General features: G+C 38.2%; 2 protein-coding genes, 3 long non-coding RNA genes and 1 pseudogene across 6 annotated transcripts; 3 read left to right on the top strand and 3 right to left on the bottom strand.

Annotated features, from left to right (window-relative positions):
* Window positions 1-33446: 33446 nt before the first annotated feature.
* Window positions 33447-51036, top strand: ANKRD7 (ankyrin repeat domain 7). Its single transcript, XM_003982977.6, is given in 8 exon segments — window positions 33447-33857; window positions 36415-36529; window positions 36683-36856; window positions 38542-38648; window positions 39319-39409; window positions 39411-39456; window positions 48296-48405; window positions 49839-51036. Coding segments are annotated over 7 exon segments (777 nt in total). The 5' UTR covers window positions 33447-33627; the 3' UTR covers window positions 48310-48405; window positions 49839-51036.
* Window positions 51037-71721: 20685 nt separating this feature from the next.
* Window positions 71722-79380, bottom strand: LSM8 (LSM8 homolog, U6 small nuclear RNA associated; the record flags this gene model as incomplete). Its single annotated transcript, XM_003982973.4, has 4 exons — window positions 71722-71980; window positions 74694-74821; window positions 78016-78056; window positions 79203-79380. Coding segments are annotated over 4 exons (438 nt in total), but the record flags the coding sequence as incomplete, so codon positions are not given.
* Window positions 79381-90946: 11566 nt separating this feature from the next.
* LOC102899776 lies at window positions 90947-201586 on the top strand. The gene is made up of 12 exons (XR_006594466.1): window positions 90947-92120; window positions 113455-113512; window positions 113846-114126; window positions 151159-151183; window positions 151272-151344; window positions 161835-161933; window positions 165359-165597; window positions 171818-171862; window positions 172960-173092; window positions 177562-182198; window positions 188732-188811; window positions 194634-201586. It is a non-coding gene; the product is annotated as an uncharacterized LOC102899776 (long non-coding RNA).
* LOC123383994 lies at window positions 101959-107346 on the bottom strand. Its single transcript, XR_006594467.1, has 3 exons — window positions 107284-107346; window positions 104296-104387; window positions 101959-102667 (listed from the first exon to the last, which is right to left on the bottom strand). It is a non-coding gene; the product is annotated as an uncharacterized LOC123383994 (long non-coding RNA).
* LOC101085614 lies at window positions 163851-164249 on the bottom strand (annotated as a pseudogene).
* A 17190-nt stretch (window positions 201587-218776) lies between the features above and the next one.
* LOC123383993 lies at window positions 218777-280841 on the top strand. 2 transcript variants are annotated; one of them, XR_006594465.1, is made up of 4 exons: window positions 218777-224426; window positions 273384-273541; window positions 278816-278881; window positions 279766-280841. It is a non-coding gene; the product is annotated as an uncharacterized LOC123383993 (long non-coding RNA). The 2 variants fall into 2 exon arrangements; XR_006594464.1 differs by having other exon boundaries at window positions 278816-280841.
* The last annotated feature ends 7517 nt before the right edge of the window (window positions 280842-288358 follow it).

Genomic DNA, 288358 nt, shown 5'->3' with positions numbered 1-288358 from the left:
CTAATATAATTCAAGATTTAACTTTCTATATTCTGGATGCAGTGTGATTTTCAAATATTTTCTCCTAGTCTGTGGCTTGTCCTTTCCTTCTCTTAACTGGGTTTTTTTTTTCAGAGAAAATGCTTTAAATTTCAACATATACATGAATGTTTATATCAGCACTATTTACAATTGCCTAAACTTGGAAATAACCCAAATATACTCCAATGAGTGAATGAATAAATAAATGGAGGTACATCCATACAAAGCAATTCTATTCATCAATAAAAATGAATTAATTACTGTGTGTTCAAGTTACACAAGAACTTGAACCTCAAAGGCATTTTGCTGATTGAAAAAAATGTCAAATCCCATAAGGCTACATACCATATGATTCTATTAATATGACATCCTGGAAAAAAAAAATTTGGAACAAAGTACAAATCAGTGGTTTCTACGGGTTAAGGGTAGGGTAGAGGTTCTGACTTATATTTTGTTTTAAAGTTTATTTATTTTCAGAGAGAGAAAGAGCTAGCGGGGGGGGGGGGGCGGGAAGAGAGAGAGGCAATCCCAAATAGGTACTGCGCTGTCAGTGCAGAGCCTGACATGGGGTTCAATGTGGGGCTTGATCTCACAAACCGTGAGATCCTGACCTGAGCTGAAATCAAAAGGAGCCCATCTCTTAACCTACTGAGCAACTGAGGTTCCCCAAGAGGTTCTGATTTAAAAAGTCAACAATGGGGAAGTATCTAGCATATTGCAATCGTGCTATAATCAGGTGACATGGTAGCTACAAGAATCTATACATGTGTTAAAATTCATAGAACTCTATGCCAAAAACAGTGAATACTACTGTGGTGATTTTTTTTTAAGAGTAAGATACTAAACGCTGAAAGGAAATCAACTTTGACTCTGCATAGGCATCTATCAGCCCCATCTAGTAGTTTCCTCCACATGGTTATAAAACCCAAGAAAGGAAGCACTGGCGTCTACACTGGCTAAACAGTTTACACTGACAATTGCAATTATGTTTAAATCAATTACCGGAAGTCATTCCAATTGAAAAATAAATACTTATGGGGCGTGTGGGTGGCTCAGTCGTTGAGCGTCAGACTTCAGCTCAGGTCATGGTCTCCTGGTCTGTGAGTTCAAGTCCCATGTAGAGCTCTGTGCTGACAGCTCAAGTGACTGGAGCCTGCTTCAGATTCTGTGTCTCCCTCTCTCTCTGCTTCTCCCCCACTCATGCTCTCTCTCTCTGTCAAAAATAAATGAACATTAAAAAAAATTTTTTTAAGAAAAATAAATACAACCACCATAATCATATAATTATTATACTATTCATATTAGAAACAATATGACAGTTTGACTAACTTAGGATGGTATCCACATGAATCTTTTTTTTTCTGAAGTCTTTGGCCTTCCACCTGCAGACTTAACAGCTGTGTATCTTTTACTAATTTCCCTTAGCCTGTTTCCTCTGGGTTTACTGTCATTTCCCATGTGCCTATTCCAAAATTCAATAATTTTTATTTCCTTCTTTCCATCAAATTGAAAACTCACTAAGAGGATAAACAATATCTTAACATTCCTTTTGTATCTGCCACTTCACCTAATTCAATGCTGGGCACAACAAAGAGCTCAGTAAATACTAGTATTTGATTATTTACTGTATATTTCCTCTGTCACTAGATGACTCAGGGCACTTCTGGACCCTGTTCCCCGACTGGAACCTGGTTCTCTTCAAAATTTAGATTGGATTGTTCTACAACATATGTAGATATTTACATATCGATGTATGTTGGAGTCCCTTTAATTTTTAGTATTGTGTATCCGCCAAACTTGAACCAGGGTCCTTACCAAAGCTGGTATTTTAATATTCTTATTATCATTAGCTAGCATTTATTGAACAATGATTCTGTGTCTGACATTGTGGTAAGCATTTTATAGTCATGATCGCTTTCATCTTGTTGGCTGCCTTCTGAAGTCTTTTCTTAGGAGGATGACAGTCATCCTGGTGGACATTTGAGTTATTAATGGGAAAACCTGAACAGTATAATCTGTCATTGGTCCCATTTGCAACTTTCCAAGCATTGTAATTAGTTGGCATAGAATTTTGAGTAAGGCACTGGTCATGAAAAGATAGATACAGATTTAGAATACAGGGCTCAGCTTTTTTTTTTTTTTTTTAAGCTTTGCTTTTGTTTTTGCATTTCCCCATTATGTGAACTCAAATGCACATCTCAGACATCTTTTAATACTTTTATTTATTCATTTTTTTCTTATATGACATGAAAAACAGCACATGAAATTAATGGAGTGGTCGTCAGTCCCCATTTATAAACAATGATTTTTGTGAAATGTTTATTGGAACATTTAAGTGCCTAGCAGGTGATAAACACTTAACAATAGTAATTGTATATTAGTAAGTTTGATATTGATCATCCAGTTTTTAACCTATTTATTCATGTAACCCATGGTAGTATCATAATGAAGGGATATTGAAACATAAAAATAATTGCTGCTGAACTTGAAAATATCTTGGAAGAGTCATAAATTAGACAAGGGCTCTATTTCAGCTGAACTTCTTGGTATAGAAAAAGAATTACTACCTAGTAACATGAAAATCTGGAATTGGTGCTATCAAATATAGTAACCACTAACAATATGTGACTGTTTAAATTGAAATTAACTAAAATTAAACATAAAAAATTCAGTTCCCATTCACACCACCCACATCTCAAACACTCAATAGCCACAAGTGGTAGTGGTTGCCTATCAGAGAACACAGATACAGAACGTTTCCCTTAGTGCAGAAAGTTCTATTAGTGCACCACTAGACAGTGTGCTTGAAAACACATAAATGAAGAGCTGTTGCTCTTTGGAGTAAATCTGTAACTTAATTTATGAAGTAAGTTTAAAATTGCTTAAATCTGGAATTCTGTTAAGTAAATTTTGGCTGACTAATAATTATACTAAAAATTGTGCAAAGCACTAAAACCAAAATTAACTTCAGTAGTCACTAAATATATAGAGAGTACCTCATAACTAAAATATTTTCAAGGAAAATATTAAAACCTCAAAAGTTTCTAAGACTTCTAAGACTTTATACTGGTGTAAAAACTGTAAATCCAGTCATTATGTAAAAATGCCTTTTGTCCTGTAAATAAGAATGCTTAAATGTCACAAGAGTAACTATACATTTTTATTGTATTTTTAAAAATTTTTTAAATGTTTATTCATTTTTGAAAGACAGAGAGAGACAGAGCACAAGCAGGGGTGGGGCAGAGAGGGTGGGGTACACAGAATTGGAAGCAGGCTCCAGGCTCTGAGCTGTCAGCACAGCTGATGCAGGGCTTGAACCCACAAACCGTGAGATCATGACCTGAGCCAATGTCAGACGCTTAACGGACTGAGCCACCCAGGTGCCCCATTTTTTTTTTAATTTTTTTCAACGTTTATTTATTTTTGGGACAGAGAGAGACAGAGCATGAACGGGGGAGGGGCAGAGAGAGAGGGAGACACAGAATTGGAAACAGGCTCCAGGCTCTGAGCCATCAGCCCAGAGCCCGACGCGGGGCTCGAACTCACGGACCGCGAGATCGTGCCCTGGCTGAAGTCGGACGCTTAACCGACTGTGCCACCCAGGCGCCCCAGGTGCCCCCATTTTTATTTTGATCAAAAATAATACTTTGCTATTTTAAAATTATCTTTTAAACTGTAAGTTAAATTCTTCTTCACTGATATAGTGAATTTTCCATGTCAAGAATTAAAATATGAATGTATATACATAAGCCCTTGCCAAAATCAGACATTTGCTATATTTGAATCTTGAGTAATGCAATATAATCTTGGATGTTTGATCATTCATTCAAATGGAGCTGAAATGTACCAATGCACTCTCTATAAAGAATGGCTTTGCTAAACAAACTGATTTCCCAAAATGATCTCCAAAGTCATTTTTAGCACTAAAATTCTTTTTTTTTTATTTTTTTCAATATATGAAGTTTATTGTCAAATTGGTTTCCATACAACACCCAGTGCTCATCCCAAAAGGTGCCCTCCTCAATACCCATCACCCACCCTCCCCTCCCTCCCACCCCCCATCAACCCTCAGTTTGTTCTCAGTTTTTAACAGTCTCTTATGCTTTGGCTCTCTCCCACTCTAACCTGTTTTTTTTTTTTTTCCTTCCCCTGCCCATGGGTTTCTGTTAAGTTTCTCAGGATCCACATAAGAGTGAAACCATATGGTATCTGTCTTTCTCTGTATGGCTTATTTCACTTAGCATAACACTCTCCAATTCCATCCATGTTGCTACAAAGGGCCACATTTCATTCTTTCTCATTGCCACGTAGTACTTCATTGTGTATATAAACCACAATTTCTTTACCCATTCATCAGTTGATGGACATTTAGGCTCTTTCCATAATTTGGCTATTGTTGAGAGTGCTGCTATAATAAACATTGGGGTAAAAGTGCCCCTATGCATCAGCACTCCTGTATCCCTTGGGGAAATTCCTAGCAGTGCTATTGCTGGGTCATAGGGTAAGTCTATTTTTAATTTTTTGAGGAACCTCCACACTGTTTTCCAGAGCAGCTGCACCAGTTTGCATTCTCACCAACAGTGCAAGAGGGTTCCCGTTTCTCCACATCCTCTCCAGCATCTATAGTCTCCTGATTTGTTCATTTTGGCCACTCTGACTGGCGTGAGGTGATACCTGAGTGTGGTTTTGATTTGTATTTCCCTGATGAGGAGTGACGTTGAGCATCTTTTCATGTGCCTGTTGGCCATCTGGATGGCTTCTTTAGAGAAGTGTCTATTCATGTTTTCTTCCTATTTCTTCACTGGGTTATTTTTTTCTCAGGTGTGGAGTTTGGTGAGCTCTTTATAGATTTTGGATACTAGCCCTTTGTCCGATATGTCATTTGCAAATATCTTTTCCCATTCCGTTGGTTGCCTTTTAGTTTTGTTGGTTGTTTCCTTTGCTGTTTTAGCACTAAAATTCTAAATCCAATTCCACATTTTTAAGAAAAATAAATTGTATGGACTTTTAGAAGGCTTAATGCTTAAACCAAAGTAGATGCAACTATTTACAAATGTAGTTCATCAGTCTATTTATTAAAGCAAGAACATTGTGGGGCGCCTGGGTGGCGCAGTCGGTTGAGCGTCCGACTTTGGCCAGGTCACGATCTCACGGTCTGTGAGCTCGAGCCCCGAGTCAGGCTCTGGGCTGATGGCTCGGAGCCTGGAGCCCGTTTCCGATTCTATGTCTCCCTCTCTCTCTGCCCCTCCCCCGTTCATGCTCTGTCTCTCTCTGTCCCAAAAATAAAATAAAAAACGTTGAAAAAAAATAAATAAAATAAAGCAAGAACATTGAGATTTCTATCTAGAATCATGTTAGCAATTAAATTACTGCATGTGCTTGAAATCAAAAAAGTTCTTTTCTGTATGATTCCTTAATGTACACGTTTAACATCATTTTATACAATTAATCCTTTCAGCCACACCCCAAAATAATGAGTTTTTACTGTAGTAGTGTATAAAAACAGGATAAATATTAAGGCAGATGACCATAATTGGGAGTATTTAGAATATTATCTTTTTTTTTTAACATTTATTTAATTTTTGAGAGACAGAGAGAGACAGAGCATGAACAGGGGAGGTGCAGAGAGAGGGGAGACACAGAATCAGAGGCAGGCTCCAGGCTCTGAGCTGTCAGCACAGAGCCTGACTCGGGGCTCAAACTCATGAACTGTGAGATCATGACCTGAGCCAAAGTCGGTCGCTTAACTGACTGAGCCACCCAGGCGCCCCATTTAGAATATTGTCTTAATGAAATATATAAAGTAATTTTGTCCGGATAAGGCAATCTGCAGAGTTCTCAGAAAACAGATGGTTACTTTTAAACTTTTCAAATGATTAAAACAAACAAAAAAGCTATTTTGAAGGAATCAATTAATAAAGCTAAGTTTGTTACATAAATTAAATATACATATATTTATAGTGATTTTTCCCCCAAATTTGGTTGTTGGAATAGCTATATTTTTTCCAGTTGAGAATGTTGATTTTAGTCAAAGAGAACAAAGTTTTAGGACATGATTTTAAGATTGAGTAGAAAAACTAATGAATGTGATTTCAAAGTCAGAAAATGGGTGCCAATAACTTTATATAACTGCTTATCTTTGCTATATTAAATGATTTCTTAAGTAGCATAATTTCAAAAAGGCCTATTGCCTATGTTATTATTTTAATGTCTATTACTTTTGTCAACTATGAGGAATTATCTTTGTAACAAAAAAAAAGTCTATCATTTGTTTTTGGCTCTTTCTTAGGATTGCCATCTGTCTGCTTACATTGCCTACCACTATTTTATCCATTAGAATCCTTAGCGTATGCATCATGGTTATTTTAAATTTCCAGTGTGATGACTTTTTTTTTAACTTTTTTACATTTTATTTTATTTTAGACAGAGAGCAAGTGTACAAGGAAAAGGGGCAGAGGAAGAAAGAGAGAGAATCTTAAGCAGGCTCCAAGCATCATGGGAGGCTTGATCCCACCACTCAGGGATTATGACCTGAGCTGAAATCAAGAGTTGGATGCTCAACCAAGGCCACCTCCCAGCCCATCTGATAATTCTAACATGCCTGCCACATTGTTCTGATGCTTGTTTCTGTCTCTTCAAATCGTGTTGTTTGCCTTTTAGTATGCCTGGTAATTTTTCTTCTTAAAAAAATTTTTTTTCAATGTTTATTTATTTTTGAGAGAGGAAGAGAGCACAGGAGCGTGAGTGGAGGAAGGGTGAGAGAGAGGGAGACACAGAATCTGAAGCAGGCCCCAGGCTTTAAGCTGTCAACACAGAGCCCAATGAGGAGCTGGAACTCACAAACTGTGCGACCATAAGACTTGAGCCAAAGGCGGACACTCACCTGACTGAGATACCCAGGGGCCCCAATGTTTTCTTGATAGCTGAACAGAATGTGCCAGGTAAAAGGAACTGCTTAAAGAGGACATTAGTAAGGTAAGGTGGTGGTAACTTGTGGGGGAAGGGGAAACAGTCTATAAATCCTGTGAGTAAATCTCAGCCTTTTAGTGAGCCTATCTATGCTCACTAAATTAGTCGAGCACACAAATTAGGTTTATTTGTTTTTTACTTTCCCCCTTGGTAGGACAGGAGGTTGGTGGGGGCTGCAGTTGGATATTTCCCCTCCCTGTGGTCAGTTAGGCTCTAATAATACCCCAGCTGGTAAGACCTAGGTTAATTAGCTTACCCTGAGGGCAGGCTTTGTTAAGAAGAACAGAGCTCAGACTTACTTCAAAATGGTTCTTTTTCCCTTACCTATGCCACCAGTACAAGAGGATTTTACTCCATTATTTACTGTGGGAACCTGGTCAACTTTTTGGAGGTAAGTCTCACCATATTGTGGGGGTCCTATCACCGGGTCCCCCTGGAGTTTTTAACTCTCTGACATGTCCACACTGAGCCTCCACAGTTTGTCAATTACATTCAAGTTTTCCTACCCAGTGCTTGTTCAAGTGGCGGTTTCTGCTTGTGAATCCCTAGTAAATCCTGACTCCTGAATTCTACTGTCTCTCTAATCTTGAAGAAAGAGGTTTGTGCTGTGTCCTCCCCTCTCTTCAGGATCCAAGAAGAGTTGTTAATTTTTCAGTCTGTTCAGCATTCTGCTTGTTAGGACACAGTGGTGACTTCCAAGTTCCTTACATGCCAGAAACTGGAAGTCAGCAGTTTATTCTGGATACCTAAAAAACTAGAAAGCGCTCATGTTACAGCAAATACTCAGTGCCCAGGAAGAGACAAGCCACACGCAGTCGGGGAATCAGGAAAACACTGTTTATCGCACACCGGTGCTGGCCCAGCAGAGTCACCTCCAAAGCCTGAGCCCAGAACCTTGGCATAGGCCTCCTTTTATGGTTGGGATGGTAGGGAGTTGTGTGACAAAAGAAAAAAGGGAGGGGGCACTTATCAGTGGTGCTCCGCGGACAGTTGGTGGGCAGTTGGTGGACACAGGAGGCAAGCCAGAGTATAGAAGCCAAAAGCATGCAAGGGGAGTATCCAGCCTCGGACATCTGGCTGGCCCTTTTTATCTTGTTTTTACTGGTTTTTCTTCTCATTCAGATGTCAATTAATAGGAAAATGGATAAACAAGATGTGTCATATTCTAAAATGGAATACTCTTCAAAAAGAAAAGATAAAATAATAACGCATAGCATTGGTGAATCTGTGAACAGTATGCTGAATGAAAGAAGCTTTACTGAAAAAAAGTTTTACTGAAAAATGTACATACTGTATATATAAGGTTCTAGAATAAACAAAGCTAACCAAGGGTAGAAAAAAATCGAAATCATTCTGATGGAAGAAGAGGATTTACTGGTAACAGATGATGAGGTTCTGGGGGTGACAGTGGGGTTTGTGGGGTGCGGAGCCAATGACCAAGAAAGAATTCTTGAAGGTGTCTTTGGTGCAAAAAGGTGATTTTATTGAAACACGGGGACAGGACCACAGGCAGGAAGAGCTGCCCTGGGACCATGAGGAGAGACTGGTTTGATACTATGGGGCTGGGGGAGGAAAGTCCAGGGGAAGTTTCCAATGAGATTTTCAATGCTAAAGAAGATCACAGCATATTGGAGGCCTAGCTATTGTCAAGCTAAGGTTGTTTCCCCTCTAGCAAAGCATTAAGACAGTAGGGAGTTCCTGGAGAAATATTTTATTCTGCCAGCCTCAAATATTTGCCAATGGGCTGCAAGTGATAAGGAAATTTGGCTCTGTCTGCAATTTCCTTCTGCCTTTGTTTCCCACATCAAGAGACATGAGGAATCTTCCTGAGTAATGTTCTGTATCTTGATAGGGATTTGGCTTGCACAGATAAATGCATTTGTAGGTGCTCATCCCTTGGTATACTTGCAATTTGAGCATTTCATTGTATATAAATGTTATCTTAAGATATAAATAAATATTAATCTCTAGTTGATATGCATGCTGAAGCATTTGAGGGGAAGTGTACAGATGTCTGTGACTCACCTTAAAATGCATAAATGAAAAAATAGATTGATGGATGAATAGAGATCTAGAAAGATAGTATGTGATAATGCAAGTATGAAACACAGGAATCCAGGTAGAGAGCATAAATAAATTCATTCAAGTTTTCTGATGTTTGAAATTTTCTTTCTGGAGTAAAAAAAAAGGAATTATAGGAATATGATTACACAGAGCTTTGGCCTTAAATTTGGAAAAACTGAAGTTTAAATGCCACCTCACATCTATGAATTCATGAACAAGTTACTCTGACACTCGGACAACAGGGTTGTAAAGATGTTTAGCCAAGGGAAGACATTGGCCCTTAGCTTCAAATGCCTCACCACTCCTTGAAGTTATAATTCCAGGGATCATCATACTTTTAGAAAAGATTTTTTTGCAGTGACTTACAGTATTTGAACTTAGGGACCTCTACAGGTCTCTTTCGACCAGGATTTCATGTTTGGACAAGTCAATGATTCCCAACTGAATTTTTAATATTTTTTATGAATGGCTTCTCTACATTTATTTTTCTTTATATATGTGTACAACTTATTAATCAGGACATTACTCAACTTACTGCTGTGTACCCCCTCCACTCATTAACAAGATAACATGTCACACAACACTTTGAAAATGCATAGCAAAATTGTAGCAGCCCCCACAAAAAAGACCTAGTAAGTACATTTCTTAATCTAATACTTGATTTAAAATTTTTTTCTCAAGATTATTTAAGCTAACATAGCACTTTGAACAAAGAAGAAATCGTTGATAGAATATAGGAAACTCAAGTTCTGAAAAATAAACCACTTTTAAACCTCCAAAACAAGAAAAGAACTTTGAGATTTATGGACCAGCAAAAGACAATAAACAAAAAACAAAAAACATCATGTCTAGAATAGAGAGTTTTAGTTTTTTTATGATTTTCTTCATTCATTCTAAACACTTAAAAGACTCTGACACAGGAGTGATGGCACAAAACTCCTTGAATGAGCTTACATGAGAAGGGCTCTCTTTATCCTTTGTCACAGTCATTGCCACCATCAATTATAGCTCCTTACACAGTCTCCAAAGAGAAAGACCCTACCCGGGAACACCAACACAGCTGGGAAACACTGAAGATTTGGCATGAGAAAACATTTAATTTTTGCTGCTTTCTATCAGAAGGGATTTTACAGCAAAAAGTAGTGTAATAGATGTACTTAACATAGTCATAAAAAAGGTTTAAATTTGAGATTGCTTATCTTTTGGAATGAAGCCTTAGGGGAAATAATGGAGTAGTTTTTTATACTATGACTTTTAGGAATGTTTTAATAATGAAGAGATTTGATTAGCAAACTAAATATGGAGAATATAAAGTTCATTGTCTTAAAACACAGGAAAATTCTGTTTGGATACATCTTTTAAAATATTACCTTTTGAGCAAACCCGATTTCTCTGTATCTTAAACAAACTACCTCAAAATGCTGACATTTTGAATTTTATTACAATTTTTATCTCTCCTTTCTCTTTGGTGCTGAAACAGTAAAACATTTCTCTAGTTTTGTTCTTTAAGCTAAGCTCCACTTTTCATTTGAATTTCTGTTCTCAGATGTAATAGAATAATAAATGTATATATAAACATGTTCATGTAAAAATATACAAGAAAAGCTACATTCGTATATATTTCTGGTTAATCTAAAGGTTGTCTTCTTAAAAGATCCTCCTCTAAGGTTTTTACCCATACAGCTAAGAGAGACTGCTGTAATACAGAATGCCATCAATGCATTTTTCCAATGCTAAATGATTCTTTATACAAACAAAAGAAGGAAAAAGGGGAATATAAAACTTTCAGTACGTGTTGTGCACATTAACAACATATCCTAAAAGAAATTCAATTATGAGTTACATTAGCTTCTTCTAGAACAGTAGTTCTCAACCGGAGGTAATGTTTGCCCCCATTTGGCGAATGTCTAGAAACATTTTTGGTTGTCATGACGGGGGCAAAGGGATGCTTACTGGCATACAGTGGGTAGAAACCAAGGATGCTGCTAAACATCCTACAGTGTACAGGACAGTCTCCTAAAACAGAGAAGTATCCATCCCAAAGTGCTGTTAGTTGCCACAGCTGAGAAACCCTGCTCTTGAAAAAGAAAATAGGGCACCTAAGTGGCTCAGTTTGTTAAGCATCGACTTTGGCTCAGGTCATGATCTCACATTTCATGAGTTTGAGGCCCACATCAGGCTCTCTGCTGTCGACACAGAGCCTGCTTCAGATCCTGACCCCCTCTCTCTCTACCTGTCTCTCTCTCTCTCTCTGTCTCTCTCTCTCTCCCTCTCTCAAAAATATATAAACATTTAAAAAAAGGAAAAAAGTCAAAGTCCAAAGCGCATGTAGTCCATTAAATGTAGACAATAAAACAATTGATGAAGGTGGTAGCATACATAACAATCTACAGTTTCAAATTCTACCAGTTCCATTTTACATTCCCACCAACAGTATACAAGGGTCCCCTTTTCTCTGCATCTTCACCAGCATTCCTCTTTTGTCTTTTTGATAATAGACATTCTAACAGGTATAAGGTAATATCTCATTGTGGTTTTGATTTGCCTTTCCTTGATGATTAATGATGTCAAGCATCTTTGCATAACTATTGGTCATTTGTGTGTCCTCTTTGGAAATATATCCATTCAGTTCCTTTGCTCAGTTTTTAATTGAGTTATTTGGTTTGTTTTTGTGTTTGTGTTTGTATGTGTGGTGTTTTTCTGTTTGTTTGTTTGTTTGTTTTGCTATTGAGTTCTATGAGTTCTTCATATATTTGGATATTAGCCCCTTGTCAGATATGTGGTTTGCAAACATTTTCTCCCATTTCGTAGCTTGCTTTTTCATTTTATTGATGGTTTCCTTTAAGAGTTTTACAGTTTCAGCTCTTACAGTCAAGATTTTAATCCATTTGAATTAGACTTTAAGATAGGGGTCCAATTTCATTCTTTTGCACGTGAATATTCAGTTCTCTAAGCACCATTTTATGGAAGAGAGTATCCTTTCCTTGTTGTGTATTTTTAGAGCTGTTGTCAAAAATTAATGGACTGTATATGCATGGGTTTATTTCCAAGTTCTCTATTCTGTTCCATTGATCTGTGTCTCTTTTTATGCCAACATCATACTGTTTGGAATACTATTGCTTTGTAATATAGTTTGAAATCACTGCAAGGTTTTTCAGAGGTCCTGGTAAGCCCTTGGCCATTAGTAATGAAACAGTAGTGATAGTCATTCTCCCAGTCAGCCTGCTCCACTGGCTTCTGCAGAATCCACAGCACACATGGGGCATGAGAACCTTCGGGGATGATGGGAATCCCGGTTGTAAGGACCTACTGCCTCTCTGAGATGTCAATATGGGAAAATGAATCATTCCCAAACCCACAAACCTCTACCCCTTCCCAGTCCGTAGGCAGTTTTCCTGTCTCTCTGTGTTCAGTAGCCTTCCCTCTAGCATCTCTTCTTCAAAAGGCTTAGGCTGTGGGGGTCCAATTTCATTCTTTTGCATTTGATATCCAGTTTGTCATACACCATTCATTGAAGAGACTATCCTTCTTTGCTTTTGTCAAAGAAGAGAAGAGCCTTTGAGTTCAGGCCCTTCTGCTTTACATCCTTGCCAACTCCTGAGGCAAGATATCACCAAGACTAGCAAGCATACTTAAACTGGAGAGGAAAGAAAACTACATACTCAAATTAATATTTTAGTAGATTGTCCTTTTACAAATAGTTTATTTATGACTTCAGTATGTGAGCTATAACTTTAGTATGTGAGCTTCACCAGGTGTTAAATGCAGATTTAGTCACATCGATATTCAAATCGCAGTGTTCCAATTACCCACCTGCTAGGCTATGGGAAATTCAGGCTTTGTCATTAGAAACCCAATCTTGTGTGTACCTGTGCTAACAAATCAGAACTGTCTTCGCTGTCCCACAGTCATGATAACTGAGCTCTACAGCAGATCTGGAATTCCACTGTCCTCTTCCTTGTTGCCACACTACAGAAATGGTTGCCAAGAGAAGCTTGAAATCTACTACATCCAAGTTGACTAATGTAGTGCTACCTTTGAGATCACTGTGACTGTGGTTACTAAGTAGAAAATCTATTTTATTGCTCTTGAGAAGAAGAATGAATCTTCTGTGTTATATTTAATAGAGGTAGGGAAGTTATCCTGTTGTTTGAAATACAGAATATTCTGGTGACTAATGAGAACAGCTTTTCCATTAGTCACCAGAGCAAACCAAACTGAGATTTCAAAGCTCAGGATAGGAAAATTTCATGGAGTGGCTCTGCCCCATATTGTAGACTACTTCCTCTGGCTCCAGCACCACCAACAATGCCACAACAGCATTTCAACAAAAATTTCTCAAGTAAGGAGATAAAGAGTAGTAAAATTGTCAAAAATCAGCTCTGTAGTTTTAAGTAGACCTAAACTCTGCTAACCAAGCCTCTATTGCTGGATTACCAGACTCCATTTTCCCTTTTTCTCTGCAAACTAGCATTTATTGGAGCCCCTTTAACCATCAAATTGTCTGAGTCCCATTGATGAACAGAGGTTAAAACTTTTTCCTTTTCTTTGAGTTCTGTGACCTCTGTGTATGGTAGGAGATGCAAATGGGTATTTGGAATTGGAGCACCACCAGAAGTTACTGAGCCATAGCACATTACGTTCTGATTTAAAGAATCTCTTTCTGAGTAGTGTTAAATCAAGATGCCTTATAATTAAGGCTCTAACTGGTTTCCAAAGAGAAAAATTCATACAAGAAGCAGCCATTACAGAAGATTATTTTAATAAAGTTTATTTTTGTCAAAATTTGCTGGTTATTCAACTTTTTTTCTACATACCTTGCCCCAGATTCATTCTTAGCCCTTCTTTATGGTCTGCTCTATGATCCAAGATGCTGAACACTATGGAAGGCATCTGTGGATTACATGTGGCCAGCTGGCTCCCATTTGTATTTGGCCAAGTGGAGACCTCAGTAAATTAGAGGGTGCTAGAAAGAGGTGTGTGTATTACACATTCTTCATTTTGTCTAAAATGTGTTTCTTGGCAGTGTTTTGCATCCCCTCCCCTACTATGGTTTCTGTCCTGCACTCCTTGTCTATGAACTGTCGCTATTATTGGACTAGTAATGATGTCTCTGCATTTCTAGTCTCTAAATTCCTCAGCTTCTTTGTTGGTTGACTTAATCTTGCCATAATTCCTTAATTTCTATATTCATTAAAGTCTCATATCATCCAAGTTTGATTCTATTTCTTTCTAGGACTCTGATTGTTACAATGGCTATTCTATTTGTTACACGTATTATATGTTTTTTTATCACTATATTCATGTTATAATTTAGTTCTTCTCATGCTACCGTAATAAATGAAACTTGCCATAAATAGCATTTATCAGAAAAGGGGGGAACTCACTGCCACCTGCTACCAACAACATTACAATAGCTATGGCTTAGCAGTTAAAGGATTAGCTTCCATTTTACCGAGATTAATAGGGAACATGAATAACAAGATCTCCTTAAGACTTCCTACGATATAGAATGTTCACTAATGCCAATAAAATTAAACTAATCTTAGCACTAGATCATTTTGCATGGACAGCCATTTCCACTGCTGATGTGCCTGTCATATCACTGTGTTATTTTCAATATATAGCAGGGCTGGAGATTTACTAGACAGTTTACAGCACCAACAGGTTATGCTGAGCTCAGCAGTGTTGCCAAGCAAAAAGAAATATTATATGAGGGCAGCATTTGTTCTAAACAAAAAATCCAAGCATATTTCTTCCTTATTTAAATTTGCTCATGGAAACCATTTTCCACAGGTAAGTGAACAGTGAATGTGTTTGCAATGTGCTATTGCATTCCTACCCGGTGCAGAAAAGATGGGAACCATGTTTTCATAAATAAAAAGTGACAGGCCATGTCATTGCCCTCCTTTTTAACTCTTCCCCCCATGAGTGTATGTGCAATAGGGAAGGTTCTGCTTCACACCAAGCCAGGGAATTGAATATTGATGGAATTTGCTGACAGTTAGTGGATGAACATTTCAGCATAGAACACAAAGGTCATGTTTGCTCTAAATTCAGTATGTTTAATTTGATTTGGCTAGTTAATTATGAATATAGTGCTTGCAAAGGTAAATCAGGTAAAAAAGAACCACAGTACAAGGAATCCATAAACTATTTAATTTTCAGCCACGTTCTCTCCAGTTACACAACTCCTTTGGTATGGGGTCCAAATTTAAAAGTTAATGTAGTTTACTTTAAAAGAAAATTTGGGTGTACTATTAAATCATTTGTAAATGTCTTTGATAATTTATAGACAGCATAAAGTAAGGAGTAAAAGGAAAACCATTGTTGAGACATGATTCCTTAAGTCACCGAAAATTTATTCTGTGTGTCCTGCATGAGTCAAAATCACAGTAAATTCTGAATGCTCAAATAAGTCATTGCATTACCTCCACTGCTCTCAGGACTTTTTTTTTCACTTATGCTAATTGTATGCAAGGTCTTAGGCAAAACATTTGCCTCATTACCTAGACCTAGCATCTACAAATTTATTTTAAGGATACCAGCCATCTCAGGGAAGAAATATAGTTAGGGGTCTCCCTATCTTTCTACTACAATGAAATAAATTTATAGAAAATAAATAACTTGATTAAGAAAGTGGCTACAGTAAATCCTTGAAGAACATAAAAGTAAAACCTGAAAGAAAATATAACTTCAGAGTTACATAAAAATCATTTTGTAGTTGGGATGCATAGTTTAAGAATTTATTTTTATAGATGTAGAGGCTAATTTAAGTCATCTATTATATAATCAGATTATACATAATAGTGCTGGACACTCTAAGGGACACAAAGATTATAAACCACCACCACTCAGAAGGCTGTGCTTACAGAGATAAGATATATTCATATATTCCCACAAAGATTAAATGCCTGACAGTATACGACAATGTGTGATAGTATACTGCTGTGAGATGATGTCTTCCTTTAGGTTTTTAAACCATGTGTTCACACCGTTGATTCAGTATTGGTATCAGCCTCTCCCACAACTCTTCCTAGAATGCCACAGCCCTTCAAATGCTGCTCAGCTCTCCTTAAGGCTGTCCTTACCTTCTCCAGTGAAAGTAAGCCCTCTGCATGACAGCTTCTGCTGTTCTCAGCTCAAAGATCTTATAGCAATGTTTTGATCAAGCAAGGTGAGACTGTGACAATAGTAGAGTATTTCTACCCTGAGCACTAAATTCCAAAATGGAAAGAGAAAAAAAGAAGTTTTTTTCCAACTTTTTTCCCTCTTTTTTATATTTTTTATTCTTTTTTAAAGTTTATTCATTTATTTTGGGAGAGACAGCAACAGTGGGGGGTGGGGGGGAGGGGCAGAGAGAGGGAGAGAAAATCCCAAGCAGAGTGCACACTGCCAGTGCAGAGTCCGACACAGGGCTCCAACTCACAAAACTGCAAGATCATGACCTGAGCTGAAAGCAAGAGTTGGACACTTGACTAAACCACCCAAGCACTTCTCTCTCTCTCTTGTTTTTAAATTTAAATTTTCTATAGCTGACAACTGCTGGCTAGGTATTATTGACAATTTATTTTTAATACTCTGCTAATATATAGTGTGAATCTATACACTGAATTCATTTTTAAAAATTTTATATTTTAGTGATCAAAAATGAATAAGGCCCCTGTTATAGAATAGGTTACACATATATTATTTAACTTAAATTCTCCCAACAGATCATGTTGTGGATGAAACTGAGGTTTGGTTTGGAGACCTACTCATGGTTTCAGAGGTCAAATATGACTGGGCATAGATTCAAATCCAATCTCTCAGTGGAAAACATGGAATTTTTTTTTTACCACTCATTGAGTCAGGGTTTATGATTTTATCCTGTTATGCTGGGGGGATAGAGACTGAAGACCCAGATATAATCATAGCAAGGCTGGAAGGTGATTTTCTTCATGGCCTCTTATGAAGGGTTATATACTGGTAGTTACCATGACAAAATGACAACGTAAAATATAAATATGTTCAGAATAATATAGCCTACTGGTTCTTAGGGAAGAATAAAATCAACAGCTCTGAATATGTTTGTGAGTTTATAAACAGAAATAACACACAGAAAACTCTAGGCTTTGTTTGTGTGTGTGTGTGTTTTGTGTGTGTGTTTGTTTGTTTTTTTAATGGAGTAGAGGTAGCCAACAAATACCAAACACCTGGAAGCAACAGGAAGTGATAAGTCTCACCTAAGGTTGTTCCTCAGGTTTGAAAGAGCCCCACAATAAGTTTTAAATCCTAAAGAAGAGGAACAAGGAAACATCTGGTGCCTAAGAATATAAAAGAATTGTCAAAGTTCATAGAGTTGGAAGGGTAATATTCCCAAATAATGTAAACTTTATTAGAAAATAAAGTTATGTGTTAGTCATATACTGAATACTTATGTTAGCTTTTTCTACACATCTGAATAATATTATCTAAAATAAGAAAAGTTAATATTTAATATGCCCTAGAATTTACTAGATTTTAGTTACGTATAACTTAGAATGCATTGAAAGAACACATAATTGCATTATGAAATCTATGGGTTATTTTTATATTTTTCCCAAAAAGTAGCAGCATTCCCAGTGTTAATTTTAGAAAAAAGTGTGTATTTTCTCAGTCAGTTAACAAATACTTACAAATACTTATAAACTATGAGGAGTACTATGTATGTAAGTTAAATTTAAATTCATTTGAAAAATACAATTACACTTCCTGATATAAGAGCATGAATCATCAATTTTATTTGTGAAACTCAGATGCCACCTATTGTTTAGAAAAATAAATACATCATTTTTGTTAAAATTCTATTTTTACTACCAATTTTCATGTCTCTGGAGAAATATGAACACTGTACACCTAGAACAGAAGCTGGCTCTCCAACTGTACAGAATAATTAGCGATTTCGAGGACATAAAAATATTAAGTGAAGCTGTGATATTTAATATTATGTGGGAAGAAGTAAACTATTCTTAAATACCCATATCTTCAGAGGAGTACATTTTGCCCTAGTAATTATTTTTATATGTATATAGTTGTTACTTTTAGATCAATGTCATTTCATATGCAATTGTAAGAAATAATAGAGAAATATTATTTATGCTTTAGTCTGTTTTCCCCCATACAAAAACTAAACTACAAATAACCAGGATATTGACATTGGTAGGGTCAGGACATATACTTTCATCATCACAAGGAAACCTTCTGTGACCGTTTTATAGCCACACCTGCTCCCTTATTACCTCCCACCACCTCCTTAATCCCTTGCAATCACCTATCTGTTCTTCAATTCTATAATTTTGCATTTAAAGAATGTTATATAAATGGTATGTACCATACAATATGTAAACTTTAGGGACTGGCTTTTTCACTCAGCATAATTATCTGGAAATTCACCCAGATTGTGGTATGTATCAATAGTCCATTTTTGTTTTATTGTAGTAGTACTTTATTGTATTTATTTGTTTTATTGTAATAGTATTCCATGCTATGGATATACCATGGTTTGTTTAACCATTCACTCCTTGAAGGCCATCTAGGGTATTCCCAGTTTGTGGCTATTACAAATAAGGATACTATTAACATTTGTGTACTGAGTTTTATGTGAACGTAAGTTTTCATTTCTCCGGGATAAACTCCCGGGAGTGCATCTGTTGGTTTGTACAGTAGTTACATATTTATTACTTAAAGAAACTGCCAAATAATTTTCCAGAGTGGCTGTACCATTTTACATTCCATCATGATGTGTGAGGGGTCCAGTTTCTCTGTATCCTAACCAGAATTTAACACTGACTCTGTTTCTTATTTTAGCCATTCTGATAGATATGTAGTGGTATCTCATTATAGTTTTAATCTGCATTTTCCTAATGATGTTGAAAATCTTTGCATATGCTTATTTGCCATCTGTAGATCCTCTCTAAAAGGTGTTTTCGTGTATTTTGTCCCTTTTTCTAGCTGGATTGCTTTATTTTTATAATTTTTTTATTCTCCAGTTTTGATAGTTCTATATATATTGTAGAAGCTTCTAGTGTTTTGTCAGATATGTAATTTGCAAATGTTTTCTTCCAGAATTTGGCTTGTATTTTTATCCTCCTAACAGAGCATAAAGCAGGGCCTTTCATGGAGCAAAAGTTTTAAATTTTTATCAAGTCTGCTTTATCAGTTTTTCCTTTTATAGACCATCCTTTTGGTGTCAGGTCTAAGAACTCTCTCTAGCTATTGAACCTGAAGATTTTCTCTTATTTTTGTTTTCTTTAGAAGTTTCATAGTTTTATATCTTATATTTAAGCCCATGATCTGTTCTGAGTTTATTTACATATCAGATGTGAAACTCAGGTCAAGTTTCATTTTTTGTCTATGGATGTCCAATTGCTCCAGCATCATTTTTTGAAAAGGTTATTTTTTCTCCATTGAATTTCTTTTACAAAATTGCTTTGTCAAAAGCCAGGCATATTTGTGAGTCTATTTCTGTGTTCTGTCTTCTATTCCATTGATCTGTATGTAGATCTCTCCACCGATACCACACAATCTTGACTATTGTAGAAATAATAAGTCTTTAAATCAGGTAGAATGATTCTTCCCACTTTATTCTTTTTCAAGAATTTTCTAGTGCCATTGCCTTTGCAAATAAATTTTAGAATCTTGACTATATCTACAAAAGGTCTTGCTTAGATGTTGAGAAAATTGCATTAAACCCACATCTACTTTAAGAGAACTGTCATCTTTACTATAAGACTTCTAATCTACAAACATATTGTGTCTTTCCATTTCTTGAGAAATTTTTTAATGTTTCATCAACATTTTGTAATGTTCACTGTACAAGTTCTATACATGTTTTCTTAAGTATTTCATTTTTTCATTGTTAGTATGTGGAAATACTGATTTTTGTATGTTTATCTTATTCTTGCAACCTTGACAAACTCACTTATTTTAGCAGTTCTTTTGCAGATTTCTTCAGATTTAATACGCATATAATCATCTCATCTGAAAATAGAGACAATTGTATTTTTTCCTTTCTAATCTTTATGCTTTTTGTTTTCTTTTCTTGCCTTTATTGCACTGGCTAGAACTTCTAGTACTGTGTTGAGTAATTAAGTCATCTGAATCAGAATTTTCTTTGTGGGAATGTGTTTAGCTATATTAGGCATCTAATAGATGTCTACTCATATATTTCTCCTTTAGTGAGCTTTAAAAATTTTCTTTTTCTTTTCAGGAATTTGTATATTTCATCTGTGCAATTAAATTTATTGAAAGCTGCAACATTATTCCATTATAATCCTTTTAATGTCTGTAGAATCAATATTGATGTCTTATTCATTTCTTTTTGTGTGTGTCTGTGTTTATTTATTTATTTTGAGAGAGAGTGAGAAAGGGGGAGGGGCAGAGAGAGAGGGAGACAGAGGATCCAAAGTGGGCGCTGAGCTGACAGCAGAGAGCCTGATGCCAGGCTCAAACCCATGAGCCGTGAGATCATGACCTGAGCCAGTGTCAAAAGCTTAACCGACTGAACCACCCAAGCACCCTAGCCTTATTCATTTTTTATTTTTATTTGCAACTTCTATTTTCCTGATCATTTTGGCTTTAGGTTTAGTAATTTTAGGTTTGCTGAATTGTATTGCTATTTCATCAATTTCTGCTCATGCATTTTTTTCTTCATGCTTTATGTTTTTTCCTAGTTTAAGGTGAAATTTTAAAGCATTCACTTGAGACAGTTCTTTTAATATAAGCATTGATAGCTATAACTTTCTAAGGACTGTTTTAGTCATTTTGCTAAAGGTACTTCAGAGGCATTCTACACTTTTTTACAGGTTCTCATTTCATTTTCTTTTAATTCAATATATTTTCTAATATACATTGTGATTTCTTTGAGATAGGATTAATTAGAAATATGTTGTTTAATTTCAAAATATTGAGGGATTTTCCAGATACATTTTTATTAATTTCAAATTTCATGTTTGTCATAGAACATAATTTTAATATTTCAGTCTTTGTAAGTGTTAAGATCAGTATTGTGCTCCCAGAATATGTTCAATGTGGGTAAATGTTCTATGTGCACTTGCAAAAAAAGACAAAACAAATGTGTTCTTCTGTTGCAAAGTGGAGTGTTCTATAAATGTTAATTATGTCAAATTGGGTAATAGTCTTTCCATATGCTTGCTGATGTTTTTGTCTATTTGTTCTATAAATTAATGAAAGAAGAGTGTTTAAGTTTGAAACTAGAGTTGTAGATTTGTCTCTCCTTTTAGTTGTATCATATCAATTTTACTTAATGTATTTTGAAGCTCTGTTACTATATACATACATGTTTAGGGTTGGATATTTTCTTCATTATATGAACCCATGTCATTATGCAATGTCCTTCTTTATTCCTGGTAATATTTCTTGTTCTAAATCTACTTCATCTAATATTGATATAGCTAATCTAATTTTCTTTCAACTAGTGTTTATATGGCATATCATTTTGTTTCATTTTTAATCCCTCTTTGTCCTTGTTTTAAAGTAGGTGTTTTATTTTTTTATTTTTATTTTTTTCAATATATGAAATTTATTGTCAAATTGGTTTCCATACAACACCCAGTGCTCATCCCAACAGGTGCCCTCCTCAGTACCCATCACCCACCCTCCCCTCCCTCCCACCCCCCATCAACCCTCAGTTTAAAGTAGGTGTTTCATAGATAGTATAGAATTGGATTTTGCTTTTTTGTCTGATAGTGATTTTCTCTGCCTTTTGATTGGGTGTTTAGAACCTTTATATTTAATGAATTATTGATATGTTTAAATTTAAATCTGCCATATGTTACTTGTTCTCTACTTATCCTCACTTTTTTGGGCCTTTTCCCTCTTTTCCTACCTTCTTTTGGAATGACTGCATATGTATTTTTATGACATCTTATCTCCACTATTGACTTTTTGGTTAGATTATCTATTTTTTTAATTTTGTGTTTGTTCCTAGATATAATACACACACACACACACACACACACACACACACACACACCCCTCATCACAGTCTTTCAATAATGTTATACCGCTTCACATATAGCATAAGAAATCTTACAATAGTATATTCTATATCCCCTCTTTTTTTATTTGTATTTATTTTTAATTTTTTAAACAAAAATTTTTATGCTTATTTATTTTTGAGAGAGAGCGTGAGTGGGGAGGGGCAGAGAGAGAGAGAGAGAAACACAGAATCCAAAGCAGACTCCAGGCTCTGAGCTGTCAGCACAGAGACCAGGGTGGGGCTCAAACCCATGAACTGCGAAATCATGACCCAAGCCAAAGTGGGATGCTTAACTGACTGAGCCACCCAGGTGCCCCATATTTCTCTATCCTTTTCTACTTTGCGTCTCAAATCAAGATATTCACAAGCTGTATTCTTACCTGGTGCTCAGGGGTTTCTTCCAAGCTCATATAGATGCTGAAAGAACTCAGTGGTTAGTGTCTTTAAGACTAAGGTCCCTATTTCTTGCTGGCTCTTGGTTAGGGGATGCCCTCAGATCCTAGAGGCTACTCTCACGTTCTTGCCACATGGCCCCCTTCATCTTTAAAGCCAACAAGAGGATTTCCCTCTCATCAAATATTTCTCATACTTACATCTCTGACTTCTGTGTCTGACCTCTAGATCTAGATTTAAATGACTCATGTGATTAGATCAAGCTCAAAAAGAATGAGCTCCCTTTTGCATTTAAGGTAACATAATCACAAAAATGCTATCTTACCATATTTACACATGCCATCCACATTCAGGGCAGGGGTCACTTGGAGTCATCTTATTAATTCTGCCTATCACGCAAAGCATGGAGACTCATATAAGGTAAAACATAATTCTTAAAGAAGAAAGATAAGAGACTTTCAATCCATAACCTCTCCATTTAACTAAAAATCTCACTGGACAGTAAGATGTTTTTCATCTTACAGTGCCATGTCTACCACATGCCTGACATATAATAGGAATTCAGTAAGTATTTGTTGAATGGAACCCCTGACTTCTCTTTGTAAATAACAGAAGTCTAAAGTATCTGTTGATTAACATTATTCTCCAACAATCTCAATTGCCTTAATTGTTCAAGTCAATCAGGTGTCCTAGATTACACTTGTAGGGGCTTACTGGTTGAATACTTCAACAAAATCCCAAGTGAAATCAGTTTCTAGTAAAAGAAACACAACCCTAATCACTATTTCCCTGCATTGTGAGAACTGTAAGTATGAAAGATGCAAAAGGAAAGCATCAGTCATCACACATGTATATGTGATGTAAGTCTATACATTAATATAGTAATCAGGAAGTAGGACCTATGGAGCACTTTCTTGGTTTCTGACAGATGAAATCAGAGAGGTGATGTTTCTAGATAGCTGACACATTGCAACCATTTCTGTTGTCTCTCAACTCATTTTTAATCCCATCTTTCTTTTCTTCTGAGAAAACTTTTAATACCCTTTTCCATTTCCACTTTGTCTAGTTGCCTCTTTTCCCAGCTCCCTCTGTTTCTTCTTTGCTACTGCTTTCAGTCTCTTCATTATCCTTTCTCTCCATATATCCTTCTCCACTCTCCCTTTCTCTTCTGTCTCATTAAATCCCTTGTTCTTCTCACCACTATCCTATCTACTGGTTCACCTCCTCTCCCTGACTAGTACTTGTTCTCTTAAACAATTGTTACTTGCTTTTTTATAAATTAGCTTTTCATTTTCTGTTTCTGAATACTAAGTCTGTAATAAGAACAATATGTTGCTTTATCTATGATGAGTATACATATCTCTAATATCAGCATATAAGGACAAAATGAAATATTAAATATTTTTATCTTATGTAATCTGAACTCTTATACACAAATAGAAATCACACATTGCACCAGAATGTCTCTAATCAGTTTCCATCTCTATATACACCCATACAGAACCCTCTTACAAAGCTGAGCAGTACTTATATTGTCCACTAGATGGCAAATGATCACTCAAGGAGACTGACAATAGAGAAAAGATCTTATAGAATTAAAGATTTGTTATAAAGAAAAGTCAGATTTTTTTTTTTTTTACAAGTACGGTAAGTACCAAATAAAATATCCTAAAATCACCTTAAATCTTTATCCAGGACAAAATCCTTCCAAATTCCTATTTATAATTATTTATGAATCAGAAACAAAGCAAAAATTAAAAAATAGAAGTAAGTTTATAAGGAGGAAATGTTTCTTAGCTATAGGGACTAAATAAATGGTTCACAATTATTCATCATTTAAATAGAAATAAATAAAACGAAAAGGTACCATAAGCAGCTCTGTCAGTAAAATGGCCTAGGTTTTAAAACACTGTAATCACTTATAACTTATGTCTAGAAGGGAAATATGAATGATCATATATAGAGGACATATTTAAATAACATAATAGTTTAGTGAAGGATAAATATATTACTAATGAGGGTGGAGTTCATTTCTACAAGGAATTACCAATTTAAAATCTATTGAACCAAATCAAAATCATCTCTACATTTATCATATGCAATAAAAAATGACAGGTAATACATCAGTAGCCCTAATATTCCAGGTATTCATGCAATTCAATAAAAAAGTGGGACTACATCAAACTAAAAAGTTTCCGCACAGCAAAAGAAACAATAAAATGAGAAGGCAACCTACAGAATGGCTCAACATATCTGCAAACCATATATCTGATAAGGTGTTAATATCCAAATATATATAAAGAACTCATACAACTGAAGATACAGAAAGCTAACAATCCACTTAAAAACTGGCCAGAGGAACTAACTGTACAAACAGTTTTCCAAAGAAGACACACAAATGGCCAACAGGTACATGGATAGGTGCTTGACATACTTCTCATCAAGGAAATGCAGATCAAAACCATAATGGGGTATCACCTCACACCTGTTAGGATGGTCACCATGAAAAATTGCCTTTCCACAACATTGTAACTTACAAAAGGAAAAAATATATGATTAGGGTAAGGGTCTTGAGATGGGAGATTATCTTGGACCCAAAGCAAATAGTCTCCTTACGTGTGAAAAAGGGAGGCAGAAACCTAGAAAAGGCAAGGGGACAGATTCTCCCAGAGAGCCTCCAGAAAAGAAAGCTGGAATCTCAATTTTAGCCCTGAGAAACCCGTTGGGGACTTCTGATCTCCAGAACTGTGGGGTAAAAAAATTGTGTTGTTTTCAGCCACTGTGTGGTAAATTATGACAGCAATAATAAGAAACTAATGCAATTCCTTAGCAAAGAAATATCAGACATTTCTTTTAAAGTAAGAAAGTGATTGCCTAAACTGGAGTAAGATTTGCTTAATATCTCAGAAAATACTGCAGGATAAAAAGCACTCATCTTATGGAACACATAATGAAAATTCTTTTCCTTGTAGCTGATAAAATAATTATTTGTGGAGAAAGGCTTGATTTCTTGATAATGTACTTAGGTAAGTACATTTTAAGTGAGATATACACTCTGGAGCTGACAAGTTTTTTTGCAAGTTTCATGGGCAAGAGGAAAAACATTCTGCATCATAAAAGAGATGGATGGTGGAGTGCTGGGCTGAGCTGCTCTGGGTCAACTAGGGGAGGGGAGGGATGTAGAATCCAGGAATAGAACCCAGAGGATGTGTCCTGGGAACTGGGTGAAGGAAATGCCAGAAGCTGCAGGGCCCCTTCTCCATTTCTATACTGATCAGCTTTTTGCTGGGGTAATAAACCATCTCACAGTCTCAGTGGCTTAAACAGTAAATAATATGTCTCACTCATGAGTTTTGGTGGTGGTTCTGTTGGGCCCAGCTGGGTTCCCAGTAGCAGCTAGACTTGGGTTCAGAGCTGCACGATGTGTGTTTCATGCTGAGACTCAGGCTGCAGAAGCAAGCCTGTCTAAGCATCCTGTTCTCACAGAGGATGGTAAGAGTGCAGGAGGGTAATAGGCTTCTGTTAGAGGAGAGCAACTTGTCACTTCAGGGAGAAGAGGGTGAATGTTTGCTGAACAACACTTCAGTCCACTGTAATCCCAGAACACTTCAGTCCACTAGGAAACTAATGGTGAACCTGGTGTCATTTGAAATGTGGTAAAAGCCATAGTGTATGTTGAGTTTTGCATTAAAGTCTGCACAGGACTGAAACAGTAAGCCCAAGGGAATATGGATGATAGCAAAAGAAAAAACTGGGTTAGTATTACTTCTTTAACCTAAAGGAAAAGGAAGGTGAACCCCAACATTCTGATAAGCAACATTTCTATCAGGTACTGTACTGAATAATTTCATTCTCGTGTATTTTCTCAGGCTTGTGAAGTAAAAGGGGAAGAAAAAAAAAAAAACTCAGAAAGGTTAAGAATATTGCCCAAGTCCCTGTAGTTTGTATTCCATGATGGTAATTCGGGAATGTATCATTAAGGAAAATTGAAAAACTAAGTCAATGGGCACAAGAAATGACTCTAAAAATAGAAGGCTAGAAAAACACAAAAAGATGGCAACCTCTATCAAAATTGGGAAGGACGGTTTTGCATGGAAATGAGGTTAAAACAAGCTGGATCAGTAGCCCAGGCGAAGTCATGGTCCATGGATTTCTGGAAGACAGCAGTGCAGCCTCAGACCCCAGGAGACTAGCTGGAGCCAGCAGAAGCTACAGTTTTAGAGAGATAGCCAAGGAAACAAATTCAGAAGAGTTTGTAGTGGAGGTGAAACAGGAGCACTACTGGCCCATTAGAAATACCTTTGAGGGGCACCTGGGTGTCTCAGTCAGTTAAGTGTCCGACTTCAGCTCAGGTCATGATCTCACAGTTCACAAGTTCAAGCCCCACATCAAGCTCTGTGCTGACAGCTCAGAGCCTGGAGCCGGCTTCAGATTCTGTGTCTCCCTCTCTCTCTGTCTCTCCTCCCTCTCGCACTCTTATCTCTCTCAAAAATAAATAAACATTAAAAAAAAAAGTACCTTTGAAAGGTAGAAAAATGTGCCCTTTTTTCCTTTGTCACAGACCTGTGTCAAAGTACGTGGTTTGGCCATTCCCACTTGTTTCTTCCAAGGAGGCAGTGTAGATCTGCACAACCTTATGCCATCGTACTAGTTTGGCTGGGATGAGAAGGGAGAGAGGAGGTTAAGGACTTCAGTTATAGAGAAGGGTATTCCTCTAAGCTGTCCACATGAGTGAGAAAAATAGTCTATTTATATGGCTGTCTAGTCGAGATTTAAATATTCACCTAATGTTGGATAGGTGTTAAATAGTTGTCTTTTTGTTGTTAAACTTCTTAAAGGAAGAATAAATGTGCTCTATCTTAGATATTACCAGACACAATAAAAAGTAATTCACAATTTGGCAACATTCTAAGATTTTAAATACTTAGGAGAACTCACAACAATGAGTCACAATTAAATCAAGTACCATTGCACTAAACTTGCACTACAAAATACTGTTTCAGAGTATGCATTTTCCTGAAATGGGCAGTCAACATGAATTCAGTTATGAAATATACAAAATTATCTATTCTGTCTAGTTTTTTATTAGATGTCCCACATCAAAATTCCACTCAACCTTCAGGACCTGATTAAGATCCCAGGCTAAACTTGGTCAAGGTTCCACAAATAATATTAGATGATCCTGATTCTTGGGTGTTTTGCTTGTGCCTCTATTGTGGGGTTTTTTTTTTAATTTTATTAATGTTTATTTTTGAGAGAGAGATGGAGAGAGGGACAGTGTGAGCAAGGAGGGGCAGAAAGAGAGAGACACAGAATCTAAAGCAGGCTCCAGCTGTCAGCACAGAGCCTGATGCAGAGCTCAAACCCATAAGCCATGAGATCATGACCTGAGCTGAAGTCGAACGCTTAATTGAGTGAGCCACCCAGTCACTCCTGTGCCTCTATTATGAATTAACTTTTATGATTATAGGTAAGTTTTGATTAGAAAGCCTAGAAAAGCTACTTATCCTTCAAGCCCAGCCCAAAAGTTTGTTTTTATTTGAAATCACCCCGACCGTCCATAACCTACTTTGTCACTCCCTCCCTCTAGGCTAATATTAAAGGTAGAGTACACATCATGTGACCCTTACTAACTTATATAGCTGAGAAAGAATTTCTTTAGTGGTGGGGGCTAGAAGGGTCGAGGTTAACTAAACATTAGTGAGCTCATTGAAGGCAGAGAATGTAAGATCTTTTTCATCTTTGCTCCTCTGAAATAATATAGAGCCTAGATCAGAGTTTCTAAGCCTGGGAACTATTGACATTTGGGGCCAGGTAAGTACCTGTAGAGGGTTGCCCTGTGCCTTGTGGAATATTTAGCAGTATTCTTCTTCAGTCTCGACAGCCAAAAATATCTCCAAACATGGCCAAATATTCCCTGGGGGATAAAATTGCCCTGGTTGAGAACCACTATTCTGAACCATTGTGGGAATTAGTGTGCATTGACTTGATGTCAAGAATCATCAAGTTTTGTTCTCCACCTTACATCTTCCACATCATGTAGCACTAGAAAGGAGTTCAACAAATGTATTCAAATGAATAAATAAATCTTTCCTCTGAGCCATTAAAAATAGAGTTTACAGAGATGGTATGTTTTCATCTATTCATGAAAGAGACAGTATGGAATATTGGCTAACGAGGCAAGTTCTGGAGTCAGATTGGGTGGGTTCAAATGTATGTCATATGAGTTTGTATACCATCTCTCAGCTTGCCAGTACAGTAACCTTGAGCAAGTCATTAAACTTTGCTGCACCTCAATATCCTCACTATCAAATGTTGATACAAATAGTATTTAGCTCAACAAGACTATGTGAAGATTACATGATAACCTATGCAAAACACTTGGAGCAGTACATGACAAGAATCAGTTATTATGTATATATTATGTGCATATATCAGTATACTGTATAATACAGTATAATGTATCTTGTCTATTACAGAACATACAGACATATACAATCATTTTCAAAGCAACACATAATAATTGGTATAAAAAGGTTCTGATATCCACCCAGTGGATTTTTTTGGTTTTTTTTTTGTATGCTTTGAGTGCTATGTACTATTCTTTGAAGATTTCTGATTTTAGGAGCACACTGAGGATAGATTAGGGATTGGCATTCTTCATGGCCGGGAAGCTGCTTACTGAAGGCTCCTGTGGAGATGGACTGGGGTCTGTGATTTTGGCAGTTACTTCTGGTGGGCCAGTTTCACATTAAGTTCTGTGTTCACACTCCCATCTGCCACCCTCAAGTTCTTGTTTAAACAGTACATCCTGCTTTTTACCTCTGATCCATGGAATTAAGGAGAAGTTCTGTGTCCAAAGTTGCATTCAAGAATTTAAAAGGTAGATAGAAGCAGAGATCATTATTCAAATGTTTATCCATTCATTTGACAGACATTTATTGAGCATTTAGTGTGGCAAATCTTGTTATGGAAGTTGAGAATTAGCCTGGAACAAAGCATTGAAAAGTGGCTGCCCTCTCAAAGCTTACTTTACGGTGGCAGGAACAGCACTTCGGGAAAGGAGAGCAACAAGGTCAGAGGCTATGAGACAGGAACATGCTTAGTGCGTCAGGGAGCCACCGAGAAACCATGGTGGCTGGAGCTATGTGAGCTTGAGTAAGAAGAAGGACCTGAGGTAGAGAAGTAAAGGGTGGAGTGTGAAGGAGGAGGTCACAAATTGCACAGGCCCAGGTCATTATAAGAAATTCAGCTTTTACTGCGAGGGAGTTAGGAAATCATTGAAGTATTTTTATCAGACAATGATACCATCTGAAGGCCCTTTAACTGGATCATTCAGGCTGCTGGGTTCAGAATAGACTGGGGCAAGGTGGTGTACAAGCGCAGAAGCATGAAGACCAGTCAGGATTCTCCTATAAAGTACTAAAGTAAAACTACAAATGCGAGAAATGATGTTGGCCTATGCTACATGGACAGCAGTGGTAAAGTTCTGCATGTATTTTGGAGGCAATACATTTAGATTTTGCTAACTTATGAGCTAGCTGATGTGGCCATTGAGAAAGGGGGAAGTCAAAGATGATGCTAAGACTTTTGACCTGAGCAACTTTTGACCTGACTTTTAAAGAATGGAGTTACCTGTTTTTAAGTAAGAGAGTGACAGAGTGGAATGTCAGGTAGAGATGTGAAGTGTAACATTCATGTAGGAAGTCAGTAGGATTCGTGGTCCACCCTGACAATAGGAGTTGTTACTGGAAGTAGGGTGACATCCAGCCCCAAGGCACTCACCTAGAGTGGGAAACAGACTGTTGTGCTATCTCCCTGGATAAGGGGAGAAGCCGATTGCAGTGGACAGCTTGCGGGCCCAGAGACCAGGGCTACAGCATAGGAGACGGATTCCAGAGGTGTGGAGTATAATGGTGCCATGGACAATGACTGTGGGGCCCCAGGCCACCATGTGAGAGAAACAGGGCATCTGGGTGGAGACATGACAGAGGAGTGAGGAGTGAAAAGTCCACTTGCCCACCACAGAGTCCCACTGGAAGGGGAAAGGGGACAGCAAGTCCACTCAGCATGGAATGGGCAACAGCCAGCAAAGCAAGGCCGAGACCCAGCTGGCCAGCTTCAACCCCTTCACACTCAGAATGAGTTCATGAAGGTTGATCTGCCAGATTGAAGGCCTTGCTGAAAGAGATCTAGGCCCTTCTGAAGGACAAACAGGTACTCTTTTTCTTGTGCATGCCCAGCGCTCTGACGCAGCAACATGACATGTTGAGGAAGAAGAATCTATAGGCAATAGATATACTAGTCCAGAATTCAGGACAGGGGACCAGATTAGAACTCTCAATTTTGGAGTTGATAATGTATAGATAACCTAAAGCCATGGGACTGAATGAGAGAGATCACCCAAAAGGGAATATGGATAGGGGAAGAAATCAAATGAATTCTGGATATATTTTGTAGTTAGAGTTAACAGGATTTGCTGGCAATTTAAATGTAGGTATAAAAGATAAGATTCAAAGATGACTAACTCCAAGGTTTAAGGGGGGGGGCACAAAATGAAGCTATTGATGGACTGACCCTGGGGTTCTCCAATACTGGAGATAAAGAGGAATCAGCAAACCAAGAAGGAATTGTTATAAAGGAAGAAATCAAACTAGGGAAGTGTGATATCTTAGAAGCCAAGTGAAGACAGTGTTTCAGGGAGCAAGTAATGGTCCTTGAAACCTGTGTCAAATGCTACTGGATTAATATAAAAACTGAGCAATGACAATGGGATTTCACATGCTAGAGATCATGGTCAATCATACTTAAAGCAGTGTTGGTTGAGAGGGATGGGAACAAAAGAAAGGTTGCTAAGAGAGTGAATCTTAAAAGTTCTTAATCACAAGAAAAAAATTTGTTGTAACTTTGATGACAGATGATAAGTAGAGTTACTGTGTTGATCATTTTGCAGTATATACAAATATTGTTGCAGGATTGTTTTACCTTAATACTCAGGATTCATTGTCTCGCTACTTTGAAGAATGAAGAGGTGGACCCAAAATGAGCAGCAGGCAAAAGTTTATTAGAGTATAAGATTGGAAAGGAAGAATAGTATTAAAACTCTCTTTACAGAGAGGGGGATATTAGAAAGTGAATGCCCATCGATTGTAGGCAAGGGTCCTTGTTTTATAAGGTTCAGGTCAACCCCTCCCCCCCCCCTTTTCCCTTTCCCCTAATTCCTTCTCAGGTCCTAACCTCACTGGCTTGATAGCTCTAGGTGCTGGGTGGTCCTTTCCTGATTGGCTCATTTCCTTTGTATGAGGGATGGTCTATGGCCATATCATTCCTTGTGGGTTATAGGTCTTATGGTCTACTACTTATTTTTAGTCAGGTCTTTTGTCAGATCCCTGAGGGGAACCTTAGGGGAAGTAGGTGGTGTGTTACTTTCTCAAGAGGAGTCTTACACCTGGGTGGGGAAGGGTATGCTGTGGTCAGACACTCCCAACTTTGTTCCAAAATATGTCTTTCTCCACCCAGGGATCTCAGGTCCTAATCCTTTTCCTCTCTGCCTATTTTATCCTATCTTTTCCTATCATAATATCAATTCATTATGTTGTATACCTGATACTGATATACTGTTTTATGTCAATTATAACTCAATAAAAAGTAGTTAATGATAGGAATTGCTATGGGAACAGAAGCAGAAAAATGATATAGAGAGATTATAAGAGTATAGACAACTCTAAAGAGTTTTGCTGTAAAGGAGAGAAATGAGGCAATGAATGTTGTGGAGGAAGGTATGGTCAGTTTTGTTTGTTTTTAGTTTGGACAAATATTAGTATGTATTTATGCTAATAAGAGTTAGTTAACAGACAAACTTTATAGACACATGAGAAAGCAAGAGGTTGCTGAAGCAATGTCCCTGGGCAGGCTACAGAGGATGGGTTCCAGTTCACAGGACAAGTGCTAGCCTTTGCTAGAAACATGGACATATCATCAATATGAACAGAAGAGAAGGTAAAATATTTTTTGGTAAGTAGGTGGGTAGATGTCCTGGGAGTGTAGAAATTTCTTTTGTGATTAATTCTTTTGTCTAAATGGATCAGGATACCAGGTCATCAGCCAAGAATGACTTTAGAGAGAAGATAATGAAATGGTTAAGGAAGGTGTGAGTATAAATGAATCGGAAATATTTGAGGATTGCTGGAACGTAGGGCAATCTTCTTAAGGTGAATCTTCATGAACTAAAGGTGAGACAAGACAATGTGGCTTTGTTTTTTCCTTCAGTCACATTCAGTGACTCAAGAAAGATAAGTTTAGATGGGAGTTTTAGATTTACCCAGGACTGTGGTTTGGGCAGCAAGTAAGAAAAAGATTGAGGGCAAACATGAAGGTATAAGCATTGGAGTGATAATAATGATTAACCATGGAATTTAATCTCGTTAAGTAGGGAAATGTGGACACAAAGTGCCGTGGTCAAGGTCAGTGAAGGTTGCAGAATTAGTGCACTGTAGGTGCAGTGAGTTGGAAGGATTTTTGGAATTTTGTGACGTGAAAAGGTAAGCTGGAATATGAGAGGTAGCATTGAAAAGTAAGTTTGATATTGAGATTATAGAAGGATCTCAGTCACTGTTAACTATGTGTTAGATCCCGTGAACCATGTGGATGAGGGTGGGGGATAGGCTGGAGGGAAAGGTCCCTGGAGAACATCCATCCCCACCACAAAGAGGGTAAATCTCAGCTTTCAAGAGTTTAAGTCATTAGGTTTATACTCGAAGGAGAAGGGGTTATTTCTAAGAAAGTTGGTAGGTTTCTACCAAAAGGCTTTTGATCTACTAGTAAGACTGACAGTGTAGCAGTCAGTCAAAGATCTTAAGTGAGAGTCTGGGTTTGGGCGTCTACAACACTGAATCCTGGTTGTTGCTCAAGGTCCTGGGCGTTGCCAGGCAACTGAGGCGCCTGCGTTGCCCCAGGCAAGTGGCCCAACCCCTTTGTCTTTGCCCGCTTCCTGTCATTGGTTCACTTCCTGTCTCTGGCTAGCTTGGACTCCTGGAGTAGGGTGAAGACCTGACCAGACGCAACCTCAAGCCAGGGGGTCCAGGCCCCAGGGGCAGGTCGGGGGGTTAGGAGTGACCGGGACATCCTGGTCCAGCTGAAGGACTGTCTCCTTTGCCACCATGAAGAAGCTTCTCACCTTCTGGAGAAGGAAGGATGAGCCTCAAGGCCCCTCCTCGCACCTGCCTGTGGCCCAGGCCAGTACCCACCACCCCGCCCAGCCAGGCTACAACCTTCGAGATAAAGATTTAAAGAAACTTCACAAAGCTGCCTCGGTCGGGGATTTGGAGAAGGTGAAGGAGTACCTTCAGCTCAAGAAACGTGATGTGAATGTACGGGACAGACAGTACAGGTGACCAGACGGATGAAGGGCAGTGTGGAAGGGAAGCTGGGTCCACTGGGTCCTGTAATCAGGAGCAGGACTTGTCTGGGCTCCTTCATGGGTTGTCGCTACAGGTTTTCCACAGTGGAGAGGTCAGGTAACCACTGACAGAGGGTCACGTGCCCAAATCCAGCTTGTTATTTTGTTTAATGCTTACCTGGATATTTGAGGGCATCTGTGCCTTCCCTGATTGCCACCACTTCCCCCGCTGTATTAATCTACATCTGGCATTTCACCCTTTACCCGAACTACTGTTTTTGACTTGATACATATATATTGTCCTAAGCCATCCAAGATTTACCATACTACTAATATACTAATAGGAAAAGAGTAGAGAGACCTCTCAGAATAGTGGTTGTTAAGATTTTAATATTTTTGAGACAGCAAAACAATTGACTTTAATGTGGATCTCTGATGATTTTTTTCAATTGCAGAGTCTCTTGAAAAAGTCCATCAACAACCACTTACTGCAAAAACAAAATTAATTTTATATATTAAGAAACAGAAGTTATGTGTTTGACATTAATAACAAAATATGTACTATCTGTGCCTACCTTAAAATCTTTGGGGGCATTTTCAAGTTATAGGGTATGAAGAGCATTATTTTTCACCATAACTGGGTAACTGGAAACTATGGTTCTTAAGATTTATGTCAGTTTGCTGATAGTATTATGCCCTTTGACAAAAGCAGAGTTATCTAAATTTATCCAACTTTTATCCTACACCACCCCATTCAATTACTTTACAAGGTCATGGATAACCTCAAAATGACTTCATTCAGTGGTCAATTCTTAGTCTTACCTGGCTCATATCTCAGCCAAGTATCTTCCATGCCCTATAAGTAGTATTCGAAATATTGACTTGTCTTTTAGGACACTTGGTTCACCTGGCATTTCTCCTACCTCTGTGAACACTGCTTTTCAGACTCCTTTGCTGATTTCTTTTCCTCTCCCTGCCTGGTAAATATTTGAGGGCTCAGAACTTGAAACGATTCTGTCTCTTAATCTTCACTTGCCTGGTGAAGAGAGATTATCTTTAAATGTCTATATTCCAATGCCTTCCAACTTTTTATCTCGAGCCAGACCTCTTCCCTGAACTCTGGACTCATATACAAATACCTATACTTCAGTGTGGATATCTAATAGCCTATGGTGTACTGGTAAATGTTTAATAGCAAGCTCTGAGGTGAGGGTGGGAGTGGAGCTAAGGGAGGAGAAGCCCTGATTTCAAGCTACCAGTGTGATGTCATTTGGCTTGATAGTTCCTGAAAATTTAGTAATTGATTTGTGAGAGCCACTGGCTCCACCACTCACTCTTTACAAATCTCAAGCATCCTCAAATGGCGCTTCCATTTTCCCTCCTTAGAGTTTCATTTCTCTTTCTAGAAATCCCAAATCCTTTCTTTCAGTTGTTTGGCCAGAAACATTCTTGCCTCCTGGAGTCATTCTTGACTCTTCTCATTCTTTCATACCACCCATGTGATTTTGTTGGCTCCACCTTCAAATTGTATCTAAAATCCAACTATTTCTTGCCACCTTCACAGTTACCATTCTAGGCAAAACCTCCATCGTATCTTAACCAAAATTGCTGCAATGGCAGTAATTTGTTTTTTGTCTTTTAACCCTTTCAATTTATTCCCAACACAGTAGTCAGAATGATCCTATAAAATGTACGTAAAATGAATCATTCCTTGCCTTAACAACTTCCCCTGGCTTTCCATCTCATTAAGGATAAAGGCCAAAGTCCTTCCAATGGCTCATTCAGCCTTATATGATATTCACTCTCACCCTATTCTCTCTCTCATCTTACATCCTATGACTCTCCCTTTCCTTCATATCCAGCTTCCCTGGCCTCCTCAGTGTTGCTCAGAAATGCCAGAAATGTTAGGACCTTTGGACTTGCTGTTCCCTTTGCCTCGAGTGTTTTCCCACCAGATACCCACATGGCTTCCTCTCTCACTTCCTTACAGTGTCTATTTAATAATCACCTTATCAATGAGGGCTTCCTTGGCAACTCTATCTATAATTATAAGTTCTCTCCTTGCTGACATTTCCTGTCCTTCTTCCCTGCCTGATTTTTCTCTTTAGCACTTAATACTGTCTGGCATGCTTTTCTATTTCAAGCTTTTTATTTACCTTTTCCACTAACATTTATGATCCATAAGAGCAGGTGTTTTTGTCTATTTTGTTTGCTGCTGGATCCTCATCATCCAGAACCCTGCCTAGCCATAGTAAATGATTACTAAGACATTTTTATGTTGAAGGTATGGATACATACATACATAGGTATTTTTTGACTCATTATAGTTAAATTTTCCTTGAAGTGAAACCAGTTAAATATTTGATCTTCAAGGCATTTGCACAGCCTTATTAGTTCAGTAAAAAGCAATTAATATAAATTTTCTATAAAGATCAATAAGTACCTGAAGCAAATACCTTGAAAGTATATGATCTGGCATGTTCTTGGGTATCGTAACTTCTCAAACTAAGACTTGTCTCTAATTTTGTGTTCTGTCATATTGATGTAGAACCCCTTTGCACCTGGCCTGTGCTAATGGATATTCAAATATTGTATCTCTCTTAATTGAGAAACAGTGCGAAATAAATGTCTGCGATGGTGAAAAAAGATCTCCATTGACTAAGGTGTGTTAATTTTTTCCTTTTCAGTTGAAATGCAGTTGAGTTCTTCTACTTAACTTGGGTTGGATTTCATCTTTTAAAATATAGTACCACATGTTAGTTTAATATATCCTGGATAGTAAGTTGGTTACTCATTTATTCTTGTTATATTGACAGGCAGTACAGTGTGCAAAGGAGGACTGTGCTACTATTCTTCTGGAGCATGGTGCATACCCAAATCTGGTAGATTTCGATGGCAATACTGCTCTCCATTATGCCATCTGTGGCCACAGTGTCTCATTAGTTGAAAAATTGCTTGAACACAAAGCTAACCTTGAATATCAAAATAAGGTAGTGTATTAAAAATAACATATTTTAGAAATCAATGGAAAAAGGTATTTATTGCAGATGATTTATGTATGTTGAAACACATGTTATATGAAGCATGAATTTTCCAAAATGAAATTGGGGAAAAGGAGAAGGAGAATAAGATGATGAAATACTGATAAGGTTTTCTTTTTTAAAAAATCTTGGTCCATTTCATGTTAGACTATAATGCTGACCTCCAAAACAGCATTATGTTTAACAATGATAACTGTTCAAAGGCTTATATCAAATGAGAAATATCTGATTTCCCTAGAAGTGGATATTGGTTAAAAATCATAAGCCTACATTTTTTTCCTGTCTTATTTATATACTCATAGATAATGAAAATAGGGTTGACATAGAAAATCACTTACTATACTAAAAGTAATCCAATTCTCCTATAGAGATGAGGGGTTTTGTTTGTTTTTGTTTGTTTTTTTAAAAAAAGCTTCTTAACACTTAAGTTCACTGATATTTTGTCTCCATGACAGCCCAAAATAAATGCCCAGGCTTGGAAGTTTAAATGAAATTCTGTGGAAACTCAAGCGTAATATTATGATGTGTGAATTGATGGTTTGTAATATTTACATTAAATACGAGGTGCTTATCACTTAAATACTCCAGGCTTCTCTTGCCCACAATTTGAATTAAGCCTAAAGTAGAAACTTTAATTTTAATTTTTACTGACCCAACTCCAGTTTGTTTTCTTGGTCTCTGAAATCATATTTTGTTATATATCAAAACCTTTTCAAAATTAAAGTATATATTCAGAGGTTTCTTATTAACACACTTATCTTTTATTTTTATTTGTCTTTTATTTTATTTATATATAAGTTAACATATAGTGTAATAATGGTTTCAGGAGTAGAATTTAGTGATTCATCACTTATACATAACACCCAGTGCTAATCCCAACAAGGGTTCTGCCTAATGCCCATCACCCATTTAACCCATCCTCCCACCCAGTATCCCTCCAGCAGCCCTCAGTTTGCTCTCTGTATTTAAGAGTCTCTTATGGTTTGCCTCCCTCTGTTATTATATTATTTTTCCTTCCCTTCCCCTATATTCATCTGTTGTGTTTCTTAAATTCCACATATGAATGAAATCATATGATATTTATCTTTGACTGACTTATTTCACTTAGCTTAATACATTCTAGTTCCATCCACGTTGTTGCAGATGGCAAGATTTCATTCTTTTTTATCACAAGTAATATGCCATTGTATATACACACCATATCTTCTTTATCTATTTGTCAGTCAATGGACATTTAGGCTCTTTGCATAATTCAGCCATTGTTGATAGTGCTGCCATAAACATTGGGGTGCATGTGCCCCTTTGAATCAGCATTTTTGTATCCTTTGGATGAATACCTAGTAGTGCAATTGCTGGGTCATATGATAACTATATTTTTAATTTTTTGAGGAACCGCATAATGTTTTTCAGAGTAGCTGCACCAGTTTGCATTCCCACCAGCAGTGCAAAAAATCCTCTTTATCCACATCCTCGCTAACATCTGTTTTCTGAGTTGTTAATTTTAGCCATTCTGACAGGTGTGAGGTGGTAACACACTTATATTTTAAATTAAACCTAAATCTAAAATGTATATAATAAAATGCAAAAATATTAGTACCATAGTTTAAATAATCATTTTGAAATAAAATTTTCAGGATGGGTATACTCCACTTTTACTTGCCGTTACTGAAAATAATGCAGAAATGGTAGAATATCTTCTGAAGAAAGGGGCAGATGTGAATGCTTCAGATAAGAATCAAAGGTATAATAAATTCTAAATAAGAGCATATAACTCTAGCTACTTAATAAGATGATATATGTGTGTGTGTGTTTATATATATATTTGTGCCTATATGTTTATGCATTTTGTGATATTGATAAAAGATCTGGCCACTTATTTTGGGCAAATTACCTAGATACCCAGGATCTGTTTTTTTCTGTAAAATCAAACAGTTGGGCCAGATTAGTAGGTGGTGGTGGTGGTAGTGGTTGTTGTTGTTGTTATTATTATTATTATTGTTATTATTATTATATTACTTATAACATTAGAATTCGAATCTTACACAGAACTCAATCTCTAAATTCTAGATGCTGTAGTTAAATGAGGCAGAGGACCCAGAACCCCAGAACCCCAGACATGCCCCTCCCTAGCATTTTGAGATTTTTGAGATTTGGTTTCCAGGGAGCAGGGATTGAAAACCTTTGAGCTAGCTGCTTCCTAGAGACTCTTCTATCTTTAGACTCCATGATATAATCTGTGGTTGATAAACCTTTTTGAGTAGATCTGTTCCACTTTTTACATTCTTGCCCTGATTCTTTTCCTGATAGAGATTCTACATTTGAACAGTACATTTAGAAGACTAACGTTTAAAAAATGTACAAGACATGTCTAAGATCCATAAATACACATTTATGTATCTCTCTCGCTCCAGAACAGCCCTTATGATTGCTCTAAGTGATGAACCAACAAATTTAGTCAGTCTTCTTCTTCAGCAAGAAGTGAACCTATCTTCCCAAGATATTTATGGATTCACAGCTGAGGACTATGCTTCTTTTAATGGTTTTACTGTGTAAGTGGTACTGCATATCTTTTAACAGTTGTATGGGATTTGATCATAAGAACCATGAGACCCCAAAGTAAAAAGCTGGAATGGGCTCTGTAGTGGGGGTAACCATATTAGGAACTCTGGCCCCAGGGACCCAGGGATCCTTGATTTCACCTGGTTGTGGGATCCAGTCAATATAAGAACTACAAGTGGGCCAAGTGTACAGCTTCACTCCCAGTGGTATGGGAATTTGAAGTCTGTCAGGACAGTGATTTCAGCAACTAGTGACATAGCCAATAATAAAACATCTGTGTAAAAGCGTTGGGCAAAAGATGATTAATCTACACAAGCCTCTTTCAATGTTTTTATGCATTAGTAATATAAATATTTTATTCAAGCTTTGAATATTGTTGTTATGTCAGCTAACTTTAGTTTGATAAGTTTTCAGAATTCTCATTAACCTATATATTCTCATTAATCTAAAAGACAAAACTTTTGAGATAATGGGGGAAGATGGTGGCATAGGTGGATGCTGGGCTCACCTTGTCCTGCTGATCACTTAGATTCCACCCACATCTGCCTAAATAACCGAGAAAACCGCCAGAACACTACCAGAACAGACTCTCTGGAGCCAAGCGTAGACAAGAGGCCCACGAAAGAGGGTAGGAAGGGCGGAGAGGCAGTGTGCGCTACCCGGACTGGTGAGAGGGAGCTGGGGCAGTCGAGGGGCAGCCCACCTGGCAAGGCAGAGCCCCCGAGTCTGACTTGCAAAAGCAGAGGGGCTGGACTCCATGAGTTCTGACAGCCAGTGGGACTTAACATCTGGAATGTTAAAAGTCAACAGCTCTGCTCAGAGAGCGGATTTCAAAAGAAACCGGGTCTGACTGAGGCCCACCCACCAACACAAGTTACTCTAGACAGCACAGGGGAAGTGCCCTGAAGTTTGGCACCACCCCAGGGACTAACCAAAATGACAAAACAGAACTCTCCTTAAAAGAAACTCCAGGGTGTAGTGACACCGAATGAATTGATCAAAAAGGATTTAAGCAATATAACGGAATAAGAATTTAGAATAATAGTCATAAAATTAATCACTGGGCTTGAAAAAAGTATAGAGGACAACAGAAATCTATTGCTACAGACATCAAGGGACTAAGAAATAGTCATGAGGAGCTAAAAGAAAAAAACGCTATAAATGAGGTGCAAAATAAAATGGAGGTGACCACAGCTCGGATTGAAGAGGCAGAGGAGGGAAGAGGTAAATTAGAAGATAAAATTATAGAAAAAGAGGAAGCTGAGAAAAAGAGATGAAAAAATCCAGGAATATGAGGGGAGAATTAGAGAACTAAGTGATGCAATCAAACGCAACAATATCCGTATCATAGGAATTCTAGAAAAGGAAGAGAGAGAAGGAGGCTGAAGGTGTACTTGAACAAGCCAGAGCTGAGAACTTCTCTGATCTGGGGAAGGAAAAAGGCATTGAAATCCAAGAGGCACAGAGAACTCCCTTTAGACATAAATTGAATCGATCTTCTGCATGACATATCATAGTGAAAATGGCAAAATACAAGGATAAAGAGAAAATTCTGAAGGAAGCAAGGGATAAACAGGCTCTAACTTACAAAGGGAGACCCATAAGACTAGTGGTAGACCTGTCTACTGAAACTTGGCAGCTAGAAAGGAATGTCAAGAAATCTTCAATGCGATGAACAGAAAAAACATGCAGCCGAGAATCCTTTATCAAGCAAGTCTGTCATTCAGAATAGAAGGAGACATAAAGGTTTTCCCAAACAAAGAAAAACTGAAGGATTTCATCACCACTAAACCAGCTCTACAAGAGATCCTAAGGGGGATTCTGTGAGTGAAATGTTGCAAGGACCACAAAGTACCAGAGACATCACTACAAGCATGAAACCTACAGACATCTCAATGACTCTAAACCCATATCTTTCTATAATAACACTGAATGTAAATGGACTAAATGCTCCAACCAAAAGACATATGGTATAAGAATGGATAAAAAAATAAGACCCATCTATTTGCTGTCTACAAGAGACTCATTTTAGACCTGAGGACACCTTCAGATTGAAAGTGAGGGGATGGAGAACTATGTATCATGCTACTAGAAGTCAAAAGAAAGCTGGAATAACCATACTTATATCAGACAAGCTAGACTTTAAATTAAAGGCTGTAACAAGAGATGAAGAAGGGCATTATATAATAATTACAGGGTCTATCCATGAGGAAGAGCTAGCAATTATAAATGTCTATGCACCAAATACGGGAGCCCCCAAATATATAAAACAATTAATCACAAACATAAGCAACCTTATTGATAAGAATGTGGTAATTGCAGGGAACTTTAATACCCCACTTACAACAGTGGATAGATCATCTAGACACAGGATCAATGAAGAAACAAGGGCCCTGAATGATACATTGGATCAGGTGGACTTGACAAATATATTTAGAACTCTGCATCCCAAAGCAATAGAATATACTTTCTTCTCTAGTGCACATGGAACATTCTCCAAGATAGATCACATACTTGGTCACAAAACAGCCCTTCATAAGTATAAAAGAATTGAGATCATACTATGCACACTTTCAGACCACAATGCTATGAAACTTGAAATCAGCCACAGGAAAAAGTCTGGAAAACCTCCAAAAGCATGGAGGTTAAAGAACACCCTACTAAAGAATGAATGGGTCAACCAGGCAATTAGAGAAGAAATTTAAAAAATATATGGAAACAAATGAAAATGAAAATACAACAATCCAAATGCTTTGGGATGCAGTGAAGGCAGTACTGAGAGGAAAATGCATTGCAATCCAGGCCTATCCCAAGAAACAAGAAAATCCCAAATACGAAATCTAACAGCACACCTAAAGGAACTAGAAGCAGAACAGCAAAGACACCCAAAACCCAGCATAAGGAGAGAAATAATAGATATCAGAGCAGAAATAAACAATATAGAATCTAAAAACACTGTAGAGCAGATCAATGAAACCAAGAGTTGGTTTTTTGAAAACATAAATAAAATTGATAAGCCTCTAGCCAGGCTTCTCAAAAAGAAAAGGGAGATGACCCAAATAGATAAAATCATGAATGAAAAATTGAATGATTACAACCAGTCCCTCAGAAATACAAGCAATTACCTGGGAATACATTGAAAGATTATATATCAACAAACTGGACAGCCTGGAAGAAATGGGCAAATTCTTTTTTTTTTTTTTCAACGTTTATTTATTTTTGGGACAGAGAGAGACAGAGCATGAACGGGGGAGGGGCAGAGAGAGAGGGAGACACAGAATCGGAAACAGGCTCCAGGCTCTGAGCCATCAGCCCAGAGCCTGACGCGGGGCTCGAACTCCCGGACCGCGAGATCGTGACCTGGCTGAAGTCGGACGCTTAACCGACTGCGCCACCCAGGCGCCCCTAGAAATGGACAAATTCTTAAGCACCCACACATTTCCCAAACTCAAACAGGAAGAAATAGAAAACTTGAACAGACCCATAGCCAACAAAGAAATTGAATTAGTTATCAAGAATCTCCCAACAATCAGAGTCCAGGACCAGATGGCTTCCCTGGGGAATTCTACCAGACATTTAAAACAGAGATAATACCTATCCTTCTCAAGCTGTTCCAAAAAATAGAAAGGGAAGGAAAAATCCAGACTCATTCTATGAAGCCAGCATTACTTGATTTAGGATTTGATCCTAAACCAGACAGAGACCCAGCAAAAAAAAAAAGAACTACAGGCCAAAATCCCTGATGAATATGGATGCAAAAATTCTCAATAAGATACTAACAAGTCGAATTCAACAGCATATAAAAAGAATTATTCACCATGATCAAGTGGGATTCATTCCTGGGCTGCAGGGCTGGTTCAACATTTGCAAATCAATCAATGTGATACATCACATTAATAACAAAAAAGAAAAGAACCGTATGATCCTGTCAATTGATGTGGAAAAAGTATTTGACAAAATTCAGCACTCTTTCTTAATAAAAACCCTTGAGAGAGTCGGGATAGAAGGAACATACTTAAACATCATAAAAGCCATTTATGGAAAGCCCAGAGCTAATATCATCCTCAATGGGGAAAAACTGAGAGCTTTCCCTTTGAGATCAGGAACACGACAGGGATGTCCACTCTGACCATTGTTGTTTAACATAGGGTTGGAAGTGCTAGCATCAGCAATCAGACAACAAAAAGAAATCAAAGGCATCAAAATTGGCAAAGATGAAGTTAAGCTTTCACTTTCTGCAGATGACATGATATTATACATGGAAAATCCGGTAGACTCCACCAGAAGTCTGCTAGAATTGATACATGAATTCAGCAAAGTTGTAGGATACAAAATCAATGTACAGAAATCAGTTGCATTCTTATACACTAATAAGGAAGCAACAGAAAGACAAATAAAGAAACTGATCCCATTCACAATTGCACCAAGAAGCATAAAATACCTAGGAATAAATCTAACCAACGATGTAAAAGATCTGTATGCTGAAAAGTATAGAAAGCTGATGAAGGAAATTGAAGAAGATATAAAGAAATGGAAAAACATTCCATGCTCATGGATTGTAAGAATAAATATTGTTAAAATGTCAGTACTTCCCAAAGCTATCTACACATTCAATGCATTCCCAATCAAAATGCACCAGCATTCTTCTTGAAGCTAGAACAAGCAATCCTAAAATTTGTATGGAACCACAAAAGACCCCAAATAGCCAAAGTAATTTTGAAGAAGAAGACCAAAGCAGGAGGCATCACAATCCCAGACTTTAGCCTCTACTAGCTGTAATCAGTCTTAGAGGCTTTAGCCTCTAAAGCTGTAATCATCAAGACAGCATGGTATTGGCACAAAAACAGACACATAGAGCAATGGAATAGAATAGAAACCCCAGAATTAGACCCACAAACGTATGGCCAATTAATCTTTGACAAAGCAGGAAAGAATATCCAATGGAAAAAAGACAGTCTCTTTAACAAATGGTGCTGGGAGAACTGAAGAAAGATGAAACTAGACCACTTTCTTACACCATTCATAAAAACAAACTCAAAATGGATAAAGGATGCAGAAGGATGAAACTAGACCACTTTCTTACACCATTCATAAAAACAAACTCAAAATGGATAAAGGACCTGAATGTGAGACAGGAAACTATCAAAACCCTAGAGGAGAAAGCAGGAAAACACCTCTCTCACTTCAGGGGCAGCAATTTCTTACTTGACACATCCCCAAAGGCAAGGAAAGTAAATGCAAAAATGAACTATTGGGACCTCATGAAGATAAAATCTTCTGCACTACAAAGGAAACAACAAAACTAAAAGGCAACCAACCGAATGGGAAAAGATATTTGCAAATGACATATCAGATAAAGGGCTAGTATCCAAAATCTGTAAAGAACTCACCAAACTCCACACTTGAAAAACAAATAATCCAGTGAAGAAATGGGCAGAAAACATGAAGAGACACTTCTCTATAGAAGACATCCAGATGGCCAACAGGCACATGAGAAGATGCTCAATGTCGATCCTCATCAGGGAAATACAAATCAAAACCACACTCAGATATCACCTCACGCCAGTCAGAGTGGCTAAAATGAGCAAATCAGGAGACTATAGATGCTGGAGAGGATGTGGAGAAACGGGAACCCTCTTGCACTGTTGGTGGGGATGCAAACTGGTGCAGCCACTCTGGAAAACAGTGTGGAGGTTCCTCAAAAAATTAAAAATAGATCTACCCTAGGACCCAGCAATAGCACTGCTAGGAATTTCCCCAAGGGATACAGGAGTGCTGATGTATAGGGGCACTTGTACCCCAATGTTTATAGCAGCACTCTCAACAATAGCCAAATTATGGAAAGAGCCTAAATGTCCATCAACTGATGAATGGATAGAGAAATTGTGGTTTATATACACAATGGAATACTACTTGGGAATGAGAAAGAATGAAATCTGGCTTTTTGTACCAACGTGGGAACTGGAGAGTGTTATGCTAAGTGAAATAAGTCCTAAAGAGAAAGACAGATACTATATATTTTCACTCTTATGTGGATCCCGAGAAACTTAACAGAAGACCATGGGGGAGGGGGAGGAAAAAAAAAAAAGTTAGAAAGGGGTGGAGCCAAAACATAAGAGACTCTTAAAAACTGAGAACAAACTGAGGGTTGATGGGGGTAGGAGGGAAGGGTGCGTGGGTGATGAGTATTGAGGAGGGCACCTTTTGGGATGAGCACTGGGTGTTGTATGGAAACCAATTTGACAATAAATTTCATATTAAATAAATAAATAAAAGACAAAACTTTTCATGTATGAATATGCATTTCTAAATTTTAATAGTCAGTGAGAGGGGCACCTGGGTTGCTCAGTCAATTGAGTGTCCAACTCTTGATTTCAGCTCAGGTCGTTATCCCAGACTTGTGGGCTCAAGCCCCGTGTCTGGCTCCGTGCTGAGCATGGAGCCTGCTATGGAATCTCTCTCTCTCTCTGTGTCCCTCTCCCCAGATCACACACTTTCTCTCTCCCTCTCTCTAAAATAAAATTGAAAAAAAAAAAGTCAATGAGGAAGTAAGATACAATGAACAGAAATTTACTTTATAGCTAATGAAATTAAACAATATACAGTATATTTTCCTTATAATTTCATTTTAAGGTAAAATTTTAATTTTACATAGACATTTTTTTCTCGTTTACTGTTTTCTTATTTTTCTTCCACCTACTTATTCACATTTTAGTAATACCTTTTAACCATTAATTCCATATGAGCATTTTAGGAGTGGTGGAAAAAGGAGAGAGAGAAGTAAATATATATATAATTATATATATATATTTATATATTTATATGTATATTATACACATATACATATATATGTATATATGTATATTATATACATATATACAAATATGTATATTATACATATATATTATTTATACGTATATTATATGTATATTTATATGTATATTATATATTATATATATAAATATTTATTCAGATGTTTGTTTTTAAAGTCTAAATTGAACTTTAGAAAGTAAATATATGAAATTACATATATGAACCATAATTGAATATAATACTTTCTTTGCAATATTGGACATGTGTACCGTGTTTTACCTTGGTTTAAGCAAACCATATGCAGAAAAATTTAAATAAAGAGAAAAATTACTGATGAATATCTATTCTATGAAAGGATTCTTCTTTTTTATAAAAAGAATTCCTGTTACTTTTAAATAGGGAATTTTCCTCATCATTTAAAAAGTTTGGGTAAATGCAACTAGGATATATATATATGTATGTTTAAAATATACATTAGTCTAAAAACAATACTTATATATCTAAAATAACTTGTTTGCATCTGTAAATCTTGTGAAGCTCTTATTGGCTAGTTCGATGGGAAGGAAATCTTACGATCTTCATTCATCTCCCCCAAATGGTTTTGCAGAACATTCTTTTTGTTGTTTACTCCATCATTAATTTCAGAATAAATAGAAGCATGTTGACCATGGAATATTATCCTCTCAATTTTATTTTAATATGTTCACTATTTAAAATTCTAAGCATTACATCATTTCTTTTTTTCGAGAGGTAAAAGGGAAGAGAGGTAATTTCCTAATGATGAAGCAATTACCTTTAGGATGTGGGAACTATGAGCATTCAATAAAAATTGCAAATAACTTCTAAGTTGCAATCGAATTCTCCCTGTCCTCTTTTCTGCTTTTATTCCTCTTTTTCAGTGGGAACTAAGCTCTCTGTAATTGTGACTTTTGTTGTTTAAATAGTTGTTGCCTATCTACGGTATTTATCACATGGCTTCTGCTTATTGGTATCACTAGTTAGCTCTCTTCTTGGTGCACATCTATGGCTTAGTAAAAGTAGAAGCATAGAGAATGCTTTTCATATAGTTTTTTTTTAAAAAAAACTAAGTGAGACTGTCAGATGAGAGAATTATATTTAGCTATTTATTTTACAATTGGCTTTAACTCACATTGGCACATTCATTTCACTGAAATTGTGAAACCATATGTCTATTAATGAATAACTAGGTCGGCTCTTTTCAGGCATGGAGAAAAGATTTATTACCTACTGGATATGTTTCAGTCAGTCCCTGAATTAATTGTCTTCACTTTGTCAATTTACTGTTAAGCCCAAGTCTGATGAGTTGAATTGTGTCCTACCTCTACCCCCCACCCCCCACCCCCCACAAATCATGTCCTAACCCCTAGTATCTCACAATCTGGTTGATTGTATTTGGAGAGAGGGCTTTTAAAGAAATGTTAAATTAAAATTATTGTGTGCTGTAGGGTGGGTCCTAATCCAGTTTGACTGGAGTTCTTATAAGAAAAGGAGATTAAGACATAGAGACAAGAATGGTGCTTGCTGTCAGAGGGGCGACTTTTAGCAAGAGCACAGTCATCTGTTAGCCAAGGAGAGAAGTCTGGAACAGATCTTCCCCTTACAGCCCTCAGTAGAAACCAACCTTGATCTTGGACTTCCAGTTTCCAGAACTATGAGACAATAATGTAAATACCACCAAGTCTGTGGTATTTTGTTACAGCAGCCCTAGCAAACTAATACACCAACTATAACCTAAAGCTACTTTTTATACCTTGCTTATGGTTTATTTTGAGAGCAGGAAGTAAAGAAGAAACAGAGAATGGGAGTACGAGAAATAAAAATGGTGTCTGTAATGGAGTTGGCTTAAAAGGAGGCTTCAGGTCAGCAGTGAATGTGTAGCATATTTAAGAAGGCATTAGCTAATGTCTAACGTTTTGATTTGGTGATTGTATATTATGAATTTAATTGACTATTTATGAATTCTGGAATTTATATATATTTTCTCTTTGTTGATAGATATTATCAATTAATTGCCAATTATGGAAAGGGGAAGAAAGTTAAACAGGTATCTAACTCTAAAGATACAATCTTGGACACTACATTTGATACAGAAGAACTGAAGGAAGGTAAGAAGATACAAACTGAACAAGTAGTTTTCCTTAATGGTTTTCATTTGTTTGCTTTTTAGGAAGGGATACAGCCTTATCAAATAACATTTAAATTTGAAATAGAAGTTCTCCTATTTTGAAATATTAAATATTTTTAAAAACTGTTCTTAAGAAAATTTGTAATTAAAATATTCTGATGTGTTGGCTAAAAATGTAAAGAGAAACTGAATGATTAAGATAATTTTTATTCGTAGTCTAGTTATAAAAAAACAAAATGTGACTAGTTGTAATAATGATGACTAGTTATAAAAAACAAATTTTTAAATAAATACAAAGCTATTAGTAAATTTTAAATTTTATTCTAAAAGTGCATCAGGTAAATACAGTTGCAAATTGTTAATATAATATCTATCTAATATCACATAAAACTTAAAATTAGGTAACAGTATTTGTGAAGAATTGAAAATACCATGCATCTATGAAAATGATTTTTGGTTCTTATTTTAAAAAAACAACAAACATACATAGTTTTGGGATTTTTTTTGTTTTTTTTTTTGTTATTGGTTTTTCTTTTATTGGTCGATATGTCATACTTTGACTTTTTTTAATCAGATGACATAAAAATTTTTAGTTATTCTCTGTATTCACCAATAGCCACACTCCTCCCCTTCCCTTCACCTATAGTATAAAAAAGAAGGAAAATAAAAGAAAACTTAAGGCAGAGAGGGAACCTGATGGCAATAGGTGGTCCCATTAGTGTCACAACTATTCAAACACTCTTTCTTCATCGCCTCAAATCTAAAGTATCTAAGTTATGATACTTAGAGCAGTGCGTGGTCCTACTGCCTCTAGGTGAGATAATTTCCCTGAATTTTCCTTATAACTTAATGTCACACACTCAAGAAATTTTGTTTCTTTGGGCCCTTGTTCTTCATCCTAATGTGCTCCTCTCCTACCCTCTCTCTATCTTTTTTATAATGTTCACATAGCTGTAAGAAGTAAGGAATTTCTGTGATTTACACTTCATTTCTTTAGGGAAATAAAGCAGTAGAAACTTAGAAATACCACTCTTATATTTTGAGTATCTCCTGAGGCTAAACAATTAAAAACACCGCTCCCCCCACATCCTTTTATCAATGGCAATACATGTTACAGTTTTTAGTGAAATGTTAATCTTTATGTCTTGAAGCATAATGGAAATATTAGGTCAAGAAAATTGCCAAAAGACTTTGCAAAAGATGGTGAACTTTAAAGTTTGTATTTCTGTCAGATTCAAATGGGGTCATTTAATTATGCATTTTTAAAAATGACCATGAAATGAAGAAATATTATAATTATAATGTATAAATTATAATTGTTTTGTAGCTGAGGCATAGACTTTAAGAAATATACTTGGGAATGAAAATATCTGAACATAAATGAAGACATTACAAATATTACTTGTTTTCTAGACATGTAACCTCATTTCTACAAATCCTTTGCTGCTGCCTTGAATTAGAAAATCATTTTGAAAGAACAACTAAATGAACTGTCACAGCATTTCACTGACTACTCATTTGAAGAAAAGTTTGTTAAACAGAGCAGTTTTCGCCTTAGAAGATGTGGAGAAGTTTCAAAAGACAAACATCTATATCATGAACTGTCAGTTGAAAGGATACAATTCGTGTTCAGCTTATAGGCAGAAAAAAATCTTTTTAGTCATAGTTTTGAATGGGATATTCATAAGAGAAGGCTTTGCAATATATTGTGTTAGGTATGCAGTAGAGCATTTAAATAAAGCATTTAAAAAAAACAAAGAAGTAACTGATGTATAAAAATAGAGGAAATTGCAGCTATAGAGGAAGAAATGATAAATAATCCTGTGTAAATGGAAATTCTCTCCTATTTACAAGTACTTTCACTAACAAAACCTTTTTTTTTAATTTTTGATAAATACTGCAATAATACATACCATGAAAATTTGGGTATTACAGAAAAGAAAATAAGAAAATGAATCACCCATAGTGTCATCACCCAAACAAAATATCTGTTCATTTTTGGCATGTTTTGTAGTCTTTTAAAATCTGCTTGACTTTTTTTTTTTCCTCAAAGGGAATTTACAGTTTTACATTTTTCTTTTTAAAAACAATACCTACTACATAGTTTTCACTGTGTTCCATGTCCTACCTCCAACACATCCATCACAGTGTAGCTTCAGGGTTCTTCCCTGGAAGGCTCTTCCTTGAGTTGTCTGCTGGGATGCTTCCTCACCTCATATGGGACATCAATGAAGTCTTCTCTGGCTGCCTGGCCATTCTGTCACTTACAATGTTTTAGTATCTATTCCTCTCCCCCTTGCCTTTTGGATTGCAAGATCTGTGAGACCTTGAACTTTTGGTTCATAGTACATCCTCACCACTTGTAAAATGTCTGGTGATAGGAAATATTCAGTTCCAAATACAGGCATACCTCATTTTATTGCACTTTGCTTCATTGCACTTTGGAAATATATTTTTGCAACTAGAAGGTTTGTGGTAACCCTGCATCAAACAAGTCTGTCAGCACCATTTTTCCTGCAGAGTTTGCCTACTTCATGTCTCTGTGTCACATTTTGGTAATTTTCATATTTCAAACTTTTTCATTATTATTAAATTTGTTATGGTGATGCGATCAGTAATTTTTGATGTTACTATTATAACTGGCTTGTGCCACAAGCCACACCCACATCAGACAGCAAACTTAATCGATAAACATGTATTTTGACCACTCCACCAAACCTCCTGTTCCCCTTCTCTCTCCCTCTCCTCAGGCCTCTTTATTCTCAGAGACACAACAGCATTGGCATTAGAACAATTAATAACTGTATAATGGACTCTTAAGTGTTCAAGTGAAAGGAAGAGTCTCAGGTCAGTCACTTTAAATCAGAGGCAGAAATGATTATGCTTAGTGAGGAAGGCATGGTGAAAGCTGAAATAGGCCCAAAGCTAGGCCTCTTGTGCCAAATAGTTAACCAAGTTGTGAATGCAAAGGAAAAGTCCTTAAAGGAAATTGAAAGTGTTAATCAAGTTAACTTAATATGAATTAAGAAAACAAAACAGCCTTACTGCTGATGTGGGGAAAATTTTGGCGGTCTGGAGACATCACCAGACACAACGTTCCTTTAAGTCAAAGCCTAATCCAGAGCAAGGCCCTATCTCTCTTCAATTCTATGAAGGCTGAGAAAGGTGAGGAAGCTGCAGAAGGTAAGTTTGAAGCCAGCAGAGGTCGCCATGAGGTTTAGAGCAAGTAGCCATTGCCATAACATAAAAGTGCAAGGTGAAGCAGCAAGTGCTGATGTAGAAGCTCCAGCAAGTTCTCCTGAAGATCTAGCTAATAATAATTAATAATAATTAGGATGATTCATGAAGGTGGCTATACTAAAAAACAGATTTTCAATGTAGAAAGAACAGCCTTGTATTGGAAGAAGATGCCATCTAGTATGTTCATAGCTAGAGAGAAGAAGTCAATGCCTGGCTTCAAAGCTTCAAAGCCAGGCTGACTTTCTTGTTCTGGGCTAATGCTGGTGACTTTAAGAGGAAGCCATTGCTCACTTACCATTCCAAAAATTTTAGGGCCCCTAAGAAATATACTATGTCTACTCTGCCTGTGCTCTATACATGGAATAACAAAGCCAGAACATTTCTTTACCACACGGTTTACTCAAAATTATAAGCCCACTGTTGACACCTACTGCTCAGACAAAAATATTCCGTCAAGATATGACTGCTCTTTGAAAATGCACCCAGTCATCCAAGAGTTCTCATGGAAATGTGCAAGGAGAATAGTGCCTGTTTTCATGATACCATAGCATCCATTCTGCAGCCCATGGATCAAGGAGTAATTTTGACTTCCAAGTCTTATTATTTAAGAAATACATTTTTGTACACTTTTGTGAGGCTAGAGCTGCCATAAGTAGTGATTCATCTCCTGCGTCTGAGCAAAGTAAATTGAAAACCTTCTAGAAAGGATTCATCATTGTAGATGCCATTAGAACATTCGCGATTCATAGGAAGAAGACAAAATATCAACATTAAGAGAAGTTTGGAAGAAGTTGATTCCAACCCTCATGGATGACTTGGAAGGGAAGGGTTCAAGACTTTAGTGAAGGAAGTAACTGCCGATGTGATAGAAACAGCAAGAGAACTAGAATGAGAAGTGGAGCCTGAAGATATGACTGAATTGCTGTAATCTCATGATAATGCTTTAATGGATGAGTTGTTGCTTCTTATGGATGAGCAAAGAAAGTGAGTCTTTGAGATGAAATTTACCCCTGGTGAAGATGCTATGAAGATTGCTGAAATGACAACAAAGGATTTAGAATATGGTGTAAACTTAGTTGATAAAGCAGCAGCATGTTTTGAAAGGATTGATTCTAATTTTAAAAGAAGTTCTATTGTGGGTAAAATGCTATGAAACAGTATCACATGCTACAGAGAAATCATTTGCAAAGTCCATCGATGTGGCAAACTTCAGTGCATTATTTTAAGAAAGTGCCATTGCCATCCCAGCCTTCAGCAACCTCTACCCTAGTCAGTCAGCAGTCATCAGCACTGAGGCAAGACCCTCCACCAGCAAAAAGATTATGACTCGCTGAACGCCCAGATAATGGTTAGCATTTTTTAGTAAGAAAGTATTTTTAATTAAGGTATGTGCATTATATCTTTAGACACATGCTATTGTACACTTAATAGACTACAGTGTAGTATAAACATAACCTTGATATGAACTAGGAAACCAAAACATTCATCTTAGTTTATTACCAAGCTGAGAATAAATAGCCCAGGAACTCAACATGAAGTTGAGCATAATTCAGACCCAGTGGTGACTTCCTATGTTAGCAGGGATTCAACAAGCCACTAAAAGCAAGGCACAAGAAGTCTCCAAGGGAACTGCACCCAGCTGAAATCAGGATCTGCAGTGATAGGTGATGTAAATCAAGTCTTGCCGGGTGGTCTAAGGAAACCGTGGAAATAAAGATAACCCAAATGAGAATAAATAGAAGCTATTCATTCAGAGATTATAGTAAGGGAGTCAGCCATCATCACTTACATTTGATGGAGACTCAAAGGAAAGTAGGAAAATGAGAAAGCTCTAATATTGAAAACAATGGAAGACTTCAAGTATGCTGTGATTGGGGGTGGTTGGCATGGGGAAGCTAGAGATTGGTTAATTAGAAATGTTGCATTTTATGTGATTAATTTGAAGAGCATATTTGGCTTTCTCTGGTTGGTGCTGAGTTGGAAGCACAAGGAGGGAGGAGTGAAATACTGGGAAATTGGCAGTTATTGACAAGGTTTTGACCATTCTGGGATGATTACTGCAGAGTACTGTCTTAATATACAATCTGGCTATTGTCCATCTGTGTATTTACTCTTTCACATGTTCTAATATCAATTTCTTTGCCTCCTTCTGACTTCTGAGTATTAAGTCTTGAGAAAATGTAAGTACTTAATCAACAAGTTACTATTAAGATGTTTAAGTTATTTTTCTGCCTTCTACAATCATTACAAGAGAAAAATTTGCCAACTTCTACACTTCCTATATATATTTACTATTTCCATTGATGTTTCAGTAGCACAGTGGAAAAGATATGGTAGAATCAAAAGTCTACCTAGCCCCTCAAATGCAGAAGAATTTTCAAGGTTCTTAACTATAGCTTCAGTTCCTTCAATGTAATATAAGGATGATACACTAACCACTTCCCAAGATCGTTCTCATGAGGCAGATCTTTTCTCCTTTATCCTATGGTTATACTACACTTTAGCATCCTTGGAATCATGGATCTTTGATATAAATTGTATTGATTGGCTAAATGATTCAGATATCCCCTTACTGTGAAGTATTACGTTTTTGTTCCCCCCCACCCCCCTCCTTAGAGGCTGAAAAGCTTCTCTTGCTATCCATGTTTTCTTCTTTGGGATTATGTCCATTGGAGACATACTTCTACACTGAGATTACTAGTTTAAAGTATACAAGTATGTATGCTTCATAAAATACACTACCAATATTTTTCCAAGGTCTTTCAGTGTTTTTTTAATTATTTTTTTAATATTTATTTATTTTTTGACAGAGAGAGAGAGACAGAGAGAGAGAGTGGGGGGAGGGACAGAGAGAGAGAGAGAGAGAGAGAGAGAGAGAGAGAGGGAAACACAGAATTCGAGGCAGGCTTTGGGCTCTGAGCTATCAGCACAGAGCCCAATGAGAGGCTCAAACCCACAAAATGTGAGATCATGACCTGAACCTAAATCGGATGCTTAACTGAGTCTCCCAGGCACCCCAAAAGTCTTTCAGTGTGTTAAGATCCACTGGAATCAAAAGTTGGCTGAAAAAAAAGATTTTACTATACTGAAAAAAAAAAAAAAAAGGAAGACCAGAAACCACAGTGACAGGAGCCAATTTCTTCTTTGGCCATCTTGTCATATTTTATAAGAGGAGGAGGAGAGAAACACATGAAACAGATTTATATGAAGGATTTGTTTTGAATAATAAATTTTAAAATGAAAATCCTTAACACAAAAACATTTTGCATGTAATTAAGCTTTTTGCAAACAGAGAGTTGATGATGTTAACAATTCTCTAAAGTTGTGTGAGGAGAAATTTCTTTAAATCTTGGCAGTGCCATCTCTATGATCAAATTCATGAAACTTACTTGGCATCAGGGACAAAGTTTAAAGGTAAGGTTTTATTGAGTGAGGCAGAGCTGGAAGAGGAGGGGAGGAGAGATGACGAAATGCCTTTTTTCTTTTCATCTGGACAGGGTACTTCCCTTTTTCCTCATAGGTTTCCCCTTGGGCACATGTGCTGTCACACTCTGAAACCATGGCAGGGACGGAGGTTGCTGCATGGGCTCCCAAATTATAATCCCCACTACCTTCCAGATGTGGGAGTGGAATCAGCTTCAGGAAGGAAGCTTCGGCCATTAGAATCAGTAAGTAGAAGAAAAACAAGTGCAGGGTGCCAGGGGAAGTTTTCTGGGTGCAAACCACAATGCCACAGGCTATTACCATTACTGTCCACAGGCTGTAGTGCCCTCTTGAACACCTCCCCAACCACTCCTCTAAGTACAACCATATCTAGCGAATGACACAGAAGGGCCAGTTCAGCCCCTGCTCACTGTGTGCCTGTGGCTAGAACAAATGCACTTGCCCAGAGCTGCTGCCTTACAGTTAGGTTTAGTTTCAAAGGGTTTAGCTTTGTTCCTTTCCCTGGAAGTACGAGGTTATAAGGAACAGAGCATTGATACTGTGGGTTGCCGCTGTAGGAACTGCTTCTGTGACCTCATGCTTGGGGGGGGGGGGGTGGGGATCAGGTGGCAGCAAGAAACAGGAAACTAGGAGAGCATCAGGATTCCTTTAGGCGATCCTCAACCCACTCCCCTAGACAATGAAATAGGTTGTGTTCTTCCTTGGAAAGGACGGGCAAGTGACACATCATGTCCTCCACCCAGAGAAGAGACTGCAGGGCCATGGGCAGGAATGGTGACGAGCCTGAGTCCCACTAACAGAGCTCAGGAAATCCACAGGGGTGCTGTGTGGGGAACATGAGGAAAGTGCCCTGTAGCCTTTTAATAGGGATCAATAGCCTCACCTACAAGTCATAAAAGAGCAGGTAATAGGGACAGTGTGACAGGAGGCCAATGGGGCGCGGCCAGGAAGAAGTGGAGACATTCTGGGAAAAGACTGTGTGTCTTCCCTGACTCCACCCCCCGGAGTAGATGGACACTATCTGCATCCCCTGTGAGGCATTGTTTCCCCTTCGAAGGTTCCTTAGCAGCTGGGACATAGTAGCACTTAAAACAGTAACTTCAGGGGGCACCTGGGTGTCTCAGTTGGTTGAGCGTCCGACTTCAGCTTGGGTCATGATCTCGCAGTTTGTGAGTTCGAGCCCGGCGTCGGGCTCTGTGCTGACAGCTCAGAGCCTGGAGCCTGCTTCAGATTCTGTGTCTCCCTCTCTCTCTGCCCCTTCCCCGCTCATACTCTGTCTCTCCCTGTCTCTCAAAAATGAATAAACGTTAAAAATTAAAACAAAACAAAAAAACCCCAGTAACTTCAGGGGGGACCTGTGTGGCTCAGTTGGTTAAACTTTGGGCTCTTGATTTTGGCTCACGTCATGATCTCAGGGTTGGTGGATCGAGCTCCACTTGGGGCTCTGCTTGTGAAGCCTTCTTGGGATTCTCTCTCCTCTCTCTCTGCCACTCCCCCTCCTTGCATGCATATGCTCTCTCTCTCAAAAATAAATAAAAATTAAAAAAAAAAAACCGTAACCTCACATAGGATCCAAGACACTGTGTGTCTGTCAGCCATTTATCAAAATTTTAACATCAACAACAGAACTAAAAACTTTTAGCTGGATCCTGATCTTTTCGTAATGCATTATAGGACACATTATTGACAATTTTAAAGAGGCTTAACTAAGCTTAAATAGTAATAGAAAGTACATAAACCACCATGTCCTTTTTTAATATATACATTTTATTTATTTTTTTAATTTTTTAAAATGTTTGTTTTTGAGAGCAAGAGACAGAGCGCGAGCAGGGGATGGGCAGAGAGAGAGGGAGACACAGAATCCAAAGCAGGCTCCAGGCTCTGAGGTGTCAGCACAGAGCCTGATGTGAGGCTTGAACTCACAGACTGAGATCATGACCTGAGCAGAAGTCGGATGCTCTACTGACTAAGCCACCTGGGCACCCCTACACATTTTAAATTATCAAATATTAGCATATTATAGATAAGTCTGTAATGAGAGAAAAAAAACTCTTATAGGAACTTGTGAACTAAAAATACTTTTGATAAAATCATGTTTTTAAAATAGACTTTATATTTTAGATCACTTTGGGGTTCACAACAAAATTGAGCAGAAGGTACATTTCTCATATGCCTCTGTCACAAATGCACTGCCTCCCACACTATCAATATCACTCACTGAAACTACACTGGTTACCAAGGATGAACCTACATTGACACATCATAATCATCCCAAATCCATAGGTTACATTTACTCTTGGTCTTGTATGTTCACCGCCCATTCATTCCACACTCCCTCCAGCCCTTGACAACCTCTTTTTCCTGTCTCCATAGTTTTGCCTTTTCCAGGATGACATTATGGCTGGAATCATATAGTATGTAGCCTTTTCACATTGGCTTCTTTCTCTTAATAACATGCATTTAAGTTTCCCCTATGTCTTGTCATGACTCGGTAGTGCATTTCTTTTTTCTTTTTGTCTTTTCTTTTCTTTTCTTTTTTGATAGAGTGCGAGCGAGTGGGGGAGAGGGGGAGAGGGAGAAAGAAAGAAACTTAAAAGAAAGAATCCCTTAAAAGAATGCCCTAATGAAGGGCTCAATCCCACGACCCTGGAATCATGACCTGAGCCAAAATCAAGAGTCAGATGCTCAACTGACTGAGCCATCAAGGAATCCCAGTGCATTTGTTTCTAGCATTAAACAATATTCTATTGTCAGGATGTACCACAGTATCCATTCACCTCCTGAAGGAAATTTTGGTTGCTCCCAAGTTCTGGCAATTATAGATAAAGCTGCTATAAATGTTCATGTGCAAGATTTTTCGTGGCCATAAATTTTCAGCTCCTTTAGGTAAATACCAAGGGGTGTGATTGCTGGATTGTCTGCTAAGAATATGTTTAGTTTTGTGAGAAACTGACAAACTGTCTTCCAAAATGGGCGTACCATTTTGTCTTCCCACTAGCAATGACTGAGAGTTTCTTTTGTTCCATATCTTCACGAGCATCTGATATTGTCAGTCTTCTAGGTTTGGGCTGTTGTGATAGGTGTTTAGATCTCTTAGTAGTTTTAATCAACATAGTTGTTTTAATCATAGGTATGTAGGTAGGTAGAGAGGTATAAACTATATGCTTTACTAAGGCATCTTAGAAAAACCTTTGGAGTGGAGAGGTCCCCCATGTTCTTGAACAAAAAGACTCATTAATCTAAAATATGTAAACTTTTCTCTTATTATTTTAGTAATTTTCTATAAACCAAATCAAATATCAAGATTTTAAAAATTAGAATCATTTGTGATGCTATTCTCGTATACCATTATGATGATATTAAGAAAAGTTTTGGAAAAAGATAAAGATATTTATAAATTTCCATTAATTAAAATATTGTTTTACTGACAGAAGAATAGGTGGACAAATGAATGGAATAGAAGAGAAAGTCTAGAAACATACCCAAATATATATGAGAATCAATACTTGATCATTATGAAAATTCAAATTAGTAGGGAAAGGTTAATTCATAAGTGCTGACCCAGATTTTTAGTACCGAACTGCACTTGGAGTCTTAGAGTACAGCTCTTTTAGTGCACACTGAAGTGCTCAGGCATTGTTTCCAAAGCATTCCCTCATGTCAGTTAGAATTTTATGTGGAGCCCAGATCATCACCCAGACTCTCTGCTAAGTTCCCTTTTGAGCCCTTTGTTGTTCTTGCCAAGAAATCAGGGCTGAGACTAGGATGAGGAAAGTGGGACACTTAGTGTGTAAATCCAAGGAGTGCTAATAGGGACCAGCTTAAGCCATCAAATTCAAAGAGTATTGCAAAAAGGGATCAGTCTCCTTTCTTTGCTCCTAGATGGCCTCAGAAGACCTATGTCTGATGTAGCTGCCTGTGTCAGATTGTGAAAATTCCTATGTCATCTTCCTCCAGAGCAGTGGGGGACCACTTACTTTCAATTCCAACTACTAAGGTCAACTACTCAAGTCCTAAGTTTGATATAGTAATGAAAACCTCCTATGTGGCTTGTATCTGTACCTTAGTTTTAGGAGACGCTATCATAATTTTCAAGGTTCAGCAGAATTCTCTAAATCTAGGGAACCTAAGTCTCTCAGGGAAAGTTCATTCAAACCCATCCATATATGACAATCCAAATATAAAGGTTAATGTTCATCTTCTAAAACAATTGAGGATCAACATGGAGATTGAGCATTATTCTCACTAAGATCAGTTGGTTTGGAATGTTTGTGGATAGAGTGGGAACAGTATTCTAAATCAGTCTTGACCTCTGTTAGCTGTCTCCCATTAGCATGATTAGCCACTGTTAATAGAGACCCTATAATTTTTATATGCAATCACAAATGTTATCTAATGACTTATAATATATGTAACTTTAGTTACAAATGATGCAGTAGCTGGGAGCAAGTCATGAAATTACAAGCCACAAGGAATAAGCCACCTAATAAGTAATATTGGGATTTAAAATATTTTATGAAAACTGCAGAACTTGGAAACTGTAGCAACTATATGAAAACAGACAGTGGGGGGCGCCTGGGTGGCTCAGTCGGTTAGGCGTCTGACTTCGGCTCAGGTCACGATCTCACGGTCCGTGAGTTCGAGCCCCGTGTTGGGCTCTGTGCTGACAGCTCAGAGCCTGGAGCCTGCTTCGGATTCTGTGTTTCCCTCTCTCTCTCTGCTCCTCCGCCATTCATGCTCTGTCTCTCTCTGTCTCAGAAATAAATAAACATTAAAAAGAAAAGAAAAAGAAAAAGAAAGAAAACAGACAGTGGAATTTATTTAAGGATCCAGAATAGGATAGTAACTAAGTTAATGAGCAATTTCTTCTGTTGCTTCACTATCTCACAATCATTAAAGCCCCACAACAACCCTTAGGGATTAGGAAAGTCAGGCAAGATTCACATCTTAGAGAAGACAGTGGAGCCTAAGAGAAAGTACTTGACCAAGAAAAAATAGTTATGTGTCCAAACTGGGAGAAGAGCTAATCTTCAGAACTTTAAAATCTTCCCGTCATATCATGCAATGTCTGGTTAATTTAATGAAATGTACTGCCCTCAATTCAGGACCACTCAATGATAATTTTTTTACTGAAATTCTAATATAAAGTTAGTATAGCTCAGAAATTTGAAGTATATAGAAATTATATACCAATTTTATATAATTATTTGTAGTTATAAGCTTCTGTTCTATTATAAATATGAGTATTATGTAGTATGGTTGGTACATTATATCAATATTAAAATAGCAATGTTATTTATGACTTCTTTCTATATAATAGTCACCATGTGATTTTCCAGAAAAAATAATGAGGGAGATCCAAATATTCTGTATCCAAACATAGCTATCTAGTTAAAACTTCTGATAATGAATTTTCTCTTGGTGGTCCTGCCAAATATACAGAAAGTAGGATTATGACAGTTTTGATGATAAAAGAGCTATTTAAAAATCAGTGTGTAAGTTTTATTGTTTTCCTTTCTTAAAATTCTACAATTTTTAAAAAATATTTATTTACTTTTGAGAGAGAGAGAGACAGACTGTGAGTGGGGGAGGGGCAGACAGAGAGGGAGACAACAGAATCCAAAGCAGGCTCCAGTCTCTGAGCTGTCAGCACAGAGCCCCTCGCGAGGCTCAAACCCACAAACTATGAGATCATGACCTGAGCCGAAGTCAGACACTTAACCGACTGAGCCACCCAGGCGCCCCTTAAAATTCTACAATCTAAAATTAAGACGTTAATTGTGAGATTCTGAAATCATAGTGTAACATTTTTTGTCTGAAGAGAAATGTAGTTTCAAAAGTTTACTAAGTTCATTAAATACATATGGTACCTTTGTATAAATTAGAAAATAATTGTTATTTGTTTCTATACAGTTACAAACTGGATTTGTTATAAAATGGATTTATTATTTTTACAAGTTATTTCTAATAAATTATTAAGTAATAATTATTTATAATAAATGATAAGTAATAATCATTTATAAGAAATGATAGCAACTTATTCATAATAAAAGTACCTGTGTATTTAAACTGGGACTGTAAATAAACACAAAGCAATAAGAAATTTCAGGTTATATTTTTAATTTACTTTTGCAGATCAGTATGGAAGTTGGAAAAGCAATTCCTTATTGAGGATCACAAGTTCTTTTATATGTTGTTACGTTAACAATCTATTAACCTTTCTCTTTAATAGGTTGAAGAGAATGAGTTGTTCCCATTAGAACAAAATATTTTTCTTCCATTTGTTGGCTAATTGTCATGTTTCACTGTCTTAATCTATTCAAGTTGGTATAACAAATTACTATAGATTAGGTTGCTTAAACAACTATTTATTACCCACAATTCTGGAGGCTGGATGAGATTAGAGTGCTAGCATGATCTGGTTCTTGGTGAGGGCCCTCTCTGTTGACTTTCTGTGTCCTCAGATGGCTAAAAGACCATCTCTGTCTTCTTAAGAGGCACTAATCCCATTCATGAGGGTTCCCATGACTTAATTACCTCCTAACGGCCCCCTTCTCCAAATACCATCACATTGGAATTAGAATCTGAACATAGGACTTTTGGAGGGACATAAACATTTACTTGGTAACATTTACTAATTTTGTTAGAACAAGATATTTTATTACCATCAGCCAGATTTGTAGTTGTATAATAAATATACATCCAGCCCATCTCTGGACTTAAAGTTTCAATAGAAGTACAAAAATGTGTCACAAAAACAAAAATGCTATGATGTAAGTTGTACCCTTAGATGTGGTGACTTGTGCAATGCAGATTTAATAAACTGTGTGAAGCCATCTTAATTTGGTCTAAGTTCGTTAGACATTCTATGAATCTGGCATTTTACTTCAGATCAGAAATACAAACAAAATAGATGTAGTTCTCATCTTCAAGGTACTCACGTTAGAGCAGAATTAGTTTCCATGGTTCTAATCTTTTCTAAGGAAAACATTGTTTTCATCCATTCATTTATTCACTCAACAGATAATTGTTTTAGTTGTATTAGTATTTCTTCTTAGTATTGGGGAATGGAAAGTATTTTTCTCACCTCTATACATTAAAGATTATTTCCTTTGTGTGTTTCCATATGCTTTTGAGGGTAATATCTATATTGTCTTACTTTGATCTTTATATTTGATTTTCTAGGCAGCTAAACCATGCTATAACATACTGTAATAGAAGGGTCAGTGGATGGCTTTTAAATGGTTAGAAAACAAAAACGCCAAGCTAATGAAAAAGATTTTTCTTGTCCTTTGACATAGGGCTTGTCATAAGAAATTGACATCACTCTTTGGACCATCCTACTGTATGAGAGTCCAGATTCTCTAGCACTAAAAGAGAGAGTCTCAAGTGATCACCACTTAAAACTAGAATCACAGACTTTTCCACAACCATCTCCTTATTGGAAACAGAGTCCATACAGAATATAAATGCTGTTTCAAAGGCTCCTCATTGATCCTCTTCCCTTGAGGGACAAATCTGAAAACAGCCTGTACCACACAATATGGCTTAATTTCTACTAGTTTTTCTGTCATGAAAAGTACTTTTAAAAGATGGCACTGTTTTGGCTTACATGTTATAAACGAGAGTTCTCCCACTAGAGAGAGGGATACCTAATGTCACACTCTGGGAGCCTGACTGTGTTGATGTAAATTATTAATTACATATCCGGCAGGATCCACTCTGGAAAATTGCCACCACCTGCTCAGTGGTTCATCTTGGAGTTAATAAGTATAAACTCCAAGTAGTTCAGACCTTTTTCATTTATTCTTTCAAGAGAGAAGTAGATATGTTTGCAGGGTACATAAAGTGGCTAGGATCAAATGAGTTACTGCCATCTCTCAGAGAACAGGAAGTAAATACACTTGTCTATTTTGTACTCCTCTCCTCTGGCTACTGGAAAGTTTATGCAAGGTTCATTGTCTCTTATCTGTTTTCTAACATTGCATAGTACAGTCCCTCTAGACCTTATAATGGGTTCTTCATGCTAAACTGAACAGTTTCTACCTACATCTCCTCTTTGAACTAAAGAATTAGCAAAGTATGCTGTCACCTGACTGCCCCCAATGGAAGAGATCTAGAAAAATTGTGCTACTTAAATTTGTTGTTCAGTTGTAGTACCAATTCCATTCATGATGCCATTTTGTGTTGATTTGTTAGGTTTAGGTTACGATTATAACTATACCTGTATCAAATTTTGATAAATCACATTGCCCTTTGCATCTAATGATTTGTGAAAGTGGGTAAGATTTTAATGTATCAACTACCTACCAATAGTATACTTAATACTCATTCTGGAATATTCTCCAGGGGTGTTCCAAAGGGATACTTTGTGGAAAAGCATAAGAGTATTATATTAATAATATTATTTTCCTTTTGCTGATTCATTTTATTTTTTAGTTATGGATGAAAGTTCTGAAGAAGACTTACTAGCAGGTAGGATTTTTATAGATTCATTTATTACCTTTTAAATAAGGGAATGAAGAGAAATGGAACTAACATTCATTCAGTGTTTGACTCTGGGCTAGACAGGACATTATGTGCTTGATGTATGTTCTCTGTATAATAATCATAATTGCTCTGCAAAGTTGTCATGCTGTCATTTTCTTATTAATTACAAAATTGTGGTTTAGGGAGCTTGATTAATTGGCCCAAGATCCCTTAGGTAATACATTCAGCCCCATAACTTAACTCCAAGCCTACCAGGCTTTCAAACCAATTCCTCTCCCCATGGGTACCTTTGCACCCATAGTAGCAAGAGACAGGATCCAGTTAAGATCCACCTCAAGGGATGCCTGGGTGACTCAGTGGGTTAAGTGTCCAATTTAAGCTCAGGTCATGATCTCGTGGTCCGTGGGTTTGAGCCCTGCGTCTGGCTCTGTGCTGACAGCTCAGAGCCTGGAGCCTGCTTTGGATTCTGTCTTTCCCTCTCTCTCTTCCTCCCCCACTCTCACTCTGTCTCTCTCAAAAATAAACATTAAAAATTAAAAAAAAAAAAATCTACTTCAAGAAGTCAGATTTTAACTGCTTTGGTTTTATTATTTTCTGAGAAGCCTAATTAGGCCTAGAATGTGTTTGTTCTAATGTGTTTGAAAGTTAAAGTAGTAATCAATACCTTGTTTTTGCCATAAGGGTTTGAGGGCAGATCTCAGCTGTGGCCTTAAGACTATAGATTATTTGATTGCCTTCTCAGATTAAGATCAGCAAATGAAAAAGATACTTAGGGTGAAATCCAAAAAAAAAAAAAAAAAAAAAACCCAAAAAACAAACAAAAAAACCCCCCAGTTACAAGCTTCCAATAGTCCTCTCCCAGTGGAGTTGCAGATAGCCTCTAATTTTCCCAACAATGTCTGACGACATGTGCCAAGTGTTGCTAACCTGAGCAACTCACCCAAGCCTTGGCGTTCGAGGTTTTTATCAGGAGTTCAGTGAACACTGTTTATAGATAGATAGATGATAGATAGATAGATAGATAGATAGATAGATATGCAGCTCCCACCCCCTTAAGTTAAACTGAAACCAGCATGGCCCAGGACTTCAGGTATATGAAAGCTCTCTTATGAGGAAGGATATTCCAAGGACTCCGAGGTTACCTCCCCAGAAGACAGAGGGTCAGGCCAAGTCCTTTCTTTGGAGTGTGCAGGATTGGAGCTTTTCCTGCACAGATACATCAGTCTATTCCTTATTACTCAAGGAATTATTACACATCTTGCTCATTCTGGCCTTTGTATCTACCAATGCTGAAAGCTGTCCCAACCATTATGCAAAGCCTTACTATCCCTAAGAACCCAGCACAAATCTGTTTCCATGCATTCTCCTCCGTGCTCTCCCACATCTCTGCACACGGAAGCATTTGCAAACTCTGCCATACATCGGGCACATTTATGTATTGCCCTCAAATAATCACTTTGTCATCTTTCAGTGAAGATTCTCATATAGCACATTCTCAGGAAGTAAAGTTGTATTGACAAATTGCTTGGGTTTATTATTCATTCTTTAATGTAGAATTTTATTTGCCCTAAATGGCTTATTAGAAGATAAACTTCCAATCTTTGTAAGATAGTTTTAATACACAAAATTAACTGTGCAAGTTCTTATTCTTAATTTCAGACTTCTAACACATTCCCATTTCCCATCTATCTTTTCATGCTAGAGAGATCTAGTCTTTTTAGGACTTATAATCATTTCGACTTTAATTGCTTTTCTCTGTACTTTCTCTACCTCCAGCATTTAAAAAAAGTGGTGATCAAAACTTATCACCTTTAAGGGAAAGATACTTTTACTTCGTTAACTTACAGCTCTGTACAGAATCTTACTAGTATTTTTTCCATCAAAGAGCTTTATCAGGAAATGCTCTTACTTTTGAGTACTTTTCCTACCTCACAATAGACAAAGTCCTTCATTCAATATTAGGATGTATGTTAGGTGTTATTAACATTGACACATTACTTTGTTCCAGGCAGTGTTCTAAGTGTTTACTATCTTAATCTTCATTTAATAACTCAAGGAGGGTTGTCCCATTTTTATTAGAGCATCTAAGACATGGGAAGATTAATTTGCTACAAAAGCTAAGTCTGATTCCCTTCACTGACATACTACACTGGCCTCACCTGACTCTAATTTAAAAATCCCTAAAAATTACACCTCCTACTTATCTTCAGTGTCTCTGGTCCTTTTCTACATAATTACAGTAGAGTTTACCCAAGTCGGGCTGAGATCTCTAAATACTTTTTGAAATAAAATTTTAACTTTTAAGAAAAATTAAAAACTTTTTAGCTATTATTATGTCATTAACATCATTATTTTTAAAATGTTATATAAGCCATAATGCAGTGCTTTCTGGCAACTTGTATCAGCTTACAAACTTACCCTTTGTAGAGTACAATTTATTATAATCTATGATTTTCCTGGTATAAGACAAATTAAGTGAAACAAAAGATATATTGTGCATATTTTAAGACATCAAACAGAACGTTATTTTCGCCTGCTCCCCAATACACACATACACACGCACACGGTTTTCACACACGAATTATGTATCCCCCAGAGATATGCCCCCCCCCATACCCCTACTCCTGAATTCTTTTCCTTTTAATATATTTCAAATGAAACAATTTGGTACCATTTTCATTATTTGGTATTTTGAAGACAATATACAGGGAAAAGGAAACAAAAACCAAAGGTTTACAGTATAATTGAAAATTACCCTAATGAGAAAAGAGAAGCCATATCATATATTTGAAAGAACACTGGGGTAGAAATAATAGGATGGGAGTTGGATCTTAGTTGTAGCAATACTTTACCTGTGCCACTTCTGGCAAGTAATACATCTAGAAGATAAAAGGATGTTTAAAAAAGAAACATGTACACAAAAGATGGAAGTAAAAGGTATAACAACAAAATCAATACAGAAAGTGGAGGTTTAAAAATTTTTAATGCTGCACCTAAGATCTGAAAGATGTCTTGCAGAATATTCTCAACTCCTCCATTCACCAAATAAAGATCGTGGGCAGCAGATGGTATTCTGTTAACTAAGGAGAGAAAATGGCTGCTGAAGTCCTCTTTTGCCTTTATTCTTACTGTTACACAACTACAGAGACTCTGCAATCTTAAAACATGAAAAAAATTAGAACCACTTAAAAAGACAGTTTCTAGTTGCTTTAAATGAGTATAAGCCCTGTAAGTCACTTCCTAAGGTACTGAAGGAATTTAACAAAATAACTCATGACCTTGGACAGTAAACTTTTGAGTCAAGATGATTTGGTTGAGGTGCTAACAAGCTTCACAAGGACAAAAACTTGTTAATGTCATTCCCTGGTATATCCACAGTTTAAAGCATGGTACCTAGTGTGCCTTAATGGCTTTACAAATGTCTCTGATAAAATTCCAAAGTACTGAATATTTTTCAGTTTGTGGAAAAATAGAAAAGGAAGCACTGATCACTAGGAGGCAGCGTTGATTCACAAAGACTGAATATGCCCATGTCACATAGTTTCTCTGCTAAAAGAGAAATGAAGATTACAGCAAAGCATTTGACCAAATTTCACATAAATAGTCCCTATAAGCAAGATGGAGAAAAAAGACTAAATATCTTATAAACAAATTTGTAGCTGGTTGAATGGGAACACTGTGCTGTTTAATGGATCAGTATCAACTTGAGTGGAGAGTTCTCACTTGTCAACATTGTTTTTCAGTCTTAAACAGAATTTTTACCAAATTTGACAATGACTTAAAAACTGAGAATAACAGGCCATGGTAAAAAAACAAAACAAAACAAAATGCCAAATCAGTAAACAAGAATATTAAAATGAATAAATTTATAAACTGAGGTACATAACTACACAAGTTCAGAATGGATATCCTAGTTTATATGTGAAAAACTTATGTTTTCATTTAAACCCCATCAATCAAGTGTATATGATTGCCATAAAACAAATTTATTTATACTGTACATTTGTTAAATAATATAAACTTACTACACATACCTTCCACTTCACCTTAAATCATCATAATATAAATACTCCAGTCTCTTACATAGAGATATGGTAGCCAGTGGGACTCTGAAAACCGAAGGTGCAAGACCACCATTTCCAGTTTGGCCTTTGAATACCTAGAATAAGCTCTTTACTGTAAAATCCCATAAATCAAATCAAATTTTGTAAAGGGAATCTAATTTTATTTGTCACAATGCCCAAAGATCCATATTGTTATCCATGTCTTAAAGGTAAGGATTTTGAAGCATAATTAGGGACTCATCAAGGCATATAATAGGTCTTTTAATAATTCTACCACACTTTCCTTACTTAGCTATTTATTATTACTTTTTGCATCATTCCAGATCTACTGAACCGTATCAGTGAGTGGGACCTGATAATATTTAAAGCAATTCAGGTAATTTGAAAATGACCCACAACACAGCTTTGCAAATTACCTTAGATCATCTAAATATTTCTTTCAGTCAGGCCTCAGGAATTTGATATTATACTTTCTACTCATAGGCAATTTATAAAAATACGAAGACCTGATCAAATTCAAGCCCTGTTACTCATAAGTGTGACCTCTCATAAGGCACTTAACCCTGCTGAGCATCAAATTACCCATGTGTAAAATGGTCTCTGTTGTAAGCATTTAGCATCATGCCCAACACATGATATGCACTTAACCTACTAAATTTTGAAGGTGAAGGCCTAAATTACACTGTATGGCCGGTTAAAGATTGCTCTATAATTCTGGGTGGTACCTAGGCAGGTTGACATGCCATTGTGAAGACATTATACTTGCTCATCCACATGGTGAATCCTTTGTTACATGTCTGAGAAACATGTTGACATGGAGAGCCTACATTTATTATTAAATACTACTTAAAAAGTTTTTATCATATCTCACATCAGGTTAAAAATTCTGAATGATTTTATAAAGGTGTTAAACAATATATTTAAGTAAAGTATACATTAATAAAGCTTATCTTTATCTCTTATTCTTCTGGTATCAAGGTTTGTAATATTGAAGCTAAAACTGTCAGCATGTAAGGCCATTTGATTTAGCAAAGTACATTAGCCTAAAAGCAGTGTTCTAAACTATTGCTTTAGCTGGTTTTTCAGTTAAAAAGAAACAAATTAAGTCCTTTTGCAGTTAATTGCCCTTTACAAAAAAGTTTAGTGAAATATCTTGCCAAGACAAATTTATTTGATTCATTAAGCTGGACTTAGATAGTGCCAGAATCACAGAGCACAGAGCTAATTATAGGTTAAAATTTATTTGAGGCTCTTTATAAATAAGAAAAGTGATTGCAGAATAAAAAGTCTCATTAAAAAACATAAACACTTGACACTGCGTAAGAATCAAGTTGCCACTCATGGTTGTGGTTTACAGTGCTCATGCAAAAAAAAAAAAAAAAAAAAAAAAAAATCCAAATTGAATTGGTTAAGAGCACAAAAAAACCCTACCATGTGCACCCAGAAATAAAGAATTGCTTATACCATTTGTTTGTTTTGTTCTTAAAAAAAATTTTTTTTTAAAGTTTATTTTGAAGGAGAGACAGCGTGAGCAGGGGAGCGGCTTAGGGAGGAGACAGAGAATCTGAGGCAGGCTCCAGGCTCTGAGCTGTCAGTACAGAGCCCAACGCAGGGTTCAAAATCACGAGCCATGAGATCATGACCTGAGCCGAAGTCAGACTGAGCCACCCAGGCACCCCAAGAATTGCTTATATCATTTGGTGTGCATTTCATTTGGTTTGCTTTCCCTACTATTCACAAAAATATCCAAGTCATATTTGGGGAATGATTTTTTTGACATCAATCCCTCATTACTGTGAGGGAGGGTGAGGGGGACTACGATTTGTTTACTACTTTGTGTGTGGTTTGTATTATATCAAGTATGTTGACAAAGTATCTGACTTGGACTTCATTTGTACTGTTAGAATACATTTCACTTAGCAAATGAATATCTGTATTCCTTATTTGATTTTTGGAAATAGTTTACCCATTTAAAATACCATTATTTACTTAAATAGCACATTTGGTTTATAGTCCCTAATTAAATTACCTGTTTTACTCACTTTGCATTATTTTCATTTTATTAATTATAAAACTTTATACTATAAAAGCAAAATGTTTTTTTAAGTTTTATTTATTTAAGAAAGAGCGAGCTTGTGGGCACACTTGGGGGAATGGACAGAGAGAGGGAGAGAGAGAATCCCAAGCAGGTTCTGCACTGTCAGAACAGTGCCTGAGGTGGGGCTTGAACTCATGAACTGTGAGATCATGACTGGAGCTGAAATCAAGAATCAGACGCTTAACTGACTGAGCCACTCAGGCACCCCTAAAAGCAAAATACATATGATAGCCAATACTAGCTAAACTTCCTCTAATCCTGAGGCAGATCAGAACATCAACCAAGATATGCTGGGTGACGGTGCCCTGACGACCAGTAAAGAAAACTACCTCAACAGATCTCCTTATAAGTCTTGTTTCTGTGAAAGAGTGAAGATACTTTCCTCTGAAAAATGTTTTCTTTTTGCACCAAAAAACTATCATATCTGGCAAGTAGAGAGTTAAATATTAAAAGTACAAATGAAATCTACCTCTAAACTCTAAAAGGATCTATTCCAGAAGCTCTTTTCAGATTTTAAACAAATAAGCCCTCATCTTTTCTTATTGAGCTTGTATTATTTTCAGCCAAGGGTCAGCAAACTATGGCCTACAGGCCAAATCCAGCCTGCCACCTGTTATTATAAATGAAGTTTACTGGAATACAGCCACAACTCTTCATTTATGTATTACCTATGGTTGTTTTCATGACAGAACAGAATTGAGGAGTTGTGATGGAGACCATATGGCCCTCAAAGCTTAAAATATTTGCTATCTGCATTTTTACAAAAATGCCAACCGTAACACTTGCCAACCCTTAAACACTTTCATTTTTTAAAAAAGAAAAACTATTTTAATTTTTTGTTTGAATTACAAGAATGTAAATATTTTTCTATTTTCTACTCACCACAAAGTTACAGACTCTGGCCCTCAGGGAACTGATGAGAATTCCTGTGGACCAGTCAGAGATCTCAACAGTATTTTAACATTGTTTCTATGAATTCTTTAAAAAGTCCACAGTCAACTGGGGTGCCTGGATGGCTTAGCTGGTTGAGTGCCCAACTTCAGCTCAGGTCACGATCTCACAGTTCTTGAGTTTGAGCCCAACACTGGGCTCGCTGCTGTCAGCATGGAGCCTGCTTTGGATCCTCTGTCCCATTCTTTCTCTGTGCCTCCTGCTTGTGCACTCTCTCTAAAAAATAAACATATATTTTTTTAAAAAGTCCAGTCAAAAAAATAAATAAATAAATAAATAAAAAATAAAAAGTCCAGTCAACTGTACAAGGAGTTTTAGAAAACAGCCTATTTGTAGATGAGGGACATTATCTACTTAATTGATTCACTCAAACAATCAACCTATTCTGTTGATTATTGCTCTGAGAAACCAGGTTTACTTCTTTTGAAAATAGGTTTATGGAACCAAGGAGTCATGGAAGTTCTTGACAATAATAGCGAGCACTGCCTCAATACAAACATAAGGTTTATTTACTCACATTTATAAACAACAAAAAACTGTTAATACTAAAAATTCTCCAATTTTTAAGATTAAAAACTAAGATGGCTTTTAAGACTATACGGAATCATTCTTTTTTCAGATAATATCAACTTTGTTAGCATTTTCCTTTTCTTAACCAAACACATTTTTTTACCCAGGCTTCTAAAATGCTAGAGAACAATGAACCACCAGGGCAGTGTGATAAATGGGGTTGGTTCAGACAACATGACACATGACTTACCTTTCTGTGACTTTCTTAAAAATTGGAAACGCATGTATCTTGCACCATTGATGGTATTCGGATGCTTGATTTAACATAACACACAAATTTCTTTTTAACTAGTTTTCTATAAATATTAAAATATCAAAATATTTTTTCCAAAAGTTCTCACAGTACACATTAGATTTTCATACTATTTAAGAGAAAAATAAAACTAAGCTACCAAACCTGATTTAGGCAAAAAAATAAATAAATAAATAAAATAAAAAATTTTCAAGGAAATGTAGAAATATTTTAATTTACATATCATACTACAATGAATCAATATATGGAGTCAAAAGTCCACAATTACACATTCATAAAAATTCCATACATCATCCTCAGAATAATCAGTTTCTATACAAAGATTTACAGATGTCCAATGTATGTAGTTTTTCCTCAGTGTGCTACAGAGTTTAGAGGTTCTGCTCGAATATTCCCCAAATCAAGCGCAGAATCTGTCTCTTCATCAATTTCTCCAATGACTGCACTGTAGTTATTTAAGGAGAAAAAAAATCAGTTAAAATAATCTCACTTGTAAATAAAACTGAAAGGACACAGTAAAAACTACTTAAGGTGACAAGCAAATACTGTTTTCATGAAGTAGTGAATTGCAATTTAAGTCACAAAACTCAAGAAGTAATTTGAAGGCAACATTATTGTAGGAACCAATTATTAAGACAGATTGTATACAGTGTGATTGGATCATGAGTCTTCAAAGAAAAAAGGCACATATCAGATAGATATGGTACAAAACCCTAAAACTGGGGCAACTGGGTAGCTCAGTCGGTTAAGCATCCGACTTAGGCTCAGGTCATGATTTCACACCTCGTGAATTCAAGCCCCACATCAGGCTCTGTGCTGACAGCTCAGAGCCTGGAGCCTGCTTTGGATTCATTGTCTCCCTCTCTCTGTCCCTCCCCCACTCATGCTTTATCCCTCTTGCTCTCTCAAAAATAAACATTAAAAAAAAAAAAAAATCAAAATCCCAAAACTTCCAATCCTATGATTTCAACTCAACCCAGGGACTGTGTTAAGGTTGATCACAAAATCACTACTAAATAAGCAAATAAGTGTCTATTCTTTGAGTAACTTTAATGAACTAAATCCATCAGAGTATACATAATACCCATTAATTTCTGTTTCAAGATTTCTCAGTTTACTCAATTTAAATCCAAGACCAAAATGTACAGTTCTTGGGAAGCCTCAGTGGCTCAGGCAGTTAAGTGTCCAACTTCAGCTCAGGTCATAATCTCACAGTCTGTGAGTTTAAGCCTCACGTCAGGCTATGTGCTGACAGCTCAGAGCTTGGAGCCTGCTTCAGGTTGTGTGTCTCCCTCTCTCTGCCCTTTCCCCACTCATGCTCTGTCTCTCTCTCTAAAAAATAAACAAACATTAAAAAAAAAAAAAAAGACACAAAGATAATAGTAGCAACGGGTACTCAGGTAACTTAACACATGATTTTTTGATGTGATTGGCTAGGGTTAAACCCAGCAAAACTTTCCTTGATTCAAGGAATCACTGCCATAACATCTATAATGAAAACGTTAATACCATGCTAAGCACCAAGCCACGGCTCTCCAGCTGGATACAGTTGTTGTTATATCCAGACCACAGGACATATATGAAACATTATTCCACAAAAAAATTGGTTGTTTAAATTAGTTTGGCTTTAATAAGAGTAGCATCTATTAGTGAATACAAGTAATAGAGAATTTGCCCAATTTTGCTTTAAACTCTATATAGCCTTCAGCTCTCTGATAAATGAGAAGTACCAAACTCTGGTTAAAATAAATATTGTTTTCTCAATATAAAACAAATCAAAGATCTCAATTCCACCTTAAAAATTTTAGTATCATTTGAAATCCTTAAGGAAGACAGTGGAGTACTGGTACAGGTTTTAAAACTGGCTCTCCAAAGGAAAAGAGGGAGGCAGACCTGCAGTGTTTACTCACATCCTTAGTGCAAATACTCCCACTATGGTCAATTTCAAGCTACCACCAAGACATCAACCAGCTTGCAAAATTCCTGAAAATATAACAATCTGCCTCCATGAGCCAATCAAGCTGGCTCTAGCACACCACTGAGTCTACGCCAAAGTTTAAATTTTTTAAAAAATGAAGTCCAAAAGTTTTATTTTTAATTTTTTTTAAATCAAAGTAGGAGAAAGCTTCTTAAAATCAATTACTAGGCACAGATCCAATATAAAATAATCATTATTATTCTCATCAGGGAACCTGGTCCCCACCAAATACTCTGCCTTTCTCTCGTATTTTATAGCTCATTTTATAACTTCACACCTAAAAGTCACCTCTTGAGAATATTTTGTAAACTCCCCAATTTTGATTAAAGATCAAATAATTTATCCATCCAAAGGTGATTTTCTTAAGATAATTTAAATGAATAAAGTATTCCCTCATCTATATCCTATTGTCTATATTCGATATCCTATTTGTCTTCCAAAACAATGTGTAATATATCTTTTGCTGCCTTCCAACCATGTTTTAATTCTATACTCACTAGAAAATGGATTCAACAATCTTATAGCCTCTATAACTACACTAATACAATAGCTACTAGCCACATGTGACTATTAAAAGTAATTAATGAAGTAAAATTTAAAATTCAATTCCCATCACACCAGTTTTCAAGTACTCAATGGCCACACCTGACTAGTACCTTAGGACAGCGGACAATGCAGACCTACATTTCCATCACTGCCACAAGTTCTACTGCACAGTATTGCTTTATACTGTTGCAGATTTTCTTAAATTGCTACCACTAAAGTGTATTTTCAGTTAACTGACGCTACAGCATAAACATGGGGCATCTTATTGTACTAAAATATTTAAAGAAAAAAATAATGGATAAGTACTTACTCATAAATTCATCAGTTATAGAGCATGAATTATTTAAAACTGTTCACACAAGAGGTTTCAAAGGCATTTTCAAACCCTAGCCTTGGACCCTAGAAGTATATTTATATTTCTCTAAAATTAGGATTATTTTGGAAGAACACTTTAAGAAGGCTCTCTAATGAAGTATTCAGTGTAAGGCAGGGCCCTTTCTGGATCCTATCTAGGCCATTTAACTATCATAAATATGACCAATCTCAGTAGATAAAAACCTCTTCTCCATACAGCAAGGTAGTACACCTATAGCAGATTTGACCTGCCCTTAAAAAGAAGACCTATGTTACTTACACATTGTCACCTCTTACGATGTATAGCCCTAGCACCACCTGTTCTACTCCCTGTGAAGAGCTGAATACTCGTTCATGGCTTTCATCCAAAATCAAATTAATGGTCTGGTCAAAACCTTTCAGTGTTCCCTGTAAAGAAAACATTCAAAAGAAAAAGATAAATATTCTAGGTTACCTGAATATAGACATTAAATGACACAAAAATTTTAGTTCCAGGGACACTAACAGAAGTATTCATTTTAAATAGAAGTCCACTGAAAATAGAACACTTCTTTATAACCGACAGTACCCTGGGGCACAAAACTTACCTCTGGGTTTTTTAAGACAGGAAAAACCACACCACACATGAGACTAGTGTGCAGAGTTGTCCAGAGTTACAAAGAACACCCATGTACCAATAAGGAAGTAGCCTAAAAGCCCATGTAGTGTAGGAGCTAACATCAGACATAGACTATCACAAATAAAATACAAGGGAAAACTATATAAATATACAAGACAAAGAAGCATATACATAGCAACCATAGCTGGTAACAGAACAGTATCACTTCGTTCTACATACTGGTAGGAGGCCTGTGCTAAACACACTGTACACAGTATCTCAAATAATTTTAATCCTTTGAGGTAGATACCATAGTTATTCTCACTTTAGAGAAGAAACATTGAGGCACAGAGAGGTTAAGTCATCTCTCAAGGTTTCATGGGTAGAAAGCCAGCAGAGTTAGGAGTTGAACCACAAAAAGCTACCTTCAGGGCCATGCCACTGAACTACTATATTATACTACTATGAACAAGCAAATAGAATTTACCATTCTTCAGAGATTTAAATCAGTCCCATAAATATATACAAACTTCGACTGTTGGTGACAGCTAACTCTTAAGGAGTACTTCTTATCTGCCAGTGTTCTATGGGCCTCACATGTATTTATTTAATCTTCCCCAAACCCGGAAGGTAAATACAAATAGTATTGTAATTAGTAGAAGCAGAACTTGAAGGAAATATTCAGAGAAAATTTTATGGAAGAATCCTGGTTTTGAATAAAGGAAGATACGGATCTAGCACAACACAGTCACTCAGATGCTTTTCAAGTTTCTGAAGAAATGTCAACTTATAGTTGTTTTGGTTGGTTAATTCTCAAGCTATTAAACTGTTTCATGTTTTGAAAATCAAAATATGTAAAATCAGAATATAACAAGAGAAAATGATAACCTAGAATTTGGATGAGAAAGAAAATCTGGAGTATTTACTAAACTAATTAGTATATAGTTGTTACCACACCGAGACATAGCCTCTTGACTTCATTTTACATGTAAGCATTCTATCAAGTGAGCCAGGGTCAAAAAAATACAAAATTACTAAATTTTCAAAATGCTCTTTTAAAATAACTTTCCTCCTTTTTAAAATTTTTTTAGTGTTTATTTTTTTTGAGAAAGAGAGAGAGAAAGCAGGATAGAGGGAGAGGGAGACAAAATCTGAAGCAGGCTCTAGGCTCTGAGCTGTCAGCAAAGAGCCCGATGCAGGGCTCACACCCACCAGCTGTAGGATCATGATCTGTGCCGAAGTTGGAAGCTTAACCAACTGAGCCACCCAGGTGCCCCTAACTTTCCTTCTTCTATAAAATTAAAATATTTCTCAAACTTAGCTATCCCATTAACAGAAACAGGAAAAATTAAACTTGAGGTATTATTGTTTTTTTAAAAAAATAAAAAAAACTATTTGCAAATATTTAATAGCAAAAGCTTTCTTGAAGTGTCAAGATGAGATAAAAATGTTTCAAACTGTCCTTATTGACAACATACAATGAGGTGCCTAAAAAACAAAAAGATTGTTTTCTTAAGAAGGAAGCAAGGCAGGGCTGCCTGGGTGGCTCAGTCAGTTAAGAAGGAAGCAAGGCAGGGGCGCCTGAGTGGCTCAGTGGGTTAAGCATCTTGACTCTGGATTTAGGCTGGGGTCATGATCTCACAGTTTTCTGAGTTCTAGGCAGGCATCAGGCCTTGTGCTGATGGTGGGGAGCACACGTGAGATTCTCTCTCTCTCCATTTCTGCTCCTCCCTACTCACGCTGACTCTGCCTCTCTCAAAATAAATAAATAAACTTAAAAAAATTTTTTTAAAGAAGGAAACAAGGCAAATGGCCTTTTTTTTTTAAAGAGTCAAATTGAAGTTAAATCTCAGTTTGGTTCTGCCACTTATTATCCAAGTGACTCTAGGAAAGTGACTCACTTTTTCTGAACCTGGTTCCTAACCAAGAATTCAGGGATACTTCTACAGAGCTGTATTGAAGATTTAGATGTAAAGTGCCTGGCACATGATATACATTTAAATAAATGGCTAAGTTTAACACTTTGATAAATCACTTAGGGACTCACTTGGAAAAATCACAAGGATTAAAAAGAAAACAAAGACCCAATTGCAAAATGGAAAAATAAGAGATTAAATTACATGAATTAGATACAATTAGAAAACAGAGGGGGCGCCTGCGTGGCTCAGTCGGTTGAGCGTCTGACTTCAGCTCAGGTCATGATCTCACAGTCTGTGAGTTCGAGCCCCACGTTGGGCTCTGTGCTGACAGCTCAGAGCCCGGGGCCTGTTTTAGATTCTGTGTCTCCCTCTCTCTGACCCTCCCCCATTCATGCTCTGTCTCTCTCTGTCTCAAAAATAAATAAACGTTAAAAAAAAATTTTGTAAAGAAAACAGAGAAAGTTAGCAGCTTTAAAACTTTTTTTTAAAACAATGTATGAATTATAAGTGAAGAAATAATTAAGCAGCCAAAAATCATGAGATAAATTCCTCAGATCAAGAAACAGATCAAGGAGAGAATCCAAGAATTTTCTGGAATTATAAAGGGGATACTGTGATAAAAGGTCAAATAAAATGATATAAAAGAGTCAATTATAATTTATCCTACAGAAAACAGAGGTCATGCAACCTACAAATATTAAAAATAGAGGCACACACAAAATTTCAAAAGAAAGCCTATGATTCATGTCGGCGATGTTAGAGCATTGAATGGGGGAAGGAAATAAAAAATGTTAGAGGAAGATAAATATAAAATACAGGCAGATGTCTGAAGACTATTCTCGAAGCTCTCCGAGGACAGAATCTGTTATTCATCTTGGTTCCTAGAAGCTTTGTATATAAATTACACCCAACGTTTATTAATGAAGAAAATATGGATCAGCAGCTATTTATGATAAAGAGGTGAATCATAACAAAACTGCAATGCAGGTGTACTGTGATGCTTAGGCATTAGAGATCAGAAGTTTGACTTAAAACTTTACAAGCAAGAAGCTTACAAGGAAAGGATGAATATGCTAAACACTTACCACAATCATTCTCCCATCAGAAGTAATAACTGCAACAGTTCCTGATAACTGAATCAAGGAAAGCATTCTCAGGGAATGAAAATAAAAATGTTAAAATCTGGTAAAGAAATGGTTTTAATTAGTAGGAAAAAGGTGGACGGAATTAAGATACAACTATTCAACACAGCCACTACATTCACAAGATAACTTTAAGTATTTATAACTTCCTCAATTAAATTACACAATTAAAACAGGAAAAAGAGAATCCCTTTCTCTTTGTGATCAGTTGTTTCCCATCTCAAAACAGTTGAGATGTTTGGTACTCTTTTTCACTGGGGAATGTTGCCAGTTGGACTTTGAGCAAGACATTTCCCCCATTCCTCAACCTGTTCCTTGATCTCTAAAAGGAAAATTCAATCAGTGCTAAATTAATCAACGTTGACTCTTTTCAAACGTGTTAAGGCACTTTATTCTAGGACCTGGCCTCTGGAACTCAAAAAAGAAGCTATAATCAGTGTCACAAGGTGCCAGTACGCTTGCATTATTAAGGCTTTAGTATTTCACTTTTGTCCCAAATTTGTACAGGAGAGCAATGTAGTGTTTCTGTCCTGAGATTTTAAAATGGTAACACCTATATAGGGTACATTAAGTCTTCACATGGGGTTTTAGAAGTTATTTGCCCTTCGTGGAGAGCGTTTACAACAACGAGCGTTATTGTCATTCTATCAACAAAGAAGTTGAGACTTTAAGTGGTAAAGGGGCAGAAACTCAATCTGCCACCATCTTTAAAGTTTCTGGTATCTTCGAACAATGAGCAAAGCCAATGAATAAAGTAAATTCAAGGATTTACAAGACCCTTCTCCCCAAATGTGAACGTATAGGCCTCTAGGGAAGTAGCGTGGAGGAACAGATGGCTGATTACTATAGAGACAGGCGTTTCTATAGAGACAGTTAGGAATATTTCGGTTTTAGGTGAAAGTTAAAAGGCGCCCTGGGCCCCCAGGACCGGCAGGCTCTAGCCCCAAGAGCGGGATTAGCGGGTCCCAGGTCCTTAAGCCCCTCACCCGCAGCCCAGGCCGCGCAGGGGCCGGACATCCCAACCGCCCGCCGGTCCCGACCCCCGATCTCTCCAGCACCAGCCCTCCCAAGTGCGAGCGCGGGCTTCGCCGTGCCCCGGCTGGTAGCAGTGGCAGACGGCCCGAGGATACGGTTGATGTAGTTCTCCAAGGCGGACGTCATGATGCTCGGCCCGGCCGCTCTGAGCAACACAGCAGCAAAGGGGACAAGAGGAGCTAAAAAGGCCCGCCAGGGACCGGCAGCGGCTCCCGCCGAGTGGCGGAAGCAAATATCGCGAGAGTTACAGCCCAGCAGGTTAAGAGGATCGGAAATTTAAAGAAACCGGCCAACCACACTTGAGAGTCAAAGCGGTAGCGAGTTAGTGCGCCTGCGTGGTGTGTTCCGCAGTTTTTCCGGTCGGCGATCTCCGGAACCAAGAGTGGCAAAAACGAGCAGCAGGCGGAAGAAAGGAAGAAGTTTCTTGAAGGTGGGGTAGGAGGGAGAAGGTGGGAGAGCGAGTTTTCTAGTGGAGTGAAAGGCAAGTAGTAGAAGTCACTGAGGGAGAATGTTGAGAGAAGACAGGGAAGGCGGGAGAAAACGAAATAAGGTGTTTTCATCACAAGTAGAGAGATGAATGTGTTCTTGTATGAAATGTAGGTGCAGGGAACTGGAACGATCCCTAGTTTTCTGCCACACGGGCCGAAAATTAATCTTTTAGAAGTTCAGTGGCCCAGGACAAAATTGTGCACGTTGTGACCATATAGTATACATCTCTGGAGAACACTACAGTAAAAAGCATGTTCGCGCGTTCTACATTTCCCTCTAAAAGTGCTCCAACGTGAAGGCATTGTTACTAATTTATTTAAGAAACCGAATACAAAGATGTGTGAGCCTCCGAAAACCGCCTTCCTATTACCGTGCCACAAGGTCTCTGTGTTCTCAGGGTGAAATTAGTAAATATAAGGCAGGTCTGCCACTGCTTGCGAAAAGACGGATTCAGGAAGAGGCTTCCGCATAAGCACCGGATTGGGTTTTAGACTTGTCTCTGCTAACGAATTATGCGGTCGTCCTTGCCCAAGTAACAGCAACTTACCTGGATCTCAGTTTGCGTATATCCTGTCACAGGTATTTTGGGTATCGCCATATATTACTAGAAAACGTCACTACTATTTTACTGTAACTTATAACTTGAGGTTAGAAAAGAATCTATATACAAAATACCGACGAAAGCTATTTTTACAAAATTTCTAAATGGTTTTAGTTAGGCTTGTGATTTCTTAACTGAAGTATTGTGGATTTGAAATCACTTGCAGTTTCAGCCTTTTTCTTCTGAAAAGTGAAGCATCTGTTTTCATTACGGCATACCCACACAATTACCTACAGATCACTCCCAAATGGTTAATATTTTATATACTGAAAGGTATTCTGGCCTGTTTGAAACTCAGGATAGTCAGGAATTAGGTGATGAGTGTCCCATTATTTTTAGGGGGAAAATGAAAGTATCTTCCATACATGAAAACATGAAGGTATTGTGTGATTTGCAAACGTTAGACATTGAAATAATGAAAAACAGAATGCTGATTAGTGATAATTGAGGTATCATTAGTAAAGAATTAAAAAATAATTTTGCTATATTTTTAAAATGAATAAACTAAGTTTTTCACCTCTTAGAGTGCTTATGTTTGAAAATGTTTATTAACATTATATAGTAACAATTTTATCATAAATACAGTACAACTTTATGACCCTGTGTGGTTTCCAGTAAATTAATATGCCAGATAAATAGCAGATGTGTAGTGTTTACGTAGCATCACTTTGGTTTGAAACTTTTTTTACACGGGTCTTAAAAATGCTGTATTTTCTGTAGTCCATAAGGGTCACAAATGCTGAGAGAAAGCCTATGGATAAAAAGTCCAGTTAGTAAGACAAAAAAAAAAAAAAAAAAGGAATTATATCCAGATGACCTTGGGATTATATGGAGAGAGTTCAACACCTCATGAAGGAAAATTAAGTCCCATCAGGGGAAAAGGATAAATATAAACATCTGACAACTGAAAAACCAAGGTGTACAATGAGACCTTTAATTTCGATCAAAACCTCTCAAAGTGCTACTCATTTAAATGATACTCTATTACGGTTAAAAAGAGTCAACCAAAGTATGCTGGAATAGATACTCTTTTTATTCCATTAGTCCTGAATCTAAACCTTAAGGAGAAAACTACGTTTTGCTTTCATATGTAGTTCATTTAAGACTAGCTTATAGGCACGCCTGGGTGGCTTAGTCTGTTAATCGACCGACTCTTGATTTCGGCTCAGGTCATGATCTCATGGTTCATGAGCCCGAGCCCTACATCAGGCTCTCCGCTGATGGTGCAGAACCTGCTTGGGATTTTCTCTCTCCTTCTCTCTCTGCTCCTCTCCCCTCCCACTCATTCTCTCTCTCTCTCTCTCTCTCTCTCTCTCTCTCTCTCTCTCTCTCTCTCTCTCTCAAAAATAAATAAATAAACATTAAAAAAAAAAAAGGCTAACCTAAGATTTTTTATATCTCCCAGCCCAATCATGAGCCTCCCTCTTGTTAGTAATCCAGTCGCCTGTATCCAGAACAACAGATAAGATTAATCAAGAACAGGACCAAAAAGAGAAAGGAGTATCCCTAGACATCTGACATCCTGGGAGTTACTTTTTGTTAGTAGAAACCAATGTGTATAAAATGGGTCTCTCTGGAAGCAGAATCAGGACATAACTCATCTCCCTTTGTATTCTGTATTCTTTCGTTAACCTGAAGAATCAGACTCATATTAGGGTCTGAGGATACTAAATTTTCACTTTCCTGTGAATGGCCCATGGAAAATACTACTTTTAACCTAATGTGATATGAACTTTTATTTACTTTTATTTTTTATTGATTTACATTCCTGAGTTCCAAAAGTGTCAACTAATTAGTAATATATGTTGAATAGATCATTCTAGGATTTTCCAAGACAGAAAAGGACATAAATCATGGTCTCTCCTTACAAGTAAACTACTTAATAGGTACAGAGCTTTAATTATAAACCTGAAACAATTAGTACATGGAAAAACAATAAATATTCCAAATTTAAGGAAAGATAATTGATGTTGAAGTATTAGCTCATTTAACACTATAGATTACAAAGGGTTACCCATATTTCATTTTTTGTCTTCTAAGTTATTAAGACAGACATTTTAAACTCCCATTTGTTAAGGGATGGGGGAAAAATCATATACAATTGACTTGTTAATTGAGAAGCAGTACAGGATCATGATTAAGAGGACTGACCCAGGAACTAGCCTGTCTAGATTTTGATACTGTGTAGCCAAGTGGATTGCATAACTTTACCTCAGTTTCCCCAACTGTAAATTGAGAAGATGTTACTTACCTCATCACATTGTTGGGGGACTAAAAGTAATTCTTATAAAACTTGGCATAAAATAAAGCACTTAATAAATATTAGTTATTATTACTCAAGGATATACATCACATAACCTTTCAGTTCCGAAGCTTGTTCTCCTACCATAGTTTGTTCACTGCCCTTTTTTCTGATTGGCCAAACTGAAGGGCTACACATTTTAAGTGCTTGAGGAAGAGGGATATGTATTGGAATCTTGGAAGGTTTTTTTTTTGTTTTGTTTTGTTTTAATTTTTTAATCTTTATTTTTGAGAGAGAGAGAGAGAAAGTAGGGGAGCAACAGAGAGAGAAGGAGAGAAGGAGCTGTCAGCACAGAGCCCAATGCAGGGCTTGAACTCAAGATCTGCAAGTTCATGACCCCGAGCAAAGTTGGATGCTCAACTGACTGAGCCACCCAGGCACCCCGGAATCTTGGAAGGTTTTATGAACAGCATAAGACTTAAACTGGGGCTTGAAAAAAAGTACAAATACACTTTAGGAAAATTAATCTGACATTATTTATTTAGTGGTGGTAGGAACTAAGGATAAGAAGGCTAACAAGAATCCAGGTGTGAATATCTGATTTATAGCAGAAGGAATAGGAAAGCAGAATAAAGATCATTCAGAAATAATGGTTAAGAAAGACGGTGGGGCAGACAGCATATCGTGGGCTGCACTGTGACAGTGGTTGGTGAAGTGAAAGGATGGCAAGTGTAAGGAGACCCAGGAAAACACAGGATTGCTAGGTAATAAAGTGGATGGTCCAGTCTGTAAAACTGTGTACATGTAACACTTGTTGCTTACCAGCTAGTGGTGAGGCTACAGAACGTACTGGTCACTCTGAAAATGGCAGTCACTTCACCTTAAAGGTCCAGTGGCGAATCAGTGTATCTCAGGAGGTTCACTATTTGCCTTCATGAAGGATAATATACGTTAATAAAATACTTATGTATGCTTTTATGCATTCTTTACATTATTTTTATTTTGGAAACCCAAATAGTAATAGAAACATTTTAGTTACAGTGTGCTATAATTATATTCCTATAAACACTACATTTTAAATTATAATTATATATATATATATATATATATATATTATAATTATATTCCTGTAAATACTACCTTTTAAAAAATAGCTCACTGGGGGCGCCTGGGTGGCTCAGTCAGTTAAGCGTCCAGCTTCTGCTCAGGTCATGATCTCATGATTTGTGAATTCCAGCCCTGCACTGTGCTGTGCTGACAGCTCAGAGCCTGGAGCCTGCTTGGGATTCTGTGTCTCTCCCCCCACTCCTGCCCCTCTCCCAATCGCATGCTGTCTCTTACAAAAGTAAATAAACATGAAAAAAAAAATAGTTCTCAATGTAACAGAGCTTAAGGAAAACATAGATCTGGGAAGGACCACTCAAAACTTGACCTGATGAGTAATAGTTCCCTGACTGCTCTCACTGAAATCACCTGGGGATCTTTGAAAACTGATGCCCGGGAACCACCCCCAGACATTCCGAATTAAATGGAATAAAGGGAGAGTCTGGGCATCCAGCCTCTCCCAAAAGCTCCCCAGGTGACTGCAACATGAAGCAAAGTTTGGGAACTACTGAGCTGCAGCATTAACAGGGACAATTCCTAACAAATAAAAGCCGTTGTTACTTATTTACCTTTTAAAAGAGTTGAAGTTAGCTTGAAAAATGAGTTTGTGGAAGAGTTGATACTGCTGAGTGATTGAAACACGAGCAGGCAGTAGTTATCATCAGAGGTTGCAGGTAGAGAAGCAGTTGCAAACTTTGCACAAAATGTAGCAATGTCAGAGATGGATAGCTCTGATTCATGTCCTCTGTGGCTTTTGCACAAAGATCTAAGAGAACTGCAAACTAAGCACTATCAGAATGGAAAACAGGGTTGAGCTAAGCCAAAGGAAGAATGGGATGCCACACAATGAAAGATGTCATTTGGGTACTGTCTTCCTCCAGGCCTGGCGTGATCATGGTGGAGTCAGCTGCATACTTTGCATTCAGCTGTTGTTTCTTGGGAGCACAAGACATAAAGTGCTAGGAAAAATTAAGTATGAACCAACCCGCCTTCTGTGTCATTCTAACATTTCCCCCCTATTTAATAATCACATGAGCTGATTTGCATTATACAAAACAGCGCTATAGCACAACAGACTGTTACTATTCCACTGAGAATATGGGCTTTAAATGTGGTTAATCTGCCCCTATTCTCCCCTCCTGTAGTTCATCCTCCCTTTTAGTATCAGGTAGCTTTTTGGGTAGGAAGGTCTACAGCCTCTGATTCTGTTCTAAGAGGATGTTTGAATTTGTACAGTGTGGGGTGACTTTATTTAAATAGCAAGTAAAGAGTAGGACTAATCTAAATGGAACACGCATGCCTGAGCCATTTAGTATCTTTTTTTTTGTATAAATTGCCATCTATGTGTTATCACCATCACAAAGCAAGTTAAGAAACATTATTTTAAGTTGAATGCATCCACTTGCATTTTTACTTTTGCTAATATTTAAAGCTTAGTGTCTTTAGTGGCTTGGATTGCAGTATAGGTAAAATTATATTTTCCTTTTCACTGGGATTTGGCATGACAAAATTGAAAAATCATATTGAAGGCAGACATTACTTTGACTTAGGTGTCTATAATCTTTCACCTGAACTCATTCCTGAATGGCATAATCCACACTGAAGGAATAGATTGATGTAGATTTGTTGTGACATTATATTGCAAGAAAGAGCAAATTTAGAGGCTCCTGGCTGGCTCAGTCTATAGAGCATGCCACTCTTGATCTTGGGGTTGTGAGTTTGAGCTACATGTTGGGTGAACAGATTACTTAAAAAAATCTTAAAAAAAAAAAAGAGAGATCAAATTTGATGTATTGGTATCCTTGGGGAAAAATACTGAAGTTAGGCTATGAGGGAAGAATAATACGAGAAAGTACAGAAGATAAATGGAGTGGTAGAGGGAAGTATTTGAATTATATTGACAAAAACTAAGCATGAGTAACCTTCAGTTACTTTTGGGAAGCAAATGCTGAACTTACGTTAAAATATGTATTGGGTAGTTAAGCCACACTTAACTGGGTGGCTCAGTTAAGTGTCCAACTTTGGTTTCAGCTCAGGTCATGATCTCATGTTTTGGGAGTTTGAGCTCTGCACTGACAGTGTGGGGCCTGCCTGGGATGCTCGCTCTCTCTTTCTCTCTCTCTCTCTCTCTCTCTCTCTCTCTCTCTCTCTCTCTGCACTTCCCATGCTCGTGTTCTCTCTCTCTCACTTGCTCACTTTCTCAAAAATAAATAAATATTTTTTAAAAATATGTATTGGGTAGAGGGGTGCCTGGGTTGTTCAGTTGATTAAGCATCCATCTTTGGCTCAGGGCATGATCTTGTGGTTTGTTGGTTCAAGCCCTGCGTCAGGCTCTGTGCAGACAGCTCAGAGCCTGGAGCCTACTTCAGATTCTGTGTCTCCCTCTCTCTCTCTGCTCTCCCCCATTTGCATTCTGTCTCTCTCTCCCTCTTTCAAAAATGAATAAACATTAAAAATTTGTTTTAAAAAATATGTATTGCCGGGGCACCTTGGTAGTTCCATTGGTTAAGCATCCGACTTCAGTTCAGGTCATGATTGATTTGTGAGTTCAAACCCCGTGTCAGGCTCTGTGCTGACAGTGCAGGCCTGGAACCTGCTTTGGATTCTCTATCTCCCTCTCTCTCTGCCCCTCTCCCACTCAGGCTTTGTCTCTCTCTCTCAAAAATAAATAAACAGTAAAAAAAATTTAATACAAAAAATACGTATTGTGTAAAAAAATGAAAAAAAATCAATGCTTTCTTACTGTTTTTGAAAAGTTCTCATTATTTTTTATATCTAAGCTATATTACTCTCCCACCAACCCCCCCCCCCCCAACCTTTTTTTCAGAGCATGGATCTAGATTTTTAGAGCTGGAAAGAAATTTAGTAATTTCCAAGTCCATGGTTCTCATCTTATGGATAAGGAAATTGTCCCAAAGAAGCTCTGACTCTCTTGGGTTACATAGCAAGGCTTACAGAGCGCTTTCTAGATTCTAGACCAGTAACTTGACAATAATTAGTAATAAGTTGTTTTACTCGCAAGACAAGATTTGAGTCTGTACGTATAAATGATCAGCATATATCCATAAATATGTCATTGTCTGCCTTTGTATGTAGACTTTTTTAAAGATCAGAAGGAACAGATATCCAAGAGTACTCAAAGGCAGTCTGACATTTTTGAGATATCAATACCACTGGAAGGCTAGGAAAAACAAATAGGATGTTGTGTTAGGCAGAAAAAAACCCCACTCTACCCCAAAGATGTCCACCTCCTAATTTCTGGAACATGTGATGATGTTACCTTTTATGACAAAAGAGTCTTTTCAGATGTGAGTAAGGTTAAGGACCTTGAGATGAGGAGAATATCCTGGATTATCCAGGTGGGCCCACTCTAATCACTTGAGTCCTTAAAAGTGGAAGATGGAGGGAAGGGAGTGGATCTGAGAGATGTATGAAAGGACTGGTTCATGGTTTTGAAGTTGGAGAAAGGGGGCCATGAACCAAGGAATATGGTCATCTTTAGCTGGGCACAGTCCTTAGTTTACAACCAACAGGAAAACAGGGACCTTGGTCCCACAAAGGCAAGAAACTGAAATCTGCCAACAGGCCTGGTGGGAAGGAAATGGATTCTCCCTCAGAGCCTCCAGCAGGGAACACATTCTGCCAACACCTTGATTCAGTCCAGTCAGATATCTCCATACCAGACTTCTGACCTATAGGTCTGTGAGACGATAGTTCTGTTGTTTAAGTCACTAAGTTTGTGATAATTGTTATATCAGCAATAGATACTAAGGGAGATATACAGTGTCTTAATTTATTATCTTCCTGGATTTTAACTAAACAAAGTTATTAGGAAAAATCAGCTGTACTACACCTTAGAGATTTAGAGCATATTTGATTTTGGAGCACTTATAAACAACTTAGGTACTGTTGTTCATGGCCATCTTTGTCTGTCGTACGAAGTCCTTTTAAATTCTAAACTTCTCCCCAGAATTTCCTCCATAGTGGAATTAAGTAAAACATGGGTTTCTTCAACCCAAATTACTATTTACTCATGTGCGTATTTCTGACTCATCATACTGTCATTATCATAAGGTGGAGGGCGAGGAGTGGTACATACTCAACCTTTACTTCTCGATCAGGCAGTCACAATCTTCTCAGCTTTCCATCTCTCCTGTGAACATGTTCCATGGTTTTAGTTTCTTTGGGTTTTGTCTTGTCCAAAGTCATTTTGTTAGTAAATCACAGAGCCAGTTTTGGAACCTAGGCAGTCAAGCTCCACTGTACTACACTGCAGTTTTAATGTTGTCTAAAGGAAATGCCCAATAGAATGAAGAAATATGATATAAACAAAAGGTCATTTAAGGTTAATGGCCCAGATGTGGGCACTTGTGACTCTTCCTTCAAATTTTTGGTTAGGACACTTTAAAAAAATTATTCAACAGTAAGTTCCTCTGCTGCGTTAATTATATATTTTTTTCTATATTCATCTGTTTCTATTCAATTCATCTGTATTATTACTATTAAACTTTTCTAACAGTGGCTGGCAAACTATAGCTCTCAGACTAAATATTTTTGTTAATGAAGTTTTATGGAACAGCCACACCTACTGATTTATATGTCTATGGCTGTTCTTCAGGGACAATGGCAAAGTTGAGTGGTTGTGAAAGAGACCATATGGCCCACAGAGCCCTAAAATATTTGCTGTCTGTCTCTTTTGCAGAAAGTTTGCAGATCTTTGTTCTCTAATGTCAACAAATGAGATTTTTAAAGTTTTTATGTCAATATTACCAAATTGTCCTTTTACAAAATTCGCACACTTCCCAGCAGGAATATGAGATGATTCATCATCCTACTCAGTCTTAGGTATCACCATGATGCCCATTTTGACCAACTTTAAGATATGGTTCCTCCATTTTTCTGAATTTAATAATTTGTACCATGAATAACAAGAAACAAACAAAACTCAGGTTAGACTTCAGAGGTATGTGTGCGTTTTTTCTTCCATTTCTCCCTTCCTTCCTATTGTTAGAGTTTCAGGCCAGAATTGTAAAACATTTTCCAAGTCATTACCCTGTGTGATGACAAAGCATGTAATGGGATTTTTCATGCATAAGAAATAGAAAATAATAGAAAATAAAGAATGACCTTTATTTTTATTTTAACATATGTATTAGAAACTGAATTAAAAACTACACACACATCATAATACAGTGGATTAAAGGAAATTATCAGCAAAGAGGTTTTTTGTTTTTTTTTTTGGGAAACAAAAAGTGGTAATTCAAATTAAACACAACTCTGCATTAGGGATATTAATCTTTGTGATTTTGTTTTGTTTTGTTTTGTTTTTTCGCTATTCAACATCAGAAGGTGTTAGATAGAGCTCAGTATATCAGGTACTTTTTTTTTTTTCCTGGTCTTTGATTCAGCAAGAGAGCCTGAGTCTCTACTTATAACCACCTCACACTTTGAATTGGGACCTACAGAGAATGCACTCTTGAGATCACATCAGTTGCAGCAGGAACAAGTTCATAAAGGAGCTATACCATTGATGCTACTGGTATCATCAGCTTCCGTCTGTAATGTTTGGCAGTGGTGTCAGGATTCTAACTGACCCAGCTTTGCTGTGTCCTTAGGACATGCTGCAAGGCTATGGAATTTCCGACTCTTTCTCCAGCCTGTCTCACAATTATGTTGCTACTGAATATCCTTTAATAACCCTTTGCTGCTTAAACCAGCTTATGTTGATTTCTGGTTTCAAGCTGACAAGAATTCTGACTGTTGAAATGTTCTGGAAGTGTAGTGTTAGCAGTGAGCTACCGAGACCTTCAAACATTCTTTTGCTTATTTCTACCTTTCTTTTAAGGTTATTTATTTATTTGTTTATTTATTTTACTAATCTTTACACCCAACATGGGGCTCGAACCCATGACCCCAAGATTAAGAGTCACATACTCCACCAACTGAGCCAGCCAGGTGCCCCTTTTCTACATTTTTTTAAATTAAAAAAATTTAAAACCTGTTTATAGGAGCTTACTTTAAAACTCTAAATTTTTGTATCATAAGTTTATTAATTACAAACAATGTTATTTCTGCCACATGGTATTTTGTGTTTGTGCTTTAAATATATTTTCTTATAAACTTTTTAAGTTTATTTTGAGAGAGACAGAGAGGGTGGGGGAGGGGCAGAGAGAGAATACTAAGCAGGCTCCATACTGTCAGCACAGAGCCTGATATGGGGCTTGAACCCACGAAACGTGAGATCATGACCCGAGCCAAAACCAAGAATCAGTCGCTCAACCAACTGAGCCACCCAGTGCCCCTAAATATATTTTCATTAAAACCTTGGTGCTGCAGATTTGACTTGTAAGTTTACAGCAAAGCCCATTACCAGACCCATCAGCTGACTTTCTTTTCAATTTAAATAAATATGTTACCATGAATTCTGTGAGAACTGAACATCCCTGTAGTATGGATATGTTGTGGACCTAAAGTCCTGGTCACTCCACCTGGGCCAATTTTATGTCCTTCTAGCTCAATTTCTGGATACATAGGTATAAAATAACCATTTTCCAGTTCTCTCAAAACTATTTCAGTGTGCTCCAGTCACTTTCAGTTGTTGATATGTGCATTTCTGTGTTTGAGGGCTTTTTCTGGAACCCTGTCTGTATGGTGGTAGGTTGGAAATGCTAAGAACTTAGCAACCCCAGGAACCAGTCTTCAGTCCATGACTGACAAAGTGGGTTTCTAATACCTCAGCCCCTTCATCAAGTTGGGATAATTCAGTTGGTATATCACCTGTCATTCAATACAGTAGCCGGATTAATAGCACACCTTTCATTGGCTGCCTTCCTTTCCTTGCAATGCTTTTCTATCCCCTTATTGGGGATAGAAGTAGTTTATTCCCTAAATAAACTACTTGCACTTGAATTCATGCCTCAGGGTCTGCATTTGGGAAAACCAAAACTGAAATCATGAATACTTCTTCCTTTCAAAGGGTACTATATCTTCCTTGAGCTTGAGAATAGCTGTAGCCTAACCATAGTGCTTGTCATCATCTGATTCCACCTGATCGTCTTTTAGATGATGCAAAGGACAGGATGGTCTTCTATGCAGGCATCTTTAAATATCCCTAGGTAAACAATCACTACTGTCGCCAAAGTTGGTCTGAAGTGGGAAGTTTACTCAAAAATGAAATATCTGTGTATGGTACCTTAACTGGGTAGCTGCATTGAAACCTCAGACTCAGTGCTGTATTAAGAAACGAGTGCAGATGGGGTGCCTGGGTGGCTCATTCGGTTAAGCGTCCGACTTCAGTTCAGGTCATGCTCTTGCGGTTCACAAGTTCAAGTCCCATGTTGGGCTCTGTGCTGACAGATTGGAGCCTGGAGCCTGCTTCATATTCTGTGTCTCCCTCTCTCTCTGCCCCTCCCCCACTTGTGCTGTGTCTCTCTCTCTCTCTCTCAAAACGTTAAAAACATTAAAAAACATAAAAACATTAAAAAAGAAATAAGTGCAGTAATTACTCAATTATCTGACAATGGCTTAGGAAAAATTTATGGTATTAGACTCTTGACTCTTGATGAACGGATATCCCTCATCAAGCCTGAAATGGAAAAAGAAAAAAAAAAGGCAGAGAGTGAGTCCACAGTTCAGAGCTGCTCTCTTGCTCATTCCTTCCTTAGGGAGAGTGATATTCCCAAAGCCTGGATATGTCTCCTAATTGCCAGTGACTAGTCTCTGTCCTAATCTCATGTATACCTTTTATTTCTCTTGCTTACTGGTTCAAAGGCAAACCAAAGTGAAAGTACCATTGAAGAGAGCCCAGGTGGCCAGTCGGTTGAGCATCCAACTCTTGATTTTGGCTCAGGTCATGGTCACAGGGTCAGAAGATTGAGTCCCTTGTCAGGCTCCATGCTGAGCAAGGAGCCTGCTTAAGATTCTCTCTCTCTCTGCCCCTTTCTCTCTCTCTCTCTCTCTCTCTCTCTCTCTCTCTCTCATAAATAAAAAATAAAAATAAAAATAAGATAGTAAAAAAACAAAAACAGTGAAAGCACCATTAAGTGAATCCGAGTGGCCATTCTGACCCATCCCCAAACTCTGGCCAGCGTGCAGTCTGGCCATAGGTAGAGTGCTACCAGTAAGCCTGGGTATCTCCCAAATATTGGGCTCTTCAGGTAAATATTTGGCAAATCTAAGCTCACCTTCCTCTTCAACACCACAGTGAACTAGTTATGACATTGAGAAGCCTGAGCCAAACTTGCAGTTTGGTGATTTAGGTGGTAGAGATGAAGGTTTGAGCCACCTGTGCCTCTTTCCTGAAATAACTGGGTGTGAGATGTTGAGTTTGCAAAAGGCTTCTCAGGTTTTTGTTGGGATGGTGACAGTGATGAGACTGGCCTTGTTATATTCCCTCTCTGAGTCCTGGTATCTCTTTACAGACCTTTCCGTTTAGAAGAATGTCTTAGGACAGAGTCTCCACAAGCACAACTTGAAGGAAGGATTTATTTATATGTCAATGGTTTACTAAGGAAGTGTTCCTAAGAGGAATCCGTAAGGAAGCGAGGAAAGCAGGAGAAGAAGTGGACCCAAGCACAGGTACATTTGCAGGCTAGTTCTCACCAAAGATGGTTTGAGTCTGGCCCACTGGAAAATGTTGATGTGTGAGTTGGCACTGTGCAGTTTTATCCTCATCCGAGGCAAGGGACCTGGGCTTCTCCAACTCCCTGTCTGGTCCTTAGGAAGGGCTGCCTTGAGTGGGGGCAGCAGACTTCTAGCTCACTGTAAGTGAAGGCAAAACCCAACTAGCCTAAGGGTAGGCAGTATTCTGGAAAAGAGTACAGGTCCTGACCTCTGGAATAAATGGTTTTGAAGCCAGGAGAGAGGTGCCCAAGTAAGTATAAAAGCAATCCAGGTCAAGTCCCTAAAGCTCCCACAGAAGAGCAAGGGCTCTTAATAATGACTCCTTATTAAGGAGTCCTATGACCTTATTAAGTCATAGGACTCCTTATTAAGTCACATTTCATTGGTCAAAATGTGATACATGTGCCTCCCTGAACCAATCAGTGTGGTTAGGTGCAGGATACTCTGCTGAACTTAACCAACCTGGGGATGGGATCTATGCTCAAACCACATGGCTGCTTTGTACTGGGATGGGTGAGTTCTGTGATAGAAAATGTTTGGACAAAAGGAGAAATGAATCCTGAGGAAGCAGCCAACAAATATCTACTTTTCCCTAAGAGCTATTTGAAGCTAATGCAACAAAGCTCCAAAGCTCTAAGCAGCTCATAAATTCAGTTATATCAAGTTGAATCATATTCCCTATATATAATACCTATAGTATCTAAAATGTTACTAAACATTTTTTTTTTCCTTTTGCATTTGCTTGAAGTTTTTAATATAACCATGAACCTAAGTTTGGAAATAAAGATTTAAACATAAGCATTTGCAATTGCTGTCCCTTTAGTGAGAAGTCCTAAAAATCTGATGGCTCAGAATACATTTGTTTTTTTCTAGGGACCCCTGGCCACAAAATTTCTGAACAGAAAGTATAACATAGGGCTTCTGCTAACTCAGGACAGAGACGTTTTTCTGAGGCTTTTCTTTCTGTGTTGTCTGCACATAATCAGCTCCCCTATACATTTTCAAATAGTCTCTGAAGATATACAGGTTGTATCTTTCCTATAATTCCTTATTCTTTTGTTTTCCTTAATTACTTTCAAACATTTCCATGCTTACGGTGCTACACACATTGAGAATGAGCTGTGCAAAATAAACATTTTGTTGTAGGTCCAAAAGAACTAGACTTTTTTATGTCTGAGAAAATATTTCAAAACTTACCACCTACACAGCAATAAATCATTTAATGATAACTCTTTAAGTGTACCATTAGAACTCGTCTAGAATTTCATGAAAGACTTGCCAGGTTATTTCCATGGCAGTTGGTCTAATTTTAGAGATATTATCCTAAGGAGCATTCCATGTTGTTTAAAAAAAAAAATCAAATGAGTAAGTTTGAAGATCTGATTGGCATTATTCGATGATTCCTGAATCAGGCAGCATCCCATCTAGCGAACAGAAGAGAGCTCTGAGTTGTATGAAATGGTTAAGTTTTTACAGGCAGGAGGGTAGGACCAGAAAGGCAAAAGAATGGATTATTTCAGGTGGTTACCTTCCCTTAGGTGCAGGTCAGTGGGTCTCATCAGGCAGATTACTTCACTAGTGCTGACCAGGAAATTCCAGACTATTAAAATTCCACTCCTGGAAGAGGCTATAACTGTAGGTAGGTTACATATTAAGTTGTGGGGCGTAGCAAGTGACTCCACTTTGGGCTTGTTGTTTCTTTTTAACAATGTAAACAATTCATATTTACTACAATTTTTTGAAAAAAAAACATTTTTTTTTTTTTAATGTTGAGCTAGCATTCATATCAGGGTCTGCTGAATGAGAGCAGTGCTGATGTTATGCGTGGGCTATATTAGACCTTACATAAGGTACAAAACTATGTCATATTTTAACAGCTGTGACAGTAAGTGGGGGTATATATAGATGTACTAGTGAAGCAAATTATTGAAGAATATTATTTTTTATTCTTTTATTACTGGTTACTTTTACTTATGTTGAGTATAGCTTGGGTTGCTAATTAGTGGTAGTAATATAAAATATCTTTTACAAATAAATTTAGGTAACAACATGAGTTTATTTGAAAAAAAATAAAATAATGAAGTTATTTATATGTCTTTAGATGTTATATATATTATATATATATAGGTAATATATATATAGGTAAATATATATATATATATATATATATATATATATATATATATATATATATAGGTATGTTCTCACCTGTAATAACAATCATTGAAGGTGGTATAAGTATGACTGAAATTTAAGGAATGTGGACTTTGCCCTTCAGCATATGCTAATGGACTTGTAAATGCAAATGAAAGGTTATCTTCTATATGGAGGTGATCCTAGACTCCTCAGAGAACTCTGAAAGTTTAAACAATAACAAGTGTAGTGCATTCAGTGCAAAGAAAAGCAGAATCAGTTTATAGAGATGTATCTGCTCCTCGGCAGAAAGGTATCAACATTGTAAGGAATGGATAAGCACCTTAGAAGCAGGATGTTTAGAAGTAAAGGTGCAGGAAAAGGAAATTTGCCAGAGCCAACTTCACCTAGAGAAAGAATGTTCTATGAGGCTGATATAAGAAGCCACTTGACAAGGATATTGCTATTGTCACGTGGAAGCTAGATTTCATGACGCATTCCAGTAATCTAAGTCCTTGTTCAGGCTGATCTATCTAGACTGCTTAGCAGTTACACTGCTTATAAATAAGGGAAGTGGCTCAAACAGCGTTCTATGATGAGCTTTGTTAGTATGGATCAGCTTCTTGAGAAGCTAATTATATTCCCATTGATGAGATTAAGTTTCTAAATCTGAAAGATTCAAGGCCAACCTTGAACTGGACTGGGTGACTGCATGAACATGTGCCCTCACTTTGTGAGGATCTGGGTGAGCTCCGCATCTGGAAAATCCCTACATCTCAAGGCTTACCTGTTTTTAACTTTTTCACTTCTGCTGTTCATGTTATTTGTCATTCGAACCAAGTTCTTAATGTTATTTTATACCATATTAACATATGAGATAATTTGCAGATATTCTCTTAAGGAAAAAAGATTTATTTCTGTTTCTCATTTTTGAAAATGTAAGGACTCAATGTTTTGCAAAAAATGTTGAGTTATTTGAGTATCCACCTGCCTGAAATTGAAGCATCAGACACATTAAATATTTCTCATTCAAACTGCTGTATATCTTTCTCTTTCTTCATTGCCAGCTCTTTTGAATGAGCCATTTGCTCTCACTGCCTCCACTTGTTTAGTGCCAAGTTTCCTCTCTCCACCCCCCACCATCTGGTTCCCACCTCCATTATTCTGCTGAAACTCTGCAAGATTTCTGACTGATAGAGCTGCTTAATCCTCATGTCACTTGACTTCTCTGCAGAGTTGGATGGTCTGTTTTATTTTATGCTTTGAAACATACCTCCTTTCCTTTCTGATGTCCAAGACCTACTGTCTCCTCTTAATTTTCCCCCTGACACAGTATACTCCTTTCCTTCTTTTGGTGTGTTTCACTGTAAGCTTTTTTTGAAAAAGAAATAATACCTGGCAAATGAAGCTCATCTTTTTCCTATTCTTCTCCTCCACTCTATTCTCCTATTCTGAAGTTGTATTATCATTAATATGCTTTCCTACATTTGTGTGTCCACATACAGTATGTGTTAACTTTATGTTTTAAACTTTCACATACACAGAATCATAGCATCCTTTGTAGCTTGCTTTCACTGAACATTATTTGAGATTTACCTGCTTTGATATATCTAGATCAGTTAATTCACTTTAATTTCTCTGTGATCTTTTGTGTATGAATTAATGACAGTTTTAACGACCCTTTAAACACAGACTTTTAAAATTAAGACTTTATTGTTCAGGGCAGTTTTAGGTTCACAGCAAAATTGAGGGGAATGTGCAGAGATTTCCCATATACCCTTTATTCCTACACTTCCATAACCTCTCTCCTATCAACATCCCCACAAGAGTGTACATTTGTTACAATTGATGAACCAACACTGACACATGGTACTCAACCAAATTCCATAGTTTACATTACTGTTCACTTTTGGTGTTGTATGTTCTGTGAGTTTAGACAGTTGTATATTGACATGTATCTACCATACAGTATCATGTAGAATAGTTTCACTGCCCTAAAAATACTCTGTGTTCTGTCTATTCATCCCTTCCTCCCCGACCAACCCCTGTCAACCCAGTACTGACCTTTTCATTGTCTCCATAGTTTTGTCTTTGCCAGAATGTTATATAGTTGGAATCATACAGAATGTAGCCTTTTCAGATTGGCTTCTTTCACTTAGTAATATACATCTAAGTTTCTTCCATGTCTTTGTTGGTTTAATATCTCATTCTGATTTAGTGCTGAATAATACTCCCATTTCCGGAGTGTGCTAGAGTTTGTTTATCCATTCACCTACTGAAGGACATCTAGCTTCCAACTTTTGACAGTTAAAAATAAAGCTGCTGCTGGGGCGCCTGGGTGGCTCAGTCAGTTGGGCGTCCGACTTCGGCTCAGGTCATGATCTCGCGGTCCGTGAGTTCGAGCCCCGCATCGGGCTCTGGGCTGACAGCTCAGAGCCTAGAGCCTGTTTCGGATTCTGTGTCTCCCTTCCTCTCTGACCCTCCCCTGCTCATGCTCTGTCTTTCTGTGTCTCAAAAATAAATAAATGTTAAAAAAAAATAATTAAAAAAAAATAAAGCTGCTGTAAATATCTGTGTGCAAATTTTTGTGTGGACATAAGTTTTCAACTCCTGAATTCAAACTTCCAAGAGACTTGCTATTATTTTACATATTTTTAAGTGATTTTATCTATTCCCATTGTACCAGCTACCAGTTATAGACCAATGACTTCCATAACTCCATTAGCCTCAGAGATCATTTTGGGGATAATTTCAGCAAGCTCCATGTGTATATTTCTTGTAGGTATTCAACTTGTCCAAAAATGACCATTGTTACTATTCCTGAAAGCTTTTACTTCTCTCATCCTTTTTCTCCTACCACAGTTGAGAAAACCAGTACTCTCCCAGTCACCAAAAGTAGAAAATGTGCAGTCATTTTTTTAACCTATTTCTGTCATGTTTTTTCTCATTGTTTATCTAATCCTGACTCTTTACACAATATGTCTCTCTTTTTTTTTTCTTTTCTGTGTCTACCTCCATTGGCTTAAACCAAACCTTTATTACTCTTACTGCACTAACACAATTTCCTTCCAAATATTTCCCATGCGTCTAATTTCCCCCATTCTTATTTATTCGTCATCATGCTGCCAGAGTTATCTTTCTAAAAAGAAGCTGGTATATTTTTCTGGAAAGGGATAGTAAATATTTTAGTCATTGTGGGTTATATGGTCTCTGTGTCAACTATTAATCCTACCATTGTAGCATACTAGTCACAGATAGGAATACATAAATGACTACTCCAGTAAAACTTACAGAAGCAGTCAATAAGCTAGATTTGGCCCAGGGCTGTAGTCTGCTGACCTCTGTCCTTCAGCATAACTTGGATCATGCATCTCCCCACCAAAGCCTTTCCATTTCCTACGGAACATAATATTCACTATCCTTCTGAATCTGGCATTACTAACTTAACCACTTATGATCAGTTGCCTCAAACTCTGAAGTTTCCAGCTATATTCTGATATGTTCCTTGGTATCCTGATCTCATGGCAATGGGAAAAATGGTTCGGAGGCAGTAGGCCTGGGGATTTGGTTGTGGGAGGATGAGAATGCTTCTGTCTGACAGTTCTGTATTCTCAATAAATTATGGGCAAGCATACCTGCTAAGAGATAAAGGTGGAAGAGGGAGAGTAGAAGATAAATGAAAGAGAATCCAGATCAATATGATCATCCTGGGGAGCAGAAAAATAAAATTATTAGAGAAATCTAGCAAGATTTCTGGGTCATAGTCAAGATTCAAACTGTGGCCTGAGATTACGAATTTAAAGTGAAACTAGTTACATGATTATGTAATCTGTGGTCACTAACATTTCCTTTTTTTTTTTTTTTTAATTTATTTTTGGGACAAAGAGAGACAGAGCATGAACGGGGGAGGGGCAGAGAGAGAGGGAGACACAGAATCGGAAACAGGCTCCAGGCTCCGAGCCATCAGCCCAGAGCCCGACGCGGGGCTCGAACCCACGGACCGCGAGATCGTGACCTGGCTGAAGTCGGACGCTTAACCGACTGCGCCACCCAGGCGCCCCTAACATTTCTGTGTAAACAAGGAGAAAGTCTGAAGCCACAAGAGTTTATACATGAATTAGGGTTTTGTAGGGTGAGCTCAGTTGACGGAAAGAAGGAACTAAGAGTTGGAAGTATTTACAAAGGGTCATTATGTTGATAATGGAATCTGTGCTAAACCAGATGGGAAGTGATGACAGGAGGGGGCTGATGGATAATAAGAAAGGGGGGATGAGAGGATTAGATGTCCCCACATCATTGAAGAACTGTGTAATTGTATGGAAGTACTTGTGCCCACTGAATACATAGGAAGCTGCCCTAGGAAAGTTCAGTGTTTGGATAGGAATGTTTTGAAAAGGTTTGTTTTTTTTTTTTTAATTTTTTTTTCAACATTTATTTATTTTTGGGACAGAGAGAGACAGAGCATGAACGGGGGAGGGGCAGAGAGAGAGGGAGACACAGAATCGGAAACAGGCTCCAGGCTCTGAGCCATCAGCCCAGAGCCCGACGCGGGGCTCGAACTCACGGAGCGCGAGATCGTGACCTGGCTGAAGTCCGACCTTAACCGACTGCACCACCCAGGCGCCCCGAAAAGGTTTGTATTTTTAAGAGATGTAAAGATTCAGGGTATGACTGCATAAAGTGAGTGACTGAAGTGGAAAAGAAAAATGTCAGTGGAATATAGAAATCAGGAAACTGAGAAGTTGGAGCTTTTTGATGGGTCCCCCCACTTACGTATTGAAATCACCAAATATAAGGAAAGGAAACCAAAATTGGAGCATTGCCAGGAACCAAAGGCTGGTGAAAGATGAGGTGTGACTAGGAGGTTGAGAAGAGTGTAAGAAGGTGTAGGAAACAGTGATACATCCAGATGACAGCATTAAAAGAACAGTGATTCTTGCAGGAGGAAAAGGGTGACATCATTTGGAAGTAGCAAGGGGAGCAAGAAATACACCTACCTCAATCAACTCCATATAATCAGCTTCTGGCCCTGATGTTTGCTCAGGACCCAGGTAGGTTTCAAGTAAGGCAAGGAGGTGAAGCGAACACATATTTGAAGAAAAGGAACAGCTGCTTCAGATTGGGGTCGAAGGAGACACTGGAAGAATTTGGTAAGAGAGGGAAGTGGAGAGGATATACAGCTTGTGGGTTAAGAATTTTTGAGAAAGAATAACTTAGGCTGAGACTCCTGCTAATTAGTGAAGCATGATGGCATTAGTCCTGAGAGGTTCACCTTGTAATACTCTTGATAGTGTGTTGGCTCAGGACTAGTGGTTATTCTCAGTAACTGAAAGTTCTAGATTCATCTGCTACAATTAGCTCACTTAGCTTGGGCAAGGCTCTAAACCATTCAAAACCGCAATTTTCCCTCTATGCAGTGAGGAGTTGATCTAAATAATCTCTTGAACTTCAGGTATTTAATTAATTTATTTGGGTTGGGGGAGATGGGAGAGGGAACAAGCGAGGGAGGGAGGGAGGGAGGGAGGGGGAGAGAGAGAAAATCCCAAGCAAGCAGGCTCCATGCTCTGTGTGTTTGTGTTTTTTTTTTTTTTTTTTGCATTTATTTATTTTTGAGAGACAGAGACAGTGTGAGCAGAGGAGGGAGGGGCAGAGAGAGAGGGAGACACAGAATCAGAAGCAGGCTGCAGGCTCCGAGCTGTCAGCACAGAGCTGGACCTGGGGCTCGAACCCGTGAACCGTGAGGTCATGACCTGAGCCGAAGTCAGACGCTTAACCGACTGAGCCACTCAGGTGCCCCAACCATGCTCTGTGTTTAGACACCAGGTTAAATCTCAGGACCCTGAGATCATATCCTGAGCTAAAATCAAGAGTCGAATGCTTGACTGACTGAGCTACCCAGGTGTCCCAAACTTAAGGCATTTTAAATATCTGAAAGCAAAGAAATAGGGTCATGGCACTTATGAGTTTGCAGTATTAGAAATAAATATTTATTCTGCAAATCAGTGATATATCAAGAGTGAATATTAGGAAGAAAGAAATACCGGAGAGTTTATACATCTGCTACATTTGGCTTCACAGTAAGTTAATGATTTCAACAAACTAGAGATAAGTGACAGAACAGTTCAGAATGTATTTTTCAGAGCTATTTGGTAATGCCTTCCTGCTAAAGCAAATACACTTTGTTAACTCATAAATATGAAATAGTGATAGATTTATGATATCTCAAATGCTAGGTAGTAATTAAAGTTGGAACCGAATCGCCAGCCCTTATCTCATCCTCTTCCCATTTTTATTCCCCTCCTTATTCAATTTGTGTTATTAGTTGATCATATTATTGTTATAATAGCATGATGCATGAATGAGACAGTTGAATCATAATTGGTGAAGGCAATGAGTTAGTGAGGAGGTTTATTCAATCAAGAATGAAAATGCTTCACAAGTTTTTAATTTTTAGACTAATTTCCTACTAACCTACTTAGTGGAATTGTTGGATCAATTCAGTCAACCCTGTAACCATGCTAATAAGCCTACTGGTTAAACACTGTATTTCAGTCCATATTGGAGAACAGCTTTGGATATAATTAGATGACGGATCTTATCAGGTGAGGACTTTGTCCTGCTGTCTTGATATTTAGCTGAGTTTGGTGTCCTGGTATGTGTTTTGTTGAATGGCTTAGACTCTTCAAAGAGAGAGGTCTCTAAGAGAAAAACCAGCAAAGTTTGAGCTTGGTTGGGAAAGGACATTGCATAAAATCAAAGGCAGGTAATATGGACATTACATATTCCTTATTTGCAAATAAAAATGATGTATATTTGAGCTATAAATCTTATAATGTGAATTGATTTCAAATAGAGGCAAAATGTTAAGAACTGGAGTATTTCACTAGTTTAAAAGTGTATATGTATAAAATTGGTATAGAAGTTTCTTATAATATTGAATGTAATTTAAATGTTTGTATTTGAGAAATAGGGCCTATTTGCTTATTTCATACTAGGTATTGCACCTACAGTTTGGGTAATTGGCCACTAGATGGCAGAACTGTGATGTGCAAGTAGGTCAGAAGACCTAAAGGGGCATTCTGAAAATAAAAAATAAAATAAAATAAAATAAAATAAAATAAAATAAAATAAAGGGGAATTCTGTAGGCTTAGATAATTTAAAGAGCCAGCACATGGAATTCCTTGAAATACAGTTTAAATGCACAAGTTAAGCAAATACTGGTAGGATTTTTGTTAATGAGTATTATATGATCTAGGTCATCAAAGAGTTGATAGTTCAAGATAGGTGTGAGGTTTTTATGTTTTTTAAAGCACTGTAATAGAATGTGATAAATACCATTACAGATTTTTTTTTATGTCAGAGTATAATGGGAACATGGGGACTGTTAGAATTAATTCTACTTGTAATGGTGATGTTGAGACAAGGAGTTCTTGGAAAAGTATAGAGAATGTAAAAGTCAGAGAGGAGCATGTCTTCTAAAAAACAAAACAAAAAAACATAATCTAAAACAAAAAGTATAAAAATAACTTATCTTTTATGGATAAAGTGGCAAAATAAAATTTAAAATAAGATGAAAAAACCCAAAAAACTAATTCCTATGTAATCTTTACTTCTGATCCAGTGATCACAACCAGGGACAATTTGCCTCCCATAGCACATTTAGCAGTGTTTTTAGATATTGTTGATTGTCACAACTGGGGAGGGGGTGCTACTGGAATCAAGTGTATAAAGGTCAGGGATGCTGCTGAGCAGCCTACTCTGCACAGGACAGGCTCCACAAGAAAAATACTACCTGACCCAAAACATTAACAGGGCCAAGGTATTGTAAATATGGGTAAATAAATCCAGAGGTTTAAAATTGGACAGTAGAACACAGGTGAAATTCAGTATTTAGGAACAAGTTCAGTTTGGAACATGAAAACTAGAATTTTTATTTCAAGAACAAGAGCAGATGAGATCTGGTGTTTGGCAGTGGGGAGGCTGGAAACAGCACCTTGGATTAAAGATATTTGGGCAAGACTTCTCAACCACAGTTGGAGCTAGGACAACACAGGCTTGATTTTGCCCTGGCAAATAAGGGCCAGGGGGTGGAGTGGCCAGAGTCAGCTCCATGGAACATGCACAACAGGGTTCAGATCTAGGCTTTGGCATTTATTAGCTGGGTGACTCATTTAACTTCTAAGGTTCCATTCCTTTAAAAGGGGGAAACTTATTGAAAGGATTAGAAATGTATGTTAAGTACCTACGGCATAAAGGTGCTGCATAAATGGTATTTAACATTATTGAGATATCGTACCAGTTCTCTCTCATTCCACAGTTGTCTTCGCCCCTTCTGGAAAATTACTCAGGATACAACTATATTTCATAACTTCGAAAATAGAAAAACATATGAATTGTGGGATGGGAAGAAGAAAAGTAAATGACAAAACACGAAACTTTTGCAAGACATCATTGGGAGAAGTACTGAAAGCTGAGTCAGAATCAACAAGCTCTCTGAACAGTATTGTTATCTGTTAGGAAAGAAATAGCTAATATTTCCATGAGGAGGAGAGGGGGTTCAGGGATGGGGGGTGGAGGGAGATGAGGCTGTGATTAGCCAAACACAGCCTGGCTAAATCTAACTGTGCTGTTCCTGCACCTACACATCTGAGTGGAATGAAGCCCACAACAGTGCTGACTACTGTCACTTGCTGTCACTACCACTGTTCCTAAAGTAGGTGACATTGCCCTGCAGCGATGCCGATACCATATATCCCCAATCCATACTCTTCCTTGTTGATTACTTCATACTTTCTGCACCTCTCCTCAAACCTCCAAGGCCTTCTCCACCGAAATCACTCTTAGCTGATGACCCTGGTTCCTATTTCACTGGCAAAATAGAAACCTTCATAGGAGAACTTTCATGAACTCTCACACCTCATCTACTTACCTCCTGCATCTGTGTGCATTCACTCTGCCTTCCTTTTCTGTTACTAAGCATGCACTTAAATTGTCTGTATTCTTAAATAAGGTCAGTTTCTCACTGTTGTACTATATTCCATCCCTTTTCACCACTAAAGGCATGATTCCAGCAATTCTGACCCATTCTTTTGGATCATAATTACTCCCTCTCTTTTGGGTTGTTACATCACCATACTAACTGCTGTTATATCTCCCATTAATTTTTTTTTTTTTTGCTATGCCAACTTCATTTTGCTTATATATAAAAAAAACTTTGGAATTCTCTATATTGACTGCTGACTTTCTCTGCTTCCATTTACTCTTAAACTCAATCCATTAGGCTTTTATCACTGCTTCACAAAAACTGTTTTTCACCAGGACAATTTGTGTTGCTAAATTTGATAATGAGCTCTCACACCTCATCTCCCCTGAACTATTAGCATTTGATATGGTCAGTTATATTTTCCTCCTTAAAACATTTTCTTGGTTTTCTAGCTACCACACCTTGCTGGCTTTCTTTCTGCTTTGCTTGTTGCTTCTCAGTCTCTTGTTTTCCTTCTACATGCTCTCTTTCCCAACTTCTGTATCTTGGAATGCCCTGCAGTTAGTCTTGAGACCTCTCCCTTGTCTATCTATGTTCAGTCTCTTCATAATTTTATTCAGTGTTATAGCTTTAAATACCATATGCTGATGACTCCCATATTTATATCTCTGGCTTGAACCTCTATCCTGAATTCAGGCTTATTGCTCAGACTTCTTCCTCAGCGTCTTGAGTTGCAGGTTTAATATCCATCTCAAAGTTAATGTGTCTAACACTGAACTCTATATACAAACTCCCAAACGTCCTCATCTCAGTTAATAGAAATGTAATTCTTCATTTGCTGAGGCCAAAACTTTGGAGTAATGCCTAACACCTTTCTCTTTTATTAAAAACATCTCACATCTGAAGTGTCAGCAGATTCCATTGTCTGACTCTGTTTTCACTTATACCTCAAATCTGTCCAATCGGTCCATTTCTCCCTGCACCCTCCCCCTCCCTGCCCCCCATACTGTTACCGTTCTGGTACAAGTCCTTCTTCTCTCGCCTGGTATTGCAGTACAGTGATCGATTGCTTTTCCTGAGTATTCTTTGGTCCTCTTTTCCCAATCTGTTTTTAATACAGAAGCCGGAATCATACTCTTAAGATGTAGTCAGATCATATCACCCCTCTGCTAAAATTCTCCACTCACTTCCAAAAGATTCTGTGTGATCTAGTCCCCTATTAACTTACACCTTTACTATTATTCCCTTGCTCACCCAGCTGTAGCCACAATGGCCTCATCACTGTTTTGAATGCTTCAGTAACAGCCTTGCCTCAAGTTTTGTATACTTGCTGTTCTTTCTGCTTTTCTTTTAGATTCCCTTGTGGTTCCCTCTTTTCCTAAGGGACTTTACTCAAATGCTGTCTTCTCAATGAGGTCATCTTTGGTTACTTAATCTAAAATTTGACACCTGTTTGTAAACATTTTCTCTATTCTCCTTTTCTGCTTTAGTTTTTGTCAACTCTTAACACTCTCTAGATACTATATATTTACATTCTATGAATTTATTCTGCTTATTGTCACTCTCCCCTCTCCAAGGGGACAGGGTTTCTTATCTATTTTGTTCATTACTATAATAGTGCCTAGAATAGGGCCTGCCACCTGGTAAGTACTCAATAAATATTTGTTCAGTGAATTTCAAATGACTGTTGAGTGAACATCAAATGACTCTGATAACCCTATAACATCCACACTGGGGAGGAAGGTTAGAGTAGGCATGAAAAATTTTCACACAGTAATATTCAACAATGTAATTTGGCAAAAAATATCAAAAACATTTCCTCTCAGAATCACTAAAATTACTCAGAATCCTTCAGAGCCATAACTGATGGCAATTCTTCCCAGCATGGTATTGTCCAACGGCATTGGGACAGCATCAGTCGTCTGAAGGCTTGACCGGGAGCTCAGCCAGACCTCTCAGTCAGATCTCAGTTCTTTTTTTTTTTTTTAATTTAATTTTTTATTTTTTTAAATTTACATCCAAATTAGTTAACATACAGTGAAACAATGATTTCAGGAGTAGATTCCTCAGATCTCAGTTCTTTTCACATGGTCCTCTACATTGAGCTTCAAGTTACTGTGACCAGATTCCAAGAGCAAGCATTCCAAGAAGTAAGAAGCAGAAGCTGTGGGGTCAGTTGAAGGCTAGACCCAGAATAGGCACAGAATAAGTTCTGTTTCATCCTATTAGAGCCGTCATAAGCCCAGCCCAGAGACTGTGGAAGGGGGACTGCACAAGATTCATTAACTATCTACCACATTTGGGTACTTTCACTAGACACCTCTGAAACACTGAATCTCATTCCTTGTGCCCACCTTTGATTTTAGCTGAAGCTAAAGTGTGTACTTCTGTACAAGCTCAGGCTGCCTTTGCACTTCTCACTTCAAGTGAGAGGCAGATTTTTCAGCTTTCTGCCCCAAATCTTTCTGTTATACCAGGGAGCCTAAAAATAGAGGTGAGTTAACTTCTAGGACAACCTTATATCAACAGGAGATGGAAGCTCCAGCTTCTTGTCCCTTGGGAAGCATAATGTATGCATCAGGACACTCAGGTGAATTGAGCCCCTTTTGTCCACAGTGGGAATTTGGTTATGGACACTTATATTGGATTTTTCAGTTTTTTTGTTTAATGTTTATTTACTTTTGAGAGAGACAGAGTGGGATTGGGGGTGGGAGGCACAAAGAGAGGAGGAGACAGAGGATCCAAGCAGGCTCTGCGCTGTCCACATAGAACCTGATGTGGGGCTTGAACTCAAACTGCAAGATCATGATGTGAGCCAAAGTTGATTGCTCAACCAACTGAGCCACCCAGATGCCTGGATTTTTCTATTTTTTGAACTCACTTTCCCTGGGTCCTTTGTCCTATGTCCTAGGATCACCACCCAAATAAACTACCTGACTCTTTTTTGGGAAAACACACTTGGGTATTTTAGGTAATAATGAGAAAAATCCTTCATTTAAATCTTTCATTTAAAGAACAAAATTAGGACTTCTGAAAATGGTTGAACTTGTGACTATAAATTCCAGTCTTTCCATTTCTGTAAAAGGGTTTATAGCCTGACGGCTGGAGATGTGTTTCAGTGTGTAAAGCTAATTGAGGTGATAGGGAAGAGGTTTAGTCCTTTGTCAAATGGAGGACCAATTGGAGAGGATGACTCATTCTGTCTTGGCTGTTCCTGCAAAGAAGTTGGATGTCTCCAGATTTAGAAATAATGCATGTAAATGTGCATGCAACTTTCCTTTTTTTAATATAGATTAAGCCTTATTGGAAGGATAATTCTGTCTCCTTAGGAAAGGTGACAATTGCAAAATTTTCCTGTTTTAGGAAAAGAAAATATTCAGTACAAAGCCTTTAAATGTGGTCTATAAGCTAAGATCTGGCACCTTCATTCAGTAAATAATTCAGTTGAAATGAAAGAAGCTTTTATGCAAACTTTGGAAGAGTCTTAATATGTATATGTTGTATATGTATGTATTTACTAGTTGAATTTGTATTTGAAGATGTGTATTTGAAGTAATGTACTTAAATTATACTTCTTTCACAATTTATTTCTCATCTTCAGAAAAAATGATTTACAACTGGCTTTCAATGATACATAAATATGACCAGGTAGGAAGTATTAGAATGAAAACAGAAGAAAGAGTAACAAGGTGGGGCACAAAGCAGATACGCATTCAAATATATGTGCTTCTGTGCCGGCCTTTGTCATGTCTGCTCCGCTTGAGATGAATATAGAAGAATACCTGTGGAAGGCTGACTTTCTCTCCAAAATATAACTTGGATCTGTTCTAGCATACAGTTGAACATAAAATGAATCCAAAAGTGTAGCATGGCAACTATTAATTTAGCTTGAAAATACTTTAAAACAGCTATAATCAGATACTTGCTTCAGGTGAAAAACCACAAAAACAGAATTCTTAACCACCACCACCACCGCCCCCCCACCAGCACCTATAGAATACCTGACTTTGAGGAGAGCTATTTCCTCCCACATCCTCCAAGATGTTCTGTTTGTTCCGTGTTCACCAAAATAACTGAGATCACTCCTTGTATTGGCTTGTTGTTTATAAATTAGTTAAAAGTTCTGGGACACCCTCCAAAAGCAACTATTTTCACATTTAAAAAGTTAGTCTGTAACTCTTTTCTGACAATAATGAGTTTGCAGAACCTGTTGTTTGTGCAGGCTACTCACGATTTGAGATAATAATATAACTGCATCATTAGCTTATAAAACATTGTTCATCTTTGTGTTCTCTGTGGGACTGTGTCCAACTCATCTGAAAGCAGCATCTGATCATTAAGAATCAAGTTATAAAGAGCGGTGGGGGGTAATAACTTTGCTTTACCCTTGTGGAAAATTTCGGCTCTTGTATGAGATATCTATTTTTGATAAATTTAAGGATTATTGTAGGCTGCACTTCTAGTTGAATAACTTTAATTCATTTTATTGTTACATGATTTAATTATTAATTATTAATATTATTAATTATTTATTATTAATTATCTGGGCGACCCAGGATGACATTCACAAACCAATAGGACTTTCCAAAATCTCAGTTTATCTAGGTTGAACCCAAGAATGTTGATATTGGTTCTTTTTTGTTTTTTCCTTTTGTCTTCTCAGCGCTGCTGCTAACTCCCAAAACAATCATTCCAACTTTAGAACTTTGCTTTTTCTCCAGGCTATGCTATTGTATTAACAGTCTTTAGCTAAATCACTTAACCTTCCCATGTCTCAGATTCCTCAGCTGAAAACACGTACCTCATGGGTTGTGATTAAATGAGTTAATACATACAAACTGTAGGGGGTGAAAATATTATTTTTTTCTTCTAACCCCTGTAGGTTCTCTGGCTGGGGCCCTGTAAATTGACTGACAAAAAGATTAAGTTGAAAACATTCGCATGTACATTTGCATGTACATTGCATATCCGAGAGCACTCGGCAATGAGGCACTCAAAGGAGTGGTTAGAATTTGGGGTCTATATACCTAACTTAGAAGGGGAGGGGATGGCAAAGGGCACTTAGGGAAGAGCAAATGGCTTTTTGGAAGGGCAAATGGATCCTTGGAGGGCTATATGGAAGATATGATGGTTTGTGACAGTGTGTGTCTGGGTGTGGTGCTGACTTCTTGTCTCCCAGAAGCTATTAGAGTGGATCCCGGGAGAGGATTTGTGGCACTTGAGTTCTTTTGGGAGGCCCTGCTTTTAGGCAGATAAGGGATTTTCAAGAACTCAAATGCTTTCCTCTCAAAATAATCCTGTCAAAGTGGCATATTTGGGGATGGCATATTCTGATCCCCTTCAATATGTAAGACCATGTAATGCTCTTAGAACATTCCTGACAAATAGCAAACACTCTCTGAATGCATGTTGCTGTTACTGTGGTGCTCGCTGACTCGATTCTCTTGGAGCATTCGTAAGTGAAGGTTTGAGCTGAGCTGTACTCGAACCAGAGTCTGTGCCCACCCAGTTAAAGGTGAGGGGGATCTAATCCCTCATTTCTGCCTCCTTCAAGATTCTGACCCAGTTAAGAACAGACATAAGACAGTAGTGCTGAAGGTCAGTTGGTTAAGCATCTGACTTCAGGTCATGACCTTGCAGTTCGTGAGTTCGAGCCCTGTGTCAGGCTCTGTGCCAAAAGCAGGGAGCCTAGAGCCTGCTTCAGATTCCGTTTCTGCCTCTCTCTCTGCCCCTCCCCTGTTTGTGCTCTGTCTCTCAAAAATAAATAAACATTAAAAAGAAGAAGACCATAGTGCAGGGTGCAGGGACAGTGTGTGGATAGAAGCAGACCTCCGAGCCTCTGGGGCTGTCTGTAGCAGGGGTTGGGGCATTTGAGACAGCATGGCCTGCCACAAGCCAAGAACGGTGCAAGGTCTGGGCACCTGAGAGTGTAGATGTTTGCTTCACATTTTAAAAATTAAAGCCTGTTGCCACCATAGAAGCTGGGCTTTTTCTATCCTGCCAACAACTATAGTTCTCTCCTTTGGCTAAGGAAAAATTGGGTGTGAACTGATTTGACTTCTGTGTTACCCTGATACTACTTCCCTATTTACTGTGTGTGAGCTAAATCACACTGCTGAAATATATGTGGCAGAACTGTCCTATGAACTTGTGACTCATGTTTGCTTTTTCATTTTAAGTTTCCATCTGAATGTCAGTTACTCTGGCTGGTGCAGGGCAAGTGGAAGCAGGCCTCTGGGATCTCGAGTGGGATCCTGCAGGCCTGCCAACCACGGGCAGGTGTGGGCACACACAGATGATCAGCTCCACTAGGGATTCATGGAATTAGTTAAAACACATACATACAGAGCAAAAAAACCATGTGTTGAGAATTTTCACTCTGCTGGGTTTTTTGTTATTGTTGTTCATACATCTTTGATATCGTCTGTGGCATCCTCTGGCTGTGCTGAGCTGCCAGCCTGGAGCTGATGCACCATACAAAACCATGTAAAGTTCCCAGCATATAGCAAACATTCAGTGACTATCACCTGCTCAATAGAGAAACGCAGCCTACCCAGGTACTGGTTTCTCCCAGGTCTATCAAGTCATTCAGTCATGCCTCTTTGCAGAAGAAGTTGCTAGTAATTGAGATTTGCTAGGAATGGAAGATTTTTTTCCCTTGGCATTTCTGAGAAGGCAGAAATGTTTGTCTAAGTCTCCAACACTTTGCTTAGAGAAAGGAAATGTTGATGGAAGTTCCTACATTTTGAGCCAAGGCAGAAACACACAGTGCAGATAATGAAGTTTCTATTTATAGCATGGATTCATGTAGATTTCTCCACTGGAAGAACACAGGCAGTTGGACTAAAAATCCCACATGTGTCCAAATATATTTTGTGTGACTTAGCCGGTCCCAAGGCCTCCTGGTTCGTCAAACACAACCAGATGGTCCTGGCAGGGGTGACACCATAGCCTGTTTGCTGAACGCTTCCTCTGGAACCTTATTTTGGGGGAGGGAATGTGCACACTCAGTAGGGTGTCCGTGATCGTGTGTCTGGTTTGTCTAGACTGTCCGGTGTTCTGTTGTACTAGCATCCCAAGTGAGGTAGCATTTGTCACTCTCAAAACTGTTCCAGTTTAGGTGATAAATTATATGCTTACTTCAACATGAAGACACATCAAGCTTGCCAAGAAACAAGTTCTAAAATCACATAAAAAGATTTCTTTCCTAATGCTTTAGACAATTTTGCAATGGAAGCCATAAAACTGATACAGATCAAGATGATGGATCTATCTGTAGCTTCATAAGAAATGAATAGAGAATTAGGGGCTTAGTTGGTTAAGTGTCCAACTCTTGGTTTCTGCTCAGGTCATGATCTCACGGTTCATGAGTTCGAGCCCCGCATCTGACCCCTCCCTGGCAGCAGGGAGCCTACTTGGGATCCTCTCTATCTCCTTCTGTCCCTTCCCTGCTCACTAGCTCTCTGAAAATAAATAAATGAACTTAAAAAAAAATTAATGGTTAGAGAATTAAAAGACCCAAAGGGCCAAATATAGAAAAATTAATGAACAATCCAGAATTCTAACAGGCAATTAACATTAAAAGCCCCCAACATTTTGTAGACCTTACTATTGGGGTCCCAACCAGCCAAAATGCAGGAGAGGATTCTTGGAGGATGCAGACTGTGCTCCAGGACTCCCACCACTCATTGGTCGTGCTGTGGAGCTCATGGCTCATGGGTTGCTAGAGTGCCATTTCCTGTAGAGCAGTACACTCTACCTCCAGCCAGCTGAGCCCATCTGAGTCAAGAATGGTGGATGAGTCTGCGGAATTTCTGACTGACCATTAATCCCCACTGGATTAGGGGTTGGTGGTAAAATGGCTGGAGTCAGGCAGTGGGTTAGATCTATCTGGAGACAGCTAAGTCCCCTCCCACTTTCTGAAACTTTGCAGTGTGTTAAAGATGGCAGGATATGCAAGGCAGGAAGAAGACAGATTATTTAGTATTGGGGAAGAATCCTTTCAATGGGAAAATCTTTCAGTGCAAGACATAAAGCAGTCAGGCGATTTGGGGCAAAGAGGGCAATTGTCATTATCAGAGTTATCAGTGGCTTAGATCCAAATTTGATAAAATACCCTTTGAGGGACCCTAGTTTTCATAGGATAGCATCCTGTACCCTCTATGAACAAAGAAAAAAGCCTGGAAAAGCCCAGCCCAGCCATAACGCTTTACTTTAAGAATTTGGAGGACTGAAGTGGTTGGGGACAAGGTAATAATCATAGATGGGAGACAAAGATCATGATCAGAAAGTTTGAAAAAAGATACAAAGTATGTAAATATATAATGAATATTAATGTTACATATTGTTAGATGCACAGAAAATTATACAAACATGTATGGGATTGTGTACATGCACTACAGGAAAACCATTATCCTGGGGGAAAGGGGAGAGGACAGAGATGAGCTATGGCAGGATTTTGCCCTTATTCTCCCCAAATTATATTGGAAGTGAATATTTTGAAAGCAGTGACAAGACTCTGACTTCCAGGTCCCAGGACCCCAGTGGGGCCTCTGAGAGCTCCATTACTCTTGGCTTCTCAGAAGGATCTTGGGTGTAAGGTTGGCTCACCTTGCTCTTCCCTCCTGGAATTGTCAAGATGTGCCTAAAACCCAATTATTGTATATTTTAGAAACCATGGATTCTGACTTATATATTTTCTCTTAAGGAGAATGGTGTGGTATGTATGTGTGTGTGTGTGTATATATATATATATATATATATATATATATATATATATATACACATATATATTTAGTGTAATATTTTAATAAGTCACCTTGTTGGTCAATTTATGACCCATATACAGGGGAGGGAGGATGATAATAGCCTTGGGAAAAGTTTATATTGAGCAGGGAGTAGAATGTGTTAGGGAAAATCCAATAAAGCATGTGGGCGCATAGTGAAAGTGGGTTAGGTTGCATGGGAAGGGTTTTTACTAGTTATAATAAGGACTCTATCCCTATTCACACTTTTCCAGACCGGTGGTTCTCAGAATGTGGTCCCTAACTCACAACCTCAGCATCACCCAGGCCCCACCCCAGACCCAATGAATCAAAACCTTAGGGGCTGGTGCCATCAATCTGTGTTTTATAAGCCCTCTAGGTGATTCTAAGACACACTGAAGTTTGGTAGCCACTTCTGTAGACTCAATTCTTGTTTCCTGTAATGAAGACGGGTCATTAAAAATCATTACCACCATTCAGTTCAACCAAAAAGAAGAAATGGGAGAACAAAGAGGGTCATCCAAACCCAAGTGAAAGACAGGCTTAAACTAATCCTTGAAGTGTACAATTATAGAATGCTGACAGTTGACAAAATTAAGCATAATGATTTAAATTTATAGAGAAACCTAAAATTAAGAAAAAGAACTAAGATAATGCTAAAATTAAAATGCAATAAAATAAACTGAAGGTTAAAAATAGAATAAGGGGGAAATAAGTAAAACTTTCTATAAAAATAACATCTGCCCTATATATCCTTCATATCATATCAGACACTATTCTAAGAAAGGTTACTCTTCTAACTCATTTAATTCTCTCAATAATGTCATGAGACAGGACCATTACTATTTCTATTTTATAGCAAGGAAAGGAAGGCACAGAAAGAGTAGGTACTTTGCCCAGAGTCACACAGCTTGGTAGGTAAAGTGAAGAGCAGAAATCCAGCTAGGAGAGCAATGAAGAACATACCTATTAAGAGAGCCTAGATTAGAAATAAAAATAAAGCCTATGAGTTTAAAATGAAAGGTCAAGAAGTAGGAGAAGGTGGGAAACAGAGAAGAAGCAAAGACAAACAAGGTCTTTGATGGAGTGTGGAGGTGAGTGCTTTCCCAGCATCAGGGCATCAAGGCAGAGGGCTCTTCTGTGAAGAAGCGGGTGGAGAGCCTGGCCCACCTTCATCGCTTCCCTTTCATTTTACCCCCTCTCAGGACCTCTCCCCTCTCCACCGAAGCTAGAAGCAGATCTTCTCAGACCAACAGATATCCCTACAGTACAAATACCATATCTGTTACAGGGCCAGGACCTCATTTGGTCTTTTTTAGTAAAAGTAGAAAACCTTTGGTATGTCCTGGTTAATTGGGAGTTAATTTGCTGTATATTAGTTGAAAATTTTGTTTTGTCTGAATCTAGGATATGATGGCTTCAGTATTTCTGAAGACACAGAATTTCCACTAATCATTCAGCAGAGGTAAGAACCCTAAGCTCATTGAAATAACTGCTACTATTATCTGGGTTTAAGGACAATTTAAATGGCTTTTTGTAAAAATTATTTTTGAGAGACAGAGCGTGAGTGGGGGAGAGGCAGAGAGAGAGGGGGACACAGAATCCGAAGCAGGCTCTAGGCTCTGAGCTGGCAGCACAGAGCCCGCCACAGGGCTCGAACCCACAAACCGGGAGATCATGACCTGACTGAGCAGAAGTCGTCTGAGCCACCCAGGCATTCCTAAATGGCTTTTTGTATTTTAAGTTTTGTTACGTGTTTTTCCCCCTTCTCCTTTCTTACTCTGATTCTTCAATGAAGAGGAGCTATTATGAAGTTCCAAGAACAAGGACAGAATATCAGGGCAGCTCACATCCCAGCAATCCACCAGTCTTGGAGCGACTGAATGAGGAGGCATCCAGATGTGTCCTGGGTGCAGACCTAAGATGACCTGCCTAAAGCTATAGCTAATAAGAAGTAGTTGCTTGAAAGCTGGTGGGAAGTTTCATTGTTTGCTCTCCTCTCTAGGAGACCAAAGAGAGGTGAAGTCTTTCCTGAGCACAGATGATCGAAGCTGGGTGAAACACTCAGTCAAATTAGAGGTAAAACTGCAATTGGGGGCAGCCATATCTTTGGAGTGTAAAACTGGTACTTGTACTACTTTTGAAAAAAAAAATGTTTAGAATTAGTATTCCCTTCTAAGGTAGAAAAAAGAAATGTTGAGAATCATAAAACTGAAAGGGAAAGATAAATTGTGCAATATTAATATGATTCAGTGTATACATTTTAGTTAATGAATAACACTTTGATTATATAATATCTATATAGAGTATAAAGAATTTAAAACTACCAACAAATACACTGTTGAGATGAATTTTTCCTCTCGCTCCTATTCTCTGGTCCTCTGGGTTTTTCCACTCAGGAGGCAACCAAATATATATTACTAAATTTTGTTCAAAGATTTTTTTTTACGATTTTTTAAAATACTTTTTAAATACTTTTTTTAAATGTATGTATGTATGTGTGTATGTGTGTAATCTCTACACCCAACATGAGGCTCAAACTCACCACCCCAAGATCAAGGGTTGCATGCTCTTCCAACTGAGCCAGCCAGGTGCCCCTAGTTCAATGATATTTAAATGTTTTGAGTTGTTGATCGATTATTTTATATTTAATTTTATATTGGGAAAGGGGCTACATTATGGATTGCCTTATGACAAATTTCCTGGGCATTAGCCTATACTTGGCAAATGCCAACAAACAACCTTTCCTCTGCATTAGCACAGAAGGACCAATGTTTCCTCTGAAATAGAATTTTCTAGATCTTGGGATAGACATATGGGTAGAATCTGGAATGTCTTTTGCTATTATATACAGCTTGTCAAAGGGATTTTTAATAAAATACATTGGAAGTTGCCACAGGATCACCCTTTTTTTTTTTTTTCTTTCTTTCTGGATATGTGTGCTGTTGTGTCTACAGTTACCAGTGTTGGTACACCTGGACTGGATACTAATTCCTGGACAATTAGGCTTAAGGGTAACAATGTTAGATGTAAGATCCCCACGCTGACCCTAAGCTTTGTGGTTCCTTTTGGGGCATTTGTGATAGACTATTCTAATGGTTTGCCAAGAAAAAGACTATAATAGTTATCTCTTGTTGTGTAACTATTTATCCTAAATGTGGTGGTTTAAAACAATAACACTCATTATGGTACAGTTACTGTGACTAAAGGAATCCAGGGGCCTCTGGTTCAGGGTCTTTCACAGGTTTGCAGTTAAGGGGTTGGCTGGGGCTGCAGTTCTCTCCAGGTGTTTCTGTGGGAAGATGTGCTTCCACACTCATTCATGTGGCTGTTGGTCGGAGACCTCAGTTCTCAGCCACACGAGACACTTCAGAGTGTAGCTCACAGCATGGCAGCCAATTCCCTAAGAACAAGCAAGTAGGAGAACCAGACGGGGTCCTCAACACAGAGTTTATAATATTTTAGAATTCAGTCTTGGAAATTAAATTACATGCCATCCCCTCTATTCTATTCTGTTTGGTTCTATTTCTTGAAGACAGGTCAATAAATCCAACCCATACTCAAAGGGAGGGGACGACATAAGAGCAGATTAGCAGTATACTGGGATCCTTGGAAGCTATAACAGAGGGCGCCCACCACAAAGACACCTTACTATAATTGCCTGCTCATTTAAAACCTGTTTCCTTCTTTGTTCCTTTCTTTAACCTGTCTATTCTATAAAAACAAGGGCTGTGTCTCTTTTGTTTACTATCCTAGCAAATGTGTACTCATATATAGTCAATAAATATTTGTTTAATGAACAGGTTAAAGGATAAATTTTAAAAGTAGTTGTGGTCATAATTCTTGTACAAGTTAGTATCTGTCAAATTTTTGTTTAACTCATTAATTAATGAGAAATGAGAGCTCATATATTTATTATCAGATAAGGAATGCTGAGATGATTTTTACAAATGGGTGCAAACTGGCAAAACTGGTCAGTATTCACAGGACAATAATCAATGGCATTCCACTGGACAAAATTTGTGTTCCTATGGACAGAAATTATTCTCGTTACTAATAGTTTTCTACAATTAACTTGTATCTTTACTGTGTTGTAAAATAATATAGTCAAAGGCAAAGGCAGAAAAAACCTGTATTAGTGAACTAGATGGTGTGTTCACTAAGTTTCAAAATCTGCCAGAATTGTTTCGTACAAACCAGTGGTACAAGACAGAGAAAATGCACCCCAAAGAAAGGCCAGGCAAGAGGATAATCTTAGCTCTTTTCTCTTCAAATTCATGTAAGCAGTTATGACACTTAACTGGGGACTTAATGTTCCTTGATTGTTAAGGAATAGGATTTCATAAACACATTAGAGAGTATAAACATAGAGAGTAAAACCAAACCATTTCAATGCTTCAAGGATTGAAGGGGTCGTATAGTAGATTCCAAGGTCTGTGAGATCCAGGGTTCTGTTTGTCCACAATTGCCAAATGTAGGTGGATCAGCTACATAAAAATCTTCTTGGTGGGGGAGTGTGTGTATCAGGGTGCAATGTCTTTGTCAAAAATTTTACTCATGGGCTCTATCCTAGACATACTGAATCTACATGTATTACAATGAAGCCTGAATAATCTTATTTAAAGGTACTCCTCAGATCATTCTATGTGACCGATTTTATTATGCACTGGTGTAGATTACTTCTCATTGAAGGCATTCATGGTTCTGTGGCTATGACCAAAATGCATCTTAAGAATTTTGGGAGCCTTTGAATCTACCATAGAGATGTTATAGATGCCTTTCCCTTTGAGTTTCTCCAGGTGAATATGGGAATAAAGATCCTTAGAAAACATATTATGCTATCAATTTAGCTGTAAAATCACTACAGGAAAAAAAAAAAAAGAAAAGAAAAAGAAAACAACAAGAGGTGCAACTACAAGTCTCTGCCTATATCCTCAAACCATAGACCATGGTATACACTTAACTAATTTTCATAGCCTCAGTAAAAAGCCTTTTGTTGATAGTATCAATCCATGGAAATTTCAATAGATATTTGCAGAATGCCCTCCTAGGTTCTACTGGAATAAGAGAAAGACAATTATTTACATTTTTTTTCTACCATGCAGATTTTGCTGAATCATTTCAGTACACTTGAAAAGCTACAACTATTTGAAATTCAAATGAACATTTACCATCTGTGGTATTCATTAACATTATAATGGCATGATTTCAGACATTTCCATTGATGAATATTAGTTTTCTCAAGCTTTATACCCACTAGTTTTAATTTTGTAGTCCATAAAATGTAACAGGTAATCTGATGTAGAATATATGGTATGAATCACAGACTTTAGAAATGATCAATTCCAATATCCTTTTCAGAAATGGGAACAGTTATGGGCTGAATTGTGTCCCTGCAAATTAATATATTGAAGTCCTAACTCAGACACGATCTTTAAAGAGGTAATTAATTTAAAATGAGGTCATTAGTGGAGGGCCTGAGTGGCTCCTTTGGTTGAGCAGCTGACTTTGGCTCAGGTCATGTTCTTTTGGTTCGTGAGTTCGAGTCTGGCATCGAGCTCACTGCTGTTAGAGTGTCAGTGCAGAGCCTGCCTCAGATCCTCTCTCCCCTCTCTCCCTGCCCCTCCCCTGTTTATGTTCTCTCTCTCAAAAAATAAACATTAAAAAAATAAGGTTAATAGGGTAATTCCATATGAAATGTGTCCTTCTAGGAGGCAGTTTGGACATAGGCATTGTCCTGTGCATTTGGGCTGCTATAAGAAAGTGTCATAGACTGGGTGCTTATAAACAACAGAATTTATTTCTCACAGTTCTGGAGGCTGGGAACTCCAAGATCAGGGTGCCAACAGATTTGGTGTCTGGTGAGGACCAGCTTTCTGGTTCATAAACAGCCTGTCTTTTGGCCCTGTCCTCAATGGTGGAAGGGGCAAAGGCTCTCTGGGGTCTCTTTTATAAGGGCACTAACCCCATTCATGAAGGCAACACCATCATCACCTAATCACCTCCCCAGGTCCCCTCCTTCTAAATCATCACATTGAGGATTAGGATTTCAACATATTAATTTTGGGGATGCACATTCAGTCTATAACAGGCATATATGGAGGGAAGAGGATGTGAAGACACAGGGAGAACACAGCCATCTGCAAGTGAAGGAGAACGGACTCAGAGGTGACTACCTCTGCAGACACCTCGATGTGGGACTTGTATCTCCCAGAACTGTGAGAAAATAAATTGCTGTTGCTTAAGCCACTTTGTTATGGCAACCCTAGCAAACTAACACAGGAACTAAATTGCCCAAAATTGAAGAACAATAGCTGTATGCCTGAGACTAAAGTATCCAAGACTTCTGCCTTTCAGTTTGGTATATTTTCCTTTATGCCATGATGCTATTAATACACAAAAAAATAATTCTTAAAAAGCTTTAGTTATGCAAAATTATAGGACCATAGCAGAGTAGTTTGAAGATTGTTCTTGTTCTTCATTCACCTTGAACATTAGATGCTCTTAACAAATGTTGGATGGGGACACCTGTGTGGCTCAGTGGGTTATGCGTCTGACTCTTGGTTTTGGCTCAGGTCATGATCTCAGGGTTGTGGGATCAAGCCCTGTGTCGGTCTTCATGTTGAGTGTGGAGTCTGCTTACAGATTCTTTCTCTCTCCCCCTCTGCCTCCTCTCCCCCTCCCTCACTCTCCTTAAAATAAAAAATAAAAACAAACAACAAATTTTGGATATCTGTGTGGGGTTGAGCATTAAATGTAAAACATTTATGCTCTGAAATCCAAAGACTAAGGATTGTACCATTTCAAATATATGGGGTCTATTAAAAACTAGAAACTTTGACCCTTGTTATTATAATAATGTCATCTTTGGCATCACCTGTGCTTGCCTGTTTCTCCACTTACTTTCTTATGTATTATGTATAGTGTCTGCAAGCCCATGACGGAATCCAGCTTTTATAGTAGGGTGACAAATAGCTTTTTAGCCTGCAGTTGTAGCTGAAACCTTAAAATTTGGTGCTCAATGATTTAAGTAAAACAAAGGTTTCAAGATTCTTTGACAGAGTGAGAGGGTTTTTTTGACTACATTAGAATTTTGTTCTCTCCATACTTCATCTGTAATTTGTCTACCAACCTAAAGTAAATAACCTGAAATAATTACTGAATTCAGTTTTGTCAAGTCATTAAGATCTTTCAGGATCACAAATAATAAGCAATTGGAGGATGTGTATTGTTAAAGTAGAACCACAAGTCCTGCCACACATGTGTTAGGTAGAGTTGCCAGATAAAACACAGGATGCCCAGTGCAATATTTGGGACATGCCTGTACTAAAAAACTATTCATTATTTTACTGAAATTAGAATTTAACTGAGTTTCCTATATTTTATTTGCTAGATCTGACAACCCTAATTTTATATGATTTAATGGTAGATTGAATACCAATATTTCTCCATGTGATGAAAGACCCCAGAACTTTATTTTCCTAATGTGTGCAGAAAAGATTGTGTTAAGCATATCTGATGCTTACTTTTTCAGAACAGAGATTCATTTATTGGAGAAGCAATGATCTATATAAGAAATAGATTGTCAATTAACAATACCTTATAAAACCTACCAAACTAACCTATTTATGAAGGAAGAGCAAGTTATTGCTTATTGCATTAAGGAACATCATTATATTGACAGTGTGCTTCAGAAGCGTCTCAGGAAGGGGAAGTCAAAGGCAGGTATTTGTTGGAGTTGAAGAGTCTTGTTTAAGACAGGTCTTTCAATGTGGCAGGAGGGCTGTTGGGATTGGGCAAGGTTTATGAAATAATAGTTTAGGATTGATGGACCCAGCAAGACAGATTTTGAAGTTAGCCTTGAAGAATAAACAATCTTTGATGAGACTGATGAATGATCTATTACTCAGATGAGGGCAAGTTTAATGGCTGATTACTTGGATAAATGGATTTTCAGAAAGTTCTTGTAGCAAATAATAAACAACAAATAGTAAAAGCAACAATAACAGTAGCGAAACAAATAATTCTAACGTATTTACAGCTTCATCTTCTAAAGCAAGAATTTTGTGGAATGGGTGAGTCATGTAAACACAGACTATTCTGTGGTAAAATTATTGTAGTGTAGTCAGCTGCATAGTCATGGCTCATTGGTTCTCTAAGTGTGGTCCAAGGACCACTGGGATCCTGAGATCCTTTTAGGAGGTCAACAGAGTTGTCTCTTTTCCAGCTGCATGTCTGTGTGAGGCCAGATTTTCTGGATAAATTTTAGCCAAGACGATATATTGCAAGGATTGAATCAGATGAGAAATCTTTCTTCTATTAAATCAGACATTAGAGATTTACAAAAATGTTAATACTGCTGTTTTCATTGCCTTTTTTGGTTGTGATTATCAAGAACTATAAAGGGTCTAAGGTTTTACTCTACTTAAAAGCTAACAAATTAGCTTACCACGGTTTAATGGAGGCTGACAGGAGACAAGAGACTCCTATGTCAGAATCAAAAGATTTTATTATTCTCAGCAAAACCAGTAGCCAGAGTGTCAGTATGTTTACATCAGTTTCCCCTAGTGAGTACCAGTTCCTCAGGGTCAGCACCGACAGGCCTGGATGGATGCCTGTACACACAGTGGGTTGCAGACAGGAGAGAGAGGCTGCGTTTGGGGAACCTGCCGTTCATAGCTGGCAGTCAGCAAGTCTGCTTTTTGTCCTGGAGGGAGACCCTAGTTTACCCCACAAGGCTACTTGCTGCCCATTAAACCATGAGAAAACCTAAATAATGAGCTGTCAGAGCATTGGCTTCTTGATATACATAACAAGTTGTCTTGGAGCATGAGACATCTGTGGAGGCATGTCACTCAACAGTTATTTTTCATAAAAATATTTGTCAACATATATTGCTATTTTTTAACAAGTTAAATAGTATATAAACTTGACTCCATTTTAATTTGTAATTAGTAAATATCAATAGTTATAACCCTTTTAAAATGTGCTCTTTGGCATCCTTAATAATTTTTTTAAGACTATGGAGATGTCCTGAGACCAAAAGCTTGAAAACTACTATTGCAGATAGTTTGACTTCTCACTATTATAGTCCCTCTATTCTTTTACCCTAGTCCTAGAGACAATTTATTTATTGTTGTCAAGGAATGCCGATGGGTTTATACAGTGCATGCTCTGGAACAAGCTCTTTTTTTTCATTAATTTATTTACTTTTGAGAGAGAGCAAGGTCACGCATGCGTGAGTAGGGGAGGGGCAGAGGAGAGGGAGAGAGAGAATCCTAAGCAGGCTGTACTCTATCACACAGAGCTGGACATGGGGCTTGAACCCATGAACCATGAAATCATGACCTGGGCCAAAATCAAGAGTTGGACGCCCAACTGACTGAGCCACCCAGGCGCCCCTGGAATAAACTCTTTTAAGTGTTCCCTTGGTACCTCACCACTGCTGGTCCCCACTGTGCTGTCTGTCCCAGAGAAGGCTAGAAGTAGGTGGCTTCTGGACCCAGATGGCTCTGAGAGAGCGGAGACATTCCGCCGAAGGCCCCGCTGGCTGAATTTGCTGAGGGGCTTTTGGCTTTTTAATCCTTTGCTACTTGATGTCAGGATGGCAAGAGTCAGGCCTAAAATCGTCAGACTGACATATGCCATTAGTTAAATTTTCACTTCTTTTATTAGAAATCCTCTGAACAATTTGTTTTTTTCATTTGGGATTTCTTTGTTCTTCATGTTTATTCAGGAAATCTTCCTTTCTTTCAGGTTTGTCTGACAAGAGTCTTTGGACTTTCTTTGTTATGTATATTTATACAATATATATTTACATGTGTGGGATATATATCGCAGGACTCCTTGGCCATATTTGCATTTTGACGGCATGGGGCCTCTAAGTTGTCTTTGTTTCCTTTCTTATTTGCATTTTATTCAGACAAGACCTCCAAATTCTTATTACAAAATAGCCACTTAATGATTCCTTAGCACTGTCTAGAATATGGTCACATTGAAATGCCTCATAATTCTGAATAGTAGGCGACACCAATACAGGATGTCTACTTTCTAACTTAACACATGTCTGTAATATTTCTTTAGTAATGAGCAGATGCTACTTTTTTCAAACAAAAAGTTACACTTAATTAGAAAAATGGAAAATAGATTTTTTCAATATAATAATTATTTGGCAGCCTTAGAATTTGAATGCTTCCGCTCAAATTCAAATGGAATACAAGCCATCAGACTGAAAGTTCCTTAAATTCAGGAGTTATGTCTTATTCACCTTTCTATCCTGAATAACTAAAAAAGAGTCTGAGCACACCAGAGGTGCTCATTAAGTGTTACAGTATTAATGAGATGAATAATAACAGAAATTTATTAAGTGCTAATTTCATGAAGTCATAAAACATCCTTATGGAGTTATCTTCTTACTAGATCATTTGAACATCACTATTCAGACTTTGAAATTCCTGAACAAAATTTCTCAATAGACTTCCACCATATGTCTAGTCTATTCATTTGACTCCCTAAAACTCTTTTTTTTTGTAGAATTGTCAAATAATGGCTATTCCATGTGATTTATCCTAAATAGACCTAGGTCAATGTTATTTTTTTGTTATATATAATCTAATACAGGTAAGATAGGGCAAAGAAAACAGGTAGCTGATCCCTCAAATGAGACAACCTCATTGTGCTTCTGTATTGCTGTAAAGGGGTTGGATTTGGGGTGGAGATAAGGTACTATGATATGTTAGAGACCTACGAGGTGTTTTGTTTATATTTTGTTTCTGAACCACTCCTGTTAATCATGGACTGAAGGGAAGAGAGTGTGAATTTGGATCAGGGGTCAGAAACAAATACAGAATGCTGTAGAATTATATAGTCCTCTCCAAAAACTGAAGCAAATGGATGCACAATATTTCATATTGTGCTTGGGATTTTAAAATATATTATTTAACCCTATTTATTTTTTTTAATGTTTTTTTTAGTTTTCAGAGAGGGAGAGACAGAGTGTGAGCGGCGGAGGGGCAGAAAGAGAGAGAGAGACACACACACACAGAATTTGAAGCAGGCTCCAGGCTCTGAGCTGTCAGCACAGAGCCCGACGCAGGGCTCAAACTCACCAACCACGAGATCATGACCCGAGCCAAAGTCGGACTCTCAACCGACTAAGCCACCCAGACACCCCAATTTAACCCTATTTATAATGAGAGATGTCATCCAAGAAAAGGAAGCACTGAATCATTGATAACCATTTTGGCCAGTGACCACTTTGGTGCTGCTGGGTAACCTCTTTGTTCCACTGAAATCTTCTTTCTGGGAATAATATATTTTGTGGCTGACAACCTTTTGATTCCTAGAAATGTTCGATCCTCATCATCTCTCATCCCCAAATAAACAAACGTAGGGATATTGTCTAGGTTAAAGCAAACATCGGATACAAGTCGTGCAAGTTTCTGGGTGGCTTGAGGCAGCAGATATGCGTACAACAGTGTATTCCAAACTTTTTTCACTGCAAACCTCACTCGGAAATTTATTGAGCATCATCACACACACACACACACACACACACACACACACACACACTCCTGAAACAGAAGTTTTGTAAAGTATTATTTATCTTTGATATTTAGAATTCACACTAATGTTTTTATTTTTTAATCTATATTATCAAAGCATTGCCACAACCCACTAAATTGGCTTCCTGATACACCAAGAGAGTCCTGCCTTTAATTGGGAAACAGGAAATAATTCATATGTGAGCATGTAAAATCTTTATTTCAGTAAGGGCTGAGTAAAAAATATAAACAAGTACAATTGTCCTAGGAATGAAAACCTAGTGGAAGACAAAGCCTCAGCAATATTTTGGGAACAATTGAGGGAAATCAGAAGGAGTGCCTGAGGGTGGAATTTTATTGCTGATTAATCTAGGTTGTTTCAGAAGTAAATGCCTTCTATAACTTCTATTTACCAGGTTTCAAATCTACACATGAAACATTATTTTGATTCTTTTTAAAACGTATCATTTATCTTTTTTTGATGCCTTGTTTTTGCTAACAGTGTTTTTAAATAATCACATTTTTTTCCAGGAATGTAAATCTCATGGTTATCAAGAGATATAAAGCAATCTTTTGCCAACCCTGTCTATACATATCCCTATCTATCTAATCTATCTACATCTATCTATCTGGCATATCAAGTGATTGTAAATCTAAAAGGAAAACAGAGGAAGGGGACTAGAAATGCTGGATGGAGACAGTTGCAATTAAAATTTTTTTTAATGTTTATTTATTTTTGAGAGAAACAGAGACAGAGTATGAGCGGGGCAGGGGCAGAGAGAAAGGGAGACAGAATTTGGAGCAGGCTCCAGGCTCTGAGCAAGCTGTCAGCACAGAGCCTGACGCGGAGCTCAAACTCACAAACTACGAGATCATGACCTGAGCTGAAGTTGGACGCTTAACCAACTGAGCCACCCAGGCACCCTGAGACAATTGCAATTTTAAATAAGATCATCAGGGAGGGTCTCAGTGAGAAGGTGACATTTGTGTTAAGATCAAAGGTTTGGAGAGCAAGACACATTAATTAAGAAAAAACTCTTCAGACCAAGGGAACTGAAATGGCAAGGAACCTGATGCTGGAGCTTGTCTAGTGTGTTGGAGAAGCAGCAAGGAGGCCACTGGGGTGAGGCAGAGTGAAGAGTGAGTGAAGGAGTGAATGGTAGAAGATGACATCAGAGCAGTCACCTCAGGACAATGGTATAGGACACTGTGAGCCACAGTAATGATTTGGCTGTTACTTGGGGGCAAAACATGAAGCTAATGAAGGGTTGGAAACAGAAGAATGATAAAATTTATTTTACATTGGATAGGATCTGTGGCTCCTATATGTGGGGTGAGGGGCAGTGTGGGAGCAGGGAGACCATTTATAGTAAGCTGTGCAAAAGATGTTGGCTTGGCTAGTGGGGTAGCAGTGGAGTGGGAAGAGGTGGTAGGACTACAGATTATTTTGATGATACAGTTGGCAGCATTTGCCTACAGATTGGACATGGGCATGGGAAAGAAAGGAGTCAAGAATGACCCTGAGCATTTTGGCCTGAGTTACTGGAAGAACCCGTGTTGACCGATTGAATAATGATGAACACCTCAATGGAAAATTAGGCCACAGTGTAATTGAACTTAAACAAAAAGTGATTTTTAAAGCAGTATATTTTGTTTAGCAAACCTTTTTATCAAAGATAAGTGCACAAATCAGAAGTGTATAGCTAGAGGCATTTTCACAAAGCGAACAAAACACATCCATGTAACCAGAACCTAGATCAAGAAAGAGAATTATTACCTGCACTCAAGGAAACCCCCTGCCTGAAGTAATTATTTTTAAAAATAACTCTGTATTTGACTTGGTTAGGCCTTTTCTGCATAGCAGATGATGCTGAGCAGCAGACCACAGAGTAGGGGATATCTTCAGAAGTCAGAAGAGGAAGAGTTAAGAAACCTACCTGCAACAGTGTGACAGGAATTAGTCATCCACTTGATCTCATAAAATTCATACTGAAAAGTTCTTTCCTAATACAATGTGAGACAGACAGAAGGCAAAAATAGATACATTTTCTACATAGATGTCAAAATTAGAAAGTTCACTAAAAAGTTAGGAAAAAAAAAAGGAGCCCTGAGTTGACAAAAAAGAAACTTTAAAAAACTGAAGTTGAATATATACTAAGGTCCAATGATCTGTACTTTTAATATAAAATATTCATTATCTGGAAAGCTGGGTGAAGGCAATGATGAAAGTAAGAGGATTTACATGCTGAGTCTGAAAACAGGACTTAGAAACTATGTTATAGTTTTTCTCAGAAGTTACATATGAAAAATACTTGATCCAAAATGGGTGTGTGAGGGGCTGGAGGTAGAAAGAGAGAAATAAATGAAATTAAGTTTCTAGATAACTGTATTAGCTCCCCCGCCCCCGCAGTACTTTGGAAATAAAAATCTTAGGAAGAGAAGAGTCCTTGATTTTGGAAATAATACAGAAAATTGCTTCATTCTGATTGGAAAAACGCTGTGTAGAGACTTTATGCTGACAACACAGGAATGAATTTATGCAAATATATTTTTTCTTCTTGGGCAACATGGAAGGAAAAAGAAACATTTTATAACTCTAAGAAATGACTGGAATTTCTCAAAAGCCAATTAAGGCCCTTTCAGTGATTAGCAGAAAGCAGCAGAGCAAGCCTGTGAATTACAGCCACAGAAAGATTCAATATGTCTTGATCCCTATTCTGCCCAGAAAGACACTCTACTAGTTGTTAATATACCTAAACATTCTTTATGTTATCTTGTTTTTTAAATGTTTATTTATTTTTGAGATAGAGACAGAGTGTGAGCAGGGGAGGGGCAGAGAGAGAGGGAGACACAGAATCCAAAGGAGGCTCCAGACTCTGAGCTGTCAGCACAGAACCCGATGAGGGGCTCGAACTCACAAACTGTGAGATCATGACCTGAGGTGAAGTCAGACACTTAACCAACTGAGCCACCCAGGCGCCCCTATGTTATCTTTCTTAATTTTACCGGCTGATTTCATTATTTTGAGTCTGAGGTCATGTCTTTTAAGGTCAGTTAACAGGCTTGACAATTTAATTCCTAAAACCAGAAAACAGAGACATCAGATATATCATACCTTGATAAATTATATGGCTATTTTATCACTAAAAGGCCAACTTAAAGATACTCGTGTGCTTAGAATCCTCTGGAAGGAATTCTTGAAGTTATATTTCCATCTAAATAAATGGTAATCATCAGGCTTTTGTGAATTACCCAAATGAGACTCATTATGTAAAATGCTTTATATTCAGAAAATCTTTCAATGGTTCTTTCAGTTTATTTTACCTATTTATTCTAAGTGATAGCTGTGGCCACACATTTATGTATCATCTTATTGCAAAAACACAATTGTCTCAGATATTTTAGCTATCTTCTAGTGATGTCTGTAAATCTTTCATGTTGTGCTCATGGGGCTATCCATTCTTCCTTTTTAGCAATATTCTAATCATCTTCACAAGTACTTATAAGATTCATCTTCTTTCCAATGCTAGACTGAGTGGCCTCCATGTTGTTAATGGCAAAAGCAGTATCCATTTTGTTCACTGCTATATTTTGGTCAGTAACCATACAAAGTCGGGCATAAGTTTGGTAGTTAATATTTGTTGAAAGAATAAATGAATGAATATCAAACTTGTGGAGACCTCCGTGCACTGGAGAGAAACCAACCATGATAATACCCGGAAGTTTGTCTTTATTTCTCTTACCTCTTCTGGCATCAACACCATCCACCCACAGCATTCTGTCGGGGAGCCTATCAGATGACTGGGAAACATGGAGGTTTAAATCACCCAAGCTGTGTTTGCCATGTGTACTTAGGCCAAGCCTGGCCATACACCTGGCTCCACCTCAAACAGCCATGTGTTACTGCAGATACATAATGATGTGAGTGGGATTGTGTGTGAACGTGCTCTTGAAATTTGTGAAATAAGAAATATTTCAGCGCAACCACATTCACTCATCCTTCAGTTCAGATCCCTGTCTCTGAAAATGCTATTTTGTAGTCACATAATTTCTACCAAAAATGAAATAAGTGAAAGGCACTGACAGTACCCTGCCTTCCCTGAAACCATCTCTATAAATTGTCCCATATTATGTTGAAGAAAGAAAAAGCCAAAATGCTATGATGAGTATTTCTAAGGCTGTTTTGATTCCTCCTGTATCTCCTATCCCAATTATTCAGCAAAAAAGGAAAGAATGTCAATATTTGTTAAGTGTTCCCAGGTGACAGACATCTTATGGGTAGTATCTAATTTTAACTTTGCAACAGGGCTAGCATGTAGGTACTCCTTATCTAATTTGCACAGACTACTGGAAATGAAGCAAACTGCCCAAGGGCAGGTAGCTAATGAATATCGAAATCTGCCTGCTGTATCCCCAACATCTCAGTGCAGTAAGTGCATGCTGGAATTCACACACTAATAGAGATCTCAGATTGCTTTAACCATCTTTTTTTCCCTCACCTGGATTTTCATGTACTGTGTTGCTGTCAGATTTTTTTTTTTTTTTTTGAGAGCAGATAGTATGGAGACTCCATTAAGGAAACTTCTCAAAAAAGTAATTAATAATAAGTAACTAAAAACTGTACAGGTGTTTAATATCTATTTTGCATTTTGGTTTCACAGCTTATTTAGTTCTAAAAGGCAGACTTATTGAAATAAACTTTTCAGTGTGTAGAAAGGTTCTCAAGTAAAAGGTCCCTTGCACTTAAAAATATTTTTGTTGGAGCAGCATGGAAATGTACCACAGAAGCCTATTTGAACAAATTGCGTGAGTCATCAACTCTGTACAGGCATAGTCTGAAAGATTTGTGAAACAGGTATACATTTTAGAAGGAGACCTAACGTTTCAGGGTTCCAGCCCAGTTTGGAGGCATATTTTAAATAAACATTTATCATACGCTACCCTTTTCTAACTATGACTGTAGTTTCTTAAAATGTTGAAACAACAAACTAATCTTTGCACAGGACCTATATATAATCTTTCCCAGGAGTTATTTGGGCTGGGGATTAGATATAATTTCACTGTCTATTACTATCAATTCAGGGTAAAAAAAACACAAAAAATGTTATGTAATATGACATTTGCTTCTAAATTTTACCTGGAGGGGGCAGTAAGGAGGAAAACGGTAACATTTCGGTAGATAGGAACATTTTATTAAAAATCAGTTCTAACGGAGATGGATCACAAATGAGAAAAAATACATGTGTGGATGTGTGTTTAATCTATACCCTAAACTGCAACAGTTTATAAATCTTTACAAATCTAGATATATACATACATATACAGATATATGTATTTATTCACATATACATATAAAATTGATGAGTTTTTATTTGGTTTGTTTTCGGAAAATAATAGTCCACAAAAAGCACTGAAAGTGAGCTACAGCTGTCTTACCTATTCGAAGGATGTTTTAACCTCTATGTCACCATTTACAGTTAAATATATTTTGATTCAATGTTTTCTTCTCCACAAGCACAATAAAGAAAGAATATTCTTTACTCCAATAATTTAAATGTGTTGTTAAAAATAACTCATCTTGGGGGTGCCTGCATGGCTCAGTGGGTGAAGCGTCCAACTCTTGATCTTGCTCAGGTCATCTCACAATTTGTGAGTTTGAGCCCTGCATTGGGCTGTGCATTCACAGTGCAGAGACTGCTTGGGATTCTCTCTCTCAAAATAAATAAATAAACATTTTTTTTAAAAAGAGCACATTTATCTTGGTGAGCACCGAGTGATGTATAGACTCATTGAAACATTATTTTGTACTCCTGAAATTAATATAACATTGTATGTTAATTACACTTCAATAAATTTTTTTATTTTAAAAAATTCATGTCACTTTTCCACCTTGCAGTATTTTTGACTCATTATAAAGACAGTATATATTTGTTTACTTGAGTTACAATCTTGTATTTTGTCACAATTGTGCACAAATTGCATTCCTTTCTACTCAGATCCACTAAGTCTAAGTGTTTAGAATGAACTTTGTGCATTGCATGAATTTATCTTATATAGAGATTTATTTTAAATGTATTGAGTTTGGAAATTTCAGGGCATTCATAGTTTTTTTTTTTTTCTTTCTGGAAAAGCTAAAGTAAAGAAAATCATTTTTTTATTGAACACCTATTATGTGCTGTCCCAGGGAACTTGATTATAGAGTCGTAGCATTGTTCACATTCCAGTAGTTGGTGCTAGTATTACCAGCTCCTACTAAAACCACAAGAACTTGCTTTATCTTATTCATTTCAGTGGATCTTGGATTGCAAAGACTAGACTTCCAAGTAGATGCTAGCTATTTTGTTAATGTCATATTTGAGAATCGTGGATTTTAGAGCAGTATTGAAATAACTATCCATGGCTTGAATTTTCTTTGTACAGTTTTATTAAGTATTATTGGGCAGAGGTTTATATTCCTCGGCACAAGGGCTAACTCAGTACGTCCTGAGGTAGTCATCCCACCTATGAACTACTATGGCTCTAAGAAAATTCCTTCTAATATAGAGCAGGAATCTTCTCCTTGTAAAATCCATCCACCAGTTCTGAATTAACTCCCTGGGGTTATGCAGAAGCAATCCAGTAATTATTTACTGAGCATATTAGTTTCCTAGGTAGGGTTGCTGTAACAAAGCACCACAAACTGGATTGGTCATAACAACAGATATTTGTTCTCTTCTATTTCTGGAGGCTAGAAGTCCCAAATCAAAGTGTTGGAAGGGCTACCCTCTCTGAACACTCTAGGAGAAAATCTGTTCTATGTCCTTCTCTTAGCTTCTGGTGTTGCCAGCAACTTTTGGCATTTCTTAGCTTATAGATGCATCACTTCCGTATTTGCCTCCATCATTATAGAGTATTTCTCCGTGAATCTGTGCCTGCATCTCCTTTTCTTATAAGGACACCACTCCTATTGGACTAGGGTTCATCCTGATACCACCCTAACAGTTAACATCTACAAAGACCCTGTCTTCTACATAATATCACTATTTCAGTGATACCGTGGGTTAGGACTTCACCATATCTTTTAGGGGGCATAATTCAACTCATAACACAGAGCATCTACTCTGTCTCAGGGTTTGAATTAGTAACTGAAGAACATAAAGGGGAAGAAAAAGATAAAGTAAAAAGATGAAATAACTACACTCTGAAGGAGCTCAGCCTCATCAGAAAAAGGCCCATAAAGAATTAGTACATGCTTAGGGGTATCTGGCTGGCTCAGTCGGAGGGGCATAGATTCTTGATCTCAGGGTCATGTGTTTGAACCCCATGTTGGGTGTGGAGATTACTGAAATAATAAATAAACTTAAAAAATAAAAAAAATTCGTACATGTTTAAAGTGAGCGAGAACAAAAATGCTGAGAATGGAAGCAGCAGCCCACTCTGATTAGGCAGGTAGAACAAGGCTTCACGGAGGAGGTCACTTCATGTTTTCTTCCCACTGATTTTCTGCTTGATTATAAAATTCATATTCAGTATAGATCATTGGAAAATATGGAAAGCATAAAACAAATAAAAATGTTACATTAAATGTTCACTCAAGGATAACAATAGTTACTACTTTAGTGAACATTTTTCAGTATTTATGCATGTATAAAAACTTTCATAGGAAAATGAAATTGCTACAATACTTGCTATAATGTTCTATAAACAATTCTGTTTAATGCGATTTCAAATATTTTTTCACTTCACAAGATACCCTAGAGTATTTTTTTAGTTCTATAATAGTTGATTTTCAACTATTACAACTTATTTAAACTGTGTTTACAGAACCATAAATATATTTTTAAATTTCTTAAACTAATGATGTGGTTTTCTAAACACATAAGAAAAATTTCCCATGCCCTCCAGAAAAGTATCTTTAATTTACATTCTCACCAGCAGAGAACCTACTTCTACATCTTGTCACCAACATTGTATATATATATTTTTTTAACGTTTATTTATTTTTGAGACAGAGAGAGACAGAGCATGAACAGGGGAGGGTCAGAGAGAGAGGGAGACACAGAATCTGAAACGGGCTCCAGGCTCTGAGCTGTCAGCACAGAGCCTGACGCGGGGTTTGAACTCACAGATTGTGAGATCATGACCTGAGCCGAAGTCGGACACTTAACCGACTGAGCCACCCAGGCGCCCCTGTATATTTTTTTTTTATTTTTTTTTTAACGTTTATTTATTTTTGGGACAGAGAGAGACAGAGCATGAACGGGGGAGGGGCAGAGAGAGAGGGAGACACAGAATCAGAAGCAGGCTCCAGGCTCCGAGCCATCAGCCCAGAGCCTGACGAGGGGCTCGAACTCACGGACCGCGAGATCGTGACCTGGCTGAAGTCGGACGCTTAACCGACTGCACCACCCAGGCGCCCCGCCCCTGTATATTTTAAAACTTGGCCACTTGATGGGTGAAAATGTATATGTTGATTTAATTTTCATGTCTTTGGTTTTTAGTGAGGAAAAATTTTATATATATATATTTTTTTTCTGTTTTGCTTTTGTGAATTTTCCTAAAGATAAGCTACATGCAGGTAAATGCTGTATCTCTCATTTTATTACTAGATTGTAGTTCCCAGTGCAGTAGTGAATACATTAAATATTTATTGAATGCATTCATGCATTACTTAATTTTTCCCCATGTTTTTATCATTGTATTTATATTTTGCTTACTGAGTAGTTAGTGCTTTGTGTATTTTAAATATATTTAACTTCCCATTTATATCAGGACTATTTTCCCCACATTGTTTGCCACTTAATTTTTTTTTTTAATTAAAATTGTTTCCATTTTTGTGTAGCAAATCAAGTAACATTTTCCTCATGCATTGTGTCTTTGGTGCTTGCTAAATAAGGCTTTTTGCATGCGAATATTATGTAACTAACTATTCATCAGTAGTTATAAGAAGCAATTCAGGAAGTAATGGTCAAGCTCTATTTTCTCTGAAACTTTTAATCATTGTTGCAACATTGTTGTGGAATTATTTTCAAAGTGTTTTGAAATCCCAAATTTTATTATATTAAAATGATAATGGAGGAGCTCCTGGGTGGCTGAGTGGGTTAAACATCAGCTCTTGATTTCGACTCAGGTCATGGTTTCACAGTTTGTGGGTTCAAGCCCTGTATCGGGCTATATACTATCAGCCCAGAGCCTACGTGGATCCTCTCTCTCTCTCTCTCTCTCTCTCTCTCTCCCCCTCCCTCCCCTCTCTCCTCTCTCTCTGTCCTGCCCCATTCACTCAGCACATACACATGCTCTCTCTCTCAAAAATAAACATTTTTTAAAAAGATAATGGAAAATTATAACAACTGTAGTAATTCTAGAGCCAAGAATTACTGTTAAGCATTTGATATGTGTTATCTTAAAAAGTCAACTCTATTATCCTATTACCATCTCTGCTTTACAGCTCAGGAAATTGAGGCTAAGAGAAGTTAGTAAAAGTTATATTTGAGTTTGTTTCTGAAACAGTGCTTTCTGACTATTGTTATGTCAAAACATACTGCTTTTATTATTTTAGCTTTATCATCTGCACATCAGGTAGAATAATGGACCAGCCTTCTAAATAGAGGTTTCTAAGAAAACCAAAGCAGGAGGCATCACAATTCCAGACTTTTGCCTCTACTACAAAGTTACAAAGTTGTAATCATCATGATAGTATGGTATTTGCACAAAAGTAGACACATAGACAAATGGAATAGAATACAGAACCCAGAATTGGACCCACAAATGTATGGCCAACTAATCTTTGACAAAGCAGGAAAGAGTATCCAATGGAAAAAAGACAGACTCTTTAGCAAATGGTACTGGGAGAACTGGACAGAAAACATACAGAAGAATGAAACTAGACCACTTTCTTAAAATTTTTTTTAATGTTTATTCATTTCTGAACAACAGAGAAAGAGCACAAGCAGGGGTGGGATGGAGAGAGAAGGGGACACAGAATCTGAAGCAGGCTCCAGGCTCTGAGCTGTCAGCACAGAGCCCAATGCAGGGCTCGAACTCATGAACCACAAGATCATGACCTGATCAGACGCTTAACCGACTGAGCCACCCAGGCACCCCGAAACTAGACCACTTTCTTACACCATATACAAAAATAAACTCAAAATGGATGAAAGACCTAAATGTGAGACAGGAAACCATCAAAACCCTAGAGGAGAAAACAGGTAACAACCTCTTTGATCTCAGCCACAGCAATTTCTTGCTTGATACGTCTCCAAAGGCAAGGGAATTAAAATGCAAAAATGAACTACTGGGACCTCACCAAGATAAAAAGCTTCTGCACTGCAAAGGAAACAATCAACAAAACTAAAAGGCAACCAACGGAACATGAAAAGATATTTGCAAATGACATATCAGATAAAGGGTTAGTATCCAAAATCTATAAAGAACTTACCAAACTCAACACCCTAAAAACAAATAATCCAGCGAAGAAATGGGCAGAAGACATGAATAGACACTTTTCCAAAGAAGACATCCAGATGGTCAACAGACACATGAAAAGATGCTGAACCTCACTCATCATCAGGGAAATACAAATCAAAACCACACTCAGATACCACCTCACACCAGTCAGGGTGGCTAAGATTAACAACTCAGGAAACAACAGATGCTGGCATGGATATGGAGAAATGGGAACCCTCTTGCACTGGTAGTGGGAATGCAAACTGGTGCAGCTGCTCTGGAAAACAGTGTGGAAGTTCCTCAAAAAATTAAAAATAGAACTGCCCTACGACCCAGCAATAGCACTACTAGTAATTTATCCAAAGGATACAGGTGTGCTGATTCATAGGGGCACATGTACCCCAATGCTTAGAGAAGCACTTTTAACAATAGCCAAACTGTGGAAAGAGCCTAAATGTCCATCAACTGATGAATGGGTAAAGAAGATGTAGTTTATGTATACAATGGAATACTACTTGACAATGAGAAAGAATGAAATCCTGCCACTTGCAGCAACATGGATGGAACTGCAGGGTATTATGCTAAGTGAAATAAGTCAGTTAGAGAAAGACAGATATCATATGTTTTCACTCATATTTGGAACTTGAGAAACTTAACAGAAGACCATGGGGGAAGGGAAGAGGAAAAAAATAGTTACAAACAGAGAGGGAGGGAGGCAAACCATAAGAGACTCTTAAATACAGAGAACAAACAGGGTTGATGGGGGCATGGGGGAGAGGGCAAAGGGGGTCACGGGCATTGAGGAAGGCACTTTTTGGGATGAGCACTGAGTGTTGTATGTAAGCGATGAATCATAGGTATCTACCCCCAAAACCAAGAGCACACTGTACACATTGTATGTTAGACAATTTGACAATAAATTATATTTTAAAAAATAACAATATAAATGAATGAATGAATGAATGAATGAATAAATAAAGGTTTCTGCTTTGTGTATTCTCCATATACAGTTAAGCCTCGTCTTCATTACTGATGTTTTTGCTCAGTACTGTCTTTCTAGTTGGAATAGTAGCTTAAGAACTCTGAGGATACAATCAAACCTATTTTTGAGTATTGTTAGGACCTCAACAAAGGAGATCCTTGGAGGTCTGTTCCCATGAGAAACATCTTGTATCTCCTCTACTTACTACTTGCGATACCAGCTACCTTAAAGGAGGAAAGTGGCAAGTTGTTTTTGGTGTCTTCTCTACCCAGACCTACCTGCCCTATATCTAATAGACATCAAGATCTTCTAGCTTGTATAAGGTATTTCTGTTTTTGTATTTTTGGGCCATTTCAATGAGGATGTGGGCATAGAATAGGAAGTTAGAGGTTTTCTAGAAATCCATCATGATCTTTAAAGGATGAGTAAATGTCTGTTGAGGCAGAAAAGAGGAGTAAGACATTCTAAATAAGAAAATTATTCATAGAAAATGTAGAAGTAAGAAAGAAGCTGCCTGGAGCTGGTGTGATTGCAATTAGAAAGACATAAAGTAGGAAAGGTAGTTTGGAATCCGATTGTGCAGGATTTGGTATGCCAACTGAGATACATGGGTTTTGTTCTTTAAGGAACCATAAGAATATTCTCTCCACAAATGACAATCCTTCCAACACATGAAATAGCTAACATATTTCCCTTGAGATTGTCTTCTGCAAATTAATATGTCCACTATCTTTTCTCACATAGCATAGTTCAATTTTTATTATTTTTTGATAGTTCTCCTATGAACATACTTCAATTTATCTGTGGCAGTTACTAAATGGACTTTATTCAGTTTCCTTTTGCATCTTTAAAATTCTGCTTTCATGTATATAATATCTTGAAAACACAGGCTTTATCATTTTCTCTTTTTTATACTCTCGTACCACCACACACATACCTCCAAACACACACAAAATACTGGAATCACTTTATTAACTCAGTATACAAATTTTGGTGAATAAAGTGATTAATTGCTAGTATCAACAATCAATTGTATTTGGAGTAATGCTGCAAACCTCTCTCTCTCTCTCTCTCTCTCTCTCTCTCTCTCTCTCTCTCTCCCCAACAGTGTATCAGCATGTCTCTTTTTCATTTCGTCTCTGAAATGAAGTGATGCCCAAAGATCAAAATTAGGAGACATCCAAGCTCTCAATCGGGGACCTGTTAATTAGATACAAGTTATAAAATCTTCCCAGTATTTTATCCAAATGCAAGAGAATAATTTATTTGGAAACTTTTAATATCTATGGTTTCCTTAAAGCTGGTTTTAGAATAGAGCTGAACCATTGCCATACTTCCATTAAACCAAAAATAGTTGGGGGGGGGGGAGAAGGAGAGTAAATGTTTCCTACTTGTTATATCCCTTAAATTGTCTCCAGCCATGCAGAGTATCTTTAATGGCATTATTGTTAGCTTGGAATGCTGTGTAAGAACCTTTGCAGATGTACCAACTTAAATAGGAAAAAAAAAAAAACAACAACAATGGTTAACCGTGACATTAAAAAAAAAGGTGGGATAATAGCATACACACCCTGAATAGTTTAAGCAAATTTCCTGAAAGTTATCCAATGGAAATTTGGAACACTGTCTAGTTGTCTAAGTCTGAGGTAAAATGTACTATATTGGATACTGTTAAAGTGATCTTGAACTGAAATACATGATCAAGAAGAATTTGAATTAAAGAAAAAAAGAGTCCTGTTATGACAAAGTAGTGGGGAAAAACATACTATGGGAATATTTAAGTATTCTATACAAAAGATGGCTCCTGGATGTTTAATATCATCTGTGACTATAAGGGTTAGTATGTTAGTATATGTGGGTGGGGATGTGTCTTTTGGTAAACACCTCAGTGTGCTGTGCTATCGTGTTCAGTGGGCAGCATCGATTCTGATACTGACTTTTTTACATAAACAAATGATTATTTCAGAAGCAATAATAAGAAACTCAACAAAATATACCTAAACTTGATGAAATCTAAATTTTAACAAGAACATAGATGTTTGTGATTATAATTGGATACTAAAATGAAAATATTCAATGAAAGCCTTAGCTTTACTTGAGGCCTTACAAGTGTGTGCAAACTACTCCTGTGTTTTAAAATGAGGTATGAGAGTACTATACATATGGGACTTGCAAAGGAGATGGTCAAAAGCTAGGTTTGTGTAGGTCTTCACCCACATTGAAGGCATAAAAGGGCAGGCATGGAGATCAGAAGAGTGTTTATTATGGGAAGAGCTGTCAGAAAACGGAGTGCTCTACCCTCTGCCTGCCTCTTTATTATGCTCAGGAAAATAGGCATCAAAATAACCACTCAGAAAGCTTGGCACATGTCCCTTGCTACTTGGAAGGCATAGTGGACAGTGTCTCAGGCCAAACAAATTAAAGGGTAGGAAGCTGGCTGTGGTTGGCTGGCTGCCTTGATGGTGGAACTGAGAGAAACCAACACATTGGGGCAGTCTGTTCTTCTCTTCCCGAATTTCTTAGCGGCAAAGAATGTGTGATGGTTTCTCACAGACTACATGAGGGAAAAGAGAGACAGAGCAGAGCAGGTGGGGTAGCTTGATTTTTTCTCCAACAATATTCTTTCAGAGGAGAGAAGCTGAAGGTGAATCCTGGATGTCCAGGGACTGAGGTATGCTGTCAACCAGAAGCGGTACTTTGCTCTACACCACAGGACTTTGGAGAAGCGTTCCCCATCAATAGGCTTCTCTCCAAAGAACCTTGAAAAGCATTCCAAAAACAGAACTAGAGCTTTAAACACCTGCCAAGCCTGGAGAATGTCATCTCCAGTTCTTTATGATAGTGTATGATGAATAAAATCTTCCCTGCTACCTCATCTTCCCAAACCCACCAGCTCCACCTTGGGAGAAGTCAGAAGCCATGGATTTGCAAGCTGGAGGAAGAGAGGTAGAAGCATAAAACAAACAGAAATAAGGCTGATATTCCTTTGAGCAGGTTTGATCTAGGGAGCAGAAGATTTGGTATAGTATAGCTGGAAGTTTTTACAAATCCACGGGACTGGTCATTTTATTATTAGAACTGTGATTTAGGGGGCTAATGTTACCAGAGGTTACTCTGAAGGTAACCAAAAAAGGCAATGGTGCCTGCCCTAAAGTTCATCTTTTAAAGCGAGGGAAGAACCAAGCCTGCAGAATGGGTTTGGATGGACAGCTATTTCCTGGTTGCGCATTTGATTTGTTCTTGTCACTGAGCAATGTGATTAGTTGTTTACCTCTCCCCAAAGCCTTCTAGGTTCCAGACTGAGGCCGTTTGGCTCCCATTGTTAACTTCATCGTAGCCCCAAAATAAAAGGGCCCCTTCATCCCAACATACCTCAGTAGTTCAGGATCCATTTACCTCATTGCTCACCCCTCTAACCTTATACTTTGAGCCTTGTTTTAATAGCCATCATTTTGTATCCTTCCTTGGGACCAAGCTTCCATCTTCTCTTCCAACTCTGAGTTCAGTTATTGATTTGCACCTGACATCCTCCAGCTGTTCCTCCTGTGGCCTGAGCTCCAGTCCCCTGTTTGGAGTACCACCACACATTGACAGTCCACCTGCCAGCCAGCCCTCCTTGTTTCCAGACACTTAGGCTGTGCAGAGTTTACCTACTGGGCTATCCTACTCACTCATTCACAGAGCTCCCTGAAGCAGAATTCCTACCCAGACTTTTCCCTGCCTCTGGCTCTTTGTTTCATGTCATTGCTAAAACAGACTCCTTTTGCCTATGTCGAGCCTCCTGATACTCTTTCCTTACTACTGAGAAAAACCTCAGTTACTGTCCCATGCCAATGGGCCTACCTCATTTCCCGTCCCAAGAACTCCTTACAGATCAGGCCTAAGCCCTTTGAGTCTTCTAGACTTTGGTTAAGACCATGGAGAGCATATTCCTCAATTTAAAAATGTTTATTTAATTGTCTAGTCTGGGTGTTTTAGAGTAACAAAGAAACATATCCCTGAGTACCCTCATGTGAGGAAGACCCATTTATACAATGCTTAAACTGATGAAAAGAAAGTTTAATGTATTTTTAAAAATCCACTTCTTTATTAATTGCTCTTACACTTTTGTATTCCTTTCTCACCCAACCCTCCTGAATGACAGTTCTAGCAGGGAAGATGCCTTTTGTAATCCCAAATCAATTTACCAGGCCACCAGGATAGTAAGCCTCTTCCAAAGCCATGAGCACATCAGGCAGCAATGCCACCTTGTAGAACAGGTATATCAAGATATCTAGGTTTTATTGTGTACTTTCATTTGTGGAAACCCGTATTCATGATTTATAACCTACACCAGCTTGATCAGCAGGAAAAGCAATACAGCTGTAACGCTGAGGATGTTGTCAAGAATGTAGGCTTGGATTTATGCATTTATATAAAGCAAACTCCCTTTCTTTCTTTGTCCCCTCTTTCTGATCCACCCAGATTCCCATTCAGTACCACCTTTGTGGCAGTTGCATGGTGAAGTCTACCCTTGCATCATATCCCACACCCGTCGCTATGATGTCTTTTTAATAAAAAGTGCTAGAACAATATTAATTTTTTAAATATTTTTATCCTTTTTTAATTGCTATAATTTCATTTAATTCTTACAGTTTACACTCAAATTTAAAGTGGGCACAGGGACCAAATAGTGTCATTTTATAAGGGTATGAGTGACACCAAAAAGTTAAGAAATTTGACCAAACTTAGTTGGTAAATTGGGTAAGCCCCTGTTCTCCCAACTCCCAGCCCAGCATTCTTTCCATTATGCCAGCCCTTATCCTTATGACTTCTATTCTATTCTTTTAATTGAGGTATAATTGACATACTATACATGTTTCAAGTGTACAACATGACAATTCCATATTTGTATATATCGATAACTACCATCAGTCTGGTTAGTATTCTTCACCAAATATAGTTACAAAACATTTTTTTTCTTATGATGAGAACTTTTAAGAATTATAACAATATTAATTCTAAAGATTAGGTTTGGTTGCAAGTGATAGGAAAACAAAACAAAACAAAAAATAGTGGTTTAAACAAGACAGAATTGGATAATTTCTTTGCTATCCTCAATACCTGGCTTTTCAAGATGACTGCTCAAGTTCCAGTCATGAGGTCCACAGTCCAGCTAACAATACATTTTTCCCCTTTAAGGACATTTCCTAGAAATCATACAGGACACTTTTGCTAAATTCCATTGTCCAGAATTTAATGACGTGACCCTAGTTAATTTCAAGGGAGGCTAGAAAGTGTAAGCTTTATTATATGTGGTCACATGCTTTGATAAATTTGTAGGTTCTATTACTGAGGAAGAAAAGGAGAGAGGATATTGAGGTGATAGCTAGCAATGCCTACCACAGCTTTGCATTTTATTGGCAGAGGTCTGTTTTCTTTAGATTATCTTTTTATTTGTATCTACTTATTTCTGGAATGCTGTGAGATTTTTAGGTCTCTTATTTTGTATCTGTGAACTGAGTACCATAAATGTCAGTAATGGTAAAATTATTTTTAAATTTTATCTTTGCCCTAATTAATCCTTAACGTGACATCTTGTTTGGGCTTTAATTAAGAAGGTCCTGCATAAACATTTTCTTTGACTTGTTTATCATACAAATCATGGTATTGAATACTCAGATATATTGATTAATAAAATAAAGTATATTATGCCACCAGTTAGACCAGTCCCTTCTTGTTACTCATTTGGACTTTTAATAATAATCTGTCTCAAACTCTTCCTCTTTTTTTAAATTATTTTTTTAATGTTTATTTATTTGTGAGAGAGAGAAAGAGACAGAGCACAAGCAGGGGAGGGGCGGAGAGAGAGGGAGACAGAATCCAAAGCAGGCTCCAGGCTCTGAGCTGACAGAGCCAGACACAGGGCTCAAACCCATGAACTGCAAGATCGTGACCTGAGCTGAAGTCGGGCGCTTAACCGACTGAGCCACCAGGCACCCCACAAACTCTTCCTCCTAAATCTGTTGAAAATTTCACTGCTGAAATAATTTCCCTGGAGTATAGCTATGATAATGTCACTTCCCCATGTAAACACCTGAATAAATCCCCATTTCCTATAGAATAAATCCAAAGTTTTTAGCCTAGAATTTACCACTTCCCCCAATATTATACAAACCGTAATCTTTAGGTTTGTCTTTCATTATATCCTTTGTAACATTCATCCTTAGTGGAAATACTCCCTATATCCCCATAAATGCCTGACACTTTTGCTCCTCTCTAACTTTGCTTCTGAAGTTTTGAATTAAGTACCTCCCCATACCTCCCCTGCACCTTTTCTCCCCTACATCTCTTCTTCTTCTATATATTTTATCATTCTTCAAGGACGTATAAAATGCCACCTCTCCATGAAGCCCTGGCACTGATATATTTTTTTAACATTACTACAGGTCAAATTTTAAGGAATTTATGCATCTCTTATCTCATCATACATTTTATTAAATAAATTTTATTTAATTTTACTCTTTTTTAGTTTATTTATTTTTTGAGAAAGAGATAGAGCATGGGAGGGGCAGAGAGAGAGGGAGAAAAAGAATCACAAGCAGGCTTCACACTGTCCGCACAGAGCCCGATGTATGGCTTGAACTCGGAAACCATGAGATCATGACCTGAGCTGAAATCAAGAGTCAGAGACTTAACTGAGTGAGCCACCCAGGTGCCCCCAAATAAATTTTATTTAATTTTAATTCACCCCATAAGACTTTGAAGATAAGGTATATACAATAAGTGTTTATTGAATGAATGAATGAATGAATGAATGACATAATGTTTTGACTTTATGAGTCAGGGCTCCTTGAAAATAACCTCAGGAGAGATGAAGCAAACTTGGGCTCTAATATTTTACATCTAGTTTAAATCTAGTACCAGTTAATAGTAAGTGAATGGCATTACTCCTTGGGACCAAATGAACAATTCATAAGCTAACTCAGTTTCAGTGTAACATTTTTTTTGCAAGAAAAACAATAGCAACAAAAACACATTACAAACCCCACATATTTTGTTCTCCTAAGTGGTGGTGTATCTTTATTAATCATACCATTCCTTCAGGATGATAGTTTAAACTTATAGGCAAATATTTTCTCAACAGCTTTTAAAACAGCAAAAAGTGGGTACCATAAATTTGGAACAATTTGATTAACCTTAAATTTGGGCAGCACTCAGAACAGATAATTGAGCTGGTAATGTATGAGTATTTATAATAGAATGTGGTGTCCATCAGAAGCCATAAAATACAAATTACAACAAATTAGATTTGCTACCTTCTTTTGACAGGTTTATCATAATGGAAAATCAGAAAGCATTATGTACCAAGGATATCTTGTTTTCTTTTTTTAGTTATTGAATAGTGTTCTTTATGTAATATAGAAATTATACTCTAATAGCAGTAAGAGAAACAAACATTAACCCCATCTGGTCATCTAATGATCGTCTCTCTTTATTCTTCCAAAATCCCTCCAGTTCTTTAATTCATTTATTCACCAACCATTTGTTGAACATCTTCTTTGTATTTCATATAGAATATTTGAATTTTTAATAGTTCATTTGACTTTCCAGATATCCATGTGTAGAAGAGGGTGAAATATAAATTTAGGGATAATTTAGGGATCAATTCCCAATCTATCAAATCATACCTAAAGAATGTGGATTACTGATTTGGTATCAACCTAAAAGGATGCTAAAATTTCTATTTTTGGGTCTATTCATAGTAAATATATTCATAATGGTCTTTACTATTGAAAGAAGTAATGCTTATCAAATGTGCAGATGTGCAGTTAAGACAGACTTGTTGGTGGTATCACAGATGATAAAAACTAGAATTTAATTCTGCTCCCATTTTCATGTCATAAGCCCCAGGATTTGTGTCTACATCATTGATAGTAATGATATTGATGGAAGTTAATGCTTTGAAAAGAGAGCTGTTATGTATCAGCCATGGTGCTAAATTTTACCAATTATATTTAATCCTCACCAAAAATTTTAGAATGAGACGGTCGTTTTATAGATGAGGAAACAAAGGTTCAAATTGGTTGGGTAACAAGGCCCCCAGCTCAGTGAGGATTAAAATCAGGATCCCAAGCTTGATCTTCTTACCATAGAGCCTGTCTTGCTTTTATTTCAAATTCTTTGTATTTACGTATAACTAGGAAGTTCTTTTTTTCAGTATTTGCCCCATCCTCAACTCATTCTGAAGGATTTCTGCTATGTCTACACTATATTTACAGACCTGTAAAATTAGAAACAAAGGATAGATTCACCACAGAACTTTCTGTGAGACACACAGATCACTTTAGTTACCTCTCCCTCCTTTCTCTTTCCAGGAATGCTTTTGTAATCTTATTCCTACTTTTTCCTACTCTCCTCAGTCCATCATGGGAGACAATAGGGTTAGGCTAGTTTTTGATTATTTACTTTTTTAAAAATACTTAATTTGTTAAAGCAGTTTTGGATTTGCAGCAAAATTGAGTAGGCGGTACAGATATTTCCCATATGTCTTCTGTCCCCACAAATGCATAGCTTTTCTCGTAATCAACATCCTGCACCAGAATGCATGCACATCTGTAACAGTTGATGAACCCACACTAACATATCATAATCACCCAAAGTCCATAGTTTACAATGGACTTCAGTCTTTGTGTCATATAATCGGTGGGTTTGTACAAAGGTATAAATGACATGTATCCATGACATTTATCCATCATTATGGTACCATACAGAGTGTACGTTTACCTCCTGAAAAATCCTGTCTGTTCACCCCCCAACCCTAAATTCTTTGCAACAACTGATCTTTTTACTGTTTCCATATTTCACCTTTTCCAGAATTTCAGATAGTTGGAATCATACAGTATGTAGCCTTTTCAGATTGGCTTCTTTTACCTAGTAATATGCATTTACAGTTCCTCTGTATCTTTTTGGCTTGATGGCTCATTTTTTTTTTTTTTTTGTGCTGAAATGATATTCATTGTCTGGAGGTACTGCAGTTTATCCGTTCATCTACTGAAGGACATCTTGGTTGCTTCCAACTTTTGGTAATTATAAATAAAGCTGCTATAAACTTTGTGGGCAGGTTATTGTGTATACATGTTTTCAGTTCATTTGGGTACATACCAAGAAACATGATTTCTGGATTGTATGGTAAGGACATGCTTAGTTTTGTAAGAAAGCACCAAACAGTCTTCCAAAGTGGCTGTCCCATTTTGCATTTCCACCAGCAATGAATGAGACTTAATGTTGTTTCACATCCTCACCAGCATTTCATATTGTCAGTATTCAGGAATACGTGAGTAGTGGGACTATTTACTCTTTCAAAGATTGATGACCTTATTGCCGATGCCTGGTACCTAATTCCTTGGCTATTATAAATTCTAAAATGGCTTGGTTCCAAGGTTTTCATCAGTGTCTCTTCATCAACCCCCTGCAGTTTTCACAACCAAGTTTAGACTAGCAGTTTTCTTTATCACTTTCTCTAAAGTCTGAAAAAATGATATAGAAGATAAGGTAAATATTTACGGATGCACTGATTTTTAGCAGAATATAGCTTTAGAGAATGTCTGGACAATTTAGATTTCCCATTATGTGTATCTTTTGTTTCTGGGAAAGCCTTGTGATTTGCCTTTGGCAGCACTGCCACACCTTTACCTGACTGAACAGCCCACAACTATAGAACCATGACATTTTCATTCATTTTATCCTCATCAAACTGTGGTCCCTACACCTTTATCTTCAGAAGACATCCAAAGTTTGTTCCAACATCAAGATTCTATCATTTTTGTTTTGTGCAACTAATTGCACAAAACCAATTAATTGTAGATACTCTATATGTAGAGTAGGATGTCCTGAATGCATAATGTTGACATTTATTTATTTGTAATTTTTTCTCAAATAAGAATAGTCATTTTTAATTGTATAATTATGGTGGAACAGAGAAGAGGTAATTGCATCTTAGCTTGTTAAATATTTTAAACAGAGCATGAATATCTATTAATAGCAGCTACTCATGTAAATATTTAATTGAATTTTCCTAAATGAATTCCTCAGAGAATCACAAAGCAGCTGCTACTACATTAATTGAGATAAGAGTCAGATTCATAATGCCAGAAAGGAACTCAAGATTTAACCCCAACCTTCCTTGACTAAACACAAAGTCTTAGTTCTGTATCATTTCTCTAGTTCTTAGAGCTAGAAAGTTCAGGTTAGGTGTTACTATTGATCAGATCCTTTTTCTATGCAATTCAGATAGCTCTAATTAAATCAATACAAGGAACAAAATCTCTGGAAAACTCAGAATTATTTTTGATATTTGAAAAATGATGGCTTGGCATCACGTGAGTCCATAGACATACACAGAACTAGTTTCCAAAGCAACTGTAACAAAGTTGCCCTTATAAATTCAACTATGTGAATTATTTATTTCTCAGAGATTTTTCAGTAAGGATAATAAAAACAAGTACACAGTAGCTATCCCATATTTAAAGCAGCTGCCATTTAGGAGGAAAATCTTGTTGTATTTAGAAAATATGATATTTTGAACTGCTACAATTGTGCATTATTTGTCCCATTTACCTTCTCCTAATGGTATGGAAAAAAAAATGTATAAGAGGAGAAATGAATGTTGAGCTTTTTATGTCATACGTAGGTTAAGTAGGCACATTTTTCTCAACAGTGATGAAAAGCTAATGGATAATATCTAAGTGCCATTCTACCAGCAAGACTCTAGCTATTTGAGTAAAGAGGTATCCCTCCCTCTATGAAATGAGGTCATTTTTCTATTCTTTCTGCTGATGAGTGAGCAGTGGTTCAGTAGGTAATAGATAGGAGAGAGAGAGAGGTGATTCCACCAGCTGGAGTCAAAAAGACCCAAATTTCATATGCATTTAAGCCATCTTTGATAGCCAGTCACTATCACTGAGGGATGAGATTTTTCTGTCATCCTTCCATAAGGAAGTTTTCTTCATACCTGCACTTTAAACCTGTTTTCTCCATATGCAAAGGTGAATGGTAGTGTTGAGTATTTAGCATGTCCTATATTAGCACCCCTGAGGCATAGCTTCAGAATGTTACTCTTACAGGTTTACAGCATGGAGGGTATTTAGCTCAGTTTTCTGACATGGACATACAGCATGATGCCATGTTTTCCTAGGTTGCTAGGGCTCTCCCTCAGCTTGTATTTTATGGCTTCTGTTGGACACCACATTCTATTCTAAGTACTCACAAGTTATCAGCTCAATTATCTGATCTGAATGCTGCCCAAATTTCATATTAATCAAATTGGTCCAAACTTACAATATCCACTTTTTTTCTTTTTTGACTGCTGAGGCAAGAAAAGCATTCATGGATACACAGCATAGCTGCTCATTAACATCTCCTATATATTGTCCTTAAGAATGTAGTTGAATTAAGCAAAACCAAAACTATCTGTTTTGGACCCATTTATTGGAAACATGGGCAAATTATTAGAAGTGATTCCAGTATTTTGTAACTGTTCTTTTAAAATTACATTAAAGGTGTGAAACACTTGGCTTTATTCATTTATGGAGGTTTGAACTACTTTTTTTCCCCCTCAGGTGACGCTCAGTTTATAATTAATTTTCTAAAGTGTATTTATTGGCATTTAGCAATTACCTAATCAGTTCATGACTGTTGGGGTATCAGTTTCCCTAATCTGATGGGAAATAATTGCTCTTAAAATAGAGTCCACTGATAGCCACATTCCACTGAAATTATATGATTTTGACAATTAAAATGCAGTAAATGGGCTGCCATTTTACTACTGGACTATCAGTGCAAAAATTAAGAACTTCCTGACTTCCAATAGCTTATAGGTTCTTGTTCTCCTCAAGTTTGGGGACTGAGTAGGTGCCAAAGGCACGCTTCACCCGCTAAATATTTTTGAGTTGGGAGAGAATAGGGAGTCATGTAATGGCAAATAATAACCATAGTTGTTATGAATATGGCAATATGAGGTACACAGATGTAAATAAAGCCTTGTTTATTTGTTTTTATTTTCACTTATTTTATGTTTTAAAATTTTATTGAATAATAATTGCATACAATATTGTATTTCAGATGTACAACACAGTTATTCAATATTTATATATGTTACAAAATGGTCACCACAATAAGTCTAGGAAAGTTCTGTTTATTCACTTGAGCTACAGATTTCCCCATTTTTCTGTCCACACCCACGTGGGTGTATTTATAGTTAACTCATTCATACATTTGAAGAGTCTTGATGTATATCAGAATTGCGGTAGAACAGGCAGTGGTGAGACCCAGTTGCCCTAAGATTTGCAATGAAGTAAAAATGTTAAGCTCCACAAATGTGTAGGAAGTGGAAAAAAGAGGTAAGCAGAAAGGTTTAACTTAGGAAGAAATATTTGAGCTGGTGAAGAAGAAAGAGAGGAGAGTATTCCAGCCCAGTGGTAAAACCAAGTGACATACACAAAGATGATGTGGTTGGGAGCACACTGTATGTATGAATGGTTGGTAAGTTTGGGGACACAAGGAGAGAGAGAGGGGAAGAAGATGAAGTTGGAGGGGTAGTCTGTAGAAGAGGACTCAGCGAGCTAGGAATGGTGTTTGGATTTCTCATTTGGGCTCTAGGGAGAACCTGAATTTTTTAACACTGAGGATTAACATGATTAAATTTATTCCTTTGAACAAAAGTAGACTGCAAAGAGGAGAAAATGGATGAAAAGGGACCAATAATCAGGCTACTTATTTTTGTTTCTTATTTGATGCAATGTACAGACTCAGTGAATGTTTAAGGAAAGGATAAATTTCCACTCGTAAATTTAAACTGTCGATGTGGAACTGAGAAGTGAGATGAAGGTATATACAGGTGGCGTGGAGTATCATTTGGGTGAGGTGCCCAGGAAAAGGAAGAAAACATAGGGTCGGGCTCCAGAAAAACACCAATATTTAGGGGTAGGTAAAAGACAAGAAACGAGCAAATGTCTAGTGGAATGGGAAAAAGCATGGAGAGTGTAGTGTCCATGATCCTGGTGGAAGTAAATTTGAAGAAGGATAGAAAAAATGAGCAAAATAAAATGGTGTGCAAGATGAATGTTGGTTTTCCTTTGAAGGCCATTGCTGGCCATCATGACAGCAGCTTCAGAGTGACAGCAAGGAGGAACCAACCTATGGTGAAGAGGATAGGAATACATGGTGAGGGTAGTCATGGAGGAAGGAAAAGGATGGGATTGTAGCTGAAGTGGAAGATAGTGCTAAGCTTTTTTTTAGTACAGGTGGAGCTGAACTTGTTTGTAAACTACAGACAATAAAGAATTGAAGAAGAAAGGGAGAGGCAGGGAGGATACTGATGGATGAAATTCTGAAGAAGTCCCCAAGCAGTGGGATACCACTGTATTGGCTGAAAGATGTTTTTATGAGAAGAACCTTAGAGCTTAAAAAATATTTAAAATGGAAGAGGCGTAGGGTTTGAGCTGGTAATTTATTCATACATCTGCCACAAAGAAATTAATCTAATTGAATCCTTAATCCTGTTAGGAAGGGGTAAAACCCTCCGTTTGAAAGAATAACTTTTCTTATTAACTATTCACAGAGTCATAGATTTTTTTTTTTTTTATCTGAAAGGGAATTAGAAGATCCCCTAAAATTCCTATCGGGTGAGTAAAGTTGCTGAAAATGGAGGAAAATCATGACTTCGCGGCCTCTTTTTCTGGATCCTGCTTCTAGTGGTTGGAGCGGTTAATGGAGGGAGAGAAGTTCTCCTTTCTGCTCTCTGCTGAGGCTCCCCTCGCTGCAGGGAGGTCCAGATGGTAGGTGGGAGGGAATGGGCACTAAGATCAGTCTGGATTCTGCTGGTGCGTGCACTGAGGATTTATGTTCACTGTTTTGGATTGGTGGTTGATCTGTGATGAGAGTGAAGCAAGAATCCTTTAGACCTCATAGCAGATAATCAAAAGCATTTTAAAAGTTTAACTGGAATAAGAAAATATGAAGTTATAAAACCTATGATATAGAAGCTTTCATCTATAATATAGATGCCAATACAAAGTGATGACACCCTAGCAACACTGCTTGCACAATGGAAGCTGTATTTAATGGGGATGTCATAAATGCTCAATATTTCTAAAATACATATTAGAGAGTAATAAAAAATTAATTTCAATGTTACTTTATTAAAAAAATGGATTTGCATTAAAAATGTGTAGTTTTTCTGTGGTTGAGTCTACTTTCTTGGTTGGTCTTTTTTTTTTTTTCTCTTTGTTCGTTTTGTTTCTTAAATTTCACTTCTGTGGGGAGATGGGTAAAATAGGTGATGGAGATTAAGGAGGGCAGTTGTTGTGATGAGCCCTGGATGATGTCTGGAATTGCTGAATTGCTTTGTACACCTGAAACTAATTTAACACTATATGTTAACTATACTGGAGTTAAAATAAAAATTTTAAAAAAGTAGAACAAAAAAATGTACTTTTTATAATATAACTTTCAACTCTGAAAAATAATTGGTGTTTGAAATATTTCATGAACTACTTTTTAATTTGAGAAGGAAATAATTTTATTTTCTTTATTATAAAAATAATGCATACTCTAAAATATTAAAATATATGAACACAAAAAGAAGAAAGTTTTAAAAAATCATATAAAATACCACCACCTAGGGATAAATATTGTTCATATTTAGGAAAATATGTCCTCAGATATAGCCCTATAAAAGCACCAATACACATACTCTTGTCAATTTTACTAAATAATTCTTTACTTTTTGATTGATGTCATAAAACATTTCAGAATTTAATTTCCAGGGCTTGGAGACTCTGGCTTCTAAACATCTTTTGTGTTTTGGCCTTTACTGCAACAAGGATAAACATACATTTGGCCTGTAAAGATATTTTTTTTAATTTTTTTCAACATTTTATTTATTTTTGAGAGACAGAGCACGAGTGGGGAGGGGCAGAGAGAAAAGGAGACACAGAACCCAAAGCAGGCTCCTGGCTTTGAGTTGTCAGCACAGAGCCCAATGCAGGGCTCAAACTCAGAAACCCTGAGATCATGACCTGAGCCGAAGTCGGACCCTTAGCCACCCAGGCACCCCAAGATATTTTGTTTGTTCACTTTAGTAGGCAGTTTTCAATTAGGAGACCAGTTCAGAAGTTCTTCTGTGTCTGTAAGTGATTTTTCACTGTTCTTTTCATATAAATCTTTATGATGCCTTTCTTTTCCTACTAGCTGTGGTTTTCCTCCATAAAATGAGGCAAAAGCACAGTACTTGATGATGGTATTTTTTTTTTCCATGCGTGGACTTACAAATTACTAAGAGAATATTTTATTCCATTAGGCTGAGAAGTCTTAGTAACAACTTGAAGACATGCTGTGAGGAGACTTAACTCAGAATGAAACTTAACAGAAGACCTTGGGGGAGGGGAAGGGGAAAAAAAAAGTTACAGAGAGGGAAGGAGGCAAACCTTGAGAGACTCTTAAAAACTGAGAATAAACTGAAGGTTGATGGGGGAGTGGGAGGGGGAAGTGGGTGATGGGCTTTGAGGAGGGCATCTGTTGGGATGAGCACTGGGTGTTGTATGGAAACCAATTTGACAATAAATTTCATATTAAAAAAAAAAAGAATGAATCTTTTTTTCATTTCAAGAAAGGGAATCTTTTTTTTTCTTTTTTCGTAAGAAGAGAATGTAGGAGAAAAGGTCATGACCATGTCAACTACAATTTATTCTCTGACAAAAGGAGGAATCCAAAGAAGGCATATGACAAAGGTGGGACAGTGCTCATAAATTCCTAGAGAGAGCTCAAAGCATCCTGTTTGCTGCAGTGTTTCAAAGAGAGCTAACCTGTTTTGGTGGGAGAGTTTAAAGGGGGAAAGGAAAATAACAGAGAGCACAGGGAGAAATAAATAGAGTCAGAAAGAGAAAATCGAAGCAGGTGGTGGATGTGGGTGAGCCAGTACCTCCAATGCCCACGAACCCTTGTTCCTTTCTCCACCCAGAGCGGCCAAGCACCGAGCTCTGGTTTCTGCCCTTGCAGACAGTTGCTCCTTCACCTGGGCCCGCATGATTTATTCCATTTGTTCTCGTGCTTATGCTGTTTGGATTTGCTGACCAGTCTTGGATTCCTGTGTTTCTTTTGGCCTTTCTTCTGCCTACCTAGGAAAGCAAGATTAAAGCTCTTACCAGTGAGTATCTGGATAAAAGACACCTGAAGGAGAGGAGACATCCTGAATGGCCAGGGGAGCATCATGTGTCCATCTCTTTTCCTTTCAGAACAAGTCTCCTGACATCTACCTCAAACCAAATGAGCCCCAGGCAGTGACTCTGACCCCTCCTAGAAAACAAGGTAGCAATCTTGGTTGCAAACCTAGAATGTAACTTCTGTCACTAGTTTTAGCATTTGGTATCACATGTTCTGTCAATATTTACCCATCTGTATTTTTCTTACTGCTGTTTAAAAGAGACTGTTGAAAGGTTTTTTTGAATAGTCAGTCCTTCTTTATACTATAGTTTCACTTAAATGGCACCTTTGAAGTGGTTTTTCTATGTGGATTCCAACAAAATTAAGACAACAAATAAAGTACTTCCTTTTCATTTTTTGATAGATGGGGGAAAAAAGATATTTTTGCTTTTCCATAGAAAGTAAAATAGAAATTTAACCCCTTAAGCCTTTTGCAGAATAACTAAATTACGTTCTAAGCTTTACCACAGGTTTCATAGTCTCTAAGGATACATAGAATATAATCTTTATTCTGGGGTTGATTATTTCTTAATTTAAGGAATGATTAAACCTGCTTTATAGTCTACAACCCTTGCCATTCTCCTCCTTTTCTATAATCCACCCCCCCCACAATAATTTTGTTTCTATATGTTACGAGGTAGTATTTTGCTTAAAAGGTGACTGAAAGTACATAAGACAGTATTAGGTATTGTTTATTCTAGTCACAGGGAACATTGTTATGTTATTCTTTATGCTCTTCTAAAAATTTCAAGGATTTCAAAAGAATTTTTACTGAAATCCTTTTTATTTTGACATAATTTCCAATTTACCAAAATAATGCAAGAATAGTACAAAGAATTCCTACATACCCTTTGTTCATATTCTCAAAAATTAACATTTATCACACTCCCTTTACAATTCAGTCTTTTTACATGTACATGCTGTTTGTTTTTTTCCTGAACCATTTGAGAGTAACTTGCACATATGATATCATTTTACCCTTAAATACTTCAAAGACATTTCTTACCTAACAGTACAATTTTCACTATCAGAAAATTGATATATTAGCATTGTATTGATACAACACTAGTTGCTAATCAATAGACTGTATTCAAGTTTTCTCCATCTGTCTCAATAATGTCCTTTGTAGGGAAAGGACTCAAGTATGATACCTGAATGCGTTTAGTGGTCAGGTCTCCTCACAGTCTGCTTTAATCTGGAAGCCTTTTTGTCTGTCCTTACCTGTCATGACCTGGACATTTTTCATAAGTATAGCTCAGCTGTTTTTGTTCAATGATCTTAAACTTAGGTTCTCAAATTTTTTGTTTTAAGATTTTAGGGGAAACATCCTTCCTGTTTCTCAGACTAACTTAAAACTGCATCTAATATTGCATTCATTTCCCTTCCACAGACCTAATTCTCCTCTATATCCTATATCTGTAAAAAGGGGTCATCGTTTTACCAGCTTTTTAATCCAGAAACCTAAGCATTGCCCTCCTCCTTCTCATTCAGCTTCCCTGACAGAAGTGCTATAAAGAGATTTTTGTAGTTCTGCTCTCTTCTCCCCTCACCACTACCCCTGAGTTCCAGCCCTCCTGTCTTCTCACTTCCAGTAGCCTCCAGCTGGCCTCTACTGTGTCCACCTTTCCACATCTTCCCCTCCCCATGATTAGTCCTTCCTCCCTAACACTCCCAAAGCAATGCTTTACATCTAAACCAGGAATCAGTGGTTGAGCATCCAACTCTTGATTTCGGCTCAGGTCATGATCTCATAGTTGGTAAGTTAGAGTGCTGAGTCAGGCTCTGCACTGACAGCAGGGAGCCTGCTTGAGATTCTCTCTCTCTCTCTCTCTCTCTCTCTCTCTCTCTCTCTCTCTCTCTCATATTCGCTTTCTCCAAATAAATAAATAAAATTTTAAAGAAACATAAATTTTTCAGTGTTTCCCTATTAGTAAAGATACTTAAAGGATTACACAGAGTTTGTGGGAGAAATTACAAATGCCTTTTTAGTGCACCAGAGCCTGCCTCTCTGTCTTTAATGCCCAGCTCTCCCTCTGTACCTCCCAAGCTGCAGTCATATTGAACTACTTGGAAACTCCCAAACAACTGTGCTGGTTTATGCCTTAGAGCCTTCACATATATCACTCCCTTAGCCTTAAATATGTTGCTCCCTCCCCAACTACACATTCTTTTTTTTTAATTTTTTTTTAATGTTTATTTATTTTCTGACAGAGAGAGAGAGAGAAAGACAGAGAGTGCAAGCTGGGGAGGGGCAGAGAGAGAGGGAGACAGAATCCGAAGCAGGCTCCAGACTCTGAGCTGTCAGCACAGAGCCCAATGCGGGGTTCAGACTCATGAACCGTGAGATCATGACCTGAGCCAAAGTCGGACGCTTAACCAACTGAGCCACGCGGACACCCCCCTTTTTTTTTAATTTTTTTTCCCACGCATTCTTTTTTACTCAACTGATTGCTATTCTTCCATTAAGACTCAGCTCAAGTAGCACCTCTTCTGACAAGACTTTCCTACCCTCATCCCCCACCTCCAACAATGAGATTTTGTTCTTTTTACTATGAACTCTGAAAAGGAAAAACCTTTGCACCAATCCTAACAGCCAGAGAACACTTTCTGGTAAACTAAGCCATTCCTGAACCAAACTAACAGTCCAGAAGACAGAACTCAATGCTCCACCCTAAAGAGCAAAAAGGGCTCTTTTAGTTTATTCTCCCTGTTCGGTCCTGCCATAGTTAGCTTCGTCTCTGACTACTCCAAGGTGTTTACTTGTTTGACTGATTGAGTGAGGTTTCTTATGATGTTGTTACTACACTTACAAACAGAGGCTTTTCCTTCTGGGAATGGATTCCTGGCTGTCTGTTAAAAATTACATCAGTGCTAATATATATGTAAATCACAGAAGTTGGCATTGTAAGAATAGTGAGTGGTAGCAGTGTTACTGCAGCAAAGGTTAATTCGACAGGAGAAAAGTTCCATGTGGTTATTATTGTCAGTATGTTCTGTAAAGTATGATAGTTGATACATCTGGTTTATGGGCCTCTGACTAGGCTTTCTCTGCTCCAGGTCATTTTGTGCCTAGCAGAATGCATGGAACTCAACCAATATTTGTGAAATAAATAGTAGCTTTGTCAACCCTAGGTATAATCAGGCCTATAAATACATGGAGAAACTATTATTCAAGTTATCTGCTTTGAATAAAAGTCTTAGCATTTAGCACTGTAGGTGTTAAAACTAATTTTGATTTGCTTCCACCCAGGTCTCTGAGACTGTGGTCAGAGCCTTGCCCTGAATCATGCTGTAGCTCATATTTTCTATAAACTGACTCCAGCCTGTGTTTAGTTTCTAATTTCCACTCCTGTAAACTACAGTTTTTTCAAATCTGCCTTCACATGAAAATCATCTGAAATGCTTTGAAAAATAATGAAGGCTGGGACCCACCTCCAGAGGTTCATATTTAACTCTCCCAACACTGGAATGTTTGAAATTGGGCATTTGAATGTAAAGTGCCAGGTAAAAATCCTTGCTGGAAAAGAATGTATTTTATTTCTGTCTAGTGTCTGAACAAATTTTCTTTTCAATTTCACTTTTGTATATGTTTTATTTATTGTTTTCAGAATTTGCATGGGGCTGCCATGCTACTTATGAGTTGCATAATCATCTTTATATGACTATAAATGTTACTATATTTCGCCTGTCGTTTCTTCAGAGAATAGCAGCGTAAAGACACTGGAAGGATTTAGTCATTTGAATTCCCACATAGGATTCCTGGGAAATCATCAATATAACTGATGACACTGAAGTTATCAATGCATAAATAAAGACTCGTCCTAAACTGCTACATTGTTTTGAGTGATGGAATGAAAGCTACTAATGGCATTTTCTGTTAGTTCCAGGAAAACTGAAACAGCTAGGAACTCTAGTAGCTGAGAGGATAGAAAGTCTTTAACTGATGAATGATTGTTGAGTCGTCTGCTTCTTTAAGTGGCAACATGTCCAATCTTTCATGAAAAAAATATGGCTTTCATTGATACAACAATAAATTAAAACCATTAAGCATTATTCACAGCCATCATCTTGCATAGCAATTGCAAGCAAAGATAATTAAGTAACTGGCTGTTGCACTAATGTAAGGTTTAGGTGTCAATTTAAAACTTGAAATAAAAAAAAATACTCTTTATTAAATGTTGTTTTTCCACATTATGGTTGCTATTTGGCTTCTAAAATGATAGTCTAGGGGCACCTGGGTAGCTCATTTGGTTAAGCATCTGACTCCTTGATTTTGGCTCAGGTCATGATCTCACTGTCCTGGGATCGAGCCCCAGGATGGGGGTCCATGCTGAGCATGGAGCCTGCTTAGGATTCTCTCTCCCTCTCCCTCTCCCTCTCCCTCCGCCCCTGCCCCTTTCCTGCTTGCATGTTTTTTTTCTTTCTCTCTCTCTGCCTCTCTCTCTCTCTCGAAAAGAAAAGAAAAGAAAAGAAAAGAAAAGAAAAGAAAGGTCAAAATTCAGTCCATTTTGGTTGGGCATATAAAAAAAAGAAAGGCTAAGCAAATTGAATTATGGTTATCTAGATTTAAAAAAAATTCTATTATAATTAAGATACAGTGTTATATTAGTTTTGGGTGTACAATATATTTATTCAACTTTTCTAAACATTACTTTGTGCTCATCACAGTAAGTGTACACCCCCACCACCTGTTACACCCATTCCCCCCACCCACTTCCCCTATAGCAACCACCAATTTGTTCTCTGAGAGTCTGTCTCTTTTTACCTTTGTTTGTTTTGTTTCTTAAATTGCACATATGAGCGAAATGATGGTGTTTGTCTTTCTCTGACTGACATTTCACTTACCATTATACCTTCTAGGTGTTGTTGCAAATGGCAAGATGATTTTTAAAAGTTCTAGAAATTCAGCCCCGCTGATTATAAAATCTCACGATGTTAAGCCCCTCTGGTTTTCAAAGCCAAATGTTGTGGGGATTTGTCTTCCCAATACAGGTCCCCTGTGCCTGGGGTGCCTATGTATCTACTCTTCTCCCTTCTCTGTGCTTGTGGTGGCCCTCCCTCTCCTAACAATCTTGAGGTCAGCTTGATTCCAACCACTTGTCCATTCTTCCTGTGGTTTTTGATGTGGCCTCTTCTCTATGTTGAGCTGTGGAAAGTCTGTTCTGCCAGTTTCCAGGTCGTTCTCTGGGTTTTTACATTGATGTGGGTATTATCTAGGTGTATCTGTAGGACGAGGTGAGTTGGGGAACCTCCTCCTCCACCATCTTCCCCCTAGCAATCTAGATTTTTAAAACTTTGACACCAGATTAATATATTAAAAAGTCAAATTAGGGTTATGAAGACGTTTTTAAAGTGACTCAAGCCCTGTACTTTGCAGGGAGAAGAGTGGGCGAGAGTGTTCAGAATAATGTATAATGGACCAAATTCAAGTCCCTTGTTCTAAAACATTAATTAAGAAAAAACCATTTTGGATATCAACTAACTCTTACAGAATATTATCAACATTTAAGTGTAAATGAGTTAGAAACATGTGCGCTCTGTTTTCCTTAAAATGCAATTTTTAAAAGGCTGGTAAAAGTACAGAAGAGAACAAAGGAGCAGCCGGTCTCCAAGTGCCACCTGTACCCACACAAGAGCTGGCCCTGATTCTGCTTCTCAGATGGGCCCAAGCTTCTTGGCTAATGTTCTAGTGGAAGGACTGTTCCTATATATTCATCTCCAGTAGAAGGGTAAAGTACTAATCAGCTTGATCAGTGGTTGTAATACATGCACTATAGTGGTCCTCACTTAGCCATGGTTTTGGTTTTGTTTTCTGAGGTTTCAGTTACCCAAAGTCAGCCTCAGTCTTCTGACATTAGTAGCAGTAGCCTAACACTATGACACAGTGCCTAAGTCATTTACCTCATTTCCTCTTATCACGTGGGCATTTTGTCACATCCCATCATGACAAGAAGGGTGAGTACAGCATAGCAATATATTTTGAGAGAGGGTGACCACATTCATATAACTTTTATTACAGTTTATTATAATTGTTCTATTTTACTATTGGTTGTTGTTCATCCCTTGCTGTGTCTAATTTATAAATTAAACTTTATTATAACTGTCGATGTAATGGAAGAAACATAGTATATATAGGTTCAGTACTAGCTTTGCCTTCAGGCATCCACTGGAGGCCTTAGAAGTGTCCTCATGGATGGGGGGGGGGGTACTATATTTACAGAAAACAACGTGAATGTCTTAAATGTGTCCTGTCTCACATTGGAACATAATGACCACAAACACAGTAAAAAAGCTGCCTCAGAAGTTATATGACCCACTTGACAATATGCTTGCTTGTCACCTAGTTATCTTGTGGGAACTTCCTTGCCAGTAATCTTTCCTCGTTGGCTCTGACTTTATGGTTGAGAGATATCAGACAATTCAGTACTAGGACTTCAATTTTTTTGATCAATATTCATTTCTGAGAAGACTTGCTATTTCTGTGGCTCTGCTTGCTCATTCGCTTTTATTTAAGTAATCGAATATCCCCTTTGCAATAATCTATAAAATGCATAATGCCTCCTGGGCATATGTGATTTTTCTTTTAAGAGTAGCATAGTCGCACTTAGGTGTCTCTGCGCTGCTTCTGTTGTCTGGCTGAGCAAGAGATTGTCATGACTCCTACTGAGAGTTTCTGCTGGCGAGTGCCACACTTTTTCTTCTTCCATAATCAGAGAGCATCTGATTGTTTAAAACCAGAGGTAATACAAGTTAATGGGTCTGGAGAGCGCCATGGGATGTCTTGGAGGGCTCCTCTGAAGTGTTGGGTTTGCGTAAGGATTAAATATTGAGACATGGCTTGAATACTGATTTAGGAGATTTGGAAGAGAAATTGGAAAGAAAAAAAAAAGTCAGTTTCCATCAGCCAGTATGTTCATTCATCCTGTATCAGGCATGAGAGAAGAGTGAAGGCTGTCAGCTCCATTAAATGGTCTCATTTGTTTGAGAGAAGTGGGTATAGTTGTGACAACTCAAATGAAGGTGATTTTGTTGAAATTGTTACACAGTTGTAGGCAAAGCAGACTTGCTGCCATTCAAAGCAAAGGACACTGGGCAAACCACTGCAGTGGAGGTGGGTTCAAATGCTCACAAAAGAGGAGATACTCCATTTTCTACCTCTAGCATCTATAAAATGGGACAGGTTGCATTTTGATCAAGAGTTTGAAAAATCTGCTTATTTCAAAATAGGGTGTTATTTTGGGCATCTGAGGAGAAAGGTTTAAACCTAAGATTTTGTAGCAAATTTTACATGTGTTGGCCAAGTAGGAAAGGACTCGTGCTAGGTATATCCTTAGCCATTCACATTCGTCACCATAAAATATAGCCTCACTAGCACAGATGGAAAGAATGGCTCAGTTTTTCACAAAACTTTTAGGAGATACTGTGTGTGTGTGTGTGTGTGTGTGTGTGTGTGTGTGTGTGTCTGTGTTTAATGTTTATTTATTTATTTTTGAGAGAGAAAGAGAGAGAGAGAGATGTGGGATGATGGGGGAAAGTGCATGAGCATGGGTGGGAGGGGTGAAGGCGGGGGGGGGTGTGGAATGGGGAGTGGGGGGTGGGGGGAGGAGCAGAGAGAGAGGAAGACAAGAGAATACCAAGCAGGCTTCACAGTGTCAGCGCAGAGCCCAATGTGGGGCTCAGACTCAGGAACCTGAAATCATGACCTGGGCCCAAATCAAGAGTTCGATGCTCAACCAACTGAGCCACCCAGGTGCCCGGATACTGTGTGCTTTGTATGGAGTATTTTAGGATCTTAATCTGTTCAGATGAGAAGGAATGGATACTATTGTATCATAAACACTTAAAAAAAATAGATGACCACCACCTAAAGGATTGCCAGTTTTTTCACCACTCTGATTTTAAAAAAGGAAGAAATAGAACTGTTTCATAAAAAAGGGTGTAGTATTTATCTTAGCCATTTTAAATATTGATGACAATATGTTTTCCAAATACTCTAACCACCTCCAGATGAAACACCCTGCAACATTGTGAATTTAGGGATGATATAAATTTGGTCACAGTGTGATCAGTGATTGGCCAGCCTAGCATTTCATTTAGCTAGCAAATTGTTACCCCCACAACCCATGCATCTGGAGTTTGATCTAGTGTATGATGGATTTTTACTTTGTGGTGAAAACTGTTTCAAAACCAATCAGTAACTCTTAGGACCCTACATATTCCTCATGTTCCTTCAAGTATACTTGGAAAGGAAGAAAGTATTATAGGCAGTGTCAGATTTAGAGACATTATGATTCAGAAGGAAGAATGGTAATGAGAGTTCTGAGACTGAACTCAACTTTCTCTGATGACCTTGTTTCCTTTCATAGATGGGCAGAAGGGATGAAAAGGACTAGCAATATTGGGGGTGGGTATGAAAACCTTAATTTTTCTAATTAAAGATAAATTTCTTCTTGAAAATTTGTGTCTTCCACATTAACTCATCTTGTTGGAGATGATGGTCAGTTTTACATAATTCCCTCCCCTTCCTCCTTTGCTTCTAACCAGATGGTGTGTAGGTACCAGAATACTTGTGAAACCTTGTGACCTCAGAGGGATAGTTGTCTGATCCACATGCTGACCTGGGATGGTCCCTGATGGCTCTGGGTGCTTCATTCCCTGTGGTCATTATGATATTCTAAAGCAATGGGTTCCATCTGTATTTGGGTCAAGTCAACAGCTGTTACTATTGATGTTTGTGGTCCCTGTCATAGCCTCTGGAAGTGACATCTACATGCCTCATCCCCACCTGGAGAACCCACAAGTCCATGTACTCTCTCAACAGTTTTAGCCCCTGGTGGGGGTGGTGATGGGGGTGGAGGGGAGGGTTCTGAACCTTTCCTTGGCTTGCATAAATCCTGGAGAACCAGGAGCAAATGCTCCCTTGAGATTCCCTACTGACATAAACACAGATAATTGCTGTCTCACCCCATGTCAATCAATGCAGATCACTTTGGTGCCAGTTGGGAAGAGAAGTGTAAGCCCTCTTTGCTCTCAGATCTCTCCACCTTTCCTTTCCTCCAACCTCCACCCCAGCTCCCAGTCAGGATTTCCACCTTGGAAGAGGGAAGGGTCAAAACACTATCAGAGGCACCACACTCACCTCATTTGTGTCTCCTTTCCTCATTCTCTCGTGCAACTAGACATTGTCTCTAAAAAGATCATAATGTACATCCTTTCTCCCCTATAGCTTATAGTAAATCTCTATGCTTTATGATTCTAGACCTTTAAGAGGAAGCTTTAGGAATTTAGAAAATCCTTTTCTTTCTCCAGTGCAAGGCTATTGTTACAGGAAGCCTATGCTTCCATGATTTTTGAAAAAAAATTTTTTTTCAACGTTTATTTATTTTTGGGACAGAGAGAGACAGAGCATGAATGGGGGAGGGGCAGAGAGAGAGGGAGACACAGAATTAGAAACAGGCTCCAGGCTCTGAGCCATCAGCCCAGAGCCTGACGCGGGGCTCGAACTCCCGGACCGCGAGATCGTGACCTGGCTGAAGTCGGACGCTTAACCGACTGCGCCACCCAGGCGCCCCGCTTCCATGATTTTTGTACCTAACTTTTAACAGTTTATTTTGAGACCTAAAGATGAATACTTTCTTCTTTGCTCTTGGCTGGTTCTGCTTATGCTCTGAAGTAATCGTGGCTTCATTCTTGTTGGGTAAAGGGTTAGACAATAACAATTATCAGAAGTAAAGATTATGTCAGATAATATTTCAAAATATCCTATTATGAAATTATTAACAACTTGCAATTATTCCCAAGTATAATTATATTCTTCTTCAGGGACAAGCATGATAGACAAGTTACAAGAAGTGAAGTAGGGGTGCCTGGGTGGCTCAGTCAGTTAAGCATCTGACTTTGACTCAGGTCATGATCTCATGGTTCATGAATTCGATTCCTGCATCGGACTCTGTTGTCAGCACAGAGCCCACTTCAGATCATCTGTCCTCCACTTTCTCTGCCTCTCCCTTGCACATGTTGTTTCTCTCAAAAATAAATAATGAAAACATTTTTAAAAAGAAAGTAGTATTCAGTGATAGAGTGAAATCATGCTATGAAACAAGTTTGAACAACATAGACTTTCTGCATTTTAATTCATATGGGCCTACGTGAAGAGAGGGACTAGGAAATAGGTTGGATTAATGTATAGCAGGCATCACATAACAAGTTATGATGTTGAATTTATATGTTGGCCAGGTTAGTTTACTAACATTACCCCTACTCTCTCAAGACCTTCTCTGGGATGCAAACATCTGGATTTGGTGACAGACAGCTGAGAGCAGTAAGATTGAGTTATTCACTAGGAATAACTCTGATTAATCTGCTTTAAGTAAGGACTAACTTCCAGGCAACCATCTATGCCATTACTAGAACCTGGAAGTTCCCATTTATATTCAGTGTCAAGGGTGAAAAGCGAAATTTACTTTGAAACAGCAAAACGTATTTTAGTCTCTCCCTTACTTTCAAAAGGTAAGCACTTCTAAGTAGCAACTTCACTTGTTTTCAAAAGTTTAAGAATATACTTATCTTGTCTATGTCCTCTGATTTCTTCACAGCGGAAGATTGTACCTTTATAATAAGACAGAGAGTCTTTAAGAGGAGTGGCCATGCAATACACATATTGTGTATCCCTGAGAATGCCTAACAAATATTGGGTATGTTCTAAATAAATTGGTATATTATACTCAATTAGTTGATTGATGTTCCATAACTTCATGGTAGATACAGAGAAATTGTTTAAATCATTTTGCATAATATATAGAATTTAGGATTTCCCTTGAACTTTGCAAATGGATGGGCATTACATTCGGAGAGAAAAGGAGGTTATAGTCAGTGGTAAGGCTACTGAGAGTGAATACAATGCATTATGAGAGCATGAACACATCCATAATAGAAGGAGAAGCCAAATGTTGGAATGCTCAAAAGCAAGCAACATAGGTACTGATGTGACATGATGGAAGCAGGTTAGGTCTATATTTTCCATTTTCCACCTACGTGGAAGATAAATTGGGACTTAACAGTACAAAAGAAACAAGATGCTTTCTGGCTTTAGGTACCAGCTCCCTTTAGATTAGAATTACTGAATTCTAATTTTTTTTTTTTCTGCTGGTGTTCTCTCCAATTCCCTGTGATGGACTCTAACAATGGCTGCATGTATTCTGCATTGTTGCCATGACATCGCCTGTCATTTCTGATGTAGATAATGTGGCTTAGTACCAAAGTCATAGTCATGTCTCCTGATTTTGTTATGCCTCTGATATCCATTACACTTAACTCCTCCCATTTCCTTTGCTACTCCCATCATATATTACACTCTGTTATTTGCTCCATGAAGCAGCAAGCTATTTCTTATCAGGGCTTTGCCAAAAATTATTATCACAGCCTATTACCCCCTTGGTTCCGACCATAAGTTATAGAGGGAGAGGAGGAAGCTAAGAAACAATCTGGATTTATATACACATAAACTGTTGTATTAGTTATCTATTGCTACATAATAAAGTATCCCAAAACTTAACAGCTTAAAACAGTATGCATTTATTATTTCATGGTTTCTGTCAGTTAAAAATTGAGGCTTAGCTGGGTCCTTTGGCCCAGAGTTCCTCATCAAGGTGCAATAAAGGTGTCAGCAAGGGCTGTGGTCTCATCTCAAGACTCAACTGGGGGAGGATCCATTTCCAGGCTCACTCACGTAGCTATTGGCAGGACTCCAATCTCTTGCCGAGACACTAGTTCCTTGTCACATTTGCCTGTCATAGGGCACTTCACAGCATGACAGCTGGCTTCTCTCAGAGCACCTGAGGGAGAGAGTGAGTGAGAGCCAGCAAGATGAGTCAAACTTTTTTTGTAAATAAATCTCTGAAGTGCCATCTCATTGTTTTACCATTTTAGTAATATTCTATTTGTTAGAAGCAAGTCAGCTGGTCTAGCCCACATTCAAGGGGAGAGAATTACACAAGAGCATGAATACCACAGAGGAAAGATCATTGGGGCCATGTTAGAAGCTGCCTACCACAACTGTGGAGAATTTTCCTACTTTTCTGGTGACCATACCCTTTTAAAATCTTGAGTTCCTTATGCAACTACCAGGCAAACTCAGACAAATATGAATTTGGATAGGCTCTCACTCTCAGACTCCTGTTTTACAGTCTCTTCAGAAAAGGAATCTGGCAGCAATATACAAGATGGATTAAGGGAGGCTTAATGTGGGCTGGGGAAGTAAACCAAGAGACTATCATAATAGTACCGATGAAAAGTAGTAAAAAGTCCAAACCAGGATGGTGGTAGGGAGCATAAAGGGAGATGCAAAAGAGACAAAAAAAAAAAAAAATGAAGAATCAAAAATACTTGCTTCCAAACTGAATACAGAAAATGGAAAGAAAGGAACAATGATGACTTGGATTCTCAGGTGGCTCCAGGCTTCTGCTGGCATTTATGAAAAATGGGAAAATTTGGAAAGAAGTGCAGGTTTGGGGGAAAATGGTCAAATTTGATAGGCTAACTTTGAGGGGTTTTTGTTTTTGTTTTGACTCGACTAAGTGGCTTTATTGGGGAAAGCCAGGATTACAACGGACTTAAGAGTTGGCATTGAGGCCCTTCTTCTTGCAAAAGTGGGCACAACACTGACAAAGCAACAGTTGTACTGCATCTGCCACTTGGCTCCGCCTGTCTGTCTTCTTTTTCTCCTGTTTCACCACCTTGGGAGTCTGCCTTCTTACTTTCCCAGGAGGGGCCAGTGAACCATGGACTTTACCTCCAAGCATACGCCTAGCTACTTCCAGGGTGCTCAGAGCCTCCTCTCCACACTGACTTAAGGTAGCCTCATCCTCTAGCACTGTGCCTGCTGGGAGTACAACTTGATCTTCTGGAGCGATGCCCTCCAGCAAGGCTACATGAGCCTAGATCTCGGCGACCATGTCCTGGCTGGTCACTTGAAGGGTGTGTAGCTCCTGGGCATGGACAGAGAGCTGCATGTCCATGACCAAACTGCCACCACCACAGCTGCTACTACGAAGATGGAGTCAAGAAAGAGGTTTGATTTATGAAGAACAGATATAACTTGCCTAGTTTTAGGTCCGTTGGTCTCAGGTACACAAAGACTTAGAAGAGTCCCATGACTTTATAGAAGCATAACATCTAGACAGCAGGGGAGAGTGACTGAAGCCAGGGACAGAGGTCAGGACAGAAGTTGTAGATTTATTTGCCATCAGTATGGAAACTTTGACAGAAGATAGAGTCAGAGGAAGGCTCCAAGTAGGAAGGTAGAAGACAGAAGGGCCTTCCAATAATACTCTACATTTGAAATCTTCCCTGGTAGCTAGGTAGCCTCTGCACTATGGTGGGGTGGAGCTGTGTGCCAGAATGCTTCTCTGTCCAGTCATACGCTTGCCTAACGAGTGGATTCTGCCTTGACATCAATACCACCAGCGCTGTGATCCCCGCATCTGCCACAGGGAAACAAAAGAAGATGAAGAGGAGTAAACATGCTTTATCTGAAAGAAAAACTATAGTCTGTTCTCCATAGAAAGCTTGTAGTCTTTGCAACAAAAGGAAATAAGAGAATAACCCTTAAAATTAAAAAAACAAACAAACCCAAACAACAAAATGAAGCCAATCAATCAAATAAACAGTCAAGAAACTCCAAAAGTTGTTGTTGTTGTTGTTGTTGTTGTTGTTGTTGTTTTCAAAACTCCTTGAAATTACCAAACAAAAACAGTTATTTAAAGAAGTCTGGGGAGGACACCTGGGTACTAAGTGTTGCTTAACTCCTCCCCTTTTGTCCTTTCTCCTCCCCATTTACCCTCCTGTCATTATTTTCTCTCCTGTCTCCTCATTCTCCCTATTTTGTCCTCTCTCCCCTGCAGAATGCTCCCACCCTCCAGTCTCTAATTCTAATTTTTTTTAAGTTAAAAAACATGGAAGTTTATTGTAGGACACTTGGGCAGTATGGGTAAATGGAATGGAAATGCTGGCAGTCATTTTGAGAATCATCTATGATGTGAATTCTAAAATTGCTACAAGCAGGATTTTATTCACCATGATGCTTTCTTTTGTTTCCTCTTTTCATTTTCTTTATTTTCAGTTTCAGTTTCAAGAATGGATTTCTCCATGTCTCAGGGATTTTAAATCTTGAAGAGATGATCTTACCTCATGGCAGCCAGTCCAGTGTTTTTGCCACCTGACCATACCACTTCCAGAAGGACCTTGATAACCAGCTTGATGGTCAGATTGTCCATTTCAATGACTTTGTCGGTATAGAGTTTCTCCAGAAGTTCACACAATGACTTGGCACCCTGGCCTGTGACATCGTTGGCCTTCCAGGTATGATACGTTCCTGTGGGGCCAGGCTCCCAAGGGGCAGGAGTGTGAGGGTGAGGATAGGTTGGGTTATGGAGGGAGGGTGGGGTGAAAGAGGCAGCCTCAGAAGCAGGAGCTTAAGCTCAGACTCCATGAGTCTAGGAGGCCCATAGGGAGAGGACTCCTGACTCTTGGCAGCAGGCATGGAGAAAATTTATTGGTTTTCTCTTTTCTCTCAACTCATCTATAGCAGAGTCCAACAAAAGGCAAACAAAATGTTTTCTCGACAAATATAAATAAAAACAATAATAGAATTTCCATATTGTAGGATGCTATAAAAGAGGAATACTTCATTTCCAGTGTCTCTTAAAAATGAGGACTGTTAGTGTAAGGAATATTCTTTGGAATGCTTTTCTTTTTTTAAATTTAAGTTTATAGAATATGGAAATGACCAAGAGTATTAACATAAAACTTGATTATGGATATTTTGTAGGAAATAATTCAAAATGTCAAAAGAATTTTTAGCATGGAGTTTTTAGCATAGCAAAAATGTGTTACAGAAATGTGTAAAAATGAATCCGTGGATCTATAAATCGTGGTGTACACATACAATGAAATCTTATGCAGCTACTAAAAACACTTCTTTCCAAGTTTTCAATGATATATGGAGGTACCTAAGTAGGAAAAAAAAAACATTATATCTTAAAAGCAAGGTAAAAAATTGTGATCAATCTGCATGTATTGATATGGAGCCATTTTCAAGACAGATGACATAGCAAGTAGGATTTTTCATTGTCACAAGCTTTGTTTTACAAAAATACAGTCGACCCTTGAACAGCATAGCCTTGACCCCCACATGGGTCCATTTATGCACATTTTTTCCAAAAACACAGTCCAGTAAATGCATTTTCTTTCTTATGATTTTCTTAATAACATTTTCTTTTCTTTAGCTTATTTTGTTGTCAAAATACAGTGTCTAATACATATAATATACAAAAATATGTGTTAATTGACTGTATGTTATCTGTAAGGCTTCTGGTGAACAGTGGGCTATTAAGTAAAGTTTTGGGCAAGTCAAAAGTTATATGCCCTTAACCCCTGGAATAATGCAGGGGTTTTATATATATATATATATATATATATATATATATATATATATACACACACACACACACACACACACACACACGTAGGACACTTGTAGGATATATATATATATATATATATATATATATATATATATATATATATATATATTTACTTGTCCTTAATGGCTGTAATATCTGACTCTTATTCCCCATCATCCCTGATAGAAGAAGAAATAATTTAGTCATTTCTAAGTAGACTCTGTCAAAGGCAGTGATTTCTCAGTCAAGCAAATCGAGATGTTGGATGCTGGAATTCTGCCATAGTGTTGACCCTGCAATACCAGATGCCTTCACTACTGTGCTTGCCACAAGGCACATGCGCATTACTTTATTTTTTAATTTTTTTTTAATATTTATTTATTTTTGAGAGAGAGAGCAGGAGAGGCAGAGAGAGGCAGAATGAGAGAGAGAGAATCCCAAGCAGTCTCTATGTTGTCAGCACGGAGCCAGCTGTGGGGTTCAATCTCATAATCATGAGATCATGACCTCAGCCAAAATCAAGAGCCGGATGCTCAACTGACTGAGCCACCCAGGTACCCCTGTGCATTACTTTATATAGTCAGCTCTGTTCCAAACCTCACTGTGGGTTCAACTGATTGGCAGATAAGTTACATGCTTCTCATGGCTTCAAGGCAATGTTAGAAATGTCATTTGTTGTTTTGTTTTACTTCCCAGCTTCTCTGATATATAATGGAACTTATATAGGGTTGAAACAATTTGATAATGGAACCATAAGTGGCTACAGCATCATCCCTGTTAGGATGACCAGATTGGTCTACAGTTTGAGGTTACTAACAGTGTACCAGCCCCATGGTACCTAATAAGTGATTTTAACAATGCAATTTAATTATTCAACTTGATTATTCAATTTGATTGAAAACGAATGACTTTAGTGGTTAAGTTTCCCTTCCCAATTATGCCAGATTTACCCCTGTGGAATTGCAAATATCTCTCAGAATGATAACATTTGTCAAATGAGACAGTGTATTCATTTAGAAATCACTCAGAGTATCCACCGAGCACCGTGTGCAAGATAATCAAGTAGAAATCGATTGTGTCTTATATTTGCACAGTACTGAGATTTTGTAGAGCATGCCTACATGTCTTTTCTTACTTGATCCTAAAAATATGTTTGTGAGGTGAACTGGGAAGAGATCCCCATTTCATAGATGAAGAAACAGGGGATCAGAGTTGAACCATTTGCCCTAAATCAAACCAGTAGCATATGGTGATGTTGGGACCAGGACTTAGCTGAGGATATATTGGGTACTGTTTCTAGTATTTCACATTGTCACATTTTCTATTGACTCCATAAAGAGACTTTTGTAGGGAGGCTGGAGAAAACCTGAGGAATGGGAAGAAGACATGTCTCAAATGGTGAGGATGAGGGAGGGCATCTTTTAGGAGAGGCTAATAGAGCTGAGGGCCCATTCTTTTGCTAACTTCCCAACATTGGCCAGGGCCAGCCCTCCATGAGTAGGTACATCTCCAGCTCAGATTCTGTACCTTCTTCTGTCCCCCCTATGCCGCCTTTTGTGTGTCCCTGGCCAAAAAATACCCTGACCATTAGAAAAAAGTTACAGGTTATGAGATCCCTCAAGATCCCACTTGTCAAGGAACACTATAAACATCTGTGGTGCAACAGCCTTGGAAAGGGAGCTTTCCTTCATTTTCAGAAGAACTCTGAACCTCTCTACCTCTGATCTGTAAACACAGCATTCTCTTTAGGGCCAGAGACTTCTTTGGTGTGTGCTGAAAGGACAACAAAGACTGGAAAAACAAGCCCACTGATTCTGAGAAAAACCACAGTCTAAAAGTCACAGCCTCTCTGCTAATATTTTGTATTCTTAATGTTTGCCATGGTACTTGGGAATAATTCACTAAGGCGCCATTAGATTTACATAAAGACAGTAGGCTTTCTGCAATCACAGGTGAGGAGCGGGTGGGAGGTAGGAGGTGATGAGAGCAAGGCTGTCCATGTAACACAGCGGAAGCCTCTAGTTTTCTATAGCAGCTCAACACCCAGTGTCAGCAAAGGAAAAGAACAAAAGGATGAAGACAAAAAACACCATGTCTTTTGCAGGAGAAAAGAGTGAAGGTGGAAATTCTGCTAAATAATTTTAACTACATGAGGCTACCTGTTTAGCGAATCATCAGGTTCTTCCCATGTGTGTCTCTCAGGAAAATGTTTTCACATTGGTGTTTGCTAAACTAAGCACATTGTGATTGTTAAGCTAAAGTTGTGGGTTTAGTTAGTTACTTGTTTGTGTATTCATTTATACTTGGCTTTGTTCTAAAAATGCTTTGAGGTGACAGTGTCCAATAGCTCATTGTGCTTTGTGCATTGATCATATTTAGTCAGTTATTAAAAGCACAAGTGATCATTTCAAAGGGTACCTGTATGAATAGAAGAGTACAGATTTTTTACCATAACTAGGAAAACATGCCAGAATGTTGTTTTTTTTTTTTTTTATCATTAAACTAACAATAGGTCTGCAGCCATTTCAGCGATAGATGATGGTAGGACAATTTTAGATAAAAATGATCAACAGCATATATGCCCCAAAGGATCAGGAAGGCCCATTGAGGCTGACAAACTCAACTGCCATGCCCCTGGTAGACCCAGAAGTGCATTCCTGTGATCCTCAGTCTCAGAGAAGTTTGGCCCAAACCAATGCTTCTTTTATCAGATAAACTATAGCATAGAAGTGCTGAGATGTGTCACTAGAGACTGAACAAGATGTTTACATGATTACTGATCATTTCATTCCATCTCATTTTAATCTCAAACCAATTTGGGTTCTCTCCAAGGTTCAAGAACAAAACATTTATTATGGCAGAGTTGCAAAATGGCTAAAAGCGAAATCTCTGTGTTTAGAGAGATGGGTTTGAGGACTACTGCAACCACTTTCTAGCTAGTTCTGTAGCCAGTGCTATGGGTTTGGACAAGTCCCTTAAACTGTCAGTGCCTTAGTTTCCATATTTGAAAATGGGGTAATAATAACACCTACCTCATCATCTTGTTGTATCAAATGAAATAACACTTGTAAAATGCTTAGGCACAATGTGAAAGTTTGTTGATGTTGGCTACTTAGGCCTTTCAGATGCGAAGATATCTTAGTCCATTTGGACTGCTATAACAAAAGGCCATCAACTAAGCGGATTATAAACAACAGAAATTTATTTCTCACAGTTCTGGAGGCTGAGAACTCTTAAGATCACAGTGCCAGCAGATTCGATGTCTGGTGAGAAACTGCTTCCTGGTTCATAGGCACTGTGTCCTCACACAGCAGAGGAGTAAGGACCCTTTAAAAGGTCACTTATAGGGGTGCCTGGGGGCTCACTCGGTTGAGTAACTGACTTTGGCTCAGGTCATGATCTCATGGTTTGTGAGTTTGAGCTCTGTGTCGGGCTCTGTGCTGACAGCTCAGAACCTGGAGCCTGCTTCAGATTCTGTGTCTCCCTCTCTCTCCGCCTCTCCCCCACTCGTGCTCTGTCTCTCTCTGTCTCAGAAATAAATAAACATTAAAAAAATTTAAAAAAATAAAATAAAAGGTCACTTATCCCATTTATGAGGCTTCCATGATCATGACCTAATCACCTCCCAGAGGTCTTACCTCCAAATACTATCACATTAGGGATTAGGATTTAACATATGAACTGGGGGGAGGGAGGGAGATACAAATATTTAGTCTATAGCACAAGATGATTAAATAATCTGCCATCAAGGAGATTGTATTAGTCTGGGCTCTCCAGAGAAACGGAACCAATAGTATATGGAGGTAAAGATTCTTTTTTTTTTTTTTCCATCAGACATTTTTTAAAAGCTAAGACACTTTTTCCAGTCTGGGATAAATATCTTTAGTTTCGGTAGCATACATTAAGTGGCACTAATTACAGTGGCAGTAATTATAAGGTGACTAACATGAAACCACAGTATAACTTTGCCACCGCCACATAGACTTGGCCTTCCTGTCTGAGCACATTTTTTTTTAAAAACTGGATACTCGCACCAAAACTATGCCAATGAAATCTGTTAAGGAGTAAAACTCCTCTAAGTGGTGACTCACTAGAGTACCTAGATATAAATATAGATTCAGATTTACTGTAAGAAACTGGTATAGATAGAAAGAGATTTACTCTAGATATAGAGAGATTTACTATAAAAAAAAATCTGAGAAGGAAGCCGAGAAATTTAAGACCTACAGTCATCAGCAAGCTGGAGACCCAGGAGATACAATGGCATAAGTTCCGATCTGAAGCTGAGGCAAAAGGTAAGAAGACCAAAGGCCCAGCTTGGAGTCAGTCAGGTAGAGAGAAGGGATTCTTTCTTATTCAGCCCTTTATTCTACTCAGGCCTTCAATGAATTGGATTAGACCCACCTTCCCTGGGGAGGGTGATCTGCTTTACTTTGTCTACAGATTCAAATGTTGATCTCATCCAGAAACACCCCCACGGACATACCCAGGAATAATGTTTAACCCAATATCTGGATACTCTATGGCCCACTCATGTTGACACATAAAATTAACCATTAGAGTTTGCAGTGAGGTACAAAAGACGGATATATAAGTAAGTATTACAAAGAAATAAAGGAAGTGTAGAATTAGAAGAATATACAAAGAGCTGTGAGAGTCCTGACAAGGGAGATTCCCATGAACCTGGGGTGGCTGGGGAAGGTTTCCAGATGTTTGGGTGCTTGGCCTGAGGTTTGCAGTATGGGGAGGAGTTTTCCACGTGTCTAGGAAAATGGAAGGGGCACAGGACTCTGGGCCATTTCTCACCTACTTAGTCGCTAACACACTAGTCCAAGCAACTTCCATTTCCCCTACACTCTCCTGCTAGCCTTCTACCTGGACTCCTTGCCTTTGCTCTTTGTACCTCGACCATTAATTATCCACACAACAGCCTACGGAGAGGCCTTAAATCCATCAGTCAACTCATGGTACACCCTGCTGTTAATGATCTAGTAATTTTCCATAATACTTGGTAGAAAATTCAAAGCCCTAACACTACAATGCCCCATATGATATGACTCCCCATCACGTCTCCCGCCTAATTTCCTGTGACTTCCCTTCTCTGTTGTTGGTTTCAGATACAGAGACCTTCCGTGAGTCTGACGACATGCTTTCACTTCAAGGTATTTGTTTCTACCCAGAACACTTTTCCTACAAATAGTCATATGGCACTCTCTCTTACTGCATTCAGGTTTTTGTCCAGAGTCAGCATTCTTCAATGGCACAACATCCCTGTTGTCAGTTTATCCTGCTTTCTATAGTTTGTATAGTCGGTTTTGTTGTTGTTTTGCACATATCTGGAAACCTTCCTGGACGAGGTGATGCTTGAGTTGTGTGTTGAAGGATGAGATAGCAGGTAAGAAAGAGGGAGAAGAGAATCCCAGCCCAAAGGAACAGCATGTGCAAAGGCTCAGCATCAAGAAACAGAATGCCACCTTGGAGAAATGCAGGTGGTTCCATTGGGGTAAAAAGTGCAGCATGGGTAAATGAGAGAAAGGAGCTAGAGGAAGACAGGGCCATCTGTTGACATACTAACAGTGGTGCCTGTAGGCCCACTGCCATCTGCCAACACCCCATCCTTCCTCCTTCATTCAGAGGGGCTGGTCTCAGATTTCATGTCTTAGAGCAGTGTTTCTCAACCTTTTTTTCATATTGTCACTCCACCCAAGTAGTCTATTTAAACATTTTTTTTCTGACACCACTCCCTATGAAACTTTAATACCACAGGTATGCTGTGTATGTGTTTATCTACTGTATATGCTTATCTGCACTTTTTATATAAAAATAGGATTTTCTCCTCCTGAAAGCCAGTTTTCACCTCTATTGAGAATGTATGTTTTATAATTTTCACTGATGGCATGATTTTGTCTCTGTCTTGTCTCCTCTGTCTCTGTTTCCTTCAGACATACAGTTTCCAGGGAGCATGTAAATACAATAGGATATCACAGATGTGACAATCTTTGAGCCACTGTAGCATAGTAGTAACTAAACTTACATAAAACTGGAGTGATTTTTCTTTAATACCCTGTTAATTCTGCCCTGTCCCTCATATCTGGACCACCTTATTCTACGTCAATGCTTCTTAGTGGCATTTGAGACTCTGAAACGTTCCAAGGAATGTCACATATCAGATCCTTAGAGCTCTGCCTTCAGTGATAACTGATTTATTCAGATGCTATTTATCCTCAAAGTCACTCCTCTGTCTCCCCACCCCGACCAGGCAAGCGAGCTGAAAACACCTGCAAAGGGCACAGGAGGAAAGCAAAAAGGCCTCTGAGTAACCAGCCTGAATTCTACACTGCAGCAAAGCTTGTGTATTTTTTAAAAAAAATCAGTTTTTCCAGCTGTTGAATGTAAGTATTGAATCACTAAGTTGTACACTGAAACTAATATTATACTGTATGGTAACTAACTGGAATTTAAATAAAAATGAAAAAGAAAAAAAGGAATAGAACTAAATAAAAGGAAAGACATGCCATGTTTATTTAAAAAATCAGCTTTTGGGGGCACCTGGGTGGCTCAGTCAGCTAAGCATCCCACTTCAGCTCAGGTCATGATCTCGTGGTTCATGAGTTTGAGCCCCACATCGGGCTCTGTGCTGACAGCTCAGAGCCTGGAGCCTGCTTTGGATTCTGTGTCTCCCTCTCTTTCTGCCTCTCCCCTATTTGTGCTCTGTCTCTGTCTCTCTGTCTCTCTCTGTCTTAAAAATAAATAACATTAAAATTTTTTTCAAAATCTGCTTTTTTATACAGTATCTATTTACATTTAATATACACAATTCTATTAAGATTTGTAAACTCATTTCCAATCTCATGATTGATTTGGGGTAGCAAAATAGAAAAGGGAGAAAGGGGCTGATGATAACAAGTAAAATACAGAAAAGCAGTGCTAATCATGTTTAATAAATATAAAACATGTCAGTCTAGGCCCAGTTAGTACCAGGGCAAGTGGACCCAGGTATGTCACCAGGATTTTACTGGTTATAATGTTGTTCCTAAATGATCATATGACCTTTTGTTTAGGAAAACAGAATATGAATCTTATTTTCCAAAGCTTCCAACTAAGAATAAAGTTCTTTGCTTAAAATAATAAAGCTTCCTCTAACTGGAAAATTTAGCTATCCATAAGGACTTATCTCCATGAGGATCCTGGGCAGTGTCTGGTTTTAATAATTGCAGGAGCTGTCACATGGAAATAAATGCAGGGTGTTCAAAGGTTCCATGAGACAAAATACAGACTTTGCTCATTTGGAGTAATGATATATGGTATGAGTGAATCTGAAATGAAAAAATTAAAAGGTTATTGTTTTACGTGTCCAAAATTAAAAAAATATAATTCCATATCACAAGTAGCTTCAACACTGGTCAGCACATGCTGTGATAAAAGCTTAGCTAATTCCCTTGATGGTGATAATGGAAACTAAATGTGTACAGAGACTTACTTACATCAATATATGTAAACGAGTTACTCAGTGATTGAGCAGTGTTGCATAGCTAGCAGAATTGTGCTCAGGTTAATGTTGCCTGCAGAGATAATAAGCCATTAGGATAAATTCTTCATTTCCCCCTAATCTAATACCTGAGCTTCATTGAGAGAAAAATAAAGCAATATCTCAGTTGCAGTAGCAGTAGCAGTAGCAGTAGCAGTATGATGATCCCCGAAAAGGACTTTGGGATCAAGAATCAAACAAGATCGGGATGCCTGGTGGCTCAGTCAAACATCTGATGTTGGCTTAGGTCATGATCTCATGGCTTGTGGGTTCGAGCCCCGTGTCAGGCTCTGTGCTGACAGCTCAGAGCCTGGACTCTGCTTTAGATGCTGTGTCTCCCTCTCTCCCTGCCCCCACCCCCTGCTCTCTCTCTCTCTCTCTCTCTCTCTCTCTCTCTCTCTCTCTCTCTCAAAAATAAATCAACATTAAAAATAAGAAGAATCAAGCAAGATCAATTTGTTGAATATGGCTGGGTGATGTGGATGGGGTGGGGTACAGACACATTCTGGCCCACAGGTGATCGATTATAACTCTTCCACCTGTATTATCAATAGAAAGATGACAATCAATTTAGTCACAAAGGTGGGCACTTTTCTTTCTTTTTCTTTTCTAACCAGTCACCCAGGTGGTTTCAGTGAACTTTTCTCAGAACTGGCCGAGTCAGGTTTATAAAATTGATTAAATTAGCTGCTCAAAAAGAAACATACTGAGAGATTTAAAAATAAAATTGACCAAAAGCAAAGCTTAAAAAAATCTTTCTTAATATAAGGTAGTATGGTAAAAACCCATCAGCATCAAAGTCTCAAGGGAGAGTAATTGTGGGTGAAGAAAAGGGACCAGATCCAAAGGGAAAAGGCATGTGGCACCATTGGTTCTTTTTGCCTGCTGTCGCTCTCCTCTAGCCTGTGCAGCCAGCTGAGGGGTCCTCTGGCCTGCTTTCTAGACACCGGGCTCAGGAGGCTCTGAGGAGCTCCTTTATTTGGAGGAGATTCAAAGAAACTTTAAGGAGAAAGTGGCTGGTGATTTAACATAAAACCCTGACAAGGAGAAGGACTGGGTTATATGCCACAGCTGAGTTGTATTAATAAGAGGGAAACTCCCATTAATTAAACAATTTGCCCTGTTTCCTTTATTTCTATTTAACTATGACAACTTTAAAAATAAAAGCCTAGGGGCGCCTGGGTGGTGCAGTCGGTTGAGCGTCCAACTTCAGCCAGGTCACGATCTCGCGGTCCGGGAGTTCGAGCCCCGCGTCGGGCTCTGGGCTGATGGCTCAGAGCCTGGAGCCTGTTTCCGATTCTGTGTCTCCCTCTCTCTCTGCCCCTCCCCCGTTCATGCTCTGTCTCTCTCTGTCCCAAAAATAAATAAACGTTGAAAAAAAAATAAAAAATAAAAGCCTAGACTTAAAACATTTTTAAATTTTAGAGAGTCACTCTTGTGTAAATAATCCTTGAATTCCAAGCGGTGAATTTTATAAGGTAATTTCAAGGACTAACATTTTGAAAATGCAGAATTAGAGGCCATTATGTTCACCTTTCTTAAAACTCTCTTCTCCCTGGGATAAAGAAATTGTGGTTTATATACACAATGGAATACTACTTGGCAATGAGAAAGAATGAAATATGGCCTTTTGTAGCAACATGGATGGAACTGGAGAGTGTTATGCAGAGTGAAATAAGTCATGTAGAGAAAGAGAGATACCATATGTTTTCACTTTTATGTGGATCCTGAGAAACTTGACAGAAGACCATGGAGGAGGGGAAGGGAATAAAAAAAAAGTTAGGGAGGGAGCCAAACCATAAGAGGCTCTTAAAAACTGTGAATAAACTGAGCATTGATGGGGGGTGGGAGGGAGGGGAAAGTGGATGATGGGCATTGAGGAGGGCACCTGTTGGGATGAGCACTGGGTGTTGTATGGAAACCAATTTGACAATAAATTTCATACTAAAAAGACAAAAAACAAAAAAAAAGTCTCTTCTCCCTGATCTACACAATTAGTTTCTGGTTCTTTCCTACCTGCCTGACCACTCCTGTTAGCTATGTCTACTTTTTCCTTGTCAGAACCCACATCAATGCATTCCCCATGGTTTTAGTCTTGGCACCTCTTTGCCTTCTCCCTCTAAATACTCTGTCTTCGGAGTTCGGTTTACTTCATGGATTCAACTATTACCCATATTCTATAAGAATGCTATATGAAAAGAAAAGAAAAAAAGTTTTCCAAAGAATAGTCCTTACACTAACAGCCCATGGTTATAAGAGAAACTGGAAATGAAATAGCCCTCTTTATGGTATTCTATGATATGAAAATTCTACAGTAGTCTTATTTATATTTTCCCAGAAATCATTTTACTTACCCTTGTTTGACTCTGCTGTGACTGAGTTCAGAGAGAATAAAGAACTCTCTCCATCATGATGGATGAACTGCCAACCTGAGTAAACAAGTTACTCTCAAAGATGTACTGTAGCACAACAACATGGCATTGACATTTTGGTCTTAATTTAAGTGAAAATGTGATTTTTAAACCTCAGAATTCATCTAATTTTTTTCATCATTGAAATTAAAGATTTAATGCACTTAAAGTGCTAAAATTGACACAACTTTTACAGAACATGTAAAAATATAAATGTATAAAAATAGTAGAAGCTCAGTGGATAACCTAGAGGTGGGTGGGGCTAGACTTTTCCAATCTGTTTACACAGATGGCCAAGGTAGTCATTTGGTGCCTGGGTCTTTGGTAATTCATGGGATGGGATTCTCCTAGATCTTCCCACCTTCTATTCCCTGTGTGGTTTCTGTCAAAACTGGACCAGTTTATCTTTCAAGTACCAGGGGCCCTGAATGTGAGCTGAGGAGGGCAAGAATGCCATCTAGCCGGCTGCAGGGATCAGGTTGGAATTCCTGTTCCCATCAGGATCCCAGGGACTCTGAGCTGGGACTTCAGCTCTGGCTCTTGGATCTGTCTCTCACCCACCCCACCCTCCAAGCAGATCTAACTTGCCTTCATCCACACCCCCAGCAATGGGAGATACTATAGGAATTAGACTGGAGGAGGCGGGAGGAGGGAAGACAGAAGGGCAAGGGGATGAGAAAGCTAAGGAGGGAGAGCAGAGGAGAAAGGAGAGGAGTTGGAAACATGCTGCTTCCAGATATCTTTCTCAGATTTCAGATGAGCCTGCCTCTTGTTTGATAACTTTGAGGACTTTTTTTTGTTAACAGCCTTTGGGTTTTTTGTCTGATTGGTTTGTTAGTTTGGATTTTTGTGTGTTTGTTGGTTTGTTTTGTTTGATTTTTTTTTGCATTTTAAGAGTTGTTTTATTTTATTTTGTTGCCAGGACTTCAGGAAGCTTTCCCAAGGCCCCATCTGATGCAAAGTCCTCCCCTGTGCTTCACCACTGCTTGTCTTTACCCTGATCCCAGCACAATGGCTCTGCTTGTTGTCTGGTTTGCCACGTCTGTTGTTAATTTAAACCACCAGGAGGTCAGGGACGACTCTATTTTGTTTGAATGGCATGCGTTCACCGGAAAATAATCTTCTCTCCAATGTAGAATCCTGAGCATGAGAATTCTCAAGACACACTAGGTCAAGAGTGAGAGGAAAGTACAAAATATATGTTCACTGTCTTATATGGCGTTTCTTCTTGTGAACATATGGGTATAATCGTGGCTCAATAAAAGATGTGCTCCAATTATCTCTCTTTGGTCCTCCCTTTGAAATACTCCCTAATTGGTAACACATTTGCTTAGCCACTCTACTAGGTAGTTACTACTTAAAAATTGGAGAATTTTTAAGAGTTTAGCAGAACATCTGGGAGCTGTGAAAACTGATTTTGGCTGAACTTCTCTTTGTTTTTTTCCAGTGTTTGGTTTTTTTTTTTTTTTCTATACAATTACACTTGCATCCAACTTCTGTCAAACCTGATTGTTTGGGAATTTTACCCGTAGTACTCTTATTCCTCACAGAACCCTAGAAACCTGAGCATTGATCTTTCCTCCTTGTCTCCAGCCCATATCTGAGTCTGGCATTTATTATTTTCTTCAGCTGTAACATTTTAATCCATTCATAACTTTGCTTATATCTCTGACTTGGAGATCTTGGGCCACCTTTTAATTTATTCTTTTATGCACTCGTTCATTCACGTGTTCAACAAATATTTACTGAGTTGCCTTGGCACCACTAGAGATAAAAGATGAATAATGGTTCCTGCCCTCAAAAACTTTACTATGGGGAAATAGTCAAACAATCCATTAAAATACAACAACATAAATGCTATTTATTCATTCAGGTAGTCTCTGGGTTCCTACTCTGTCCCAGCACTGTGCAAGGCAGATGTTACAAATAGATTGCCATATAGGAGGAATACCTAATGGGGGAAGGGGAAGTCTTCCAGAAGAGATGATCCCAAGTTTGGCCCTGAATGATGAAGAGGCTCTAACCAGGGAAGTTGGAGGCAGAAAAACAAGGAGGGATTATTATGTTCACAGCAGACGGAGCAGCATCTAAAAAGTTTTAGAAGGAAGAAAGATGTGCCAAGGGCATTACAAGCTCTTGGCTATGGCCAGGAACTGTGTCATAGTAGCATTTATCAAATATATGCTGAATGAAAGAGTAGAGAGAAATAATGCTGTAGAAGCAAGGAGGGATGAAGTTTTTTTTAATGTTTATTTATAAATTTATTTTGAGAGAGGGAGAAAGAGAATCACAAGCAGGCTCTACACTTAACACAGAGCCCAATGTGGGGCTTGATCTTATTATGACTGTGAAATTAAGAGTTTGATGCTCAACCTACAGAGCCACCCACGTGCCCCGTAAGAAACCTTTTAAGTTATGCGAAGGAGTTTGGACTTCACCTTGACAATTATGGGAGACCATTGAAAAGAATGTTAGGATGATGGGGCTGAGAGTAGGGGTACAGAATAGATATGATCAGACCTGTATTTTAAATTTCTCACTTTGGTCTTATCATCAAGATTGACACAGACAAGAGTGAGGGCAGGGAGCCCAGGAATGAAGCTGTTGCTATAATATAGATCTTAATAACCCTAGAATGTGGTCCTGGACCAACAGCATCGTGTACATAACCCAGGAGCTTGTTATAAGTGCAGAATCTTGGGGCACACCAAGATTGAGTCAGAGACTGCATTTCATTATAATAAGTTCACTCAGTGATTCCAATACATATTAAAATTTGAGATGCACTTATCTAAACTTAATTATGTTAGTGGTAGCAGGGTTAAGAAGAATGGGAAGATTTGAGAGGTGTTTCACTGGAACAATCAACCAGATTTGGTGAGCTAATGGATGAGAGGGAAGGATAACAAACAGATGTAGTATCTCTAAGTGAAGAAAAAGGGTTGGAGAGAGAGCTGGTACTGATCTCTTGGGCCTGTACTTTAAAAAAATTGATTTGAAATCTATTCATAGAAGTAATAAAATTGTTATATAGCTAATCTCTGCTCTGAAAACCACAGCCAGGGGGACACTTAGAATTGTAACATAGAAAATATTATGGAATCAAAGATATCTGCTCAGTAGGGTAGCACTTTTTTGATTACACTATACCTCAAAACTTCTCTCTTTATGGCAACATATCAGAGACTGAAATAACACTCTTAGTTTAGGTTAGCATGTGTCTAGCAGACCAGAAAGGGAGAAAGGAAAGGAGCTTGCTCAAAAGAGAGAAACAGAGAGACAGAGACAGAAAGACCGAAGAATTTTTCAAGTCACAGCTCCAGCCTGTTGTAGAGCCTGTTGGAGAAAAGTGAACTTCTTTATACATAAAGATCACAAAAATTCTAAACCTAAGTGAATTTGCCTTGGAAATTTAAGGGAATTGATAAGATACCTAATGATTTTGAATGCTAACTATGTACCAATCACTGCCTATTCACTGTTGGTATTTAATGTCACTTGTTTTTGACAATCCTGTAAGGTAAATGTCTCCCTCCTCTTCTTTCAGTTAGGGAGATTGAGTATCATCAATGTGAAAGTGTTTGCTGGAGGCAGATCAGCAACTTCTGATCTGAACTGCAACTTCCACCCAGGATTTCAACCCTGTATGTCCAGGCTTTTCCTACCATTCTGTGCTGTCTTTTAAAATAGACAACTCTTTACATTTGACAATCCTTTAAAGGAACCAACATCCAGCACATGTGACGTGGGACATAAAATACCTTGCATGGAATACATAACCAGTTCAAGAAGAGGAGAGCATACAGACCAGACAAGGTCAGAAACATTCCCCTTAGCCACACAGCTAAGAATCCATCAGTTCCCTAAAGTGAAGATTAGAAAGGTTAACACCAGACCCATAATGCATATTGTTTGTATTTATATTACATTCATATATATTATTGTATTTTATTAGTTACATTCCACATGTTGCTACATTCATTCTTGTACATTCAGTTCTCAACATTTTGTTGTCTTTGTATTGTCGATGGAATATAAGGTCTTTAATTTCATTAAGCAAGGTGAAGATAAATGACAATTAGGGCCAGGAATTTGGAACCAAGCAAAAGCAGAAACATGCCTTAGGAAGGCTATTTCTTGTCTGTGCTGGAAGTTACCAATTTTGAATACATTTTAAGACAAGTCATTGCGGAAGATACAAAAATCAATAAACTAGGAGTTCTGCCGTCAAGTACCTAGCAATCTAGGGTGGGAGACACAGCAAGTTTAATAATAAAAATAGTGAAAGAATATGTTAAGTACCATATGTGATCATATAGAGATAAAATGAGAGAAGTGAGTTTCCATTATTATGGCTGTGTAACAAGTTATCCTGAGACTTAGTGTTGTTAAATACCCATTTATTCTATGGTTTGGGAAATAAGACAGGGAATATCAGGGATAAATTGTCTCTACTTCATGATGTCTGGGACCTCAGTTGGATGACTTGAAGCTTAGGGGTTGGAATCATCCGAAGGTTCATTTGTTTGCATGTCTGGCAGTTGATGCTGCCTAGACTCAAAAAGCTGGTCTGCTGGGATAGTTGAGCTTCTCAGGCATCTCACTCTGTCTTTCTGTGGTCCCTCTACCTGGTCTCTCTATCTTGGGCTGCATGTTGAAAGAGAGCAGCAGGTGGCTGTATGGCTTTTTCTAACCCAGTCTTACTTAAAAGTCACTTCTACCACATTGTTGGAATCAATTCACTAGGGCTAGCCTGTATTTAAAGGGAAAGGAATTATACTCTACCTTTTGTGGGAAAAGAGTCCAACAATTTGTGGGCATGTTCTAAAAACACCACACTGGAAGGGCACCTAGGTGTCTCAGTCGGTTGAGTGTCCGACTTTGATCTCACAGTTTGAGTTTGAGCCCCACATTGGGCTTGCTGCTGTCAGCACAGAGCCCACTTGAGCTCTTCTGCCCCCCTCTCTCTCTGTCCCTTACCCGCTTGCACTCTCAAAAATAAATAAATGTTAAAACACCACACTGGAGAATCAGGGAACACTTTGTGGAAATACTACCATTGGAGCTGGGTATTGAAAGATGAATGTAATTTGAATAAGCGAAGGTAATATAAGTGGAAGTAAACACAGGGATCTTTATCTGCAGGTAAACCATGCAAGAACATAACAGACTGATAAAACTAGTGCATTGGGAGTACAAGAAATAAGCCTGAAACATAAATGGGGCCCAAGGTGTGGCAGGAGTTCAGCACCAAGCTAAGGAGAATGTATTTGATTCAGCTGGCAATGCAAAGCTATGATAGTTGTGGTTCTCAACCTGAGCCACCATTGGAATCATCTGGGGAGCCTTAAAAATACCAATGCCTGGATCCCACCCCCTAAGATTCTAATTTAGTTGTTCTAGAATACAGCCTAAGCTTCAGGACTTTTGAAAGCTTCCCAGGTGATTCTTGTTAGCCAACGTTGTAAACTAGGACACTAAAGGCGTTTGAAGAGATGAGATATTATCAGAAATCAGTTTACATGCTCTCTCTGGGAACCAGTGAGTAGTTTACAGCAGGTCAGTTTTTATTTGTTTGTTTGTGTTTTACTGAGCCAGACTCCTGGAGACCGTTGTGGCTATTTGGGGTGCCACGGAGGCCAGTAATTCTGACTTCATTAAAATCTGGGCTACTCCTTTTTATCATTTAATATTATAGTTTTAATGTAATCTTTAAGGGAAAAGAACCTACTGCTGTGTTACCTCTCTCCAGAAGCCAGGATTTCTGAGGAGCTGCCACTCAGGCACTGAGATCCTGGTAGATCTGCCTTAGCTTTGAAAATGAAGTTCTTATTCAGTAATATTTTTTTTTATGTTTTTATTTTATTTTTGAGAGAGAGAGAGACAGCGTGTGAGTAGGGGAGTGGGGGAGGGGTAGAGAGATGGGGAGACAGAATCTGAAGTAGGCTCCAGGCTCTGAGCTGTCAATGCAGAGCCTGACATGGGGCTTGAACTCACACACTGCGAGATCGTGACCTGAGCCAAAGGGACGCCCAACCAACTGAGCCACCCAGACACCCCTATTTGTTTTTTAATGTTTATTTATTTTTGAGAGAGAGCACACACACAGGGGAGGGGCAGAGGGAGACACAGGATCTGAAGCAAGGCTCTGCGCTGTTAGTGCAGAACCCAGTGCGGGGGTCGAACACATGAAACGCAAGATCATGACCTGGGTGGAACTCAAGAGTCAGAGAGGCTTAATCGACTGAGTCACCCAGGCGTCCCTTACTCAGTAATCTTTATACCATCCCTTGTATCTGCTCATGCCAGGGAAATGGTGAAGGTTGCCAGGTTTTAGAACTTGTAATTTCCTCAGGCATTTTTTAAAAGGCCATCAGGGGGCGCCTGGGTGTCTCAGTTGGTTAAGCCTCTGACTCTTGATTCTGATTCAGGTCATGATCTCACAGTTTGATTTGTGGGTTCGAACCCCACGTTGGGCCTGGCACAGAGCCTGATTGGGATTCTCTCTCTCTCTCTCTCTCTCTCTCTCTCTCTCTCTCTCTCTCTGAAAATAAATAAACTTTCAAAGAAGAATAAAAGGCCATTAGAATCCCCTCCTTTCCGTACCTACCTTCCCATCTAGCCCTGCATTCTAAGAATAAATGGTAGGTGTTTGTACTAAGTACCCATGGCAGAGGTAACTACTGTCATAAAATTAGTATATTCCCAGCAGAATGTCAATTGGAAATTTGATAAACGGAAACTTTGGATATTGAATTCTCAAACTATCAGTGTCACCTTGGGTCATCCTAATAGTCTATATCTTAGTGATTCCAAGGAATTATTTCATACCTTGTATATGATATATCCATTTGTGCTGAATGTACATTCAACTAAATCATTGTATTTATTATTCAGGGGAGATCTCACTATCCCCATTTCACAGATGACAAAATGAGATTTAGAGGAATTGTGACTTGTGCAAGGTCATAGAGCTAGTAGGTAGCAGAATAAAATTGAGTACAGCTATTCTGATTTCAAAGTTAGTGTTTTTCACACTGTACACAATTTATGCCTTGAGGGGGTTAGAGCATAGTTTCTTCCCATTGTATCAGGCTCAGAAATTTAGGACACTTAAACATTCCTGCTTCCTTGAATATATATTTTTATGTTAAACCCTTTTTAAAAAGCTCATACACATTTTCAGCATGTGTACCTTGTGAAGTAATGAGATATGTACATTTACTGTGTGCTTTGCAAATCCCTTTTTATTTGACTTATATTTATCTCTTAAATGTCACAAGATGCCTCATATTTTATTACATACTGAATTTTTTATCGAGTTGGGGGGGATTCCATCCATTTTGTTAGTTTTATTCTAAATGCTCTTCAGCCTCTAACTTTTAGACTGATCTTTTTCAAATCTGCAGCTACACCTTTGCTTACACCATCCCATTGTTCTAAATTATCATACCAGGTCTCCTAATGGTTCATTTTACAAAATACTTTTTAAAACCTATTATGTGCCAAGAACTTTGGGGGAACAATGATGAGTAAGGTTGCAAGCCTTTTCCAAATTGACTCTCTTCTGGAGGTACAATGACAAGAAGTGCATGAAGCAATTCAGGCAAGGCTATAACATTTTGTGTACAAGGGATTGATAACATTTTATGTCCACTATTTATCCTTACTATACCCATATCTTGGCCTTGTTGGTTGTCAACTTGTATGATTACAATCAATAGCCTTCAATTCACTTTGAATAATTTTTCTCATAAGACATTAATCAATCAAACTGACCTTGCAAATCATAATTTATAAACCTTACAACTTTAAGTTTTATTTGTTACTTCATTAATATTCTTAACATTTTTTCCATATCAAAACTATTTTGTTTCTTTACCTTTATATATCTCATTGGAATTTATCTCCATCTGCATAGAATTCAATTATCTACAACATGACTTTTATCTTTAGGCTTACAAATAAATTACCATTTATAAAATATTTAATATAAAATATTTAATAAGACAGCTCTCGACACCAATATTATTCGTGTGTCAGTTTTGCTGAGTTGAGCATTCAGATTTTCTCTGAAGGGAGAAATATTCTTTGGAGAGATAGACCTGAAGAAAAAAAGTTTTTTAAATGCTACAATTAAGCCGGAAAGTAAAATAAAGTTTGCAGAAGTCATCTACCAACTAAAAATAACCATTACAATAAACATTGATTTCCTGATTATCAGGATGAATCTCAATGACTATCATATCAATCATGTTTTTGTGTAATCTACTATTGCATTTTGCATGCTGGAATCTTCCTATATTCTATTGGTTAGAGATCCTAATAGTGATAATTGTAGAATCAGTTGACAAGAAAAACAAGAACCTTAAATAAAGTATCAAAAAATTTATTAGTGTCTTTGATATTCAAGGAAATACTCCTTGAGGTCCATTTCTGATCACCAAAAGTATAATTCATTTCACAGGTTGAATTAGAATTCATAGGGGGTGCCATGCACCTCCATTCTAGTCTCAGATCCCTAAGTCACATCAAGGGACCTCAGACTCAGAGAGTACCACTTTTCAAAGATTCTGATCTTGGTGCTCTTTTTTTTATCTGGCCCCAATATCATGGCTTCTTCACTCTTCCAGAATCTTCTACTCTCTCAACTTCTCTTTTAACACCAGAGGCCATCTCACAGTCACCTGCCCATTGACTTCCTCCTGGTTTCTATGGCCAATCTTCATCCGCCAGGTTCTCTCCACCAGCCTGGTGTGCCAGATAGCCAGGAGATCAGGTTCTGACTTCCAGTCTGGAGTTCTAGTCCTGATTTTGCCCATAATTACTATGCACACTTATTCCCTCATGAATATATCACTGTCTCTTCATTGTAAAGAGGGATATACAAATAGTTGCTATACTTTCTTTACTTCTAAATGTTCTACTTTTCTGATCAGGTACAGAGTAGCATGGGCAAAAGAAATGTATATTCTATTAATTTTCCTTTCATCTTTTTTACTTTCTTAGCCCCTTTCAAGAAAACTTTTAAGGTAGTCCTATGGCTGAATTAATTCTCTCTTCCAACTCTCCCCAACATTCATCTGATTGGATGTACGGACAAATGAAAAAATAGTTGCAGAGGTTAAATATAGCATGCTAGGAAACTGCTCCTTTACACTGGTTAACTATGTAGATGTGAGAGACAGTGCCCTGCATGAGGAAATATGGAATTTTTCAGTGAATCTAAATTCAAATTGCATTTAAAAATATATATTCCATGAAATTGGGGAATCACCATTGGTGAATGGTTATGACACCCTGATTCACCTAAACTAGCCAGTTCATTTCCCAGTTGTGCCATAAACATTTCTAATTCTTTGACCACTGAAATGCCTTCTCCCCTCTTTTTCCTACTTGTTTAAAGTTCTGCTTCAGCTTCAAGATTTTGCCTGAATTCTGATTTTTTTATGTAGGGAGATTTTTTTTCAGCTCCCCAAACCCATAATAACCTCTTGCTGCTTTAGAATTGCTAGAGCATGATTATCTGGTCCACTTACTTTGTACTGACCTTATGCTGCCATTTGTTTTTATTTATCTCTTGATGACTATATCCTATCTTTCCAACCAGATCTTAAACCTATTGTAAAGGACCATGTCGTGGCTCTTTGTGTCCTCAGCATCTGGCTCCATGCCCAGCACACAATCATCACCCAATAAAAGCTTGTTAGTGGTAATGGCACATAATTCCTTGAGAATCACTTAAATATTATTGACTGCATATTACTTGAGAGATGTATTGTCTGGCTCTTATTTGGCAAGAACATCAGATCTTCATTCATAAGGAAACTAGCCTTGCAGCCCTGAACACCAGCTAATGGATGGCCAGAAATGGAGTCTATTGAACATTTGCTGTGGACATGACAAGTGTTTAGTAACTGTCAAAATGGTTGCCTTAATTCTTTCAGGCTTCTATAATAAAATACCACAGACTGGATGGCTTATAAACCACAGAAATTTATTTCTTACAGTTTTGGAGGCTGGAAATCCAAGATCAGAATGCCAGCATGGTCAGATGAGAGCCCCCTTTCAGGTTTCTGACTGCTGACCTTTTGCTGGATCTTCACATGGCAGGAGAGTCTAGGGATCTTTGTGGGGTCTCTTTTATAACGCATTAACTGTCTTTATGAGGGCTCTAACCCTATGACCTACTACTCACCTCCCAAAGGCACTACCTTCCTAATACCATCAACTTTGGGGATTAAGATTTCAATATATAAATTGGGAGTGGAGGGACAAAAATATTCAGACCATAGCAACGGTCAATACCAATGAACCAGTAGATATCAAAGAACTTTTATGTGGTTTTAATCCTGGAGGCATTAAATGTCATTAACAGCCCTAACTGTATATCTTAATCTTAGTTATTTTACTGTTAGTAAAAGGGATATATAAAATAATCATAGCTTATGCTTATAGAATATTTTATGCATATTTACTTAATATTTACTACAACCCTTTGAAATAGATAATATTCCCATTTTATAGAAGCCATATTTTTCATAAGGAAATAGGACACAGAAAGGTTAAGTAACTTCCTCAAGATTGCACACCAATAAGAGAGAGAGGTGGGATTTGAATGTAGGCAGCCTGACTCCAGAATCCAAAACTATTATGCCATGAAATAAGTGGGCTTCTTATATTCTATAACGACTGGGTAGATATGAAGCTGTAGAATTTATTTTAATTAAAGAAATTTGTGTATCAGGTGGCTTTTCCCAATGGGAATAAAGACCACAGGAGAACTGAAAAGCCCCTGTGAGGAAATGCATTGCACCAGCTCAAGGTCAGCCTGTATACACCATTCCTGTTCCGTCTTTAAGTTATTTTCCACTAGTGTGTAAGTGGAAGCCGGAAGCTGGAGCCCTGGCTGAGGTGAACAGGGTCTTTTATCTTCCAAGCAGAGGGACCACTTGGGAAAGCAGGCCAATGAGAACTGCAGGGGAGCTGAGCCATTTTAAAAACACATGAAAGCAAGAGCTTAAGAGAGAATTTTTATGAGGATGGCAAAGCTGAGGGTGTATTCTCATGTTCGCATTCAGGAAACGTGGGTTAAAACTGATCAGTGATTAAAATTCCTTAGACCTTTAAAATGCAAATGATTTGAAAAGTGTCATATTTTTGAAAGGTAAGCATTCTCATTTATGGGAGCTACAACATGGTACATTATTCTTGAGAATATTTGAAGTTGCATGAAAATCACTAGAGCTCCAGTACAAATTATTAGACAAAAATCTTGCCTGCTGGGGCTTGGGAAAGAATTTCATTGATTTCTCATCCCCACCTTTTTATCCTTAAGAAAGCAGTGGGGCAATTAAACTTTGCCTTTTTTACCCTTCGTGTAGATAATGGCACCAAGGCTTCAGTGTAAATTGGGAAGACAATGTCACAGTCTCCTGTTTTTCAAAGCCGTGAATTCCAACTCCCTGTCCTGGTTTCTTGGAGATTGAAGTCAGGCACACAGATTTTCAATGACACCCATTTTTTTTTCTTTGTCCTTCTGAACTGGCTGCTGCAGTTTCTCTCACTAACGCCTGCTGCCAGTCAGGTTCTCCAATATGAATAGTGAATACTCTGGCTCTCTCGCTGGGACCTTCTAATTACAAGGCTAAGTTTGAAGATTTCAACGTATTTTGGCACACGGGGCGGTGATTCAAGATTTTAATTCTCTCCTCAGGCTATCTAATTAATAAAACTCTCTAATTTTTGTCAGGATACATTCAGCAGGGGTTTAAATAACCAGTTCTCAAACAGCCCTATTTTGCTATTGTCAAAATCTGTTCTTTAAATGTGCTAAAAATATCCCAGGATACAGTAAAGGGAATGCACAGCTTCCTCCCCTCGTGAAGATATGGTGAGTTCCTTTTGCACTTGGCTGTTTTAAATATATGTCAAGAAGAGTAGGAGGAAGGAGGAGTGGAATTTTGGCACCAGAAACTACAGGGCTCGAATGACTAAAGATGTACCTTCTCCATCTATAGGGGTTGAGGAAAGAAAGAGTTTAAAATGCTTAAGCTTATCCTTTTTTTCCCTTTTTCTTTCTCTCATTTAAGTCTGCATATGCTACCTGAACAAATGAACTTCATCACAAAATGAAGTCAGTTGGAGTCGTTTTCTTCTGCCAAGAAATAAGGTAGGGAATTTTCCCTTTAATGTACTTTAATTAAACTCCACCATGATCAGCAGTCAAAGATAGGATATCCAATAGATTAGTGATAAGAAACAGACATTACACATGAAGGTCAAAGACTATACCATTATTTTAAAAATATCTGTGTGATAAAAAGATTCTCAAACCCCAGTTATGATCTACTTACAGAATGGTATACTCTGTACATTTTGCGGTGAAACAGTGTCTCTAATTCACTGCAGTGGAATTTTTGCTCATGTATTTTGTGCTTTAAATATTAGGAAAAGAATTCATTAATTCAATGGATATTTATTGGGCATTTTATATGTACCAGACAGTGAAATTTGGCTCATGTGTGTTTATTTTATTTCAGAAAAATAATGTATATGTTCATTCAATGAATATTTACTGAGCATCTTCTATGTAACAGACAATGCTTGCTAGGTGCTGAGAAACAACAGAGTGAAGCAGACAAAAATCTGCTCCTTCCTAGAGTGTGCATTATAGTGGTGTAGACAAAAACAGAAAAAGTAAGCAAATACACACTATTTTAGTGACAAGTGCTAAGGAGAAAAATAAAATAGGTAAAAGAAATATAAAGCGTCCTGAGAAGTGGGAACAGTAATTTTAGAGACGGTGATAAGAAAAGGTCTAGCAGAGGAGTTGATATTTGCATAAAAACTGGAAGAGGGGTGGTGCCTGGGTGGCTCAGTTAGCTGAGCAGCTGACTCTTGATTTCAGCTCAGGCCACGATCTCATGGTTCGTGAGTTTGAGCCCTGCATCAGGCTCTGTGCTGACTGTGTGGAGTCTCCTTGGGATTCATTCTCTCTCTCTCTCTCTCTCTCTCTCTCTCTCTCTCTCTCTCTCTCTCTTTCTCTCTCTCTCTCTCTCTCTCAAAATAAATAAATAAACTTAAAGAAAAACTGAAAGGAGGGGATTGGCTGATATTAAGAGGAAGAATGTTCCAGGAAGAAGGCGGAGGCAAAGGCCCTCTGAAGTTGGGGCAAGCTGGGCAGATTTGAGGCACATCAAGGAAACCAACATGATAGAGCAGAGTGAGCTAAGAGGAGAGGTGACAGGATGAGTCAGAGAGGTACTGGGGGCCCCCGTCATGGAGGGTGTACACATAATTATGAGGACTTGGTCTTTTGCTCAGAGTGAGATTTTTGAGTAAATGAAGGTTTGAGGCAGAGGAATGACATGATCTGACAGATTTTAAAAAGATTGCTCTGGCAGCTGCCCTGAGACTATGGTGAAGGTAGGATAAGAAGAAAAGCAGAGAACCAGATTAAAGATTGTCACAGTAATCCAAGTGAGAAAGATGACGCATTGGACCAAGACAGTATCAAGGGAGGTGGTGAGATGTGGTCAGATTTTGGAGTTAAAGATGACAGAATCTATTAATGACCAGACACTAGAAAGATGGGATTGCCATTTACTGAAATCATGAGGAATGCAAGAGAAAAAATTTGGGGCGGGGGGGAATGTTAGTAGCACAATTTTGGACACATTAAATTTGAGAAGTTCCCATAAGACTCCTAAGTGAACTATCAGGTCTGGAGTTCAGAGGAGACGTCCAGGTTGGAGAGAGATCTATATTTTGGAGTCTTCAACATATAAGTGGCATCTAAAGCCCCAAGATTCATCAAGATCTCCAAGCGAAAAAGCGTCAATGAAAAAGAGAAGTCCAAGGACTGAGTCTTAGGGCACATCTACACTTTGACTTCAGGGAGATGAAGAGACACCAATGAAAGAGACTGAAAAGCACTGACTAAAGAGCCAGGCAAGTGTGGTAGGTTAACCCAGATCCTCTGTGCAGAGGATGGAACTAAAGATAGAACTAAACATGCAAGTATTTTATTAGGGAAAATGCTTGTGAGGAAAAGCAGAGGAGGGAGCCCCACAAGACTGGGACAGCTGACAGACTGCAATGAGAGTCTGATCACAAGTGAAAAAATTTGGGTGGGGGAGGTTGAATGGATGCAGTTTAAAGAGGGCTTAGGAAGTCCACAGGGAAGTCCTGAAGCCAAAGTCAACCATCTGGAGAAGTGCTGGCTTCCCAGGAATGGGCCTGGCTTGATATTCCTGCCACACGCAACCATTCATATGCTATGCAAATATGACAGTGCATTCCAGAGATAGCAGTTGGGTGCCCTCGGTCAGTTAGATTCCCTTTAGTCTGAAGCCATGTTTTCATGTTTCCTAAATGGGGTGACACAGTTATTTATTGCTGTATAAGAAACCAACCTAAAACTTTGTGCCTTAAACAAACAACTTATTATTATATGTCAAGGCTGTATGAATTGACTGAGCTCAACTAGGCGGTTCATGCTTGATGTCTCTCCTCTCGCTGCAGTCAGATCTTGGCTGGATCTGTAGTCACTGAAGGCTTGACTGGGGTGAAAGACCAAAGTTATTTTGTCGCTCACATGTCTGGCACCTCAGTACTGTTCCATGTGGCCTCCTGGCCTTCTTAGCTCAGGGTTCAAGGGGGCGAGAAATAGGAACTGCCAGTCCTCTTAAGGGCTAAATCTGGAACTTAAAGTGTTATTTATATTAGTCAAAGCATATTCTGTTAGTCAAAGCAATTACAGGCTAACCTAGATTCAAGGAAGTGGAGGAATAAACACCATTTCTTAGCAGGGGAGTGGCATGCACTTACAGGAAGGAAAAGAATTGATCACGGCTACCTCACCAAGTGAAAAAATATTTGGAGAAAGGAGAGAGTAATCAACTATGCCAAATGCAGGGTTTTTTGTTTATTTATTTATTTTGAGAGAGAGAGGAGAGAGAGAGAGAGAGAGAGAGAGAGAGAGAGAGAGAGAGAGAGCGCAAGTGGGAGAGGGACAGAGAGAGAGAGAACCCCAAGCAGATTTTGCATTGTTAGCACAGAGCCCAATGAGGGGCTTGAACTCATGAACTGTGAGATCATGACCTGAGCTGATGTCCGATGCTAACCAACTGAGCCACCCAGGTGTCCCTGCCAAATGCTATTAAGAGGTTATTAAAAATGATGATAAGATGTACTTAACAACATAATTTTGTTAAGAAAATAGTCCCTGCACATGCACCCCCATGTTTATAGCAGCACTATCAACAATAGCCAAAGTATGGAAAGAGCCCAAATGTCCATCAATGGATGAATGGATAAAGAAGATGTGGTGTATATATACAATGGAGTATTACTCAGCAATCCAAAAAAAAAAAAAAAAAGAATTAAATCTTGTCATTTGTAACTACATGGATGGAACTGGAGGGTATTATGCTAAGCCAAATTAGTCAGTCAGAGAAAGACAAATATCATATGACTTCACTCATATGAGGATTTTAAGAGACAAAACAGATGTACATAAGGGAAGGGAAAAAAATAATATAAAAACAGGGAGGGGGACAAAACCGAAGAGATTCATGAATATGGAGAACAAACTGAGGGTTACTGGAGAGGTTGTGGGAGGGGGAATAGGCTAAATGGGTAAGAGGCACTAAGGAATCTACTCCTGAAGTCATTGTTGTACTATATGCTAACTAATTTGGATGTAAATTTTAAAAAGTAAAAAATAAACTTAAAAAAAGAAAAAAAACATAAAAAAAGAAAATAGTCCCTGTAATAATGATATATGTGAAAGTGTGACTGAAATGGTTTGAAGGGGTATGGAAGGAAAAAAAAATTGGAGCTACATAGTAAAGGCAAATATTTTTAAGGAGTTTTATTGTAAAAGGAATGAGAAAAATGAGATAGCAGAAGCAGGGAGAGGATAAAGAAAGGGTTATTTTAAATTTTGGGAAATATTACCATGTGTATATTCATGGTAATGATCCAAGTAGGGAGGGAGAAATTGATAAAACCTTAAGCAGGGAAAAGAAGTTGGAACTAATGTATAACTGGAGGGACTGGCCTTCGAGCAAGGACGCATTATGAGCACCGATGCCAATAGTTGGGTAGATACAGTTGGGGAAATGAATTTCTCTTCAGATTGCATCCATTTTTTCAGTGAAATAGGAAGCAAGGTGATCTGCTGTAAATAGGGGTGGGGAGAATACTTGAAGTTTTGAGGAAAGAAGAGAGGCCTGAAAGTCATCCAGAAGACTGGGAGAAGGAATTGGTCAGGGGCGGAATGTCATGTATCCTTAGGAGCCCTCTGAGATTCATGAATTTAAAGGGTGACCAATCATGGTAGATCTGTATTTTACTCGTGCATGTGTAGCAGAACATGTGAGCATGGATGGTAGGATAGATGGATTTCAGCAGGGTGTGGTTTAGTCAAGGGAGTAGGATACAGCTAAAGAGAGGCAAGCGAATTGTATGTACATGCAAGGAGCTGATTATAATAATTGACCATGGAATTTAACATGTTGATTTTGATCACTAGAGTGCTCTCCATCTAGTGCTATACTTTTGTGTATTTCTCCAATGTTTGTTTTATTCCTTCTTTCATTTAGTAAGTTAAAACTTCCCAACTTTGAATGGACTTGCCCAGAACACAGGGATTTCTCTAACTTTAGAAGCATCCATGAAAATACTGAGCAGATGTTTTGTGTCAGATATTTAAAAGAATTCATACTTCAGGAGCACTTGGATGGTTCAATCAGTTGAGCATCTGACTCTTGATTTAGGCTCAGGTCACGATCTCACAGTTTGTGAGATTGAGCCCTGGTTCAGGCTCTGCTCTGACAGCACAGAGCCTGCTTGGTTCTCTCTCTCTCTCTCTCTCTCTCTCTCTCTCTCTCTGCCCTTCCCCTGCTCATTCTCTCTCTCTCTCTCTCTCAATAAATAAATAAATAAATAAATAAATAAATAAATAAATAGAAAGAAAGAAAGAGAAAGAGAGAAAGAATTCATACTTCAGAAAAATGTTGGACCAGAACATTTTTAAGGGTTCTCTGGGGTTCAACTCTGATATTCTATGACTATCATAGGGATTAATTGTGCACCTGTTATGTGCAGTTCTGTACAGGACGTACTACGGGAATTACAAAGGTACATTTGATGTACTCTCTGACCCCAGGATAGTTATATAATTCAGTATCATCTAAAAGTAAGTTTAGAATATATACATACTAAGGTATTTACTAGATGATGAAAATTGACACTTATTAATTTATTAGTTCTGCTCATATGCTACTGCCATGGTGGGCTAACCCCATGTTTGTTCTGAGCCTGTTACATCATCAGTAAGCTCCAGAGTCCATCATTTTTGTCTCCTAGAAACCTAGATTGGAGGAAGAAATAACTGGCTGGTTTTATTTTAATAACATGTCTTTAAAATGATGGATTCAAAAGATTTGTTCCTATAGGGTCATTGGAAAATGTAGGAAAATGTGGAGCACTTTGATGACTCCAAGAAGGAAAGAATACCCTCCTTTGACTGTCATGTAAACAAAATCATAGTCTTCTTTATGTGGAAGAAAATGTTAGCGGTATATAGGCCATTTCTATATTCAGCCTGTGCATTAAACTGGGGCACAGCTGATGCACTCATTTCAGACAGAACCAGTTGCTGCAGATGGACTTTTCATTTCTCAGTTGGCATATTCATTAACTTGACAGAAATGATTGGTTTCATTGTACCACATTCTGGTTGTTTTATGTATAGAGTCCTGGTATTACCCTAGATTGTTGGGGCCTTCGGGCAGAAAACATCTTCAACATAGAGGTTTATGACTCTTGACATTTATGTCATCCAGAAGACACCAGTTCAGGATTGAACCCTGTAGGCTGTCACAGCTGGGATGCTGTGGAGAGGGCTTTCTCCATCAATCTAGTTCTATACTGGCAAGTGCTGTGGTAATGCCCAGTAATACTGAAATGATCCTTCTTCCATAGACGAGAAGGATTATGAATGATGGAAGTTATGCTCAAGTTGCTGGAGTGGTTCACTTTAAGAAGATCGAGTATGAAAAATGGTATGAAAAATGTACATTAGGGGGCAAGGATTCATAGCACAAATGAATCCTTTTCAATATGTAAATGTTTATCCCAGAAATCCTTTATATATTCAACTACAGCTGAATTTTTTAAACGTCCAATTTACTAAAAATAGTTTCATATTTATCGCATAGCGTGAGTTTCAGGAGAATATTGATTTCACACTTACTACTTATAACTGAAACTAAAGCAAAAGGTGAGGGAGATTTTGTGGGTCAAATTTGCAATGCTCAAATTGCAAAAACAAAACAAAAACTCTGCAAAGTTTATTCTCTACAAAAACAGAAACAAAACAGAACAAAGAAAATCATGTGTCAGATGAACAGACAAAGCCCGATCCATAGCTCAGGCAAGCAGGTGGGCAGACAAGCAGGCAGGTGGGTGGATAGTTGGGCCTGATGGAGAGATGGGTGGGCAGTCTGGCAGGCTGTTCCATCCATGTACAGGGGCGGATTATTAGGCAGGATCCAGAGAATGACATGACAGATTGGCAACAAGGGAAACATCAGAAAATATGGCTGGAGGACTTCATTGTTAAGGCAGAAACTTTTTTGTGCTTTCTCTGTGTGGGCAAATCACCTGTTATGTGTGGGCAGTCCTGGCCCATAGGGTTACAAAGAGCCAGAAAAAGTCAGGAGCTCAAGTGAATTCTACCCATGATCAGAGATACTAAAATTATCCCCAGACTAGCTTTGTTAATGTGAAGAAGAGAATCACTAACAAAATGTTCCCTTTGACTCTGGGAGTTGATGATAACAGTAATAACTCTGCAATCTCTACTGGGGACTTGAGTCATGCAACAGATGTCACTGGAGGTTGAGGCAAGTATGTGGCCCAACAGGCCAAATGGCCTTCCTTGATGTCACAAAAGACCCTGGTAGGGTTGGAAGTCAATTTCTCTTAAAATTCCTGCTTGGATATCCCTCCATGAAACATTAGTAAATAAACCGTGTGGCTAATATTTTCAAGTTTGTGAGAAAAGGATTGATTGAACTGGAAACAGTGAAAAAGGTAGCATAAGTCAGGAAGACTGTTGGGCCCTTCGGTAAGGTCTTAACATTCTGAAGACGCAGAGGTAGTCCACCACTAAATACAGGCATAATAGAAATAGAACTCATGGGGCCAGATAAGATTTCAAGTGATTCACCCACTAAAGATGGTCTGCATATTGGTGATCCGTAGTGATGATTCTAAGAGATGTATCTATCCTTCTAACAAAACTAAACTCCTTGGCTTTTATGTCCTAATTTGGCTTCATAATTTTCAGCTGAGGGAAGCAAAAAGCACATGTTGGGTTTTCAGTCCCAGATGGTAGTATCTGCTTCCAGGTATACTTATTTATTATTTTGTTGTGTTTTCTTAGAACTAGGTATAGCAAATTATATAGGGCTACAAAGACCTATAAGAGGTCACATGAGTGAAAGGCCACCTACTTTGTTCATACTCTCAGTCTTATCTTCTGACTATCTTCAGGATACTCAATTCCTCCAGTGGTATTTTAAATTTTGAAGTTTTATGTAGTTCCATTTCTGGCCTCTTCCCTTAGTAACCTCATCAATTTCTATGGCTTCAGATACCATCCGTGTTCCAAGTGACTTCCAAATATCAAGCTCTACCTCTGTTCTAAAAATGTGATCCCTGAGTCAGCAGTAACAACATCTTCTGGATCCTTGTTAGAAATTCAAGTTCCTGCCCCTACTCTCCCAGATGTATAAAATCAGAAACCCTGAGGGTGAGGTCTGGTAATCTGTATTTGAACAAGCTCCAAAGCCGATTCTGATGCTAAAGTTTGAGGGTTACTGCTTTAGTTTGTACTGGCTTTGTGAGATGCATGCTGCTGTAGGTAACCAACTAGAATTTCATGGATGTCTAAGCGACAGACATGTCCAAAATGGACCCATGATCTTTCTCTACTTCCCAAACTATCTCACTTAGAGTATTCCATATTTCAGTAACTATCATCACTCAGTTTCTTAAGCCAGAAATCTGAGAGTCACCCTTGACACTTGTTTCTACCTCCCCTTCCACATTCATTTAATCACTATACTGTGTTTAACTCTACCTTTAGAATTTATTTTACACCTATCTGTTTATTTCCATCGTGAAGACTACCACCCTGTGCTAAGCCACCATCATCTCCTGCCTAGACTACTGAGATATATCCAGCTGGTATGTCCCTACCCTCTTCTCGTCCCCAGTAATACACTCTTCACGGCTCCTTCCATAGTCCTGAGCGTGTCAACCCTTAACTTAGATCTTTCAAGGGGGTTATCCTTTGCACTTAGAATTAGGACCCACATCTTCAGTAGGTTCTACTGCTTCCCAAAGTGTAAGGGGTGGGGGTGAACTACTGCATTAGAATCTCTTGGGGGTAGAGCTTGGAACTTTGCATTTATGATATTATATAAAGTATTCCAATTACAGTCAGTCCTCATAAAATTTCATATTATAAAATGTTCCAGATTATAATGTGTAACCAGTTTTTAGCAGTAAATGCAGTTGCCTTTCACTAAAAGCCTAAGAAAAGTTTGATCATTGTTCATTTCATTTAAGATTTTTCAATTAAAAGTATACACTTTATGTTTAGTTCACTGACATTTATAGTATGCTTACACTGTTTTCATCAAGGATATATTACTAAAAATTATAATTGTAACCCAATCCAGAAAAAAAAACATAACATTGAAAATCTCATGGTTAGAGAAAATTAAAAATTTAAATTTAAACCTATGTGCATATTTTGTTACAGATTAGAATGATATGATCAACAAAATGTTTTTCAAGCACAACATATATAAGGATAAATATTTAGGAGGGTATAGTAGAATAGAAATATGACTTAACAAATAAAAATGAAAGAAAGTTTCTAGATGTTAGGGAACAGTTTAATATACTTTAAAAGGATTATGGTAGTTATCAAATTACAACATTCGATTTCTCATGAAACATTTAGAAGAATGTTGTAATAGTTTCATTTTTAAATGTCAGTTCTTACAGTGTGCCAGAAATTAAGTGCTGTGTAACTATTTAATATTATGATGATTTTTTCCCTTGAAAATAAAAAATCTTTGAGGCAATAAATGATTTTTCAAAATTATTAGAAAGGGTACATGAACAAAAATAACCTAAGGTAGTGGTGTTTGGGGCAAACTCTTCATCTTAACTAGTTTGAACTTTTGACTAAAATAAAAGTATTTGACAAATTAATTTTATTTGTGAGCAGGAGATGGAGGAAGCATACTTCTATGAATTATTGGGCATGAGGTTATGCCCCAGATTGGAAAAAGTCTAATAAGAGCCACTCCTATTCATTCACTTCCCTAGAAGAGAACTCAGAAAAAGGTGTGACCCCCAAAGTCATAGATAAAAGGACGGTTGATTATATAACCAGTCACATAAGGGTCCATTTAATCGCTAAGGGCCTGGAGACATAAGTAAAGACAGTTCTTGCTATGTTGATTTTAAATGACTCTATTAAGAAGGACTCTAAGAAGGTAGAAGTATGCAGAAAAGTAGACCCTGTCAGACAGGAAATATCCAAAGACCAGAAAGCCTGATATTTTCCAAGAGTTATATCACTGTTGAGAACTTCATCAGAATTGGGAGGAGCTTGCCTGTTTTCCTTACTTTCACAGTAGGTGTCTGGAGATCATCTCTTGTGGGTAGATGTCTTTCCTATCATTTTTCTGCATTAAATAATATTTTAACCTTCTATCATCTTACACTTCTTTACCTTTTGCATAGACTTGCCCAGTGAATACCCATTTTCCCTTAGAATTTTTCCCCCTTCCCTGATTATATAAAGGATTTTTGCTATTTTGATATATTTGGTACGGATTGAAATTAAATGGATTGAAGTTGGACCTGTGTGGGGAGAGAGGGGATTCAAAACGGTAGCTTTAAATGGGGAGTTATTGGTCAAGGGCCCAAGTTTTCAATTATAAGATGGGTAAGTTCTGGGAATCTGATGTATAGCATGGTGACTCTAGTTAAAAATACTGTATTGTATATTTGAAAGTTCCTAAGAGAGCAGATCTTAAGTGTTCTTGCCACACAGAAAAAAGAAAAAAGGTGACTATGTGAGGTGATGGATGTATGAGCTGATGCTATGGTGGTAATCACTTTGCAATATATGTGTTCCAAATAAACATATTGTTGTACAACCTAAACTTATACAATATTATATGTCAATTATATCTCAACAAAGTTGGGAAAGACAAAAACCAAAGTGCTAGCTTTGATGAAAACATATCAAGTTAAATACGCCAAAGAGTGCCAAATGCTAGCAAGAGAGGAAATTCACAAGGCTAACATAGAGAAATTAGAGAGAAATTAAGCTTGCATTATAATAGGCAAGACAATAAACAATGTAAATAAGTAAAATGTATAATGATGAATGCTAAAGAGAAAAAAAAGCAGGGAAGAAAATATGTGCAGGGTAAAAAGGGAGGAAGTGAGCTTTGGGACTCTCTCAGGGAAGAACAATGCAAAGACCTTGCAGTAGGAGCATGTGTAGTAGACATCAATGAGGACAGCATGGCTGTAGTTGAGTGGCCATAAGGAAAAAAAAATTAGGAGATGAGGCCAGAGAGTTGGTGGACCAGGCCCTGCAGAGCATTATGAATAACTGTAAGGACTTCACTTTTCATCTGCGTGTGCTGGGAAGCCAGTGTTGGGCTCTAACAGAGATGTAGTGTGATGTGGCGAAATCCCCCTGGCTGCTGGGTTGAGATTAGACTGAAGTGGAACACAGGTAAATTCCAAAGGCTACTTGGGAGACAAAGATATTACAGGTAAGATCTGATGGTGATTTAGACTAAGGGAGAGACAAATGGGGGCGGGGGCGGTGAGAAGTGGTCTGAGTGTGGATAAGATTTGAAGCTATACTAGGTTTTACTAAGTAGAAAAGGTTTATAAACAGTTTATAGGTTTGCTAAAAATAACATGGTATCAATAATATCTAAAGAACTTTCAAGCCATACCAGTTTTTTTATGTTTCCCCTTAACACCACAAAGACAAAAGAGAATGAAAAGAGGGGTTCTTCTAGCAGAAGCCAAATGCCAGGAAACAGGTTGTTGGCTCTTTGTGTAGGGAATGCTGGTCTCTTACTATTGACTGAAGCCAGAAGACAGTCAGTGGCCTTCCCAAACTTGGCCAAGTTGGAAGCAGGGAGATAGGATTGTGACACAGCCACAAAGAAAGGACAGGTGGAAAGCACCTGATGCTGCCTAATGTAATTAGCTCAATAATAAAGATGCACAGGCATGTGACAAGGGTGAAAATTTGAATTTGTAGCCATATGTGTCCCCTCTAGAGGGATATTTTCTCAGCAGGCTGGAGGCACAGGGTTACAGAGGTGAGATGAGGGGACTAGTATAGAAAGTCAGAACACATGGAGTTGAGCATTTGTTTCTGAGCTGAAACAGATTCCCCTTCCAAGTGACAACACACTCAAGGCCCTCAACTTTGTTCCAGAAGGTTCTTTGTTCTCCTATTCAAACATACATCTGCTAGCTGACAGCTTGGGAATTTGAACATTTAATTCTCTTTCCTGCCAAAACCCAGCCCTTCCTGCTAGACTCAGGACTAAGTGATTGCCAAAGTAGACAATTAGTCTTGTTTCCTTTCCAAAGAGACACCAGCTACATTTTCACATGAAAGGGAACATTCCCAATAAAAAAAAATCCACAAGAATATAATGACAGTGGGGAAGTTGGACAGAGGAGAAAGAGGGTAGATAATATAAATCCACCATGAAAAATTGAGTGAAATATGCTAAGAATCTAATCCAGGTCCCTTATACTCACATTTTATCTTGGGTGATAAAAGTTTATCAGAAAACCATGTAATAACCTAATAAGTACTGTATAGGATGATTTTTATCTAACAGTGAAATACTCATATGTCTAGTGATAGAGGTAAAATAACCTTTCTTGGCATATTGCGATGACTACATTTTTCTTTTTTCTTCTTTGCTTCCACTGGCTCCCGTGATATTCTAGATCAAACCGACCACAAATCTCTAAATACCTCTTCAAGATTATTTACATATTTTCTACCTTTCCCACTTCTATCGTCTCCTCTCTTTAACTTTTTCTAATGTACTCACACATAATTGTATAGAATTATAACATTCTATTAGGCCACGTTACCCAGCCTCAAAATTTACTACCATTAGGTCAAAGCCAAGGGCCACTAAACTTTCCTAGGATATTAGTCTCTTTGAGAGAGACACAAATATGTAAAGCCTCCTCAGATGAGTCTCCTCAGCTATGAGGGCTATAATAGTGTGCTTGGCCAGTTTACTGATGTTAGTGGACTCCAACTTTATGTCCCTAGGCAAGCTTTCTGAAGGTTAGCTCAGACCCCAATGCCCTGCATAATTTTCCTAAGGATAACTAAGATGTTTAAAACTTCTAAGCATTAAGCAAGGCTACATAATTAAGAGCCTTTAGATTTGTCATTATACAATCCCATTTTTTGAGATCAGCACAAGAGGTTGATATAGCTGTCCATGGTTCTGAAAGGGTGGTAGTTTTGAACTAATTAATTTAAGAAGGTCTAATTAATTTACTAATATCTAATGGATTCCCAGTATTCTGTTGTGTAACTTGTATCAATGATATGTCCCACAACTCTTTGGTTTGACATTCTGCTGTGAATGACTAAAATATAGATTGGTGTGAATAGTCATTAAGCCCGTTAGAAAACATTTAGTGATTAAAACTTCCCAGTCCGTTGGGGTGCCTGTGTGGCTCAGTCGGTTGAGCGTCTGGCTTTGGCTCAGGTCATGAGCTCGCAGTCTGTGAGTTCAAACCCTGCATCGGGCTCTGTGCTGACAGCTCAGAGCCTGGAGCCTGCTTTGGATTCTGTGTCCCCCATCTCTCTCTGCCCCTCCCCCACTCATGCTCTGTCTTTCTCTGTCTCAGAAATAAATAAACATTAAAAAAAAATTTAAAAACTTCCCAGTCCTTAATACGTAACTCTATGGCTAAATCCACTGAACTATGTGAAAATGAAGTTTAAAAATAAAGTATAATAAATAATGAGAGGATATTAGAGAGTAAAGAATAAAATAGTATGGGGAAAAATTGCCATAGAATGTATTAATACATTCAATTTCAAATAATGTTTTAGGAAGAAGCAGACTATAAAATCTGAAAAGAAAGAAATTTAAACTAAAAACAAAATCAAAAGTTTAAGGATGATATATTTATGTCAGTTTAATGAAAACTAGAATCTATAAAATAGAGTAGAAAGTAAAGGTCTGCATACTTTAGATTAGAGAAGCATAATATGGTTTGCACACTTTTAGAATACAACCAGCCAGCAAGAGAATTATCTCAAAGAAGTGTGCTAGAGCCAAATGAGATTATTAAGGACAACAAACCACTTTTTTTTTTTATTACAATGTCACATGTGTAGAATGGAGTGCATATGAAAAACCTAATTTCCACACTGAATTGGAGACTATCTCATTGGAAACCTGGATGGAGTCAAAAGAGAGAACAAAGATAAAAATGGCTACGGGTTTTGCATAAATGTGTAAATGTCCAGATGAAGTGAAGACTATTTTTGGAGGAAAGCTGATTGCATTTAGTTACAGAGAAACTTCTGAATGATTTCTTTCCAGTGGGGATTGCCTGTTTTCATTGCCTGTAACAGAGGGGCCCATGTCATAGGTCTTGTTATAAAATAAATCAGTAAATTATTTGACACACAACAATAACTCTAGTCTGGTCCTTGTTACTACCCAAAGTGCAGGAGCAGATGGAAGATAAAGGGGAGTTTACACAAATCAATTGATTAAAATCTTGAACAACATAAAATTTAAGTATTTTTAAAAATTTTATTTTTTTAGAGAGAGAGAGTGTGTATAAGTGGGGGAGAGGGGCAGAGGGAAAGAGAGAATCTTAAGCAGGCTCCACACTCAGCATGGAGCCCAAAGTGCAGCTCAATCCCACAAGCCTGGGATCATGACCTGAGCTGAAATCAAGAGTCAGATGCTCAACCAACTGAGCCACTCACACACCCCAAAATTTAAGTATTTTAAAACCTTACCTTTTGCCATTATGAAAATGAGGGTCACAACAAACAGGAAAACCAACAAAAAACCCTATTGGATATTTGGTTGGCTGGACCATATTAGGATTTCCTGGCAATTCACGCACCATTAGCATTTAGTATGCAAAACATAGACACACCCTATGCAAGAAAGTTCTTGTACTAGTGTACAACCCTTCAAGTCTTACGTTAACTTAATAATTCTGCCAATGAAACATAGTACACGCATAGTGCCTCTACTATTATCATTATCGGTTGAGCCTAGGCAAAGAAATCAACCTGTCAAGACAAGGACTCTTATCACTTCTTGGAATCCAGGATCTGAAAGAGATACTGTGTGCTCCATAAGATGCTGATAAAGGACTCACATATTTTCAGACTAACCTAACTCTTTTAAAGCTTTACATTTGTTTGAAACCGATCATGAGAAAATGCATTCTTGAAGAAATACACAGAGGTACAGGTCAAATAAATGTTGTACGTGTAATGGAATGGGAGTAGGCCAAGTTCATCTTGATGTGAACATTTTTAATGTTTTGATTGTATTTACTTGTACTTTAAGAAGGCAAACTACCAAGTTCTGGAGAAATTACATTTTGAAAAAAGAAACCACTGTAAAATCACTGAGTTTAATCCCCTATAATAGTCATCTCAATTAGAATAGACTCGTGAATAGACAACTAAGACTAAACTACATTCCTCTCAGATTTATCTTGTTCTTTCTAATCTTCTTAAAGTTCAACTGGGGGTGGGGGGATAGGAAAATAATCAGTTTTTCCACCTGACTCAGATTAATGCTTCCATAGGAAAGTGATATAGTTGTTGGATGTGCACCTATAGCTTAGTCTAAATTCATGAAGGTGTGCATCTCATCAGTGTTCCAGCCACATGGCTCATCTGGGACCAGACTCCTCTCTCTTAACCAAGGATATTGTTTTGGAATAAGCAAGACCCTTCCAAACAGTATAGATGGGCACCAATAGGTAGAAAGTTCTGGAATTGAAGCCCATATGGCCCCTTCAGTGACAGGTTTGTATAAAGACAATTTCACTCTTAATTATTTTTCAGTACGTGTAGTCAAGGTAGTTTTTGAGTGGGAAAAATTATTCTTCTAAATGTTACTCTTTGCAAATTGGCTTGTGAAAATGAGACTTACCACCTATCTGAAAATAGCACCCTCAATGCAGCTGTTACCCTACTGCTAACTGTTCAGTATCCGTAAAATTCTGCACATTGAGATTACACCTATCTGAAGTTTCATCCTTTTTGTAATCTGTAGCTTTTTTTTCATTTATTCATGTCAAATATATTTTTTCACATGTTTATATTGGAATATATTCTGTAAATGTGAACTTAGCTGAGAAACGGATGATGTCAGAACAATTACTAACATATGTCACTAGAATAGTTGTTCTTATGTACCTGGAATAAAAGGAAAACTCTCAGAATTTTCCAGTTGCTTTGTATCCTGTACCACGTATACTTAACAGCAGGTATGGAATACATCTCCAGCCAGAATCTAGGACAAATCTGGCTCAGCATCCTAGCCCTGGTCATTTGCCTGTTTGCTTTAAGACCCATCCTCAGCCTCCAGCTCTGCGATGTATTGCCGAGTGAAAAGTCCTGCAAAGTATACGTCTCAGGATCCCTTTCCACCTGGCTTCCTATTAGCCTCAGCCAATGGGAGGCACAGGTGTGAGATTGGAGAGCAAGTGGAAGGGAAGAGCCAGGCTTTCCTCCCTTCCTCTCAGCTTTAAAAAGTATCTCCAGTAGTGGCTACATCTCTGTGGTTCCAGCTCCTGTCACTCAGCTACTTCCTTTGAGGTCCCAGCTCTCAAAGGCAGTCCAGGCAGTAAGAATGTGTGGCAGTAAAAATGTTCCCTACTTTTGTCTCTCCACTTCTTTAGGTGTTGTGTAGCTTTTTGTCCCATCTCTGGGTTGCCTGTCCAGCCCATTTTCCCTTTTAGCTCTTCCGACACTTTTAAACTAGCATCCACACTGAATTTCCTTTTGTTATATTACCAGGCATAGGTCTGTTTCTCTGACCAGACTCTGTCACCATGAGCTACAGTGCAGACAGTTCATTTCTGTCTGTAAAGTCAAAAATGTTGGCATCTGGCACTAATATCTAGAAGTTTATGAAATTTTGACCACTAAGAACACATTGCTTGCAAAAGTGTTAACATGTGCAATAGTTGTTGCTTCTCCTCCGATGAAAGAAAGGCATTCTCTGGCCATTCTAAATAACCCAGAAAAATCTACTTTCTAACTTGAATGCAGTCTATTTGTTGAAAGGTTCATAAAGGTACTAAAGCAATGATTCTTAACCTAGGCTTCACATTAGCATAACCCAAGAGCATTAAGAAAATCCCAGTGTTGAGGTTGCAACCCAGACTAATTAAAATGAGAGTCCCTGGCAGTGGAACTAAGTATCAGTATCTTTTAAAGCTTCCTAGGTGATTTCAGTGTGCAGCCAGAGTGAAAACCACCTGTTGTTTCTCCCTTTAACTCAGTTGCTTGTTGGTGTAAATCAGTCAGTATCAGCTAATTTGGGAAGTTGCTTCCTCTTCTCATCTGCTGTCAGCGTTACCTCTAGGACTGGTTCTGAGCTTAGGAGACCAGTGGAGCCCATCCCTTCATAGTGCTTGTGAGCAGAATTGAACTTGTTGGGATTGTAGCAGTGTGTAGCCCACTGCCATCATCAACCTGCTCTATCTGATCCTTACTGCTTCCAGGTATGGTGAGTCTGCCTGGAGAGAAGGTAAAGTAAGGTTGTCAACACCAGGGATAGGAGATAGCAGAGTAGGATTATTTTAAAAGTCTTAAAAGTTTTAGGGGCGCCTGGGTGGCTCGGTCGGGTAAGCGTCCGACTTCGGCTCAGGTCATGATCTCACAGTCCGTGAGTTCGAGCCCCGCGTCGGGCTCTGTGCTGACAGCTCAGGAGCCTGTTTCAGATTCTGTGTCTCCCTCTCTCTCTGCCCCTCCCCTGTTCATGCTCTGTCTCTCTCTGTCTCAAAAATAAATAAACGTTAAAAATTTTAAAAAAAAAGTCTTAAAAGTTTTATTTTCTCACTTTGACACAAAAGGTACTTATTTTTACTGTTTTGTGCTAGAATCCATTACAAATGTGTTAAAAATTCATTATATTTTATAATATAATTCTGTTCTATGTACCATTACTTTAAGAGATCGTAAACTTTCTCTTATTGTTGTTAGACAGTAGGGCCTGGTTAATGGGGCCACAATCTCCCAGTCTCCTAAATCAGAAACCTAGGAGTCATCTTAGAGTCTTTCCTCCATCCCACCTTCACTCCATCACCACTGTACACGCATCCAATCAACCACTAAGTCCTGTTGACTCTAATTCCTAAATAATACTCAAGCCCATCTCTTCAATTTCTTTCCTCCATCTTTGACTTGGCCAAGGCCAATGGCTCTCAACTCTGGCTTCATAATAGAATCATCTGGGGAACCTTAAAAATGTCAAATTCTCAGGCCACATCTGGTATCAATTAAAATAGAATCTCTGAGTATGGGACCAAGGCATTGTATATTTTTAAAAGCTTCCCACTAGACACTCAATTATGAGAGCCACTGACCTAGGATCTCATTTTTTCTCACTTGGACCCTGGTAGTAACTTCTTAATTGATCTTCTAGTCTTATATCACTCTTAGTTAATTCTCTACATTGCTGCCAGAGAGGTCCTTCTAAAATTCAAAATGTATTGCATTGCATATTACATGGTAGTTAGAAATTCTCAAGCACCTTCTCATTGCTTATTGGGCAATAATCTCCAAACACCTACATGTGATAGATGGAAGAGAAATGCATGCTTAGAGACAAATCAAATCTGAGCTCAAATTCTACCTCTATCCAAGCTACATGATCTAGGCAAATTAGTCATCTATCTGAGTTGCAATTTCTTCAACTGTAAACTTCCTCATGAAATAATGTATGTAAAGTACTTGGGACATTGCTGGGAACGTAGTGCTAACTAAGTAAAAAATGAGTGTAATAATAGTAGTGTATTAGCCCCTAACTGCTATCTAGTTCTCTAGTCTCATTCTTCCCTCTCCTCTCATCGCCAGCTAAATTCCAACCCAAGAGACTCCCAACATCAAGCCATTTCATGACTGCATTCTTGCGTAAGTGTGGTTCCCACAGTTTAAAGGTTCATTCCCCTATCTCCCTGCCAATCCTACTCGCTACTTGATCCAGTTCAAAACATTGATGTGATGGCTTCCTGACCACCCCCGCCTTTGCAAACACCTTTCTTTTGTGCAACTCCTACATATTATATTGGGATTACTTATTTATTTCTCTATCACTAGAGTATGAGCTTCTTTATTATAGAGGCTGCCTTATGCCTTTATATCTCCAATGACAAATATAGTGCCCAGCTCTCGGTAATTATATAATAATGTTTGTTGCATGACTGCATAGCTGAAAAAAGATCAGTAAAAGAAATTAGAGAATAAGTTCAGGGGCTGAGAAGATTCTATATTGCTAACTTTAGAGAGCAAAGCAGTGCTGTGCATCTTGTTCCACAAAGAAATTCTCATGTCCTTTGAGAGAGAATAGGGGGCTAGGAAGACCACAGTTTATCTTTATGCGGTATATATTATATTTTTATTTTGGAGGACAAGATTCTGGAGTCAGAATGATTTCATCTTTACTATTTGCTAGCTATGTGATTATGGATAAATTATTTAACACTCTAAAATTTCCCCTTCTATAAGATGTGAAAATAATACCTACTTTGTGGTGCTGCTGTAAGGAAAGAATGACATAATATATAGGAAGTATTTGGTATACTGAGTCCTCATCAAATGGAAGTTGTCCTTATGATTATCATTATTATAAATAAAGAATATTTCATCAGCTTTCATTCCTTTTTTTGTTTTACATGCTAAAACTGGTTTGATTTTCTTGACTAGGTGATTTAATAAAAATATTCAAATCTGCTAATATGAATACACAAAACCCACATATGGGTAGTTGATGTGGGAAGCTACTATGACAAGTGTTCGAAATTGTTTTATTTAGAAGTCTTAACTAAAATGACTTGAGTTTATGCAAATATAGTTAAAAGTATCACTTGTGGGTCGTTAGGACTCCTCTCCCCCAACTGATGCTTGGTGCTATTCTCTGCCTCTAAGGAGAAATCTTGTCCCATCTCAGTGGTTACCATGGTAATTGAGTATTTTTGTCAAGAGATAAGGAAGAAAGGATGTAGCTTCAATTGCTACTACTAATATTCCTGAATTATCTTGATAAAGAAAAAAATGGTAGTTTATTGCTAGCTATAGAGATAGACGACAGTTAACATATCGTGTAATTTAATTTTCTTATGTTTTTTACTTATTTATTCTAAGCTGCATAGAAACTAAATAATTTATGGTTGGCTGTAGGAGATTAGGAAGTAGCTAAGATCCTGAAATTTAGATCACAGACTCAAAATGAAGTACATAATCAGCAGTTATACTCTTCACTTATATCGTGCTTACATATTTCCCAAGTCCTAGTAATGATTGGAATCAGAGAACTTAAAACACATATAGAGACCACAAGCCCAGATACATTATATCAGAATCTCTGAGGTTATGACCTCCAAGTCTGTATTTTTTTTACTTATTTTTTTAACGTTTATTTATTTTTGGGGGGAGGGGCAGTGAGAGAGGGGGACAAAGGATTTGAAGTGGGCTCTGCATTGACAACAGAGAGCCTGATATGGGGCTCAAACTTGTGAGCCACAAGATCATGACCTGAGCCGAAGTTGGACACTTAACCGACTGAGACACCCAGGTGCCCCAATTATCCCATGAATTTAAATTGTAAAAGAAATCAAACTGGATCACCAAATGCCCAAATAAATTTTCCTAAATAATGTTATGGGGGAAGAAAAACCAGAGTATTAGATTAGGAGGGAAGCTAGGACGCTCTCTAAGTTCATTTTACAGGTGAGTCTTTTAGGCCTAGAAATAACACAGAACATTATCCAAGTCATGCAACTGTTTACTGACAGAGCCAGGACTGAAAACAAACAAACAAACAAACAAACAAACAAACAAACAAAAAACAAACAAACCCATATCTTTTAGTTCTCATTTTAGTGCCCTTTTAACTATGTTGTGTGTGTGTGTGTGTGTGTGTGTGTGTGTGTACATATGTGCACTCACATTTTGTATGGCCATTAAACCAAGCTAAGAAATGCAGAAAATTCACACTATTTGTATAATAACTTACTGAGAAGTTAATATTTAGTCTATTTATGGATCATTTGTATTCGAAGTCCTAAATTCAAATGCTGCTGGGACCCCACTGGTGACAATAATGAATTCTTTGGGCTACGAGTGGTAGAATAGAAAATAGTGGAGGCTGTGACATACCAAAAGAATATATTCTTTCTAAAGTTTCTTAAAGATTTTTCGATGTAGGACTGTAGCTCCAAGATTGGCCAATATCCAGGAGAAACCATAAATAGGGATTTTTGTATGAACTCTCCTGATTATTAAATGTTTCTCCCCCCAACTCCCCCCCAAAAGTGTCTAACAGCGTACAGGCAGAACAAAATACATTTGTAGGCTGAATTCAACCTCTTGGCTGTTACCAAGTCTTCTTGTCTACTCAAATATAAACATACTATAATTTCCAAGTTTGGAAATGAATTGATGTATCTCACCAAATATGCAGGGCTCTGACTCCAAAAACAAACAAACAAACAAACAAACAAACAAAATGCCATGTCCTTTGGCAACTTAGTAGGTATTTTCCAAATCAAACTTTCTGAAATGCTCGGGATCGTTCTGGGAATAACTTCCCCTAAGACTTTTGTTACAATTAAGCCACAGCTGGGTTGCCTTTAGTTATATTTAATTTTAAGTATAATCTAAGGATATTATATCTAAATGTGTAAAATCATTAAAGGTTCCATACAAATCTCTGGAGGACCTACATTTCTATGTAAATGGTAAAGTAACTACATATAACACAATATATGTTTCATGAGCCAGGCAGAAGACCCAAAGATTCATCCTTAGGGCCTTATTTCTGGTTTTCTTCCCTCCTGCCCACACATTCTATTTCTAAGCTGGCTCTAAGGAGATTTTTTCCCCCATGAAATAACCCAGGCAAAGATTATATCCTACAAGGGAGAGCTACATTTAAAAAAAAAAAAAAAGGAAGGAAAAAAGCTAGATAATGTATTTTGCACTTAACATCTAAGATCAAGATGTTTAAAATTATATTTGAACACTGGCTATTTGGCTGCCAAATTCCTGATATCTTTCCTGTTTCTATTTTATCTGCCTCCTTCTTTATCCTGTTTCAAATTTATCCTCTAGCTCAAAAGAGTGGTCTAAAGGATAAAAGGTGCTTATGAAAGAAACTTTGTAATCCTCAACTCTACTTTAGAAAGGCTTGAACACATACTTTTGGCAGAAAATGGAGGCATATTTTCGCAGCAGGAGTGAAGTGATTTCCCAAATAGAGTACTATACAATTATGTCCCAAAGACTCTGGAGCCATGGCTAAGAAATGATGCCATTGCTGGCCTTTTGCCTCTGACTCAATGAGGAAGCAGAGAGTGATCAAGACTGTGACCAAAGCCTGAGTAATCTTCATGTCCTGCTTGGGGCAACTGGAAGCTGTTGGCCTGGAGCTGATTTCACTGTGTGTCACGATTGTCTTAGAAATCCATGCAGCAGCAATACAGGTCACCAGTTCAGAGAATTCACCCCAGGGGGGCAGGCTAATGAACACATTTCAGTGTGGCACCTCTCCATGATTCCTAAAGGCTTTGCCCACATGGGCAGAAGATAAACTGGAAGCCAAGCCAGATCTGATTATATTTTTTCTGGCATGTGGCATGAGTAATCTGACACCAAAGGTGGCGGGGCACATTTTCTTATAAAGAGTAGGGATGGAGTTGATTTGCTTTGTGGGCCCAGCTAATATCTGTAGCCGAAAATATATATCTAAAAATCAGTTGTGCAGACATGCTAAGCCATAGTTTCTCAAAATTACTTCATAAAGGTTCATACAGTGTAGTCACTGGCAATATTATTTTAGAATGATTTATTTGGATCTGTGCCAAGTTTTTGTATAGAAAGGACTTGAAAATGCTGTTTTCCATAGTTTACTTGTACAAGATGGCACATTTACAGGAAAATATCACTAAAATCTGTGAATTGGTAAAAAGGTACCCTGGGCTGACATATTAAAAAGGAGGTTTTGTGTCTTTTAAATCTATGCAGTGAAGTTAACTTGACAGTTTCAGTTGCATTATCAGATAGATAGGACTACCGTAATACATTACCAAATAGATAAGACTAGGTTCATTCTTCTCATGTCCTTACAAATAGTATCCCCCCACCCTTACCCCACTGAATTATTCATCCTGTAACTTCTGTATACTACTAGTTTATTTAGCATTTGCTGCCTTTATAATGCAAAAGAACTTAGACCTGTCAGATACTCAATTTTCACAAAACTTGAGCTAGTTTAAATTAATGAGTTCTTTGTTTTTTCTTTGTATCAGCTCACAATGATTTCTGCCATCTCTCCTACTCTCCCAATTCCCCCCAGACACCCTGCTCTCTTCCTCACCATGGAGTGACACTAACAGTGCTAATGTTAAGTGAACACAGTCAAGCACTGGGTTAAAGTCTCTCAGGAACTATCTTACTTAATGCTCAAAACATCTCCATGATGTAGATACTATTGTTGTCCCAGTTTTAGTGGACCAGAACCTGAATTGTTTATGACCATAGAGCTAATGTGAAAAGGAGCCAGTAGCCCTACCTTTGACTCTTCCCAATCTTCTTGGGGCACCACAGGAGGGGACCAAGTTTCCAAAGTGATTGTCCTCCTCAAGGCCACTTCTCTGGGGACTGCACGCCCTCTTATGAGGGGCCAGAGAAAATGAGGAGAGACCGTGTCCTGAGCTTAGGTCACTTGTGAATGACTGAATCTCTAAGACAGTTTTAAGACTTAGAGCTCTGCAAAGAGGAATGGAAACTGAGAAGAAACAATAGGAACCATTTGGTGTCCATAGCAAGTTATACTTTGTTTTCATTCAATTAAAATAAAGTGGCAGTTGGTCACTCTTTCAGGCAGATACGCACTTGGGAGAGAAAAACAAGCACTTGCAAAACTTACTAGTCCTTTATCTGTTCTCCGGTTCTCAGCTCTATCCCCTCACGGAGTGGTTCTGGAAGGAAAGGCTATTCCCTTCTCCCACCCCCCCCCCCACCTCCCCATCCAGCAGCTCGTTTTTCTTGGTTTTGTCACCAAGTTCTAATCCCATGTTTGACAGCTCACAATTTGCTGTAATGGAACAGATATCCATGTTTAATTCCTTGAACAATTCAATTTAAATAAAATCAGCCAGTAAGTACATCCCTTTACACTTCGCAAAGCTCTTTTTCACATGTATTATCTCATTTAACTGTCAGAAAAAAATCAATTAAGATAAAATGATTGACAGAAAGAAGCAAACCATTGTTTAAGGCACAAATGTCCTTGATAAATCAGTAACAGAAATTGTTGCAAAAGAAAAATTATGATATTTATGTGAACCAAGAACAGATTGTGGATATTGGTGTGTCTAACCTCTATCACGTCAAAGTTTTCATTGGCCTTTCCCACCAAGTGTATAAGTAGGACAGCTGATCTCGACTCACCCTGCCCCAATCAAAACACTTCATTTATTGCAGTTGCAGAAATAACTGGACATCTGTTCCTTTTCCTCACTGTGTCATGATAAATAGTAATGGGTCCTAGAACAAGTTTCCTTTTACCTTTCACTTCTGGTGAATCCCATAGATTGATAGGATCTAGCTGCTGCTGTAGCAGCTATACCACAGTACTGGTTTCAGAAAATATGAGGTGTATTCTCCCCAATCCTCCTCACCTGACACTATCTTTTCCTATTATTGATCCCTTTTGGCTGTGTTTGATGTGATAGCAGGTATTCTTTGAGCCTCTAGAGGTGATTCCTATTTCAAATATCCACGCCCCTCCAGACGTACTTGCTTGGCCATTCTGTGTAGACTCAAGGCTAACCTCAATGACAGTTGGTAATTATTGTGCTCTTACTGTATATCAGACACTGTGCTGAGAACTCAAAGTGTATTATCTCATTCAATCTCCATAATAACCACAAGAAGTTGTACATCTTATTATCCCCATCTGATAGAGAAGGCTTTGAGTTTATTTACTTTATTTTTTATTTTTATTTATTTATTTTTATTTTTTTAATATATGAAATTTATTGTCAAATTGGTTTCCATACAACACCCAGTGCTCATCCCAAAAGATGCCCTCTTCAATACACATCACCCACCCTTCCCTCCCTCCCACCCCCCATCAACCCTCAGTTTGTTCTCAGTTTTTAAGAGTCTCTTATGCTTTGGCTCTCTCCCACTCTAACCTCTTTTTTTTTTCCTTCCCCTCCCCTATGGGTTTCTGTTAAGTTTCTCAGGATCCACATAGAGTGAAAACATATGGTATCTGTCTTTCTCTGTAGGACTTATTTCACTTAGCATAACACTCTCCAGTTCCATCCACATTGCTACAAAGGGCCATATTTCATTCTTTCTCATTGCCACATAGTACTCCATTGTGTATATAAACCACAATTTCTTTACCCATTCATCAGTTGATGGACATTTAGGCTCTTTCCATAATTTGGCTATTGTTGAAAGTGCTGCTATAAACATTGGGGTACAAGTGCCCCTATGCATCAGTACTCCTATATCCCTTGGGTAAATTCCTAGCAGTGCTATTGCTGGGTCCTAGGGTAGGTCTATTTTTAATTTTCTGAGGAACCTCCACACTGTTTTCCAGAGTGGCTGCACCAGTCTGCATTCCCACCAACAGTGCAAGAGGGTTCCCGTTTCTCCACATCCTCACCAGCATCTATAGTCTCCTGATTTGTTCATTTTGGCCACTCTGACTGGCGTGAGGTGATATCTGAGTGTGGTTTTGATTTGTATTTCCCTGATGAGGAGCGACGTTGAGCATCTTTTCATGTGCCTGTTGGCCATCCGGATGGCTTCTTTACAGAAGTGTCTATTCATGTCTTCTGCCCATTTCTTCACTGGATTATTTGTTTTTTGGGTGTGGAGTTTGGTGAGTTCTTTACAGATTTTGGATACTAGCCCTTTATCTGATATGTCATTTGCAAATATCTTTTCCCATTCCGTTGGTTGCCTTTTGGTTTTGTTGATTGTTTCCTTTGCTGTGCAGAAGTTTTTTATTTTCATGAGGTCCCAATAGTTCATTTTTGCTTTTAATTCCCTTGTCTTTGGGGATGTGTCAAGTAAGAAATTGCTGCGGCTGAGGTCAGAGAGGTCTTTTCCTGCTTTCTCCTCTAGTGTTTTTTTTTTTAATTTTTTTTTCAACGTTTTTTATTTATTTTTGGGACAGAGAGAGACAGAGCATGAACGGGGGAGGGGCAGAGAGAGAGGGAGACACAGAATCAGAAACAGGCTCCAGGCTCCGAGCCATCAGCCCAGAGCCCGACGCGGGGCTCGAACTCCCGGACCGCGAGATCGTGACCTGGCTGAAGTCGGACCCTTAACCAACTGCGCCACCCAGGCACCCCTCTCCTCTAGTGTTTTGATGGTTTCCTGTCTCACATTCAGGTCCTTTATCCATTTTGAGTTTATTTTTGTGAATGGTGTGATAAAGTGGTCTAGTTTCAACCTTCTGCATGTTGCTGTCCCGTTCTCCCAGCACCATTTGTTAAAGAGACTGTCTTTTTTACATTGGATATTCTTTCCTGCTTTGTCGAAGATGAGTTGGCCATACTTTTGTGGGTCTAGTTCTGGAGTTTCTATTCTCTTCCATTGCTCTATGTGTCTGTTTTTGTGCCAATACCATGCTGTCTTGATGATTACAGCTAGCCAGGCTTCTCAAAAAGAAAAGGGAGATGACCCAAATAGATAAAATCATGAATGAAAATGGAATTATTATAACCAATCCCTCAGAAATACAAGCAATTATCAAGGAATACTATGAAAAATTATATGCCAACAAACTAGACAACCTGGAAGAAATGGACAAATTCCTAAACACCCACACACTTCCAAAACTCAAACAGGAGGAAATAGAAAGCTTGAACAGACCCATAACCAGTGAAGAAATGGAATCAGTTATCAAAAATCTCCCAACAAATAAGAGTCCAGGACCAGATGGCTTCCCAGGGGAGTTCTACCAGACATTTAAAGCAGAGATAATACCTATCCTTCTCAAGCTGTTCCAAAAAGTAGAAAGGGAAGGATAACTTCCAGACTCATTCTATGAAGCCAGTATGACTTTGATTCCTAAACCAGACAGAGACCCAATAAAAAAAGAGAACTACAGGCCAGTATCCCTGATGAATATGGATGCAAAAATTCTCAGTAAGATACTAGCAAATCGAATTCAACAGCATATAAAAAGAATTATTCACCATGATCAAGTGGGATTCATTCCTGGGCTGCATGGCTGGTTCAACATTCACAAATCAATCAACGTGATACATCACATTAATAACAGAAAAGATAAGAACCATATGATCCTGTCAATCGATGCAGAAAAAGCATTTGACAAAATTCAGCATGTTTCTTAATAAAAACCCTCGAGAAAGTCAGGATAGAAGGAACATACTTAAACATCATAAAAACCATTTATGAAAAGCCCACAGCTAACATCATCCTCAATGGGGAAAAACTGAGAGCTTTTTCCCTGAGCTCAGGAACACGACAGGGATGTCCACTCTCACAGCTGTTGTTTAACATAGTGTTGGAAGTGCTAGCATCAGCAATCAGACAACAAAAGGAAATCAAAGGCATCACAATTGGCAAAGATAAAGTCAAGGTTTCACTTTTTGCAGATGACATGATATTATACACGAAAAACCCGATAGACTCCACCAAAAGTCTGCTAGAACTGATACATGAATTCAGCAAAGTTGCAGGATACAAAATCAATGTACAGAAATCAGTTGCATTCTTATACACTAATAATGAAGCAACAGAAAGACAAATAAACTGATCCCATTCACAACTGCATGAAGAATCATAAAATACCTAGGAATAAACCTAACCAAAGATGTAAAAGATCTCCATGCTGAAAACTATAGAAAGTTTATGAAGGAAATTTAAGAAGATATAAAGAAATGGGAAAACATTCTGTGCTCATGGGTTGGAAGAATAAATGTTGTCAAAACGTCAATACTACCCAAAGCTATCTACACATTCAATGCAATCCCAATCAAAATTGCACCAGCATTCTTCTCGAAGTGAGTTTAAGAGGGCAAGTGGACTGCTGTGTTAATCCAGGACCACCTACTCCAAAACTTACTCCAAAATTCTTCACAGCTGATGAATGAGCTAAACGTTCACCATCCCTTAATTGGTTAAAAGTATGTTTCCATACTTACTAACATATCAGTCAGTTTTTATTACAATAATGCTGCATAACAAACCAGTGGCTTAAAACCATAATTATTTATTCTTTCTCATATACCTATGACTTGCTTTAAACTTAGCTTATTGAAGCTTGGCTTACCTGGGATAAGTCCCATGGTGCAGCGTGGGCCCAGGTCTGCTCCACAAGTCTTTTGTCGTGTCTCCTCTGACCACTGGGATACCTGGAGCATGTTCTCATTAATAGGAGTAATGAAGAGGCAATTCTGGACTCTTAAGGTGCAGACTTGGACTTGGCACACTATTCCCACTCATGTTCCATGGGCAAAATAAGCCACATATACAGCTCACCATCAGTGAGATGGGAGAAATATAATTCACTCTTAATGCGAAGGACTGCAATTCTACATGGCAAACAGCATGAACACAGAGAGACAGGGAGGAAGGGGGAATGAAGGATTTTTACACTCTACCATGAGGAGATAAGCAGTTAAGAAAATGAGTCCTCTGTATTTTGTAAATTTTCATATAGAGAAAGAAACAGGAAGAAGGCTTGACCTTAATTGAACAGAGAAATAGAATCTAATGTTCTATTCCTAATCCTTATATACAGAAATATATAGAGCTGAGGGAACAGGTATGAAAGGTCTCTAGGGCCTTTCATATATATACATGAAGAGCTGAGGGAACAGGTATGAAAGGTCTCTAGGGCCATCACGAATCTACCTACAGAGCTAAGCAGATTAACAAGGAATGCTGTGTTGGAGCATCTATGCTTCTGAGATAGAACTGGCTGACAAGTAAGTATAATATGTATGAGAACAAAAATATCTATTTGAGAATTGGGAATATGTGGAAAACTCAGGATTTATAGAACCCATAGTCTGAAGGATACTTTTAAATGATTTTAAGCCCCCCAAACCTAGAACTTTTGATGCTAAGTTGAAAGGGATCTTAAAGTTTCTCAAGTCTTAATACCCACTCAGTTCTTGAACTCTCTCTGTAACATGCAGCCTCTACTTGAATATTTCCTATTACTATACTTTTCAAATCCATTTTGAATGGCTATCTCTTCCTTGTCCTCATCATTTTAACCCATCACATGTTTCCACACTACTTATGGGTGAGGTAGCAAGTAAAAACCATCAAAAGATGATAAACCCAGGAACACTACCCTCCTTTCCTGGTGATGAAACATTGCTGTGCAGGGCCAGCTTCCTAGGGCCTTGTGCCTACAAGGGCCCTAAACTTGACCTAATACTCTGCTGGTGCCATCTCGAAATTCTTAAAAATTTTTAACAAATGACTCGTATTTTCACTTTGCACTTTTCATTTTGCACCAGGCTTCACAAATTATGCAGCTGATCTTGATCCTAAGTCATCACCGTCATTATCTATTCCTGAGTTAATTCCCCACCTTCATTCCTGCTTCTCACCATTCCACTGGGGCAACTCCACTCTCTTTCTTACCAGATTTGGTTCCTGCTTGACTCTCTGTTCTTCATGGTCTCTTGATTTCACTGTTACCTGATTTTAGTGGAGAGATTCCCTCAGTCTGCCCCAGCTGGACCAGGCCCTCACTGACACCTTACTTCCTCCCCCAGGGGAGAGAGATTTTGATCTTGCCTCTCACAGTATTCTTCCTTAAGCTGTACTTAGATCTGGCTCCATGATTCCAGTTTTCCCCCTTGGAACTAGGCAAAATAAATCTTTTTGATGTTTCACCTTTTTGAAGCCAGACCCTTGAAAGCAGAATTGAAGAGTATCTTGGTAGGGAGAAACAGTTCAGCTTCAGGGAAGGGCCTGGTGGTGCCTGACCTTTGGTGGGAGGTAAGTAGAATGTGCTTAGCCCAGGCTGTCATTACCCTTGTCTTTCACCTCTTAACCATATTACGTCAGCTGCACTGACTTGGTGCCTCACGCTTAAAGTTTGATGTGGTAAATGCCATTTTTAAAAAGCCTTGTCATCCTACTGTTAACAGCTTACATTCAAAACCACAAAACCAGATACTTTGTATTGAAGATCATATCTTCCTCATAAGTGTATAAATTATATAAGCAGATCCTTTAGGTCTATGATAGAAGGAAGAGTTCAAACAGGAGAGTTCAATAGTCATTTTGACCATATTTAATTTCGGCCTTTATATTTGATGCCAAATGTTTGAAATAATATTTAGTGCTTGGCTTTTTTCCCCCTGTTTGCAAAAGTAGCACTTGTTCTTGTAGGAAAGTTAGAAAATAATTTTAATACCACAAAGAAAAAATAAACACTTCCTACAATCCCACCTACTAAAAATAAGTACACTTAACATACAGTTTAATATTTCTGTATTTTTTTCTGTGAACATACACACATAAAATTTAAATACAATCTTACAGGGGCACCTGGGTGGCTCATTTGGTTGAGTGTCCAACTTAGGCTCAGGTCATGATCTCATGGCTCATGAGTTCAAGCTCTTTGTTGGGCTCTGGGCTGCCAGCTCAGAGCCTGGAGTCTGCTTCAGATTCTGTGTCTCCCTCTCTCTCTTTGCCCTTCCCCCACTCATACTCTGTCTCTCAAAAATAAATAAACATTAAAAAATTAAAATAAAAGAAAATACAATCTTATAAGCATGTTAAAGATACTTACATTTTTATAAGTAGGTTTTATAACTTACTGTTTTTCTTTTAAATTTTCTTCAAGAGCAATTTCCAACTTGACAGGCTAATCCAGAAGCAATGACGTCTAAAGGCAAGCACTGACACAACTGTACAATTCTATCAAAAGTGGTCGATTTGGGAGGAAGGAAACTGGTGTGATCAGTCTACTTGGAGTTATGTAGGCCAAAGAATGGGTGATTTGTTTACTGTCTACTAATACTAAATTAAACCCAACAGCCGATTGGCATGCTGGTGATGGGTGATTGGAGCCAAGGCTTAGAATTTAAAGCTCTATACTGTTTTAATAAATACTGGGCTATTTTGGATCTTTTAACATCTTTTGGTAAAGTCTAAAGGTTTTGATTTTAAAATAGAGGGTTCATTCAGAAGAAAAGATTTTTATCTTCTTTAATGAGTTGCAAAAACATGCAAAATAACATCCTGAAGCTGTTGAAGTTAAAGTTTCTGAGCCTGAAAGGGTAAGAAAAACCCAGGAGTATTTTGATTCCCCCAGATTTTTTGTTTGATGTGTCTGGAGTTACACATTAAATAACTAAATGCCCTTTCCTTCCCTTTTAAGCTTTTCATCTTCAAAGATTAAGCAATATATAATTATTTATTCCAGCACTAATTTTTCTGTCTGCCAGTAAAAATCTGTTCATTTAAAAATATGTTTAAAAAGTACCTGAATGCATTATGAATTTAGCGACCATACTTTAATTCTATAACTGCAGATGATAAATCTATATTCAAAGAAGCATTTCTGTAACTGACAGGATAGTAACATGTATAATGCAGGTCTCATGAATACTGATTCTCTCTTGCTAGCTCTCTCTCTCTCTCTCTCTCTCTCTCACACACACACACACACACACACACACACACACACACACACTGAATTTCAAAGTCATTCCTGGAACATTTTCCAAGCTTACATTCACAAGTACCTTTCAAAGAATTAGATGTGTTTATTTCATATAGTGAAAGGGAAATGCAACTTAACATTTGCCTGATCCCATATATATTCCAAAATTTATTGAGCTTGTTTGTTGTTGTTGTTTGCTTATTTGTTTACAAGCCTTACATTGGTCTTCAAATTTGATTCTTTTAAAGATGAGCATGATACAAGTGGTCTACAACAGACCATTGACAGTACAGGAACTCATGAATTCTGGCAATCCTCTGGGTAATCATAAACCAAACAAATACAAAAGCTAAAACTCAAAACTTCTGAATATTGACTTTTGTATTCTTGCTTTACTTTATCAGATTCTATGAAAAATAAGAGAAAACTGAAAAACGTGATAATTAATTCTCTAATTTTGATATTCTCTATTCTTTTCTCCCTGTCCTTTCTTGCGTTAATATAGATTTCTTTGATAAAATAAGAGGTAACATTAAGCTGCTTTCCTCACTGTCTTTCAGATAATGCATTAAATATTCTATACTTATTTATTAAATGCATACTCAAAATTTATAGCTACAGATAGTCACCTTGACTTTATGCAGCTGTGTAAATTTGGACTAATTTTTAGCCAACATACTGCAGCCACTGTATCTGGATCTGAAGAGTCTGAGTCATTCCTGAAATGCCTTCATAATATTGTGTACTCACTCAGAACATCTCTAGACCTCATTTTGTGGAAGTTAGTTTGGTGGTTTAGCACACAGGTCTGGTCCTAAGGACACCTGGCTTCAAATCTCAACCTTTCTCTTATGTCATTTTGGGCAATTTTCTTAGCTTCTCTCTTCATTTTTTAAATGGAAATAAAATAAATAGAAATAAATGGAAATAAAAATGGTATCCAAATTATTTGGTGGTTATGAGGATTAAATGAAATAATACAATCAAAGTGCTGGGTGCTAATTAAGTGTTCAAAATGTTAGTTTCTATTATTATGACATCATTCCAGATCAGTTTATCAGTGACCTCATTACTTCATAGCCATATTTTATTTTGATCTTACAATACTATTCCCTGGACTTATCAGCCACTATATTTATGAAACTTGCATCTCAGCGACTTTTGACTATATTTGAAAAGCAAATTTACTCTTGATGGCAATTATTTCCTTACATTAAACAAAATGTGAAGAAACAAAACAAAATGTGAAGCCAAATGTGTTTTGAAGAATGACTCAAGTTTACTCTTCTAGTCTAAGTATCTTTAAGAAAGAAATGTGATATTCAGGAGGCAGGAAGTAGATGTCTCCTTCAGCTCCTTCAATCTTGAAGGCATTCATTGAGCATCTGTGCTTTGGCCAGGACTCCAATTTCCTACAGCAGTGTGCAAAACTCCTGGAAGGAGGGGTCCAGGTCTTTTTCAGCATTTCATCCCCAGCATTTAGGGATAATGAAGAGAAAATGTAAGAACTTGTCTTAAAGATATTTTTCTATTCAGACAGAATAAGAAAGCCCCAGCAGTTACTTAGGAATTTTGATGGGGGTAGCAAAGGAAACTGGAACAAAGGAGCCATATTGCTGACCTAACTTCTGCAGAGCCTACCCTCTAGGGATGCATCCAAGAGTGGTGATGGACCTCAGTTTCCTGTGACAATGGGTCAGATCTGAGGTGGGCTGGCAATGTGAGAAGTTTGTGATATTGTACAGACTGGTTTAAAAGAGAAATGAACTCATCAAGTTGGCTTCACTTGAACCATGCATCAAGCTAACCTCTTTCTATCAATCCACAAAGATTGATTGAACACCTCCTAATTGCCCAGCACTGTGCAAGACCCTAGGAGAGACAGAAAACAAGTATAACTCTTGGCCATCGTCTTTGGCAATATAAAAGTTTTTTGCCTTTATCTTCCACTCTCTCGGGGAATTACACTTTCTCCTCACGAACAGGCTTTTCATCAAGTATATCTCTAGTCCACTCGCCTGAATGGCAATAACTCTTCTTTAAACATTCCTATCCTCTCACTCAGTTGTCCTCACATTCCTAGCTTTGCACCTGCAAAGTGCCCCTGAGACTTCAGAGCAAAACTCAGTGACTTCCTTAGGGAAGAACAGAACAGGAAAAATGAAAAGTGCGAATAGAAGAAAAGAGACCACTCAACGCATACATTTATCTACAAGTGTTTTATAATCCATCTCTCTCTGATTTTTAATATTCAACCTGTGCTTTACAATATTGGTTGTATTTATTAACATAATATTTATAAACAAAATTATAGTATAAATTTCATGAACCCTAACATCCAAGCAAATGCTAAGCACATAGAGAGATCAGAGTAGATTTAGCCATGCCCCCATTACAGAACATTAACAACACTTGGGCTGCGTCACATGCAGTAGCTATAAATGAAATTTGTCTCCAATCTGCATACTTCTAAATCCCCAATTGAGGGCATGTTTAAAAATAAACATGCCGCAGGAAAAATAAGATCAGTATAATAGCAAGAGAAATTAGAGTGGCTATTAGTATATTAATTGAACACCAGATGGAAAAGGAAAACAAATAATAGCATGCCAGTCTCCACAAGAAATGTCTTCTAAACATTTTAGAAGAAATTTTAAAACAACATGTGGTAGTAAGGTGTATGGGTAATATATTTTCAGTTATCCTGAGCTTGCTAGTGACCAAAATAGCTTATGTATTATACCACTACAGGATATGAAGTCAGAAATTGTAGAGAAGTCCACCAGCAATTTAATTGGGAGTGACCTTTACAAATAACAGATACCAAGCTTTTCATATAATTGTTGTTGGTTTAATTATCTGGGAACTGCGTGCGTGTGTGTGTGTGTGTGTGTGTGTACGTGTGCATGCACGTGTTTGCATGTGCTTATCAAATTCTGTTGTCTTTCTTGCCATGTGCAAATGTCATACACAGTGACCCCGGTGGCCTGGGTGAAGATTAATGCCATTCCAGTGGTTCAGAAGCCTGTGGGTGGCTTTGCTATGGGCTGGCATGTCAAGCAACTTCAGGATGCTTCTTTGAGCTGTCCTTACTGATCCCGCTCACAGTTGAAGCCTGTAAAAGGCAGTGTCTAACAACCCACAATTTAGGAGCTGTTATATAAACTTCTTTTCTGAGAAAGAGAGAGAGAGGGAAAGCCAGCAAGTGAGGGATAGAGGGAGAGAAAGAGATTCCTAACCAGTCTCCATGCCCAGCATGGAGCCCTACATGGGGGTTTATTCCTATGACTGTGAGATCATGACCTGAGCCAAAATCAAGAGTCAGACGCCCAACCGACTGAGCCATGCTGGGGCCCCAGAAGATATTAAAAATTCCTTGAATTAGTCCAGTTTTAGAAAATGTGCCCAAATATATAAAAGCGTTTGTTCCCTTGTTCATTTCCATAGGGAATAATTATTTTCTGATTTTCTCATGTATTGTATTCTAAAATATAAAAAGATTTTTGTGGAATAAAGGACACTCCCTAATGTATGTCCCTACAGATGTTTTAGCTATGTTAAAACTGACTCTGAAATGTCAAAGTTGATATATTTATTCTTTGTTAAATTCTATTATTCATCAAACTCTCTTGAACACATACAATGTGTCAGATGTCATTGGGCACAAAGTTGGATCTCCTAAGTGAGAGTGAGTCCAGTCACCTTATTCAGTCACTGTGATGCAATAGAGTAACAGCAGTAATATGGGTAAGGAAGACATGTTATGGGACCATAGGTGGGAGAACATTTAAGTCTGCCTGGGAAGGTCAAGGAAAACCTCAGGATGTGGCCTTGAAGGTCAAGTATGAATTCTCTCAGGAATGAGAAAAGCTGTTTCAAAAGACAGAAACCAATTGATAAATCCTTAACGTAGTATATATTCATCCATCAGATCTTGCCTTTCCCATTGTCTTCTAGAAATTCATTGTTACCAGAGGCTTCCAAGCTGGATTTAGTATACTCCTAGGATGTCTCTTCACCATCATTCAGTGCTCTCATCACTGTTTTAATTATTTGTTTTTCCATACCCCTTCTAGATAGTACTTCCCTCAGAGTGTCAAAACTACTCATTGTGGAATCCCTAGCCCAATCAATGCCTGGCACGTAGCAGCCACTCATAGAATATTAAATAAAATAATAAACATTTGGGATAACCTAATGCGACATGAATGTAGGGGACATGATAGTCCGAGCCAGGTTGCAGTGGGCCTTAAGTGTGCTTCTAAATGAGGTTACAGATGTTACATACCAGGCAGCAGGGATTCAGTGACTGCTTTGAATGGAGGAATGATGTGGTACCTTTAGTGGCAGGTGGGGTGTGGACTGAAATGGGGAGTGACTGACTGGGAGATGTGTCCTGGATCTCCCTCCCTGAGTGGAACAGATGCATGGATAGATATTAGAATGCACCAACCTGCAACCTGGTTATAGGCTTGGGAGCTGGAAGGGGACAGATTCTTAATAGTAACATCCTGTGGGATTTCTAAGTTCATCACCAAGCCGACATTGGAATCTAGGTTACTGGGTTCTAGAACATGGAGTGAAGGCATAGGAGGCCAAGAATAGAAGATCAGGAAGTGAAGACCTGAAAGAATTCCCGGTGCTGAGCAGCAAGCAGCCACCATGAATTTTCCCAGATGCAGCTTGCTGTTAAGGGTGGTGAAAGGTAGGTGGGTGGGTAGAGAGAAGGGGGAGAAATCAAGAAAGACTTTGGTTTGGGTAAGCTGGTGAGTGTTGGTGCGTTAACAGGTTAGGGATGAAAGGGGGAGGAGCAGCCGCTTGCTAAAGCTGCCATCAGAATGTACAGGGGGAGACAGGAACAGGTGGCAGATAATAAATAGATTTTGTTGACTTCCAGTCAGGGAACTTAGAGGGAAAGCAAGATTTTGCATTGTGTTTTAAAGTTAATCTAAGAGAACCATTTTATTTTACTGCTAAATGTTGCTTTTTATAAGCAAGATCACCTTAACTATGTTCCTAGTTCTAAGAGAGTCTGTTCAAAACTTTTTATACCAGTTTAGATAATTAAAATCAGGTCAAGGAGGTCTGAGTCAGTGGGTTAAGCATCTACACACTGGTGAGTAAGATCAGCCTCCTAGGGCAAATTGTTTCAACGTTAAAGTAAATTTTTTTTTCTTTAACAAGCATTTTCTATGTAGCCTCCTACAATAAACATTCAGTCTCAAGGCTATAAATCAACAGAACTTGGAACAACCTACACAAAATGTTCAATATAAGAAGATAAGAATAGTCTTAGATCAAAACCAAATTTTATAATGACAAGTTATAGAGTAAGTATAACTTTAAGATATATTTTGTGGTAACTAGAATATAAATATACGCAAATCTTCTCTCTTATCTATCTTTGAAAAAGGCTAGTTGTTAGGCCAGTGCTTTGCATTTTCAAAATTAGTTGCATCAACAGCTTTGTAAACTTTCTGTTAAATTTTTTGCCAAAATTATTATGGCCCAAGGATTTGAATTGGATTTTATTCTGTTTTGTTAATTGGCTTAGTCAAATATATTTGGGGCTTATCATACTCTCCCCATACTGAATGAGATATTCTGTTATTCTATTTCTTTTCTTTTTAGTGTTTTTTTCCCCCTCAGCTTAAAATAGGAGTACTCATTCCTGTGCCAAAGAGTATGAAAAGTCCTAGGAAGAATTTGGCATTTTTTTCCTAGAGTATACATTTTACTTGAGGAACTTGTCAGTTGCAAAATGGGGGAGGCTAATTAATTTAACACATTTTTATATTAAAATAAATATGCTATATTACGCTAGAATAAAAATTCACGTGAATTTATACATATTAAAAAAAGAACAGCACACAAAATTTCAAATAACTTTTAAGCCGGCTGCCAGGATTTTCAGCTTCTCACTCCATCTCTGAGTGAGGTTTCATACTTTCTAAAGATGGCCTTGCAGATGGGGCGTTATACCCATCACTCTGGGGTGCTGTTCTAAACAGACTTCAAGATGTCATAACAGAATCAAGAGCCCAGAAATAAACCCATGCATTTACAGTCAGCTAATATTTGACAAGGGAGCCAAGAATATTCAATGGAGAAAAGACAGTCTATTCAATAAATGGTGCTGGGAAAATTAGATATTTACATGCAAAAAAAAAAAAAAAACACCAAAAAACTATCTCAGATCCCCTCTTACAAAAATCAACTCAAAATGGGTTAAACACTTAAATGTAACACCTAAAACCATAAAACTAAAAGAAAACATAGGGAAAAACTTGACATGGGTCTTGGCATTGATTTGGGTGGATGGGGGGGGGGGATATGACACCTAAAGCACCAAAAACAAAATAAAAGACAAATAAATAAGATACATCAAACTAAAAAGCTTCTGCATAGCAAAAGAAACAATCCAAAAAATGAAAAGGCATCCTATGGAATAGGGGAAAATATTTGCAGATGACACATCTATTAAGTTAATATCCAAAGTATATAAGAATCTCAAAGAACTCAATAGCAGAAACATAAATAATCTGATTAAAAATGAGCAAAAGACCTAAATAGACATTTTCCCAAAATACTCAAGTGGCCAACAGACACATAGAAAGGTGCTTATTAACATCATTAATCATTAGGGAAATGCAAATCAAAACCACAATGAGATATCACCTCACACCTGTTAGAATGGCTATCCTCTAAAAGACAAGAGGTAACAAGTACCAGGGAGAATATGCAGGAAAGAACCCTTGCGAACTGTTGGTGGGGAATGTAAAGTAGTACAGACACTATGGAAGGGAAGTTCCTCAGAAAAAAAAAAAAGAATTATCATATGATCCAGGTATTCCACTTCTGGGTATATTCAAAAGAAAAGAAGTCACTATCCTGAAGAGATATCTGCACTCCAATGTTCGTTGCAGCATTAGTTACGATAGCCATGACATGTAAACAACCTAAGTGTCCATCAATAAATGAATAAAGAAAATGTAGCATATACATTCAATGAAATATTATTAAACCTTAAAAAAGAAGGAAATCCTGACATTTGCAACAACATAGATGGACTGAGAGGATATTATACTAAGTGAAATAAGAAGGAAAAATGCTCACTTATAAATGGAATCTAAAAAAACCAAACTCATAGAAACAGAGATCAGATTTGTGGTTGCCAGTGGCAGGGAATGGAGGTAGTCAAAAGGCATAAACTTCTAGTTTCAAGATAAGTAAGTTTTGGGGGTGTAATGTATACCATGATGACTATAGTTAAAATACTGTATTATATTTTTGAAAGTTATTGGGGCGCCTGGGTGGCGCAGTCGGTTAAGCATCCGACTTCAGCCAGGTCACGATCTCGCGGTCCGTGAGTTCGAGCCCCGCGTCGGGCTCTGGGCTGATGGCTCAGAGCCTGGAGCCTGTTTCCGATTCTGTGTCTCCCTCTCTCTCTGCCCCTCCCCTGTTCATGCTCTGTCTCTCTCTGTCCCAAAAATAAATAAACGTTGAAAAAAAAATTAAAAAAAAAAGAAAGTTACTAAGAGAGTGGATCTTAAAAGTTCTCATTGCAAGGAAAAAGTCATCTGTGACTATATAAGGTAATAGATGTTAACTAAACTTATTGTAATAATTTCACAGTATATACATTTACCAAATCATTGTGTTACATACCTGAAACTTATTTAATATTATATATCAATTATATCTGATTAAAACTTGGGGAAAAAGGTATCTAACAGCCCAAAGTCATGCTTCTTTCTGTGTTCACCACCTCATCCCTAACACACCCTCTTCATGGAATCTGAGCACCCATGAATTTACTGTGTTTATCTCACCATGTAGCAATTACTTGCATGTCTCCCCAAAGTGTTAGTACCCTGAGAGCAAGCTTTTTCTCTCCTTAATCATTTCTATATCCCTAGCTTTTAGCTCTTGTCACAGACTATTTAATAATGTGTGTTGAAGGAATGGGTGAATACATAAATGCATGAATAAGTCTCAGGAACTGTCCAAGGCAGACCACAGTCCATACACTCACACATGGCTGATTGATAATGACAGTGGGGTTACCTTCATGTTTAGTCTGGGATGGAACTGATCATTTCCATGAGATAATAGACCATAGAGTTACAAGAGGACAAATCTTGTAACCAGGGCAGGAACAAGAAGTGTCTCCTGGGAAATCAAATCTCTGTGCAATAACTGAGGGAATTAGATTTGTTACATTGAAAAAGTGTATGTACAGTAAACTTACTGGGAGAGACCCTGTGAGATCATCCATTCTTCTGACAGCTAAGACAAAAGGGCAGAAAAATAATAAAGTGAAAATAATGTGTTTCAAAGGCTCTGTGTACTGACCACAACTGAATTGATTTCCTACAGTCAACACATGTGTCATTATTCCAGTAACTCATTGGGCCCAAATACATTGCATCATTAAAGTCATAAAAATATTAGACCTTCTTTGCCACATCCCATTTTTATCAGGCACCTGGATGTGGTTTGAGAATCTGTGGATTTTTTTAAAACTGGTAAAGAATGAATTGACAATGAAAATGAAGTGAATTTTGCACATGGAAGATGAACCTAAACTATGAGACAGGTGACTGTTTCTAAGGTTGAAAGAGGAAAGGATTTCATCCATTCAACAAATATAAATGAGCAAAATAAAATGAGTAATAGGCCAAATAAATATCAAAATATTTGCTTTTCAATAAGGTATCCATTTAAGAAATTTGAAGTTTGAACAACATATACTTTGTCATTTGCACCTTTATAATAGACATTATATGGTAGGTGTTTAATAAATGACACGGTAGCCACATACCTATAAAGAGGAACATTTTCTCTCTCCAGTCTGCACTTTCCTGGTGTGAGATACAAAACATCAGTGCAATAATAAAGCATTAATTTTCACATTCCTATTGCAAACTTACTTTTTAAACTTAAATGTTTATTTTTGAGAGAGAGGGAGAGACAGAAAGAGAGGCAGAGAAAGAAAGGGAGACACAGAATCTGAAGCAGGCTCCAGGCTCTGAGCTATCAGCACAGAGCCCGACGTGGGGCTCAAACTCTGAATGGCAAGATCATGACCTGAGCCAAAGTCAGACGCCCAACCCACTGAGCCACCCAGGTGCCCCTAAACTTTTTTTAAAAAACATTTTTATTTATATTTGAGAGAGAGAGAGAGAGTACGTGCATGCATGTGGGGGAGGAGCAGAGAGAGAGACACAGAATCCAAAGCAGGCTGCAGGCACAGAGCCTGATAGGGGGCTCAAACTCGTGAACCATGAGATCATGACCTAGGCCAAAGTTGGACACTTAACTGACTTAGCCACCCAGGACCCCCCACCCTCGCCCCCCTGCCATTGCAAACTTAACATGCAGGCAGTACATACCAGACCACGTGCTCGGTATGTCTTGGTTAGAACTGTATTTTCACCACTTACTAGTAGTATGACCCTTGAGCAATGTACTTAAGCCCAGTATGTCCTCTCTTCCTCATTAAGAAGCATAAGTAATCTGTATATTATCCCACCTGCCTTTCTACAGTTTTTATGATGAAATGGGATGGTCTATATAAAATCCTCAGAGCAGTTCTTAGCACCTGGATATACTCAGTGAAGCAGGCTATTATTTGCCTGTAAACATAGTAGACACCAGGAACATAAGAGTAAATAGATTTTTAAAAATACCTTCATTAGAAGTGGATTTTAAAAACAAATAGACAATATTCTGGAGTGGGAAGTTAAGTCTAGAATGGTTGATCAAAGAGCTTCAGTCCACAAATGAATGAGCATTCGTTCTGTCTTCAGCACTGTGGGTGATGGTAAGGAGGATGCCCATGGCCTGAAATCTCACTTTTGTCCTGCAAAAATTGACATCTTACTTGGTGGCAACAAGGCAATGACAAATGGAAATAATTAAATAGTAAAAGACTGAAACAAATATTTAAGGCCACAGTAAAAGAAATGTCACAATATAGTACTATATTAAAATAAATAACTAAAATGTATTTTTATAGTCATAACTTTATTAAAAAAATTTTTCACAGTCATAGCTTTTAAAAACCCTGTGTAATTTCAGTGTTGACTTAAATTATTTATATTGTAATGTAACTCAACTATCTACAAATATAAACCATGTATACTCCATATGTTTACAGCTCTTACATAGCTATAAAACCAGAACAAATCTATAAACTAAATACGAAAAAGTAGCAAAAGTCACATATCCCAATTAACAGTCATCAATTGAGTGAGGTAGGTAACACTGTTTTACTGAAACTAAATTACCATAGATTCTTTTAAGTTTGACATGCTTCTATGATGGTATGCTGAGTGATGACATAGCTCTCCAAGTACCTTTTCTTTTGAAACTAATGGTAATTTTTGTCTGCATGTAGAATACCTTGCTTTCACTTAAGGCAAGAGTATCGTTTGCGTATTGTCTGCCTATGCATTTATTACTTGTTATGATTAAAGTGGTATTACTTGAAACCAAACAGTCAGAAACTCAAATGGGCATTAAAAATATAAGGCAATTCTCAGTTATGAGGTATTTATCAGATGATCCAGAGCATGCCTTTAGTTTTTAGATTACCACTAGTATAAAACAGACATATATGGTTACCAAAAAGTTCTCATAGAGAACTAGTGGTCCTGGAGAATAGGACTGAGGTTGAGAAAGACTTTAACAAACAGTTAATTGCCAGATGAATTTTACAAATAGTAAATAAAAGTGCTATAGGAACTCAGAGAGGAAAGTCAGTTTGTGTTCAGATGTTGAGTGAGGTAGGCTTATGGAAGAGACAAAACCTTGGAATCTAGTTGTTACAGTGGTGGAAGATACATTTAGTTATGGTCGTGGAGGCAGATACGTAGGTAATGGAAGAAGAGGTCTTACTTAAACAGAAATTTTACTCTTTCCTCTATGGATTTCATAGATGTAGATTTACATGTAGATTTACACAAGGGAGTCAAGAGATAGAATGCAGGATGTACAATGCTGGGGGAAGAATTCGCTTTATTGAAAGGTATCTTCATGAAGTGCATAAAGGAGTTAGTTCTTCTCATCTATGGTACTGTCAGATAGTGTCTCTGGCTGACTCATAAGCAGTTCATTTAAGGGGAAACCCTGTATTGAAGGGAATGTCCCTGGTGTGATGAGAATGATTTAGTGTTTGTTTATTAGACTCACTAGCCTTGAAATGCTCTTGTTATTGACCAAATGAGAGAATGTTTGCTACCAGACTGCCGGTCCCAGTGGTCCTTCAACTATACTGGTTCCCCACTTCTCCAGCATGTGTTGAAAGTTTCAAAGCCGATGAGAACACCTGCAATTTATATGTTGGACCCCTAATGGGACTGTATCTGGAGATAGTCTTCAGGAAGTATTTAAGGCTAAATGAGGTCAGAAGGATGTGGCCCTAATCTAAATGGATTGGTGGCTTTATAAAAAGAGGAAGAAAGAACTCTTTCTGTCTCTGTCACTCTCTGCCATGTGAGGACACAGCAAGAAGGTGGCTATCTGCAAGGCAGGAAGTGTGTCTTCCCTAGAGCCCAACTGTGCTGGCACTCTGGTGAGAAGTAGATGTCTATCGTTTAAGCCACCATCTTGTCTGTGATATTTTGTTATGGCGGCCTCTGCTGCCAACCCAGTGTCAAACAGGATTACTTCTGACCCTCACTGTTTCCTCTTATTTTCATTGGCTGTGATGTATACAAGTAACAAGTCCTCTCAGTTGAGAGCATGGATGATGGGATGATAATTTCGTCTGGTTTGGTTGTATTTCAGATTGTCTTACAGAGGCAAGAAGCTACATTTCAACTGACCTCTAGACTGTTATTTACAGCACAATTTCTCGGCTGTATTCACTGGTGAAATCTGATCCTTGTCTCTGGCACGACTGGTAAAATTGCTGCAGGTGTCAGGTGAATTCTGTCATCCAGGGAGAGGAGAAATTTCACAGGTTTCACTGTGCATGTGAAACTTAATTCATGCCTCTAAGAACTATAAAATATGGAAACTAAATATAGTCTATGAAGGGTATGAAATATGAATGAAGAGCAGCAGAACCCAAATTTACAAAAGAAAAACAAAATGGGCTGAACCAGAAGCCTCCGTCTTATCTAAAATTTCCTTATTACCTTCCCAGGCATCTGCCTGAAACAACAGAGTGAAGTTCACGGTTACGGAAATGGGGAGAACCAAGTGGAGAGCATGCCCTTCCGTGTGCTTTCACTGAGGAGTGGTCACAGGTTTAAGTGACCTTTTCTCCTTCTATGCACTGTCCCAGAGCCATCAGAGGTGACTTCACACAGGAGCCTATGCAGAAGAGGAGGGGTGTGCTCTGGGGCAACATTTATCCCTGAGGCTGCCCAGGCTGGATGCTTTGCTCCATCTGACCTCTAGCTTATTTCAGTTCACTTCAGCACACACAGTTTGATGGAGTACAGGGTCAAGAGTGTGCTATTTCTATCCCTGCAAAGCAAAGCAAGAGACCTTTGGCTTCTAGCCAGGAAGGTGTTCCTAATAGTGGGTTTTAGGTTAGGGTCAATCATGATGTGTGACAAAGCTGGATTTGTTTCAGGTATGAAACTTAGTCCATCAATGAACCTCCCATCATACCACAAGGATGAAACAATCCTTTCCATTGAGGTTGTATCTGATTCTGGGGCCTTATTTAGTGCTAAGGCATAATCTGAAGGATTTGATCTGATATAGATGGCCCTCTGTGTTTATGAGGGTTCAAGTTTATCTCTCCCATCTGATTTTCAGTAGGCCCACTCAGGAACCTGTTCCAGACTGCCCATGGTCTGGGGTTCACTCTCACAACCCTATTAGGGCATAGATCATGCTGCTATGCCTGCAAAGCATGGAGCCATGCAAAGCTTGGTGCCCTTCATAGCCCTTCATCACTTCCCTGCTATGCTTAGGCACACAGGAGTTACTCCCCTCCACCTGGGTTGGGGAGAGGGCCCCATGGGCTGCTCAGGCCTATAGGCCAAGGCACATCATCAAGGGATTTCTACTCGAGGGAGTTGGTGCTGATTCTGATTCTACATTGGAAGATAGGCATGAATCTCTTCTGAATTCAGATCCCCTAAACCAATCTGATAGGTCTCCCCTCTCCGCCCCATCTCCAGACTTGTAGTTCCTAAGCCTACTCCTAACTCTCATACCTGGTAACTCATGATGTTGACTCAATATTTGCTTTCTCTCCAATTCTCTTTTCCCTCAACTCTAGAAAACAACCCAGTCTTGATGCTAATGGATTATCTATTCTCTAAGTCTTTCAAGGGTCTGACCCTGGGTCAGTCAAGGCTTTTCTCTATATTTTGTAGGAACACCCTTCCATGAAACATAGTTGCCTCACCATTTAGCTGATGAGTTATTGTCTTGCTTTATTATCTTGCCTTGTGCTCATTCTTCCAATGGATAAGTTTGATGCCACCTTCCAAAGTAACTCAAATCAGACTTCCATGTTTCCTCTAAAATGCCATCCATTTTCAGAGAAAAGGGCAGAACAAGGGCAGGGACTCGGTTCATTTGTGACATCAATCACATTCGTCTTTTTTTTTTTTATTAAAAAAAATTTTTTTTTTCCAACGTTTATTTATTTTTGGGACAGAGAGAGGCAGAGCATGAACGGGGGAGGGGCAGAGAGAGAGGGAGACACAGAATCGGAAACAGGCTCCAGGCTCTGAGCCATCAGCCCAGAGCCCGACGCGGGGCTCGAACTCCCGGACCGCGAGATCGTGACCTGGCTGAAGTCGGACGCTTAACCGACTGCGCCACCCAGGCGCCCCAATCACATTCGTCTTTAGTATTCATAGTCTGTCTCTGGGCCCTCTTTCTCAGTCTCTACCTGAATTCCCAGGTGCTCATCAAGACATCGATTCCTTTCCTCTGTTCATATCAGTGGGTTGGTGGACAGAGTAGAGTAATGCCTACTTTATCAGAGCATTCGGGTAATGATGTGCTCCACACTGACTAATTTTCCAGGCTATTGAAGCTTACCTGTTTAATTGAAAACTTTTAAAAGTTGGAATGGCTTGGAACAGAAAGTTTCTCCACATCCTTTGCACTGGTTCCTACCTGTGAAAACATGAATTCAAATTCCTGTCTGTTTCTCTTGTAATGTGTTGTTCATTCAACAAACATATTGAGCATCCATTATGTGAGAGGCTCAGAGATACAAAGATGATGTCTTTGCCATTCAAAGGGACTAACATCAAATTGAAATGATGCTCACAACAAATTACCACAGTCCAGGACAGTAAGGGCTGCACTAGGGCTGTGAACAGTGCATGGGTGGGGCATTGAAAGACCCAGAGGAGGAATGGTAATTCTGCCAAAATAGGGTATGAGGTGTGGGGATAGGCTCTCAGAGGGCTGGTGATCTGTCGTTAGGGACCCTGCCGTCCTCAGAGATTCCAGACTGGTCTAGCTGTTACATTGTTTCCGTTTCCTCCACCCAGGCAGACCCTCAGCTGTCACATCTTGCTCCCAGCAGACTCTTCCCCTTCCAATTTGCATTTCTAATCATCTATGAGTTGGAAAGCCTTATAACCAAGCTCCTCAGAACCAGGCCTCTCTTGAAGTAAATAGGCTCTCAGCAAGGCTCCCAGGGGCTCAGCTAGGATAATGGGCAAGAGTGTTGTTTGATTGCTTATTTTGATTAGACTATTTTGATTGCTTTGTGTTTCTTTGCTAGTTCTTAGTTGGCTTGAGGGTTCAGTAGATAAGCAACTTCCAAATAAAATGAGGAGTCATTATGGGATTGTATTAGGAGGGTGTCAGGAGAAGTGTTTTTCATCTAAAGGAATTATTAATATCTCCACATAATGAGGATCTATTATGTGCCCAATTCTTTACTTTTATTGCTTCTTTAATTCTCACAGTAGCCTGGCAATGTAAGTAAATTATCTCCATTTTATGGAAGAAGAAACAAATACTCAGAGACTATGCTACTTACTGCCTTCATAATATTAGACATGTCTCTTAATGTTCCTGCCCCTCCTATCTTTCACATATAGAATGGAGACAGTTCTTCTGTGTAGCCCTCTGAGTATGAGGCTTAAAAGGTGAATAAATGTAAAATGCTTGGTTAACCTAAGTGCCTGCTTATAATTAAAGTGCCTGATTCAGGGGCACCTGGGTGGCTCAGTCGGTTAAGCATCAGACTTTGGCTCAGGTCATGATCTCGTGGTTCATGGGTTCGAGGCCCACATCAGGGTCTATGCTGACAGCTCTGAGCCTGGAGACTGCTTCAGATTCTGTGTCTCCTTGTCTCTCTTCCCCACTCCCACTCATGCTCTGTCTCTCTCTGTCTCTCAAAAATAAATAAACATTTAAAATAATAATAATAACGTGCCTGATTGAGTTCTGGCTGCTGTTAGTGCTGTTGTCACATTGTAATCACCAAAGTCATGTAGTTACTAAGAAGCAGAACCCAAATCTAAAGTCTGTGCTACCTCAGGCACTCTGATAGGGGAAGGAGAATTACTTAGTAGCAGGTGACCTTTCTCAGCATGGATCATATCACCCACGGAGGCAACAACCTGCCTGCCTCTGAGCAATAGGAGGACAGGGTTATACTCTTAGCCCTGCTGCCCTTATCATGGGTGCCTTGACTCACTACAAGGGCAGTTAATTGTGACATTTTAAGAGAAGGTTGTTAGCAATGGCGTCATGCTATTTTTGAAGTTTGTCTCAAGGTCAAGTTTTGCTTTGAAGAAGCAAAAAAAAAAAAAAAAAAAAAAAAGCCACAGCTTTTCCTCTCTTAGGGAGACAGTGCCTTAGGGAGACAGAGTTTTCTTATGCTTCTTTGGAACTTGAAGATACATAATTTCAGCCAGTATGTTCTTCATGTTGGCCCATTTTATTAGAAAATAACCCTCTACCATGCTGTGCTAAATAATCACAGTTAGGACTGAGATTGACTGATTAAGAACAAATTGAGCATGTTTCTAATCATCCCATATTTCTGTCTTTAGAACCATCATTTATAGTATGAATAGGACTTGGAATAATCATTTGCATGGATTTTATTTGGTCACTCTCTTTAATTTCTTGAAACTTTAGAAAGGAATGTTAGCATGAAATATGCCATTCCATAAGTAATACTTTTTTCCACTATTTTTTTTCCAATTCAAAAAATGTCAAACTTTACTTAAAGGGTGTCCAGAAGTTGTCTGAAATATAACAGTTTGAAATCTCAATAAAATCCTGATTTGCCCTGGGAAAATAGCTATTTCTCCTTTCTTTTCAAAAACTCATGTACAAAAATTAAAGTCCTCACAGCATATATAAAATAGGGTTCTCATAAAAAGCACTTATTAACTATTATTACGGCATAATTGTATGCAAAGATTTTACCATGTGTATAGCCCTCAACAAATACTTATTAAACTGAATTAGGTCTTGTTACTCTGCCCTATCCATCGCTGCCTTCTAAAGACCTACTATAAATTAAGGAAATTGAATACAGCTAATACAACATGAATAATATCAACATTACCATTATGAATTTAGCACAGAGCGTGTTTTCACAGCCCTGAATTGCAGAGATTCATGGAATTTGTCTTATTTAAACATTTGGTGATATCACTTCTCTTTTTTATATTCTATGAGGAATTCTAAGATGAAGTGAGACCTTAAGCCACACCTGAATGGAGCAAGGAACACTCCCTGGCAAACAGGATAAAAGAGAAATGTTGGGGGAGGGTGGCACTTCAGGGAGTCAGGGAGGCCAAGCGGGATGGAAGAGGCCTGGAGGGTCCAGCAGAAGGATCAGGCTGGCAAGTCTCCAGTTTTCAACTTGAAGAAAGCTGGACTGCCAATACAAATCAAAAAGGCCCTTTGTCTTTTTTGTCTTTCCCACTACAAATACCAGTTCAATCGAGGGGGAGAACCCTATGTTATTTGGAAGACAAGGACCAAAGTAATTTTGACAAGAATTCCGCCACCTGTAGAAAACAACTGAATATTCCTAAGAGTCCTGGTAAGTGACATTTGACCTTTCTGAGGACCAGTTTGATATGTGGCCACGCTCTTTTCTCTGGGTTGATGTTAGCTGCCAGTAGAGTTGGAAGGTAAGAGAATACAGGAGAAAGGAAACCAGGGGGCATGTTGCATCTGACAATGTCTTATGCGGAACTTCAGGAGAGCATTTCCCTGAAGCATCTGCCATGAAAGGAAGGATGCCTCACCATAGGCGTAGAATGCGGAGGGAGGGTTGAGCCTCTGCCAGTCACTTCCTCAGCAGCTTGAGCCGTGATAGGGAGGTATGTGGGGGTGGGAAACAGACCATGCCAAGCCTCAAAGCCAGCTAAGAGGAAGCAAAGTCAAACCAGGGTGTGTATTTTCTGTTTCCTAGTAATCCCCTGCTTTGTTGAAAGAAAACTGGACTGGGGACCTGGTTCTGGGGATTTGTGACTTACTTAGTAAGGAAGTATCATTAGCGCTGCTGAGGAATGATGCCTCTTTTCAGCTGCCTGCAACATGAGTCAGCAAACCCCAAGAGCTTCCCAGAGTCTAAGGAGCATGAGATGAACTCAAGGCACCTTTTACCTTAAATAACACTTGGGCTGAGCAGGCAGAAATGTGGTGGGTCTCCAGACCAATGGTGACTGTTGCCGGAGACAGAAGAGTTGATCAAAGAAAGACGAGAGTATGTTAGACAGTCAGGGTCCTTCAACCTAGGAGGCTCCCTGTGTTACTCACTGACCTTTCCTGTCTGACCAGAGGGCCTGGGAACACAGCACAGTCCCTAAGCCCCCTCAGGACCCTGTCTTTGTAATGAGTTGTTGGGATATCACCCTTGACCAAACCAGGTAGAGTTGCAAAAACACTACATCATACAGGTGAGCAATCCCAAGTTATCAGCTGCAAATAGGTCAGCATATTACAGGTTCTTGTTGGGCATTGTTAGACATGAGCATGGTTTATTTTTACCCCATTGTGCTCCTCTGCCCTTGAGTAAGCATTTTTAGCTTGAAGGGTATGAGGAAAGTAAATTTTGTGCCTAGCACGTTCACTCTGGTGACAGGCTAGAATTGTTCTCCATGCTTGCAAGTCTCCTGGTCCCCATGTCCACAAGTCTCTAGATACAGGTTCCTTTCTAGGAACTTAACCCAATTCAACTTCCTAACATCCTTCCAACCATTCATTTTAATAAACGCTGTACCCTTCTTTCTGCACTCACCAGTCTCCTTCCATCTTTGCTCTTGTCTCCAATCTGTTTCACCTCTGGCCTTTGAAGACCTTTGGAGCTTCACTGCCTTCCCAAAGCCGTCCTCCATACCCAATAACAAAAAGCGTACACGCCACACGCATGGCCTTCAAAGGGTGTGATGTTCATCACAAGGATGTCAGGGAGGAACAGAACAAACCAGTTCTTCATGGTCAGGTGTAAAGTATTTGTGAAAGAGATATTGACATAGGATCTAAGAACTGTAAAACTGAAGGGACTTGAGGGTTTTTTTGATCATGGTCTAATATTCGAACACTAATTTTTTACCATCTCCTCCCAAAGGTCATTTAGCCTAATCTTAAACACCCTAAGTGATGGGAACTCATTACCTTTAATTAAGCTTCTGTGACATTTTGAGAGTTCTGGTAGAATAGTCTTTTATAGAGAGAGCGAAAGTCTGTCTCCCTGTGGCTTCTATTTTTTATTCTTTGAATGATGAGTGTGGTATCCTAGAGAAGGGGCAAGTCCCTCTCCCTACTAATTTAAAACTTCTTTAGAAAAGAATGAAGAAAGAAAGAACAACTAGTGAGGAAAGGAATGAGGGGTTCTTTGGTAATCTCTAGCCCAAACTTCTTATATAGGACCTATTACGGTAGGTACGTTATTAAAACTGCTGCTGCCACCAATGTTTGTGTGCCACCCCCGCACCCCCACCCCCACTCAAATGTTGAAGCTTTGATCCCCAGTGTGACAGTGTTTGAAAATGGATATTGGAGATGGATTTCTCTCATGCGAGAAGTCTGGAGGTAGCGCAGGTATTTGTTGCTGGCATTGGTCCTGAGGCTCATGGATGTCGGGGCGGGTTCTCTGCCACTCTCTTGGCCTTTCCATGAAGGTCCCAAGATGGATGCTGAAGCTACGGCTGCTTCATCTCTTTTTCAGGCAGAAAAGAAGCAGAAAGGGGGTGGTGATTATACCAGGGAAGCAAAGCTTACACAGAAGCCCCAGCTGACATCCTTTTGGCTTGAATTACATCCACAGTCATGTTTAATTGCAAAAGAAGCTAGGAAATGTCATTTTTTTGCTGGGGACGTTGCTACCCCTTACAAAACAGGGTTCTGTTAATAAGAAAGAGGGGAAATGGCTGTTGGTTAGGCAACTAGCAGTGTTTGCCAAAGCATATCAATAGATTTATGTTAAAACTGGTTTAAACTCTGCATGGTGTTAATTATAAATGTCAGGACTCTTACAGGCAACCGATTTGTCTCTGGATAGTTTGAACAGGGGAGGGTTTATAAATGGACATTAGGTAGCTCACAGACTTCTCTGGGAGGGCCAGAAAAACGCCCTTGTTTGTCATCAGCCACAGACACAAATATAAAAAATGCCCAATCTCCTCACAGAAGCTGTATTGCTGCAAAGCCACTGCTGTCCCCATCGTCCACTACTTGCCACCCCACATGCTAGGATCAGACACCAGAAGCTCTAGTGAAGCTGCCACTGAAGAACCAGGTACCCTGGTACCTGCCTGCTCTGTGAGCCACTCTCTCCTGACATTGTTCACTTCCACTTCCAAGGTTCCTGTACACACGAATGCGTGGAGGTCTACTTGGTTGCCGGGCTGTGTCCTAGCTGCTGAGCATTTGGCAAATGCAGACCTAAGCTTTCCAGCCATTCTACGTGAGAAGACAAACTAGCTGGGGGTTGGGGTGGGTACTGTGTGAGCCAACCTCTGGTATCATCACTGTGTTTTCGAAATAGGGGCAGCCAGGAGTTCTGCTTGGTTATGTTTTATCAGGACTGACTAATAGTTTCCCATGGCTTTGAAGGGAGATAGGAGAGGGGGCGGGGGGAGAAAAGAAAGGAAAAGAAAAAGACCAAAAAAAAAAAAAAAAGGCATCATCTGGTTCTAGAAAATAATGGCCTACTGTAAAAGAAAGAATGACACAATCTTTTCAAATCTATTTTTTCTTCTGCGTTACATGGTACATTTTTGTAAAGATAACAGATGGGAAACCTATATTCATTAAGGAGAAGAAAAAAACTTTTCATCTGCTAGTGTTTTAAATAAGGGAAATACATAGTATTTACTGCTACCCTTTGAAGACCCTTTGAAGATTTTAATTAGCACTGAATGTGTTATTCCATCTGCTAAATGAGCAGGCCACATGGTCACAAGGCCTCTCATTGCAGGATGGCTGGCAAATGAATCCACTGGGTCTCCTTGGTTGGACTTAATAGAAAAACCTCAACTAAAAAGACCCCATAAATTACCCCAAAGTTATTTTCATTAAAAAAAAAAGATTTAAAAGGAGCACCTGGGTGGCTCAGTATGCTGAGCTTGATTTTGGCTCAGGTCATGATCCCAGGGTCGGCCTCTGTGCTGGGCGTGGCAGCTCCTTGGGATTTTCTCTCTCTCCCTCCGCCTCAGCCCCTCCTTGGCTCGTGCACATGCACTCTTTCTCTCTGTCTCATAAATAAATAAATAAGCAAACAAACATATTTAAAAAATAAAAAAGATTTATAAGAATATAAGTAGTATATACAATACATATATAGACTCAAAATATTTAAGTGATTCAAATATTTGTCTAAATTCCTGATATGTCCTTTTTTAAAAAAAAACATTTTATGCCATTTTATATTTCACAGAATATTTGCACATATTATTATATGATCCTACATACCCTGTGAGTAAAACAGGATAGATAGTATTTTGTCTAATTAAAGATAAGGAAATGAAGGCTCAGGAAGAGCCAATGATTTACCTCAGTTCACCAAGTTCAAAAGAGATTCACCTGACCCTATATCTTAAATCTTTTCATTTCCATCCTGGTACCGTAGCCAGCAATGAAAGCTTAATCATCAAAGGAACAATCTTTCTGTCTTTAGGAAGATTGTTTTACATCTACTGGGCTTTCCTTGGGTTAGATCTGAAAAGCAATGCATGTTAGAAAAGTGGCTTCAATAATAGGGCAATATGCCATAACGACTGTGATTATCAGGAGGAGACAAATATGGGATTGGATCCCACATCAGCTATCTTCTAGCTGAGGATCCTGAGCAAGTAACTACTTAATCTCTACAAAGGTCCACTTTCCCATCCATAAATAGAGGATATAAATAAAGCTTATTCTTATAGAGATGCAGCACACACTCTATGTTCCCTGAAAAATCAGATCACTGTATTGCTGGATCATTTTAATTAATTGAGGTCCATTCATTTAAAAAAAAATTAAACACCTACCCTGGGAGTACTACTGTTCTTGACACTGGAGATATGAAGATTAATAAAGCAAATTCCTACCCTTATGGCACCAACAAAGAGGGTGTGGCCAATTTTACTTGGGGTTGAGTGTATTTGTGTGTGTGCATGTGTGTGTTGGCGGTAGGGGAGTGGGAGAAAATCTCTATAGGGGATGTATTCCTTGAGTTAAGTTTTGAATATGCTTTATTATTTCTAGAAGTTTCTAGCAGCAGGATCAGTTTCCATAGTATATTCTCACTGTAGCAGCTGGCTACCCATTCTTTTCTCCCTATCAGAGAGGGAGTGGTGCATTTCAGAACATGTACAAATTCCATTTTTATGCAGCACAAGGTATCTGTTTTGCCTGATTCACAGAGTAGGGTGAGCAGAGCCCATGTCTGGATCTTTTTTTTTCCCTCAGTATTTTGCATTGATTTATCTATGTTAAGCTAATCCTCAGTAACCTTAAAAAAAAAGATGGAAACTGGGGCACCTGGGTGGCTCAGTCAGTTGAGCATCTGACTTCAGCTGAGGTCATGATCTCAAGGTTCCTGAGTTTGAGCCCCACATCAGGCTCTCTGCTGTCAGGACAGATGCCTGCTTTGGATCCTCTGTCCCCCTCTCTCTATACGCCCCCAAAATAAATAAAACATTAAAAAACAAAAAATATCTGCCAAAAAAAATTAGAATTAAAAAAAATGGAAACTAATAAAGCAGAGAAGGAGATAGGGATAAATTTCCCCAAACAGTACCATACTCTTGCCTTTTAAAGAGTAATAACAGCTAAGAATTTCAGCCACGAAAGACTAGTGGGGCGTGGGGGGTGGGAAGGGACGGCATCTTTGTTGAGCAAGTCCTTGAAGTGTCCTTCAAAGCTGCTGCCACTGCTGCCCCTATAGGAAAGTCACTGAAATGTGTACCAATGAGGCCCCTGTGAGTTGGAGGAGAGCTCTCCAGGGCACCCCTGGCAGTGGAGGAGGTTGCCGGCACAGCCCTCTTGGCCAATATAGAGCCCTAGTATTATTTCTCCCTAGGGTCTGGGAGAGTGATGCATTATAGAGAATAATGCCAGAAATAAGCCTGAGCTACAGAATTAGCATCCACCTTCAGTAGCAGCTTTTGGTTTATTTGTTAGAGACACAATCCAAGGGGAGATATAATTCACTTCTGAGCAGCTTGAACTAATATCATTGTTTTTCTCCAGCTTATGTTTCAACATCATACTTGAATTAGAGTAGATAATCTTTTTTTCCTTCTTTCTCTAGCAAGACAATCATGACAGTCCTCCCAGTGCCTGCTCATTCTCAGCATGATAAAATGTCTGAGAATGAAGCGGATGCACCTTGCATTCTGAGAATGGTGAGGTTTCCAGATGGTGCCAGGGAGGAGATACAGGTGACAACAACACTGGGCTTCTAACGGAAGACTGTTCACATAAAGTACAGGGAAGCCTCGTCCAGGAAAAGGCAGGCATCTCCTAATTTGATCGGGCAGGCCATTAGTGACCCACTCACTGGTGTGTGAGAGGAAAATAAGTGTGTGTGCTAATCTGTTACCAATGAAATCTAATAAATAGCCTCTCCACTTTACCACCTCTGAATTAGAGGTGGAAGTCAGAGAAGTGAAAACAGCACACTTGTCAAAACACTCCGTGCTATGATGTCTGGAACAACATAGATGAGGCTGAGAAAGGAAATTGCTGGGCAGCAGTTCAGAAAATCACACTATTGGCTGCTCTTCTCTCTCTAATATAACATACTTTCTTAGTGAGAGCGAGTAGAATAAATTTATCTGTAGGTCCTAGTAAAGGAAAGTATGTTGGCGTCAAATCACCTGCATTCAACTCTGCAAGAGAAAGCCTTTCAGACCTTATATCATTTATTATGTAATTTATTCATTTACTGATTATTATGATAATTATTCATTTGCTGACTCAAATATGTATTATGCCTCCTGGGCCAAAGACACAGCACCAAGGAATAACACTGTGGACGTTATTCTAGAGTAGCAGTTCTTAAACTTTAGCATGCATCAGAATCATCTGGACAGATTCTAATTTGGTAAATTCATGCTAGGGCCTATGGATTTGCATTTCTAACAAGTTCACAGGTGATACTGACGCTGTTGACTAGAGTCCAGAGCAGTGGTTCTCAATCTCGGCTGCCCATTAAAATCACCAAGGGAGTTATTAAAAATCTTGACTACAGATTTCACCTCAGATTACACAAACCATCTTGAATGAGATCTAGGCATCCAATTTTTATTTTATTTTATTTTAATGCTTTTTCATTTTTGAGAGAGAGAGATAGAGTGTGAGCAGGGGAGGGGCAGAGAGAGAGGGAGACATGGAATCTGAAGCAAGCTCCAGGCTCTGAGCTGTCAGCACAGAGCCCAGCGCGGGGCTCGAACTCACGAACTGCAAGATCATGACCTGAGCTGAAGTCGGACACTTAACTGACTGAGCCAGGTGCTCAGGATGCCAGGTGCTCCTAGGCATCCAATTTTAAAGGCTCTACAAACCAATAGTCTCATGGGAAAGACAAATCAGAAAACCAGCTAGAAATTGTAGAGAAATTGAACAGGAGGCAGTGGTAGTGAACGGGAACAGGAGCCTAAGATGACTAGGAGACAGCATTCAGATGACCTCAAGGAAATGAAAACAAAAATGCAATGAGCCATGGGATGAATATTTCAAGCGGAAGAACCAGCATGTGCAAAGGCCCTAAGACTGGAGAAAATTAGTGTACTTAAGAAGGTAAGAAAGGGCTAGCATGGGGCTGGATCATACTGAGTGAATGGCAGTTAATAAGTTGTGGTTGTAAAAGTAAGTAGTAATGTAGACTTATAGGCCAAGACCAAGCTTTGAGAATAAATAGGGAGCCATTGCCTAATCAAATTTGCATTTAAAGGATCACAGGGGTTACTAAAAATAAATTGAAAAGTGATGAGAAGAAAGAGACTAATTAGGACTTTGTGAGATTTCACCAGGCGCTAGGTGATGCTGGCTTGGATGGAGAGGCAGTAGAGATGGATAATGGGTAGATTTTCATTTGTGTTAGAGGTGGAATTCATAAAACATGCTAAGAGACACTTTCTGGAGAATGAGAGACAGACTAATCGGAAATAAATCATAAGTTTCTGTCTTCAGGTAGCTGAGAAAAAGGTGATACCATTTAATTTGTATGGAGACGGGATCGATTTTAGGGTGAAAATCAAAACTTCTCTTTTTAGACATATTAACCAGGCTTCCTGAAAGATACCCAACTGACAGTATTAAATAAGCATTTTACTATTTGAGCCTGGAGCAGGGTGGGGAATTTGGAGATGGAAGAAAGAATTTGGCAATCCTTAGTGTTTATAGCCACAGAATTGGGTGTTACTATATGGGAAGAGAGTAGAAAAGGGGGCTTAGACTAAGCCCTGGGGAATCTTTTTTTTTTTTTAAGAGAATGGACAGAGGAGAAGGAGTCAGTCAAGGAGATTAAAAAAGAGAAAGTTGAGTGCTAAGAAGTAAGTCAGGCAAACATGGAGTCAGACCAAGATAAGACATATGTCCAGAAAGAAGGAGTGGTCAACTTGTGAGATGCTGCAAAGTCAGTCAAAGAAGAGGAGGAGAGAAAAGTGTCCACTGGATTTTACAACATGGAAATCATTGATGTCTTTGACACATTTTTTCAGTGGTAGGATAAAGGGGAAAGGTGGGTTGTAATGAGTGGAAGAGTTACTTGAAAATGGGAAATGGAGACAACATAAATAAGGCTTTTACAAATTTTTGTCTGTAAAAAGGAATAATGAACTGGGGTGGCAGCTGGAGAAGGACATAAGTTAGCTTACAATTTTGTTTAAAATCGGAGATAGTAGGGGCACCTGGGTAGCTCAATCAGTTAAGCGTCCGACTTTGGCTCAGGTCATGATCTCACGGTTTGTGGGTTCCAGCCCTGAGTTGGGCTCTGTGCTGATGGTCAGAGCCTGGAGCCTGCTTCAGATTCTGTCTCCATGTTTCTCTGCCCCTCCCCCACTCGCACTCTGTCTCTCTCAAAAATGAATAAATATTAGAAAAAAAAATTTTTTTAATGGGAGATACCAGGGACACCTGGGTGGCTCAGTTGGTTGCGCATTCAGTTCTTGACTTCAGCTCAGGTCATGATCTCATAATTCATGGACTTGAGCCCCACACTGGGCTTTGTGCTAATGGTGTGGAGTCTGCTTGGGATTCTCTCTCTCTCTCTCTCTCTCTCTCTCTCTCTCTCTCTCTCTCTCTCCCTCCCTCTCCCTCTCTCTCTCTCTCCCTCCCCCTCCCTCTCCCCTCTCCCTCTCCCTCTCCCTCTCCCTCTCCCTCTCCCTCTCCCTCTCCCTCTCCCCCTCTCCTGCCCATGTGCTCTGTCTCTCTCTCAAAATAAACAAATGAAGTTAAAAAAAATAAAAATAAAACGGGAGCCACAAGAAAATGTACATAAGATCCGGTTGACCAAGAAAAATCAGCAATACTGGAGAAAAGAATAAACATAAAAAAATCTTAAGAAAGCAAAGGAGGAGGCATGCAGAAAACATGATAAATTTTTAGCTTTTGTGAGCAAAGAGAAACTTCCTAATCATAACAAGAAGAAAGAAGGCAAAGATCAATGCCAACACAGCTAAACCTGTGAAACTCGTCATTGAAAGATAAGGGAGCCTTTCTGGTGTTGGCTTCTGTTTTTCCCAATGGAAATAAATATGAGAAAAGTGGGGGGTTGGGAAAGATATGAAATAATAAACCCTGAGTGTGGGAAAGAAAGTCACCTGGAGGGTAAATACAACTCCTATCGTAAGGAGGAAAACGTTATCACCAAATTCCTCTTGGAACACTGCATTCAGTAGAAAATGCTTGTGGAAGAGAGTGAAGTCTTCAAAAATTGAGTGCTAGAGTGCTATACATTAGACAAAGGAACAATTTTCTTTGTGATTCCAAAGAAGGAAGAGAGAGAAGGGAGAAATGGAGAGAGAGAGAATAAAGCCAAGGGAAGGGCAAATGCCTGTTCTCTGGGCTATCTGAACTGGTCCTGTGATTTTTACCCCCCTACCTTAAATGCTTAATAGAGTCTGTTGAGCTCACAAAATCCTTCATGTGTGTGGGCTTCTCCTGGAGACAGATGAGACTGAGGCAGCCAATTCCTTAAAAATATGAGCCCCCAGAGATAAACATAAATTGTGGGGAGAATTTAAACATCTCTAGGCATACAGGGTTTTAAACAACCTTTTCTAGATGTCTCTCTCTTGATATCAAGATGACATTTGCATTTCAAACCAAAGATGCAAGAATAAAACATGAGTCAAAGTCATATCTTGGATTAAGGAAGTAAAGTGCATCTCCCACACATGGCCCTGGGGGTGCCTTCAATTTTCTCTCCTACTTCTGAACCTGCAAATCCACTCTTATGCCTTCACCTTTAATGCCTGGAAGATTTCTGCCACATTCTGAAAGAAGCATTATTGCCTGAAAAACTGCATTCCATTTTTGTGGGATTCTGAACCTCTCATATTAGATTTGTTGGAAAGTCTCAGATCATAGAAATAATAGTTGTTAGGACAGGGAGACTTAAAAGAAGAAAAACAAGGGAACTCAGACTGTCAGCCACCAAAAAGTCACACCCAAATCAATGGTGTGGATGGGTCCAATCCACCAAGCAAAACCAACACATAAATATCCTAAGCAAAATAGACCAAAGGAATTATTCAACATCTGAGTACTTTGCCTTTTTCAGTTTCTTCAAGACAGTGGATCACTTTGTGGATGCAGGGAGTAGGAAAGGGAAATTATTTCAATAATTGCTTGCCCTGTGCTGACAACACAGGGCCTAGAATTTTCTACTGCAGTGAACTCTCCACAATTTTACCCCCTCTGAGCTTTGTCCTACCTTACTCTACTGGTATGATAAATATTCCCTTAAGATTTGGAGTCAAGACCTACATTTGATGCCAGCTGTTTATTGTATTCAGTTGTTTGATCCCCAAGGAATAAAGCTCCACAAACGCCTCTAGTACTCACATAGCTTTATCGACATCCTCACGCCAACCCCTTGTTCCATCCATACTCAAACACAAGCTGTTTCCTAAACATTAAAGGGAAAGGAAACTCACAGGGAATTCTTCCTAACTCCACCCTGCCCCCACCACCTTCCACCATCCCTCTAATTTATCCTTTGAACATGGCTCATGGCTCAGATTTTCCTGGAAACCTTTCCTTGTCCTCTTAAGCCGCTTCCAGTTAGACAGTTTCATTTTCAGATTCTCCTTAATATTTCTATATCTTGTACATATGTCTATGATAGCGTTTTTTCACTGTAATATAATTTCACTGCAATTGTATTCCTCATATCTGCTACTAGACTATGTGCTCTTTGAAAGCAGGTACTATGGATTGTTCATTCTTCACGTACGTACTGCCTGGCAAGTGTCTTCAATATGTTCTTGGCCTAAAATTAAATGCTCAGATACTATGAGTAGTTGGTATGGTTCTCCAAGGAAAGTTGAGGTGCAATTACTTTCATAGAAAATAGATGCCAGGAATGTAAAAGTAACTAATGTACTCTACAGACCCTCACTGCCTTCCAGGTGAAGATTCTCAGTAGGGCAATCAATGACACCCAAAATCTGGTTCTTCGTTCCCTACCATTTTCTTATCCCTCTTTGTTTCCTCTGCCTGGATACAGGCTCTTCTTTCATTCTTCAGCTAACTCCTACTTGTTCTCCAACACACCTCATGAAACCTTCCTGGGTTGCCTGAGCTAGGTGACTCCCTCTATGCTCTCTGTGCTCTATGAGCATACCTCTACCACCACACTCACCACACTAGCTTAGGAGTAATATTAAACTCACTCATAACTCCCATAGCCAATTACAGTCATTGTGCTGGAGCAAACACATAAGCTAAATTTCTGAAGCACAACAGAATATTAGCTACTTTTGTAAGCTTTATTTATTTCCATGGAAGCAACCGTTAACATGGCAGGAAGGACTCACTGTGACAGTATTTGATATAGTTCAATACACTGGTATTTATCTAAAAAGATTCAGGATTCACTGAGAAATCTCCTCCTCACATAGTAATTGATAGAACTATTACTTGACCTTGATGAAACCGAAAACTATTGCTGTCCATGGATACAATAGCTTTCGTTCTCTCCCATGACTTGTAGACACAATTGCTCTTTACTTTATATTAAGAAAAAATAATTCTAATGTTAATATTGAGGAAGCTGATTAGATATTACTTCAGCCCCCTCTGCTTAGAATAGATGAATATTTTCAGTCAGAAAAGGGATGTTCTAGTTCTTGTTCCTGTTTTCTAATACGAATTGATCTGCTTCATGTCAATAAATCTTCCTGACATTTTATAGTCATGGCACTAAATCACTAAAGCATCCATGTCAAATGAAAAAGCTGTTGAAAATAATGGTATTAAATGATGATTTTTAGGTCCTGTCACCGACTTTAAAATATATTCTCGGTAAGACATTGGGTTTATATGTTAATGGCTCTATTCACCAATTCTGCCTAATAGATCTACTACCATCTATAGCAGGAAGTTATTAAACCTCCAAGGACCCTTTGGCTGGGAGAAGTTTTGAAATCAATGAAAATGAGCACAGCCTATTTTCTGAACATGGTACATCATGGCTGTTTGACAGAATGAGTACATGTTTGCTTGTTTTTAATCCAATAATATCCCTTAATTTTTGCAAGTTGTGGAAAGCAGTTTGATAGACTCCAGGAAATGTATTCAGTTACTTCATGTACAGAATGAGGAAGAAAAGGCTAAAAGGATATGAGGAACATTTTCATGAGTCCGTTGTCCTCCTTTTCCCAAAATGAGGTTTTCCTTTTATTTTAACAGCAAATCTAGATTTCTCTAAGGAGTTTTATATAATACCAGTGCCAATTAGTCTGACTGCTGTGGTTGTCCTTACACATATTTGTTTTATATTGTTATTATTTCACTTATAAACCTATAAAATTTAAATCTCAAGGATGTGAATCAATAGGGAGCTATATTTCATCATGAGAACTCCAAAGTACGTCTAAAGAATGTAGTTCTTTACAAAGCTACTCAGTGCTGGTACCCAAACATGGCTGAAGATAATTCACCTTGTATTGTATGCAGTGTGCTACCTTCTCTTCCGCCCCCAGCCTGGCCTACTTGCTGTAATCAGCTCCTGTTCACATTCTCCTCTGTGCCTCTGCTTCAGGAGAGAACAGCTTGACCAGGACCGCAAATTCCTCAGCCTCTTGATAATTATTTTGATGTCGAAATACTTACTAAAGTCAAAAAGGAAGGCTTTTATGTTGCTTTTCTGTGGATACTTCTATGTAGAGGGAAAAAGGGTTATCATATTTACTGTGCAGTTCCTTGCCCAAGGAAGGAAGGATCTAAGCACACATACAAATTTTTTTTTTTTTTTGCAATTCCCAACACTTCTAGTGGTACACTCGTAAAAACTCAGTAACATTTTATTTAGCCAGAGAAATCCTGCTAGAGACTCACACTCTCATCATCTTTTATAAGCTGTCTCTAAGAGTAGAGAAACACTCCTTTGATGTCAAGAATGAGTTCTTCCTTGGATGAGGGGATTATTTTAAATTCTAGATCAGCATATTCTCACAGATAGTAATTTGATTAAGCTCATTATTCATAGTCCTCATACCATGATAGAAAATATACTTGATTCTTGGTTTAGAGTTTACATGTCTAAGTTCAAAGAATTTCAACACAATATGCAGATTTTTAGCTCAAAAGTAGTTTATCCAAGGGTAAGGTTTCCTGGGGTTACAACATAGACACTATTATACAGTGAAGGAAATCAGTTTGGTGCAAACATCATTTGAAGCATAATTTATGGAAGCAGCTTTGTTGGAGAGCTCTGTCTGGTGTGGAGAGAAGCTGAACACCTGTAAACACGTGGCTAGAAGTACCTAGGGATGAGTCGTATGAACCAGGAAGGAATCACGGTGGGGACTGCCAGCCTGGAAAGAGGGATGAGCAGCCTAGGGAAGGACCGGACTTTTGGAGGGAGTCCCCAAGTCATGGACTCATAAAGCTGTAAGGGAGGTTATTTTAGGAACAAGCAAGACTTGGTTACTTAGAAACAAAAAGAACTCCTTCAGACTGAAAGGATCAGCCCTGGAACACTCCCTGCTGCCCCCAAAAGCATAGCTGCATTCTACAGCCAGGACCCTTTGCCCCACTGGCAGGAGTCAAGGTTTCCAAGAGCAATGGCGGGTTAGACTTGATTAGATTTCTCCCACCTGGAGTTCCACAGTCCTCAAGGCCTGAATTTAAGTACAGGAACTCTAGTTCAGGCAAAGAGCAGAATGTGAGGTGGCAGGTAACTTCTGGGGGTTCTGGAGAGGACTGGAATGTTGGGCACTGGGGTGGGGAAGGGCATAGTGCAAAAAGAGCCTAGAAAGGAAGATGGGGTCAGGTCCCATTTATAGGATCAATATATAAAATACAGGAATCCCAGTTAAATTTAAATTTTGGAGAAAGAACAAATAATTTTGAAGTATAAGTATGTCCCAAATATTGGATAGAACATACTTATATTTTTTTTAAAAATTCTGTTGCTTAAAATTCAAATGTAACTGGTAGTCGTGGGGTTTCATTTGCTGAATCTGGCAACCCTACATGTATGCCATACTACAGGAATGGACCTATCCTGCAGGTAGTGGAGAAACATTCATGAATTTTAAACACAGGTATATCATTACCAAATCCGTGTTATATGAAGATTTTCTATCACCAGGGTAGAGGGTGGATGTATGAGACCAACATTAAAGTGGAGGGTCTTGGGACAGGAGGAAAGAAAATGAAGGACTTTGTCACAAAGACAAACCAAAAAGTATGCCATTTTTTTAAGTTTTTATTTTAATCACCAAGTGCTCATCACAACAAGTGCACTCCTTAATCCCCATCACCTATTTCACCTATCCCCACCTACCTCCCCTCTGGTAACCCTCTGTTTGAAAATATGACATTTTAGATTGAACCAGTTATCTATAAAGTCCAATATTTTGTCTGCTAGTAGCACCAAGCAATGCTTTGTAAAAAAACAAACCAAAAAAAAAAAAATGACATGGCAAGAGAAACACAGGTCTCCAGTCTGGAGACCAAGCTTTCAGCCTTTATGGAGGCCATTTGAACTTGTACAAATCACTTAACCTCCAAGCATCTAAGCAGCCTCAACATAAACAGGCTTCTATACACAGGTTTCTATTCTATTCTCAAATATTAGGGACATTTCCCCAAAGCCCTAAACACATTAATGTTTCCTGGTCTAAATGTACAAATGAGATAAGGCTAGAAGAAAGTTATTTATATTCACCTTCAGAATCCTCTTGTCTTCCAAATCAAATTTCTTCCTTGCTTTTTGTTCAGGACTCTGCACCAATTATCTGTTTCTCCCTGTCTCCCTGCTCTGCTTCATAATTGATTCCTCCTTGCTCCTCGCTAGTGAGTCCATTTACTTTTTCCTTCATGTAACTTTAAGACTCTGTATGCTTCTTCCGTACCCGGAAATGCCACTTTACCCCTCCATCTCCACTAAAGCTGCCTGGTCCTTTTTGTTCTGCTCGTAGCTTACATTTTGCATAAAGTATTTCTTCATCATTCTTACCTGGTTATAATACTAGTCTGTTTACATACTCATCTCAGGATGGAATGTCCCCATACAGCATATTAGTGTAAATCTTTCCATGTGACTGCATTTTCTTCAATAGTTATTCTCATGTCTTTCTGTATCCTTTTCCCTTGAAGGCCGAATGGCATTTCTCTCCCCAGCCACCGGGTAGGGACTGCATTTGCTCCTTCATGTTTATCTGCCTATAATAGGTATTACAAGGTTGTAGACTGTGGGCCCCAAAAAAATATTGTTGAGCACCTAAGAACAATGGCTCACTTATTGAATCAAAAGTGTGCCCTGGCTTGAATGAGTTAAACAAAGCCTAATGTAGTCCAAACAGTTTTGCTTTGAGGCTGACTTAGGAAAAGAGGACACGTTGGCAAAATGAGAAGGGGAAGCTCTAACCAAAGGTGAAATGTCCATGAGTGAAAGCATGACAGTGAGTTGAAACACTGGAAAAATGCAATGTCAGCTTTTGTACCTCCTGAAGAATAATAAAAAAGCTGGTATAAAATATCTGTGTTATGGAGTTGGTGATAAGAGACAGCAGTACAGAAACACTAAACCATGAATGAAAAAGTGGAAATGTTTGGAGATTAAACAAATGTTGTTCGCATTTTTTTAGGTGGTACACTTAGATTTTCCCCCCTCTGTCCATAAAAGAAATACATCTGGAAGAAACAGGGAGTCATTGCATTATTTGGGTTTTTCTAAATAACCAGGACATGTCTGTTGTGATCCAACCAGGAAGACAGAAACCAACTTGAGTATTTAAAATTAAACACAGGGAATTGCTTACAAAGAAGATAAGACCAAAATGGAGCATGAGGCAACCCAGGAGTTAATCTCAGGAAGCCACTCTCATCCCAGGGCTGAAGCGACAAAGGGAAGCCACAGTGTTAGCAGAGCCCAGGGGCCGGGCTGTCCAGAGGACTCTGGGACCATGGAGCCATGGGATCATGGGATCATGGAGCCATGAAATGAAAGTGTTATCCGTCCAATCTGTACTCAGCAGAGTGGGGAGGGTGGAGAAAGTATACAACTTCTTCCTTCCTCTTGCCCTCCAGCCTCCTGCCAGTGCCTCCCACTGCCCAGCACACCTGTAAGCCAGCAGACACAGGAGCCTTAGCTGTCTCCATTTCTGTGACACAGCGCTGAGCAGCACAGGGTTTGATCTGAGCACAAATGAGGCCTTGGACAGACATACAGGGCTTCTCATGTAGATCCTCTCTTAATTCATAACTTACTTGGTTATTTACTTTATCTCTTATTTCTCCAAAAATGTGAAGCAGAATCATCAACTAACATTTCCCCCTACTTTCATATGGTATACCTTAAAATTATAAGTGGAAAAAAAACCCCAGAAGTGTAGTCATTTATAGGTAAAGCACAGTGACCTTGAAGGTAATGCTACTTTGCATAAAGGGAGCTTTGGTAGGTATTAGGTTTAGGATATGCAGTTTTTGTTTTTTCCCATTTGGAAGTATATCTTTAGATCTTTTATCCACTATCTGCTTCTATACAAAATGTTTAGAATGTTTCATTTCTCTGCATCTGTGCGTGTGCATGTGTGTCGAGGGGAGGGTATTGGTGGTAAAGCAAGAGAAATATGAAATTCTAGGGAGATAGGAGCAGTTCGACATAAGGATGCCTTTGTTGATAAGATTATTTTTTATTCCGTTTTCATTAAACATCAATAATACATGAAGTCCTGAAAAGAAAACCTTCTGGCTAAGTACATTTCCATTTTACACTAGAAAGAAGAGCCTATCATAAGTGAGACTCCAGGCTTCACATATCACAGGGGCCTCTGTAATTAGGACATAACAAAGGTCTGTTCATATCTTTATGTGGTTTATAATGGTGCCTTTAACTGCTCTAAACTGATTATTAGAAAAACAACATTTGCAAATGAGTGTGTGATGTCAAGCAGGAAACCTCCCTAAGTGCCACAGAACTGGATTCCCAATGTACAAAGTAGCATACAGGGAAAAACACAGAGCAGAAACTAAAGCCAAATTTTAATAACTTATTGGACCCATTTTCATGAAGAATCTCACATTAAAAATATTAATTTACTCCTAAGATGGTGAAAGTTGACACCTTAGGAGAAAAATATTCTGTAAATGTTCATTAAATTTGGATGTTGTTTAGCACACAACAGCTACTCAACGACTGTTGGCAGTTACTATTGCAGAGAGATTGGGAGTAATGAGGACTGATAATATATCACCAAATTTATTGATTAGGACACCAAACACTTCAGCAATATGGATCGGAAAGAGGACCACAATCTAAGGTTTAAAGAATCAATTGGTAGGGGCACCTGGGTGGCTCGGTCAGTTAAGCATCCAACTTTGGCTTAGGTCATGGTCTTATGGTTGGTGAGTTAGATACCCACATGGAGTCCTGTGCTGACAGCTCAGAGCCTGGAACCTGCTTCGGATTCTGTGTCTCCCTGTCTCTATCTGTCCCTCCCCTGGTCATGATCTCTCTCTCTCAAAAATAAATAAAAACATTAAAAAAATTTAAAAAAAAAAGAATTGATTGGTAGCTACTGTAGACCATTTTTTTCTAAAAGTTTATTTAGGTAAGGAAGGGGAAAGCAGGCAATAGTCAAGTGCTAGTGGGAGGATCAAGAGACATTATTTTCTCTCAAGCCTGGGAAACCATACATATTTGAAGGCACAGTTGAGAGATTGTATAGAAAAAGTATAAGTGAGAGAGTGAATAACTGAGAGATCAAAACCATGGATCAGCTAAAAAAGGCAGAACTGGAGAGGATTAAAAGCACAGGTTTTAAGGATTCTAAGAGTTGTCCTTGGAAAGATGTGAAACTACCTTTTCCTCTGATTCATGATGACAAGGAAAAAGAATAAGCTTATAAAATGTAATGTTTCAGAACAGAGCTTAGCACCTTGGTGATAGTTGGCCTAATCAAGATATTGGAGATTGGACATAATGATCAGGATATGGCAGGACTGTGGGGTCAGAATCAAGTACAGGTTGAGGGAAGAAGTCTACAGAGGACAGTAGAGCATAGTACCCAGCTTATGGTGACAAGAAAAAGGTGATGGTCTAGCACATGGCCACTAGCAGGGACATAGCAAGGTAGAGAGTGTTCAGGTATCTAGAGAACACTAGTGGAGAGTCTGAGGAAGGTGCTAAATGGCAACCTTCTTGTAGCACTGGGGCATCTATAAGCGAATGACAAAGTTTTAGCAATGGGACAGTGACTGAGAACTTTAGTAATTGAGGCCAGTAGGGAGGAGAAATATCGCTAAGACAATGTCCATTGTGGATCAAAAGAACAAAGCAGAAGCTCAGTAAAACTGTCCATAAAGTCAGAGTGGGATGAACAGCCCATTTTCCTTGGTGCACTGTTGCTGGAGCTACAGCCTGTGACTTAGAGCAGAGATTATTCCAGAGCCTCACGTAGGGCCCTGCTGGGATCCTGCGACCCTTCAAGAGCAGAGAAGGCAAGACAGATGCAGTCAGAAGAAACAGGATGGGAAGAGTTCAGAGCTGATGGCTTTCATCTGGTCAGAAAAGCCAGAGGGGATGCCAGTTGCCAAAACCTGAAGAGGAAGGTGGGACCCAGATTTGAGATGAGAGAAGATGTGGAAAAGCTCTTACCGCTAGTAAGCACAAACGGTCTCCAAGACAGGCCTGAAAGGATGGCCAGGTACCAGAGACAGCCTAGGTGGCACGAGAAGCATGAATTCATGGGGAGCCAAATTCATCATCCTTTCACAGAATAAGAGCAATCATTCATCCTCATAAAGCCTCCATTCACAGTCTTTTAAAGGAACTTATCAGCTTCAGTGTAAACCCTTTAGTTAGCTTTGCATCTACTTTGATTCAATTTTTTAAAATGTTCCAGTCCTTAAATGGATCTTCTAACATTCTTAGTGCATTGCTTCATATCACTAAACAACAAAACCCAAACAGTTTAGATTTTCTTATTGTTAACAGTACAATGGATCCTTCTTTCCTAATATACAGGTTCTCAAGCCAAATTATGGCTTGTTTGTTTTTTTCACTTTCAAAAACTGAATTCTGTCCGGAAGAGGGCAAGAGCACAATGTCTGGAAATAAAGGATAAAGAATAAAGTGCTGACATGGAAATAGAGTGGAAAGAAATCAGATGTTAGAGAAGAATGCTGAGTGCTCACAGCCTCACAGTTTGAGAAACAGTTGGCTAGATCTGAATGTCAAAGGAATGGAATTAAATTATTTGCAGGCTCAATGGCTCATCACTCAGTTGTAGCAAGAAATAAAATTGGTTGGGTATGAATCCTTCACAAAGTTATGCCAATTATTACAGAAGGACATGACCAGATGATCATTCCCTTTCCAGCAAATGGAATTGTGCCCAGCCAGTTTGGTCCACATGGAAATCAAGCCTTGTAATTTGATCTTATTATTTCAGTTAATCGATGACAAAATCTAGTGACTGCTATGTCACTAATGGGCTAATATTTATTAAAAACAAAATCAAACCAGACAGGAAAATAGCTAACTCAGTCATGTTGAATGTTATATACATCCAACCTACATCTTAATTTCCTTGTCATTAAATAAGTGAAGTGACACTTTGTCAAAACACCAGTGAAGTCCTTTAAAATCTTTTTGTAAAAAGCCTGTGTAAAAGTACCAAAACTTCTTGTTAGGAGAAACTCACAATTTTGACTTTCTTTTAAAGTTCTCAATAACAACACTTTGTACTTAGGGCAAAGTTTTCTTCTAGGGAATTGAAGAACTAATGAATAACAATTTGCCTATTCGCAAAGAGGAATGTGCATTTGAAATTACTCCTAATTTCCTGTGTCAACCCAATTAACTAAATTTATTGTTTGAGAAATGACCCACGGGAATATTAAGAATAAAGATGAGTATTAAATTGAATGTAAGCTATCATTTTGTGGTAAATGTGAGGTATTCCCTTTTAAGGGATTTCAGCAGATAGATAATGGAAGCCAAAGTATGTCACCAAAGGCTTTTTTGTCCCACTCAATATGTGCTCTAAAAATACATATTTCCCACATGACACGTTTTGGTGATTTATATGTTTATATTAAAAACAAGCTTTTTTTTAATTAAAAAATGTTTTTTAATGTTTATGTTTGAGAGAGACAGAGTGCGAGCAGGAGAAAAGCAGAGAGAGAGGGGGAGATACAGAATCTGAAGCAGGCTCTAGGCTTTGAGCTGTCAGCACAGAGCCTTATGTGGGGCTCAAACTCGTTAACTGTGAGATCATGACCTGAGCTGAAGTTGGACACTCAACTGACTGAGCGACCTAGGTGCCCCCAAAACAAGCCTGATTTGATGTAGAAATGACACACACATCATAGAAAGCCTAAATATGTGAGTAGTAAACACTAACTGGAATGTAGTTCTCATAGTTTCAAATTGTTTTGGTATTGCTCTTATCTCTGGCTTCCCTGAAAGGTGGTTATATATTTTCACATGATGTGAAGATTCTGTTGTATTACTTAAACCCCTCCATGGTTTCCCCTTACATGTCAGACTAAGGCTAAAATATTTAAGTTCGGATTCTTCATGGTCTGTCCACAACCTACACATCTAACATGGACTCATGTTATTGCCCTCCACAGAGACTTAGTTGCTCCCAATAGCCATTCTCCCTCCTCCCTTAGTAATAGAACCTCGAGTTCTGGCTGGCACATGGTTCTAGCTGACACTACCCAGTGGTCTTCCAATCATAGCACCTAACCTGTATTCTAACTAATACAGATGCTACATTTTTCAGACTGAGAAAAAAGTGAACTTAGAGCAAAAGTCGCTGGGCTTTTAACCCAAACTTACCTATAGCATCCTTATTACGTTATCCTGGGGTCAGATCATGGTTTTGTTTCTTTCATGTCAAAACTCATGAAGCCCTTAGATGTTTTCTCACTATAAAATACATGGAAAGTATTCAAATTAAGTGAACCATGGGTGCAAGGCAGCTGCAAATTAGTTCACTTCAAACACATGCACGATGTGTGAAGTAACACAAGGAACAGACTAGCTAGAGCTTTGGCCTGTAATCACTGGGGACTGAAATCAGACCCATTACAGACACAGAAAGACTGCAAGTCCTCAGAATAAACTATCCACTAATGTGGATCGGCATTATTAAAAAGGAGAATTAAGTAGGTGCTACAGCATCATCATGACAACGGCAGACTCTTCCAGCTTCTTGTGGGTAAGGATTAGCCACTACCACAGCACTGTGGGATTACTCTCTAGCTTTATCTGCACATTTTAAAAATTATTTGTACATATACCTATGTTTAAGCTAAACATTTAGAAAACTCTTTATAGTTCTTAATCAATCTTATATTTATCAAGTCCAGACTTGAAAGACCTCCTTTAGGTACCATTAAGGAAATGTACCTGAGCTTCTATTTTCAACATTAGGATGGACTAGAGGTCTTGAAAACCTGCCAAACACTAACATGCTGCATAAAATATTGTGTAAACATCCTTCGCAAGTCTTAGATGAATTTGCAAGAAAGTAAGAACAATCCTCTGAGGCAGGAATGTGAAGAAAGACCGTAAGATGAGAGAGGTAATAAAACCTTGAGGCCATGCAGCCCCGAGGAGGAGCAGAGGACCGCTGGCTCTTCAGATTAATGGTCACACAGGGAACCAGGGCAAGGCCTTATATGCATGCATGCTGGGGTCAAGTTGGAGGTCCACAGTACAGAGCAAAGACCCAGAAAGACTGTATCCTCCAGGAAAGAGTGAGGTAGGAAGGAAAAACCACAAATAAAACCCGCCCATAAGGACTTGTCAGTCTTGGCTCTGGAGAAAGGCACAACTATCTCCCCTGACAATCCATAGCCAAGGGCCAGCACTTGATGGAGATTGAGGCCTGATACCACACTCTTTGTCCTCTACAACCTGAATTTAATAATCATTACAAAGTGTACCAGTGTATGCAGTGTCTCTGTATGCCTAGTAGAAGCAGAAGTAAATCCTTTCTGGAAAAATGCCTCCTTGATCCAGACCTCAGAGTATTCCATATATAATATTCCAGTAACTATAACAATAGTGTAAAACAAAGTTCTAAAACATACCAGGTCGCAAAACAAGGGGCACCTGGGTGGCTCAGTCAGTTAAGCATCCGACTTCAGCTCAGCACATGATCTCACTCAAGCCCCGCATCGGGTTCTGTGCTGACAGCTCAGAGCCTGGAGTCTGCTTCAATTCTGTGTCTTGCTCCCTTTCTGCCCCTCCCCTATTGACTCTCTCTCTCAAAAATAAATGATAAACATTAAAAAATTAAAAAAAAAAAAGAATCACAAAACAAACAAAAGAACAACAAAACCCCAATAGTACTCGATATTTTTAAGGACTCCTGGATAAATTTCTGTTGTTAAAGCCATCCAGGGGGGTGCCTGGGTGGCTCAGTCAGTTATGTGCCTGACTTTGGCTCAGGTCATGATCTCACAGTTCAAGGGTTCAAGCATGGCATGGGGCTCTGTGCTGACAGCTCAGACCCTGGAACCTGCTTTGGATTCTGTGTCTCCTTTCTCTCTGCCCCTCCCCCACTCACACTCTGTCTCTCTCTCTCTCTCTCAAAAATAAACATTAAAAAAATTAAAAAGAACTAGATATTCTTAGACTTCACATATTTAAATTATTGGGCAAAACACATAAAAGCAGCATATTTAATATGCGTAAGACATATACTAGAGAATTAAAACCATCAGGAGCAAGAGATTATTTTTAAAAATAGTCATATTTAAGAAAATCAAATAAAAGTTTTCAAGATGAAATATAAAATCATTGAAATTATAACACTTGATGGATGATTACAGTAAATCAGACTTAGCTGAAAAGAAAAATCACAGACTAGATGACAGAGCCTAAAAATATTCCCAAATACGGCACAGAGACAAAGAGACAGAAAGTATGAAGAAATTGAAACATGGTGGATAAATGCGTAAAATATATCCTACTGGAACTCCAAAAGGGGAGAATAAAAAAGGAAGAAGAAGAGAAAGTATTTTGAAAGGTAAGTATTGGAGCATTTTCCAGAATTGAAAACACATCTATCTTCAGATTCAGCAAACCTAATGAATTCAAAATGGGACAAATAAAAAGAAATCCCATATCAAAACCTACCCAGGGAAATCCAAAGAGAAAATTAAAGATCGTAAAAGCAGCCAGCAAGAAAAGATAGGCTGGCTAAAAGGGAGAAATCATTAATCTAATGGCTTTTCTTCTCGAGAGCAAAAATGGAAGGTGGGAGACAGGGGAATTAGTAGCAAAACAAAACATTTAAAACAAATACTCAAAAAGGAGAGTGAAAGAAAGACATTTTTAGAAAAACGAAAACTGAGAGCTTACTACCAATAGATTCTCAGCCAAGAAAAATCTAAAGGATGGATTTTATTTGATTTTTTTTTAATGTTTATTTGATTTTTTTTAATGTTTATTTTATTTTTTTTAAATTTTTTTTCAACGTTTATTTATTTTTTGGGGGACAGAGAGAGACAGAGCATGAACAGGGGAGGGGCAGAGAGAGAGGGAGACACAGAATTGGAAACAGGCTCCAGGCTCTGAGCCATCAGCCCAGAGCCCGACGCGGGGCTCGAACTCACGGACCGCGAGATCGTGACCTGGCTGAAGTCGGAGGCTTAACCGACTGCGCCACCCAGGCGCCCCAAGGATGGATTTTAAAAATCCAGTATTTCCCAGAAATAAGCTCAGATGCAAGGACTGGTGAATCAAGAAAATGCTAAAGATGAGAATATATCTAAGAAAACATTGAACAAAGCAAAAATAACTATGTTCAATTTGGAGAATAAAAATCATCGAAAGTGGCAAAGAACTATAAAGAACAAAATAGCATGAAACCTAAAAGGTAGTGTATTTGGTGGATGGAATTAAACATTTATGGGAGCTGGGGCTATTCAGGAGAAGAGTAAATATATGTTTAAGTTAAGTCTTGTTATGGAAGCATGGTAAAATTTCAAGGTTTTTATTAAGAATAAAAATAGAGTCAGGAACATCCAAACCAGTAGAGGGGAAAACACTCAAATGATAATAAAAGTCTTTTAACTTTAAAAGAAGACAAGAAAGGAGAAAAAGGAAAAAAGAAAAAGTAGGACAAAGAGAAAGCCCAAACTGTTGACAGAGATTAGCCAAGATATGTGTAAATAGACTGATTCCTCTCCTGTTAAAATACATACCTTTTCTAACTGGATTAAAAAAAAAAAAATCTAAGTAGATGCTGTGTATAAGAACCATACCTAAAAGTCACATAAAGGCACAGAAAAGTTGGAAAGGATAGAAAAAGATGTACCTTAAAAATGCTAATTGAAAGAAAGCTGATAAAGCTAATTTATAATACATAAATGTAATTTAAGACAAAAGGCATTAGTAGAAATAAAGAAGTTCACTACCTAATGATCAAACTTTCAGTTCACCAGAAAGATGTAACAGTGCCCAGCTTATAGGCACTAATAATAACTGGAATTATAGTATGTGGTTAATAAAATAATTACATTATACCACTAAGAAAATAAAATAATAAAAAATAACTTGTTACTTGAAAAAAAATCAGTGGGTCCATCTTCATAAGTAAGAATGGCATGTAAATGTCTTTTCTCAGATTATCCTTATCTTCTTTGGTCATCAATGTTAGCCTCATAAAATGAATTGTGGAATGTTCTGTTTCTGTGCCACAGTTGGAGTTATCTCCCTTGAATATTTGGTAAAATTCGTCTCTAAAACCATCTTTGCCTGGCATCTTCCTTCTGGGAATTAAAAAATATATGTATTTGTTTCATGACTAATAGTTACAAAGCTACTCACATTTTCTATTTTGTCTTGGGTCAATTTTGATGAACTGTACTATTCTAGGAAAATTTCTGTTTCTTCAAAGTTTCCAAACCTTTTGGCATCAGAGCCCCATTTTTTTAAATCTCTCTAGTATCTGTAATTTTTCATTTTGAAGTGTTTCTTTGAAACCCATGTCTTATTTTCTTGATGAAACTTTCAGAGAGTTGTCAATTTTTGGGTCTCTTCAAAACCAATTTTTAGCTCTGATGATCCTCGCATTTTTGTTTTCTAGTTCACTCTGCCTTTATTTCTTTCTTCTTTGACTCTCTTTGAGTTTATTCTACTGTTCTTTACCAGATTTTTAAGATTGATGCTTAGCACATTAATTTTTAGATTCTCTTTTTCTTTTCTAAGACAGCCTTTCAACCTAAAAATTCCCCACTACATACCACTCACCAACATTTCCAAAACCTTGAGTTAGTGTTTTCTTTATTGTGCAATTCTGAGTATTTTTGAATTTCCAATTTTTTCTTTTCTTTAAGCCATGAGTTATTGAAAACATATTTTTAAATTCCAAAATTACTTTTGTTTTGTTCCTCATGTGTATGCGTAAATGTAACATTTAATTTTTATTTTTTATTTCATTTTTGTTTAATTGTGGTCAGAGATGGAATTCCATGTGAAATCCATTCTCTGGAATTTACTCTAACTTGCTATATGGCCAAAGCATTGTCATGGCAAATGTTTCATACTTTGGTAAATATTCCTTGTAACTTGAAAATGACTGGGTTCGGGAGTTTCTATGTATTCATTAGATCAGTATTTATCAAACTTCCTTGTAAGATAAGAACCATCTAAGGCAAGTTTTTTTTTTTCATTTTATTTTTTTAGGTTTTAGAGAAAGCAGGGGAGAGAGGCAGAGGATGAGAGAGAGAGAGAGAGAGAGAGAGAGAGAGAGAGAGAGAGAGAGAATCCTAGGCAGGCTCCATGTTCAGCTCAGAGCCTGATGTGGGGCTTAATCTCACAACCCTGGGATCAAGACCTAAGCCAAAAATCAAGAGTCGGATGCTCAACAGACTGAGCCACCCAGGTGCCCCTGAGGCAATTTTTTAAAATACAGCTTTCTCAGTCTCTCTTCTGGAGATTTTCATTCACTAGGTCTGGTACTAAGCTATCAGGGAAATTTGAGAAATCCTATGGCAAAACAGTGCTGTTGTTCCCTTCAAATCTTCCTTATTTGTACTGATTTATCTCCATTTGATCTATCACTTATTGAGAGAGTTGTGTTCAAATATTCCACCTTACTGGTGGATTTTTATTTTTTCTTTTAATTTTGTCAATTTTAAATATATATGTTAGACACACACACACACACACGTAGACACACACACACGCTCCTTTGGTAGGTATATTAAACTCTCTCCAGCTTCCATGTCTTCATTTTATAAAATACAGAAGTGGAAATGATAATTATTGTAAAGAATCTTAGGACAAATAAGTGAAAAATGCACAGAAACAAAGCACCTGGTTTATAGTAACTGCTCAATAGGTCATAACTATTAGTTTCTATAGGGTCACTTTCAACACTAGAATTACCTACCGGTATGTTCATGCAGTCCATCTATTTAACTAGAGGCACAGTATGTTTTATCCTTGGACCAAACCCTATTAAAACTCTTTGTGTATCGACTGTATTACCTTCCCTCCCCATGAACATGTCAGGGAGAACTGTTTTCCCTAAATTGAAATGAGACATTATGCTGTTGTCTTTTCTCAGGACACACTACCATGCATGACTTTTCTGTTTGTTCTTGAGGGTATTGTTTATGACTTCCACAAGTGTGCCCAAAGCAAAGACTCATGACAGAATGCCTTAGGAGTTAACTGTTAAGCAGAAGCTGTGATCCTCCTGAAAACCTTCTGTGCCTTGTTTTTGATCTTTATATATAATGAAAACAATTTAATTGTCTCTGTTTACATTATTATATTGTCATTCCTAAAGCTCAGAACTAAGGTCATAGCTCTGCTGTAGCGACTAAGTAGAAATTTGTAGCATGTTTAAGCATAAAAGTTCTCCCTAACACTTTCCTCTAGCCAATTTACATCTCTTATGCTAATTTAGATTTTCCCTGTCTTATAGCCTTCATTTTTTATCTTGCAAATTTGTTGCATGTATTTACTGTTAGCACCTGAAGTTTTCATGGGATAAGCTGGGATATAAACACATATATAGATACATAAGTAATAAACATATACCGCATATAGATAGATGCATAACCATGAATATATGTGTGAATTTAATTTATAGACCAAATGGAGAAAATGGCTGAATCTGAGACCTTCATGCCAGTATCAAACTCTCTACTGGAAAACACTAACCAAAGAGCTATTACATAAAACAATTGTATGATTCAAGGAAATAGTAAAAAAGTACTTTTCTTAATTCAGTGATATACTGACATAGTTTTTAGAGCAAGGTTAAAAATTTGCAGGATTTATGGATTTTCTGCTTCTACAGATATTGCATCCAGAGTCATAGAAGATTATGTCACCCTTTGTATTGAAGACTTACTTAGGGCTCTGTGTTTAGTTAAAAGGTCATTTTAAAAAGAAATGGCTTATTTTGAGAATGGTATCTTGTTTGTGTAAATTGACCTGCTGGGTAAAGGAAGGAAAGCTTGTGTGCTTTGCTAGAATCTGCATTATCCTGGTAACTTCTCTACACGCATTCTTGGAGGACCATGCAGCCTGCTGGCTTCTCTTAATCCAAGTCTCAGATACTCTCCTCTGAAACATCGTGGTGTGATTTTGTAGGCCCAGCTGTTTAGAATGGTTTACTGGAAATGTTTGTAAAACAATTAAAAGTTTCTTCATGTCTCCTAACTTCCTATCTTCTTAACATTAAGCCACCCTTTGTAATTTCCTTGTTTTTCTCACATTGACTGGATCTGAAGGGAACATTTATTTATGCCATAGCAAACACAGCTTAACTGGTATTTTGGCTGACAGAACAGCTTTGTTTCTGTGCTTGTATAACCTCCTCTTCTGACAGCAGAACTTGGGGAGTTAGCCTCCTTAGCAAACTGCCTATGCAGTGCCAGTGGAAAGCACAGAGATCCTGTTATTGCAAGAACACAGAATTGGCTGAGGGTTACTTCATTTTTCATTTATTGACTTAAGGAAAAATAACCCAATGTTTAAACCCAAATATTACTTCAGAGATCAATAAAGATCATTCTGTAGTCAGCTTTCAAAATAAAGGGCAATTCTTTTATCTGGTGGTGGTAGCTGTAGGGCACTATAAATTTTCTTGCAGGATCTTCACTGGGTCCACAAAGACTAAGAAGGGTAATGATGCATTTCAGTCTTGAGGGAGGCTAGATAAACATGGTTTAAGATTAAATTGTTTCCTAGAAAAACAGGAATTATTAGATCACTGCTTCAACCATTTTTACAAATACATGTATGCAATAAATGAAAGCATCAGGCATTAGGCATTCTTCTCCAATTGGAAACAGTGTGGTTTCCAATTTCTGTTGAAAAGCATCTTGATTTTAAAAGAAACAAAAAATGAGAACCATAACAACCAAATGAAAACTGTGAAGGCTCCTCTCCAATAACATAATGCTGTTTCAGATACTTTTGAAATTTTGTTTGTTTATTTATTTATTTATTTATTTATTTATTTATTTATTTTTACTTTGGGGATATTTATGGGAAACAGTATTCTGTTTTGAAAGTCCATTGTTCAGTTACTATTCATCTTGTGTATAACTCCCCTGTGGCACTGCTCAAACTCCTGTCCCAAGAACAAAAGAAAAGATATAATGCCCTTTTAAAAATGACAGTCTCCCTAATTGCCTATTATGCCCTTAACAAGACACATCATTCTGTCTATATTTTGAGCAGAAGGTTATTGAAACAGTCAGTGGTCTTTGTAGCCCCCAATGAGTTCCAGTCTTCCGTGGCATTTGAAGCCACTTAGAACAACTTGGTAACAGTCCTCTTTGTAAGTGCTACGTCCTGCTGAAATGTAAGGGAAAGAAGGAGAGGTAGCCTCTGGGTCCTTCTAGAGAGTGTAGGAGTCCACCTTACAGCCAGAGAGCAGAGCTGTGTGTTCATTTAGTCCCTCTGTTTTCCCATAACCTCACTGCAAGCTTGTTATCACATTTGTCATGTGATTGATGAGTGCCTGTCTTTATACCAGAGGCACTTAATAGGTTTCTATAGGAAGACAAATGATCTGGGAGATAGATTATATTAATTTAGGAGTCTGCAATGGGCCTTGTCCAGACTATCCCTGTGCAGTCTTGAGCCTCACATTTTCCAAAGACAGGGAAACTAATCCTAACCAGATGCTTACAAGGAAGGGAATGTCAAATGTATAAAGTAATGTGAACTCCTCATTAATAAAAATCATCTATCAATATATATTACTCATTATAAAAAGAATTACCCTGTCCACAATTTGCTTTCATTTTGCTTTTGATTAATTGTATTATGTATTGTCAACCAGGACTCCACAGGAAATACAATTAGCATTATCAATGTTAATGATGACTGAGGATTGACAGGAAGCCAAACATCTATGCAGAATTCAGGGGGAAAAAAAAACACCTCATCAACTCTAATAGTCTTGTGATTTAATTTAAAGAAAGTAACAATTGCTCAATTTCACTGAAGTTTTTAACTTCATAGAGATAATTTATAAAGAAACAAAAATGAGAAGTAAATAATAAAGGAGTAAAAAATTTCTCATGTATACATGAGGAAAAGTCAAAGAAATAAAATTTTTGGCAGGTAAAGTGGAGAATTGAGACCGATCTGGTAACAATGTTTGCAGGCTTATAATGATTCCATGCTTGATGTAAAGTTAAATTCTAGGCTAGTTTTCTCTTGGTTACTCTCATTTCATGATTACTCCTTTGAATGGGCCCAAAGCACTCCTTCTACTTATCCATTTACATGCTCATTTCATATGTTTTTATTATCTTCTGTACATAAAGAACTCTGCTAAGTGTGTGGGTGATAGAAAAATACGTATGACATAGTTACCTGTTCTCAACGAATATATGTCTCAGTAGGAAAGATAAGACACAGACATAAATCACTTCTATTTGAGGAAGCATGATAAAAACTAATACAAGAGAGCAGGGAAAACAGAAAGATCCATTTCCAGCTAGTGTGATTAGGAAAGCCTTTTGAAGAGGGTTTTTTTCATTCATCTCATGCTATTTCCTATCAGTATGTAAAAACTCATTACTTCTTATACGGATAAATTGAGTAATGCCGAAATTAAGATAAATAGGTATAACAACAGCAACTCTCAGATTATCTCTACTTTTTCCAAACAGCAAAAGCATTCTGTCCTCTTGGCTGGTCTCTATTTTGTGAAGTTATCCTTCAGATCCCCTAGATATAGCCTCGTAAACAAGTGTCACTTCTGGCACACTGGGTTAAGTTTGCTAGCCATTGAGACCTGGTTGTTTTAATGACTTCTTGCTTCCTGCTGAATCTTGTTTGGGAATTAGTATAAAAGGTTAATGTTACTGAACATCTGCATTTATTAGTATTCAGAGTTGTGTTGCTAAATACCAAGTCAGATTTTGCCCTGAGACGGTGTGAGAGGCAAAGGAGATTATTTAGCCACTAAGCACCTGGGTGAGGGTAGGACTTGATAAAACGAAGACTCCCAAAGGATGGTGGCTCAGATTACATAACATGTATCTAGTGATTATAATTTTTTTCTCTTAAAAAAAAATCTTTCTTACTCCTTTTTACAGGAAGAAATGGCAAGATAAATAATCCAGTACAGTAATCTTTCCAGAATAAGAATAACATGTTTTCTTTGGACCTTGTTCATGTCCTCACTGAACACTCATGCCAATAAACTGAGAAACAAAGACTCTTCTAATGTATATATACACATGCACACACACACACACACACACACACACACAATGTGCCCAGAAATAAGCCCACACAAATATAGTCAAACCACACATATACTAATCTTTGACAAGGGTGCCAACAGGGAATGGAGAAAGGATAGTTTCTTCAATAAATGGTGCTGGAATAACTGGGTATCCACATCCAAAAGAATGAAATTGAACCCTTATTTTGCACCATTCACAAAAGTTAGCTCAAAATGGATTAAACCTCATGTGTAAGGTGTGAAACAGTAAAACCCTTAGAAGAAACCATAAGGAAAAAGCTTCTTGACATTGGTCTTGGCAATGATATTTTGGATATAACACCAAAAGCACAGGCAGCAAAAGCAAAAAGTAAACAAGTAGGGCTACATCAAATGAAAAGGCATCTGCATAGCAACGGAAACAACCAACTAAATGAAAAGGCAACCTGTGGAATGGGAGACAATATTTGCATATTTGCATGTATCTGATAAGAGGCTAACATCTAAAACTTATAAGGAGCTCAAACAGCTCAACAGCAAAAAAACAAAAACACAAAGAAAAAATGGCCTAAGTACCTGAAGAGATATTTTTCCAAAGAAGATAAACATATGGCCAATAGATATACAAAAAGGTACTCAACATCACTAGTCATCAAGGAAATGCAAATCTAAATCACAATGAGATATCACCTCAAATCTGTTAAGATGGCTATTAATAGAGGTAACAAATGTTGATGAGGATGTGGAGAAAATGGACACGTTACATTCTGTTGGCAGGAATGTAAATTGGTGTAGCCACTGTGGAAAACAGTATGGAAATGCCTCAAAAAATTAAAAGTAGGGCTACCATATTATCCAGAAATCCCACTTCTGGTTGTATATCGGGAACAAATGAAATCACTATCTTGTGGGGATATTTATGCTTCCATGTTCATTGTAGGGTTATTTACAATAGCCAAGACATGGATGTCTATCGGATGAATGGATAAAGAAAATGTAGTATGTGTATACAATGGAATATAATCCAGCCATAAGAAAGAAGGAAATCCTGCCATTTGTGACAACATGGATGAAACTGGAGGGCATTATACTATGTGAAATAAGCCAGACAGAAAAAGATGATACTGCATGATCTCACTTATATGTAGAATCTAAAAAAGTCGAAATCATAGAACCAGGATTGGGGGTCATAGAAATGGGGAGAAATGAATCAAAGAGTTCAAACTTATAAACTTAGTTACAAGATAAATAATGAATGCTCTAATGTGCAACCTGATAACTGTAGTTAATAATACTATATTGTTAACTTGAAATTTGTTGAGAGTAGCTCTTAGGTGTTCCCCACCCCCCAACCACACACACACAGGGTAACCGTGTGAGGTGATGAATATGTTAATTAACTTTATTGTGGTAATCGTTTCACAATGTATATGCCCATTAAGTCATCATATGGTACACTTTTTTAAAAAGCATTGTATAACATAATACATACAATTCTTATTTTCCAATCATACCTCAATAATGCTGAAAAAAATGTTTACTATATGATCTGAAAAATGCTGTAAAAATGCCAGAAAGAGAAAATCATGAAACAAGACCAATTACTGTAACTATTCAAGCAAGATATTTTTCCCATGAAAGAGTCATTACTCTTCTTTCTAAAGTTGCTCTTCCTTCTCTTTGAAGAAAATGAGAAACTTCTGATATCTTGGAGATAAAGAGCCACTATGTATTGTGTGCCTACTTTAAGCTAAACATTTTATATATTTCACTTAATCTTTACATCTACTATGCAATATTATCCTCGTTTTACTGGGAGGAAATAGAGGCTCAGGGAACGAGTTTCTTGATCCAGGGTATCTGACTAGTAAGTGCTAGAGTCAGGATTCACACCCAGGATGGTCTCGTGTAACGTTTGTACATGTTCCTGTAGGCCATATGCCACAGAAACCCTTCAGGGTAATGCCTACCTGTAAATACTTGGGAGTAAGATGTGATCATAGAAGAGCACAAATTAAAGAATCAAAAAAAAATCATCCAGTCTACAAAAAGTGGAAATAAAACCATGAGAATTGCTTGCTAGCATACAATTATATTTTGATGCTTATTAATATATCATACAGCATTTTTCTAAATGCTGTTGAAAATGTTGAAGTTCAGCATTTAGGGTTATGCATGTATTCTGTGGCCTGATGCATGTATTCTGGAGCCCTTCCGGGACCAGCCAAAAAGCTCAGATGTTTATGAAGGCTCTGAGGAGTCTCACGAAGCTAGCATTCATGAGAAGTCTGCTTCAGCTGTCCTTGCCACGCTGACCTGTTCTCACTGGCTTTCCACTTTCCTGCCTCCTGTTCCATTTTCTCTGTGATACATGCTTGACTTTCAACAAATAACTTAACCTTTTCCATTTGTTTCTAAATTGTAAAAGAGAGTGAAACTCATCTTTAAAATTTCTGTTGACTCTAACATTGGGTAAACTATAACTTAAAGTCCTTTTTTATTTTTTGTGAGACAGACATGTATGTATTAATTTTGGTTGAATAACCAGTTACTTTGAAAATTATTAGTGAAGTTCCAGCGATCACAGAACAAATATGAGGATTCTCAAATTGGTTATTTGTCTAATATAAAAAGGTGGTTATTCAAGAATTTAAACTGTTTAGGGGTGCCTGGGTGGCTCAGTCAGTTAAGCATCCGACTTCAGCTCAGATCATGATCTCAGGGTTCATGGGTTGAAGTCCCACTTCCGGCTCTGTGCTGCCAGCTTAGAGCCTGGAGTCTGCTTCAGATTCTGTGTCTCCTCTCTCTGCACCCCACCCCCCACCCGACACTCTGTCTTTCTCAAAAATAAACAAAAAAATAAAAATATAAATAAAAAAAGAATTTAAACTGTTTAAAAGCTAACTTGCAATAACTATTAAATATTGTGTTAAATTTAACTCACTTTTGGCAGCTCTTTGTGCCTGAGTCCTGTCCCCATTCTTTAAGAAAATCACTATTTTTCACTAAAGACTTGTCAAGAATTTGTTTTTGGCCAGCTCCAGACCCCCACCACTCCAAAACCACATCATGGAGAGAGGGAGAGACAGTGTGAGCAGGCAAGAGGGACAGAGAGAGAGAATCCCAAGTAAGTTCCATACTCAGCACAGAGCCTGACAAGGGGCTCTATCTCACAACCTTGGGATCATGACCAGAGCCAAAATCAAGAGTGAGATGTTCAACTGACTGAGCCACCCAGGTGCCCCAAGTGAGGACAAGTTTTTTGACCAGTCGGATCAAAGTTTGGAAACAGGAGTTTCAAACTCCCATATACCTTTTTATGATACAATTTTTATTTGACACTGCAAAGCTATTCTGAATTAGTCTCTCTGTCCTCTGTTTGGGATTCTTTGTAATTATTTTTCTCATCTGTGAAAGCTGTAATGTTTTTATCTGCAATAAATTTATATTAAGATTAGTTGATGGATATAAAATTTTAAAAAATTTTAACTCAGTTTTGTTAAGTCCATAGATATTTAACTGAAAACAAGTATACTTTTTCAGGATTAAAGACGGCATGTTCTAAATTGCAATATTATTTCATCTAGATATAAAACTGGGGCAGTTAAGAAAAATCCTATGAGAAAACTTTCATGTAAGGTGTGTGTTTTTCTTTTCTTTTCTTTTCTTTCTTTCTTTCTTTCTTTCTTTCTTTCTTTCTTTCTTTCTTTCTTTCTTTCTTGTTGTTGTTTTTGTTGTTGTGTTTGTGTTGTCCCCCTCGGTGGAAACAAAATATTAATAACATCTTATACCTGCATGGTCTTTATGGATTGCAAAACATTTCCATATGCAGTGGAATTACATCTTATGTGGGGTTGTGTTCTGAAGTCATTTTTATGAGGTGAAAATCACATATGGATAAAATTACCCATGAGAGTCTCTCAGCCCATAAAGAATGGTATGCTTGGTTTTATATATTTAAAATATACATATGTAGGTAATTTTTAGTATAAAATATACAATACACAATAGTATGCAAAATTCATTTCTGAAAGTATTCATTACATAAAAGAGGGCACATAGTAATATATTTTAATTTTGTGGGAGAATGCACATTATTTGCATAACAAACACAACCATGGTGCTGCTCTACTGTATGGATTTCACAACATCCTTTGTGAGCTACAGATTATTGTATCCCTTTGGAGAGGAAAGTGAGACTTGGACTAATTTTAAAACTTGTCTAGAGGTGCCTGGGTGGCTCATTCAGTTGAGCATCTGACTCTTGACTTAGGCCCTGGTTTGTGGGATTGAGCTCTGCATAAGGCTCTGCACTGACAGTGGGGAGCCTACTTGGGATTCTCTCTCTCCCTCTCTCTGTCTCTCTGTTTCTCCCCACTCACGTGCGCGCTCTCTCTCTCTCTCTCTCTCTCTAAATAAATGGCTAAAAGATATATTTAAAAAAGAACTTGTCTAAAGCCTCAAAGCTAGTAAGTGACAAAGCTACAATTCAAATCTTTAAAACTCAGAGTCCATTTGTCTTTCTATTGCCTCATAATTGGCTCTGTGTTTATTTTACTTTCCTGTTGAAGTATATAAACTTTTTTCAACTTCACAGAATTTTGCAATTTTTTTTCACTACGTTTAATTTTCCCAGACAAAATTCTCTTCTTAAAATCAACCATTTTGCTGATAATTCCAAATTAGAAAAGGTCAGGGGTTGGGAGCAAAATGGTATTATGTTTGATATGAAAAATCAGTTCATTAGATTTACTCGGACTCACTCACACATTAGTATTCCAAATTTGCTATTAGGCTACCTTAAATATGTTAGACTTTGTTATGAAGAAGTTTTATTAGTTCTGTCTCCACTTCTGAAGAGAGAGAAGGTAAATTAGATATTTACCTGCAAATAAGGAGGTCATTATTTCCCCTCATTGGCTCTGGCCCAAAATGAATTTTAAAATTTCCAAGAGAATCTGGATCAGTTTAATATTAGCAATAGTGATTAACATGTTTGCTTTTTTTTTTTTAATTTTTGAAAGAAAGAGAGAGCGAGTCAAAGCGGGGGAGGGAAGGTTGCAGAGAGAGAGAGAGAAAGAAAAAGAGAGAGAGAATCCTAAGCAGGCTCTACCCTCAGCATGGAGCCAATCCCATGACTCTGGGATCATGACCTGAGCTGAAATCAAGAACTGGACGCTCAACCAACTAAGCCACCCAGGCACCCCAACATCTTGATTCCTGTCTGTTGATACGTGAAGTCTCATTTCAAGGGAAATTTTGTGTTTAAGCTTTATACTGGATCTTCTACAATGCTGTTTGTTTTTCTGGTCACTTGCTTGCTTCTATGGCTATTTCTTTTGGAAATAACAGCCGTTTGTATGCTTTGGGAATGCACATTGTGCTTAAAGAAGTGGTTCATGAGGACAACCAATTTTAGTCTGCCCAAAGACCAAGACACAGGGTTACAAACCTTGACTTTAATTCTTATCCAATTAATAGTCTGGATAAACAACTAGGTATAGTTATTACACCCTAACCTCCTTAGCTATATCTTCTATGTAGGAAATAACATAATAGCAGATTTGAACATGTAGAATAAATAACTGATGCAGCTGTGAACATATTAATGTGGAAATTATAAGTATATAAGTATATCCATTAATTAGCTATATGTTGGAAATAGAGAAATTGTGTTTATGATTTTTCCTGTTCTAAAAGCTTGCATATTTTCCAAAGCAGATAGAACACCTGCTAGAAGTAAGCCTTACCATCCTCTCAGTTTCTCTTTTTAAATGTTCTATTTCTACACACTCAACCACCTATACAGTGTTAGACTTTATATTTGTCTCAAACTCATTATTTTTTAGAAGAGAAGCTGAGGCCTCTCAGTGGCTTCCTCGGTAACACTCAGAACTGGAACTAGAATGAAATATTTATGAATTCACCGATTCCTGAAGTGGTATTAACAACCTACTGCATGCAGGGATTTGTGCTCTTTACACCGCACTGTTCCTACAACAATCAGGTAGGAAGATAGTTTTACTGAAAATATGAAATAATAAGAAAATGGCAGAATTGAGTGTAGCGTATGAAAGACTTCAGGTCTTGGTCAATGTGAGTGATTTGGGAGATTCCCAGGAAGAGAATTTACAGGACCTTCCAAGCTGCCACACTGAAATGAAGCAAAGATAGATGGCAAGCAAGGACATCTGGGCCTAGTAAACCTTTATTTTCTCACCATGTATTTTCTTTGGAAGGAAAGATACATTTTTCCCAAAAAGTGTGCAAAGAGAGAAAAGTATGCAATGAGGCACAACAATTATGGGTTGTGTCCTCTTAGGGCTGGTGTCATAGACATGTGGCCTGTGCAGTTGCAGAGGACCAGCATATGGTGGGGTCCCTGCATGCAGTTTAATAGCTCTTCAGACACCGTCTTGGAAATCTTCAGAATTTCTCATCAGGAGATCCCAGATTTTCACTTTTCACTGGGCCAGGTAAATGATGCAGTCTTCTGTGGTCCCACTTTCCTTTGCAGGGTCTGTTTTGCCTCCATCCTTTACAACTTTGCTTCTTCACCCTCTCCCCATCTCTTTCCACATAGACTCCACCTGTTAAGGATGCATCCTTAGGGGTGCCTGGGTGGCTCAGTTGGTTAAGCGTCTGACTTTGGCTCAGGTCATGATCTCACAGTTTGTGAGTTCAAGCCCCGCATCAGGCTCTGTGCTGACAGCTCAGAGCCTGGAGCCTGCTTCAGATTCTGTGTCTCCCTCTCTCTCTGCCCCTCCCCTGCTCATGCTCTGTCTCTCTCTGTCTCAAAAATAAATAAAACATTAAAAAAATTTTTTTAAATGCATCCTTAATGTAGATTTGGTTTGCATAACAAATTTTCCCTCTGAAAATCAACTTCCGGTTGAATTTGGAGCAACAGAGCACAACTTGCTTTTATATAATTTGCTTTTTCTGTTTAATAATATTTTGAGGACCTTTTTTTTTTTAACATTTACTCATTTTTGAGAGACAGAGACACAGTGTGAGTGGAGGAGGGGCAGAGAGACAGAGAGAGACACATACAGAATCTGAAGCAGGCTCCAGGCTCTGAACTGTCAGCACAGACCCCGATGCGGGGCTCGACCCCACGAACCATGAGACCATGTGCTGAGCTGAAGTCGGATGCTCAACCGACTGAGCCACCCAGGCTCCCTGAGGATGTTTTTATATCGGTAAGTATGCATGCCCTGTTCTTTTTTATACCAGTAAAATCTGTATGTAGCCCAGATGATAGCCCTCTCATTGGGAGTTCCCTGACAACTAGAGATATGGTTCAACTTGGTCCAAATACCAATTCCACAGTCCTGTCAGAGAAATCCCATGGTTTTTGCTAGTTCCTGCACTTAACTCTTTAGGATTCTCATCTGCATATTATATCTTCGTGCTGTATTAGTCCAGGATGGAGGGGCTGGCTTCTTCATCAGTTCCACAAGATGACCAGCAATGTACATTTTGTGATTTGTGTGTGCATTTTACTGAAGATTTGAGGAGACTGGGATTGAGGGCAGAAGTTCATGACAGGGTATGGCAGTTGTCTGCAACCCAGCTGATGCCATTCTCTCTCTCATCTCTCTTTCTCCAAAGTAACAAGCAAAACTTTACTCTTGTTTTACATAAAACTTTCATCAGTATCAAGACCCTGTTAAGGTCTTACATTTTACCTGAAGCACTTTCTCAGTTAAACATAGTTCCCATCCTGAGTGTTATGCTAAGTGAAATAAGCCATACAGAGAAAGACAGATACCATATGTTTTCACTCTTATGTGGATCCTGAGAAACTTAACAGAAGACCATGGGGGAGGGGAAGGAGAAAAAAAAAAAAAGGTTAGAGAGGGAGGGAGCCAAAACATAAGAGACTCTTAAATACTGAGAACAAACTGAGGGTTGATGGGGGGTAGGAGGGGAGGGTGGGTGATGGGTATTGAGGAGGGCACCTTTTGGGATGAGCACTGGGTGTTGTATGGAAACCAATTTGACAATAAACTTCATATATTGAAAAATAAATAAATAAAATATATGAATAAAAATAAACATAGTTCCCATCCTAAAACAAACACTGGTTAAAAACTTCTTACAATCGTTTAGCAGTGTTTTTCCCAGAAAGGTACAATTGCAGAGACTTTTTCCTGATGATTTACATTTTATGGTTTTTGGAATTTTTATACAAAAGATAAAGTGGCATCACAATGACCTATATTTTTCAAACTGGTCATGAATATGTATTCCAGATATTACTATCTTATTCTGAGGTCCTTTGTTTTCTTTTGATTTTTCTCTCTTCTAAAAATATTTGTTTATTGTTGAAGAATCTCTTTTTTTTTCTGGGTCACAGAGAAACATTAATATTTTTTAAATTTATTTTTGTTTTTATTATTGAAGTGTAGTTGGCATACAATGTTATATTAATTTTAGGTATAAAATGTAGTGATTTGACAATTTTATACATTATTTAATGCTCACCACAATAAGTATAGTTACCATCTGTTATCATACAACATTATTACAATATTATTGGTTCTATTCCTTATGCTGTACTTTTCCTCTCTGTGACTTTTTTATTTTATAAACTTATTTATTTTCTCAAGAAAAGTGTGAATGAATTTCTGCATTTTTCCATATTAGAAACTTGGTGAGAAAATATATTAAAGTTCAAAACAATATTAGAAAACCCTTAGCCCATCAGTTCCCATCATAACATGGATATTCATTAAATATATTTCATAAATACTATATTTTGAAGAGATGCTTTCATGAACTGACACTGTATTTTCTATTTACTAATCACCTTTGTGCTGATTTATTTACACCCCCTTGATATATACTACCTAATTAAAAATATGCATTTGGTAATGTATGGGTTTGATCCCATTATGCAAATAACTTCCCTAGTGTAGTTGTTTAGGAAGTCTGACCAGCTGATGAGAGTCAGGAAAAATGATTTACATACTGTTCTACATTACCCAGTATTTCATGCATGGCCAGTCATTTCCTTATCTTAATTGGAAACTAGCCAATTAGCCTACGTATAATTAGTTTGCATATCAAGCAGATGAACTATTGAATGAAAAGAGTATATAATGTAGAACTAATTAAAGGTCAATCTGCTGGAGTAAACAAGTTCATAACCAGCCCCCCACAACTCCAAATTAAAAAGGAGAAATAAGGTATTTTTTAAAATATAGTTTTAAAATGCAGTAACCTTATACCATATCTAAAAATTAAAATAGACCATAGGCCTAAAATTACAAAACTTAAAAAGAGAGAGAGAGAGAAAATCAAAGATTTCATAGATACAACACCAAAAGCACAATCCACAAAAGAAAAAGTTGAAAAATTGGACTTGGTCAAAATTTCAAATTCCAGTCTTTAAAAGACATTAAGAGAATTAAAAGATAAGCCATCGAGTGGGAGAAAATATTTGCAAATTATGTAGTTGATAATGGACTATCATCTAGAATATATAAAGAACTCTAAAATCCCAAAATTAAGAAAACAACCTAATTTTTTTTATTAAAAAAATTTTTTTTAACATTTATTTATTTTTGAGACAGAGAGAGAGCATGAACGGGGGAGGGGCAGAGAGAGAGGGAGACACAGAATCGGAAGCAGGCTCCAGGCTCTGACCCATCAGCCCAGAGCCCGATGCAGGGCTCGAACTCACGGACCAGGAGATTGTGACCTGAGCTGAAGTCGGACGCTTAACCGACTGAGCCACCCAGGCGCCCCAAAACAACCTAATTTTTAAATAATGGGCAAAAGATTCAAACCCTTTACCAAAACCCAAAAAGTATATAGAATGCAAACAAGCATATGAAAAAATGCTCAATATCACTAGTAACAACAAATTACCTCTACACACCTATAATGATGCCTAAAATTAAAATGCATCACACATCTGTGGCCCAAGCAAACCCCTTCAAGATTATTATAAATAGTGTACTACAAGAAAGCTAAACATCTAGAATTTTTCTACTCATAGGAGACAAAAGAAAAATCTTGAACCCAGAGTCCTTCACCTGAGATCTAAATCCTCCTACAGGATAATTGACTGGTTTTTGAGGGACCTATAAACTTCTTAAAGTCATCAATAAAATGGTTACGTGAGTATCTGTATAAATATTTCTTGGGGAAAGGAAACAAGGATGTTGTTAAGTTTTCAATGAAGTCATTTAACAAAAACAGCACTAAGGACAAAAAAGATTAAGAACCTATCCTAACCAATAGCCTAATTAAGCCAACTATGAAACAAGTAGATCAGGAGAGATGTCAATAAAAATAAGGTCCTTTGCAATTGAGAAACTTTTGATAATTGAATTGATAAGTGAACATTATAAAGCACACAAGGAAATCTCTTCCATGTGAGATAATCAAAACATTCATACATAAGAAGAATTCACAAATCATAAAATATAAATAAGAGAGCATTCTGCATTTAAAATAAGTATGTTCATTGGGGTGCTGGGGTGGCTCAGTCAGTTAAGCATCCAACTTCAGCTCAGGTCATGATCTCACAGCTCATGAGTTTGAACCCTGCATTGGGTCTGTGCTGACAGCTCAGAGACTAGAGCCTGCTTTGGATTCTGTGTCTCCTTCTCTCTGTGCCTCTCCCTGCTTGTGCTGTGTCTCTCTCACTCTCTCTCTCTCTCTCAAAAATAAATAAAACATTTTTAAAAAATTAAAATAAGTATTTTCAAATTTCTCAAAAATATAGAAGTGAAGAGCATCCTCGAAACAAGAACATAAAGTTATCAAACAAGAGTAGGAATATATGAAAACAGACCAACAGTAAATAATAGAAATGAAAACATGGTTACTGGAAGTAAAAAGGATTTTAATACATGAAACAAAGAGTAAACTAGATGTAGAAAAATAAAAGTGGTCAGTAGAAAGAGAACAGAAGGAAACACCTGGAATAAGAGGGGAAGGAGATGAAAAATGTGAAAAAGACACCCCTACCCCCACATAAAGCAGTTTAACCACTTTGTAATTTATTACTGAAATTCCAAAGCTTACCTGCTATGTGTAGAGCATTGGACTAAATAATTGAGTAGGAGGAAGAAAGGAAAATAATAAAAAGAAATACAACTGTGGCCCTCTGCAGCATGACTTGATTATCACTAACTTCTAAGAAGGAGCAATCATTCTTTGTCTTGGATTTATTACCCATAAAAGAGAGCTATGACTGACAAGAGTCTAGAACTGTCTATCTTTGAGACCCTCCTAACTTTGATATTACATGCTCTATCCCTAGAATTGGTTGGTTGGAGTGAAAAATGCAAAATAAATACTTCATTGAATAGAAGGGGCACCATTCCAGGTATGAAAGAATATAATTTTTTTTTATAAACCCAGGGTGATTTTAGCAGTTAAAAAATGAAAACAAAAAACATTATGATAACTTCCTCTGGTTTATTTTGAAATCCACCAAGAAATTGAACATTTCTTCATGTGCAGGCAATAGGAGATAAAGCATTAAGCTGATTGTTGGTTGCCATTCAAAATGCATTTTAGACTCTGTGGGATGACAAAGGAGACTGGTATCCAGGAAGGATTGTTATGTATTTACAAGTACATGGTCAAATACCTGAAGCCTTTGAAACTAGAAGTGTTTTAGAATGCAGAGTTTGTCATTAGTAAGAAGGTAAAATGGGCATATAGCAGACACCTTCTTCCAGATCTGGTGTAGCACCCTCAGATTAAACACATTCATTTTTCTGCTAAGAAATGTGTAAGTAATTCACACTGAGTGGGATAAATAAAGACTCTAAACAGCTTTGTGTCTATTCAGATCTGATTTTGCTGCCAAGAGAGCTCAGATTGGATATTGCCACCAAACGAGTTCAAAAAACTTTTGGTTTTCAAAATTGTCGATAAAGAATTGTGAACCTATATTACCTTTAGGGAACTGGAGTTGGGGGTGAAGAGAGTTCACACATTTTTCAGTTTGAGCAAAATTAGTCACTGACCTTCCTGACATAGAATATCAATTCCCTTCTTATCCTAAAATAGTCCCTCAGTGTATTCTAGGTAGGCTTTAGTGAAAGAAAGTCAACCAATAGTTTAATGATGCTATTTTTTGTCTACTTTATTATTACTGTTATTGTCTAGCCATGAATCATATTAGTTCTCTTCTTACTGTTTTCTAATGAATAAAATAAAACAAAATGTGTGCTGTTTTGTTTTTTTGTTCGTGGCTCTTAGTTTGTAATGTAGTGCGAGTACCCCAGCCAGACTGTCCCCAACCCAGTCCTACCTGCAGTGGGAGGATCTCCCATAGCCCAAGCTTTTCTCTCCAAGAAGAGCATAAAGTCAAGTGAGCCCTTCTCACTGGGTAAGTTTTGAGTAATCTTTGTGGCACTCTCTTAAGACCTAAATAGACTTTAACCACCTTGCATTGTGCAATCCTTAAATTCTAAAACCCTTGTAGCGGAGAATGTGCATCTCTTCCAGCCAGGCAGTGTGCTAAAAGGGAAAGACCACTAGGTACTTGACAGTTTGTGACAAATCACATTGAGTTACACATGATAACACAAGCTTATTTTTATTGTGAACTTTTTTCATTGTATTATCTTTATATATACTTTTGCCTCGCTGGTTGAAGGTCTTAGAGTAAGAGGATTATGAACTCAGCTTGGAACGACTCTTCCCTAAAATGAATTGTTAATGTTTTAAATACCAGATACAGTTAAAAGGGTTTTCCTCACATTTAAATTTTTCTTGATAAAACATGTATAAGTTTACTTAGTGTCTTTTTAGTATTAACTCTTATAGGAAATGACACATAAAAGAACAAAACATTGTTATGTCCCTCAGGGGAAGTTCAATCTAGAGGGCAAAGGGCACATAATAATACATTATAATATTTCTACTTACAGGCTAGAATGGTAGGCTAGGAGGATGGAATTTGTCCCTAAAGTATAGAAAGGAAGGAAGGGCATTAGGGGAAGTAGGAAGAGCATAGGCAAAACACAGAGGCATGACAGTACAGTAGGACATCAGGTGTGGCTGCAACATGGAGGCTGGAAGGCTGCAGATAACACTTGAAGCCGAAGATGAAGAATAAATGAATCAACTAAACAGGTACACTGTGTAACCCTAAGCAGTCCAGAGCAGTGCTGTTAGAAACTAGCAATTTCACTGTGTCTGTCTTTCATATTTGTAAATGAGCTAAAAACTAAGATGCTTTGGGTTGAGGGGTGCCTAGGTGGTTCAATCAGTTAAGCTTCTGACTCTTGATTTCAGCTCAGGTCATGATCTCACTGTTTGTGGGAGTTTGAGACCCCCACATTGGGCTCTGTGTTGACAGCATGGAGCCTGCTTAGGATTCTCCTTCTCCCTCTCTCTCTCTGCCCCTCCCCTGCTAGTTCTCTCTCTCTCTCTCTCTGTCCCTCTCTCTCTCCAAATAAATAAATAAACATTAAAAAAATAAAAAGATGCTTTGGGTGGAGCCAAGCGTCTCTAGTGATCTTCATAAACAAAGAAGCACATGGTTAATCAAGTCTGGGAAGTAAGAAGCATGTGCAGCCTATGACTTCACTGATAACTGAATAGTACTGTGATTATGGGTTATAAACTCCTGAGCCAGGCTGCTTGGGTTCAAGCTCTGGCCCCCTACTGTGGGACCAAAGGTGTTTTCTTAACATTTTGTATATCAGTGGGTTCATCTGTAAAATGAGAATAGCAAACTTACCTTCCTCAGGGTTAAAACATGTAATGTACTGAGAACTGTGCCTGGTACATAGTAAGCATGAGAGAAGGAGAAAAGTGGGAGGAGGGAAAGGGGAAGGGGAAAAGGCAATGACTTAAGAAAAAAAATTGGGGTGTGGGGGGCGCCTGGGTGGCTCAGTTGGTTAAGCTTCTGACTCTTGATCTCAGCTCAGGTCTTGATCTCAGGGTCGTGAGTTCAAGTGCTTTATTGAGCTTCACACTGGATATAAAGCCTACTTTAAAAATAAATAAAATTTTAAAATTTAAAAAGAAAAAAATTAAATATTTCTGTGAGTGATCAGATAGATGGGTCTAAAGGGATCACTTATTCTTTTCCCAAGTAAAACCTAAGATATGACCATGCTATAGCAATAGCACCCAGGCTCCATGAACTGTGCAAGCAGCCAGCATAAGCCAGCTAATCTGAACCACCACAGGAAAAGCTCAGAGTGCTCAGGGTAACCCACTCCAGTCTCCTGATGCAACTGCACTTCCTGTGTTGGCACTGGGTCGGCATTTCAGTGAATCTGCCCCTTCCCCACTGGTGTTCCTATTCTTGGAAGTTTTAAAGGTTTGCCTGAAAAAAATTAAAGGAAAAGAAAGAAAAGAACTATGCAGGTATTGGTTGTGCTTTGTTTTGTTCTGTTCTGTTCTGTTTTGTTTTAGAGCTAGAAAGCCCAGGAGTAGATTGCCCTCATTTTACACAGGGAGATACAGGGGTGGAAAGACTTTGGTGCTTCTGCCCCAGGTGGTGGTGTAGAACTTTGGAAATGTGTCTTTCCTGAATGTTTTTGCTCATATTTATGTCAGTGTTTTATTGAGTCAAACGGAAAGTTAAGCTCTTATTAACTTGGGACAAGCCATTGTTCTATCATCTTTGATGTTTTTAGCTCCCATAGTGAAAAGGAAGTGGAAACAGCATATTAAAATGAAAATATGATTTCATTGTTTTTGGCTTCAATGATCTTTAACTGCTTCACTTCTGGAGTCGCTACAGTGCTATTGTATGGATATAATATTCAGGGTCAGAAATTAGGATTTGATTCCAGGAGCTACTAATTAATTATTAATCTGGCCTTGTACAGGCTACTAAACTTCTTAATTAATAGGTGTAATGATATCTACCTCTTAGGATTTTGTGAAGATTAATCAGTTAATTAGAGGAAATAATGAATATGAAATTCATAGAACATAACAGAAATTCAGTAAATGCAAGTCTCCACCCATGCCTGTTCTTTCCTAAGACTGGAAGTTTTAATGAGGACACCATTCAATTTTAACAGGAATACAATCACTTCTTTCTTAATCATTTTCTCCTAAATCAAAAGCTGACATAGAGCTCATTTTTCCTTTCTAGATCTGTTTGCTAATTTGTATAGTGAGGTGGTTGGATTATATTTCACCTCCAGTGTCCTTCAATATCTGGGCTTCTATGGCTTCTTCCTCGCTTTCCTTTGCAGGGGAAAATCCGATTTAGCCCAGCCATCAAATTCTCTCCTTTGCTGAAAGAGAGAGGAAGTTGGAATGTTGTGGGAGGAAATGTCTCACAATTTCTCCTCTACAAAAGCATATTTTTCCATTTTTGTTAGCTGTGAAGAACTATACAATCATAATTATTCTTCTTTTTCTTCTTCTTCTTCTTCTTCTTCTTCTTCTTCTTCTTCTTCTTGCTATAGTTTTGCCACCCTTACTATTCTGCTTCCTCCCTCTCCCACAATCAGATGAGAGAGTAAATACTTCATAGTAGGATAAACATATAGCTAGGTCCTTCAAAAATTAGACATCTGTATATACATCCCTACTAATTATACTGATCATAGTTTATTTTCCATCACACCTCTTCTCAGCCCTGTATCCTCAGTCACTTTCTCTCAATTCTGACCAGAGTGGCACTATTGATGGCTCATGCCAAGCCTGTGGGCAGAAATTCTGGCTGCTGTTGCTACCACCATCGTAGGTTCGGGAGCCCCCTGTGAACTTCTGACTGAGAAGGAGAACTTGTACTGAGACACTGGATGGATTGCACAAGAGAAGAATCTGGCTTCCCCAATGGTCACTTGGAGTGGCGGAAGGACCCAACATAGAAGTATGGAGGTATTGTCACTCAGTGGAGCAGACTTTGACCCATGGGAGAAAGGGAGGAGCCAGGAGATAAAGTGCTCTGTCGTCTTCCCCTCTCTCCATCCCCACAGACAGTTCTGAGATGCAGTTCCTTCATACAGTCTCTCTATATGCCCTATAAAAATTGAGAAACCAGGGGAGCCTAGGTGGCCCAATTGGTAAAGCATCCAACTCTTGATTTTGGCTCAGGTCATGATCTTGCGGTTCATGTGTTTGAGCCCTGCGTTGGGCTTTGCACTGACAATGGTTGAGTTGTTTTGTCTACATGATTGTTTAGTGCTTCTTCTGTGATAGATGTGCTCTAGTGGATGTTGCATGTATGTAATATGAAAATCTTCATATGTTGTGCCCACTCCTACATGTTCATTCTTACAATCTTTCTCCTTCAGGACTCTTTATCAGCTGACCAAGATGTTTTCCATTGTGGATGTATTTGGATATATTATAGCCTTAGGCAGGTTCCCTTTGCTCATAAATTCAGTTAACCAGGTGCACCAACCAAAGTGCTGCACACTGAATACACTCAAGTTAGGCTGTAAAACAGTCAACATTCACTTTTGAGTTATACCTACATACCAAGCTAAACCATCTATGAACCACACCTGAGGATTTTCCTCTATCAGCTGGACATGAGATTTCCCTCTGCAGTTATAAGAGTGAAATCAATGAGAGGCCCTGGAACAACAGTGACAGATGACACAAGGGATCTGGGCCACCTGTTATGCAGCTTGCTTGTAGACTCTGGTCTTGCTTGGGCTCAGTTTGGGGAGTACCTTTCCCATCTTGAGATGGACTACTGTTGGACCCTCCTGAACCTATGGCTTAGTGTGTTTGACAAAGCCCCACTCATGATGGCAGTTCTGGCCACAAGGTCATTTAATGTCCCATTAGTCAGGTATTCCATCCCTACCTAGTAGTATAATAGAAACTGCATGGCATTTTCTCTGCACGTGGCATGACCTTAGCCATCTGTATTATCATTCCCACTGGGGCTTACCATAAACTCCATATGGTGACTTTCCCACCATTGATGCTTTTAATATTATAGGGTCAGCTAATTTGGGTGGCCCAAATAGCAGGCCTGTTACCTGTACTAGCTGAAGAGCTCTTTCCTACTCTAGGCCCCACTTAGAGCTGGGAGCCTCTCATGTTACCTGGTATTCAGGTCAGAGAAGAATTCCCAACTATGGAATATGCTACCTCAGAATCTCAGAATCTGTCTATTAGCCATAATTATTCTTTTTTTGTAGTGGGAGGTAAAAGGTACAATAATTTCATTTTTATTTGGAGATGTCTTAGATCACTGAACACCCATAATGCCACTGATGTGATAGGCCCTTGAGTCTTTGTAAGGGTTATCTCCCACCTGCTAGGGCACTTGTGTCTTACCAAAGCCTCCAAAATATTTACCACTTCTCACTCTTATGGTCCAATTGTCATGATGTCCTAATTATAATGAACAGTATAATATTCTTTAAGATATTCAGATGATCCAGATCTCTTTGGACAATCTTACGACAGAGGGCAAGTGAATTAACGTTGGCCTACTGCAAAATGTTAACGTGTAATTTTACAAGTTGGGCTCCTGAGGAAGCAGACTAAGGGATTAACATGCAAGAAGTTTACTAGAGAATGATCTTGGGAAGGGATGGAAACAGAAGTAGGCAAAGGGAAAAGCTGGGCTGTGATGAGTCCCAACAAAGGCATCATCTGATTCCATGGGAGAACTCTGGAACTGAGATGAGCCTTCAAAGTTGTCTCAGATTGAGACAAGAGGGCCAGACCTTTATGCTGCTGCATTGACCAGTCATTGGGAAGAGGGTGTTGCTAGGAAGAGACATCTCTCTTCAACGGAGGCAATTCCTGAAGAGGGCTGACAACTAAGGATTGTCCCCTAGCAGCAGTTCCAGCAGCCAGGGGAATAATCCTATCATGCCTGAAGTGAGATCTGGGTGCTGTATCCCAGCATCCACTGAACTTTTCTTCCTTCCCTCCCTCATTTCCTTCTTTCTGTTACTCTTAATTTCCTGGGATACACCCCTAATAAAGTATTAGCATGCAAGCCTTTGCCTCAGGCTCTGTTTAGAAAACAGAACTTGGACTAAAAGACCAAAAAGCTATATATATTTGTTTTGGCTTCTATTTCATAGCCTTACATGGACCTGCTCCAAAATGGAACTCTCTACTGTAAAAGGAGTGTGTAGAATTAATACCACACACACACACACACACACACACACACACTTAGAATAAGATGGATTAAGAGGCAGGCCACTTGGGGCACCTGGGTGGCTCAGTTGGTTAAGCGTCCGACTTCAGCTCAGGTCATGATCTCACAATCCATGAGTTTGAGCCCCGTGTCAGGCTATGTGCTGACAGCTCAGAGCCTGGAGCCTGCTTCAGATTCTGTGTCTCCCTCTCTCTCTGCCCCTCCCCTGCTCATGCTCTGTCGCTCTCTGTCCCAAAAATAAATAAAAACATTAAAATTTTTTTCTTTACAAAAAAAGAGGCAAGCCACTTGACTTCTAATGGAGCTCAACTGTTCACTTATGAATATTAGGAATGTAGTTTGGTCTCTCAGATTTAGTTTCTAATTTTATATAGTGAACATAATAATGTCTGATATTCCTGGCCCCATAATGATGTCAAAAGTCTGAAAGAATATAATGTATGTAGGAGCACTGCAGATATCACAAGATCTCTAGTAACAAATTCTTATCCTTCTCTATCATATTCCCTAGAAAATGTACTGAACAATGCAGCAGTGATGCTATCCTTCAAGAATCATTGCTAGAGCCATATGATGCACAGTTCCTTACAAATGTAGTGATACTAGAACACTAGGAAGCTATCAGTCCAACTGTCTCTCTTGTCCCTGCCAAATTTCCCGATGCTCCACTACTAGAGAGTGAGGTTCTTCTGCCTCAAAGACTTTTTAATCTTTCAGTGAAAGCAAAAGAGTCATAGTATTACCCAACACCAGGCACCATCTCTAAATGGTGCCTCCTGGGGTTATGCTGTGTCATGGCCTTGTTGATAAGTACCTGAGGGCAAGAGAGGCACCTTCTCTGTGGGAAAAAGAGAAGAACGGAAGGGGAGACATTGAGAGTTAGGGTAATGAAAAGGGGAACTGAAATGTGAAGTGAGGGGGAATAGACTTCTCATATTTCTTGATTCCAATAAGGGCTAGCCCTTGTTAAATCTATAGTTTACATCTCAAACAAGGATCACAAGAATAATACTACATATCATAGGATAGCTAATACCAGAGTTGTATCACTCTTGCCTATGATCCCTTGCTATTCTACTTTGCCTCCCATCTCCTTCCCTCTGAAATCATCAATGGCTTCCCCAGTGGGATTTGTACAAGTTTCTCTTTTGACCAGTGTATGAGAGTGTGATGTTCACAATTATTAAAATAAAATTTTTAGTCCCTTAACTTAAGCCTTACAATTAAAAAGGCTTTCATTCTGACTAAAAATGGGAAATTAGAACATGACCCACTCTTACTTAATTAGCCCCCTCTTTTTTTTTGCCAAGATTTAATTCTGCAAGTCTTTTGAAATGCAACATGTTAGAAATGAAATAACACAGAATTCTCAAGCACTCTCAGGGGAGGGATGGGTAAAAGTCTTTTCTAAAAAGCAGAAAATAATGAGAAAATAATTAAAGGAAACATCTCTGACATATTAAAACTAAAACAAACCATATGCTGTAGCAGAATATTATTTCCTGTAGCCCTAGATGAAGACTGAGTGGGGAGGTTCCTTCTCCTCTCCCTTTTTGAAGACATTGCTTTGACTAGCCCCTCTTGGAATCATGGGACCTTATTCCCTCTACCCCCAGGGCTTTGGGTGACTGTCCTGTCCCTCAGTATCTGCCACTGAGCCTGCCCCAGAACTAGCAGCAATTACTGGAATCTTGGGCAATGACCTACTTTCCAGTTTTGTGAACCAGTAAAACTAATTTAGTGCTCTCTTTTCCAAAGCACAGACTTCATTGATTTTTCAACAGATCAATGCCAGCCACCCTAGACCAAGACAGCACTAAACAATCCCTAAGCAATTCTGCTGTGGTGAACTGAATTGCATAGACAACTAAATATGTGCATCTACAGTGTATTCTTTATTGGATATATGCATTCACTCTGAAAGAAAATATTTTAGGTAAATCAAAAAAAGTTACAATGGGCCATTTCTAATACATCAACTGAAAGGAAATGGCAAGACATCAAGAAGCCATACTGGGTCTTGTCAGTGCTAGCCTAAAGTTGTCTGCAGATTTGAGGTACTTTGAAGAACACCCAAATATTAATTCTCTGAAAAATAGAGAGTCATAAAGTGTCATAGATGGAAGCGTCCATAGAAATGATCTACTTTGGTGATCTTCAACTGGTGGGTAGGCTGTAGGGCTGCGGGTGGACAGAATTACAGGGGAGATTTTTCAAAATATGTACACAGATTGTGTAGAACATCATGACTCAAGCTGAGAGTATATTAAAGACTGGGAGGATTGTGAGGTGTTTTCACATATATTTTAAAATTCTGATAAATGACTCCCCACTTCCATAGAGAACCCACTGTTTTCCAGAAAAAGAAATTGAGTCTTAGATAGGTATGCTTTAGCAAAAACCACATAGCTAATAAAATGTACATCTGGGACTACCTACCCAGATATTCTGATCCCAAAGTCATAACACTATAAATTTACTTCATTCTTGTTAGAATATGATCAATCTGTTGTTAAATTTAGAAATGGCATGCTATAATCTTTTGTAATCTTTCCCCTCAGGGCCTAGCTGAACACCTTACATGTGGTATGTCTATTAATTTGAAAGCATAGATTATAAAGGTTCTTCATTTCTTAAGATTTTATATTATGCATAAATCACCAATGGCTTCCCTTAGTGAGATTGATACAAGTATCTCTTTTGACCTGTTGTGAGAGGGTTATGTACGTGTGAGCG

The sequence above is a fragment of the Felis catus genome, chromosome A2 (assembly GCF_018350175.1).
Source record: "Felis catus isolate Fca126 chromosome A2, F.catus_Fca126_mat1.0, whole genome shotgun sequence".
Lineage (NCBI taxonomy): Eukaryota > Metazoa > Chordata > Mammalia > Carnivora > Felidae > Felis > Felis catus.
This window is presented reverse-complemented; position numbering and strand designations above follow the sequence as displayed.